This window comes from Rhea pennata, chromosome 5 (assembly GCF_028389875.1).
Source record: "Rhea pennata isolate bPtePen1 chromosome 5, bPtePen1.pri, whole genome shotgun sequence".
NCBI lineage: Eukaryota > Metazoa > Chordata > Aves > Rheiformes > Rheidae > Rhea > Rhea pennata.
The window spans coordinates 13056726-13345083 of NC_084667.1; the positions used below are offsets into that span (position 1 = coordinate 13056726).

Genomic DNA, 288358 nt, shown 5'->3' on the forward strand with positions numbered 1-288358 from the left:
GATCCAGAGCTCACAACATGCTCTTGGAAACACTGGGCTTCTCTATCCCTTAGCCTGGGACAACAGCCTCAGTTTTAGTTTTTTGTGCCCCATGACTGCAAGCAACTTTGGTCTCTGAAGCAGAATCTTATTGAAGATCTGCTCTTAAAGTTGTCAAAAATTCACTTAAGCAATTAGATGTTTTTTAAACAGCAAAATAACTTCTAAAAGATTTTTTGCATAACACTAGGGGAAAAAGTGGTAAGAAACATATATATTGCAGGTTTCTCATTCTTGAGATCTCTAATGTTTCCTATTTTCTTGCTTTTTAGCATAAGTCTTTTGATCTTTGCTATTTGCCCCAAAGCTCTAGGCATTAGGTGAGGTTCTCAACTTTATTTTACAATAAAAATGTAAAAGTTTGTAGCCTTCAGGGATTTGGAGAAAAGTTTGAAAATGCAATCTAAGTGCATCATAAAGTTCAAGAAACCAGAGTGCAATTAGGAAAAGCACAAACATTTATAATTTTCTTTTAAAACCAGAACAAAAACCCTTGTGATTTTTAAGCCACGATTCTCTGGAGCCTGACACTTAATTTTTGAGTATGTGGGGTTGGCAGTGCTGGAAAGGATGCTTTTCTTTGCCCAGATCATGCTTTTCTGCTGAGAACTACGCCTACCAGTTACTTTAACCCTTCCTGTGCTGCAGACTGAATGGTCTTTCTGCGTTGTGCCTCCCTGCACAGAACCCACCAGCAGCATTTCCAGATGGCAGGGCCCTGGGCCCGATGCAAACTGAGTTATCTGCACCTGCTTGGGGGACCTGTGAGAAGATTTTTGGAGTGGATTTCTGGGTGCAGCGTTATTTCTTTCCTGCCTTGGGAGAGCGATGGCAGGATTGATCCATGGTCTTCCTGCTGAAAAGCTTGCAGGGACCCAGCTTCTCTCCCGTGCACAAGCCTCCATCAGAGCTGGACATGAAGCTGCTCTCTGTGGTGGGATTTATTTCTTTGTGCAGCACAGTGAAGCAAAGGGTCCAAAGGGGAGGGAAAAAGGCTCTCTGAGCACCTGACCAGCCAAGGGACCCTGGCTGCTGCTGAGTTTGAAAGCAAGAGCCTGGTGATTGCAGGTGGGGTCTGGGCCTGGCCTGCCCCTCTTTTTGGCTGATCTTTTCTGCAGCCAGCCATGGCAGGGGAACTCACTCGAGTTCTGATCGCTGAGTATTTGGGCAGGGCAGCTGGAGGCAGCCGTGGCAGTGTCTGCCTAGAAGGCTGAATGCTGTCCTGCAAGGCCGTTAAATGCAGGTGCATCTGGCTGCAAGCTTCAGCCCTCCTAAGGTCTTGATTTAGCAGCATCTTCCCCAAGGTCTTAAAGTCCCTTGAGGGAAGAGCCTGGGGAATTTATCAGGGACAGCAACCCTAGTTCTCCTTGACTGAAATGTAGTCAAGCTGTGTGGCTCTTACTTTGGAAACCTGTGGCTTTGCTTGGAGAATTATCTTCTACTTGCAAAATTTGCTAGAAGGATGTGATTTCCCCTGAGGGCTAATTAGGAGAAGTGGCTCTTCCTTTCTGAGGCTTATTTGCATGGCATGGTCACAGCCTGAAGTCAGGTTTTAGCCTCTTAGGAGTCCCAGGATCCCAAAGTATTTCTCTGAGCTGGGCCACCTCACCCATTGGGTAACACTGCTTTCTGAGGGGCAGGGAAACTGAGGCACCAAAAGGCAAAGTGACTTCTTGAAAATCATACAGAGATGTGGTGACAAAGCCAGGCTCTTTGCTCTGCTTCTCCTGCCCTGAGCTGCTCTCCCGCAGGCAGTGCTCTTTTATATTTTTAGAAAGCTTGCTTTATATTTTTCAGTGCTAGCTTTGCATGTCAGCAGCTACTTCACAATGAACTCTCTGGGGTCTGTTATTTTGTGAGCAAGGGTTGTACTCTGCGACAGTATTTTCTGCCACGTTGTCAAAAGCACCGAGGTCTCTAGCTGCTTCATCGTGGCTGTCTATTGTTCAGGTTGTGTGTCCAAAATACTGCTTGAAATAATGGCCCAAAGCCACCAGGCTGAAAGCTCGTGCTCCCTCCCTGGGAGTGAGGCTGCCCTTGGCCCATGCAGGGAGACCTTCCAGGTGCTCGTCTTACTTGGAAATCGTCTCCCTGCAAGGAGGTGCTGGAGAATAGCTTGTTACTGTGACAATATCCTTGGAGGAAGGTAAGAAAGATGTGAGATGCCCCAGAGGGAAGGAGACCCCATGGCTAGCTGGCTTAGGTCCTGGTTTGGGACTGGCACTTAGACTTAATTAAGTGGGGCCTTGCTCCTGGCCAGGGTGATGAAGCCAGAAAGCCTTTGCTTGTGGGGGTCCACTCACCTTCCTGCAGCTCCAGTGGTGGCTCACAGCATTGCCACAGCAGCATTGCCTTTGGCTCTCCCCATACGAGAGCAGGATGACAGGCAAGGCATGTCCCCACGGGTCATTTTCAGAAAGGTGGGCAGAGTGGCAATGCCTGAACATGAGTTAGGCAAGGAGAACTTGGAGTGCTGAGACAGGGAAAGCTCTTCTTGGCTGAGCAACACATACCCTTCCCCCCCCCCCCCAGTCCTCTTCTTCCTTCCCTTCCCCCAAAGAACGGGTATTATCTGTCTTCTGTGGACTCCTGATTTAAATGCAAGTGAAGAAGAGCCACATAGGATGAATCACTAAGAAGGTGATTAGAGTAGTTATATTTCAGTTTGTCAATGTGAGAAGTAGGAAAGAGCCCTGGGTTGGGACATGATCCTTCAATTTATTTTACTAAGAATCTCTTACGCAGCTTTAAGCTGAATATTTATTGCTGCTGTTGGCACCTGGCAGAAGAACTATATTTCTCAACTCTGTGTTGAGTAGGAAAAGGATAAGGAAGAGCCATCATAAAATATAGACTCTCTCCTAAGGCAATGTGGCTGGAACTGTTGCCTGGCTCACAGGGTAAGAAGTCAGGATGTGAAGGGGTGACTCAGAAATCTCTTCCATTTACATAAAGCTGTAGGTCTTCCTGAATCTGCCTCTGTGGGTACAGGCCAAGCCCACTGTTTGACTTTGCCATAACTTGATGAGGGATGTTTGCCTTTTTTTCATTTCATTCTCTGAGACTCGCTTCCATTTTCTGTCCCTAAGGCTACCATTTCAACAGCGCTAGATTGCTTCAGCCTCCCCTGGGACTGGTTGTAATAACTCCTTTTTGTGCTCTTTCTCCTAATGCTTTAAGTGTGAGCAAGGAACAAATCATTCCTCAGTTATAGACTGATGCAGCAACATACTATAAGTAGTCCCTTTCCCTTTTGCCCTCCCCAAATTTTTTGGGGTAGTCCCGGCCAGTGTCAGCCCCTTCCAGAGTTGTAAGTTTTGGAGGCTGGCCATGCTCACTAAACCTTTCTCTTAGGTTTGTGGGCATAGCCCAGCACAATGTTCTTCCTTTGCAGAATGATGCCTGCAATAGGGAAATTATGCTTTGGCTGCTCCTCTTCATTCAAAATTATAGTTTTGATCAAACTCTCCAAAGTAGCCCTAGGAAGGGCTGAATTATAAAATAAAAAATAAACCCACTGGGTAGATGCTGGGCAATGATTTTGTTATGCAGGTATTGGATGACCATGCAGATTGGGGCTGTTATTTATCACCTTTCCTCAGAGGATATAAGACCAAAAGATTAGAGACTAGAGCCTCACCAGGGTCTCTTCCCTTGCTGGGAGGGCTCCGTGATACACTGCCAGAGGCAGATGTCTTTCTCATGCTGACTCTGACAACTCTATATAGAAATGTCTTCATCTATCACTGTTCCACACACCCCTGTTAATGTACTCTATCATTTTTCTACAAAAATATCTTATTATAGGGAGCTTATTTCTGCACTTTCCCACCTACTGTAAATGCCTGTAAACCACATGGCCATTGTAAAACAACCTGGACTAACTTGTATGATCTCAGACTAAGCTTTCAGGCCTTTGAATGTTTTCATAGTTTCCTAGTTGGGCTGAGCGTCCTTGCATATTGACAACTCGACACTATGTGTAGGTTCATGTTCTGTGAAAAGCAGAATTATAACTATTTCCATCAAGGCAGTTCTGAAAAAAACAAAGTGACTCAAATGTTGTGAAGGATGCCCCATCCCAGGACTCTACCCACCCCAGTTCTCTAAAATTGCTATAGTTGAATCCATTATAGTTTCCTAAATTTAGCTCTACCCAATGCTTCAGCTAGAACAATGTTTTTATTTATATCTTATTCATGTGTGCAAGGCACTAATTACATTAACAGGGAGTCCACACTTTCAGGAAACATTAATGTTTCCTATCACAGCATTTCTCCCCAGGTAAGTGCTGCTTTTCTTTTGTCCTGTTCCTTATTATATTTACTCATCCATTTTGAAAATAAGATCTCCAGTGCCCAGGATGTTGTTGTTGTTCATTCTGGGTCAGCAGCATGTTCAAAGTTTTATTAGCAAGGTGGGCACAATTCTTGCCTGATTCTTAGGACAATGCACTTTATTGCAGACACAAATGAACACTGGCTTGCACTTAGCATATGCAAACCATTGTACAACACTGCATTCACCTACGGAGGTATATAAAGGGTAATGATAACGTTGCCCAGAAGGCCAACACATCAAAGGCCAAAGGAGCAGTTAAAATGTATTATGAGCTGTTGGCAGTGATTGTGGGGGGTATTAGTGTATTGCTGCTTTGGATAGCCTGAGTAAATGAAAACCCTCTGGATTAATTGGTACACCAAAGAGATCTGGAAGAAAATGAAGGCTGATGGAAAATGACAAAAAAGGGTAAATACAGATAGCTCAGTGTGCTGACCTATGGCAGGGCACTGCTGATTAGCTTGTGGCTCCCTACTGTGCCCCTGGAAATTTCAGCAGAGCTGAGGGATTTGGACAGGCCACTCCTGGCTAGCCTGTCCCCCTTGCAAAACACCTAGAGATTCAGCTCAGTGGGAGCAGGCAGCAGCCCACAGACAGGATCTGTAGTGCTGCTGTTCCAGCACAGCAGACTGGGTAGTTAAAGGTGAGACTTACCAGGTGCCTTCCAATACCTGGGCACCATGGGACAAGAGTTTAAATATTTTTAATGATATGGGAGTTAGGGGAGGTAGAGGAAGGCCATACTTAGTGTTGTGGTGCCCAGTGTCCCATGGCAACTAAAGCCTGGGAACTTAAAGATCTGCTTGCAGAGACCAATGGTTGAACTGGATGATAACCCACATGGCAAATATTGAATGATACCATCCTTTATTACATAAAACAATATTCTAGCTAGAATTGTCTGTTCTACTACTAATGCTTTAATTGCATTAACAATTTAATTTGATTGCACAAACAATATCCAACCTAACCCTTATAGCAGTAGTATATACAGCCATACAAACACAAATCATACTGGCTCATCCACAAAGTGACCCATTGGAGCCTGCTCACCACCCCTCCACTCATCAGTGACCCAGCAGAGTCACACCAGAGAAGTCATGCTCTTGCAGACTGCCTGACTGGTGGTGGGGCAGGATATCTCTGCTGATGACAGTGGTCAGCTAGTATTGACTTATGGCACTTTCAGCCATCCAGACTGTGGCAGAAAAGACTGAGGGTCCTCATCTTCTTTCCAATCAGCATTTGGGTCCACCGATGAGTCTTCTCCAGGGTTTTTGGAGGAATTTCCCTGAATGCAATCTGCCATGACTTGTACCTATATTGGTGATCCCTCCTCTGGGCATCACTTGGATACTTCCTCAATTATCTTGCCATGATCTTATCCAGTTGTCACCAGCCTCTGGTAGACCCGGATTTCTACTGTTAGTTTTAACTAGCTACCTTACAGCTTAGGTAATTTCCTATTCTGTTATACCAGTTCCTTTGCAGTTCAGCAGTAGCTCTGTTCCTGTACCAATGACCTTAAATCCACACTTGGCACAATTTGTCTCTTGCAGACTTCAAGTGTCAGGGGAAGAAAAGCACAGAAGAGGATGTGCTTTTGACCGTCTGATGCTCTGTTGCATTATCCATTGAGTGCATAGTATAGGAGAAAAAAGAGACTGCTCAAATTGGCAGGTTCTCCTGAATACTGCGTGGCCTTCTCCTGGTGGCTGTGTGGGTGAGATGGAGATAGAAGGTAAAATAATATGGCATGGGGGAAAATTCCAAGGGTACCTTTCTTTGTTCTTTCCTCAAATATGCTTAGGAGAAAAGTATGTGATTAAAGAAAGACAGAGGAGAAAAGTGCAATAAATGACAGGCACCTAAGGCCTGTCAGAAGTGGCTGCTACATTCCTCCTTTCCCCACCCTGTGTCAGGCGTTGTCAGCTCCTTCTGTCCGTAAGCATCAACACCTTGACCTTAGGAGCTAGTCTCATCATCATTCTTGGATTTTTACAGTGATAAAGTTTGATCTGAATGAACTGCATGGAGAGACCTTCATCTATCCTCAAACCAGGCAGCTTTAGGAGTGGCTTAGAGGCAGAGAGAGTATCAATTCGCATGCCCTCTCCATGGCAGACATTCAGTGTGTGAGAAGCTGTAGGCAGTACAGGTAGGATCATCGACATCCCTGAAAACTTAATTTACACTGACAGAAGTCTGGCAGTATCCCAGCTTGTTACTACAGATGGACAAAAGCAAGGTTCACCTCTGCAGCCTCTGTTGCTACTTACGCACCATCTTTCTGCTGGCAATCTCCTTCTTTCAGTGGGTGTCATCAGGGAAAGTCTTGTTTTCTGCTTGAAGTCTTAGGTTAGCCTGTGTCTGGGAGCATCGTACCAGAGAGGTAGAAAGAGCAATTTTACGTTTTTTTAAGCATTGAGGGCATCAGACTGTCAGAAGGTATTGCACACAAGCGTCACCAACTTATTTTTGTCATATTCCTGAAAAAGTCTTTGCTTCCCCTGTAAATCCTAGGTATATACAAAGAATTTGCTTTCAGGCTTAAAGCTAAAGATGTCTCAAATTTAAAATCTATTTTTAAAGTGAATCACATTGTAATTTATAATCATAAGCTGAAGTTTTAAAAGTGCTCTCATCCCAGAGAAAAAAGAGACCATTTCATTTTCAGTGGCTAATGATAAAGTACTTTTTAACGTTGACTGAGTATAACACAAAGAGTCTTTAACATATTTATTAGCTTATTAAGTATAATAAATTGAATCTGGTTGCTAATATTAGCTATGTCTTTGTAAATGATAAGCACTTTCAGTTAGCTAGACAATTGCTTATCGCGGAACCAAAATGCAGCATTTTAACATATTCAGCTTACTGAATAATCATGTTATTTGTCAGACAAGCAGAAGAATCATCACTGAAGCACTCTCAAAGTGCCAAATTGGGTAATATACATAATTAAGACCTATTTGCTTATGTATGTGCCCATGGTAACAGCCACACTCAAGAGCAACATATTAGTACAGCCTTGAAATAGTCTTCAAGGGGAATGATGGCAACAGAGCACGTCTTAGACCTGAAGCTTCACTGGGGAAACTTTTGGAACATAACCTACATGCTGATTTCCTCTGTTTCTACAGTTATTCTTTATTTTTGAAACAATACATGCCTTGGTTCTGAAAGGTGATATAGTGCTTCCACGAAATATCACTATACTTTTATCCCTAAAAGGAAAATCTCTTAATCAACTGCATCCTATTTTGAAGCCTGAAAACCTTCTTGTATTTAGGGATATATCCCAGCAATTGGCAAGACTGTTGCAAACTGTTTTTAGGAGGTGGGAATAATCACTACCTGGAAGCAGGCCCATCTTAGATCAGCTTTGTCTTCCAGCACGGGACAGCCTAATGATAGATAAGGCCTTCTGGATGTGCTTTTAGGCTTTAGCAGGAGGCCTGTGAAGACACTGCAAGGATTCAGCTGTAAGACTGATTCTGCATCAAATCCAAATCTCTGAGAGAGCCTGTAAGTGCTGATCTATCGCCAGCCCACTGGGAATGAATCTTGGAGGGCACTATTTGGGTAACAGTGGAGCCCAAGAGAGTTTGTTTAGCTGTAGATGCAATACAAATTGTTCCTGCAGTTTATTTTTACATGCTTGGAGAGTGTATGAGTTTGAAAAAGTTAGACAGAATCAGAGGATTACAGAATGAATTATTAGGGGTTATTTATACAAAATGAGAGAAATTTATCTCTTGGTGCTACAGTATATCTCCAGGACTGCTGGAAATTGCTCCTTTTGCAGTAATGCCTATTGGGAAATATTTGCAAGTTTTTTTCCCCCAATAAGGAAGAGGCCAGGATGTGGAGAGCTTCTCCCTAGCAAAGGCACTGGGGGAGGACTGGGTTGCAATAAAGAATCTAGATGATAAATGCCAAGAGTCTGGCAGGAGAAAAGGACAAAGCCCCCGGGAGATGTCCTGGCCAGTCTCATCCAGAGGACTGAAGTTGAGGTGGCTAAATTCTGGGTGTGTTACTGTCCCATCGGTGTCAAAGAGCGATAGTGCACCCGATGCTGACACCACACCCTGTGCACACAGGATAGGACCCTGCATCATGCAACTTTGTGTGGAGGATCTATAATAGAGAGGAAATCAACCCTGAAAGACTATGTGAAACAAACACACAAAGGTGATTTAGGATGTCTTTTGGCTTATGGGAAACAGAGGGCTATCTTGTGTATATGGGAAACACGGAAAATCTAAAAGGTAATGGAGGTGCACGAAGGACTTTGCTCCCTGGTTTAGCTGTTGGATTGGCAGAGGAGGAGCACTTGCTTCAAGGCTTCTGTGACACAAATAGTAGTGCTTGCAGCCTTCAGCTGGAGGGCAAGAACACTGTAAATCAGGTTTATGCAAAACAGTCAAACTGTTAGTAGATGCAGTGGCAGGGTTACACATACTGATGCAAAAAATAGACCTGTGCATCCATCTTCAGCATGCAGTGCACATTTGGAAGTGTGTCACCTTTGTCTAGTAGCCGCATCAGCATGCTCTTAACTGCACTCAGGGGACAGGATCTACAATCTTCAGCTACAACTTTAAGAACGTTGGTCAAAAAAGTACAAAAGTTGTTTCTGAGATTCCCATGCACAAACATCTTATTTTCCAACCAGCAGTTTTTAGCATTGCTCACTAAAGCAGGGGATTACTCAGACTAGTTCCTTGCCATTCACGTCAACACTAAACTATTAGGCCTGAAACAGTTCAGATCAAAACCCATATCTGTCTTGACTGAAGCAAGAGGGCTCTAAATGGAATTGGTTTGTGTGCGACACCTGTGGTGACAGTAATGATGTCTGTGCCGTCTCTAAACATCCTGTTTGAGGGTTGCCTTGGGGGCAGCCACCAGCTGTGTTTGACAGCACACTTGCCCTGGGTATGCCCAGACACTTGGGATCTCCTGTGGACTGATGAAGAGTGTCCTCTAGTCATGGGCGTGGAGGTCTGGCATCTACATGGATGGTGAATCCAGTTCAGAGAGACCAAGAGCTCTCACACACATACATATGTAAGGAACATTGGTCCCTCCCGTGATAAATGGTTCTAAGTGGAGCTAAGTGAAATTTCGAACTTCGGCTTCTGTTTTCCAGAACAGAACAAATTGGGACAAAAATAGGAGAAAAAATGTTTCCTGGAATTAAGGCAGTTGTATTCAGAAAGGTCTACACGTTTTGTTTTGACATTTTTTTGGATCAAAGTGAAGCATTTTGACATTTCTGAGGTAGGAATGTTTTGTTTCAATTTGTTGAACTGACATGAAAGGTTTTGTTTCAAGTCTGCTTAACATTAAAGTAGGCAGTGCATTTCCTGGGTTTGGGTCCCTCTCTCTCTTCTGGGCTGTGCTCCCTGGGAGCTTTGCCCAGCTCCCATAAGGCTTGGGCAAAGTCCACGCTGTTCTTAGTGAATGTAGCTCAGCCACAAGGCCACATACACAGGAAAAAAATAGAGGCCTTTTTGGGAAAGCTCATTTCAATGCTGAACTCAACTAAAATAAAATTTTGAGGGCAGTTTAATCAAAGCACTTTGTTCCCATTTGCCTCCAGCAAAACATAATTTCTTTTTAGTAGTATTATCACTTTCCCACAGGCACTTTTGGTTTTGTAGAAGGTATATTTTCTGACCACCTCCCCCCCCCCAAAAAAAAAAAAAAAAAGAAAAGGTGTTGACATGATCTGCATCAGCAAGCCTCCCAAGGACTCTAGACTGTTTTCCTGGACTTAGTGTTAATGTTGCTCTCTAATGTTAGTCAGGTAGATTCCCCCAAAGCACATATCTATGTGACACACTAAAGACCCCTGTCCACCTGCTCAAGTGGCTGGATAAAGTGAAGGCAGCCTCTGACTCTGCTGTCCCAGGGTGGGAATTAGGGAGAAAAACCTCAAGAGTAAGAACAAAGAAGGAGAGGAGTTTCAGTTAGGACATCAGCAGACCCTGTTCTTTTCTGGAAACATCTGATGGATCTTCCTGGGAATTTTTGAAGAATTTTTACACAAAAGTAGATCCAAAAGTTGATTTGGTTCATTCTAACCAGCTCTTAAAGAGACCAAGCAGGTCCTGCTGTTTACTGAGATTGATAATTGAAACACCCCTTCCCCCTTTTCTGTGGAAGGGCTTCAAAAGATCTCTGATTTTGCTCACCGATCAAGCAATCTCATTTGCAAAACAACTGCAAGGGTCCTGTGAAAGCAGAGGGCCCAGTCCTTTGTTAAATACTTGCTTCTGGTGACACAAAGGGACCATAAAGGTGATGGAGCTGAGGCCTGGATAACAGCATTTCCTGGATGGTGAATGCTGGCCTCCCTCCCCCATCCAACTGCAGTTTCAGACTCTGTGTGCAAGGACTATGCAAGGCTGCGACCAAGGTGGATTGCAACTATTCTTAGCTACAAAAATTATTCTTGCCTGGCTTTGAAATCTGAACCATGGTTAATTTCTCTTCCCCTTCCCCCCCCACCTCGTTTGTTTCTATTTTTCTTCCTCTTTCATTTACCTATTTGCATAGACTGTCATCCTGCACGTCACCTCTCGCAGCCCCCTTCCGCTTGCCCTGCATGACTTTTGGAGGGTTGCAGAGCAAAGATGCTTCACTTGCGTCGCCTTGCCAAGCAATGCATTCTCACTGCTGTCAGTCGTGCTGCTCGGTTGCTATAGGAACATCTATCAACTTGGGAGTGCTAGAGAAGAAGAAGAGCAGAGAATTACCTTAATTATTTAATGATTGATTAATACATGTTCATAGAGCACTTCAAAAATGTGCATCCTTCTGCAAATTGTTTATTAACAGGGCAAGTGGTATAATTTGCTGAACATCCCCCACTCCCATTGGTCTCAATGAGAGAAGAGGGTATTATGCAGCTTGCAGGATTTGTCATGATTATATTATTGGTAGTACTAGTAGTTCTAGTTCAGGAAAAGAATTTAAATATAAGCCTTCCCTTCAAATTTTTGTAGGCAGGGTTGTTCCCCTGCCTGGACACTTCCATTATAAAGACCTGTGCTCCACTGTCCTACACTCAAATAGATTTTAATCACCTGGAAGAAAAGGTGTAAGGTTATTACTAGAATTTGTATGCTTTGGAAGAAACGTACAGGCAGGCTGAGATGTTATTTATGCGGGGGGAAGTCTGGGAACAGGAGAACAATGCCAGTCTTCTGGTTGCTGCCCTGCTCCTACATCCAGTTTAGGCCACTAGTTAGGCCCACGTCTATTGACCGTGTAGACTGTAAATCTTGATGTCTGTCTAGCCTGATCAGGTGCCACGCTGAAATCTTCCTGCCTGTGTTCCTAGCACTGCTACTTCTCTGGACACTGTAAACTGAGGACATGGTTTCAGCCAGCACTGGTCCAACAATCCTTTTCCCTGACTCTCTGTGTCCTGCTTCCTCCCTCTGCTGCTCATAACCTGGACTCAAGGTAAGTGGAGATTGAGCCCCCAAAGAGATCTTCTTTAGAGTGTAGGAGAGGCTGGGATATACAATATGGTCATGCATGCTTGAAAAATGACAGACACGGTCCGAATTGTTTGGCACCATTGTCCGAGGTGCCAGGTTTCTTGGAGACCCAGATGGTGGCTCATGCAGCGTGGGCTGGTTGTGTACCACCTCAGTGTTGAACCTGTCTATTTCTATAGGCGCAGGCATTGAGAAGGGCTCATGTAACAGGATACCCTGAAAGCTGCTCCGGTTGGCCTGACTCAAGACAGGCAACTTACGGGAAGCTGATGGGCTGCTTCTCTGCGTAAGGTCTGCAGGACTGTTACTGCTGTGATGGAAGATGATCAGGACAGTAATAACTGTAACTGGTGCTCATGGAGTGACTAATCTCCTGGGATACTGCTCTATACAAAGCATAGAAGGACTTTGATGCTACAGGATGAGTGTAGATCAGGTGTATGATGTGCACAGCTTCTTAGTTTTCAGAGGCAGTACAGGAATGAATAGACTTGCAAAACAAAACAAAATTGTCCTGGATTCACATTGGTATTTAGGAAGTGTTAAAATCTTAACTATTGTAAGCTTCTATCTATGCCTGTGAATCTGTCAATTGTAGATCCAGTAAAGATGTCTCCATGCATGGCAGCCACCTTTTTGGCTCATTTACGGGGCTTAATCATGGATTACTGACTGCAGAAACAACAATGCTTCAGCTGAAGAAATCACTAGCTGTATTAAGTTGTTATTCTGTAGTGGTTCAGCACTAGAGGGGGATGTAGCATGTGCTTTCCAGCACATTTCATATGTGTATACAACAATATTTTACAGCAGTATTTATAAGGAGACTGTTTTTTTAATTGCTTACACGAAGATTTTTCTCTTGCAAGGGGGATATTTTTGTATAGGATAAATTTGAGAGGTGACTCTTTTCCAAGCTTTAGAAGACTGTGCTTGTAGCCAGTAAACTTTGTTATTTTAATATATGAATAGAATATTGGGACCTCAGGAGATAAGGCAATTCTCAGGCCTTTTTATGTGTGTGAAATGAGCTCATAGTGCAAACAGCAAATAGATATGGCTCTTTAGCTTAGCTTTAGTCCACAGGCTGACTAGAAGGGTCTGAGTTCTGTTCTTCTTGCTGTACCGACATTCAGTGTGCTGTGCCAGCGGGCTGCAGCCGAACTGTGGTAGTGAGTCCTGTGAATGGCTGAACTCAAGGCATAAAGCCAAATCCACCCAACTCTGCCTGCCCAGAGAGTTGCACGTTTCTTTTCAGAGCAAAAATGGCTCTTTTGATTTCACAAGCATCCCAGTAATAAAAAACAGTTGTCAGCTTCATGCACAAGCAAAACACTTAGCAAAAAATTGTGGCTATTTCATGGATGTTTCACAAACTTGAAGGCTGCAGAACTCGATCAAATTCCTGTTCCTTTCCCTTGTTTTCATCCTCCTCATCTCCAGTGAGCCTCTCTTACTCTGTGTTTTACTCCACAATGCAGCAGTGTGTCAGTGTTGGGGACATGATTTGATAGTCCTTTAGCTCAGGGAAGTCTCCTGATGCGTTTGGCCACCATCTAAAATGCATACTTTGGGCCTCTGGTGCTTTTGTGCTATTGTATCCTGTGGATTATTTGAAGCTGAGCGCTGACTGGCCTACCTGTATTTGTCTGGCATGCAGCAAGACTTGTAACTGAAATGAATAGCTTTTCTGGCAAAAGCCCCTGGTATTGAGGTAGTGGTCTGGACAAAGCTGTATTTCACCAGTCCAGCTTCTCCTTCTCACGAGGTCTGGGGTAGAGTGTCTTGGCAAAAGTGCCATTTTGTTGGTGCATACCACATACAGGTACCAACTCAGCTGTGTGGGGAATGCACTCCTCCTGTACTATGGCAGAAGGTGGGAATGCCACTTGCTGAAGAAAATCCATGTTCAGGCCAGAAGGTACAGGCTCTCTCACATCTGAAGCCTGCTGTTTCGCTCAGTCCTATTGGAAACCGTCCTGCACAGTGCCCTCTTCTCCTCCTCATACCCTGGGCTTTGCATGGTGCTGTGGTTCCCACCTCACACTGATGGCACAACTGGCTAGCCAGAAAAGATGTCCCCATTCACACTTCCAAATATAAACTTTTTTCCCCCTACTTTTAGTGCCTGTAATTACCTCTTTACTCCAGTGCCAGCAATCTTCCATCAGGCATCGTTATTAACAGAGAGAAAGGAGAAGGGGAGGGAGAGAAAGCCACAAAACTTAATTTAATCACAGCACCCCATGCTCAATTTAACAGACACAACAGCTCAGAATGGGGTCCCTGTGCAACGGGAGGGCAGGCAGTGGAGCGTCCCTGGAAAGAATTAATTGTGGATGACAATGTGTAAACAGTGCAGATGAATAGGGCATGCAGGTGTGAGGCACCGGGGCCATCCCGGGGACTTTTTCACACGAATTTCAGCTCCTTCACTGCTGACCTGCTCCCAAAAACGTGATTAGTGTCGGCGTTGGGAAACCATTCAGGGTGTCAGGATTTGGCACATATTAACTAGCCCTGGGGGAGAGGGGAGGGAGCACATGGGGGCTATGAAAGGAGGAAGTCTGGCGGACAAGGGGATCATTAAAAGGCCAGAAAATCCATGTTGCTCCAAGGTGCCCTTGCTGCTGGGAGGAAAATGGAAGCGAGACGAAGCAGAATAGCTCTCTGAGGCATCCTAGCCATAACCGAGCTACGTGGAAACCAAGGCATTGCATCGTGGAATATTTTCTCCTGGTGTCCGTCATAAATATTGATGATGTTTATATTACTGACGTTTTCTTGGCTGTGGCTTTCATAGTTCTAGACACTTCAGCCTGAGAGATAAACAGGCAAAACAAGCAGGAAAATTAATGACACAGCAGCACTGAGAACAGGAAATATCTCCTGGGTAACATATGGATGTTATTCAGCGTGCAAAAATCCCCCTTCATCAATATGTACTCTATATGTAAGGTGATACATACAGACAGAGAGTTGTATAATGGGCCCAATTTACCAAGCACAAGGCAAGAGACTCTTAAATTATGTCTCCTGGTGCCAGTGGAGGATTCAAGTGGAGAGAGCAGACGAATTTACTGGGTTTTTTTGATTTTCTTTTTTTTTTTTCTGCTCAGGGGAATGATGCAAGGGGAAAAACAGAACATGATGAGGACTACCAAGAATATCCCTGCCTCTGCTGAACTCTATTACGCTCTTTTTCCCTTGCTAGAAACTCCTGTCCCCACCTCATGGTTTGGGCAGCACGACCGGGGTGCTGAGCAGCCCCATGGGCGGACAGCTCTGCACAGGCACCAGCTGGGTTTCCCAACCTTGTTCTACTTAGAGTGCTGCAGCCGACAGGCTCGGGCCCAAAGAAATAACACAATGCAAGTTATTCTAACCATAAACACACATAGATCTGAAGGTCAAGCTGAATTCCTGCTGGCTTATTGATCCTAGCGAAGAATTAACGATATTGCCGCCAGCACTGTTTTGACAGTCATGAGAGTGATGCAGGAAACAGAGTAGGATCCAGTTGCTTGTGGCTCTTCTGGCTTTGTGAGATCAAGCAGGTGGAGAGGAGAGGGCATGAAATGTCAGTCAAAAATCATGAAGGCCAGTATACCCAGGAGAAGTCTTGGCCCAAGGTTGAACCTTGTTAATAACCATTGAAAATTAAATGATTTATTTTGCTTAGTAACAGTCATAGATGTGGGAGTTGAGTTTATGCATCCTTTTGTGAAAATTTTGTTGGTTGATGTCACTACATATAAGAGGTGTTGTGAGGCTGAACTCACATAGGGAATTATCTTGCTCAGACAACGAAAGTTTTACCTTTATTTCTGATGGGGGTAAGGGTAGATGATTTCCTTGGTAAATCACAGAGATAGTCACGTGTGAAAGGTACTCCACAACCACTGACATGACCTGGTATGACTTTTCTATACATGTTACCACTTGTATAGCTCAGTTGAATGGCTGGTGCAACAGTAAAACTTTGTAATGGCTTGCTCAATGAGGACACTATGACATTTTTCACAAAAGTGAATTAACCTTGTTTCCTCAGACAGATTCCAAACAGGATATTGACTTTCTGCTGCTTCAAGGAAAGGGTGTTACATTTACTGCAATATTGCTGTTAGGAAGCTTCTGACTTCCATGTGGTGGTGCCTGTGCCCACGCCCATGCCTTCTCGTGCTTTTAAAGCCCACATGCATTTGTGGGGCACAGCAGTCCCACCTTGTCATCAGTTCATGAAGTCATTATTTTGAGAAGCATCCACTCATATTGCCAGTTTTGGTCTTTATTGAAGGAGAGTAATGTTCTAGAAATCTCACTAGTTAAGAGAGATGCTAGTTTTTTCCCACTGCAACCAAAATGGGACTATGTTCTGGCATGCTCTGTATATCCTCGGGTATGAGCTGGACTTTAACTGATTTACCAACAAGGACTGGTTCCTTGGAAAGGCTGTAAACTCAGTCAGTTAGAAGACTCAACAGATGCTCTTCATTTGTACTTACAGTTGGATCCATGGATTTTTGCTAATGCTATGTTTAAGCTCCTACATTATCTATCTATCTGTGCTTCTGCCATAACTACTTTCTGTGGGAAACTTTCTTTGAGGCAACTTTATTGTAAAGGTGCTGAAACCCTCAGACAATCTGGTTCAGAGCTACCCTGGAACAGCAGGACTGCCCTGGCTTGCAGCTCCTAGAACTGGGTACTGGCTGAGATACATGGTGCCACTCTACCAGCAACAGTCCTGCTGACGTTTGCCAGCTAAGAATTGAGGTAAAATGCCAATTCATCATAACTTCCTTCATTTTTGTTTTGTGTGGGGTCTGCTGTACAACTGTTTGCTGCCATAGCACTAAGAAAAGCTTGAATTGCTTTAGTTTTAAAGCTGAGGAGATCAGGGCTCAGGGATGGTAAATATCTTGCTGGCAGTGCAAGGCAAACAAATGGGATAGCTGAGGAAGGCAAGAATGTAGCTCCCCAATCAGTTGTGTTAAACATAAGAACACTGTTCTAGCCTGAGTTTTTACAGAACTCTTATTTTAAGCACTTTTAAAAGATCTCTTTAAACTGATTTTGCATATGAAATACATTCCTTTGGGGACAAACCTTTTTCTTGCAGAGTCTCCAACAAATGTAGAGGTTCTCAGGCTTGCTGAGAAATCAGTACAAGGAGGGACTCTGGGAAGCTCAGAAGTTGCACAGGGTTGTACCTCCTTCCTGACTAGCTCTGCTATTGTATGTGGCACCTAATATGGGATCAGAGCCTACCCTGGCCTGGGTGGTGGCAAAAAGGCTGAGCCATTGAGAGCCAAGAGCTTTGCACTGGTGCTGATCAGGCTGTGGTTCAGGTAGGAAGATTCCCTGCACTCCTGTGACTCAGAAACTCTTGCATATGAGCTTGTTGTTTTGGCTGTGGATCGAGTGACAGATTTACCCACAGAAATCTAAGCAGCTTATATCAGAAAGAAAATATGGTATTCCTGAATAACTATGCAGTTTGTGTTGCTCTTCTTCTCACTGCTTTTTCTTAAGATCAGCTGCCCTTTTCTAGGTCTCGCAGTTTGTTGATTCAGCCTAACCCACACACTACCTGAGACATAGCTTCAGATCTGTGCCAGTGGTTAACTAGGAGAATATCTCTGTTCTGTAAACTCAGTGTGTAAACCTCATTAAAAATGAACTTGTCTCTCTATCAGACACCCCCCACTTCATATTTTGTGGAATTGTGAGAAGGGAGCTTGACAAGGCAAGAGGAGAGATAAACTTACCCTTCCTCCAAACTAAGGCAACAATATTGAACAATCTCCTTAATAGCAGAGAAAAATGGATAGCCAAAAGGGATGTTGCTTACAATTAAATAAGAAGGAGAGCTAGACAAGCAATTTTAATTTTTAATTGTTGAGAATTCTTCACAGTGGTATCCTTGGCCAGTTGTGCTAAAGCTCCTCAGCTTTCTCTGCTCTCTTATGAGCACTTCTGCAGTGGACGTAAGTAATCATTTCTGATTAACTTGATGGGACAGTGTTGAGCTTTGTAGATGCTTCTATTCCTCAAGAAAGCATGCAACAAAATACTTGGTTTCTTTCAGGCCCCTGCCCAGTGTCTCTGCAACACTGTTTTTTTCCACAGTACTTTGAGACACAGAATTTGAGTAACTTATTTTCCGTGTGGTAAGACAGGAGGAAAAGCTTCTTTCAGAAGAGATTACAGCAGAAGGCTGGGCAACAGGAACTCTGGAGTGACAAGGAGCAGTCTGTCCTAGGAAAGTAGAGCTGAAACTCTGAATCCTGAAGGCTACTGGCCTTCCCTATTGAAAACCTAAGCTAAGACGAATTCTGGACCTGCCAGTGGAAGGAGCCCTAGGAGTATGAGGAAAGGCTGTGAGGAGAAATTCACTGTTCAGCATTCAGGCAAAGGAGAGATGTCTCCCAGCTTAGTCTCCAGGGGGTCATTCATCACTGTAGCTTAGCCGATGAGCTAGCAAGTTGTGGTGATCTGGCTGCAGCGCAGAAATGTAGTGGTATGGCAGAAACCAGTGTAGAGGAATTATGAAATATTGAGTGTCTGCTGGTTTGTAGGTGACTGAGGGACTGAAATGCTGTGGAGCTCAAAGTGAAAATGTATTTCTCTTAAGTTGAAGACACATTGACTAATTCCAGTAAAATAAGATTGTATCAAAACTTCAACCAAAGCCATGATTAAGTAAATTTTGAGTAACTTCCTGTTACTGAAATATTTTTGAAGTCTGCATTTACACCTTCTGGTGGGAGTGCTTGCAGAACTGCTAAGTATCACTTCGGAGACAGATTGGATATTAATTCATTGCTATTAAGTCTTATCTTGGATTTCTTTGACCCTTCTCTTCCAAGGCCTATCACACAACAGTTAGTTCAGCCCGAAGTGCAGGAGGTGTGCATCACAGCAGTGTGACTCAAAATCTGCACAAGTAAGGTGATCATGCAGGTCTGTCACACAGCTTGGACTATGAAGTAACAGGCAAAGCTGAAAGAGTCCCTTTGATAATTCATGAACTGATCTGTCCCATCAAGCCTCAGGCTCTTATCAGTACCTCTTGTTTTTAGTAATTCTAAATTGTATGAGTGCTTAGCTTCGATTTTCCTGAGTGACTTTATACATCTACTCTCCATGTTTCTGTGGTATTCTGCTGTTCTAGGGCTAGTTTATGTCTGCTCCTTAGAATTTATCTAGAACTGGAGAAACGTGAAGAAAGCCTGCATATTAATATTGTTGTTTGTATCTCATATTGTGACTCTCATCCATGTCTAAACTAGAAGCTTGTGTTAGCTTCTGCCACTTTGGTGGCAGAATAAGCTCACCTGCTAAGAGGAGGAAGGAATTTCCTTGTGAAAGCAAGGCCTGGGAGGATGCTCATGTCTGGTGTGGCTGCTTCAAATGCATTCCTTATTCTCAGGATGCGAGAATATTAGAATAAGTGCTGAAATAGTGATGTCGTTAGTGCACAATGGCAATTCCACTGCCTAATAATGACTGAAAATTCCATTGCTGTTGCTTTTTTGGATATTTTATTAGCATTTTCATGCTATGTATATAGGTAGAGGAGAAGGAAAGAGAGGGAGAGAGAGCATAAACAGCAAACAAGCACAGCTCTAGTACCAAAGTAACTTCCATACCTAGACAAAGTGCAGCACTGCTGCGAATCTACTGCACCTCCAGCACCTGATCATCCTGGGGTTAGAAGAGATACCAGGCAGCAGAAGAACTATTTTGGACAGCTCAAGTTCAGAAAATTTGGTTGTGATGTACTTAATTTGCATGCTTTCTGCTCAGAATGACTCCAGCTGTGGTATTTGCCACTCGTACCTGCATTAAAGCAGAGGAGGAGCCATACTAATTTCTCACTGCAAATTCTTTTCCTGGAAGACACTTTCTGGGTTTGGACCATGAGTGCCATGAGGCACTTTATTTAGTCTCAAGAGCTTATCTGTATTAACTAAACAACAAACAAAGCCTAAATGCCATCTGTTATGAAGCAATGGGCAATATCCAGTGCTGTCAGGCCTGGAACAAGTACCGCCTTGATCCTGCCAGGATGCTCCACCCTGTCCAGGTGTGGGCTTGCTGGCCAGGGAGAGCAAAGATACACACACACACATGCGCTCTCTCTCTCTCTCTCTCTCTCTCCCCCCCCCCCCCTTGGTTCAGGGTGGAAGTAAGTTTGACCCTTATGGTATAATCACAACAGCAGGTTTGCTGCTGTCACCGCTCTAGCTGCGGTGAACGAGTGCAGGGCTGCTTGACAAGTGCCCCCAGACAGCCCCAGTAACACGAATTGCATAGTTTATTATCCCTTTTTGTGTTTCTCAACCCTCCTTTTTGCCAGCCTTACACGTCTCATTCTCTGCAGCAGTCCCAACCCAAGTAAACAATCTGCCCTAACTATTTTTTCCACTTTACTCCCAGTTTTGCTACATCTGTACCCAAATTTGGTACTTCTGATACTGTTAGTTCAGTGCTCTCATTACTGATACAATAACCCATGCACCGCTAGCCTGGCAAGCTCCTACTCCCCAGGAGGTCCCCAATGCTCCCCTCCCATTACCTATGCAGTTCAACTGTTTCTCACACGTCTTCCTTATCCACCTGTGAAATCCAGCCAGCCATCATAGTGCTATCAGTAACTTTTGCCAGCTTCTCATGCTGTTCTCTATCACATCCAGCAGTTTCTCATGTCCAGTAGTTTTCCGCACCTTCTTCAGTTAGTCTAATCTCAGGCCAGGGCCTAGCTGACAGCCCAGTGATTGGCCTGCAGTCCTAACACCATCCTTGTCCTCCAGGCTGCTGCATTTCTATTTGCTTGTAAATGATCTGTATGAAGACTATTAATACATTCATTTGACAGCATAGATCTAAGAGTTCACTGAAAAGTATCTCAGGGCCTGCCTTTCTGAAGACATATAGTAAGAAAGTCAAGGCAAAGGTCACCTCTGAGTAGTTCATTTTCAGCTTTCCAGCTAATGCCAAAAGCTGTCGCTATTTAATAACAAAGCAGACTCAAAGAAGATGGTCATGAAATGTTTGTGGATGTTCTTGCAAGTTCCTTGGCAGGTCTATGGTATCACCTCTAGTACCCAGAGGGTGGTGAAAATATTCAGCTTGGTTGTCTCTTTCACACCTTCAAGAATGTGTGAGGTGTCATTTTGGATCTGCTAAGCAATGCTGGATGTTTGCCCAAACCAAAATGCTGGACGTGGGAACAGTTGAAGTCCTTATGAGGGAGACTTGGAATAGAGGAGGTGAAAGCAGCCAATGGCGAAAGGGCAAAGCACTCATGTTTGCTGTGTCCCTGCCCTTCCCTTGGCACTCAAATTACCCTTCTCTGCTGAGTCTTGGTAGAACTGTTTCCTCCTGCCCAGCTGGAGATGTCTGCTCCCATCTGGGGAGCTGGTTGCCACAAAGCCACCTGCAGCCATGCTGCTCACTCCTATCAGGGCCACATTGCTGCTTGGGGATGGAGCATTGCCAGCAGCACATCTCTGCCCCAGGCCGCTGCAGTGGTCCAGCAGTAGTGACAGCCTGGCTTCCTCCTTCCTGCAATCCACCTGCTGACTTTCAGCTCCCGTTGGCATGAGCAGTCTTTTGCCTGACGTTGCTGAGGACTTTTTGTATTTGTGTCCTGGAGGCTGGCACATCATAGTGCTATCAGCTGGGAAAACAGATCCCTTACAGTGGGAGATTGACTGTCATGGAGTGTGGGCAAGAGCATCACAAAATTTGTACTAAATTAAATGACTTGTGGTAAAGCCACAGATGTGACAAATAATAGGTAACCCATATGTGAGATGAAGGAGTCTGCTTCAAGCTATGTTTTTCTACCACGAAAACTAAGCAAGACTATCTGCTAGATGTGAGTGACAGCTGGATTTTTAGCCTTCCATAGGTTCCTACTGTATTGCAACAGCATTATTAGTTAAACTTTGTTGAAGCTAAAACTTCAGCTGCTATAGGCCTACAGAATATGACTTCTTTGGCCACAAACCATCTGTTCGTCCTCTGTTTGCACAAGATCTTGGCCTATGATTGTTTCTCCTGTGTGTCAGGATATTCTGTATCCTAAATAGAAATAATATAACTTGCATCACTTACATATAAAAAAAGGGACAGAAACACAGGATTTCTTTAGAGATGGATATCATTTTTAGAGAGAGAGACACACACATTCAAATATCTGAAAACACCTAGTAACAGAAATGCACAGCAACTTCTGTTTAGCCACATCAAAGAGTCCTATTTTCTCCATCTTTGGAGGGCTTTTGCCTCCTTTCACGTATACATGAGGTGAAGTATTTGGCTAATACCCAACTGATACTATGCACCCAGGATTTTACCAAGCCTTCACACTCAGTTGTGGACATAGCTTTGCAAACAAAGGTGCTGATGGGATATACAGCACTGGCTGGGGCTAATGCTTATTTTCAAAAATATGGGTGGTTAATTGTTGGTGACCACATTCTGAAATGGCTGTACGAAATTTTGGCTGAAAACATTTTGTGAAAAAGATGCAAGGATCAGTCCCTGACATTGTTCTTTTCTGCTCTACCAACTAGCTTGGCTTTCTGGAGAATCAACTTTTTCTTCCATTCATGGTGTGTGTCTCCAGCATATCTCCATCTTCATGTTATGTTCAGGAATACTGAACATTACTACTACTACTACTTCTGCAGATACTTAGAGATGACGTTTTACAAAGAGCCAGCTGACTTACCCAGATATTCAGGGATCAGACCAACAGCAGCCAGTGCTAGCACCTGACTCAACAAGTGCTGCCAGACCTGAGATAGGCTTATGTACCTTCCTACCACTGATGCCCTATCTGTATTTTGAGGGGGCAGATAAAAATGACTCCTGACACCTGATTCAGCCATCAGGTTAGTAAAATAGAGTATGTTGTACAAGTAAATGGAAATGACTGTCTCTTGCCACTCAACGTGGAGGGCAGTGAGAAACTGTGGAGCTGGTGTACGAACAAACTCTTTTTGTGGCTCAAAGGTATAGAGAGGTCTGTGGCTCTAATACATTGCCTGACCAAAAGTTTGTCTTATTCCATGGACAGAATTCAGAAAGCTTTGCTCCAGGCCCAAAGTAAACAGGCTTGCTTAAATGTCTCATGTTTTGGGGAGAACCTGTCTGACCCAGAGGCAGTGGAGGCACTTCATGGGAGCAGGACAGGTTCTGTGCAGTCACTTTGTCTCTGAACCCACATAGTTGGCTCATTATCACCTACTTACTCTTTTTCCAGCAAGCAGCTAGGTGGAAAAGAGGCTTCTCCGATGCTGGAGCAGCGTTGGAGTGTATTGCTTCTGCAACCCAGGAGCATTTCTGCAAACCTGCCCCTACTTCATGGACCATGTGGGCTGGGAAGAGGCTGTGTTGCAGACATGTTTCATGACACCTGCAAGCCCTGAGGAGTCTGAGATGTTCCCCCAGAAGGCCTTTTTAAGTGGAGTTGTAGGTGCTGCAAGAATTCTTGTCTTCTCAGCAGGGGGGGGGGCAGCCTTTGGGCAGAGCTGCCATATGCATGGGGCTCTTGTATCCACCTTCAGTAGAGTTAAGGCACATCTGTATATCTGGGAGGAGTTTCCACGCATACATGGGAGGGGCTCCTATATGCAAACGTATATTGTATGCAGTTGTGTTCCTTTGAAGTGATCCAGCAGTCCCACTGAACTGATTGGGACCTAGGTAAAGCCTACAAGCCTACTCATAAGAGTACCAATTTGCACGAGCAGGCCCCTGCTTTTAAAGCAGACTACTGTCCTCAGCAGACTATAGGCTTTTTACCATCTCCTTTTATATTTTTCAGTATGAAAACCACTGCATATGCTTTGCCACTCCAAAACCTTCCCTTGTAATGTGAGAGGCACATCTCTGTCAATGCTTTGAACAGTCTCAGCACCCAGGGAAGCAAACTGTAGGCAGGCGGAACTGGTGGTGCTCAGCCCTCTGCTGGAAAGTCTTCTGGATCAACCCCACAAGTTGTGATCTCTCTTCCTGCTCTGCTCTAGCCTCAGTGTGTATTACACTTGTCCCAGTTTTGCAGAGATAATTTGCACTCTCCCAGTTCATTAGCTGCTACCCCCTCCTGTCTGTGGGCAAAAAAAAGCCCTTACTGTTCAAAAGAACACATGCAGCAATCATTAATGCTGACCCTAATTGTGCCAATTCAGACCACTCAATAGCTCTAATTAAAACCTCTCTTGTGCAGGGCACTGAACAGTAACAAAACTGTCACCCTGAACAATCAAATCATGGAGTTAAGAAATTTTTTTTCCTCTTGTGTTCAAATGTTGTTGCTGCTGTCGGAAGGGTCATCTGAAGGGATTAAGCACGGGGCTTTTGTAGGCTGCAAAGGGCAGAATATCTAAAAACAATCAATATCTTTTGGTCACAGTTTGAAATCAGTAGACCCCCACTCTTTCCAGGCCTCCTTTCATCCCTTTACCCACCCCCATGCAAGCAGGCAACACCTGCAAAGTAGACAGGCTCCTGGTTATGAGACACATGGACACCACAAGTCAACTTAAACATCTGCAAAGGAGGGGGGAGAACAAAAACAGGCGTTCCTATCCCTACAACCTTGTTTCTCAGGGTCCCTGACTACACTTTCCTGTGCGCCATAAATAACTCCGCAATTACATTAATTGGTTGCATATTTGTTGACACAGGGGTGGACAGGGGTAGGTTATGGTGGGAGGATTTTTGCTTTCAGTGCAATTTTATACTACTTTCTTCAGCCGTCCCTTAATCCCCAGTCTCCCCTCCCCCTTTATTTTGGATTCACATGTCTTCCAGAATAATGTTATAAGCCTATGGGTAGGAGGGGGAGAAAGAGTGTTAAAATTCATTTGATGGCACTAGTACACACACATCTGTTCTGCTGTGTTTCCCTAGCAAAGTCTATCGTTCAAACAAAAAAGGTTGATATGTATCAGAGCAGGATATTGCAAATGGTTGGTTGCAAGCAATTGCATGTTGAATGGTTTCTCTCTGCAAAGAGTTTCTGACAGGTCAGAAGAAGGAAGCAGGATGCATGTATACCTATATTTTTTAAACATATAACTTTTTTTTAATGTTGCAAAATTAAAAGGGTGACAGCATTAACTACTGAAATTCCAGGCTGAGTATCTTTTCCTCTGTTTATTGCTGAACGTGTTCTGAAGCCCAAATGTGGGATCAAATGTAAAAGCCTGAAAATAGGGCAAGCACTTTTGTATCTGTAGTTCTGGCTTAGAACATAACAGGCACAGATGCTAGCTACAATGTATGGCTCTGGGTTCAAACCAGTCTCTGAGTATTTGGTGCCATGTGCTTGAGCAAGTCTTTCCCTCCAGTGTCTCACTGGGTTTCTTACTTTTGCTAGCAGCAATCAAGGTTACATTTAGAAAGTTCATGGCATGCTATGTTTCATATTTTCTCTTTTCATCTCTCCTGAACTGATGTCCCAGCTGAGGACTAGGGAGTAGGATGATACCCGTAAAGTCCTGGCAGTCTGCCTCTTTAAACACCCTGAGCACTTTCTGTTAGAAACCACCTTCGTTGTTTCTTGTTCCGAACTGCTGGGTTGTGCCGTATGCCATTACAACATTGCCTTGTCTCAGCAGTGAAGCAGTTCCATTTAGTGATGGGTAAAATAGCCCATATTTATAGTACAGCCTGACTCAACCTTTAAGTATTTAGCCTTGGTTAGCAACTAAGCACAAAATCTTGATGTATAAACATATAAACACACATTCTTTATGTATAGAAGCAACGGAACAAAACTTAATGTTTTTAAAACACTTGGAAGTGAACAGCCTGGTTCAGTGCAAAATCATATTAAAGTTGGCCATCTGAGCTGATATGTTCAGCGTAAGTTGCTTTTCACCAGTCTCTCCCAGACCCTGTGAATTCTAGCCTAAAACTCAGCAGAGTGGTGCACTGTGGTGCATGACAGTGCTGTCCTGTTTCTGTCTTAGTGCCATCACAGAGCAGGACCACAGTACTTCCCATTTTTCAACAGTAATGTACTCTCACAATGGAATGAAGAGGAATGGGTGACACTACTACACAGCATCCAGATGCATGCTTTTCAGAGCAGTAGCACTGGTGAGAACAATAAGGAACAAGCGTTCTTTCACTCTGACAGGTTTACTTTCTGTCAGAGGCCATAGGAGATGACTTTCCTCCTAATACCTGGCACTTGCATTACACAATACTCACGTGAGGATTGTAAAGTTCTTGACATACACTCAAGAGAGGGAAATAAGGCACACAGAGGTTGTACGACTGGCTCCGGGTCCTTTAGCAAGCCAACAGCCAAACTGTACCTGGATTTGTGGTACCTGGTACCGCCTGTGGCCTTTGGAAAGCACCATCTCCTTTTCTGAGCTACTTCTTGCCTGTGTTTTTATGAGGAAGCTCTGTGTCTCTGATGACCTGTGAGCTGAGGGTAGGAGGATTTCTGTAAAACATGCTCTGTTACAGATTCCCATCGCTTTCTGTATGGATCTCTCACAATCTCTGTCTGCCGTTCCATCCTCATTCCTTGCTCCCATTTTTAGGCAGCAATGCTGGAGTCTATCCTCTTGACTGAGCTGCTGCACTTTAATTTTCAACAGGCCCTTATTGCTCTTGCACCTTGTGTGTGGTCTTTGAATGTTATGTGGCTCAGCAGCTGGGAATAGTGAGTGGGTGGGCAATTTAAAACAGAAAAGACTCTGTATCAGCGCAGGGCTGAGGTTTGAACTCTGCTCAGCTTTGGATATGTGTAGCTGGTTCTCAGGGCTGTGATTTAAGTGCAGTTTTGTTGGTGTCAGTGTGAAGCCTAAATCAGTGCTAAGAAGCTCATAGGGAAGAAAAAACAAACTTTGCTTGTCTGATAATGTGCATTACTCTTGGCCTTGCTGAAAAAATGTAGGACCAAGGCATCTTAGAATTTGCATCTGGCTGTTTTGTCACCATGTCCCCTCCCTGCCCCAGAAGACAAAAGGTGTCTAAGATGATGCCAAGGCTTCTCTGCTGGAATATGTTTCTGAGATGCTTTCATGCCATTTAAGGCATGATTCTGATTCTGAGTTTAATGAGGATCAGGTCTGTTGATAGACGAAGACAGGGGAGCGGGTGCCAACTTGTGGCACAAAATACTTCAATGCATTCATCTAAATATCTCCGTAATGGGCTGAGGTAAATGGACTCAAGTGACAGAAATTAATCCTAAAGTCATGACTGATATTTGTTGAACTCACAGAACCAGATCCTCAGCTACTTCCTCTTTCCTTTTGCTGTTGTTTTTGCCAGTGGAGGATCAGATAGAGCGGAGGGTCATGCAATAGAATCTGCCTTCAGTGTGCCCTGATATGTGTCCCCTGCCACACACGCAACTTCTTTTGCAATTTCACTGTTGAGCCCACCCTGTGCTGGCAGAGAGTTCTCGTGTACGGGACGTTCATCACCTGCTCTCTTTGGATTTTGTAGCCCAGAGTACCCAGTCCTCAGATTTTCATTGTGGAGGCATTTCTTTCCCCAGCTATTTTCCATCTATCCCACCCAGGTAGAAAGGATGAGCAGAAAGAATCCTTGCCTTGATAAGATTGATAAATGAGGTTGGAACAGAGCTCCTCTCTTCTGGAGTCCATATGGAGGCCAACCCAACTTCAATCTTGTGGCTGACTCAAAAAAAAAAAAAAAAAAAAATTGGCAAGTTCCTAAGTACTTTTAAAGATTTTAAAGGTTAAAGATATGGTTGATTGGCATTCTTTTTAGAGCCTGGAGTGATATTTTATATACTTCACAAAATTAAAAAAAAATGCACACTGAACATTAGAAATCTGAGGATTGGAAATTGAAAGTCATTTAATTTTCTAGTGTCACAAAAATTTCCATCATTCATCACCACACCAGGCTTCATACTGATTCTCAACATTATACCCTAGAATTTGCAAAATATAAGCAAGAGTAAAAGGGCAAAAAGGGAGAAAATCCTTGTTTTCAAGAAGTTGGCAGATTTTGAATCAACAGCAACCAGGTCACTGTAGGGGTTCCACACTTAAAAATAGACGTGGGCTCCACGATGAACAATCAAACTGAAACTCAAATGGAATTTACTGCCTCTTTACTTCACCTTACACTTTCCTGCATTCCTAAAAAAAAAAAAAAAAAAAAAGAAATCAAAATAATAATGATATATATGACCAAAAGCCTGTTTCTGTGATGGAATAACACAAGGGCATGAAAGTATGACTGAGCAATAGAATCAGTTGCACAAACACTAATAAATGGTGAGGGTTAGGCAGTACTGGGGAACTGACCAGAACTACCAGCAATTCATTGGCCAACAAAAGAAGCGTAGCCAGGACCCACACATTTTATTACACTTTCTAGGGAAAAGCTTTATAGAGAATTTCTAAATCAAATATAATGAATGAAGTGGTGGATTCTAGACAGATTTAGTGGAAGAGAACTTGCAATCTTGTCACATTGTTCACATTGTTAACAAGCTTTTTTTTTTCAAGTATAAATGAACATTTTGCAAAGAGCTTCAAAAATGAAAAGCCCGATGGTACATTTATTGTTACTAACAGGGTTTCTGCTTCATTCAGGAAGAGAGATAATTAACTTTATTAACTAAATATATATTTTATATTATTAACTAAATAAAATTAACTTAAAAAAAAGGTGTGAGAATCCTCTTTGTTGACATAATCCAGCAAATACCCCCTAGGACTTGCTAATAGCAATGTACTTCTACATCTTAGATGAGCATGAATACTTGAAGCAGCCCACAGCAGCAACTGTGCTGACAGATGGGATAGCACTGTAACATTGTCATATACTATGATTTCAGTCCTTTCAGATTCAGTGCTTTTTTGCCTTCTAGCCTCATAATCACTGTGGGTTAAGTTCTCTCATCGTCAATATCCCCATATCCAACTTCTGTCTGGAAGCTGAGGAAATGATATTTCACTTTGGTTTAGGGTGGCTGCATAGATTTTCTCATCTTGTGGCTGCTATTCCAACCTGCAAAGGGTGGTGAGTGTGCCCAAATGTGGCTTTTCAGCCTTCATCCAGGGCTGTCCCCAGATTGCCCTGAATTCACCTTTGGACAGAGATCTGAGGGTGCCAGTATAGCAGAAAAGGCTCTCTCACTGCTGCAGCCTCTCAGCAATCAAGGCCTGGCAGCACTCGATCATTCTCTGATTACAATTACCGAGACTATTCAAAATTCACCATGTGCAAAAAGATAACTTTTAACCCTGCATCAAGTTACAACTTACAATAAATCAGTCTTACAGCAAATACAGCATTTTCTTCTCTACTCCTTGTCCCACAAAAAATGAACTAAATCCAGCCCTTTTGGAGGAGTGAGGTTGTAACATCCACTGACTTAAAAAAGAACCACTGATATTACTTTGGTCCATAAAAGTAATAGCTCATACTGGGAGGCAGTAAATTATTCTTTACTGAAAGTGTGAGTAATCATTTCTGCTAAACATGAGCAGGAAGGGCTATGTTCCCTAACAAAAGCTATGGTAGACAAATCCCATGATGGTTCTGCAGGGGATGCCAGTACTGTTCAAAACAGGATAGCAATCTTCTGAAACTTGTTCTAGGACAAGGCAAGTAGAAGCACAGGCAATAATCATAGCAATCAAATAGTTCTCCCCAAACAGTTGTCAAGACCACCAATATATACGTCTTGTGCCGCAGGTTTGCGCATGCACCACGGCAACAAGATATTAATCATCAACATATATAGGCACATGCTGGCGTGAATCTTCCGAGGTGCAAGTTGTAGGCTGCATCTGGTTCACAACAAGCCCAAACGGTACCAGTTTCAGTACTACCTCCAGCAGCATTGCATAGTTCAATTCCTGATGACTGGGCTTACATCTTCCTCAGAAGCATCAGAACATTGGGCCTGGTGTATGAATGCCTGGACATGAAGAACAACTCCTGTTCTAGTTCTGTGCCCCTCTTTCTTTGTAGTTTTCAGTTTAACACCCTGGGCAAGTTCTTTGCTGGTGAGACACCACTGACTGAAGTGGCACTGTGCCAGTGCAGCATCTGGCACTCAGACCATCAGAGTGATGGCTGGGATTTTCAAAGGGATGAAGGAGGAGAGTATGCACCCAGTTCCTCTTGCATTTGGACACTAAACTCCTCTTGGCTCACTAGCATCTCTGCAATGCCACTGATGTGCCAGGCAGGCACTGCCTACTTGCTAGGATTCTGGAGAAAATTAATGGACAAATATCAGTGGCAGTTTCTTTTATTTACTTAAGTTTTTCCTTAGAGATAACACATTGGTAAAGTACATCTATATCAACTGCAGCGCCAGGCCCAGTAAGCCAAAGAGCTGGGCATGCATTTTTTGTGATGAAGTGTGCCTCACTGGAACAAACACAAGCATTCTCTCTCTGCTGGTGTCTTTAACCTGAGGCTGGTATCCTCCTAGGTGGTACTTTGATAAGGTTTTTAGGCTCGGTACAGCTGAGTGAAAGGTAATGGCTGTGATATACAGACCAGGCTATAGGGTCTTTCTTGGTCTAGTTATTGCACTAAGGAGTTATCTTCTGCAGAGAAGACATACATCCTTGTGGAGGAACAACAGGTCATGAGAATACTGATCAAGGGTAAAGTGGTGCACACTGTAAGGTTATAAACAGTTTTGACCATAAAGAAGTTGCACTGTTTGGCTACTGAGAATTGGAATTTTTCTGTGAAATTTTTACTTGGTGTTTTAAAATACTGCTGGTGTCAGAGCCAGCAGAGTCAAGTCTCAGAGTCAGCAGTCAGAGTCAAGTTCAGGTGTGGATCAGAGAAACTTTGAAATGGAAAATTAGAGGATATTGCAGGTCACATTGAAGGAGATCCAATAAAGTTTAGGACCAGGATAGCATAGACTGGTGAGGGTTAGGACTAAGGTGCATCAGTTGGCTTGTATGGGACGCTGGGTTTGGAGCTCCAGAGAGATGTGCAAGCCAAGAATAATGAATACTGGCAGAGCTCTGTGTGAGTAACGAACAGCTTATCCTGCCTAGGCTAATGACAAAATGTTAGGCATTTTTTAAAATATTTTTTTAAGGGGGAAAAAAAAGAAAAAGATTAAAGCAACCACTATACTTTGCTCTGATAAGATGCCAGAATTATATGACTTCTGATGTGTAACAAGGTTCTCTTGTGTGGGTGTAGCAGCCTCTCCCCATACCTAGCAGATACACTCGAGGGAATTCTTGCAAGTGTGAATATTGGCTCTTGCAAGGTCATTGACTAAAGATAGCTAATCATTTTGCATGAAGGAACTGCACGCGTCTTATGTATGATAACCAGAAAACTATTCCACAAAAAGGTTATTATCACTATTATTCACATGGCAATGACCAGGGGACCTCCCACGCATATTACTTTGTAAAACGCTGGTTCTCTGCGCTGCCATGCCTACAGTTAAATTCACACTGATAATTTAAAAATGAAGGACTGGAAGCCAATGCAAATACGGCCAGTTCACAGGACATCTCTGTCGGTCATCAGGCAGAGGCTTAACACTGTTCTCCACCACTGCCAGGGGTCTCCGAGTACAGCTTATTTTCATTACACTGCCACAGTACTGACTCACTCTTTTGCATCTGACATGCGCCTGTTCAGACTGGATCCTGGGGACAGATCCATCTCCATTTCCCCCTGCTTCTGCTCTAGAGCTACACCCAGATGCCTATTGACACATGACACTTGCTTTCTACCCATGCTTCCCACTACTATGTTCCTGGTTACATCTAGATATATTGGGACCTACACGCAGCCTAGAGGCGCTTGTTGTCTGAAGAGATATCAAGTTTGATCTTGGGATGGTCTTCCAAAGGAAAGGTAGATATTATCAAAGGCACAAACCAAACAAAATGAACAAAAAATATCCCCAGGCCTTCCTGGGCGGTGCAGAGCAATGGGCTACGGGACCACTTCTGCCGGTCAGGGAGCAGTGGTCGATCTCCAGCGGCAAGTTTGTGTCTGCGGGTCAGCTACAAACCCTGCTCTCGCTGCTGCTGGCGCGCGGGTGACAGAAGGATCTACGCTCCCCGAGGCAGGAACTCTGCCAAGGATTTTTCTACAGCAGGTTTGGATCAAGAGCGCTGAACCAACGGAAAATAGTATGTGGACCATGAGATAACTCTGCACGCCAAATTCACTTGCTCGCTTACAGGAACCAGCTGGGGGTTTCTCCCCGCTCCCGTCAAACCCTCCCAGGAGCACGGCGAGCCCGTGTGTGTCTGAGGCCCCCGGGCCCCTGGGGAGCCTCCGCGGCCCCAAGCGGCGCGGCTGCCGGGCCGCCCCGGGTGTAGCGGGGGCCCGGCGACCTCTCCAGGTGCCGCGGCGCTGCGGGACGGTGCGAGCCCGGGACGCTGCCGCGGCGGGACGGGGCCGGACGCGGCTCCCGGCTCGGGGCTGCCGCTCCCCCCGGGCTCAGCCCGCGCCGCGCCGCTCCCCCGGGCCAACCTGCGCCGCCCGCCTCAGCGCCCCGGGGAGCAGCGGCGGCGGCGGCGGCGGCGGCGGCGGCGGCGGGAGGGGGAGAGGAGGGGCGGGGGAGCCCCTGCAGCCCTCCCATTGGCTCTGACCCCGCGGAGGCTGCGCTGCCATAGGCGCGCGCCGCAGTCAGTCCCGCCCGGCCCCGCCCCGCCGGGGGCTTTATAACGGGCATCCCCATGGCCGGGGCGGGTAACCTGCCGCGGCGGGAGGGGGTAGCGCCGGCTGCGGGCACCGCGCGCGCCGCCCGCCAACGGACGCGCCGTCGCCGCCGCCGCCGCCGGGCGGCCGCCCGCCCGCCCGCCCGAGCCTCCTGAGGCGGCCGGGGCGCCCCGCGCCGCCTGTCCCGTCCCGTCCCGTCCGGTCCGGTCCCGTCCGGTCCCGCCCCGCCCTGCCCCGCCGCCCCCGCGGGACGATGCTGCCGCGGGCCTGGCGCGGTGCGGGGACTCGCCCGTTGCTGCTGGCGCTGCTGCTGCTGCTGCATCTGCCCCAGGGCGGCGGCCACAGAGCCGCGGGGCCGCGGGTAAGTGAGGCGGCGGCCGCGGCGCCGCAGGTGAAGCCCCCCTCGCCGGGCCGCGGCGCCCGCGGGGGCTGCGGGCTGCCCCGCGAGCTGTGGCGTGCGGGAGTGCCGGCCCGTCGGGGAGGAGGGGGCACCAGCCGGCGGGTTCCTGCACTGCTCGTCGTGAGTTTAGCGTAGCCCCTGTCCCCAGAGTGTGGCTTGAAGGCTCTCTTTCTATGCTCCCAGGTAGGGATTAAACGAATCCCTGCAATAAAGCTAGATGCTTTCAGCCTAGAATTCTCCCTGTTGGAGTCTAGCATGTGCTTTCTCTTTTTTCTTTTAATCTGATGATGTTTGTTGATTGGGGCTCTTAATTTCACTTCCCAAGCTCTTACATTGCTCTGGGGGAGAACCCAACATCTTTTCTAAATATGGTCCTCCGGGTGAGTTAGCATTACCCCTGCAGCACTGCTCTGGAGTAGTATGAGAGCTTTCAATTACAAAGCTGTGAAACAGTAGCTGTTCTTTAGCCAATGTTGCAGGAAAAACATAGTTCTGGCTAAGTGGAAAAACTTGATCTCTGGGCAGGCATGTTGGATGTGTTGACCATATGCATTCTTGACCCATCAGCCTGAAATGTTATGAAATGTAGTACTTACGCTGTGGTCAGGCAGGATCAGGAGTGTCTACAATCCCTGCTCAGCCGGAATATAACAATAAGGGACTTCAGTGCAGTACTTGTGACTTTTCTAGTAGTCAAGACTTATGTTTGACTGCTGTGGCTACTGAGCACTTCAGAACTGTGGAAAAAGTGTACTGGCTGCCCTGGTGTCCTTGTGTTCAGCTGTACTGTGTAGCCCCTTTTATGGCCAGATGTGTAATGGAAACTGTTAGAATCTGGCAGATCAGATCTAGTGTGCACCTCAAACCCTTGGAGACCCATTTTGAAGGGAAAACATTCAGGTGCTTATGTATGTATCTCTTTTTTTTTAACCTGATACCAAGCATAAACCTCAAAACTGGAGTGGTGCCCTATTGAGAGGAGCTTTGAGGTGATAAGTAACAGTCTGTCTTTATGACTAGGGCCTTTCATCAGCAATAGTATCTAAATGTTTTAATGAGGAGCAGTTGAGCATTTGAAACAAAGCAAAATGAACAGCTCTGATGACAGAGCATAACTGCACAATAAGCTTGTCTATCAAACGGTTTCCACGTAGGCCACTTTTATATACTGCACTTTACAAGACAGTTTCATTGCTCACTGTGCTGTGTCATCTTTGGGATGAGAGCTACTTCAGGAGAATGGAAAACCAAATACAGAGGACTACTGATTTGCTTATTGCCTGAAATAAGATCTGACTCTGATACTTCTCTCTCCTTAAGCTGGGTGGAGAAACTTGGCTTACATGGGCATCAATGTCTACAGCTCTATAGAAGGATCTACCTTAAAACTTACGGACTTTTTAGTGAAAAACTGAAACAGTAACTTCAAGGATGTCTAGCTGATAGAGCCTCTTTTCAGCCTTCTAAGTGGCTTGCTTAGGTGTGTGTGAAAGTGGGGAATTTGGTCTGCTTGTTCACTACCACTGTGATGCTCAGGAGCTTATAGATATGATCTCCTCTAATGAGTAGACACTACCAATAAAGCGATCCTTAGTAGAAAGATACAGTGCTTTAGATTCCCATTTACATTAGAAAAATCTTTAACTGTGTGTTTTTAAATGATGATTACCAAGTCATACCACTCAGCTTTTCATACTGACTTTTAATCAAGAGTGCATTCCCTTCAAGAACCCCTTCTGATTTGTGGGGTCAGGGTTGCAGTTCTAGAGTCTGATTCTGTAGTCGCTCAGTTGCTAGGTGTAATACTTAGCCTTACAAGCTGTTTCTGTTCTGTACACTAAGCTACAACTTCTGCAGGCTCAAGTGCTTTTAAAGGTAAGCAGCAATTATTAATCCATTTCTTCTCAGTGAATTTAAATGAGCAGCAATAATGCTTGAAAGCAAGTTCTCCATCTGATGTTTTTCATGCACTTCCCTGTTAGTACTTAACAATGTTGCTCCGAAGTTTGACAATGAGCATTGTCATTGAATATGTAGACAGAGGAGTATGACTTGCTACCGTTTGCAGAAAATGGTAAAGTCAATGAAAGGCAGCATAGAGAAGTGAATAAATCTGCATTTTCTGTGCCAATACTGTACTAAACTTTCAGTATTGCTTGAATATATATAGTAAACTACAAGTGCAGCTAATCTCTGCTGGACTGCTGATGTACTTCTGGTGCTCAAAGCTGTACAAAGCTTACTATTTTGTGTTATAATAAAGCTATGGATACAGACATGAATTTCAGACTTGGTAAGTGTCAATGACTTGTAGAAAACGTTTGGCTTTTGTACATCTGCTGATCTACTGTGGCCAACTGACAGTTAATAATTAACTATCTCAAGTGAGCCCCTGTAGGAAGTCTTGGGTGCCCTAGAAATAACTTGGAAGCCCAAGGCTGTTATGTGGCTTGTTTCCTTGCTTAGACTCTAGAATGTTTTTTTTGCTCTATCATGCAGTTGCATAGTCACTTCTCTGGTAGATGTAGAGAGCACAGTGCAAGTGATTGACTATATGGAAAGTTCTTGGAATGTCTGTCTGAGGAATATTGCCTTCTGGAAAAAGTTAATTAGGCTCTGCTTTTCTTTGCCTGCTTGCGCCTCTCTCCTTGCTGGTGTAAGATGGTCTGGAATTGTGACAAGCCAGTTCTTGCTGCTTTCCTTCTTGCTCCCCACGTGATAGATGGGGAGCCTGACTGAACTGGCCCCTTCATCTCCTGTGTGATGCATTTGAACAATGCTCTCTCATAACAAGTTAGATTGTACCACTAAGCTCTGTTTTCCCTATCTGTAAATAAATTGGGACCTTTGTCCTTCTAGTTCAGGAAAAGATAGCTCTATCTCCTGTATGTTTTGAGGTCAGCTCCTGACCATTATGAACTTGCTCCACTTATGCCACAGAACTGTTGGTGGCAGTAATGAGAAATAGCACTGGAAAACAGCCGGTGCTTTTGGTGTGACTGCAGCAGCTAAGCTGTTCAAGGAACAGGCTTGGATTTTTGCATCTCTGGGAGACTGAACCCTCCCTGCTGACCCTAGAAAACTGAGAAGGGTAGTTGCTGCAATTTTCTTCTTGGTATAATGCATGGAAACATAACCAAAATCCTTTCTTTAAAAGGGATGTTGGTTAGATGTTGACTTCCAGGTCAGTGCTATTGTAAATGGGAAGGTAGTGGAAAAACCATCTAGAGAGCTGCTGGTAAAAGTATGAAGATACCTGTGGTTTCCAAAGCATAACATGGAGTACCGCAGAGCAATGTGAATTCTCTCCTGGAGCTGGTTACAAGTTAGGACCACTACTGAGAGCCTTAGTAAAAAGTGCTGAAAAGGCTCTTGCAGGTTTGCTCTTGCCTCTGGAAAGGGCAGACAACATCTGGAAGAGTTAGCAGCATTGTAATGTGTGTCAAGGAGCCTGTGCTCTATTTGTTCTCTCTGCAACACCTCTAGTAGGGTTCCACTTTAGATGTGCTCTGCTAAAACTAGGAAGTTTCATGGTAGGAAGAAACTGGAAAGGGGTATACAATAAAAAGTACAAAGAGCTGCATATGGAGAAGATCTACAAATAGAGAGTGAAACTTATTAGTTTACAGTGACTGAATTTCAGTGTTTGGTTTGAGCTTAGATCATCCTACATTGCAAGGATATAAGCTGATAAGTAATGACTGAAGCATTTTAAAGTTTCAGATTTCCTTGCTGTGGGAGGGACTTAAGGAGAGGTCTCTAGAAAAGCATCTCCTAACAGGAATGACTTACTGCTGTATGGCACATAGCTTTTGCTCTCAAATATTCCATTTTTAGTTGGCTAGAAGTGTTCTTGCCTATGTAGGGACTATAACTCTATATGAAACTGCAATAATTTTCTTTATTCCTATTTGGACTCTTACTGTTAACACAACTGAATTCCTTGTCCTGTACCAAAGTAGCCCATCTGACTTTAAATTATGCAATAGTGTTGAGGAGTAGGAGTAATTCTTGCACGGAAACTTGGATGCTATTCTAAACAGGAAGACACTGAGGGATGTAACTGGTTCTGTGTAGTTCAACAGTTGGTGTGTTTTAACTGCTTGGATTTCTGAATTAGCTTCAAGAACACTTCACTCAGGTAAATGATCTCTGCTTCTAATGAAAGACTTCAGTATCAGATATTTTGCTGGCCAGAAAAAGAAGCTACTTGTTTCTGCTGGTGATGGCAGCAAGCTCTGTGGAACACCTACCGTGATAACCTCTTGGGCTGGTTTTCAAGTTTCTAACACTAGTCAGGTGCTAAGGTAATCTTCACTGCCATCTGTACAGAGCAGATGCTCTCTTGGCTGCTTTTATTTCTAGATGGCCTGAAGCAATTGGTAAGATGACTGTAAACCTCATTTCAGTGGTATAGTATCTCTGAAATAGTAATCCTGCTGTTTTAATATCTTAGATGTTCTTATCCTGCCATCTCAAACTAATTGCGACATCACTTTTGTCAAAAAAAAAAAAAAAGAAAAAAACAAACAAAAAACAATTTGTCTTCTACTTGCCTGGTGAATCTCCAGTTTCTGAGGCTGTCTCTCACAGTGCAGTTTAGTGCTGCACAATAAACTTTATGTTGACATTAAAAAACTCAGTGCTGAGGCAATACAGGTGAAACTGAAGTTAATCCACAAGGTGTGAGACTGCTGCACTGACTGCAGCATTTAGCCTGCTGTGTGACAGCATGACGGCTTTCAGTGGTGCTCCTACACGACGCTGCGGTGCTGATGCAACATCTAGGGACCTGTGCAGCACAGTACAACTCGAGTCAAGCTTGAGGTGCAGTGGTGGTAGTTTAATACTTTGTTCAAGTAACTTGCTGCTCTGCCTGAACTTTAACTTGCGACTTGAACTATGAGTGTCCCTTTTTTTGTTAGATTACAAGTTTAACTACTGTAATTGACACAGTAGGATTCACTTCTAAGCTTTCTTTGCTTGTCTGAGTTAGTCTCTTTTCTAGTCTTTCGCCCAAACACTAGGAGGCTGCCATCACAGCAAGTGAATTGCTTCTATAGTAGAACTTTCTGGGTAACATGTGATGCCAGTGCAAAATGTTTGCTTACACAGAGAACTTACTGGGATGTGATGAATGCAGTATACAGTTGTCTTCTGGCTCACTGATTACTGTGAAGCTTTCTGTATGTGGTGGCTTTCCCTGGCCAGTAGCAGGGAATATTTTGACACTGGAGCCCACCTGGTGATGACCCTGTGAGAATTCAGGTCTTCTTTCTGGGAGGCCTGGTAGCTATGAGAGTAACTGTAGGAAAAATAAGCTAGTCACTAAATGTAAAGCTTGCACTTTAAGCAGTGAAAATATCCACTTACCATACAAAGGAGTTCTGTATGTGATCTTATGTAGGCTACTGGCAGCTCTTCAGTCTGAGAGTAGCAGACTTAAGTCAGCTCCCTGAGGACTAGGCCTTAACTAGGCCTTACCTTGAAATTAAGCTGATGGCACATGTCTTAAGCTTTTTGCTTATCACAGTGAGAACCTGGTAGGACTTGGATTCCTCTGGGATGCTGCAGTAAAACTATAGATGGTGTTGGCTCTGTTCATGAACATTAGAGAAGAATCCTGTGTTTGGGGAAAGCATCACCTTCTACAGAGAGCCTGTCCGCTCACAAATTAGTTTGTGAGGCTGGGGAGGGAAATGATGGCTGTTGTGCTCTCCTTCAGCAGTTCTTCTCATAGAAGCCTCTGCTATCTCAGCTAAAGGCTTGCATGCTAGAAGCACAGTCTCCTCTCCGGGGAGAGGTGATGGAAGAAGCTTTAGTTTATGAAGGGCTTCATTCAGGCCTGCATGGTGCTTCTAAGGGAGCCTTAATATGTGCCTGGGTCTGACTGAATTATCTCACTAGGCGACATGGCAACACTTTCAGTCTAAAGATCAAACTTATTCCACTGCTAGAAGAGCACTAGCCAAACAAGCTTTTCCTATTGGTCCTATGGCAAAGTGAAAGGATGTGATTCACTGACTCCAAAGAGGAAGGAGCTAGGGAGGGAGAAGAACACAAATGAGGGCTGCTTCCAGGATGAGCTTTTGGGTGAAAGCCTCACAGGAAGAGGAAAGGAAGATGAACAGGAATGAGAAGGAAGATGAGAAATATGGCAGATGAAAACTTGCTTTCCTGAGGTTTTTCTTGGCCACTGGTCCGGTTAATGATAGCTGGAACTGTATCCAGAGGAAGTGCCTATATTCAGATAGGGAGGAGAGGTTCCAAACACTTAGTGGGCAGATTCTGTTTCAGAGTTTCTTTTGGCTACCAGTACTCAGCTGCCATTAGCTGGGTCACTAACTGGAAGGAACGTGGGAAATGTTATCCATCTCTGTGTTCTTCTATATCCATGACTGAGATCCATCCTTAAATTGCTCAGGGAATCATCTGCTTTCAGATGACAGAAGTCCCTTTTACAGACTTTCAGCTTGGCCGCTATAATTATTATGCATGTTATGATACATGGAATAGTTCTTGGTTTATACTTTGGAGTTTCATAATACTGGGTTGAGAATTTTGGTTATGAAGAAAACTTGGAATGTGAGATCATCCATTACTTCAGTTGCAGTTCTAATACTTCAGGATTTGACACTCTAACAAATTAAAACCACTCCAAACAGCCTTAATGTAAAGTTAACTTAGATTCTACAGCATCTTATGTTCTGCTGTGGTAGTTAAATTTGTGCTGTAGGCAGCAGGCATGAAACTGAGTGGGCTTGTGTCTGCTCCTTGAGTCTGGAAGCAGTAGCAGAAGCAGCAATGTGGCTCCACCTGGGATTGAAGTGGATTGAGGCAGGAATTGGATAGGTAAAAGTACATCTTCATGTTATCATGGAGATGCATACATCTGCCTGGCTTTTTTATTTATGTTATCCCTAGATCTTGCTTCTGTGTGTACCAGATGCATACTAGTCAAAAGCAGATGGAATGATGGCCTTCTGTAACATAATTTCCTTAAGTAGCAGGAAGACTAAAGAGCCTATTCTAGTTAAAAAGAAATCAGAAAGGAAATGTTTTAAAGTGATTTATGTATAGCTTATACTTAAGTTTAAACAAATATTCAGTGGAATGAGGTGTAAGTCAACAACTAAAAGGTGAAAGCTCTTGGGTTCAATTTTTGGGTGGAAGATATAAAGTGATTTGGAGTTTGTAGATACTGGCCTAGTAAAGGGGTTCCTGTCTGAGCTAAGTAGCTAGATTTGAATCTAGTTACCATACTGGCAAATGATGGTAACTCTAGTTGGCTTTTGCCTGGAGTTTTGCATTTGGCTTACCCATCTGTTCTTAGTGAGCAAGCAAGAGTTGCTACGTACATACCCGTTTTAAAATCTACTTTTGTATCTGAAACACTGCTTCAATGTTCTACGGGAAGGACAGATTAATGTGCACAATTCTCAGACTTAGTGAAAGCAAAATACTTATGTAAAAGACTGATATGTGGAAGATACAGAGCTATTCCTGTCATGCACAGTGTACATGCCTTTTTGTTGCACAGTCATGGAGACTAACTTTCCCTTTTCTTTTTACCTTTCTGCATTCTAACCTTGAAATATGTGCAAGTCTAGAAGAACTTGTTCCATCCTTTTCCTTTGATAGCAATCCTAATATCTACATCAAGATCTTGAGATTGTCAGATAAGGGATCTAGTGCAAGACAGCGTTGCAGCACAATGTCACTATCTCTTCCTGGTGTTGTAGTAAACTGTAGCCAATTGGATTCTCTGTGCTCCTGCTGTTGGAATTATTTGACCTCGATACCAGCAATACACCTGAGAATGATGCTAGATGTGGAGAAACATCCTTCCAGCTAAGAGAAGGCAGTGATGATTTAGTTCAACTTCTGAAAGCTACTACTATGGAATAGGGTATACTTAAGTGTACTGTACATGTACTCAAGTCCATTGATCTACTTCTTGGCTGTAAGACTGGTGCTCCTGCTTGCTGTACATAGAAAGCCTCAGGTTATCCTAGAAATGCTGTCCTGCAGCTCTGTTGGTCAAATCTAAAGTGACTATGTGGATACTGCTAATAAGAATAGGTAGGAATCTATTAGTGGAAGGAGGTATTTCAGTGGTGCCTGGTAGCTGTGCCAGTCAGTGTGACTTGTCCTTTCTATGATGAAAGGGTAAATGTCAAAGGAATTTGCTATAACTTGTATTAGTGTTGCTACAGTTGTTGCTTCTGCCTTTGCTGATGTCTGTAATGGATCTTTCTATCTTTGCTATTACGCAGGTATGGCTAATATTTTTAGGAGCGGAAGTTACATCCTTGAGTGCAGGTTTAGAAGTTAAAGCTGTTCTCTGAAGGCCTCAGCTTGTTAGGTGCTCTACAAAGCAAGAGATGTTCTTATTTGCCTACTTGGAGGCAGGATGTTCTCTCAATGGCAGTAACTGGTCTTACACTCACTTTATTCTTCCACATTTCAAGCTTAAACAAGAAAGAGGGAGTAGTAGCTACAGTTTCCTCAGGCATTAACAACGTGGAAATAAACCTGCCTTGATAGTTAGTAAGCATATTAGAAGCGTTCCAAACCATGCAAACCAAGCTTATTTCTGGATGCTCATCTTCAGGAGACTTCCAGGGAGCTGACTATTCTCTTCACAGAACTCAAACTTCTTTGTTGTCCAACTTGGTACCTGTTTCTCCCTCCTCCCTAATTTTATTCTTTATGTGCAAAACTGTTGGGGCAGGCCAGCTGGCTCTAAAGCAGCCTGGATACTACTGACTGTGGCTGCTGAAGACCTGGAAGTCTTCCATGGCTGCCAGGTTTTGTCTTCTCCTCTGCTGCACCTGAAATCAAAGGTGAAATGACATGAAAAAGTTAAATTCTACTAGACTTGAACTGTCACCTAAGCTACTAATCTAAAACTTCTACAGTTAGGTTTCAATAACTTTAGAATTTCTGACTGTTACAGTTCAGCTATCAGTTATTACACACCCTGAAAGTCAGGCTTATTCTTAAGGTGGCTAGTGGAGCTCCAAATCACTGAAGTTAAACTTTTGGTAATACTGATCCTTTAGGAAAGAGGTGAATAGGATGTGGAGCAAGAAGCAATGGATGTGAAACTATGGCTGCTATTGTTCTTGTTTTCATGACAACTATAAGGACAAAGACTATCTCAATTTTAGATTTTTTTTTTTAATGCAAGCTATAGATATGTGAAGGAATTCAAGACTAGCTGGCTTGAACTGAAAGAAATCAAGCTTTTCTTCACTAAGACATTTATTACCTGCAGCATTTTGGCTGCAGTACTGAAACTGAAGCTAGCTGTTGCTCATCAGCCTACTGCAGTGTATGACTGACAGACTTCTAGTGTGGATGTAAAAGCAACCATGGGATAAAACACCCTAACACATCTGCTCTGTCCTGTAACATCTATCAGTTTTATAGCAGCTGTAGTGTAGTTATCTGCTAACCTTAGGAGGATGAAACTGTTCTGTGTTTCTTGATGAAAATAATAATAAAAATCATAACCTCTAAATTGATTTGTGTGAGTTAATTTCAGGAAAAACTTGCCATGTTTTCTCAAGCTATTTTTTTGGTGCTGAAATTGGAGCTGAGTGAGAGGAAAAATCTGCCATACTTGAACAAGTTTGCATGAATGTTCTTGAAACCTGCACTGTAGGATCTCTGGAATTGACCCATTTACATGAGAAGCACATTTTCAGCCCAAAGATTTGAGACAGTGATCTAGCAAGGAATAGTTGGTGAGTGTCAGGAATAAACTAAGTTTTTCTTGAACTTTCCTGGTAGAACTCTAAGAATCTACCTAAATGACTCCAAGATTTGCTTCTAGTACTGCTGGCATCAAAACAAACTAAAAAAAGCTCCCACAATTGTTTCACATATCCCAGGGACTTCCCACAGAGGTTCCAGAATAGATGGAAAGAGTTCAGTAGGAAAATCCCATGTAACTTGCAAAGAAGAATGATTTGCTTGAAACTTTTTAAAAAAAAACAAACACTTTTGCTGTGGCATGAATGACAGTCCTAAATGGAAAATTTAGCTTAAGCTGGCAGCACTTTCCCCCTTGTAGCTGAGAATATTACATTCCAGGAGGCAGATTTTTTTCCCTCATGTTAAAGAGGAAGTTAGGTGTACTTTACATAGTTTTCTCCTGCAGAACTTTATCTTCTCAGGGGTCCCGTGCAACTCTTAGCCCATTATTGCTTCTTTTGTTCAGAAAAGGTCTGCATGTAACCTTAAGTGAGGAGCCTCCCCAGGGGCTGTATCATAACTACTTCCAAGTTATCTCCTCACTGCTAGTGTCCTGTCTTAAGAGTAGCTATATATGAAAGAAAAGCTTCTGGTCAGCTTTTTGCCAGACTCTGCTGCATGCCCTCCAAGATGCATACTCTGTACATGCAACTCCCTTTTGATGGGGGAGGCCCTGCTTGGATGTGGCAAAGAGTGGGAGACAGGTTCTGAACTTGGTAGCTTTTGCTGAACCCTGCCTGAAGTCTTCCTCCTGGCGAGGGCAAGTCCAACTTCAAGAATTAGTGCTCTTTTCTGGATATCACTGCAGCGAGTATATAGAGTAAAATGGCTGCCTAGACTTGCAAAGCTCAGCAAATTGTCAGGTGGAATAATGCTTCTCAAAAGTGTAGAAATTCTACTTTTCAGTGTAGAAACCACTGCACTGAAAAGTGCACTTAAGTGCAGTATGTAGGAGCAAAAGATGAAGGTTACTTTCATGGAAGGAGTCTTCCCTTGTCCTCACCTGAAATTTAATAGGATGTTATCTTTGGCTTGCCTCTTAAGTTAGTACTTATTAGAAGGCAAACTTAAGTGACCAAAAACCTAACCCAAGAACTTCAGTTGGTACCATATGGAAGATTAATTATATTAATATGATTAATATAATCATATCATGCCCTTCCTAAGGCAAACAACTAGGATCAAGTGAGAAGAGCGTTTTGTTGACTCATGCCAATGTGCAGATGGGAAGAACCACTAAAACAATTCTAGATAACTATGGGACTTGCTAGTGGCATTTGTTTCACTAGCAGATGCTGATGTAAAAACAAAATTCTCTCAATCTGCATTGTTCTGAAATGATTGAAACCAATGCTAGGCATTGTTTACCCAAAGGTATTGGAATTAAGTCCCTACTAGATACAACAGCAATGTACTAACTGAAGACAGCATTTATCAGTGCTGATACTAAGGCTTGTCTAGCTAGTTGCTAAACTGTGTTCATGATTTGATAGTTGTGAATAGGAAAAATATCTTAAAATGGGTAGGAGACAAGGTTTGAGGAGGAATTTTTCTTTCCCAAAAAGTAAAGAGTACTTTGCTTCTCTGTCCTTTTCCCGCTGACAAAGCAGTTGCTGGGTTGCAGTACCAACTCTTCAAGTGAAACTTTCATTTAGCTGCTGCCTTACTTCTCACTTCTCTTGAGCACTTAGCTTGGAGCTCCAGATCTCTGAAGTGTAGGAAAGCACAAGGAAGATTCTGAGAGGGATGTGCCCCTGCCTTAGTATTTCCGGGGAGGAAGCTGACGGCACCCAGTGTTGTCATGCTCTCAGAGGATAAGACGGTTGATGGCTAAAATGTATAGCTGACTCTTGGCAGAAGTTCAAGATGTGCAACAGCGCAGCATCGATCTTAAATCTAGTGCTATGTGCAGTGCTGTGTTCAGCTTGAACTGTTTCTCTTGGATCTACTGCTTGCAGGCAGCAAGCTTAGTGCCTTGACTTTGTAGGAAGCTTTCCTGTTAAATGTGATTTCTCTTTTGGGAGAAGTCTTTATAAGAACCAACGGATTATAAAAGCCATCTCCCTCCCTCCTCAACCTCAATGGCAGTGATTCAACAAACACTGCATGCTACTAAGAGGCAATTACAGAGGGCTGAAAAAGTAACTGGCAAGTGTCTTAGCTGAAGCGTGGAATCTACTCTGTTAATTGCAAAGCTCTAAGACTAGAAAAACAAAAGGCAGATGTTTCTTTATCAGTCTGAAAGGTCAATAGTTCCCCTGGAAAGAAGGGAGGACTCAGAACCTCTGACTTGATGTCAGTCAACATGACAAGATTAAACTGCAATGTAATTAATCACTTGCATTGCCCCCTTCCTTGCTGTATTTATTTGCTAGGCTATTCACTTATACAAGGAAAAGCTTCCTTTCTAGGTTTCAAACTATACCTGTTTGTCTCTCACATTCCAGTTGTTACCAACAGGCAAGATGGTACTAAGTTACCCCTGGAAGAAATGGTATTGCTATTCTTTACTAAAGTGTGAGGATGGAGCTTAGAGTCAGCAAAGAGGAAGAGTCTGTTTTCTCAGAACAAACTCTATGCAGTTAGCCTCCAGTGTGGATAAGCAATGCTACTGTGTCCTGAAGTAAGTCTTTTTTTTTTCCCTTCTCTCTCTTTCTTTTTTTTTTTTTTTTTTTTGGCAGAGAGTTGGATGACTGCTGGGTGCAAGTGCAGAACCTCACAAGAATTCAAACACCTCAATGCTTACGGTTTCTGGAAGTGCAGCTTCTTAACTCCTTGAGGGGCCTCTAGCAGCCTTGGCATGAAATCTAGGCTCTCATGCAGCCAAGCCTGAACAGAGACTGGCTTTTCAACCTCCCCTTTTGGAAGGGGAAGAAGTACTTTTTCTTGTTCTGCTGCTGAATATTTGGAAAGGAGAATGCCAGATGTGTTAATTGGTGACAACTTCAACCTGGGCTAACTTAACAGGAGCATCTATACAACTTCTGGTTCTGATGTTCTGCGTCCTTGGGTGTGGATGAGCCTCCCTGCTTTGTTTTCATGATGGAAATGTTTGGCTCTTGTCAGGAAGAAGTTTAGTGAAGTTGGTGCTGTGATGCAGTGCACAGTAGGGCATAGCTTTCTTTTAAGATGCTAGATTAGTTCTAATTTGTGAACAGTTTTCTCCTGTCAGGAGCTCAGCAAGTTGCAAGTGCTGAAACTTTGCTTGTAGTATTGTCAGTGCTCTATGCTTGTTAGTGGGCAGACAGGCTTCAGAGCAAGTGTTACATTACTTGATAGAAAAGCTACTGTCCGAATGCTTAGATTGTCTGCTTAAATATCTTGTACGTCAAAAAGTGAAACTTCAGTTCTTTTCTCATTGTGAGGTTTCTACAGTTACTTGAGGCTAAAGTTTTCTCCATTTTTTTTTAATTACTTCCCTGTGACCATAAGAGGTTAGTGACTTTAGTCACAAGCAGTTTTGGAATAGGACAGAAGTAAACCATGTAAGTATTTTCCAGAATCGGCTAACTTCTCTAACCCTCTCCTGAAGCCTCATGAAGGCTATGCCACTGCAGTAATTCACAAGAACTTACTGACCTTGCCCTTTAAAGCAGCAATAAAATGCTGGTTGCCTTTTGGCAGGATTCTGAGGCTTTAAGAAAAACAAAGCTATTTGTGGAAAAATAATGGTCTGTTCTAGCCTGTAGAAACACCAATACATGAGCTAAAAATTTTAGCCTTTAATGGCTCCTGATAATGTGCTTAGCTGAGCATTCCTGAGCTGTAACAGTCTCTTTGTTTCCAGTCTGTTCTTCAACCTGTAAAGCAATCACTTGCTGCATCTGCATTGTTGGTTTTGGTCTCCAAGCTCATGTCTGAGCATGTTTTCTGATTCCCTGCTATGTGTTGAACTTGTTGCCTGGCCCTGGTTCAGAGCAGGCCAAAGCTCCAGGCAGAAAACTCGCTCCTGTGGCAGTACTGACACCTAAACTTCGCCTGCCAATAGTATGGATGGGAGGGGGTTTAGCAACTTGTCTTAGCAGTATGGCCTGGATGAAATCCAGCTACCAAAGGCAGTCTAGCGTATCTTGGAAGTTAAGCAACCTTTAGACCCCAAGAACTCTAATTGCTGTGATACTGCAATTGTAGCTAGCCTGCGCTGGATATAGGGGTGGACCGTGCTGAAAATGGGCCTTTTCTATTTCTAGTGCTTGTGCTTCCTGGTTATCAGGCAGTCAAAACACTTGGAAGCACTTCAGTTTCATTCATGCAACATACTAACGAATTTAAGATTAATTTATGAAACAGCTTCTAAAAACATACCAGTGCAACAATCCATTGCTGCTTGCAGCTGTTCCCTTATGGAGGCTCACTAAACAAACTTACACTGATGGTAGATATATCTCCTGTTTGAGAAGATTGTTAAAGCTTTGCCTCTGCTATAAGTTAAACTCCACAGGAAAAGAAACCTGTATTTTTAAAGCACACTGCTTTAGAGGTATTTTAACTTTTAGTTCAACTTTCTAAGACAGGAGTGCATCCCTACCCAGTATTTCTAGCAATAACACCTTTGCTTAAACTTTTGCTTAAAAAAAAGCAAAGGAGATGGTTTGATGGCCAGTTATTAACTGTGAATGTCCCAGTCTGGCCTGTATGTGCCTGAATTGCATCAGATTCGAAACAAGACTGAACCACACTATATACTTCCAATATTACTGAAGTCTTTTCAAGTAAAGTATTAACATGGCATGATATTAAGAGAACTCTTTGTATATTGTCCCTGAGTCATACATGTGACTTCTAGATACAAAGGAATAAAATTGCTCCTATAGACACTTCTCTTCCTGTCTCAGTCTTTTGCCATAAGAATTGTAATATTAATGTAGTATTAAACTAGTCAAGAATTTGCAACTGGCTATTGTATTATCCCACTTTCCTTAAAATTGGCCCAGCAGGGAAAGGAGAGTGCTTCTATTCTGTACCCTGAGCTTTTTCCTTTTAATTCAGAATGAGTATTGGTCTGGATTAGATAATGCCCATTGGCATATTCCCTTCAGGTGTGTGGTGTAATGCATTCTGAAATCAAGCAGTTGGAAGGAAACTGCCCAAGAATCAGGTACTGTAAACCTAAGTACCTTCAGTAGACTCAGTGTAAGCAAGAGGCTAAACCTCTTGTTTGATTTGAGATTAGGTATAAATTTGTTGCAGCAGATTACATGTCAGGAACTCCACTTACTTCTGAAAGTATTTATTCCCTGTGTCCCATGTCCAGGTTGACTGATAAACCAGTGTGATAGAAACTGTCCTTGGAAGGAAAGCCACATCTTGACTTGCACAGCTTCTGTCACCAGCTGGACTGATCCTGGAATCTGTGCAACTTAAACTGCTACTTTTCAGATGGGTTTGAGATGGAGTCCAGGTGATATAAAACACTGAATCTGTTTTCCAGTTTTAAATGGGTTCTACACATGGGCATGAGAGAAGATGCAGAACACAGGAGAGATGTTAGTAAGCTTTCTGATTAGTTGTGCTTCTTTCCACCCTCTACAGAAAACTGGAAGACTTCTTCCCCCATCCCCCTGCTCATGAAAGCTTTTCATGTTGCCTCTCTTGGCAGAAAGGGAGCTTGCCTGCACTTATCTACCCTGAATTCTCAAAGCCTTGTGGTGGCAGTGAATAGGAGCAAATGCTAACTGCTACTAGAAGTCAAAATAAACCCATGCTCCACTCAGATTTTACTTCTAAAGGAAGATGAAAACTGTATTTTGTTGCCCTTCTCTCTCTATAGAGTGACCTGTTGCTTAGTCATCAGCTAATGCTTCAGCTAGCAGAGGTGGACTATGTTATCCTGATCTGGCTTTAGAAGGAAATACTGACTTTTCTCTGGGATTGAATAAGAGCCACGTCCCTTTCCATCATCTTCCTGGGGAAAGGGCATAGTTCTGGGCTTCCAAAGTCTTTTGGTAGTGGCTGCATCTAATTTGGCTTGAGAGTGGGTCTGGAAAATCTTGAACTTGTTCTAATTCTCTCATAATGCTGGTTAACTTGGAAGCATCCAGTGATTTTTATGCAGTTAAACAGACCTAGGAGTTTTAGACTCAGTTCTCTAACAAGAATTTACAGCAGAATATGATATAGTAAAGCTTAGAACTAAACAGTAAAAAAATGCTTGAGCACTGTTGGAGCAGCTCTGCTGTAATCAGGTCTCAAAGGATGAAAGTTGACCTATGTGATAAAACTAAGTCTAGTCTCCATTACAGGAGACGAGGACACTAAAGAAAGTGATGTTGACAGAGCATACAGAGTAGAACTGTCTGAGAGCAGAAGGCTTTCATACTGGGCTGATATTGGGCTTCACAAGGAGGCCACAATTACTAACAGACTAATTAGTTTACAGCTGTGCTTAGAGTTGCGGTGTTTTGGTACGTTGTTCCAGGCAAATAGAAGAGCAGCTTTATGTGCACAAAAAATAACTTTTTCTTACAAGGAAAGGATAAAACTAATTCTGCCTCTCCTACTTTTTAGGGCAGGCTAAGGCTCTGTGTGGAAGTTTGCTAAATAGGCAGGATTCATTTGGTTAGAGTATATGCCTCAAAGCAGTGGTAGATTATTTCTTCTCTAGTGTGAAGCAAGACAGACCAGTTCAATGAGAACAACTAAAAGTCTAGACCTATTCCAGACAAAGGCAAATCCCTCTTCTCTTAACACAGATGCACTTTGCTCGTGCCCTGCACTCATAGAGCTTTGCTAGTGTAGGTATAGCTGAAGGTTGGAGTTAGTTGGTGGCTAACTAACTAACTGGTGGGTTTAAACACTCCTATCAGATCTCTACAAGAACTTACCTGTTAAAAGATGAAACTATGCATCTCTCCAGAGGTCTTGAGTAACCTGTATGTCTCAACGTTAGTTTTGTCCTGCTGCTTGCCTGGTAGCTTTCCCTCCATGCCAGGGTTGAGGGTAGATCTAACTTGTTTTATTTATTTATTTATTTATTTTTAACTCTACAAGGTTGCCCCTCTTTGTGCAGGTAACTATAGAAGGCATGCCATGTTGGGGCTGTTAAGAGCACTTCATGGACCACAGAGCTAGGTGGACTACTGAAAAACAACCTGAACTCTCATGCTTTGTCATGTTGTATCCTCACTTAATGCATTGCAGAGGAGCAGACACATCTCCCCAAATACTGCAGTTTTATCACTAACAAGGCTGATCACACTAGTTATGACACTACTGTGTGATGTCTGGGGCCAGCTGGTTTCAAACTGGAGGTGGAACAGCACTTGAGGGGATGATGAGGCTTCTCAGAACCCAGCAAAAATATCAGCAGTACACTAGAAACTGAATTTTCAAAAAGCTTGGGGGGATGGGCTTGGCCCTGTACACTCTGAAAATAGCCTCTGTCCCTATCTCAACGGGAGAGAGAAGGCTGCCTGAGCTGTCAAAGTGATAGGCTTGATTTAACCTAGCTAGGGAACATTGTTTTTTTTTTTTTTCTTTTTTTTTAACATCATATTCTTTTTTATTAAATCCCATGACCAACCCGTGCAGGGCCCTTGACAGCAGCCTTTGACTCTCCATGGTCAAATGTGTAAATACTTGCTTGAAATGGAACAATGAGATGATCCAGCTAAATGCAAGTCTTTTCTGCTCATTTGTTGCTTGTTATATATGAGCACAGGGTTGTCAGACTTCAGTGTTCCTTGTTTAGGTTTGCAGTACATAAAAGTGAAAATCTGTCATAGGTGTATGTAAACACAGTATGTCAAAACATTCTCTCTACAACTGTTATCAAGGCACTTGCAGGGAATGAGGAAAGTAGGTCTGGAACGTGTAGAGATGTTGATCTTAGTCTAGAAGGGAAGCAAACGGTATTGTTGTTTGCTAATGGAGCAGAGAAGCCCAGAAATCCTTCCTGCCTTCCAAATTAATCAAAAAATTGAAATGAGGTAGCATGAACTTGACCAATGTACACAATGGGATGCCAAGGTGGGAAGACATGGGTTGACATGGTTTGTGGCTTGATGAAGTAAAATTACTGATTTATGCTAAAGGCTCAAATCTTGCACTGAGGCAGTAATGCAGCAGTAGACCTTTTTAGGGGCGGACAGCGTGGCATTTGCTGTTGTCGCAGCTAGGGAATGTCTCATGTGGTTCTAAGCTCAAGCATTTGAGTGGTGATGTTATCCCTGTGGAAAAAGGATTTATAGTAGTATCAAAGCTTTAGGCCTTGTCCTATACTTCTAGGGAAGTCAATCTTACACTGAATCTTATTTTCAGAGTAAATTTCAATGCCCTCTAGTGGCTTTAATTGCACAAGAAATGGCTAGCTTATCTAGAACACTAAATCAAGGAGGTTTTGCTTAGCAGAAAGATAGCTGGAAGTGTGCATTCTGATGACAGAGCTATGTTGTAGCAGTATAAACAATAGAAAATATTGAGGCGATGCTTCCAAGCTCGAATTATTTAAGTATTACAGAATTCCAGGCATTCCAGAAGTGAGATTTGGGGGCACTTTTGCCTTTTTAGGCTTTTCTGAGGAAAAAGCCTAAACTGCTTTTCATTGCTGAAGAGTGTCAGCATTCCCTTCCATGAAAGTCTGGGCTTTAAGGAAAAGCATCAGACATTGAGAATAAAATGGGAAGTTAGCCAAGCAGATGTTCAGAATTGCATGATGCTGAACAGTACATCAGATGCATGAAGTAGAATCTAATGGTTTGGTGATGTAAAGTTTTTCATATCCACAGTGCAAGAGCAATGGAAGACTGTACTAGCTTGGGAGTGGGGGCTCACAGTAGTTGGAGGTCTATATTGGCAAATAAGCTGCATATATGAACTCGTACTCTGAGCTTCTTTAAGCAACTGCTTGACCTCTGTGTACTGTCTGACACTTCCATGTTCTTTTAAGGAGTAAAATCTGAGATGTGCAGTGTGTGGCTGTGGAAGGCAAAAAGATGTTAAATAGTTCAGTTGGCTGTCTGCACTTCTGTACTACCAGAAGGAAGGACTGGCCTTCAGGAATATCCAAGATCAAAACTGCTTGCAAGACTCCTAACTTTAAACAGGACTTCTAAATTTGGTGGTTTCTAATAATGCTGTAGCAGTTTAGATTTTATTCAGATGTTGTTAGGGAAGTTAATTAGATGCTTTAATTTCACTTAAATAGTCTTTGACCAATGATATAATCAATTAACTGCTTGTGCTATTTGGAGATGAATGCATTGGTATGCAGTGTAGCATGCTGATAAGGTGTGTCGAAGATGGCTTTCTCACCTGCTTAGTATACTATCAAAGCATATTTGAAATCAAGCTTTGATTTGGTATGATTTTGGTAGACCTCTGGTTTCTCAGGTTGTGTGTCAAGTTAGAGAACTCCTAAGTAGCTTCAGCATTGTCAAAAGTGACCCTGAAATGATCCTTCTTTTTAGACTGAGGGAGATTCACTGCAAAGAAAACAGTATATTGTAAGGCTTTGTCCCAGGAATCTGGAAGGATTTCATTTCACTCAGCTTAGGATCTTGAGTAGCTCTTCCATGAAGTAAGCTGCAGGCTTGGTAGGAACTCTTTTAAGGATACCTTGTTCTATACTAATTAGCAGATGTACAGCTGCCATAATACTTGCCTAATCCTGCTTTTCTCAGTCCAGTGGTTTATTTACTTAAGTGGCAACAGAACAAACCTGAAATTCAATGCAGTGTCTCTTTCCCCCATACTTACTGTTACTTCATAGTTTTAAAGCATCTACAGTGATGTTGCCATGTAATACTTCTATGCACAAATGGCTAAATCTTTGAGGGATTAAGCAGATGTTGGCCACTGCTTCATTTTGAGTGCTGAGTTGTCTAAATACAAAAGAGGTAAAGCTGGAGGCTTGTCAAGCTTCTGCTCAAGTCTAGAAACTAAATCATTATTTGGCATGTAAGAAAGCCTTGAAGGCTCTCAGCCACTGTTTCAGCAGGTCTGTTCTGACCTGATGGTTAAGCATTGAATTGGACTCTTCACCTTGAGCTTTTTATCCTGGATACTATGCTTGATTGCAGTTATGTTGCTGAGTTTATCCTATTAACCCTGTTTGTTACTGAACTTAGTGAAAGTTCTAGAGCTGGGCAGGGAGAAGCAGAACTGAGATGGCAAAACAGTTGCTGAAGCTGGCATGTTAACTTCTGTAGCTTCTTCCAGCAATTTGATGTGTCCAGCAAAGCCTATGGCACATTTGACCTCATACTTTTAACTCTTGGCTTATTTGATGCTGAATGAAGCCCTCTGAGGAAGGGAAACTGGATTAACAGCAGTCTCACTTGATCTTTCTTAGCATAACACAAATATGTTAAACTTGGTTGTCAGCACCTTGGCAATAACAGTGCAAAGGAATTACCATGAAAGTTTTCAGGAAGCATCCACAAAGCCATGAGTCTTCTTGAAAATTAAATGCCACATCAGGTTGACTGGTTACTTATCTCTGACTCCTTTCTTTTCTGCCTATTTTAAATTAAGAATATGGATGGGCTGTCTATCTTTTTGCATATGCTACTCCATTGCTTGCTGTGTGGTGCCTTACCCTTTTCCATTCCTAATTAGACAGATGAGTGATATTTTTTTCCAAAGGAGCTTCCATATGTTTCTATTTCTAGCTTAGAGAAAGTGCTAGTACAGGAATGGAGAACCAATTTGTCCTTCACTCTGCTTCTCCTAATGCTTTGTCTTGCACATGAGTTAGGTGACTGGAAGAGTCAGTGCCTGGAATGCTTGTCTTCTGTGCTAACCTCTCTCAGGGCACATGGTACTCTTTTCAGATCCCAAATGGTACTTGGCTCTGCTGCACTTGAATTTGTGCCATGTTTACCCTTCTAGCTTGCCCCAAAAGTGGGGAAACGGAAGGGAGGAATGTCAAGCACCTTTAAGTTAACTGATCACATCCTGTAGCAAGTTAAGAGGATTTTCAAGCCTTTCAAACAACTAGTAAACATGTCAAATGTGATGGAAAGCTCCAGAGTCTTATAAGGAGAATCTAAGACTCTATCAAACTTGGAATATCAAGTTAATGTTGAATTTCTACTCCATCTTGTCCCTGCCCATTTGAGGGGAATGTACCAGCTGTTGTAGGAGAGGGAGCAGGCCCTTGCAAGCTAATAATGGAATAACTTGTCCCTCTACTACTGAGGGTTAGTGTCTTATTGCTTTGGGCAATCTACTAATGAGGTTATTTTTTTTTTCCTCTCAAAAAAAGACGTGGGATGTTGCTCTTACAACTGCATGAGTCTGAGTCTCAACCTCCACTTGATTCTTGGCCTTGACTTTATATACAGTTTCTCTAAAAGCCCAAACAAGTCAGCAAGTAAACTTAAGTATTCACTTAAGTGGATTGACTTTTATTTTTTATAATATGTCTTATGTATCTTTTTAATTAATTTTTCCCTTGACAGGTGCAAGACCTCATGACACTACAATGAATTGTCTGTCTTGTCCCCAGTGCATTAGATCAGTGATAGGTTCTTGCCTAACTCTGTTTCCTATTGAATGGCATTCACTGCGTTGCTTAGGTTAAAATGCTAGCACCACTTTATTCAGTTCTGTCCAATGTTGTTCATCCATCCCCTATGACAGGTAGCTGTGCTGCATCAGCAAGCACTTCCTTATAGTTAAACCACTGCTTGTGACTGAAACTTTTGCTTCCTTCACAGCTGCAATTGCTCAGAAATAAGAAGAAAACTGAGGCATAGGGGGTTAACCAAGTACTGGGTCTCACCAGAGGTGCATTATTGCACCCTTTTCTTGGGTGTGCCATGAACCTGACCAGAAGCCTGGGGAAAATAGATTTTCAGGCATTAAGTGCCTGGGAAATGGTGGTACTTGACTTACTTTTCATCTCTTCTGTTGGCTTGTTCCATGAACTTGGGTGAGTTACTGTCTCTAAAGCTTTACACCTAGAGTGGGATAATGCCTGCCTTACAGGTATGTGGTGGAGCCTTTTTCCTAATAAATATTCTATAGTCCATAGATAAAAGAAGTCTTAGAAGTACAAAACCTCTGAAGCTGCACAGCATGCTATTATAATATATATCCCCATTAAACAGCTGTTTGGCAATGTCTAATACAATTTCTAGTTAATGAGGGATGTTTTTAGGTCCTGCCAAGAGAACAGATGATGTTTTAAATTGATATTTTTAATAAGTATCCTTTATTTCATAGGAGGCAACCAAATATGTATTCTGTTGCATTTGATGGGAACTTGGCCATTGTTCTTAAACAAAAATAATTTAGGGTCCTGTTTAAATGTTGCACAGCACCTAAGAGAATCCCTGTGTTAAAGTTCAAACAAGAGTGGAGAATGCCTGGGGTGTTCTGTTTTTGTATTACAGCTTGGGATCAGCAGAGAAGAAACTCTAATATCATTCCTGCAGTCCGGTAAAACCTTGACTAAGCTATATTAGAGTCTGGTATGTCCTTGCTTAAACCTGAGCAGGAATGTGTTCAATAGGGGAAAAAATGTTCTTCTAAATAATTCCTGCTGTTTTAAATGTTTATTTGATGCTTTGTAATAAATCCCCTGCATTGTCAGGCCCATTTCGTGTAGGATTAAAGTTGAGCTTTTTGTTCAAGAAACTTGATCAAGATGTTGATATAAGCATGGTTCTTCACCTGTAATTAAAAGAGCAAACTAGGATTTTGAATTTGACAAGTTGGAAATGCATGGCAGGAGGGTGAAGGCTAGGGTCTGGGACTGAAATAGGGGAATAGGATCTAGTAAACCCACTCTCCATTTGGAAATGGAGAAGGGCTTGGGGGTATGGGAAACAGGAAGGGGAGAATAGCTGGTGCATAAGGCATGTTAATGATTGCCTGCAAACAGTCCTGCTCTGGTCCCTTGAGGGTGATTTGCAGCCTCTGAAGTAGCAGTGCCCTGAGATGGGAACATAGATGTGTCCCCCTTTCCTCTTGGTACTGGAAACGCTGAATGAAAGAACATTTCTATATACTGAAGTAATGGAAAAAAGATGACTACTTGAAAGACAAGCTAATATGGTAGTAGAACTTGCCCTTTCCATCAACACTGCTTCTGCACCCCAAAGCTCCAGTGAAAAAGGTAGGTTTGCTGAGTGGCAAGAGATCCCTCAGTCTTGGAGGCTGGATGTAGTCTGCAGGCTACTAGCTGAAGACAGAAGCTATCTATTAGTGCATGAGATGGCAGTAGTCTCTTGCTGTTTTCTCTAATTTTTAGTTCATTTTGAGCTGCTTATTTATAGGCATTAAATGTCTGAAATGGAATTCATGATAATTACTGTATTGCTTTGTTGCAGAAGCATATGCTTACCACATAAGAGGTAGAAGAATGATGCCATCTGTGAGCTGCCTTGGCACTAGCTGCTTCTAAAACATCTCAGAAGGGAAAAGGTCATTCTTGGCGCTGTCTCCTCTCTGCCAAGTGCAAGGAGCTAAATCTTACAGAAGATCATGGATGAGACTTTCAAACTGAGACTCAAGTAGACTGAAAGATTCAAACTGATAGAGATGACTCCTGGTAAACCATATTTAGGTTGATTAAAGATGAGAGTAATTAAAAAAACCTTTGTGATGAGTATTATTTCAAAAGTTTTTTCTAGTCTTAGGAAAGACCTCCACAGGTCTTAAATGTTCCCCATGACTCTTGTGCTAGACCTTCACTTGACCTTCTACCTTTTCCTTTACTGTTCTCCCTGCTGTCAGCTGTTTAAAGCTGTCAGTATCTTTCCTGATGCTCAGTTTCTTTAATGCAAGTTTTTATGCACAGGTGTGATGCTTGGTAAGCCTAAGAGTTCTGTGGACTTTAGAATCTCAGTTTTCTCTGAAAGTTGCTCTTCCACTACTTGACTTCGATGTAGACAGAGTTTTAAGTTGCAAAGTATTTGGGGAAGAGGATGAGTCTAGAGCTTGATAAACAGATCTGCTAATGATGCTTGTGGGAGGACTTATTCTTCCAGTCAATCTGTTGGAAAAACCTCAGATGTTGATACATGTGTGACTTTCCCTGTTGCATAACTCTTGTGGGGATTGCTTTCCATATAGACACTATTAGAGTAATATGAATACATGGTGCTCTGGTCAGTACATTTGTGAAAAGAATATGTTGCCAGGAGCTTATGACCAACTGTTAAGTCTTTCAAATAGCCCTCTCATACCTCTGCAATGCAAATAGTCTATGGAGTTGTGTTGGGATAAATGACTTGTGGCACGCTCATCCTGTATTCTGGTTAGGGAAACTAGACTATTACAATGGGAAAAGCAGTGTGTTCAACAGTGTCACTGCTTTCAGTGGGCAGGTCCCGATGGAAGGCATGGGGGCATCCCTTATTTCTGGTGTTTTTAGGGAGAAAGAAAGCCAGTGTTAGCCTGAGTGGCAAACTCTATCAGGAAATAGGCATAACTGGAGAAAGGACTATGGCTAGAGAGTAGTGAGATGCCCAGAGACAGCTCCTAGAAGTTGTGGCCTAGCGAAAGGCAGCCTGTTAGGCAGGTGCCTAGCTATGCATTGCCTGCATTGATCCATCCTGGTACAACTGCTTTTGGGATAACAGTTGCTATAAATATCCATTTTATTGGGGTCCTGGCTAACAACCACTGAGATGAAGATAAGGAGTTCCAGTATCACTCCTAATCCTGAATCTATCGCATGATACCAACAGCAGGAGTAGGGCTACCCCAAACTTTATGGGTATCTTCCTGCCAAAACTGTTTAGCACTATGTGGGAAGAATGGGATATTGATCACTCTGCTTTTGTCTGCAAGTAATATTTGGCTTTAATTTTGTACGTTCTTAAAGTATTTTTCTGCCTAAGTAAAAATAAGATGAAGGGAAAATAGGATTAAGTGGTTAGAATGGTTTCTTCATTCTTTTTTCAACCTATGTACCCAATGAATTTGAGTGAATTCCTAGCTATTGAGCAATATGGTTTAGCCTGTAAAATGTTGCAAAGATTGGATATTGATTTATACTTCCTCTTATAAAAACAACTTTCTAATTCTTGAGCTAGAGGGCAATCTCAAGTTCTTTGCCTTGCAGGTGCAGTTCTGGAGAAGGAACCCTGTTACTAGCTCTGATTTGACACAAGTACTGATCAAGAGCTTCTTTCTGCCTAGAAGTCTTAATCAGAGCTGCCATAATTACATGGAATGTTCAGGTTAAATCAATTATCAAAAGACATCAGTGGAAAAAAAACTTATCTGTGGTTGGTTTTACACTAAGAATAATGAGTTTCTGTGGTGATGGTTGTTTCACTTCTTGGGTCAGTCTCTTCCCAGTTCAAACCAGGCTTTTTTTTTTTTTTTTTTTTTTTTTTTTTTAAGGACTTAACCACCCAAAGCATTGCATAGCTTTGTGAAGTTGCAGGCTTTGAAGGTAACTTAGATAAAAATGTTTGAGGTAAGTGTCACTAGTACATGGGGATCTGATTCCGGGAAACGCTCTCCTCCAACTTTGTTTCATGCTTTTTAGCTATTCATTCAGTAACAGGTTTTTAATGATCCATACTAACACTTTGACACTTTGAAAGAAAGTTTCTTCCATATGGAATAATATACAGCTTCTGGTCCAAGGGTTTCTCATGTAAGTTCAAGTCTATTTGCTAATTGCAAATCTGGGATTCATCTAATTTAGAAGATTTTAAGTGACTCCATTTTAAAACCAGTGCTCGGCTGGAGAGCTCTGAAAGATAGGCAGTCCTCATTCTGTAACAGAATCCAAGTTTGGTTATGAACATGGAGAATGATGAAATAAGGGATATAAATCTGCATCTTGAAGCCAGATATTGCTGTCAGCGTCTTTGCATGCAAGTTCTAGACCATCCCTCCCTTCAACTTTGCTCACAGGTGTTCAAAATTCGGCTCTGGCTTTACCTATTGAAACTTTCCCTCCCTTTTACATAGAGATTAATGATGAGTAAATTACTCTCCAAACTTCTCTAAGAAGGTTGTGTTGGGCTCTACAAATGAGGAAATTCTGGTTGCGGGGGGGGGGGGGGGGGGGGGGAGGAGGGGGGGAGGGAAGGGGGGGAAAGAAGCTTCTTGGCAGAGACTTCACAGCTGGACCTGGGAACTGCAGTGAGTCCTAGTCCTTTGTGAGTCCTAACCTAGCTGTGCTCTTAGGCTCTGAGGGGAAGGTAGCTGAGTCCAGAGATGGATTCTTCACAAGGAAACTTACTATTTTCAAGTATTTCATATTTTTTTCAGTATAACTTGACTCTTTTTCTTGCTTTTTCCACTCTTTTATTTTGGGTAATGCTAATGTTCTCTTGGTGCTCTCAATATGGAGATGTAACTATTGTCTGATTTCCAAAGATCTCTGCAAGAAATGAAGCCACTGCCTCCTTGGCAAGTGGTTTACAACTGTCTGACATCCAGGGCCTTGTTGCTTTTTCCTTGTTAGGAAAAAAAAACCCCACACTTACCTTGCTATATCACTGAAAAGTAATGGGAATAACATCTGGTTTTGAGACTTAAAATTTGTCATCTGGCCTGATGGATCAAAACAGGGCAACATTAAACTGACTTCTCTGTAGTCTGTATTCAAAAGTCCTGTAAAAAAACAAAGGAATATATTGGTACTTGAGCTGTAATCTCTAAAAGAAGACTGGGGCATTGTCCAGCAATGAAGCTGGATTATTGAAAGCAATTAGGGTTTTTGAGTCTAGTTAACTTCCTCCCTACTTGAACTCTAAATGAGAAACTGGCTAATCAGCCTGTATAGGTTTGTAACTGCATTGGGATGAAAGAAAAAAGTGTAGGGAGCGAGGCAAGTTGAGAATAGTGGGGGAAGGAGAAGGAACAGTAAGGGCTGGGAATGAACCAGCAGGCTAGCATGTGAATAAATCTGGGAGGAAGACTGGTGCGTGAACTGATGACATCTTTATAAGATGCTAAAATACCTCCTAAAGAAATACCAGAATCTTCAAAAATGGATTATAGGAGTAGTTTTTCTGTGCACAAGAGCTGGCAAAACTGTTCTGCTGGGAGGAGCAGAGATTTTTCTGCTTTTAATATTTTTCTCAAAGGATTTTGTATTTTCCTGGTAGGTATAGGAGGAGAGGTGGTTAAATGTGTTGGACCTCCCTGAATCATAAGAGGATTGGAATCGGAAGAATGCAAAGGCAAAAAGAGTGAGCAAGTGTGAGGAACTGGGAGTGTCTGGATCCAAAAAGATTTGAGTGGTGAAACATCTGGAATAGCTAGTCATGGCAGGAGTTGGACAAAATCAGGATGGGCAGGCATAAACTGATTCAGAGAATCAAAGTGGAATCTTTGCAGGTAACCAAAGTTTTTAATTTTTAAGGGTCAGTAAAATGCTTACAAATTTGCCAGTTACAGAACCATTTCTGGTGAATCCACAGATCTAGTTTTTAATGCAACTTCCAGCCCAGTTTTTTAAACCAACACAGATTTTATATGGGGTCTCAGGTGACCTAAATCAACTCAGTATCTTCCCAGAATCCTATCAAGCAACATAAAATTATTTTTTAATAACTCCTCTCTTCCTATTTGCATAGCTGGATTGCTCTTAAACTTGATTGTCTGTCCAGTTATCTCTTGCTTCTAGATATGGACCAAAAAGCTCATCAGAAGTGGGATGATCTGTGATTCATCACTTCAAGGTGTAGGGATGGTTTTGTTTTTCTGTTTGTTTTTGATGAAAGTTGGACTTCTCAGTGTTTGAGACTGCTATTGTCTGTGATGCCTCTTCTCCAACTTGAAGAGGTTGCTGATCTCAGGGTGGGGTTGGGGGGAAGGTCTTTTAATGTAGAATATGCTGCTCTTCAACTGGAAGCTGACTGAGAGGCTGTGGCCCTCGCTGCTTCTGACTTTCAGGTTTGTCTTGCCACTGTTTCAGTAGTACGGGGCCCTTTTTTATTGAGGGGGAGGGGATGGAGGGAATGACCTCAGACTAGGCCTTCCTTGTTGCTCTCTCTAGATTTTTAACAATGTGGAGGGTTGTAGCACTTTGGCTATTCTGAGTATGGAAAGAGTTCTCCTGAGACTTGTTTGAGCCGGCTGAGGGAGCGTGATGTGCTAGTGTCTTGCTTCTTGTTTAGGTGGAGAGAAGGTCATACTGTAATTCCTGCATGGTGGCTATGGCAGACAGGGGAGAAGATTCTTCATGCCTCTTATTCCCTGCCCATGTATTAGCTTGCCTGCTATATTGCTTTTGTGATAGCACACCACTTGAGGGTAAGTAGCCTGCCCTTCTGTTGTGCTGCTCAGTAAAAATCAAGCCCTGTTTACCTCATCTTCCTGCAGGTGCCATTTTATTCTTTCTGGGCTCATCTTCATATAGGCCTTAGTTCAGGCTGCTGAAAAAGTAGAGGTTCTTCTTTGAGAAGAACCACCTTGATTATTTTGCTCAGATGAAATCAGACCCAGCAGTCTCTTACACGGTGGAGGGTGTTAAGAATGGGAGCTGCTTAACCCTGTGCAGGTGATGATCGCTGTACCCTTCCAGGTGTGGTGATATGTGCACTGCTTGCATTTCGTAACCTAAAGGAGCCACAAAAACCTGTACCCATGAGCTGGTATCAAAGACTGTTTTAAGTCTGTCAACTGAGAATGTATGTTTTGATTTTTGTCTACTGTGAGAAATCTGACCAGTGAGACTTGAGGATGTGTTTGTACTGAGGCCAGATCTTAGACCAGACTGAAAGAGATTCAGAAAATCTGAGGAATCCAGATAAAACCACAACTGTTCTGTCACAGCTTTCTCAATAACATGCCTCGAAAAAAAGATGAGAGAGGGCAATAATTTTGCCAGTTATCTACGTCAAAGACTTACGAGACTTACAAAGGTCTTGCATTTGCTTGTATTAACAAACTGATACTCTGCCCCCTTCTGGGAGGCAGACTGCAAAACAGACTGGTATGTGTTAGACTTTTTTTTAGCTGCCACTGGAGATATGAATACAAGCGGTAGCGCTAAGTTAGCACTTACAGAACCCTAGTATGTGCAATTGGAGGAAAGTCAGCATGAGATTTCGGTGTGAATTTGGGGTAGAGGTAGCTAATAATGTGAAAGGAGTTAACAGCCCTGGACAGGGCAGCTCATGCATGGAGGCTTGGAGAGCCTGCAACTACTAGGCTCTTGGTGATAATGAAGGTAAACTTGTGTTTAAGGTGAAATACTGTACTGCTAGAAATGCTCGAAAGCTTAATTCCACAAAGAGGAAGAAAATCATAATGTCTGTCTCTAGCAACAAAGAATCAGCGTAAGCCTTCAGCAGCTCCTCACCAGAAGTGTGAAAAATAGTTCAGTGGAGCTGGGATCAGCCTCTCCTGGAAACTGAAAGTAAACAGACACTAAAACAAACAGTTCTATAGTACAAAATGTTGTGAAAAAGCTCTCAACCAGAGTAAACAGCCTATATAGAGATCAGTCATCTTTCTGCTGGGATGTGGGGATTCAGTGCATGTATAATATAGTGTATTGGGGGATGGGAAGCAATATGATGGGAAAGGAATTCTGTATCTTCCTGGGGAAACTCATACCAAAGACCTGGGACAGCATCAAGGTATCTTTAAGGCATTTCTCCTTTGAAGGCACTTCTCCTGGGTTTCCCTTCTGTATATTAAAAACAGAAAACTTCTATAGTCTTCTAACAGTGATCCTGCCAGCTCAGCAGTGTTCCTCATAGTGTCTTACCAGGACAGATTTTGACAGGAACAGCATATAAACATGCCTGTCTCTTCACTACTGAAAATACTTTTGACTACTGTAAAAAACATCATGTTAATGTAATAGTAATAGTCAGCAGATAGTGATTAGATACAACATCTTACTCCCAAACCATCAAAACATAGGGGAATTCTACTTGAAGCTAGGAAACCTTGCACATTAACAATTTGCTGTTTTGAAGTGGTGTTGCCTAGTTTGAATCTGTAGTAAATGGCACTGCTGTAGCTGTAGAAATGCTTGACTTTCCCCCCACCCTCCCCTTTCAAGTTTGGTGATCAGCAGCTACGTTACTGCTGAAAGTTTGATAAGGTGCAAGTAACTGTAAAGGAATCCTGTCTGCAGAGATGGAAAAATGTATTTACTCTTCAATATGTATATATTTATCAGTAGCACTCTTCTGAATGTTGTCTGTTGCTGAGAGCAGATGATAGAATTAAAGCTAAGCTGGGAGCCTTTGGAGCCTGAAGGATCCTTCATTCTTACCTCACACAAACATTTGATCTTAGAACTGTCTCTATAAAGCTCTTGCTACTCCTGAAGCAGCTAGTGCATACATCTTGTCTGTCACGGAAAGCTGTTTGTTTAGATCACATTAATATGTGATTTGCTTTTTGAGGTGGGAGTGGGATGCAGGTAGTAAGGCTTCATACGGGCAGAACTTAAGAGTATATCCTGAGGCTTCTGCACACAGCAGGTTCCTGCAGCCGTGGTCCAAAAAGACCTCAGTTGTGAAGAAATCTCTTCTGCTATTGCCTGTACTGTCCCGCAAGAAAGCTTTGACTGCCCAACAGTCCAAATAAGCATTGTCCAGCACTTAATTCATACAAAGGACTGAACTCTGCAGGTGGCTACCAGTACAAAACTGAGGGAAGCATTTGGCTTAAGTGGAGAGAAATACTGTAAACACTGTAAAATACAAGGCCAGCAATGGCAGAACAAAGCAATAAAACAGACTCCCTCCCTTGGGGAATTAGAGGGGGGAAGTTTGCTTTTTCTGACTTTTGACAGGAGCTTCAGTTCTGTTTTACATATGCTTTCCCAGTTCCTTCTCTTGCTCTGAATTCCTCGCTAGCTTATTTCTTTCCATGGTTACAAAGCTGTTTTTTTTTCTTCTGTTTAAACCTTTCCTGTGCCAAGAAAGACATTTTTGGGGTCACTGCAGAATCCACTGAAGTGGGTTTGGAACATGAAGCAGTGAGTGTTAAGAAGTCAACCTGAGATCTTTGCAAAAAATCAGTCTACTGGAGCATGATTTTTGAAGCCTCTCTGCCTTGCTTGCAGAAGCAGGAGTTAAACACTTCTAAATGGCATGTCTTTGAGTATTGTCTTTTGACTTCTAACAAAGCTGAGTCTCTGAAACCACCTATCTGCAAACTGGACATTGGTAACTTTGTGTCCAATCGTACATGCATGTGTGATTGGACTGTGGACATCACTGCTGAAGTGTTTCATGGGGCAGGGAAGAGGACTTCAGAGCTATCTTCAGAGCATCTACTACTGTTGCTAATGAGAACACGTTTATTGTTGCCTCTTAATCCACAGGCTAGAAGTCCAGGGGTGATAAGACAGCCTCTAAGATCTTAGAAAAGAATCTAAGAAAGAACCTTTCTTTTAAGAGCTCTGAAATAAGGCTGGCCTTAAATGTGAGAAACCTACTGTTATCACAATAGTGGCCAGATCAGCAATTCCCTGTTTAACATGGGAGCATGATATTCTGAATAAATGAGGTGAACTTCCTGCCTTTTTGTTCAATTTCACTGTTTTTGACATTTTAGAGGAATAGCTGTAAATGAGGGAAACATCTTTTGTTATTCTGTTTAGATGATGGGGGCCAGGACCCAACTCTGAGTGGCTCTCTAGAAATGCCAAGGCAGACTTTTTTAATAGGAGGTATATCAAGATGGTTAATACCGCCCAGATAGAAATAGTAATAGATTTTCAGAAGCTTTAAGAAACTGAAGTGTTAAAGACAGTGTATATGAAGTAAAATAGAATGCAGAAAATACTCGTCTAGTCGGAGCAGCCACCTTTCACCCAGAATTATCTTTGGTTAAAGATCATGTGAGGGTAAGCATACAGTCAAGAAAGATGAACTCTTTAATGTTCATAGTACTCTCCTTTTTCAATATCCCTTCGGTGCAATGGAATTCTAATCTTGGCATTCTATTAGTGTAGCTCTACTGATGGGCAGCCAGCCCTTGTTTGGTTTTGAAATAATGAGCTCAGTTATTTCTAGTATCTACTTGGTTCTGCTGTTGGCAGCATCAGCAACAACCATAATGAAGGCTAGGTGCCAGCTTCAATTTGAATGCCTCTTTCAGCTTTTCAGAAGAATTGATTAAAGAAGCACTGAACTTGTAGGGTTACAGAGTTTTAATGAGTGGCATTTTTCAACCTAGAAGATCTACAATCTCAGAATATTTGAGCTCTGTATAAGCAAGAGTGTGCTTTAGCTAGCTATATTTCTATAGGAGCTTGACTCTGAAGACAACTTGGCCCCTTAACCGTGGTTGTAAGTTACTTGTTCAATCTCTACCTCTCCTTGTGTAATGATCTGCTAGCAGAGATGGTAGTTATCTCGATATATCTGCCATGTTCACGGTGATAGCATCTCGTACCTGTGGCCAGTAGCTGAAGTGATACCCTAGACAATGGGGAAAGGCTAGAGAGTGGAAAAATCATGAAAGGGAAAAGCAAAGTACTTTGAGGTTTTTGAAAGAAGGACAGCCTGAGAAGGTGTTTAAGAGAAAGGGCTCCTGCAGAGTGTTTTTTTTTTTTTTTTTTTTTAATTTTTTTTTAAGATTGACTTTATCACCTGACATTTTAAGTACTCTTGCATTTAGAAGTAGAGTTTCTTATAGCTGTTAGGCTACTGACTTCAGGTAGGCTGGAAAATGGAAATTTAACCGAGAACTTGTACTTTATACAACAGGCCATTCTTTAAAGAATGCTTTAACCAAGCTTGTTTGTAATCAGACATGCTTGTAGTCAACATGTAGCTTCACATTGTATAACAAAGACTCAAGAACTTTGTTCTAAATAAAAGCTCCTTCTGTCCTTTGAAAGAAGAGATGTCATGCTGTTTGGTAGAGCATGGTAAAAATATTAGTGTAATGTTGGCAACTTCCTATTAATAGAAGCTGTGAGACATATTTAGGGAAGGGTCTTAAACTGTTGCTGTTGAGCAACAATAGTAATTCCCCTAAAACTGGTAGGAAGTAAACACAGGAGGAAGAGAAGATGATTGTAGATCACACAGCTGGATCTAAGTGAACTTCCATCTTCTTTCACTTCAGGAACCTAGAACTGAGGCCCCTCAACTTGCCTATTACATCTGCAGTACTCCAACCCCTTATAAATATGGAAGAGGCTTACAGAGGCTGACCTTATAGCCAATCCTAAAGTTAACATTAGAGGGTAAAAGGAGCCCAAGAAAATGTTCTTTTATAGCCACTTTCTGTAAGTGGCTAAACTTTGCATGTGAATGCACTTAACTGCAGAGCCTGGAGTTGGCATTTAGTTATTTATGCAGTGGAAGGTAAGAAAGGTTTTTAAATCTCTACCATGTTTCAAGGGAGTCAGGGCAAGCAGACTTGCTCCAGATTGTGAAGAATATATGCAATGATGTAAAGCACTCATGAACGTGAGAACCTTTGTGTAGAGATGGGAAACACTTCCCCAGAAATCTTGCTGGAGATATTTGCCCTTGGTAAAGTATACATCTGACAATATTGCAACTCTGTTGTTTTTTTCAGAGCTTTTTTTTAAGAGAATATATCCCGTTATAGTAGGATAGCTGACTTTTCATTCTCTAGTGACAACATGAAGTGTGATCCCTCTACAGTTGCTAGAAAAGAACAGCCTCAACTATCATTATGAAAAACTAAAGTAAGGAATATGATTACCCAGAGGAGACTAATTTGGCACAAGTTATACAGGATGATATTTTGAACTCTGTTCTGAGTTATGCTGAATAAGCAGAGGACTCTCTAAACCAGAAAGACTGGATCAGCTTATTAAACAGTACAGCTTCTTAGAGACAAGATTCTACCTTTATGGCAATGGAAGTTTTGCTGTGGTTTCCTCTGGGATGAAGAATTCACTGCCTGACTATGCAAACATCTGTATTTTCTATCTGGTTCAACATGTATAGTAGCAAAGCTAATGAGAAGAAATAGTCCAAGTTAAACACACTTTCTCTTGTCAACGTGTTTGACAAACTAAATTTAATCTCAATTTGTTCTAGGCTTACATGTCATCCTGGCTGCAAAAATAATCTTTTGACCAGGAAAATGAGTTTTGACAGAAACTGAAGTAATGTTATTTCAAAGGAATTAAATCAGTCTCCACTTCAATATTGCCAAACTTACTAGAGCAGTTTAGAAGATTTGTTAGAAATACAACTTTAGCTGAGACTTCTATTCTGTGTTTAAAACTTTAATTTTTTCCATGGTTCAGTTGATCAGCATAATGATCTCTATGTAGTACAGTTTATATGATGCTGTATATTTATATGATGTATGTTATAAACTTGAAGTAACATTTATAAAGGTGATATTAGTTAAATTAGTTAAAATCCTCTGAAAGAGGAAGGGATTGTTTTTTAAAAAAATAAACTTTATGTTCTTGTCTCAGAGTTTGGCATTTTTCTTACAAGTCAGCTAGTTAAACAGTTGTACCTGTTGTGTAAACTTACATCCTAAAAGCAGTAGAGAGATCATTTCACAGGCTTATTCACTCACTGTAATGGCTTTTTTCTTGTTCTGAAGAAAACCAGCAGAGCTTCTCTAAGACTAGTTTAAATTCTCAGAATTTTTCCTGAACCACCTGAGGAGTTCAGGTGGGCTCCTCAAATAGGTTCTTGAGCAACTTTGGTGGGATCTAGTACTTCATTCTCTAAAACCAGAGTACAGCTCTTCCATCATATCTGAGGATCAGTTTGTGAAGAAAAACACATTTACTTTGTAGCTAGCAGATAAAGCACAATAGCTGTGCACTCTTCTCCCTCAGAATGGTTTATATAAAGTAGAGACTGAGGGAGAGCAGGAAGGGAAGGAGAGTCACCACAGAAAAATAAGGTTTCTAGCCTGTAAGGGGAGAAACTTGTCTTGAATTGAACTCATAATACATAAATATGATTTGCTTGCATTGTGGTATGATCCCATATGTTTGCCCAGCCTCCTCCTGTGTGCTTTGAAGCCTTTCTTGTTTGCACAGCTGGGGGCCTGGAGCTGAAACATGAGTGGTGCTCTAACTTAAGCAGGAGCCTTCACTTTGCAGGTGTGATGACTCGAAGAGTAAAAGTATTGCAGTATCCCTCCAATCTGGGAACAGAGATGAGCCCTTCTAAAATTTGTTCAGAAAACCTTAAGTCTAGGTATAAAACTGTAAGATGCTAGAGAACACCTAAGCAAGGACTGGAACTAGCTAAGATGCGGGCCTTTGAGTAAGTTCACTTTAAAACTGCTTCATGGCCAAGTATGAATGAAATATAAACTTAGTTTCCTAAAATGGAATACTGAAATAAATCATCCTTCCCCTTGCCCCTGCACCCCAATGTGCTTTCTAGAAAGCTAGCTGTGAATTTGTGGTTTTTCTCCCCTAAATGGGTTCTGAGGCCGCATGGACACCTTTGGGACTCAGACCAGAGATACTGATCAAGTAGTGGGAGTGGTGCTGGCTGGCAGGCTGGTATCTATCTGCATGTTGAGAGACTGCAAACTCTAGTAGACCCATCTCTGCCAGAGTTTCTGAGGTTTTCAGACTTATTTCTGCATTTACAGAAGCCTAACATTTCAGGTCTTTGGCTAAAAGCAATATCTTTGACACCTCTGAGAACTGCTGTGCTTCTGATTCCATGGCAGGAAACTTGGCTGCAGTCCTGAACCCATGGCTGAGGCTGAAGTTGTGGGGCTTTGTAGGCTCCTTGGCATGGGGCTGTGAGTCTAGCCATGATTAAACTGGGGCTCAGCTCCAGATGAGCAAGGCAGGGCAGCTGGAACCTCCAGTGTGGCTAGTTGCACCCATTTGGAGTCTGAAAGAAGCAGAAGTCAGTAAGATTAAAACTAGGAAATGTGAAATGTTACTTTCCAACAGCAATGAGAACATCCAGAAGTTCATAGTCTCTTCTAACGTATAAAACGGTACAGCTTTCCTCGTGAAAATATTGGTACTCAGGCTGGTCTGAATGCTTAGGTGAGTGGATGAACTGTGCAATGTAAACATACATAGGTTTATCACTTTTTAAAAAAGATGTATTCTAAGAGTCTTTAAATTCAAAGGCTGTAATATTGGAATGAGGTATTGTGCATGCTGTTCCCTCCCTGGTTTTGTTAGGCAGCAGCTTGTAATACTAATCTGAAGTGAAGCTGTAAAATAGCTGAGGCACCTCTGTTGTGATCTGTGGTGGACCTCTGTCTTTTAGTTTTGTTTCTTAATAGACTTCTCCCAGTTTCTCACATTTGTGTCATTTGTGTCCCTCACTCCCTTTTTCCCCTGAAGTCTTATCAAAGCACTTTGGAACTGCAATGCCTTTGCTATTTCTTGTTGCCTCCATCAAAAAGAGCTGTGCTCTTCTGTTTGTGCCTATAATGTACCCAGATGGTGAATAGAATGAATGACCACCAAGCTCATTTTCACTTGTGGGGTCAGACCTTTCTCTGCTAAGTAACACAAGTGTTCCCAGCTGCTGTGCAGCTGCAGGGAGTCTGCTTTCCTTCACAGGCATTAAAAACCCTTTAATCAGTGTTTGTTGTTTGTCAGCAGTGGTGTTGAGGTGTGGAGAAAAAGAACAGATATGCTTTGTTGGCAAAGTTAACTTTATTCTGACCTCTTATCTTTCCTTTTTCTTTTCAAGTCTGAAGACAAAAAAAGTAGTTTGGGAAGTGGGTACTACAAGCACCTGTGTAAATGTATTTACTATCCGAGAGGGCTTATGTTATTGTACAGATACAGAGTTTGACATGAAGGGATGCTCTGAGCACTGCATTAGACTGGATGCTCTCTAGGACAGAGACACTTGAACTGATTGGTATAGGAGCTGTGCAGGGTGCCTTAATATACCTTCTACTATAACACAAATTCTGCTGTAATACAAATAGTCTCTAATACTTGTGTTAAACTCATTTTAGTATTTGGTCTGTTTAACAGATACTGTTTGAGATTTGGTCAATTTTAACGTTTCCCTGAAAAACTGGTTCTGGCATCTTCGACAGTTTTTGTGGATTTTTTTTAATAGTTCTGCTTTTAACAGTTCTCCCTTAGAGAGTAAAGAAGAGGAGAAAAGGACTGATAAGCGAGCGTCGCTTTAGATCGCCGCTTTAGATGCAATCTGCTCTGAAGAAAGTGAGAGTAGAGGTATCAAGAAGAGACTTCAAGATATCTCAGAGCTAAGAAAATGATTTCTCCTTTCCAGATGAAGCTTGGAAACTTGCTGCTGCTACCTACATGCTGGCAGGATTACTTTTCCCCCGAGTCCAGAACTGTCATATAGTTATTAGCTTGTACAGCACCAAGCACTTCTCTTTTTATTTTGTTGTTAGCGCAGTCTGTGTGTGAGTCTTGAGGCTTTAAGGATTTCAAGCTTCAAGGATCATCATTATAAGGCTTTCTGTGTTGGAGACAAAGTATTTTCTCATGCTTCTCTTCCACCTAGTTATTAAAGGGACAAGGGAATCGTATTACTGCCTTGGCATGAAGGTTGGTAGCCAGGCTTCAGGGCACCATGTGCACATCACTTACAGCTGTCTGCCTGGGCCAGCAGTGACTCCTGCAACCACTGAGGTACTATTCAGAACAGGATTATGCTTCTGCTTGGAAAAGGAGTGCCCGGTTGTTAGAGATTGAAATGAAGAACTGGGAACACGTAACTCTTGAATTGTAGTCCTGGCTGTTACAAGGATGGATTCAGTTGCGCTTATCCCTCTCTGACTTGTTTCTTTCCCCAGATGAGCAGGATTACAGTTGAGCATTCATTTAGTGCATTTACTCTTTACATTGTTGAGGCTACTAGCAAAGGAGAACCGTTGTTGCACTCCTGGAGAGGCAAACTGCTAGCAAGAGAACTTTCTGTGCTGGGCAGGAGTGTGTAGATGCTTAAGATGGCTAGTGTGTTAAATACCTGAGGATGGTCTGTGTTGATGATTGCTTCTGTAGTGTGAACATTTATCAGCTAGAAAATGGATAAAGAATGACCGTTTTATTATCTAAAGCTGTCAGAGCTGCCAAGCAAAGATGAGAACTCTGGACCTTGGTGGAGCGTATATCCTGTAAAGAATATTCAGTAATATCTCCAGGAGATCCAGTCTTTCTGGCAGAGCTGTCTGGTCACATGAAAAGAACCTTGATTAGACAGACATGATCCTGGATTCTTCTGGAAATTAATGCACACTTTTACAATTAGAGTTGAACAAAACAAGCACCATCTTGTGCATCATCTGCCGTTGGCAAGGCAGATGTGGCATCTTCAGTGCCTGGAAAACACCTGACATGCTGTGTGGGCTCACTGCTGTAATCCAAACTACAAATACTAAAAAGGCTTTGATTTTTTTTTTCTTATAAAGTGGTTCTTGGCTTAATTTGGGTAGGCAACAACTTCACAGACTGCATTGGGGCACTCTGCATGTTTCCTCAGGCCCTCATAATTAATCAATGTCAAGCTGTTCCTCCCTATCCCTCTGTGAGGAGGCACCTAAAGGAAGCTGCTCCATTCGTTTTAGCTCTTTCATATCAGCTGCCTGAGAGAGGCTTTCTGTTCTTCATGTATTCTCTTTCTATGAGGAGGGGCTTTCTTGCCCCTTAAGGTCCTCCATTTCTACACAGTATTTTGGTGTAGGCCACAGAAGGCTAGGGTGAGTTTGCATGATTCAAGCTAAGTTATCAATAAGTTCATAGTATGGTCTGATGCTGGAAACCAATATTCTAGCTTTTTAGGTGGTCTTCTGGATGTATCTGGTAGGTAGAACTGAGCTTCTAACAGAAGGAATTTGCAAAAACAATTTCATGCTGGTAGCTCAAGCCCTTAAAGTTTTGATAAATAGTAAATGCAACCATTCCTTCTAAAAGGAAACATTTACCTGAATGTTTAATCTATAGGTACAATAGCCTTTATTATCAGGCAGTTCTGCTTTTAAAGAGAGTTTGTATAGACAGTTGAAAAGCCTTACGAGTCTTTCGGGTCTTCTCTGATATCACATATTGGGAAGAGTCTTCAGCATCTTCCAGCTGTTCCTTCTTAGTATATATTTACAGTCACTGGTGAGCTTTGCACCTTGGATGCTAAAAAAGGCATTACTGTATCTAGAGCAATTGCAAGCAAACTTGTGATTGCCTGATCCTTGACAAGAGCTGGGCAAAAATCAGGTCCAACTTTACAGTGTTTTTACAATCCTATCCAGGTCTCTGTAAAACATATAAAATTGCCTTCAGGTTTAAATTTTCCAATTTCCCATTTCAAACAGGTGTTGCCAGATTATAGTGAGTGTAGCAGAAAAGGAACAAAAACATTAAAAAACCACCTCTCTGTGCTGTTGCAAATTTTGGCAAGTTTCTGACAGATGAGATTTAGGAAAAAAAAAAGTTTTGCCCCACCCAAACTAAAACAAGTGCAAACTTTGCTTACTTTTCCCAGTTTTCATGGGTTTTTAGTCCTCAAAAGATCCAGTAGTACCAAGTTAATATGTTTTTATATGAAAATACTGAACTTCCCAATTGTTTTTCATCTCACTTAATTGAGGAGGAAAAGGGGATGAAGACTTTTCTTTATGTCAAATAACAAATTTCAGGGATGCATGTTTTTGGAGTGGTTAAAAACTAACCCAAACTAGGCTTCAGGCAATGTTTTTTCAACAGCTTTAACCTCAAAGCATAGAACAGACAGCTTTGTAGGCAACCGTAACACCAAGGTGATTATGGCTGTGACTCACACTTCCCTGTAAGGCATCCAGCTATCAACACACTTGGAGAGCTGTGGCTTTTTGCATGCAAACAGTGTCAGTCAGTGCCCACTTGCCAGCTAGCTCCGAACTGCTGAGCTCATAAGTGCTCTGGCAGCAAGCTGGGATGTTGGTGTGTTAGAGAGGAACTCTGATTCCCTCAGGCTCAAGAGGGGCTTAAGAGACAGGAGCTTGGGAAGGGGAAGTGTAAGATGGTTTAACTTCCCTCCTTTTCCTTGCTTAATCCTCATGGGTCTCATTTCAAGAGTTCCCTGAAATCTTCCATTGAACAGGTGATTAGATTTGAGTAGTAATTAAAGACCTATCTAACCACTAAGCAAGGTAGAATGGGGATTGAGTGCAAAAGTGAAAGGGGCTGCTGCTATAATGTCCTACTGAAGCTCTAATCCGTTGGTTATGTTGGAGGGATTAGTAGTCAGGGTTCCTGGAAAAAGAGTATGTACTTAGAGATCCAGGTATCCTTGTGGGCAGCTCAGAGTACAACTGACTGTTTAACAGTAAGCCATCATGAGATGTTGGCATTTGCAGGGAACAAGCTGACAGAAAAAGGAGACTATCAAAACTGAGTGACTCACTTGTGCAGTGTTGGTTGCCCCATCTCCAAAAGCTAAGGCAGAAGCCTTGCTGACTTCAGGGAATGGAAACGGCAGTGAGAGTGGCGTAGAGGATATCTTCTGAGGGAAGAATGGAAAGATTGGGATTGTTTGCTCTGAGAGACTGATAAAGGACAGGGTATGTGTATACAAAATAATGAGCCACATCTGAATTGAATATGGAGGAAGAGGAGACATTCAAAGATGGCAGATTCAAAACTTACGGAAGAAAATAGTTTTTCACATAGTGTTGGACTGTGGGATGTTTAGAATGCAACTCTCAGCTCAGCAGGATGCCATCAGGAGGGAACAAAATGCGACTTTGGAAGGGTGCAGGTATGCTGAAGCAAGTGGTAGCCACAGATGATATAGGGAATGCTTTAAAAACAAGCATCTGGGAATACAAAGCTGCATCTGTACTTCAACTACCAGGCCAGTCTTGATAGGTTGTTTGGGTTCCTCCAGCCTCAATGATAAGTTTCTTGCACCACTGACTAAAGTGCCTGGTACTGGATACTGTTTGTGGCAGAGCACTGGGCAAGCTAGGTTGATGTGACTCAATATTGCCCTTCCCAAATGAGTTGTGTTTGGCTTCGCACATCTTGTGTTTTCAAAGGTGAAGCAGAGTGAGTAATGTTTCCGTTCCATTAAAGAAAATGGAATGGCAAAGACACTTAATTTTTTTTAAAGACATACATGTTTCATTTGAAGTTCCCTTCAGGCAAAGGCATTTTTGGTAGTCAGCTTAAACAATGTAACAGACCATATTGTTATTGTCATAAAAGCAAAATACACTGTGCTTTGCTTTGAGAAACCAAATGAAACTAGTGGTTTTTTTTTTGTCTTCCCTCCCTCCCTTTTTCACTTTCTTCAGTTTTTAATAAGTGACCGTGATAGAGACCCTCAGTGCAACCTGCACTGCTCCAGGTCCCAGTCCAAGCCTCTCTGTGCCTCCGATGGCAGAACATACGAGTCGATGTGTGACTACCAGAGAGCTAAGTGCCGGGAATCAAATCTGAGCGTGACACATCGTGGCCGGTGCAAAGGTACGTGGATTTCAAATGCTTTGGTGGGGAGGAGTGGGAGTGCTACATAGTAACAGACTGGATTCGCAGACCCTTGAGTTTAGTGCCATGCTCTGTGAATAATCCAGTTAAAATTGTTCATTTATATGAGAATGGGATCTGAGTCTGGGATTTAGAAGGCAGGAGTAAGAACTGACTGAATTACAATGGAAAAAGACCAAAGAGGCGGAATCCCTGAAAATGGGCTGAAATTTGTCTATGGATCAAAAGGAGTTGGCTGCATGGAAATGCAAAATCAAATCCTGAAAGAAGACATCTTTCTTGTTACCTTCTCCAGCGTCTAACTTGGAGATACCTGTGAACGGTAGGAATGTGGAGAAGGGAAGAAAGTGTGTGCATACAAGATATATACCCCGGGAAAGGACTAGAAAGCCTTTTTATGCTGAGCTAATTAAGAAGACAGAATGCTTGCAAGTCTTTATATGGCTTCTCTTTTTTTCTTTTCTTTTTTCGCCTGTCCACTGTTGCGGCTGCACTTAGAAATAAGAATACTGTTTCCTTTTCATCTCAGCTTTTCTTCAACATAGGCTGAAGATGAAGTTGCAACTCTTCTTAGGAATGTTCGTTTTTTGTCACAGAAATGATTTGCTTCTGCAATGAAGTGAAAAATCAAGTTGAGTGCATTTCCTGAGAGCACGGTTGGCTCAGAGGGCAGATGGCGCAGATGTTCTTGGCAATTGGTTAAAGTGACAGGAGAAACTTGTTAAAATCCCTATGGAAGGATAAATAGACATATGTTTAAACTTGACTACTTTTTTTAAAAAAGGTTTTTACTGTTGTAAAAATACATTTTTAAATCTTTGTCAGAATTGCTTGGTCTAAAACAGAGATTCCATTTGAATGTAGAAAAAAGCTTTATAGTTTAGGTGAAATATAAGCATGACCTCAAATATTGCCATCTTTTAAATGGTTCCTCATTGGAAGGAAGCTTACTTGTATGATTTTTCTCACCACTGCTGGATGGCAACTTTTCCCATATAGCATAGGAAAGGGCCTTTGAATTATGCTGCTTTCTGAATACTGGAAGCCCAGAATCTTGCTCCCAGGAACCGCAGGGTTAGTGTGTCTGTTCATATAACTGAAACACTTCTGAGTATCACTGTAAGTACCACTACTGTAGGGTGGGAGTTCTGTCTTTGCTATCATCACTTCAGCACAGTGGCTTAGCTAAGAAACACCATGACTGATATTGGCACAGGAACTGGCACTCTTCAGTCACTTAAAACATGAGTCCTACACAAGAGTCTGCTTCTGGAAGTAGAGATGATGTTGATTGTGAAGGTGCACAGGCTCTTGTTGATTGCAAAGTCTCAAAGAAGTAACTAACCTTTTTCTTAAACACAGGTGAAATGTATTTTTCCTTTCAACTTTCTCAATTACAGCTGAAATATTTAGCTGAAACCACTCACATTCTGCTTTCCCTTTTCCCTTTACTCTGTGTTACTGTACAGCACCTAATAACCTGGGAGTGTTTGACAGCTGCAAGTCCTACTCTTAACCCACTGTCTAACGCTCCAAATAATTCCTGCATCTGAGTAATGCATCGACTTTTAACCTCCACATTCAAATTTAACTTTGCTAGTAACTTCCATGTGTGCTGCTATGGAAAAGTACTTTGTTTTTGCAGTTGCATTAGAAATATGGCCTCTAGTGCATAAAGATCACTGCTTTTGGCAAATACAGACAGCTGCAGGACAGGTGTGTATGACTACAGGTAGTCGGCCAGATTTATCTGTGTCTTATACACTCAGAAAGCAAGGTATCACCAGCAGTTTTCAAGCACCTTATACCAAGGCAGTAGGGCACCTGGTTCACGCGGAGCAGCCTTCATTCTTTCTGCATGACAAAGGCATTCTGCAGGGGATGTCCCATAGAGCTGGAGGGGATCCTGTGGGCCATCGAGCACTGTCAGCAATAATTGTGATAGACACGCTACCCATTAACTTCTGTAAAATAAGCAATTCTGGCTTGTGTTCTTCTCTCTGAGGAACAAAAAAAGCTGGGTAATTAAAATAAGGAGAAGAAGATGCATATTGTGGGCACCAAGGCATAGTTCTGTACCCCAGGCTACCACAGTTTTTCAATTTCATTTATTGATAACTCAGAATTGTATCAAGACAAGCAGGATGGTTTCCATAGTGACAACAGAACCTTTTGATTCAGTTTAGCTCTCTGCTCTCTTTCATGAAGTTAAGGACCTTTAAAAATGAAATCTTGCCAGCCTCTTGGGAACTATAACTCTTACTTAGCTCTTGCTCCTTGCTAGCTTCCTTTGGTACTTTTCAATGAAATTGTTCCAGCACTAAGTTATTTATCTCCCTTCTAAACCTTCCCCCTCCACCCCTCAAAGGGTTAAAAGTCAGGAGTAGCTTAAAACAATCAAACTTAGGGCATCCGTGACAAATGGAGCCTCACTGATGAGATTTCAGAGAATAGTTCCAGATGGCATAGCTGTGCAAAAAATACACACCCAAGCACTCAAACCTGGATCTTTTGTCAGTAGATATGATCTTATGTTAAATAACAGAATTCTGCCTCAGAACTTTGCAGTTATGAAGGACAAATACTTGTTAAACGAAACTTGGCAAACTCATGATTATGCAGTGGTTGTAAGAGTGTATTGGATGTCTATGGATTAAAACACACTTAAATTCTGTGTTAACTGTTGGGTTTCTAGAAACATGCTTGGCCTTTAAAAAAGGAGGGGGGAGAGATGGGAGGTGTTTTGAAGGTTGCCCAAACAGATTTATAATAAATAGGTTTGGAACTTGGTTACAAAATTTGTTCTTAGATCGCAAGTCACATATGTAGAATGAACCTATCTGTAAGTTACTGCTGGAAATTGTAACAGGAGTCTTCAGCCCATGCTTCTGAGACACCTGATGGGCACAAGATTTGGCTGATGTACTGGGAGAGAAAGTCATATTCTGACTAATGATGGGTTTGTTGGAAGGTAATCTTTCTCCTCTATCTTCTGTTCTTGTTGGGAGACAAGATACTGAAATCACTTTCTCAGTCTGCTTGCTAGATCCATGTGTTTTCTCTTTAAACTTTTCCTGTTGCTAGTCAAGGGAAAGGAAAATGGGTCCCTCATTGGCAGCATACTGGGCAATAAAATCTGAAATGAAGCCCTCAATTACCTTGCAAGTTTAGGTGTGCTTTTAGATATGCTCCAAGTTGGTTAGAGCTCTGTAATAGTAATGGTGTCTCGGTATCAAAGAGGGAGCAAAGCGTGTCATGAAAAGAAGAAAGTTGGAGATCACTGGTGTGGGACTTCTCAGAAGTGAAGTGGAAAACAAAGGGGAGAGTGGAGAATGATTGATAGACCCTGTGGGACAGACGGGCACGTTTTTGTAGTTTGCTCAGCTTATATTTTTGCCTGTTTTATGCAAAGGCCGCAGATCATTGGCTAGAGCATGCGGATATGAATCCACTGACTTCAGTGTGGCCAGACTGCTTCAGACCTGATTGGGATCTGGCCTGTATGTGAGACAGTTACCTAATGTAACTATAAATAGTTCAAAAGCTGTTTGGATCAATTTTTGCCCTTTGAGCTTTTGGTAAAAACAAAGTAGAATTAAAACTAAATAGCTAGATTTTTGTGGTTACGTAATATAAGCTTGCTGCTGGCATTATGTAGCTGCCTGGAGATATTTTGCTTGTATTAGGATAATTTGTATCTTTACACCAGGATATTGTGTGGTGTCAAACTGCCACTACCTGGCAAAGAGAGTATGCTGAAATTCCTAGAGCCTATTCTTAGGTGCACTATATATATTATGGGGGACATGGTGGTCTCATTTGAATAAACTTGGTGGCTGTTCTTGGAAAAGATTAATCATGCTGATTTCATTGCAAAATCCAAAATTATGTATACTAGAATTTTGCAGATTAGGTCCCATACATTGAGAACACAACTCAATCTCCTAGTTGCCAGAAACCAACTTTAGAACAACACATTTTCTTTAAAAGGCAGTTTTCTGAGCAACAGTAACTTTGTCCTAAGTTTCAAGGTGTTTAAAGTCAAATTATTAACTAATGGAACTTTAGAAAAGTCATGTGTTTTTTTTTCACTTTGTGCAAGAGGAGAAGGTCTTACCTAGAGTCAGTCTGGACAATGAAATTGTAATGCATTAATGCCATTCTGTTTTTGTTTGCTAGTTCAGTAAACATTTTTAAGAAAAGGGAAGGAAAAGTGTTGAAACACTTGGTGAAATAGTCAAAACGCAGAATAAGGTATGTGATTCTACCTCTTCACCTCTTTTGTGAAGTTTATAATGCATCTTAAACTTGAGGTGAGCTATTTGGCAGCTACTTTTTAATCCTTGGCACTTATGTCATATTTTACATTTTCTAATTAACAAAGCAAAAATAGTAAGGTGAAGTCATCTCACTGAAATCACATGTTGATGCAAACACTATAAAAATACCAGTCTGTGGAGTGGGGAGGAGAAGGAATTTGACAGTTCTTTTAAAAACAAACTGGTAAATGTTGATATTAAAGGCACTGTTTTTACTGGAGCTGATTTGAGCTGATTTGTGAAACTACAGACAAAAAAGATAACAGTATGCATACACCCCTCCTGCCAGTGCGGTATAGATGGCTGTTCCAAGTCAAGACTGCAAAAGGACTGACATGACCTTTGTAGATGAATGATGGAGGATGGGGGAAATAATTAGTGCTGAGTGTTCAGGAATAGGAAAAAAAAAAAGGATTTCTTCTCTATACTTCAGCAGCAATTTCTGAAATGGTACTGCTTAAGCCAGGGGTTGAAATGAGAGAGAAGATGTTGTAAGAAAAATGAGCTCTTAAACTTTGTAGGATAGTGATAGTACACTACAGTATAGTCTACTGAGTGCTAGTAGTTAGCTTGGTCCATAGAGGGCAATTAAAATTACCAGAAGGATCACTGTCACCTTAGCAATACAATGTTTATATTGTCTTCTCCTTCTGCTGAGACCTTGATTTATGTGCATATTTGCATGCTCATTAGACAAATTGGACAAAGATCTGAGTTAGACTCCCTTCTGGCTGGACTCCAAACATCTCTGTGCTGCAGGTGATACTACAAAATGTTAGTTCCTAGCAACTGTGTAGTGAAGCATCCAGCCTCAGTCACGTACATGCTGCTGCGTATGAATGTTGTGAGTGTGCTAGCACTGAAGCAGGCCCTCTGCGGAAATGCTTTGTACTTCTGCTTTATATTCAGCAGAGAGGAGAAAATACTGCATTTGAATAATGCAGTTTTAACTAGACATCCTTGTCTGCAGTCCTGTGACCTGAAGACTAGAAACCACGTGTGAATCTGCTTTGATTGTCACATGAGAGACTTGCCACTGTTTTCTTCCTCTCCCTTTATACTTGCAGATCTGTATGATCTAAGCAGGTTTTTGCCTCTTAGTTTTCTCCTGTGAAGTAGAACTTGAAAGCCAGTGTTTTAGTCAGACAGCTATAAAACAGAAGCTGCAGCCACACTGTCTGGTTTTGTAGTAATGTCCCATCTCATGCCAAGCAAGCTTAAACTCTTAAGCTTGAACAGATCTGCGGGTGATAGTTAGGTATTCCAGTTAGCAATATTGCTAGTGCTGCTTTTTCATAACAAAGAACTAGGATGTGTTTAAATGGACAGTGCTGCTAGCAGAACTATCATTAGTAGCTATGTGCAAACAAGTCTGATAATATGGTCACTTACACAAGTAAAAAAAAAAAAAAAAAAAATCCGTCATATAGGTTATATCAAGGCTAGCTTAATCAGAAGAAAAAATAACACTTCTTTAAATTTAGTGCAAGTTTAATTCATGAAAGTCTTTTTGCTCTATGAGTAACAATCTCTCTACTGAGCCCATGGTAGGCCCATCTGAGATCAAAGCCCCGTATGCTAAACATGTACCCCACAAACAACTTAGAGTCTAAATATGAGAGTAACATAGGATCAGAAGGGGCATAAGGCCATGGAGAGGTTAGATAAATGACTCAGTCACACTGAAGTGGGTCAATGGCAGAATCGGTATAGGCACTCTGGCTTTATAACCCAGTTCCAAAGTGATCCACATCTGTGCTGAGTGTTGCTGTTAATAATCACTTTTTTTTCATACAGAAAAGGGATTGATTTACATAATTTCAGAAGACTTGTGAATTACTGCTTAGAGAGTACATTAATATGGTGTATTTAAAATGAATCCATGTAGTCAGTGTTAGCATACCTGAAACTTGGTCTTTTAAGTCATCAGTTGCATAAATAAAAGTACTTGGCTTGAAAGCTTGAATTGAGTATCTTTACCAAAACTGACTGTTTACAGCATTGTTGTTTGTTTCTGCATCTAGTTATGCATAGATGGAAATCAGTTCTCATGCTATGCAGTGCAAATTCAGTTGATCTGAGAATCCAGGTCAACTTTCTAATTCAGTGCTAATATTAATGATTCTGTTGTTGAAGTTCAAGTGATATATGAAGCAGAATATGAGATCTTCAGCAATCCAGTTGAGAACTGTTTGATAACCAATGTGATGGAGCACCTGGCGGAACGGGTATTCAACCTTAATTATTCTTTATGGTGCTGCTGAAGGATCTGATGATCAGATTTTACAGTTTCTACACTGGAAATCTTCCACAGTCAATGGAGTGGGTTCATGGGAAAAGGAGGAGGGTTGTTAGTTTAGGTGTCAGAATCCTATAGAAACAGATGCTTCTTGTTTTTTTCTACTTTTTCCAGACTGAACAGCAATACTCTCAGGCACTGTGTTTTTAAATGTAAACACTGAGTGTATGCTGTATCTTCGTAGAACAGAACTCTCCTTTTGACCCATAGGTAATCAGCGTAAGGCTTATCTGGGTCTATGCTCTGTAACAATGAGCTGGACCTGGAAGGGATTTAAGGTCAGGTTAGGTGCTAGCATCATCTGAAATGGATGCAGAGCTGAGATCTTAACTCCTTCAAGGTCTGCTCGCAGAGCTAATATTTTTCCTTGTCAGCAAAGTGAGTAACTGATATAAGGAAGTGTAATGTATGCCTGGCCCTATCCATCGGGGCTAGATGTGGGAGCTGGGTTTCAGGAAAGATGACTCTCAGACAGTGTCACATGTACCCTGTCTGAACATGTGAGGGTGGAAGTTTGGGGGGATGACTCTTTATTTTAGCATCTTACTGGGAGACTTCTTCAGGGAAGAAGTTTTTCTGAGGGACCTCTGCTTCCATATTGCTCACTTCTGGGCCTGAATTAGCAGGCTGATGCTCAGCCATTGGGTTTCAGACCATTAATACCTAGCGCTAACGTAACTCCCTCCAGGAAGACCTCTCACTGTTTGAAGATTGTGCTCCTACACTTGCTGGAAGAATCCTCCAGAGTCTTTGGATGACCTGGGAAATTAACCAACTCTTCATTGAACTAGCTCATAGCTTGATTGCCTAGGTTCACATTTGTTTTGGGGATTGTCAGTGCTAACTCACAGCTGCCTTCTTAATGTGCAGGTAATGGTCCTTGATACTTTGCATTTGCTGTTGGGTTTTTTTTCCCCCAGCTGCACAGTGTAGCTGGCAGCTTTTGAAGAGGCCAAATGCTATTTGCAATCTGAGCATCTCTTTTCACAGATGCTTCTCTTTTCGTAGATGCTGGCCAAAGCAAGTGTCGATTAGAGAGAGCTCAAGCACTGGAACAGGCAAAGAAGCCTCAGGAAGCAGTCTTCATCCCAGAATGCAATGAAGATGGATCATTCACACAGGTAAAATGTCTGTTGGCCTCTATCAGCCAGGTTCTCAGTGACTGCAAGAGATTTGCTATTAAGGGGTAAGCCAAGTGAGGATAGCAGTGCAGGTGCACACTCAGGTTCTCTTACTGAGATGAAGGTGTTAGAAGCCAAGGACTCTTTAATCAAGTGGAAATTTTGATTCAGTCATAATATGTACCTTAAGAGAGACATGCGTGTATATTGGCATCCACCTCCAGTATAGCATAGAAAGTGTCATCTTTGCTAGAAGTTGCAGAGGAGGCCAAAGTATTCTCTGGAGATGAGCTGCAAACAGAATTGTAGCTCTCACAGAACAGACTAGCTTCTACTGTTGCTACCTGTGCTGCTTCTGTCTTAGCAAAAGAGAGCTTCTCTCTAGAGCTGTTTTTTGAGCCTCTTACCTCTGCACAGCCCTTGTTTGTGACAGACTCTTGCTTCCTGCGCTATTTCCTGTTATACTTTGGGAACCTGAAATAGAAGTGATGAGACTGGTCATGAGATTTTGTTTGGATTTTTATAGTATTCGCTTGCTAGAACTAAATAATATGCTGGGATTGTAGACTGTTTCATGATGATGCTTCTCCTGAGAATCAGTTACTTCAGGCAGGGATAGCAGAGGAGGCATATATGCCTCTCATGGTTTGTTGGCCTTTAAGATTTTTGAAAAATTAAGAGTCTGTCATGGCCACTGAGTAGCCTTTATGAATGGTTGAGTTGGGAGCAGTCCTACAGACTTCCAAAGAAGTTTAAGCAGTGGCAAAAGGAAAGCAATCATGAAGGAGATTTGGGGAGAAGAGTAGTTTGTCAAGATAGGGTAGAAATGAATGTTGATATTTGGCTGTTTTACTACAAACATACTGAGTGGTGTCAAGTGGCACATGTGCAGTTGCCTAGCAGGTAAGAGAGGTATGTTGTCTGATCAATTGGCATAAGTCTTGAAAGCCAGAACCTGGCATCTCCTGTAACCTCTGATTTGTTAACTTGGGTAAATCATGTAACCTCTTGGCTTTAGCTTCCATAGGTTTCCATATATCTAACACTGTTCTAGAGATCTTGTGCCTCAAAGAAATTTGTGGGTTTGTTAGTTGTTTGCAAATCCTTTGGAAGGTTTTTAAGAAAATTCAAAATATAATCAATATTGCTTCAAAAAATTGAGAAACTTTTGGACTTGTTCAAATACTTTGTGATGCCTGGGGGAAGAGGAAAGGAAAAATTTTTTTGTGATAACCCACCAAAAATGTTGATTCCCCTCAGATTTACACTCCCATTATCATGTGGTGTGTAGGAGTGTTTTGTTTTTGTTTTTTATACTGAGGTGGGAAAATTTTTATTTGTCCTGCCAACTTATTTGCATACTTCTTTGGAACTTATTTGCGTACTTCTTTGGAACAGCATCCTATCTGTGTACAGTGTGGACCATCTTGCCATTTTGGAAAGGTGGGGGGTAAGAGAGAAGGTACCTGTTCTGTATTGAGCTTTATAGTTCAAGAAGAAAAGGAGAAGGAAATCTGATGCTTCAGTATGTCTCTTGTCAGCAGTCCATCACATATCAGAGGATAAAGTAGAGGGTGCAAGTGAAATTTTTATACTAATAGCTGGAATGAGAATGCAGCTGATAAAACTGTCTGAAAGAAAGCTTTATTTGGTAGGTTGATACTAGTGTCTGGATTGTTGAGCAGTTGATGGGCTGCTTTTCTGCACATTCCCTGGCTTGATATGGGTTACCAGTGTTTTCAGTGAAGGAGCAGCATGAAAGTGCTTACAAAACTTGTGTGTTCTGAGCTGGAAGCCAAGCGATATTTCGTTTAGTCCTTTTAAAAACAGATCTATGAACACTAAAATGCTTTTGTTTTACCTGGCATAAGGAAAGAAGCCTCTGATTCCTTTGTAGCTGGTATTAACTGAAGTTCATATCATTCCTTGAATAATAGTGTATTGTGTTCCACATTCCTCAGGAAACAGTTTCATCGTTTGTATTGCAGCGTTTAAGGTCACTGTCCCCACGTAAGATGTGAATGGAAAACAGTGGCTGAGGAAGATAACAGGTTTCTGCCTGTGTTTGAGACAAGTGTTTCTTTCAGCTTCTGTTCCAAATTAATTTAACTTTAATTAAAAAGGATGATTAAAAAGCAGAGTGTTGGTGAACAGTCTAAACTAGTTTTGTTTCCAGCAACTCTGATCTGGTCTAGTGGGGGTCATTTGGATGCTGCATCTCCTGTCCAGAGAATTTGTTGGAGCTTGAAGAAAAACTTATTTACTGTGAGGGTGACTGAACAGGTTACTCAGAGAGGTTATGAGTCTTCTTCCTTGGATATATTCAAAAGCTGTCTGGACACAATCCTGGACAACGTATTCTAGGTGATCCTGCTTGAGCAGGGGATTGGATTAGATGATCTCCAGAGGTCCCTTCCAGCCTCAACTGTTCTGTTAATTGGCACCTCCAGGTTCTCTTCTGCAGCGAAGCCACCTAGACCAGTTTTATGAAATGCCTGAGGCCCTGCTGAAGACAGCTCTATACTGTTACCATTTTGTTCTGGTTCAATACCTGAAGATTAGCTCCATGCAGACTCTAAAATCTCAGTTGGGAAGTCCAGAACAGAGCAACACCTCTGGACAAAGTTTCTAGGGGGACTACCCACCGTGCTCTTCAACCTTGAGTCCCCATCTCAGCAAAAATCTAAGCAGACTCACCCATTTTAGAATATACCCTGTACTCAGAGTTGGCTAGAGGATGTTTTTTCAACAACTCATTGCTTCCTCTCCACCCCCATGCAGATTTATAGAAACATTCTGAGCAAATTTTATTTTGGCAAAGTCTTTTGGGTAAAAGAAAAATTCTGATCAGAGGAGAAAGAGAAAGATGTATGCAAAACACAGCGTATCAAATATCTAAATTGTTACAGCACTAACTTAGAATGTGGATGACTTACCTTGAGCTGAGCTGGGTCTAAAGCTAAGCCTCTGTTGTAGACATGTACACAGTGGGTTAAAGGGCCCAAATCATCTTCCTTGGCATCAGACTTCAAAAGGTCTGGGGTTTTGTCTCATAGTTGTTGGAAATTCTTGAATTTTGTTCATGGAAAAAGCATGAACAATGCCATTTTAGAAAACGGCATTTGGTAGTTTAACAGTCTCTTCACAGAATCCAGTTGATCTTGACTGGATTGAACTGTTGATTTTGTTTTGTCATCATCCTCTCAACTGCAATCACAGGTACATAAGCACTAAGTGAGGCTGTTTCTCTAAGATATTCAAGTCTGTTCTTACCACCTCTTGGAATTGCATGCAGTACAAAACTGCATGAGTTTGTGGGTTGAATCTGTCACAGACTGGAGGGGACTGATGGCTTGTGAACACAACAAAGCCACTCTGCTGTTCAGTGACATGTACTGCACTGGGGATGGCAAATGAGGAGAGACCACAGTTGCCTTATTTTCTCCTGCTTCTCTGCAGTAAAACCAACTCTGAGACCAGACAGATGTGTTGACAATGGTAAAAGGGAGGACAGCCTGAGAACAAAGACCTTAGTTTGGTTTGTAATTAAACTCTGCATTAGAGATATCGTGTATGTCTTGAGCACTCATACAATCTCTCTTTTCATAGTCCACAAATCTAGAACAAAAAAAGTGTTGCCACTGACTCTGTTACTTGGTTGCCAGTTTTCCAAGGCGGGGCTAGTCAGAATGGGTTTTGTGTACTGCATCCAGAAGAACAGGCGCCTATCAAATCAGTGGTTTCCATTGCTGTTTTTATGCACCACATCAGCTGCTTGCTCTCTTCTAGGAGTTTGTGTATTGCAGAGATCTATTCAAATCCCCTTCTGGTACTGCTTACACATCTAAAAATGTAGCATGGATTTGCAGCATGGAAGGGGTGGTGGCATGGCAGACATGGTAGGAAAACAGTAAATGAGAGCAGACTTGGTGAACTGCTTTGGAGATGGAGGAGGGCTATTTCATTGCATTTCAGTCCTATGTGGGGAATACAACTTCATATCACAAAGGCTGTCTGCACTTAGCCCACAATATGCAATATGTAGCTATGCAGATAAAATGTGAATTATTCACAACATAAGAATGTTTGTTTGATGTAATTTGATTAATTGTGTGCAACTGAGATCGCATAGTGTTGTGCAGAATTGTACATCACTAAAACTAGTTTGTTTCCAAGACTCACTCTCTCCTTTTTGTTATTATGCTGTGTTTTGCATAAATGCCATTCTCTTTCCATGCTGCACTTAACCTGCTGTGATCTGTTCTTCATAAACAACAGGCTGTACTGGGTAATCTGCACACTTTCTTTTGCTGCCTAGTGCCATTGGGCTTGTTGCCATGGGCTGAGAGAGACTTGCATTCTTCACAGTTTTCCCCCAAGGAATTTTTTAGAAAAGGTGGTTGAGGTTTTAAACAGGATCAGTTTCAGACAGATGATTATGAACACGGATAATCTCAACCCTGCTTTGGCAATGTAGTCTTGTGTGGCTTTTTGTGGTGTGTTTCTTGCTTTTTGCCAGCTCCTTCCACTTGTCTAGCCTTTTCTTTTCACTGCAAGTTTGCATGCAAGTGACTGAAAGCAATATTCTGCTTCGTGAGTTTCTTTGAGTTTAGGGCTCTGAGAACTGCAGCTGCTGATGCAGTTGTTAGGCAGCACTGAGATTTCTCTTGAAGTGCAACAGCCACACTTGTCTTCTGATGTTGAGGTCAGTAGCTGTTTTCCATCATCAGATGGAAATCGGACAGCTTCCATAACACTGACATCTGACAATATAAGTATTATTGGAGAGAGTAATGTGTATCATGGCCCATCGCAATAGTTTCATTCTGTGCTGCACTAATCTTATACATGACACTTTTTCTTAAGCCCCACAAACAGATAACTTCCTGCAAAAGTGGGAGACACTCTGTTAGGATTCAGTGCTGCCTCACAACCTAAGTTTGTGTGTCTGCATAGGTTAGCATAGCACGATGCTAAACAGACTTACATTCTCATTCCTTAATGCAGCGGAGTGCTGCGTGGCATTGTATAGACATGTCCCACATTCCCTGGAAGCTGTATATTATTCCATTATTCAGTGCTTGTATTCTAGCAATATTAAACTCTCAGGGATTTACCTCTCCTTTTAGAAGGGAGGAGCACTCTCTCTCTTGCTCAGTTAAAACTCTTTCTTCATAATGAATCTGGACTTCAATCAGTAGACAGTTCTGGCTTTTTTGATTAAAGGAAGACAGCCCTTCTATAAAAGACAATAACTGGGGCTCTTTGTGAATACCAGTTCAGAAAGAACTCCCTTTCCTCCTCAAGATTTCATTTTCCCAAGCCTCTGTACTTTGAGCTAAAGATAAGCCATGGTCAGGAGGTGGTATCCCAAATTATATATGATATTTTTTCAAGGAAGTATCAGTCAAGAGAGCAAAGGAAGAGACTCTTAAAACAAGAGTGGGCATTCTTTATGGAATGGGACAGGGTACGATCATTCGTTCCTAATTTTAAGGGTCATTTTCTGTACCTGAAACAGAGGTCCCACGTGCGTTTAGTTTGAGAATCCCTCTTCGGAATTAAAAATGGTATCTGTGCCAAAATGTTTGTACTGGAAGTGCCCTAGAATGTGGCTAGGATTCTTTCACCACATATCACTTCTGTCCGTGTTTATAGTAATAGTGGAAAATTTCTGTGGAGCAAGTATTTCTTGACTGGTGCGTAGGTGTGAGGAAGGTGGCTGCTGTGTAAAGCCCTCATAGGAATATTTGTGTCTGTACAATGTTATTTGGGAAAAATTAAATGTGAGCAGAGAACATAAAAAAAAAAGTGTCAAGAAAGATTTAAGGTTTTAAAAGCAATTCTGAAGGAGCTCAAACTTAAGATGTAGACTGATTGATGTTCCCTAAAATCATCTACAGAGGAAAGACAGGCTTCTGATGATAGTTAGCTAACTTTTGATATAGAAGAAAGAATACAACAAGATCCAGGGTCTGTGTGGTACCGCAGGACATTCAAACTAGAAGAGAGGCTTGCTTAGAGTGCGGATAAGTAGCCATCAGGCCGTGTGCAGATTCTATGCCACTAATCTGGGACTAGGGGACGTTCTAGATGAGCCTCAGTAACTTGAAAAATAAAAGGCATGATTAAAGAGTTCTTGTGTGAATCTGTTGCTCCTGCTGTCTGAGTCAGGCCAGATAACCTACTAGTTTTTAATAATTTTTTTTAAATCTGTTTTTACAGTATTTACAAGTAGAAACCGGATGCAGCCAGGCTCTGGTGCCTGCCGCACACCCTGTGAGTGCAGGCAGTGGCTCAGCTGTTTGCCCTCACCCTCAGCAGTGGCCTTCCAAAACTGAAAATGTTTTTTTTCTTCTCTGAAATAGTGTTTTGAATGCAGAAGGAATGTTTTTCTTCTTCCCTTCTCCTCTCCACCCTCCATTATTAAAGAAGCCAGGAAACATTTGTTTTTGTCTGAGCTGCCATTGGATAGGAATTCTTCATCAAACTCTTTGTCTGAAGACAAAGCATTTACAGAATAGTCTGAATATTGTTGTTGTTGTGTTCAGCACAGTGCTTGTCCAAGACCCTATCAAGCCTCTTGCAGCAAATTCCAGCTTTGTATAACCATAGAGACTGATTTCAGCCATCATAGAATTACTGTTTTACCGCTGCTATCTCCTTCATACATGTTCATACAACTGTTCTCCTATTTCCAGTTTATTTTTTGGAAACAAGCTCTTTGTCAAGTGACTGTGAAGGGATGATCCGCTAGCTTGTTGAGAAGTTTTGGATTGCTGTGGAATCTGATTCTGGCATTGTAGTGAGGTATTGAAGAAATCCCAACAGTGGTGGCCTCTTTTCTCAAGAATTAAGAGGCAGAGAAGCCTGCCAGTGACTATAGTTTTAATGTTTTCATATTTTAATGAATGTGATGAGGAAAGGGATTCATTCAGTTGCGAGTATGTTAGCCACTGTTTGGTTTCACATGTTGTAATGCAGGGAACAGAGGAGCAGCTGTCTCACTCTTAATTAATTTGGGCTATAGTGACAGAGCAATTTTTGTTGGATGTCTCATGCTTTCATCCTTCAGTTGAGCCTAACTGAGAGGACAAATCCCTTACTCCTAGAAAGTAGAAATTGTGTCTTCCTGCATAATCACTGATTCAGGTGCTACAGGACTTTAAACTACACTTCGATTTTTGAAAGCGTAGCTGTTAATGGGGAATCAATTGAAAGAACCCAGTGCTTTGTGAGTTTTATTTCTCTCCAGTGTTATAATTTAAAATGTTTTACGGCCATATGTTAATTTGAGATGTTGAGCTATGTTTGTGGTATGCCTTCCCACCAGTAGCAAGGGTTCTGTAGCTGAAAACACAAAGCTTATTTTTGTGAGGCTAATGAATGGAAAAAAAAAAAAGATCCAAACTCACTTATTAAAAAAAATGTATTTTGGAAAATCCCAAATAAGAAACTGAATAGCTGAGAGTTAGATCTGCACAGTAAATTGTCATGTTTACATGATCCCTCTTCTAACTATAGAAGTTTTTAAAAATTTTGCCACTCTGGGAGTAGGATAAGAAAGAGGTTGAATCTCAGGCAGAAGATTTAAACGGAGATTTAGAATAATAAAACCTAAACCGAAGCTCACTGGAAGTAGTACAAAAGTGGTGAATTTTCAAGATTCCTTGCTACAGGAGCTGTGGAAGATGTTAGTGTCTGAGGAATAATTGACACTGTAAATACTCTATGTGTAGTTTTAGAAATGGTACTAGATCAGCTGGTATCTTCAACTTTTTACAAGCCATAGCAGAGTTATAGAATTGATTAAAAAAATACACCAAATCTTTTTTTTCAGGCTTAAAGCTGCACATTCTCTAGATTGTAAGCATCTCCCAATATGAAGACATTCAGTAAAGTCCACTGCAATGATTTTTGAGGTTTCTAAAGTATCTGTTCTTTGTGTATACCTAGTCTTTAGGAATGAAAGGATAAGGGCTGAGTCCCCATCAGCTGCTGCTATCTACGGTAGGAAAAGTCCTTTTGTGCTGAGGTAGAACACTTGATTGATATGAAAGTGCTGTCAGTCTGAGATTTATTGCTTGTTTTTTATGATGGGGTGAAGAGGGGAGAAGGGACCATGGAATACCTGTCTGTGGGAAGACCAGACTACTTTAGTTTTGTTGCTCACAAAGTTACTTAATTTTTATGAGTATAATATGCTTGGGTTATGTAATTGAATGATATGTAATTGGCAGCTCTCCCTTAGGATGAGCTGCATAACTTGCTCTTGGCTGATACATCTATCTTAAATTTATGTCAGTACATTTCTTGGAGCCCTCTGTCATGAAATTTGTACTTTGGTGTTTTTGGAAGGTTTGGCTAAAGGGCTATCCTAAAGGCCTAGGTATGTCAGGTGTTCCAAAACAGGTGATGCATGTATGTTTTTACATATTACTGCATAGAAAGAGTAGAAATATGTCATAAAACAAGTGTACTTTGTTTCTTTTTGTAAAATATTTGTGTCCAAATACTGGGATGTATAATGGCTTTGTCTGAAAAACTGGTGCAAAATACAAATACTTTTCTTCTGTAATGTAACATGGAATAGTCTTACCCTATGAATTGATATTCCTGTCCTAGAATTTGATTTAACTGGGGTAAGATTTTTACAACTGATGTTTTGAATGTGAAGACAACTTCTTGTGCTCTTGAGTATGCAACAATGTGCATGTGGTCAGCAAAAATAAACACTTAACACAGAAACCCAAACAATTCCATCACACTTGTTTTGAATGTGCCATTGATTAAACTGAGCAATAGAAATATTTTGCAACTTGATTAATCTCTAATTACATTCATAGTGCTTTTGAGTAACTTGCAATCAAATTTTTGGTATATTGGGAGAATAAAAGTGAAAGTGTTTGGATAAGAGTGACAGTGACTGTAGAAACATAAGTACATGAGATTGTTGTTGGTTTTGGCCACTATATGTGAATTTGGCTCAAGGCAAAATGATTGCTTTGCAGGTTAGTAAAACCCAAGATAAACACGTGGTGCTATATTATAATCGCTCTTAGATCATGTTTTATGTGATATTCAAAGCCTTTAAAAAGACCGTCGTAAATTCTCTGAACAAACTCTGCTGCCTTTGGGAATTGGAGCCAGCTGTCAGCAAGGCGGAAAAACTGATCTAGCTCTGAAGGATCCCTAATGGAGGGAATGGGACAAACACTTTGTGACACTTCTGTGTAGAAAAGACTGGAATGAGAAGTCAGCTTCAGTGAACTTGCTCAAAAAAAAAAAAAAATAGAGAATGGGCAGAATCCAGTTTGAAAGCAAAATAAAAAGGTAGTTTCTGAAATGATCTTGCTTTATGGCTTTTTTGAGAACTGAGTTGATGGAGCCAGCTCTAGTTTTTAGTAATGCAGGTATTTCTATACTGTTTCAAGATCCTGGAAGTCCTCATGTGTGGACTTGGTCACAGCTGAAGGTTTGTTTGCTGGAAAGTGTTTCTGAAACTGTTAGTATTTATACACATACTTGCAGGATGATTGCTTACTTTTGTCTTAAGGGAAGTCAAAAAGCATCCTGAATTTCATCCAAGTGCTGATCACTTTGTGAAAGATGAGACAAAGGCCATAGAGGATTTATTAAACTAAACGGAACTATAGTGTCACTGAAATAGTATCTGCAAGGACATAACTAAGAAGAGTCTACTAGGTGAAGATTAATCTTTTTTTACTTTAGAGGTCCACAACTGAGCTACTCATTCTGGTTTGCCTTCATGGTGATGGAAAGAACTGGGCAATTCTAGACCTCTTGTTCAGATGCAGAGCTTTAAAGTTAAGCAAGATAAATCTTACGCTGTGCATTTTTGGCTTCTTATGGCCTTCCTTAAATGTTCTTAAATCCTTGTCAATATGTGAAGAGCAAGCATGTTGGCTGTTGCTCCTGCTGCCTGAGTTGACATTGGATTGGGAGAACTCAAATCTATCTGCAGAAGGTATGTTATCTTAATAAGGCAGTGTTCCATATTTTTCTGCCGTGTTCACTGAACAAAATGTTCTCAAAATGTCCATAGAGTGCTGTTCTCAAATGCTGACTGTGGAATCAGGCTGGGGTGACCTTTCCTCAGTTCAGCTGGGATGCATTGGGAATCTAAAGAGAAATTATTTAATGGTGAATGGTAAACATGATCTAGAAGATGGTGCAAAAAGATGAAACACAGCTGCTGCATACTAAAACTGAAGTGTTGTCAGCTGATTGTCTGTAACTACTTTTGTATCCCGAGTTAGAAAGCAGCTAATGGGGCTGGAGTAGAAGAAATAACCTTTCTCAGGGGTGGTTGGTAGTGGTAGGGGGAAAGTCTGCAAAACCACATCTTCCAAAGTCAAAGATGCTCTTTTGCATGACCTTCTCACTCTGAAGCATATGTTTGTGATGCTTCTGAGTAGGGATTTCCACTAAGATGCTCGGTTATAATAGCAGTACTGGATTATAGAGTGAAAAATGAAATGCCTGGCTCTTTGTTTTACCAAACAGGTGCAGTGCCATACCTACACTGGATACTGTTGGTGTGTGACACCTGATGGGAAGCCTATTAGTGGCTCTTCTGTACAGAACAAAACTCCTACCTGTTCAGGTACTGTGCGAGTGGCTTCAACAACCACTTATTTGGTAATGGAAGGGATTGGGGAGAGTGTGTCCTGTTCTGAGGGCTTTATCTTTTCAGGTGACCTAGCAGTTTACCCAGTTTAAAATTGCAGTTGTGCTTGTACTTCTCTGTTTGCTTGCCTCCATTTGAACCCCGCAAGGAAGCTTGAGCTGTGTCCCCTGTGGCTTTGCATCCTGCAGTTAGGGGACAGACAGTCCTCCAAGGCTCACTGGGAAAAAGATCGCTAAGAAAACAAAGTGAAACCACAGCTTATGGTAGCTAAGCCAGAATAGCAGTATTGTAATTTATATAAATCAAGAGATTCCTGTAAAAGATGGGGTAACTTTAATCCTTTTCCATGAGCTGTATCAAGCGGACCATGAAATCGTGGTGCCTTGCTTAGTGATTCCAGTTGAAACTTTGATAAGACTGTTCCCTGAGAAACTGGAAGTTGTTAACTGCTAGCCCCCAAATTTGGGGCCCTGCTGTTATAATGGATTTGACTCTTCTAATTACGCTGTTCAGTTCCAGGATTCCCCTGTTTGTGTCATGGGGCTGGACAGCACTGGAATTGTACCAAAGCCCTCACGATGGAGGGGAAGAGGCAGGGCAGGAAGGCTACTGAGCCTCTTAGGTCATTGATTTTTGTAATGGAAAATGCCTCAGTGGTCCCAGTCTGACACTGTTTTCTATAGCTATGTGGTTTACTCAACTGTCAGCAGGTACTGCAGGTATTCCAAATTCATCCTTTTTCTTTTTCTTACTCCTTGCCTGTTCACCATGGCAGCCCAGGGCCCAAATGGGATGAGGTTGGGAGGGGCAGTGCAAGCTCTAAATTTTCTATATGGCCCTATTTCCTAGTGTAGCTTTTAGCTCTATGAGCTGCTCAGAGCACTACTGCTTTGGCAGTAGCATACTAGGCACAACGAAGGATGGGAACCTGTTTTGTGATGTTTGGCAGAACTCAGGTGCAGCACGGACATTTTGTGCCCCCAGAGTGGGGAAAAAAAAAAAAAAAAAAAAGAGAGAGAGAGAGAGAGGAAGAGAGGCATAGGAGTGTATCTCAAACACATTCAGTTATGCCACGTAGGGACTGTCACCGCCTCTGGCTTCATGCTTGCAATGTACACCCCAGGGTACTTAATGCATTTCTCCTCTCACTTTGCAGCATTTGTCCTTTAGATGGGAGTGTGGCAGCAATCTAACTCTTATTTTCTTTTCTTTCTTTACTCCGCCTTGCCTTATTTGGAGAGCTCTAGGCTGTATTCATGATAATAAGCAAAAATAGCGGCTTGAAGAGTGGTTCATGAGTTGAGCTGGAAAGCTGTCAAGGACAGTAGCTTCAGGGGGCACTAGATGCTTCAGTGGTACATGGAAGGAAACCTAAAACTAATATCCTGTTTTTCCACAAGGCAAAATGTTGCATTAATTTGGCTTAAGCCTTAGAATATGACTTTTCTTGATAGGGCATGTTTTAGAGTATATTTTCCTGATATGTTCATTTAATTTTTGAGCTTTTTATAAGCCTGTGTTACTAGGAAACCACAGTGGTTGGTTTGTTTGTTTGTTTTGTAGGATGCACGGATGTTAGGACTATGACATACTGAAATTGTGTATGTGCTTACAGGCTTCCAATTTTTAATTCAACTGTAGATCTGTGATCAACTAATCTGCAAGTGAAAGAGCCTAGGAAATAGAGTTCTATGATAGGGTTTGGCTGGACCAGACTATTAAGCCTTTCAAAGCTTTCTCCTTTAGAACTGACTTGATCCACATATCCTGATGGATCAGTCATTGTACTTCACTAGCATGGCTTAGTAAGGGTGCAAGAAAGAATCAGTTTCTGGGGCATAAATCTATTAAAAGAAAAAAAAAAGCTTGTCATAAATTTTCACACTTCCATAACGGATTTGTTCAAATAGCCTTTATTATCTGTTCTGCTTTTAATGGAAAAGTGCTTGATGAAGCCCTGAAGCAAACTGCAGAAACAAATGCACACTGTTATAGGTTGTATGAAGATTTATGTGTATATTAAGAAACAGGAGATATGTCCTATTCAAGTATCTGCTGGATCTTATCCTATATTCCTTTTCAAACAGCTGGAGATGTTCAGGAATTGATTGAAATTCATTTTCTGGAAACTGTATCCCACTTAATCCCTTTCCTTTAGAATTCTGCCCCTTGCATGATCTGCACAAACTCTCCCCACCTGGTTTTGATTTGTTCTTCCTGACATTTGCAAATGGAAGAAATGACTCTTTTTTATCATTCCTTCTTGCTCTTGAATTCATTCCATGTTTCTTACTTATGCACTGCTCTGAGCTCTTTCAAATCACTGGATCCAGCTACTAAAGATTTCTTGTTTGCTCTGACCCTATCCATAATGCAAAAATGTCCTTATGCTGTTCTAGTTGGTTGAAGCTACGGATCTCTGAATCCTAAAATGAGTTGCTGTCAAGTAAAATGGACACTTTGTGTGTTGAAATTTTGATTGTGTTCATATGATTGCGTATCTTGTATGATCATGCAGGAACTTAAAAGATTTCTTTTTTTTTTCCTTTAGGTTCTGTAACTGATAAACCGTCAAGCCAGGGTAACTCAGGAAGGAAAGGTGAGTGGAGTCCTGTGCTCCAACAAGTTGTTTTGTAGTAGCAGTTGCCCTGCCAAGTCCCTTGAGATAACTTAGAACTTCAGTTTTTAAACAACTCTGTGTGGGAGGCTTATGTGCCTCTAGATCTCTCCCATCAGCAGAAGAAAGAAGATGGCAGTCTGTTTATGCATCACCCTGTGGAGTAGAAAACTATGTGCTCTGCTCTGTGGTTGACAGCTGAGATGCAGAATATGAAAGCAGAGCCTCCCAAAGGAATGGCTGATACACCTTTGCTTGTTGACCTTGGTATTAACTACTGAGCATTGCTCAGTAAAATCTCAAGAGAACAGAGAGACCAGCAGTATGACGAGTACGTTACTGGGAGTTAAGAGTGCCGATGTCATGGCTGTGGCCATGCATTGAAGGATTTTGTGTATGTGTGTGTTACATAAAACCCTTTGGCCTGCTGGAGCAGAGTCAAATTAAACTCTGCGTGCTTCAAAAACTCTCACTCTTTGTGCATTAGGCGTTGGTCCTCCTTCATCTTTTGCTCTCTTCTTTCGTCCTTGCCTTTCTTGAGCAAGGCACTAGATGTGTTACTCCCCTTTTCCGCTATGTATGTGTAGCCCTTCCCTTTGTCCTCTGATCTGCATTCATTGAAGGCTTGGGAAAGATGACTACTGCAGTATACATTGAGGAGCCAAATTTGTCTCTAGGCCTGCTCCACACCCTAATTTCCACCATGTCCTCCCCCTTCTTCCCCTGCAGTGTCAACTTTTCAGTTTGTCTCTGTACTGTGGGAGAATTATCTTGAGTGCATCCTTATTCTTGCTAGTGAGTTTTTCCTGAAAGAAGTTCCTGTTTTGGTATCTGAAGTAGGATTTTTACTGTTTTTTCTCTAAAACTCCTAGCATTTCATGTGCTTTTGGTGCTTCAGAATGCATGAAAATGCTTACTTTGATGTCTAAACTTAGTTTGAAAAACATATTCCATACTGGGCTGTCAATCAAGTCCTGAGAACACTTAAAAGGAGTTGTAGATTGTTGAGTTCAGAGTAGTGCTATATTTTGAGCATATTTCCATGTCTACTCTCCAGCCAATTTTTCATGTGTGGTAGCTTAGGAAAAGATAGGGAGAAGACAGATGCAAGGAAAAATACTTAAGACTGAATACTGAAACCTGTTTCTTTTTTTAGATAAGGACATGTCTCTGTAAACCTGTAATTATGTGTTAAACCTGACAACCTGTATAATTGGCACCTGAATCATCATTATCATTCTATTAATGCAATCCTTGCTAGTCTAGCCTAAAGTACAGGTAAATGATGTAGTTCTTGCAGCCTGCATTAGTTTTGAGTAGAGATTGTTCGCAGGCTTCCTACTTGAGTTATCCTGGTCTATTCTGCTAGAATGAAAAGCAGCTGACACTGGATTGCAGATGAAACAGGAGAAAAGGGTAGAGTTTATGAGCTTAGTCTTTCCATTTCACTCTTTTATTAACAAGAGGTTGGTATATACAGAAAAAGAGAACTGTAAATGGATGAAATTAGTCTAAAACTTATAATATAAACTGACACTCCTTGGTGTTGCCTCTGGCATCCTGTTTTGAGAACAGTGTGCTTGGCCACATGGCCACAGAAACATCCTATGCAGTAGCTGTCAGGAAAAGGAAAATATTTCCCTTTGCGCTAGCATGCTTCAAGCAAATCATGTAAACTTTCCGTCCTTTCCAATTCTGCCTCTGTTCCTGTCTGTTGGAAGCCTCCACACAAGCCATTTCAGCCTTTCTCCATCATGTTGGAAAAAATCTGTGTGAGTGATTTTTAAATAGTCCAAACTGGTCTAAATACCTTTTAAAATAGGGATTGTTTTTAGAAGCTGAAATAAAAATCAGTTTAAAATTTGAGGAATTTAACACTACTTCTTCAATTGCTGATGAATATCTAATCTAAAAATGGATTTGACTTCCTTTACCAATGCTTCTTCTGACTTACATTCCCTTGATTCAAAACTCCTGTATTGTGTCAGCCAGCCTGGCTTCTCTGAAGTTTTTTCTGGAGGTCTGGCTTCTACACAGGCTGATGGTTAGACAGCAAGGATGTGACTGTCCATTCTAGCTGAGTGTACAGGCTCTTTCTACAAAGATTGTGCTTTGTGAAAAGATGAAAAAAAGGTGGGAAGAGGAGAGATCCAGTAGGAACTGGGTCAGTGGTGATCTTTTTGTTGTAGGGGTGTATTTTGGAAACTTCTGATATCACTTTAGACAGCTGCCGTATGACTTGGGAACTTTTGGACTTTTCCCTGCACAGTAGACTCCTCTTCTACCTCTGGATGAGCATCTCTGGGACAAGTAGCATTATCTGGCAAAGAACAGGCTCTCTCAGGAGGAAAAGAAATAGCTAAGACTGTCAAAAATGATTTCCTTTGTCCATTCATACAGGAATATAAAATAGGGAGCTAATGCACTTTGTGTGATGTTGGTACCTTTCAAGTCTTCAGGGCAAAACAGCTTTTTGGACAGAGGCTGTTGCACCTAGGAAGCAGTACAGATGGGTAGGCTTAAGCTATTATACAAGAAATGAAAGGGAAGATTTTACTAATTTATCTCCTACAGCAGTGACAAATTAATGTTGGAAGGAGAAGAGGGCTGGTTGTCAGTAACAACTACCTTTCTCCAAATGTTTGGCCTCTTTTCCATCCTGTGTAGGCCTAGTTTCTGGAGGTCAATGGTTATGGTCACTAGATGGTGTGAAGTAACACGCACTTCCCTTTCATAGGCTTTCTCACTACTGATGAAAACGAAATGACTTTTTTGGTCACGTGTCTAGGCATGTAGTTCCAGAAGTGGCTCTGTGAAACCTTCTGCAGAGAACAGGCAGGAGTGCTGGCAAGAAATCCTTTTTATTTTTAAATCCCGTGCTTGGATTGTCCAGAGCTGTGCTGCTATTACAGTAAGATGCAATGCCAGCTACTCATACAATTTGCCCTGTAAGGAAAATTTAAATCAAATCAAATTGGCACCAAACTTAAGCTTGAAAATAGCAACTATTAATTTATTCTGTGCATGAGAAGTGCTTTATTGTTGGAATGCAGAGCAGACCTGTGCCTGGAAGGAGGGGTACGTTCTTATGTGGTAGAATGGAAGCCCAGGTTGTCCATTATAGACTTGGTGCATGAACGTGTAGTTCAGAAATTTACCACTGTTCCTCTTATGCTGAACTCAGTCTGATTAAAGTTTATGTAAACTTGCTTGCAGGTTGGTCCCTCTTGCCCGTTTTCTATTAGGCTTGGGGGAGTAGGGCAGACAAGTGTGGAAAAATGCGACTATACCAAGAAAGCTGCTAGTGCTGACAGGTATATTTGAAATTTTGCCCTATGCAGGCAGAGCCAAAAAAAACCTAGCTGATAAGCTAATTATTAAATTTTCATCATCACTTTTTTTTCCACTGGTAAAAGCTGATTCAAAATCCTTTGGACCTTCTGCTCTTTACCTGAGGGGTTATTGCCTGTTTTCCCCTCCTGCCTTCCAAGCATTAAGTCCTGTTGGACTGCCCTTGAAATTGGCAGGTACCGTCCATCACTATTGCTAGGTAGGCGGAGGCTCGGAGCGAATGTATCAGCATGCAGGCTTTTTCCTGCTCTGCAAGCTTCAGGAGGAGGACCTGCTCACAGCAGGTGCTGGCTTTGTGTGGTAACTTGATGAGGGGGTGGGATAGAAGGGGAGGTGGAAGTCTTTGTAGTATGCCTGTGAGGCTCCAAACCACCTTAATGCTGCTAGCTGTGCTTGGACCTACACTGCTCAGCATCCTGCCTTTCCCCAGCACCGTATGTCCTGGCATTCTTACCAAAAGAGTGCTGCCCAGCTTGGGAGCACAGTGGCCCGGGAACAACGGCTGACGCTGAATAGCCAGTCAGGAGGCAATGTCCGGCTGGCAGCTGAGCGGCCCTTCATACCGATTATGTTCTGTGCAGCTAGCCTCATGATGCAGGTGGGCCGCTCTGCTGATTTTTATGCTACATGAGAACGGTGAAACACTGAACAAGTGACTTTACTTGTTCACTATAGTTCATTAATGTACTCTAAACCCTTTCTGTTAAATTGATTGGTTTCCCCTTCAAGGAGGACTGGGTAATCCTTTAAGTGAAAACGAGGAAGAGCACTCCTTCTGTAGGAGATAATGTAGCACAGCCAGGCTGACACACACTGCTCCTCCAGGCTGGTGCAGAACAGGTTCCCAGGACTTTTTCAGAGAATATAGTTATTGTTGTGTGGGATTAGGATGTCCATAACCTGCAGATTTCTGTTGCTATTTGTTCCTTATTCCTGCGTGTGCCTTATACAAGCCTGTCTCATAAGGAGCTGCTTGTGCTAATTTACTCCAGCTGCTGCCTAGTTTGAAAGGCCTGAGAGACTTGGAAGATGCACACTATCCCTTAGAGTGCTGGGTCTCCCCCCTTTCCCACTGAGAAGTTGTTAATGTTTAAAGAAGCACTGAAAGGCATCTTTGGAGCCAATGTGACTGGATTTCTTGCCTGTCTAAAGAATGCAGAATGCTGCTTTTCAGCCAAAGGGAAACTCTGCCACAGATTTGAAACAAAACAAGTAAACATGAAACAAAATAAAACTTTGTTTTCTTTTTCTATGGAATGTTGGGGCTTTAGAAGCTCAAAGCTCCTAAGAGCTTGAGAGCCAAAGATTTGGCATATTGCAACCCTTAGCAGCATCTTTCATAGTCACCAAATAGGTTTTAAAAATAGGCTGGGCAGGAGAAAGATGTAAAAAGCAGTCATGTCATTGATGATCTCCTTAAAACCACTCAGTCATCTTGCTTAAAACTGGAAACTGAGTGAATTAGAAGTGGGGAGAGGGATTAGAGGAGGGATGAGTGAAGATGTTAATCTAAGCAGGGATGATGGTTTCTTAGTGGTTGTTAACTGTTCCGGACTTTGTGCAACAGGTGTTTAGACCATTTGAAATCAATCGAGTGAAGGAAGCAGGAAAGGAGGCCTAATTCTATAATCTGTGATTAAAAGAATAATGTAGCAAAAGGACTGGCTAGATTGTCAGTGTCGGTCAATGTGAACTGACAGTCAATACAGAGAGTCTTGAATAGTACAAACTCCCTTTTTCTTTCATAAATTCTCTCACCACAGTATAATGTTCCAGACCTATTTTGACTAACCTTGTTTCCCTATTGGAATAGCTGGCAATAGTACTTGCAGTTCCCTGAACCTGGGGCAGATACGGTGAGGTTAGTGGAATATATGCTGTGGCCCCAGTGAGGGCAAAGCTGGGGATGAAATCATTTTATGCTTACTATTCTATGTGCAGATATTGAATTCAGTACTTAGGTTCTTGTACAGAGTTATGAAAGGCTTTGGCCAGTAAGTTTGCAGTCTACAAGAAAATACTGAGGCAATTTGAGGAACCTAAGATGAATAATATAAAATTCCTCTTAATTAAACATCTCAAATTGGGTTCCTTTTTGTGGATTTAATGTTATGAAATGGGCTTAAAGGAGAACTTGAAAGTGGGGAAAATCTTAGCTGCACTCATGGGCAAGTAGGCCCATTCTGTGGCTCTTTCCCTGCTGGTTTCCAAGAGTCTTACCTCTAGAAAATGTTAATAGATGGTTTTGCAGTCGGTAGATCGAGCAATTTGAACAGTAATGAGCCATTTGTCCGAGTCAGTGATTAGACTGAGCAATAAAAGGTGAGTGCTCTCCTCAGGCAAACTGAAGTGGAGGACAGCTTGTGCTAATGTAAATAATGGAACTGTTTGTACATGGAGACTTGGAAGCTTTGTCTGCTGGTGGTAAGAAGGCAGGTAGCTGCCACTAATTCACCTGCTCTCTGCTCACAGTAGTGCTCTGCCTCCATGGTGGTTAGTGTGTCTCAAAAGTACTGACATATAATATCTTGACAGGAACAAAAGCATCCCAGTCCATAGGCAGGGCTATCAAGTAGAAATGTGACCAAAACTTGAACCTGAGACTTTGGTCCTTGCCTTTTCCTGTCCTTCCTGGATTCAACAAGGTAGTGATCGAAGCTGAAACAGAACTATGCTATTGCAAAAACCAAGCTGCAAATGCTCAATTATTCCTGCCTCTCTGACCTGATAAATAATGACAAAATTCTCTGCAAGTCTTTAATGGCTTACAGTAGTTCCAAGAAACATAGACAAATATCTTATGGCCCACAACAGCAAGGAGAAAGAAATTCAGGTTTACTGGTTCAGTATGAAGTCAAGTGATGGTTCTAACTGGTGGACGCACCTTACAGTGAAGTTCTTGCAAAACATTAGCAGATACCAAATTTGCAATTCTGTCACACAATTCATCTAGACTGCTTGTATTATTCAGTTATTTTTAAATAGATAACATCTAGATCCTGATCTGTAAGTCTTGATGGTTTTGTAGCACATAAGATTTTGATTAGTTCATAATTGTATTTCCAAGCAACCTTAGGGGTAGAATTGAAGTTTGACTACTCCATTATAAAAATAGTTCTGTAAAATTCTATTACTTTAATCAGTTCTGCCTGTTGATAGATATTCATCTTATTGATGTCCCTGTATTGTACCTATCTACAAAATTGTTGATTAAATTCCAGATAAATAAAACTGTAGAAAGCAAGTGAATTTCACGGGTATAGTAGATTGTAGTTTATCTTACAAAATATCTGTAATAGAGAGAGAACCCAGCTTTTAAGTGAGGCTCCCAATTGATTTTTGTGAGAACAGAGGAATGTAATCTTACAATTTCATGCATCATGGAATGCTTTCTAGAATAGAACAGTATTTTAAGTGTTTGATTTATGAGATGCTAAAATCTAGACAAAAAATTTAACTTCAAATTAGTTACATGAACAGTAGAATTATAAACAGTCCTCTTGGGTCCTCACATCAGTGATTCATCTGAATTATTTAGTTTTCATCAAGACATTTTTTATGGGCCTCAGAACATGTGTATCAAATTTGAGGATGAAGAGAGTTTCACATGTAAGTTTAAGCAGAAGGGAATTTTTTAAGTATATTTTGTTTGATAGAATGCAAGAATTATGCTTTCATTTATAACACTAGAATTCTATTTCCAGGTTAGTCTATATAATATGACTTATTAAAATTGTAGTTTACAAGGGTTGTTATAGTAATCTACAGACTTCTCATGTCTGTAATGTCTTAAGAACAACTGTAAGGGTTTTAAAATGATTAGGCCATGGTATTGAGCAGCCTACTGAGTAGCTCTAATAAGCAGAGTAACAATTGATTAGACAAGGTATTATTAACTATTTATGTGCTATACCCAGATTTCTGGTGTCTGACCAGTTACAGATGGTAGAGAAATAGAACAGTTCTAGGGATTGTGGGTTGTTTTTGTCTTCATAGATACCTGGCCTTAACACCTTCTCCTCTTTAAAGAGCTGTTAAATTCCTTCCATGCTCTTTTAGTGTCTGGATGAGCATGACAAGATACTATACTATTCTACATAGACGCATTGCAAAACCCAGTATCATTGTAACTTTGAAATTAATAGTACTAGAGTTTTTGGTTTTTGTAGCTTCTGTTTCTTAAAAATAAATCAGAGAATAAGTTGGAGGAACTGGTGGTGGGTTTGCAGATAACTAAAGCTAGGACTTGTTTTCTTGTGCAAACATAACTTGACCTTGTACTGCTTAAGTATGTGTCCTGCAGAAGAATCTGGACATCTAAATGTTTATGCTATTTTTTTTTCAAATCAGCATAATGCAATGGGAAAGGGATTTTAAGTCTTGCAGGTGCAGGGATTCAGTTGGATGTGACTGGAGAAGCAGTTCCTTTCAGTTCCTTCACTCCATGATCTTTGTCAAGGTTTCTTTGTAAGGGCAATAAATCACAAAATTGTGATGGGAGAACCTGAATGCATGCAGAGCAAGTATGCCTGTAAATTAAGGTACAAGAAGGCTGGAGAGGCAACTAGAATGCTTATTCAAGTTTTAGAGATGGCCCTTAAGGGAATTAAATCATCTTTAGAACAGATATAGTTGGAATAATAATTTCTCTCTATGTGGTCATCTCAATCTTTGTTTTATATTGGCAGCTATATTGCAAGATGCTTGAATAGAAGTTAGGGAAGGGAGAGGTGGTCTTCCTGCTAGCCTGAATTTCCCTGGGCTGGGAATGTAATAAAATAACATTTTATTACATGTTATTGTGCTAATCTCAGTGCTCAGATCCTGACAGGACCTTACAATGTAGCAGCAAAACAACCCTTAACTGTAAGGATTCAACAGGTTTAATATGACCTGCTCTGCTGATCACAGAAAAGCCTTTGGATAATGTTGGTTCTTGCACTCTGTTGTCTTGGGCAAGTTTTGAAAAGTCAACGTACAGATGACTGGCAGTCTAAGTTAGTGAAGTGACCTTCCTCCTCTTAAAATGCAAAGATTGTGTTCAGGAATGACGTGTCACTTGCACTCTAATCGCTGAATTTTTGTGAGCCATATTTTATTCTATACATACAGATTTCCTTCTGAAGCATGTTAGAAGCTTTGGAGATCCTGCCATCACTTCTCAGTTACTCTGCTTGTCTCCTTCCATTTGTGTCCCCACCCCCCACCTTCCCTCATGCAGGAAAAACTACTCCTTCATTTTCATAGTCAAATGTGAAAACTTCCTTAGACTAAGTTGAGACCTGGGAATGAACTACCTGGGGCAATACAGTTAGAGTAGCATCGTACTCACTCCCTAAAGCTCTGAATTCTACTCTTTATAGTCTTGGAGGGAAAAAAATGCACAAGAAGTAGTGAAAAAAAGTCAGCTTTTTTCCCTTTCCCGTTCCCTTTCATTTGCACACATGCGATACAGACGTAGCGATGAGGTATCCATTCTCTTGCCTGTGAGGAAATGAAAAGGCGTATTGTAAGCCCAAGTCTAGTCTGGTTGTCAGCCAGGAATTAGTCCTCTAAAGGAGAAAGGGAGAGAGGCTGGCGAGAGAAGAGGCTGGGGGAGGAAAAGGGGCTGGAAGGGTGAAAGTACACTTTGAGATAGGTTCAGTGCACATGGCTAGAGATGCAAGGGGTGTTCTGCTTCCTCAGCCTGCAGGTGTCAGGGGAAAGGAAGGGAGCTTGCGTTCTTATACGCAGGCATGTGTCTGGGGGAGCAGGGTCAAAAATTTAGACTATTTACTTAATCCTTTGGAATGGCTTTTTTCTCTTCTGTTTTCTTTGTGTTTAACAGACTGCTTTACAGGGGACACGTGTGGTAATTAACACATGCAGCTGTAGGGCTTCAGCCATATGTCTGAATTTCAAATGGCCATTGATCTGGGAACTTACTGCTGTCTCCACCGCCCACTTACAGGCCCTACTCCTTGAAGATATGAGGGAATTTATAGAGCCTTTACCTTGAAGAGAACAGAGCTGGGAAGAGAGGTTTGAAAGGGGATCATGTGTGATGCTGGGGGAGGAGAGGCAGGGTAAGATTCTCATCACCCCTGTCACCCTCTGGCCCAAGGCCACCGTATATTTCAGGTAGCTACTAAAACATTCCTAAAGCAATGGGTCTGATCCTTACTCATAAGAAGCTCATGTAATGTTGTTTATCTCATCAGAGCAATCTCGGAGCAGTATCACAATATTCTTCCTTCCCTGCTTTTCAGACAATGTGCCTCTCTTTCCACAGTTGCAGGTATCTGCCCTGCCATATAATGCAGAAGTGGCAAGCTGGTATTGCTTGTGGACTTTCTGAGCAGCCTTTTGGGAGACAGTAGACAGAGTTAAAGGGAATCAGAAGACACCGTTAAAGCTGAGGCTCGTGAAAGAAACCATCTCATGCCTTATAGATTTAATATAACTAGAGAGACTAAACTCAGCAATAATATGGGTTGTTGTTGCTTTTGCCTCACAGTGATCAGGCAGCTGTCAACAATGCTACAGAGCTTTGTGTGAGCTTCTCTCCAAGTCTGGGGCAATGTCAAGTGCTAAAACTTTGCTAAGAGACATAGTGTCTTAAGTTAAATGTTTCTTTGTGCAGAATCTTTTGCTCCCTATTTTTGTTCAAATTTCACTCAGAACAGAAGCAGGAAGATATATCAAAGTTGAGATTCTGCAGTTTAGAATCCGGTGGCATCTATCACTTAGTAGTAGGGCTTGCAGGGTGAGATATTTTCATACCAAATAGGAAGCTATATGTAAAAAAAAAAAAAAAAAAAAAAGTCATCTCTTCCTCCTCTTCATTTCCCTCGATCTATTGTTAAACTTTCTCATCGGTTTGCCCATTTAGAGAACGCTGGGTTTTGCCGATTCCTAGACCTCATCACTCACTCCGCAGTACAAGTAATGCTAGCACTTTGGGGAACTTTGGTTTATCCAGCCCTTGTAATATTGCTATTCTGTTCTTCTGTGTTCTGCCTGCCCACTTCACTTTTCTCTTGCAGTTTAATGCACGGACAGTCTGGAACAGACATGTACCATACTATTCTGACTTAACTCTTTTTTCTCTCTTTGTTACTGTGGTCAGTGCTCCTTCCTAAGGCAAGATGGTCTAACATCCCCTCTGTGGATTGGCATGACCTTTTACAAATATTTGATCTCGGTCTGTATTGACATGCACATAGGTACAACTTCTATTACACAAACACAGAGCTTAAACCGCTTTTATTTGCTTTTTATTATAACTACTTTATTTACTTTCAGTTGTTTGTTTTCCTTAGTCATGCCTGTTCTTCCTCTCCTTTTCATTACATTGATGCTATTTTCCACAGAAAAATGTTCTTTTGGAGGGAGGTATTGGAGCAAAGGGAAAGTCCTGGATTTACAGCCATTTAATCGCTGTGTTGCATTCACCGCAGTGATGTTTTCTTAATGCCATCTGACAAGTGAAGGCTATCGGCTGACCAAAATAAGTGTGGAGACCTCAGATTTGGAAACTTTGAATGCTGTCTCCCCGGCCAACTCCCATAAGCAGATGATGCGACTCTTCAGCAAGCATCATGTAGTCTTGATTTTCAGTAGCAGCTAACTTTTGGTGCAGTGTATTATGACCAGTTCCGAAAGCCATCTAGTCTCCTTGCTTCTTTTAACTATCCTTCTGTTTCTTCTTAGATTTGTGTCAGTAGCGAGGTGGCTTAGACTTTTGAAGGACAGATAAGTGTGCAGCTGAATAAAAAAATTCTTTGCTTCCATAGGGAGCCTGCTTCTAAAGCATACACTAGTTCTTTTGTTTTGAAGATATTCTGATGTCTTCCATGCCTGTCACCGTAGCTGAAATTACACCACTGAAACTAGTACTGGTAAATAAAGAAAATTTTCATGTTTAGTGGTGGTTGTAGGTTCTCCTGGCTTTGGTTATCCAGAACATTGCTAGAAGCTGTGAAACCAGGACTGCGCTACAACAAGCTGCAATTGTATCTGAACACTTACGATATGACAGAAGCAGATCTACAGAGCCTGGAAATGTGTTGAGGGTCTGAGCTTTGTTTCACTTCTGATTCCCTGATAAGTGATTAAATTAACATTCTTTAACCATGCTTGCCTGACTGGTGAAGATGGGCTCGCAGCTTGCATGCTGCAATATTTTATCTTCTTAAATTATCTGCTGTGAAATGGAAGTTAGATGTAGAGGTGGTATACAGCATTTATGTATAACATTTCTAGTCAGACTGCGCAGTGGGGCCAATAGACTTTAGGCTAAAGAGTGATTTTAATATTTTCCCTGTTGCTATCTAGTTGATTTCATCAGGTATATGAAAAATAAAAGGAGGATGAACTTTGACAGCATGTATGGGATTGAGAATGTGCTCATTTTTCAAGGTAAGAATAGTGCATTGTTTACATAGTCTTTGCTTACTATTTCAGCTGAGTGGCAGGAACAGCGGAAGGACAAGATAAGAGGCAGGAAAATGTTACCTTTTTCCAAAGAGTTATGGCACTTCAGCTATGAGGGAAGCGAGGGGCTGTGCTCAAAGAGAGAAGTAGCCAAACCCAACATAGTGGAAATGGCAGATTAACAAATAAGCACATATATTATATATGTGTGTGACTGGTATCTTAGCAGCTTCTTCAAGAGCCTTTGAGTGAATGATAAGCAGACTCTTCTAAAGCTTTTCTGGTGGTCTGAGACACTTTGGAAGTGAACTGAAGGTTCTAACGTAATAAATCAAGACAATTAAAACATTACCAAACTGGTTATTGTTCTCTTTGTGGCAGGGACATAACTGATGGAGTTAAGGCTTGAGGTAGGTCCGGGCTAAGGACAACAAGGTGTATTTCTAAATCATCTTACACCAGGTGATTTCTGTCTGGCATCACAAACGAAACTGCTGCAGGGGGTCTTGGGGGAGGATTGGACTAATGAGTGTCTGTAGATGAACAGCGAGTGTGGCTCCACCTTAATCAAAACAAAGCTTTTTGTGCAACACTCTAAACTGGAGATGATCCCAAACTGCTCTGACCTTTATTACTTGTTTTTCCTTTTTAGCACATAAGATTCAAATCAAAGTCAAACTGGGGATTTATTTTCCCATTACTTTCAAAACCTCAAAGAGGCTTATTTTACATTTCTGGTAAGAATTTGACTGTGGAATCTGAAAATGGTAAAACTGCCTAAGATAAGCCCAAGCACAGTGGAAGATCTTTCCCACCTAGGCCTCGAATACAGCTCAGGAGCTGTTAGTAAGCCTAAATTCTTCCTTGCATTTGATCTCAGAAATGCTGTAATAGCCAAGCTGAAATCTGATCATTAGCTTTTGGGCCCATCTTGTATGGGCAAATCTATTTGACAGAAAAAGATTTCAGTGCTAGATTTTGACCCAAAAGTGAACTGTAACTCTTAGTTAAGCTCAAAATGGCAGAATGTGGGGGTGAAGGGAGAGGTGCAAATTCCATGTTTTGAATTACTTCTGTATTCAGGCTACTTAAGAAATACTGCTGCTGCTTACTTAAAACTGCAAAATTGGTTGAGACTGGAGTTTACATTTCACAGTGTAAAGGGAAACTGGCTGAAAAACTGGAAATCTTATTTCCTAGGTTCCAGTGTTTTGAAATCGTCATTTATCACTGGAAAAAAATGGAGATTGTTTAAAATTGAGGATCCCTGCTATCCTCCCAAATTAGTTATAGCATTGTGTTTGAAATCTTTCCTTGGGAAAGGAGAGCACAACGTGTAGGTCTCTAGTTTAAATTAGGTGAATGTTCTAAATGCTAGCCTGAATTATCTTAAGGTTCTTGCTTTCTGTCTTTTGCTCGGAAGTGTCCCCTTTTACCTGAGGATAAATACTATTTGAAATGATACATTTCTGTGAGTAGTTTAACACAACAACTTTTCACAAGTGCTGAATCAAACTTTCTTCACCAGAAAGTTCACAGCCAGCTCAGACTGATCCTCTGAACCTTTTTGAGTGTTGCCTATTGCTGGAGTAACTTTTTGTCTCTGCATCTGCATTGGCACCAAAATCCACATGGGTTTTGTCATCAGAATAGTAAAATATAATGGCTGAGTTTTCAGCTACATTGTTTACCATGCAGCTGTACTAGGAAGTTTTTTTTTTCTTTTTCCCAAAAGGGTTTGCGTAGCTTACACAAGTGAGTCAGATATTTAAGTGGTAATTACCATAGGGCTTGGTTCGACCTGCAAAGTTCAAATCTGAATCTGGATCTGAACTTTCCCAGAGGCAGGGGGTATGTTTGGACATTGTGTTGGTTTGACCTATTATAGTACAAGCTCTGAAATGCAGATCCAGATGTGGACTGGGACTCTGAATCTTCCCAAGTATGAGACATTGAGAGCCACTTGTTTTGTTTAAATTGACTCCTTTTAAATGATATGTAATTGAAATAATGTAAAACAGCATCCAATTTGGGCAAAGGTGTATGCAGCATTGTCTCTCAGGGTAATATCTAGCTGTGCCTTAAAATAAAGGCACTCCGTCTTTAGAAAAATATCTAAAGAAGGAGTTTACTGAAAGCCACAAAGAATGAGAAGAAGCTAGAGGGCAGGTTTATTTTGGCTAATTACTCTAGAAGTAGCTTGAGAACTCGCCCAGTAAATGAGGGCTATGGATTTTAGAGAGATACTGTTTGAATCTCAGGATTCAACAATTTTAAAGCCACTGAATCCCAGAGACTAGAGCGTTGCTATTAGTACAGAGTGCTGCTGCAGGCCCTTTTGACACATTTCCTTTTGAAGGACCAGGACCAGGAAGAGAGAGCTCTTTGTTTGCAGTCAGAATAAACTCATTGTACACCCAGACAATTAACTCTTCAATCGACTTGCCAGCTTCTCTAAAGCAGTCCATTCGCTTTCTATCTCAAGTTCTATTCAGACACTTAAGCACACCAATGTTTTTTGTTTATTATTCTGAAAAAGTCCTTCACAAGAATAGTCGAGGCAGATCAACATTGTCTTCTCAGCAGCATTCATCTCCGCCTGGCAGTGAATGTGTCAATCAGGAATCAAAAAGGCAAACAGAGGAGGCTTTGAATTGTGGCATCAGGGGTCAGAGTTACTTCCAGCTGTCTGTGCGTGGGACAGGCTTTCTTGCAGGAGGAAGAATTGTGCTGTCATACAAATGCACTGACTACACTGGACCACAAAGTCCTCAGGGTTTGAGTGTTTTTTTCATGTTGACGCACCTGCAAGGGAGCTGTAGGGAGGGAAGGGGAGGGAGTGGGGGACTAGTGCCTTCCATAGGGCCCAATGCAAGGCTGTTCTTTCTGTCTGGTGATTCCCGGAACACGCTGCTGCGGTAAACACTACATGTTTGTACAACATACCAAATAGTTGATGTAGGAAATGAACAGATCACTGTAGTGGCCATGCATGTCAGCCTTTATAGTTAGAGCTCCTTAAGCCATAAAGGATCCTTTCATGTTCAGAGCTTAAGCACATTTTCACCTTTATAAACAAAATTTTCCATGTTTTGGTCTGTGTCCAAGCGGATGCTGGTTCTTCCACTTGAAGGCAGAACATTGTTGCTGCTTCTTAAAAAAAAAAAAATCAAACCAAATTAGAAAAAATGTGTTTTCATTCTATATCATCTTCATTTTTAACAGCTGTGTGATCTCTATACATGGCGGTGGGGAGGGGTGTGAAAAACTGGCGGGGAAGTTTATCTGCACTGATGCATTTCTATCTCAGCTACTTGGAGAGAAATTATCTTGATTTGGCTGGATTGTAAGAATTTCACTTTTTTTTGGCATGAACACTAGCTTTTTGCATTTATACTGGCAATATATGTCTCTGTGTAAAAGTTGCATAGACTATTAGATTAATTATGACATGCTGGAACGGCTTCACTTAATGTAGGGAAGGATTGTGAATAAAACAGCAGTTTGCTCCTGTGAATCTAGAAGGGACATGTATTTTGTGTAAGATCCCTATCGAGTGCTGTCTAACATATTTTTTGTTTTTGTTTTTTAATATTTAAACCAACACCCCCAAACCCAGTAATACATAGAAACGTAATCTGTAAAACTAAATTTTCAAGGTTAGGAATTGCCCAAATACAGAGAGCTTAAGTTGATCTGGCAGTTCTTTTTTGGATCTGATCAGAGTTACTAAAGCCGCACAGCGGTGTATTTATGACTTAATTTCCTTGGAAGCCCTCAGGCCTAGGAAGGCTCTTCTCCCTTCCAGTCAATTTGACCCCCCCCCAAAAAAAAAAAAAAAAAAAAAAAAAAAAAAAAAAAAAAAAAAAAAATGGGCTTTGCTGCCTGGGGCCAGGGCGTGGTAGGAGTTCACTCGTTGTCCTGGCTATCTGTGCTCTAACTCCCTACTTAGCCTTAGCTGTGCTCTGTAATGGCTCACCCAATATGGATGATGATAGTGTAGGAACCATATGATCCTGGAAGAGGGCTAACTCTTTCCAGGGCACAGCTATGCACTAAAAACTTTCATCCTCTTCCAGCAGTATTGGCTCAAAGTCTGTGAACCCTTGATGTTCAAGTTGTCTACTTACAGAGGATCGTTGATCCCACCACTCCAGCACTCCTTAAAATGGTAGAATGTCCACAGAATGTGTTGTGGATTACAGCGAGAACAAACAGGAGATACAGTGGAGGTTGAGGTTGCTTACGAAGAATATAGATGTTAGTCCTTTAATGCAGCGATGCAAACAGAGATGACTTTTGCAGTGGGTATTTTTTCCAAGGTAGATGTGATATATGAGGTTAATTCTATGAATTGTCTTTTGCCCTCTTTTCTCCCATTAGCTGATTCTTCTGGCAAGAACAGTGATTCATAGCCGCAAACAGTTCCTTCATTTTTTATTTCATAATTTATGCCTTCTCTATGTCAGAGAATTTATTCTTCTACTGATGTTGCTTGAGTCACTTGTGGCCTCTGTGCCTGTAGTTCAGAGTACAAAGATCACTGTAACAGTGTTCCCTTCACAGGAACTGAATCTCTTTGGCCCCATCTCTAGTGTACAATGCAATTATTCCAGATGTGGATGCATGCCAGACAGTCTGCAAGAACAAGTTTAAGGGAGGGAAGTATCTCTTCCTAGTAAGACCGTAAAGAGTCTCTGCCCACCACTTGCAATATATCTGTACATGGAGGTTATTCCTCCCTGTTTTCAGTTATTGTCAGGTTAACACAAAGAAAACTGTTCCCTAACAGTACAGTCATGTAAGTGGACTGCGGACGTATATCTTAATGATAAAATGGGTGAGGGAGAGATATTTGAAGCTGCCTATTTTACTCTTACCAGTGATAAGATCAAAGTACTGTAAGATAAAAATACTACCCTAACTTGATAGCAGGTGAGCCAAAGAACTTTTAATTCAACCCCAGGAAGAAAGAGGGTTGCTGGAAAGGAGCTGGAAAGGAGTATGGCTTTAAAACTATGTCCCATCTCAGGTATATCATTAATTCAGTTGAATGATACTGTCTGTATTTAGTGGCTTTCTTGGAATAAGTGCATATTCATACTAGGTTGCCGAATGTGGAAGAAGAGTATGCCAATGAAATGTTCAAGGGTCTGAGAATATTCTGCAACTAAGGGAAACTATCTTTGACAGTTCTGCAGTGAATTCCTCATCAGGAAGCATTGCCAGCTAGAGGGATTAGGAAGTACTCACTTGACATCCGTGATGCGATCTGCATGAGAAGCTATTGCAGTTACGCGCGTTTTTTTGAAACTATAGGATTTGATAGCTATTTGAAGAAAGGAATAGATCATAGCTGATGAACACATTTCTTGACCCCTAGCCACAAAGTAATAATATCCTGTAGGTCTTGTATAATATCATGGGAGATTCTGCGTATTTGAAATAGCTTGGCTTTTCTATTCTCAGTCAAAATGCTTCTTAAAGGAATACAAAATGTTTGTTTGCAGATATGCAAAATAGAACTTGCTCCCTGTTTACCAGGAGCAAACTCAGGCTTTGGAACAAATGTTCAGTTGGATGAACAGTGTATTGAGGGAGAGGAAAAATCAAGTGAGAGTAGACAGGTATTAGAGTTGTTCTGCCCTAAGGGCATGGCTGTGAAACTTTTTGCCATAAACTAATTTAAAACATTGAGACCTACTAAGAATTCTCTGGTTTAAGAAAGAGACTTGGGTAGTTTCAGAGTGAGAAACCAGCAGCTGGAACATGTGTTGTGTTTTTCAGTAAAGTGCAGTTTTTGACTTTTATGTGACTATTTCATGACCCTTAAAAAATAATCAGTAGTACCTTGGCTTTTGATTTTTGAAATATGGTGGACTTAGTTACAGGGCTGTTGTCTGTTGCATTTTTTCTTGTATGTAGGATGAAAGAAGGCTACTTGCTTGAACAACAGAGGAGCAATTATACTTCCCTCTCTTTGGAAAACCTTAACGCTGTATTGGCTACTGCTGTTGGACTTAGTGACAATTTGGCCTTAGTAACTAAGTGAGGAAAATGTGTGGTTTATATATTTGTTTTGATCAGATAATCGTAAAAATAACCGCCACAGGCCAAAGGTCAGTTTGGTATATTTGTCCATTTGCTGCATTTATTCTGTCACGGTCTTATACTCTTCAATAGCTTAATAGCTAACTTTATACAAAAAAGTTGCAAAATTCTCATTTTCTAAGGAGAAAACATTTCTCAAATTGTACTAATCTGTACTGTTTCTGTTCTTCACCACAACTTGCCCCAAGAGATGAGCCTTTAAAACCCTGAACCTGAAGCATCCTGAGTTCTGCCAAAGTTCACACAGGGGTTCTGGACACAGAGTTTTGTGGCTCAAAACTGCTTCTAATTTTTCTGCAGTGTTGGCTCCTGGCTTACTGCTCAAATCTGAAAAGCAATTCTGTATTTATTGGGTGTGGGAACATTCATGGGAACAGTAGCAATAAACTTATTATTGTAACGGTAATTTATTATGCCAGATCTTTTGCTATTTTATATAACTTATGAATTATTCACCTTTCCAGTTGTTCTATACATATCTTTTTCAGGTTTGGTTTGGTTTGGTTTCTCAATCTGTAAAGCCAGTCATGCTGATAATGTATTGCTCACTGGTTCATTAGACTGTGAAGTATTATCCTAAACAAATAAAAAACAATAGCTGTGGTTTTGGGATCTTGTAGAAGATAAGCAGCCTATTCTGAGAAAAAGTGAAGATTAATTGTTTCCTTTTATCCAAAGTACTCTTTTAAAGGGCAAAAACAACATAGAAATGAAGGGCAAAATCTTCCTTCTGTAAATTAAGCAAAATTTAGAAAATTTCTTCAGGAAATAACTAGCTCAAGCTTTTAATGAAAAATATTCCTCATCCATATTATTGGTAATACCTGATAACAGGAAAACTGAGAACAAGTATTGACTGAGGAATGGTAAGTATTTTTATTTCCAAATAGTTTTTTGATATGCTTACAGTCAAGCACAGAGACCTTGATCAAGAGGGCAAATGCCTAAATAATCTCTTACTCATTTTTGTCCATCCCCATTACTTCTGTGCTTCGGTACTTCAGTAATGGGGATATTACCCCAGTAACTCTGAGGTTGAAATGGAATTGCCAGCACATTTTTCTTTCTGTGAATTTTATTTCCCTTGTGTGGAAATGCATAAAGTTAATGGTCTTAGGAAGAGGCGTTTGCTCACTTTATAAAACTGCAAATGCAGGTATTGATGGAAATAATCTACATGCCTCTGTTTTCCATCTCTGCCCTTGCCCTCTCCTTTCAATAGGCTTTTTAATTCTTTGTTGTAATCAGAATTAATATAAGGAAAAGGCTGAGGACAGTTATTTCTGCTTCTAGGGGGGGCTGTCCCATTTGCCTTTCCTCCAAATGGCTGACGCCTGGTACATCTAATGCAGTCTTGAAGAAAGTGGCAAGCCCAGCTTTTCTGGCATAGTCCTCTTTAATTTTCACTGTGCTTGGCAACTTTCCATTTTAGGTTACTGCCTGCTTTGCTGATGTTTTATTTTTGCACACATGCAAAGATGACATTATTGTAACAAATTGTAATCTTTTTAAAATCACTGTATTCCATAAAAGGGGGAAAAAAACCCCTTCTCTGGGCTTCTCTCCTCTCACTTAGTTTACATCCCAACAGTATTCTATATTCTCACCTTGCAATATAACAGAAGAAATTCCTCTACAATTTATTCCTCCTTAGTTTTCCCAGACTCAAATGGTTTGTCTCTCTTAGTGCTATACCACTTTTTCCAGTGCTATGTAAAGATGACTGTAAGTTGGGGCTTGAAATCCAGATCTCTGAACTTAGAGGAAATTAGGCCCAACCTGAATCAAGACTGGGCCTGTAGATGTGATGGATAGGTATACTGACGCAAGCAGAGCATAATCGGAACGTTTTTCCTTGTGGTCCATCTCCAAATTGAGATTTATTTTTCCTGAAGAATCTTTTTAGTTGAAGCTTTTAATTGTTAGAAACTTGTGGTCCAAAGACATGGAGCACACTTGCACATGAGAAGTCTAATCTAACAGAAGTTCCTTTTCCATAATTTTGCAATTAGAAGACATTGCCACAATATTGCAATTAAAGAACAGCTTGATGCAGATATTGTAAGAAATAAGATTTCCTATTGACCGTCCCTTTCTAACAGCTCTGCAGTGAACGCTGATGCCAGGTTCCATATGGGTAAGTTTCAGAAGAAGAGTTATTCTTTCCAACAAACAGAATAATGAGAGAAGCACTGTGGGCCAGCATTTTCCAGATGCCTGCTGTCATGGGAAATAACTTATGTGGGATTGTACCCATCTGAAACTAAGAAGATGATTGCCTAATCAGGGGAAGGGGGGAAACTACCAGCTGATTAATACTAATGTTTAGATGCAGGCAAGGGGAGGGAAGCTTCTTTTAAATCTAAAGATAGTGCTCAGTGCATGCTTGCTATGTAAAATGTTGTATTGCTGTCAGAGAAAATTCTGAATAATTTGTTTTTGTTCTGTCTGTCTTCTCTCTCTTCTGGACTTGGCCGGGCCATGTACAAATCCCAATCATTCAACAGTACTGGAGAGTAGATAGTATTTACCTCAATAATGGTAGTTTCTTTTCGATTCTTTTTAACTCTCAATTCAGATGATGGTTCGAAGCCAACACCAACCATGGAAACCCAGCCTGTTTTTGACGGAGAAGGTAAGAGTATACCTTTAAAAACAAATAAAAAACACCCCCATGGACATTACTTCTCTCTCTTTTTTTCCTTGCAAATTTATGGTTCAGACATTTTTATCCAGCAAAGCAGGAAAGCCTGCGAATCTCAACTTGTCTACATTTAACAGTGTTCTCGGGTATTTTCCCAAATCCTTTGCATCCTCCCCCCTACTCTAGAATACAACACCACCAATAACTGAACAGGATCTTGATAACCTTGGAGAAAAAGATGTCTTAAAAAAAATAAAAAATCATTGAATCAGAGATGGCAGCTTCCTCTTATTTGTCCTCATTCTTTTCGCCCTCCCTATAATGATGTTGGGACTTACCTCTGCAGTGCATAACAGCTTCATCAAAGGGGTGGAAGTGCTAAACTACACCTTGTGAATGTCGACTTGAAAGAAAGTTACGTTACATTTCTTTAGCAATTATTTTCATTGATGCACATACTATTTAAGCAAATAAAGTCAGTGTCCTAGACCCACTAAGGCAGTTCCTTCTCAAATGGCTAATTTTGTGATTATATTTTTTTGGAGAGGGAATATTGTAACTCAGTCCATTGGAAGCTTTGAAACCGGGACAGAAAGGCTGTAATCATAAAGGGTTTCAAGCCTTTTTGATGTGCAGACTTATAGATGTATACCAGTGGAAATACTGGTCTTGTGAGAGTTCACAGGCCTATTAGCTATTGGCTAGATTTTGCATACTGCTTAGAAGTATTGCAGGTTTTCTGTAAGTTTAAACTCACTTTCATTATAATCAAGATATAGACTAAAGTTGACTCTATGTATATAGGTACAGTAGTATGACTACTTTATGGTTCCTTGGAAATATGAGCCTTAAGGGAGTGGAGGAAAACCTATGTGTTTTAATTCTGAAGTGCTATACTCAACATTTTTTTAAAAACTACATCAAAGGCAGAAATGGAGGCTCCTAAGCAAGAGTAGATAGTGCTGTTTGATACCTCCAGCCTTGTTGGAGAAACAGGTGATGGGGTGAGTTTTTTGTTGTTAAAATAAGCTAATTTAAAAGCAAGATGCTGTAGTCCTATCACTGCCATTTAGTGATTATAGGTTTGTAAGAGTCATCTTAAGAGCTTTAGGAAACAAAACGAAGCCCTCGGAGCAAACAGCACTCCCACATAAATAGAGGAGACTAAAGCCTAGTTGACTGTCTCTTGATTATATCAAAAGCAAGTTCCTCCTAGCAGCAAGCTGATGTTATAATAAATGGCTGCTTGTAATCAGAGCATGCTTCTGGCCTTTAAATATCCTCTGAGATAGTGTGCATGGATACTGAAAGGAAAGAACGTACTGGTCTGGTTAATAAGGCCTATTCATAAGCTCCTTCCAGGAGAGACTCAACATTTTGATCATTCAAACAGAACTGGGCAAAGTTCTTGAGAAATACGGTAGTGAGCAGGTATTTATGACAGAGAGAGTCTAAAAAAAAAATCTTATCCTCTCTTCAATGAAAAACACTGTCAGTCCCAAAATTTTGCCTTTAAACATAGATGAAACCAAATCTGATAAAGGAACTTGGACTGTATGATGAAAGACCGTGTCTCACCATGAGTCTTGCAGTATATTATACAAAACTTTATCTCTTAGACTTCTAGAGAGAATGACTAATTTGAAAGCCTCCTCTTATATTAGCAGTGTCTGGGAGAAGAGAACGTGAGGCTGACAGGAAGGGTAATCAACCTATACATTGATGAATATCCTCTGATATGGCAGTCACTCTGTAGTTTTGTCATTCCAGTTAGTAAATTAGGGCTAACTAGATTGGAGTAGGTATTGTAGAAATAATCCATTTTGGGGGTCAGACAAAAGGTTTGTGTAACCCCCTACAGTATGCTCCAATGGTTGCTCAAAACAAGTACATCAGAAATAGTGTAAGAAATGTTTAGATGAGAAGAAAAGGCTTAAGTGGTGTAATAACAGCCTTCCAATACCTACAAGGAGGTTATTAACGTGGAGCTAGGCTCTTCACAGTAGTGTATGATAGGAGGACAAGAGATAAGAGGCATAAATTGAAATGAGAGGTTTGAACTAGACATAAGGAAAATTTCTTCACCATGAAGACAGTCAAACAGTGGAACAAACTGGCCAAAGAGGTAGTGCTACCGCTTTCCTTTTTGACTGCACTGGATAAAGCCATGAGCAGCTTTGTCTGATCTCATAGCTGACCCTGCCTTGAGCTGGATGTGAAACTAGATGACTTCAAGGGGTCTTCCTGAATAATCTTTTGATCCTAGCTGAGCAAGCGTGTCCTACTTCACTAGAATACTCTCTCGCCTTCTTGGGTAGGTCTTTGGGAGGCATGGCTTGTAGTTGCTATCTGACACAAACATCAGATGACAGAAAAAGGTAAAACAGTTATCCATTCCCCTGTCAGGTCTGGACTAAACACAGATGTCTGAAGGAATTAATGTCCAAATCTCATTCAGTTTCAGTGGGTCTGAGGTATATGATGGGCTCTTCAAAAATCTGTGTATTCAAAGTCAAGCAATCAGGATGGAGCTGATAGCAAGAGGAATGGATAATAACTTTTTTTTTCATGCTTTGTTTTTGGATGCTTCACTTGAGTACAAAGAACTGACTTTTTTTTCAAACAGGTGTGTGATACCTGTTGGAGATCAGCATCCCTAAAATTCGTATTTTCACAGACCTAGAGGATAAACGAAATCCATATTTTGGACAGGCATTCCCCTCTCATTTCACCAGCCCTCTTTCCTGAGGGCGTAACAGAGCAGAGCCAAAAGTAGTGTAGATCAGATCATCTAAACTCTTCTGTCCAAGGCTTAAATCATAAAGCAGCCATTTCTTTAAGAACTATTTCCTTTCATTACAATGCAGATCTCAATCTTTATAGTGATTCTCATCTTAGGGTAAGGTTCTTCCCTAAAGAAGAGTATTCTCATCTTGAGTACTGTGTCCAGTTCTGGGCTCCCCAGTACAAGAGAGACATGGAGCTACTGGAGAGAGTCCAGTGCAGGCCTACAAAGATGATCAGAGGGCTGGAGCACCTGCCCTACGAGGAACGGCTGCGAGAACTGGGCCTCTTCAGCCTGGGGAAGAGAAGACTGAGGGGGGAGCTTATCAATGTGTACAAGTACCTGAAGGGAGGGTGTCAAGGGGACGGGGACAAACTCTTTTCAGTTGTCCCATGTGACAGCACAAGAGGCAATGGGCAGAAATGGAAGCACAGGCAGTTCTGCCTGACCGTGAGGGGGAATTTCTTCCCTGTGAGAGTGACAGAGCCCTGGACCAGGTTGCCCAGAGAGGTTGTGGAGTCTCCTTCTCTGGAGATCTTCAAGGCCCACCTGGATGCAACCCTGTCTACCATGCTCTAGGTGACCCTGCTGAGCAGGGAGGTTGGACTAGATGATCTCCAGAGGTCCCTTCCAACCTTACAGATTCTATGATTCTATTCTATGATTTTATTAATAGTCCTTTCTACAGTTTTAAATAATTAAGAAAAAAAAGTTTTATTCCCTCCTGCAGTTCTAGGCTCTGTTTTCTTTGGATCTACACTCTATTTTGTTTCAGTGTGCAAGTCATACTCATTTCCTAAGACCATAGCTTCTTTAAATAGCTCTTTTTGGTAAACTTCACCTCTACGTACTAGAATCTGTTCTTTCCACAGATCTGCTGTTCAGAGGAGCAATTAATTTAGATTACTTCTCTAAATTCCAGCAAAACTGTTATGGTAGATCTCAAAGGGTTAGTTCTTTCCCCCCGAAAAAGCACAAAGTATATAGGTATATATATTTGTGGGAACAAGTCATCATTAAGTAATGATAAATAGTGCAGTGAAACCTACAGATAAGACAATCATCAGTAAGCAACCTTTTAGCATTGATATACTAGCAGTAGTAAACTGATATTTGTAAATGACATTAAATGTCCTGAATATGGTTACAGTAATGCTCAGGATCAATGTGGCTGAAAACCTTTCGGAGGGGGAAAATCCCGTTTAGTTTTACTTTGTGCATTTAAAATATAACATATAGCCAGTGTCTCTTGTAGTTAGCGAGCTTCTACCTTGCTGAGCATATCCATGTAAATGTCAACAACGGAGCAGAAAACCTTTTAGAAGAACGTCTTAAAATGAACTCCAGGTTCTAGTATTTAAAATGTGCTTCTGGAAACTGGAATTTTTTCAGTTTAAAAATACCCATGTTCACAGTGTCCCATTAGGAGTTCTAGCCCATGGTTATCAAGTACCACTTGGCCCAGTTTCTATTTAAATGATGATGATGTGTCATTTCCTTAAGAAGTTGCTTAAGACGTTCTGCTGTGTTTTGAAGTTGATTGTAACACTTCAGAGTAGGAGCTTTAAGCACTTCTTTGACGTTTATGTTTAGATATCTTCATTGTAGTGCATTAGACAGGATTTTGTTTTAACCACAGTTTGTTTCTTTAACGCGCTTCCTTTTAAGTGTTTCCAATAATATCCTAATTTCTCTTCCTATTTATTTTGGATTTTGTTGCTTGTTTTAGGAAACTGACAAAGCTGTGGTCAGCTCTTTTTGGGCTGTTAAGGCAATGTTTAAGGACTGAATAGACTTTTTTTATCTGGATTTCATATGTCCTTTGGTGGAAATCATATAGCACACAACATAATCTTTGGATTCTTCAAGTCTTGAGGGGAAAGACTTAAAAATTTAGCAAGGAAATGGAAGGGTGAGGGGGGAATAAAAATGTTTTGCCAGTAGAGAGGTACTTTTTAGAAAGGAGACTGATGAAATAACCTTGTGACAGATGGACAATGTGACTCATAAGAGATGGAAGGTGTCACTGGGGGGTGAGCAATGGTATCTATAAAGACAATGCATCAGTTAATGCACGATGTGGCAAACGTGCCTTGTCCTCACAAGTAGCAGCCATATATATTCACTAGATGCGTTAGTTTCTCTAAGGCATTTGGTTTTTGTCTTTCAGAAATCACAGCACCCACCCTTTGGATTAAGCACTTGGTCATCAAAGATTCCAAACTAAACAGCTCCAATATAAGGAATTCAGGTAATTCACCATCTAGAAGAGAAATTTTTTTTTTTTTCATTAGGCTGTGGTCACACACTGTTTTTTGTTTCATTTTTCATCATTGTAGCTGTCATGTTTTTTCTTCTTTTTTTCTTTTTTCTTTTCTTTTTTTTTTTTAACAGTTTTGAAGAACTTGAGATGCAGGGCATAGAACAATTTTAGCTAGTCTCCTTCTTTGTGCACAGAACATCACATCACAGTAGATGTGTAATGAGCAGGATTTCTGTCTCCCCAAACCAGAATTGGGGAATCTCTAAATTATTCACTTGATACTTCATCTTTATTCTGTCTACTGTTCAGCTGCATTTCATGGACATGCAAACTGATGCCCTTCTGAGAATAACTTCAGTGCACTGCATTTGGCTCTCAGGTCTTGGTCTAAACAGATGAGCAAATGTAGAGAGGGGCTTCTTTTCTAGCAGCTTCAAGGTTCTTTGGTGCAGAGGATATTTTTGATACAGAAAAGACTAGATTATTTCACAAGAGAAAGTACTTATTTCTGGAGCTAGTTGAACATTGAGAATTGAATTCTTGTGGGTAATAGAATGGGCAAGGGAAAACCTGAGTATAGAAAAGCACATAATGTGAGTGGCAGAAAGAAAGGGAACCACAGGATGTGAAGTTAGAATGTAAAACTAGAGATTAGAGACAAGGGTGAAATTATGTGCAGCCACTGAAATCACAAGAAACTGGAAGGGTTTGAAGACAAAAGAGAGGAATAAGGATAAGGATGTTTTCCACATACTGTATTTTAACTATAGTGGAAGAAAGCAAGAAGGAAAAAAGTCTGTTAGGAGGAAATTGCCTGAAGGTGTCGTGGATTTACTTTAAGGTTTGAATAGGAGCTGTACTATCACATGTATTTTATGAAGCAATATATGCCTGGAATAACTGACTGTTCCAGCTAGCCTCCATAACAGGTAAACTGTGATGGCATGAAGTACCTGGTCTTATTCCTGGATTAGCCACTGCCTATAATGCCTTGCCTCATGACTGTTTTTGCAGCAGTGTGGTCTGTGTAGGAACTGCCAGGGGATCAACCAGAAGCTTCAGATGGTGTAGAAGTATCAGTATTCTTTATTAGGAACCTTTTTCACACAGAGAAAATGCAACTTGTGTTTTGTAAACTGCAGGGGCAACTGGCTTACTCACAGTGCAATTGAAGGTGAGATTTTCATATTAAAATTCTGTAATTTTGGCCCTGCGTGTCTCTGAGATCAACTATGCAGCAAACAAGGTAGCTGCAATGGAAGAAGTAAGAGTTCTCAGATTTGGATTCTGGAAGACTATGAAGAGACTTGAGAGTGGGAGAGACTTTAACTTAAAAACCTGTCTCCCAGCCTTCCCTGGCCTGACAGAGTCAAGGCAGGGGGACTTTCATGCTGTAAAGGCAACTTTGCCTTTTGTTCAAGCCTTTCATCAGGAAGCTGCCTGATGTAAGCAGGAGCTCTGTGGAAGACTTCCTTTTGTGAGATTACTTTTGTCCACTTTTTTTTTCAATTAGTTATGATGTCTTTTCTGTTAATGAAACAAGACAAACCCAAAGTAAATAGTCTTCTGGAAAATTCAAGAGTTTCATAAGAGATGATTTCTACATTGAGCTAAAATGAGTTGTTTGCTTCAGCTGGCTCAGCCTTACTGATTGCCCTGATAGATACTTACTTACTGTAGTACCTGATTAAGAGACAAGGTTGCCAATTTTAGGTGAGTGAAATATGAATATGAAAATTTGCACCATACAAATATGTAGCCATTTATTTATTATGATGAATTATTGATATCAAGAAATGAGATTCCTCATTTCGATGAGGTAGCATGTGAGGTGTGGGCTGTTTTAGTCTATTTCTTTCAACCAGCTAAGCCTAGTCCCCTTGTTAGTACATTCCCTTCCAGGTCCAGGCATATGTTAAAAGGCAATGTAGGGTAGATGAGACTGAATAACCAAGAGCTTGGGAGAAGAATTATCATTTAGTAACAGATTTTTTCAAATGTTTGAAAGTCTGAAGTGCTTTTGTGTTTTGGTTGAAGATGCTGAAACAGCTGTCATGAGATGGGCATGCAAAATTAGGGAATAGTTTTAATTGTTTGGCCCTTAGCAGTTTGAAAGCTTAGCATGTTTCTGATTTTTCATTTATTTTTAAAGAGTTAAGCTAAGTTTTACTAGCTCAGAGTTGGTTTTTGTTTTTGGCATTCACTCATTCACTCAGTTGTGTTGCTTTACTGAGCTTGAAGCTATGGTCTTGAAGCAAATACAACTTGCTATTTTCTTGCAGCAGTTTAACGGATCACTGAAATTAGAGGTGAGAAAGACCTTCTCTTAGGTCATCTAATCTACTACCTCAGGGCTAGTGAATGTTTGTTTCCTACAAAGTGCAGTTATTTTCTAGTGTAGCTTAAACGCTTTAGGCAATAAAGATTTCACTTCTCCGCACAGGAAGCTGTTCTGCTCTCTGATTGAAATCATTCTCATGATGTTTTTTGGTAATATCCAGTCTAGCTCTTTTTTTATTATTATTTCTGTTCTTTTTCAGTATTCCTGCATTCTGTCTCCTTGTATTCTTGAAAGCCTGCCTATTGAAGTTGTTGCCTTGGAGTCTGTATTTTGAGTCACTTAATGCTGCCCTCTCTCCTCCCTGTGATAGTTATATAACCCTATCCTTTGCAGTAAATAGAAGTCCAGTAGGTACTACTGTCAGAGGATGTATGTGCTACTCTATAGTCTGCATTGCCATTAGACATCTTGGAAAGCCAGCACCATCGCTCTATCAACCATGTGGAGAATGTAAGAATTGCTATAACAGACGAGACAAATAGGCTCTGTAATTTCCTGTTATCCTCTATCTGGCTAATGTTGTGCTTTAGTGGAAGCTTCTAGAATAACCTTCGAGTAAGTTATCCTGTAACAATCCATTACAGGGAGGTTTTTTTAACTGCCTTTAGCTAGAGCTTGTGGTGTGTTATTGAGTACGTATTCCCTGAAGAAAAAGGAGCAAGAGAAAGGAGCTGAGAAACTGGGAATGTTCACTTCAAACCTTCAACTCTCCCAAAGAAGAGCAAGCAAAGTCACAGTGCTTCCAAGGTGATTAATGACTCTTCGCAACAAGGCTCCAAGCCTTGTTCCGTGTCTGAGTGTTGTATCCGTTAACAGCCAGCACTTGTTTGGCAATGTATCTGAAGGGAGTAGGGAAGTCAAGGGAAGATTTGAACAATTAGTTGCCTCTTCTTAGGTGGAAGACTGATGAATAGGACCCCTACTCTCTAACTGGGAGACCAAAGCTGAAAGTGATCTCAGTCAAAAATTTTCTATATCCCATCGGAGTGAACCGGCCTGCGGATAGGTGAGCACTGCAGAGCTGGTGATATCCCTGTGTCCTCCTGATGAAAATATCCCGTTGTTTATGCAGCCTATGTCTCACCTGCATTTGAAATCTGCGTCCCATATTCCAGTTAGCACTGACACGCAGTAAAGAGGTTATCCTGAAACAGTCCTCTCTTGTGGAGCATTTACATGTTGCTTGGCCTGTGTAAATGTTAATTAAGCTAGGGATCAGGAAAATCAGAACGACTCTATCCTGGTGATTAGAGCTGAATTGGCTGCGAATCCATATGCCCCCAGCCATTTTGTCAATGATTCTTTATATGCCAAGTAAAATAACATTGCTAGGAGGAGCTGGAGGTGTTGTTATGCTAGTCCACCTTGCAGAATGATGATTAGATCACTTTACCGGTGGGGTAAAATGCAGGTTCAAATCCTCTCAGGCAGAGGCAGGAATCAAACATGTAAATATGCTGCAATCTAGACTGTTGAGTAGCAAAAGAGTAGGTATTTTTCTACACTTACAAACTAAGTTGTTCGCTTTTTTGTGAATCTTACAAGAGCCCAGAAGTCACAAAAAGAAATGTTGACAAGTGAAAGACCTAGGTCAAAACAAAATATTTTGTTTGCTGTGGCTAGATGACAAAAATGTTGGATTATGTTAGTTTGTTTTGAATTGATTTTGACCTTACCTAAACACACACCAAACTAAGCCTGTTGTTTAGTGCTGCCCTCTGAAATGTGTCACTTTTTAACACTACCAAAGCAGGAGGACATATAGAAGTGACCTTTGCAGTGGCCAGTCTCTAATTGGCATGGTTGGGAATTCTCTTCTCCTCTTTCCCCTGCAACACATTCCAGCCTGGAACAGTCCAAGTCACTATTCTTTTACAGTTCTTACTGTAGGGAAACACTTGATAACACATCCTGCTTCCAAGAAAATAAATTTAACAGCTGCCTGTTTGGGGCTGCCTATCTGCACTGAGGAATCTGAGGTTGTTCCTCATTTCCGGATTTGGGCTATCTCCAGATCCATTTGTGCTACTAAGTGATTTGATTTTGTTTAGTAAGAGATTCCAGCTTGTATCCAGCTTTCCCTGACAAGCTTTAAGAAAACCACAGAGTGATGTAATGAGCTCATGCATGGAAAAATAAACAGCTCTAGAGAAACCAGCAGTAGCAGCCTCAAGTGAATATTCTACAGTCACTGGGGTTTTGAACATGACGTTATTTAAAAGAAAGAATGAGTAATATATTAAGGTTAGCAGCTGAAGAGAGGCTTGTGTGTGCCTATTTTTTTTTTTTAAGTAGCTGTTTATTTCAAATTCCTGCACGGTGAATGGGGACCAGCTCTATGTGGGCTATTCTGTTCAGCTCTGATACCCAAACACCATATATGCATCTCATGTGACAGCTTTCCAATGACAGAACTTTCTGTTCTCTGAAGCCTCTATTGCACAGAGCTGTAAATGAGCTCTGAAAACAGGAATGGTGGTGTTCACATTTATGTAATTTAGTTCACGTGGGGCCAAAACTTTAAGGCTTCTCAAAGGGAGAAGCAGCTTGAAAACAGCACGTATGTGTATATTTCTTTAAGAGAGTGGAAGCGCTCCCATTCTGTCCCTAAGGGAATCTGAGTACAATGAGGTGCAGCATGACATTGCAGTTAGTATCCAAAGAACCCCACAGTGAGACAGGATGTGATTATATCAAGGATATTGCCAGAACCTGGATTCTCTGGTTTGTCTATTTTCCTGTTTTCCTTATGGATATAAAGGATTTTTTTTCATATTTATTAAAAAAAAAAAAAAGAAAAGAAAAAAAGTGCAAGAAAACCAGCATGACAGTCCAAAATAGCTTTATATGTTTAGTACCCATCTAGGAAGTCATGCCATTTTGCTGCATGCATGCCTTAAAGATTGGAGACAGTGATTACTCCTAATAGGAATATGTATGTATGTATTGCCTTAGCCATAGAGAGTTTTTGTAGGGCCCCTGACATCATCAAGAAGTCCACTTTTCAGCCATCTACTTTGAGAATCACCGTGGTACCTCCTGAGTAAGGTTGTCAGGTAATGACAGCCAATATATAACAGAACAGACCCCAATGATTTGTCCTTAAAGAGGAAAATGGCAGTATTGGTGGGATACATCAAAAATAGTCAAGGTTAGACAACAGTTTGTTTTGGTTATTAGGATGATTGGTTGTTTTTGAAGAGGTGGGAGAGGGCACATCTTTTTTGGGAGGATAGGGTGTTTTTTGTCAGTAATGATTAATTCCAAGGAGCTTGGACTTTTATACTGTTTTCTAGGATGGGGAGGCATTGCTCCCATTTATGTTGAAAGTAGTGTTATTTGGAGTTTGAACAAATTCCCTTCTGCCCTGGAAACTTGGAAGACTGCAGAGAGCAGGGAACCTGTGTTGGACTCAGATGAGTCTCAGAAAGCGAAGTACATTTTCAGTGGGTGCCATTTCTCACCTCTCTTTATTCCTTCTTGTCTTCTCAGCCTCATTCTTTAGGCGTCCTGTCCTACTCACAGGACACACCACTGCCCAAATCACTGTTTAAACATATACGAGACCATGAGTTCCTGCATCTCCTGCTACTTTTATCATGCTTTCTGTTGCTACTAGACTGACTGCATTAGTTCCAAATTTTATTGTTGTCTTCCTGTGCCAACTGTGTTAATTTTACCATCCAAATAATTCTTACGGGCTGTAGGCTCTTCCCCAAAATCTGTGGCTTTAGTGCAAATCAGGCCACCAACTGGATGAAATTGGTGGAGGCAAAGTCAATTTCACATCAGCAGGAAAGCATGTTGAGAAGAGGAGGTAGCCAGACATAAATGTGATTTAGTGACACTTGAATAAGATATTATAGTGACATTGGAAGTGAAGAGTTTTGATGTATGGGGATGACATGCTAATGCTGACAGCAGTCCTCTTTGCTGAACATTTCAGCACTTCCCTCTCTCTGGGCAGAACACCTGAGAGCAGCGGCTTTTGAACCTCCCTATGGCAGCAGAGGAAAAAGAGAAGTGTGAATGATGATGTCAAATACAAGAACTCACAGAAAGGGAAGGGAACCAATGGGTCAGAAAGCTTTTGCCTTTTCTGCTGTCCTCTAGTCATGTATCTTCCTTTGCTGTTGTCCTGCATCTTGAGTCAGTGCCTCTCAATGTAATGGTTCTTTGACATATCAGAAGTATTGGGGTAAAAACTGTCACTTCATTTTCCCACCTATCAGAGCTATTTAGCTTTTAGACTTTTGTAGTATTCCCACCACTCCTCTTTGTGAAGGATTATTAGTTTTGAGTTTGAATTCATTTTAATTTTGGTTCTGAGTTGGTAACAAATGAAGCAATCTCAGGTGAAACTCCTGCTGAATATGATATGAAAACTCACAAAGGCCATTTTATTTTCATTCCAAATCTCTTTGCTCTTCCCTGCTGAATTTCTGCTTTCTTGGAAGCCAGATGTGTGGTGAAACTTCTTCACCCTTTCTTTTCGTCTCTCCCTTTCTTCCTGCTCCATCTGTGGTTCATTCACTTCTTTGTCTCTTGACTGGTGCTTGGGAGGACTCTGTCTCTTCCTCCCTCTTGGAAATTCTGGGATGATGTGATATATCATACCCAAGTGTGATTCTCCCACAGTTTCAGTGTGACAGGTGTGGTCAAGAAGGGAGTATGCAGGGGGAGAGCAGAAGCAGGGATAATAGAAGAGTCTAGGACCAGGACCCTTCCCAGACAGCCGGCAAAAGAAAGTCATAAATACCATGCCACTGGGGACTAGTTAATCTGCTCTATGAAAAGGTGCAAAGTATACAAGTGAGAAAAATAACATCGTATAATATCAGTATGCAACCATAGGTGCTAAACCATCTGCAGCTAGGCAAATAAATGAAGCTCTCCTTGAGTGCTGCGTGATAAATCATTCCCAAAGAATTCAGTCACTCCCCCCTCATCCCCCAAAGAAAGAAAACAAATTACTCCAGACATGGAGTCATAACTGGTACTCAGCAGTTGCCAGTTAAGGAGAGTGGACGGGGGGTAGTGAGAGGGGGGGCAATGGGCATCAAAAATATTAGGATACAGCGTATAGGCTGTGTTAGAAGAAACCTCCTTACATTTAAGGTTAAAACCAAAACCACTAAGGATCTGGAGAGGAAAGGGAAAGGAAATAGCATCCAGAACCAGACCTTTCTTGAGCCTATAGGGACAAAAGAGAAGAGGAGAGGCTACATTTGTGCAGTTCGTTTTGCTTTTAGTACAGACTAGTTCATACTGAAAGGGTTACATTGATTTGCTGAAGTAATTCCTTATCAGTGAAGTGCTCCTCACTGTATGTACCAGCAGCATTCAGCACAGGTTTCTGTGTGGATCTGTGCTTCAAACATCCATCTGAGCAAATGCTGATGCCAGCAAATAGACAACATGTCGTATTTTGACTCACCTTTCTACCTCTCTCAGAATATTTCTGTCAACTTTAAGAGAAAGATTATAGCATTTCTAAGGTGCCACAAATAAGGAGAAGCTGGTTAAATATAATGACCAGACCTGTGCTCCTAGATTCTCCCTGAAAAGGGGTGGGTCTGGATACCTATCCTAAAACCAGAAGCCCCCAGTGGGGTTTGGGATTGCAGAACTGAGAATGTGATTTGTGAGGAAACTACTGAATAAAAAGAATAGGTTGAGTGGTAAACAAAACAGGGTATTTACAAGAGCATCTGCTGCCCATGGTTTTGTTCAAGCAGACCATAGATGTTGCCTGGCAGAGCACAAGGCTATGAAGGAGCAGAACTACATTTGAGAACTACTGGAAAACCCTACCCTTCCCATGAAAGCTTCCTCCTCCTTGCACTAGGCTTAGGGTGAGGGAGAGAGTCTATACTTTTGTGGGCCTTGGAGATGGATTGAGTAGATGAAGGGAAATGTGCAAGACCCTACAGGAATATCAGTAGGGCTTGTGGAGGAGCAGCATGGGACTTCTGAGGTAAATATCTGCTGCTTTCAAACAGTCTTAAGACAACAGACCTAAGATTTGTGTTGTAAGATTCCTATGTATATTTCTGTTTGGGGACCAATGAGTAAAAACTACCATCCTCATGTTCCTTTTCTTTTTGTGGTCTTTTTTTTTTGGTATTTTGTCAGACCACAAAGATGAGGAAGTGGTATATGGGGAACAGCAAATACATGCAGATGTTTTGTGGTACAGTTCAGAGGTGGCTTAATTGCTTGTTTTTCAGGCTATTGTAGTGTCATGGAAGTAGCTAGAAAAATCTCTTGGCAGAATGTCCCAAGGGTTGCCTCTGGACAGTCACAAATCAAGGTTTGTCAGTGAACCTTCAGAGCCAGGCAGAGAGAGGAATATGTTTTTAAAAAGCAAGGCAGCCCTCAGTCTCCTGGAGCACATGAGGAAGGGAGATGTGTTGAATGGGTGGCTGGTCACAGTGAGTAAGCAGGATGGCATCTCTCCATTTTCACCAGTTAAAATGCGGGGAGGTCCTTTTGGGGTCATCTGTCTTGCACCTCGCCTTAGGCACACTGAACTGGTTCATATGATCATCTCTGGCACTGATAGCACAAAGTTGCAGCTTCTATCTAGATCTACCCCTCTGCTACAGCTGATGCATGGTATCCCAGAACTGGAGGGACTGTTGCCTATATAAGGCTGCAATTCAGAGAAAACCTACTCAGAAGGACACTAACCTCAGCTATAGTGCCACCCTGTAATCCTTCGCTTGCCTTTTGACCTCTTGTGGAAGAGGACAATCTCCATCTCATGACACTGATGCAGAGGGAGCAGTTTTTCTGTCGTGTGGTCGGTGCCTGAATCTCGTACATTAGGTAATGGAACTTCCCAGGCCTGAACAGTTTGCTCAGAGAGACCTTGGCTCAAGCTAAGTGACAAGGAGTTAGTGTTAGCAGTCCTGTCAGAGGCAGTTCCCTCTGCCTCCTCGTAAAGTGCTAAACACTACAGGAAAAGGCTGATCTGTCATTAAATGAAAAGACTTAATCACATTACCAACTTGATTCTGACCCCTTCTATTACTCACCAGCAGTAGCATAAAAAAGGGATGTTACTGTAGTTGGCTAGACCAGTTTGAAATATATTTCTTACCTACCTATGTCAGTTTTCAAAAGTTTGCTATCTGGTCGCTTGTAATGCGGGGAGGTTGGACTAGATGATCTCCAGAGGTCCCTTCCAACCTTACTGATTCTATGACCATTAATTCTGTGACCTTCTAATTATACCCTTAAATACTGTAAAAATTGTACGCTCCTGTTTTCCATCCAGCAGAGGCAGGCAGATTCTCTAACAATTGCTACAACAGGTGTTCCAAGTACTATTAAAAACAGGTGTGGGAGTGAAAAATAGTTTCCCAATAATGCTAAGGCTCCAATGGAAACACCTATAGTTTCTCATTTTATTGAATTGCATTCCTTAGTGTGGAAAGAGTGCAGTCTGAAAGATGTATAGGGAAAATGAATGAATGGGTTCAAAGACAGGTGGCTTATCTCAAAGCTAGGTATGTCACAAGCTAACAGTGCTCAAAATATGTGGAATGGAAAAAGAGGAGTTGGAGCAGAAAAAGAACAGACTCTGCACAGCTTCATCTCAAAATGACAAGGACAATGTCCAAGATTGAAGGTATTTCTACTGCTGAGGAACTGTCCTGGTATAAACAGCTGAACAAAGTTGCATTTTGGACCAAAATTTTCTCTGTTTAGAATGTGGAAACTGTTGTCATTGTGAAGGTACTGCTCAGCTACAGCTGTCATGCATTACATGGAAACCAGTCATTAGGAAGATCAAATACCCTGATCTGAAAACTTAAACTAGATCAAATTTCTTGATGATTTTAAGCTATATTTACAGAAAGGTTGCCTCAGTCACCTAGGATCTGCTGCAGCTTATCAGTCTATGTGAGGAGACTCGAAAAACCTGAAGAAGTCTCATAGTTTCTTCCTCTTCACTTTAAGTCAGAGTCATATCCAGCTAGTAGCGACTCTGATGTGTAACCTGTTCCTAATGTTGTGACAGAGATTCCACTGCCTCTTCTAATTAGAGAACAGTTAATCACCAGGGCTTTGTGTATCAAACCTAAATCTCCTTTCTCCAAGTAAGCTGACTGCTGCTTGAACTACCCTTGGGGAAGAACAAGTGTGATCTATGACCGTTTTTTTCATGTAACAGCTCTTATGTCTCAGAAGACCGAATGTCATCCCTAGACTAAACAAATGGATTTCTTTCAGCCTTTTCTCATAGATCAAATTTTCTAGACCTATGCATGTTTCCTTTGCGCTCTTCTGCACTCTTTCCAAATGGTCCACCTCTCCTTTATGGTGCAGTGTCTAGAGCTGGACACAGGGCTGATTTAAAGGCTCATCAGAAGCTAGTACCAGTTTCTGATGTGTGATGCTCTTGCCAGTACATGCCATAACTTGATTTACCTTCTTTTTTTGTTTGATGTTTGTTTTTTTTTCCAAGTATTACTGTCTCACCAGTAACTTTCTCTCTATGCACTGGATTTCTCTTTGCTGGTTGTTATACTTCTTACTTAAATTTGCAAATTGTGATCATACTGATTTCAAAATGTTTATCCATGTGACTTTAAAACCTTTCCCGGATTTCAGTGTAAATTGCATGCTGTGTTCCACCAGCAAAATAGATCATTTAGTAGAATTTGATACAAGACTCATCTAATGATCCCCCATCACTAGTGAAGAACTATTTCACAGACAACTATTGAGACCTAGCCTCTGGGACCCCGTTTTTCCTAACTTATGGTGTAGGCATCTCATAGAAATTGTACGTAGTCCACGTTTCTCTAGGTTTGTTATAAGAATGACACGTGTCATTGTGCTCCAAGGAACTAGAATTGAATCAGAGCTCTGTCTAATGCATTGTATATGATCAAGCAAATATTTGCACTGTCTTTTGCCAGAATGATGTACTGATAATACCTCCTCCTTTCTGGTATCCTTCAGCTAGTCCAGCTAGAGCTGTAGGAGGGCTGCAAGACCAAGGATTGCGTGACTGACTACTTGAGAGATGGGATGGTAGAAAGAGCCACAGCCCTATCTGGAAGACAGTATAGAGTGGCAGGGATATCTAGCTTCCAACTAGCAGGTTTCAAGATGTGCAGGAGAGGACATTTATTCCTGTGTAATTTGGAAATTGTGAGGAGCAGACCCCTTTTCTAATTGGGCAGCACCTAATTAGATTCTGCATAGATTCTGCATAATGAGCCCGTGGATCATGCATCAAAAGGTAGCCTCTACCTTCAGGAAGTCTGCTGTGATCTCTGGGACTGTACTTCACTCCTTCAGCCATTCCTCCCTATTTCAGGCTAGAGGCCAGGTATTGGCTTCTAATCATTTTACACTATAGGGATTACAGTGCAGCCTTTTAACTTCAAGCAGAAGGAAAAAGGCAGGGGAGGGATGTGTTCATGGATAATTTAAGTTTAATGAGCCGCTTGGAACAAAGCAGTTTTAAAATTATAAGCCACCTGTTAAAACTTTGCATTGTACTTGTTCAGCACTGGAACATGTAGTAACCTCTGTTTCCTCTGTAGTCTATCCTTGAGGAATGAAATTGAGTAAGTACTAAGGTAAAGCAAGGACTGCTCAAGTGGTACAGTGCGGGAGCACCTGTAAGGTTTGTTTTTTCTCTTTACCTTTCATTAGCCAGAATACTCTGCAAGGACCACAGTCCCAGACAGAACAGGGTGGAGCAGGTAGCAGCACTGATGACTAACGGAGGTGTGGACAGATTTATGCTATCCTCATAAGCCATATTTGCTCAGCTGTTATTGTGCTCCTAGTAAACACAGAAGAGGTTGTTTCTCTTCTTCCACCCACATCCTTGCTCTGGGGACAGGCAGCTAGTGCCTACTCACTGCCTTGCTTTGGTAGTCCTGCCAGCCCTTGTGAATGTGCATACCCTAGGCTTTTCAAATTCTCTTTCCCCTTTGAAGTGGAAGGGATGCAGGTTAGGGCTGCTGCTATAGCCTGTACTGAGCTTTCTCTTTGGAATGAGACTTTTTCCTTCTCCCTGCAGCTTTTGTAAGCCCCATACCTAAATTGAGGCACCTGTTCTTCCAGGGTGGGGGTGAGTCCCGTTCACATTACAACTACTTTATGCAACATAAAAGTACCTCTAAGCTGATGTATGTGGTATGCAAAAGTAACAAGTTCAAGGTTCCTACTCTCTGCCAGAGCAGTATAAAGAGAAGTCACATACAAAGAAGAAATCAACTCCATTGAATTAAACTTCCCTGGGAGACAGGCAAACATTTTCTCTCAGTAAAAGGAAAACTGAGGCACAAAGACAGTTAGTCCTCTTTTCTGGTTGGAACAGGATGTCAATAGGAACTTGGCATTATTTACCCCTGCCACTGTCTTCTGTTCTATACTGCACTCATTCCTCATGCAGCAGAGAGCTGGGAGTTGAACAAAAAAATTTGAGAAGCATGTATTTGATTTTTGTTGTTGTTGTTTTGTTTTTGAAATGGTGTTTTGAAGTCAGGTCCCTGTTGCAGCACTAACAATGGATGCTGGTCAAGAATCTTGGAGTAAAAGACCTTTTCCTCCCCTTTTGAAGAATGCTTGTTCATTAAAACTGAAGCTTTTTGTGGGAACTCTATGGGAAAAGTTTCTGGTGAAAAGAAGGGAGGGAGGGAAGGAGAAGCAATCTGCCCTGCTCTGGAACTGTAGCTCTGGGGTTAGGCTGTTCACATCAGTTCACTGGGGAGCAGGAAGAAGAATCGAGAGAGGTTATACTGTCTATTTTGCCTGATTTGGAAGAACTACTTCTGTCTTCCAAGGACATAGGGTCTCTCCAAGGTGATTGTTTTAGGTGGTGTCATAGTCTCCCTCTCTCTTTCTCTCTCTCTCTCTCTCTCTCTCTCTTTTTTTTTTTTTAACAAGAAAAAAAAATGGGTGCAAAAGACCAACATTTTAAAATGACCTGCTGTGTTGGGCCACCTTCTGTCCCACCCTAGTCATCCACAACATCCTTGCAGCCACAATGATTGATATTTCATCCTTTGGCTCTCATAACAAAGCAAGTTGTTATGTGACAGGAGAGAAGTAAGGGGAGTTTGCCTAGTGTCCAAAGCAGAGCTTTGGCTGTTCCTTGCCCTGTAAGCTGAGCATGAGAGCTATTAAGCAGAAGCCTTTGGTTAGAAGCAGTTAGACATTCTCTCTTCTCAATTTCCTAAGGTAAACAAACACCTCATCTCTTTAATAATCATCTAGTTTATTAGACAGATGAGTCCCTTACCTCATCTATCATTTTTAGTTCTAGTGTTAAGGCACTAAATGTATGTTTGAATGTGCATACTCACAGGACTGGGAATGAGAGACCTTTTTATGAATGTGACGATGTATTTCTCAGAAGGCTCAGACTAGGGGAAAGTTGTTTCATAAGTAAAGCACAATTGTAGATGTCCTAGTCCTATTTTACTGCAGTAGTTCATGGCTTCAGAGACACCACTTTTAAAAATATTTTAAGGAGTATTAGAAACAGTCAAGGGTGAAAAATAAGTTAGCATTTTAGAGCTGAACAGTTAAGTAAGAGGGATATTTTTGCCGTTGATTCTGTCCTTTGTGCATACATTCTCTATCTTTTCTCACTGTCATTGGATTTGTTGTAATCTAGATTTCCTCTCCCCCAAAGATTTCACTCCCCAGCAGCAGAGGGCTGGCAATGTTGCTCAGCTTTTTGCTGATGGCTGTAATAAGTCATTGGAGAGATGGCAGAAGATAGCAGAATGTGACAGTGCTTTAAAAAAAAACTACAATATTATTGCTGCAACTGGGAAGGCTGTTTGTCTGCATTAACTTGCCGTCTTAAACATTCTTCTTTCTCTCTAAATGTTTAACATAGGAAAAGGAAGAAAGCCTTTTCTCTCTGTCTTTCTGTGCCTGTAATCCCCCATAAATTCGAAGAGGGAATAGGCTTTTAGGTACCTCACACATACAATAAAGAAGATATGCTTCTTTCAAAGACAGTTTAATTTCATAGCTGGCATTGAACCTGCTAGTTTGGCTAATCACTTTCACTAGCTTCTATAAAGCTGGGCTTGGCACCAACAGAAAAATTTCCAGTAAGCAATCTAACGAACAGATTGACTTCAGTGAACTGAGATTGGGTCAGCATCTGATGGTCCAGTGAGACTATCTTTCAGAGTGGCAATGTTTGCCAGATCCCTCGCTGGGGAAGCTGATGGTACAGATTTCCCAGCTGATTTTGCCGACTATTAGAATATATCCTATCTGTTAATATTCTTATTTATTTTCAAGGAAATTAAGTGCTGCTAGTGATAGGCTGGAGGAAAGAGCCTCTCCAGAGGCTCGTTAATACTCTGTCCACTTAGCAGAGGGATGTCACTGAAGGAACGTTCTGCAAGGCTGTTATCAGAGCCACTATTTAATGCCAATGTGTTTGTTATTCTGAGCCTCTCTAGCTCAAGGAAGATATAATAGATCTGGAACAAATTCAGAGAAGGAACAACTGGATCTGCTGGGACTCTTCAGCATGCAGATGAGATATGAATAGGAATTTATAAAGGAATGAGAGGCAGAGAAGGAATGACTGCAAAATGATTGTCTACTGTCTCTTCCTTCAGAAAAACTAGGTTCAGTAAACTAAACTAACTAAAGCTAAGTTTAGATAAAACCAAAGGATGTGCTGTGTTCCACACACAACGTGTAGACAAGCTGCAGAACTGACTGTGGGATGTCATAGGCAATAAAAGTTTGTGAGAAGAGATGTGGTAAATTAGTGGAAAGGGAATCCATTGATACTTACTAAATAGAAGTCTGTGCCTGTCTCTGCAAGTTTATGATCCTCAAATGGTTGAGATTGGATGAATACATGGGAGAAACAATATATACATTTGTCCTGTTCCTCTGGTCTTCTCACTGTTAGAAATGAAGCAGAGAGGAGCTGGGCCTTTTGTTTGCTCTGATATGGCTGGCTGTTCATGTGTTCTTCAGGATGTGATGGCATAGATGGGACTTCTATAGTGACTGCTTCTAAATACATGCTAAAGATGAGAAAAACATCTACTCTCCCTGCTCTTTCAGCTGCATTGCTATGATTCCTGATGAAGGGCCACTCAATACTGGTGGCAATGACTGGTTTTGCATCTATTTGCTGTCAACTGAACAAAAACTGCAAAATTTTTGGCATTCAGCCTTTAAATACCCTTCAAATAGGAGTGACTATCAATTAACTCTGTGTTTTGGTAGCAAATTCTTTAACTATTCCATTCCCACACATTTCTGTTAATATATGCAGAGAAATTCTTGCCATTTTTATGGCACAGTACAAGCATGGTTTAAGTTGTACATTTGTTCTCTATGTAACTTTCATACCTTACTGTGTATATATGTAAAATAAGATATTCATTTAAAAAGTTGTTCTTTCTTTTTGTAAGTTGCTTTGTTTTCAATAAGAAGTGGCATTTTTTGTTGTCCTAACCCAAAAGAAAACTTTGATATTTTTTTTTTCCAGGAACATTTTTAGTGCTAGTTTTGCAAGACTCAAAGGATTTGAGAAACTGTGGTTTGAATTTGTGCACTCAGGAAGCTTTAGGGATTTAGACAGAAAAATGTGTGGAATGGAGTTCTCATCAGTAGAAGTTCTTTTCTTTTTTTTTCCTTTTGCTTATTACATAAAATGCTGGTAGGCAGGGAATTCTGGCTATCTTTTTGCTTTATCAAGCTGCATAAATGGTCCTGCTCACCTGATGACCAAGGTGTAAATTGCTGTCAGGCAGAGCCCTTGAGCAAGCTGGCACCTCGTGATGTAATTGATTTATAAAGAAGCTTGCGAGCCTCTTGCTGAATGACTTCTCTGTCCACATACAGCTTGGGAATAGTCATAGGGCCTTTAAATAAAGATGTGAAACCTGTCAGCAAAGTAAAGTCAGCTTAAATATCAGCTGAGGCTTGAGCGTCCTTTCAGGTTTTGTTGATTTTATTCTCTCCTGCTCCTTCCTGATCAAGTTTCTCTCTGCTTGAGTCAGACTTGCTGACACTTAGAACTGGTGTGGATTTGTGTGTGGCAAAGTTCAGGTACTTTTCAGATTCCCAGCCTCAAGAAAAGTCTAACTACTGAGGAGGGGAGACCTCTGTGAGTCTTTGAAACTCTTTTCTTTAGCTCCTACAGTTCAACTGGAAATCGGCAGCAGTGTCTGTGGTACCGAAAGCACGCTGTACTCAGGTGATGCTGTGCAGAACAGTTGGAGTTATTTGTGTTAGATCTGCTAGCACCAGCCTGAAGAATACTAGTTATGAAACAAAACTCCTTGCATTCCCCAAGTACAGAAAAAGATTTACTCTCTATCCCCAAATTTATCAATAGGTGATTGATACAGACAGGTAGACAAAATACATGGAAGCAGTGGGAGAATGCTGGTGCTGTGTCTGTCCCCCTGGGCAGGATGCTTATATAACACCATGTCTGCTGACTGGCTATGGAAACGTCTGCTGGTTCTGGATGAACCTGTTGCATCACTATGTGCCACAGTATTGAAGCGTTTTATGTACTGAAAACTTGAGGTTATTCTTGGCTGTGGAAAAGAATTTCAGATGCTGTGGCTTGAGAAAAAGAAAGTAAACTGCAAGACATAAGAAAGGTGGGGAACGAGAGCCCTTCTGTACCTACTTCTGATTTTCATCACTCTTAAGGCTAAAGTTAGGAGTTATTGTCTTATTTTTTACCCTAAACTTAGTCTTGTCTTAAATCCTGTGATCATTTTTGACTGCTTTCATTCCCACATGCACACACTTTTCTACCTAATATCTTTGGTGGCTTTTGAAGCTGCAGTCATCTTCCTGCTCCCCAAAGGGCAGAATACTTGAAGACTTTTAACTGAGGATTTCTGGCTGTTGAATATTAATGTCCTGTGGAGACTTTCCAATTCCTCCCCCTCTAGTGCTTGGTCCATTTAAGAGGCTGCAGTCTGGTGCTTCTCTACATGTTACTTTTCTGTGGTTGATGACAGAAGAAAAGGTTTTAGGGCAGAAGGTGCCAGGTGGACTCCAGAAGGCACTTTGTGGGCTTCCGTTCTTTGGTGCATGTCATCTGTGTATGCTGTTCTCCAGTTCACAATGTCGTTGGGAAATAACCTTTACTTCATAATAAGCTCCTGAGAGATAGGGTCCTACATTTGGTTCGCAAGGGCGAGTGCTTAAGGAAGCAATGCTTGGATAACATCTGTTTCCCAAGAGGGCCTGGGGTGGAGTGCGCTAGAGATCATAGTAGTGGCAGGGAGAACAGCATCTTATTCTGTTCCCTGTGGAGATGTGTGCGGGTGCTCTATGCACTGGAAAAGGTAGTGTTAGAGACAGCTGCTCCCTCAGGCTCCTGCTGAAAGGGCAGTACTGAGGGGAAAATGTTTCAGCCAAAGCATTTGGGAAAAAGGGATAGTGGGAACAGGGAAGAGTGTTTGCCTCCTTCATTTAACTGGAAAACACAAATCACAAATGAGAAGCTCTGATTATGTGAAAACATCATCTGGGAAATGCTTATCCCAGGGCTGAAATAGTAGTGAAATATTGTTAGTCGATATTTCTTTCCCAAATCTGAGTTATTCAGGTTTATGGGAACACATGGCCATTTTCTTGCTGGTTCTGGCTTGCTAGGCACATAGCAGCCAATGTCTGTAATCCATAATTTTGTAGTGTCACAACTGATTGTAGGAGGAAGCTCTCAGCCCAGAAGTCTCTCTCAGTCCCCAGGGAAGGATTGAAATACAGGCATACTGCTGTTTACTGTGAAGGAAACAGACATAAAGGCCTCACAGGCCTGCTGGGATGAGATTAATCCCACAGTCTGCTGAGCAGGGAAAGGTGATTTTGATTTGCCTTTTTTTCTCTACCATGCTCCAACCTCCCTACCATGTTCCAGAGAAAGTTCACTCATGCGACCAGGAAAGACAGAGCGCCCTGGAGGAGGCGAGGCAGAACCCTCGAGAGGGTATCGTCATCCCTGAGTGTGCTCCGGGAGGGCTGTACAAACCAGTACAATGCCACCAGTCAACTGGATACTGCTGGTGCGTCCTGGTGGACACGGGACGTCCCTTGCCTGGTACTTCTACTCGGTAAGAGCTGTAGACCTTGAATCCAACTGATAATCTGGAGAGGTGCCTGCCAGGAGAAAATGAGATATGAAGAAAATAAAATTGCTATACCAGATGAGTTCCTAGTTCCAGAGCAGTCAGCCTTCACTGTACTACCTTCCCTAGAGCTAGCAATGCTTTATATAATGTATCATATTGAATATCGTCTGTGGGAGCTGGTACAGAGTAGCTACCACTTTTGTTTTTTTCTCTGTTAAGTTTTCCAGCAAAGCAGCCCTATCTTCTGGCTTGCTTGGGTGGTAGCAGGAACCAACCATTTGTTTAGAGTTGAGTCCAGGGGCGTGAGTCATGTAAAAGGGAAGAGGCTTTGTTGCATTGTCCTCTGCTTCATATTTCCATGCTTCAGCCACTTGGATTCTGAACAGTACCAGTCTAGAATGCTTCCAGAGTGGGTCTTGGTGGTGTGTTGATAGATTTTAAGGCAAAGATAGATCTGATCTTTAAGTGCATCAATATTTTAAAACTACCTGGGGAATCTTTTCTCTCTTGTCATTTGGAAACAAGTCTTGAGTCTGGCACATAATAAAGGTAGGCTAGCAGGAGCTGGGACCTAAACTTTGCTGGACATGGTAATTCTGCAGAACATGGGCAGTTTTGTAAAAAAGCTTTATCTGTGCCTCTGGGAGCTGAACGAGGACCTTGTACTGTTTATGGGCTTCAGCTGGTAGCTGGTACTGGACTTCAGAGTATTCTCTCACTCCTCTCTCCACTTGCTCCTGGTGCTGCTAGCTTTTCTTAAGCAGCCTGACGCTTGAGAAGAGTATTTTGCAGGTTTCTGATCGTTTGCTTCCCCCACTGTGAGCAGATGAGATAAACCCACTGTAACCATCTGATGAAACTAAAGGTATATCACATAGTTCAGCATCTGTTGTTCTCCTTTTTCAGCTATGAGACCCCGGTATGTGAAAGCGATGCCAGATCGAAGAGCACAGAGATTGATGATCCATTCAAGGACAGAGAACTTCCAGGTCAGAGAGGAATGACAGCCTGTCTCTGCCTTCTCCCTTTGTCTCACCTTGGGACTCTTAAGAGGCCAAGAATATTGTTCATGAGATGGAGAATTTCTTTCAGTTGTCTATATTTTACTATGGATTTTATTCTATGTTATTGTGGATCTCCTCTAGTTTCAGTAGTTTCCTGTAAAAACCTGGGAGTGCCCTGGGAGCTGGTTTATTGCTTGTGTGCCCTTTGAAAGTGTGTCTGAAATAAGATAAGAATTTTCAAGGAAAAGGAAAAAAAAAAAAAAAAAAAGGAAAAGAAAGGATGCCTGGAGGTCCCCTGGGGAAAGTATGGGCTCAGCATTGAAAAAACTTCTCCAAAGCCTGGCTGAGACATGATCATTTCCATTTAGCAATGCTTTAATTTTCAGCAGCTTGATGCCTCCTGAGCAGTGAGTGAGGACACAGCTGCCAATTGTCAGTGAACCAGCCAGTGCCCTGCCACAGTGGGGCCCAGGCAGGGCAGCAGTATCAGTGCGTTAAAGTCCCTTAACTAATGCTGCCAGCTCACTTAGCTGGATCCCTCATTTCCTGCCTGGGACCCAATCTCTCTCCCATTGCTGCTTGTTCCCTATTCTGCCTTTTCCTGTTCTGATTTCTCTTTTTTTAACCAAGCAACTAGCTAGAATTTACTGTTTGCATGCCTTATTTCTGCTAGAAGCAGGTACTGGGCATAGGTGTCTGCACAGCTCTTAAGAATGCCCTCTTACCTGCTTTTGCTCTTTTTTCTCTTTTCCTCTGCCTTTCTAAGGAGTAAAGTGAGGGACCCTCAGTGAGGGATCAGCCATTCTTTCCTGGGTGGAAGTCTGACAGCTTGAAAACAGAAGCTTCAGAGGGTCCTTCTCTACCATGAGGGAGTGGTAGCAGAGAGTGGGAGCACTGCAGAAAGAACCATTCCCCACCATAGCCCTTTCTAGAGTTAGCATAAAGTGAATTGTCCCTGAGGAGGTTAACAAAGTAAATCAGATTTGTTCCTGATTTGCCTGCTATGTCTCTTAATTTTTCCCTGCCACCTCCTGACCGTGGGCCCATTAGCTCTCTGGTTAGCAACTCTGCCCTCAGTAGAGCTCTCTTCTATCCAGCTGCTCATTTTCACAAGACTTGTAGGAATTTCTTATCTACCTTCCTTTCACATATGAATGAAATTGGGCAATTGGTTCAAGTTCCCCCCTTTGTAGGGGATAGAGGAGGAAACCAGCAGACCAACTAGATAATTGCATTAAAGTTCATTTCCTTAGGAAATCATGCTAGAATAGAATAACCTTCCTTTCTTCCCCAGTCCCTTCTCCCCTTGCTTTATTGCCTCTCCATGCGCTCTCCCTTGCCTCTCTGGAACTCCTCTTTTAAAAATCCTTTGCTCTGGAGCTCTTTCTTTGAAACCCTCTTTTTGATCTCTCAAGGAGACAGAATGGTCTCTACTTTGTTCTCCCTTACCTTCTGCACTGCAGCTGGACAAAGGTACAGAAACTACAGGAGGCAGAAGAGGTCTTACGATACTCTGTAATTAAGTGGTCTGGTCCCAGCATCAGGCTTCAGGAGAGCTCCTCTCAGCTCAAGCCCCTTTTCCATATCTCGGTAGACTCTCAGCTCTGTGCTCGACCATGTTGCCTTGCTGGATGGTCCTGCCACAGAATATACTGGTCTGTTGAGGGACTAGGATATGGAGGAGGAGAGTTACTGGTCGTAGTTTGTCTCCCTGAGAGATATTGTGCTCCTTGGGCTCTTGATGGAGATTTGAGGTTTGCTTGATTAGCTGCACTTGGATGTGAAGATTCACTGATGAGCCAGAACTGCAAGGATGGGTGAGAGAGGATGTTTCCGTTTACTTTTTCTGCTCCTCTTTGTTACCAGAACTGAATTTTTAAGAAAATCTCCTTGAGTCTGATCCTTCCATTTGCACTCAACTATGTGAGAGGGACCTCTTACCTTATTCTTTTTCTGGAGATTTCCCCATTCTTCAGACCTTAAGTGCTGCAGGCAACATGCTCCTTGTCTTGCACAAAGAGACTCTGCAGAGGCCAAGGTGGGAGAGACATAAGTACAAATTTCTGCACACCTACACATACCCTCTTCACAAACTGTATCCTGGCTGTTTCCACAAGAGCCTGAAGAAAGAAAGAAGGAAGGAAAGTGTTACTTGCACATAGCAAATGGCAAGTTGCTAATTCCTGCAGACGGTGAGATGCTGAGGCCCCAGGGAGATGACTTCTAGCAAACGGTTTTTCAACCTTCTCATTACTGCAACAAAAAGCTTCTTTAAGTGAGTGGTCTACTCTGTCTGCCCTGGCAGCTTACCCATTACAATGCTGACATTTTCTGGACCGTGTGCCAAACGAGTGCTAAGGGGTGTGTGTGTGTAATACACATAATATGGAGACAGACTAGGGACTGTTGGTTAGATATTGCAGGGAGCAGAGTCCGTAATACTGCAAAGGAGAGAGTTTTGTCAGAGCAATTACAAGCTCCTTTCAGCTGTCAAGGGATTACAGTAAGGTGCTCTGTTGTGGGGTGCATGTGCTTGTCTGCTTGCTAGGAAAGACAGAACATATTGATATTGCTACTTTTTACTAGGGAGACACTGTTCTCCTGATATCTGTTTTCTTAATCAAGTGACTAATTGGTAGTGAATGGTAATTTTGGGAAACAGAGAAGGTAAGGGATGTGTTGATGGCTTCTTTGTCGCATCAGAAAAGACAATGAGATGGGGAACCATAAAAGCGGTGACCAAAAAAGCCTTTGTGCCAAGTGAGGCTAGTTCTGAAGGTGATGGGGATAAGTATGTTTCTTGGTAGGCTAAAAGTGATTGTTGCAGTATTAATGTAGTAGTAAATGGAGCATGATTATTACTCTTTCCTCTTTTCATGTAAGGAGAGTAGGAAAAAGCAAGGAAACTTCATAAACTTCATAGGTTGCCTCATAAAGGTGAGGAGGTATAGATTTTCCTCTCAGCCCTGTCATGAGAAGCTGACACCGTTAAGGAAAGGAAGCTCTGTAAGTCTGCGGTTATGATGGTGGGGAACTGGGTGACCTTAGCACTAAGTAACAGAAATGTTTACCAAACTCATGTTCGGAACACTTCATCCAATTTCTGCCTAAACCAGCAGTGACTGGATGTTTTTGCCATATGATGGCTTCATCTGACTTATTTCTTATGCACAGTGATTGTGCAAAGAACTGAATTATTGTAGAAGTTCCTGACAGGCAATATTCTCTGTGCCCAAAGATAGTACAGGGAACAGTGCTTGCTTTGTCCCATGCTTTAGGAAGCTTTTAAGCTGTCAGTTAGGACCTCAGAACAACTGTATTTTCAGAGAACGATGACTCAGGAGGTAGTGAGTTGTTTTGTAAACTTCTCTACAAGTGCCATCATGGGAATTCTGTCTTCCAGGTGCTTCCAGCACATCCTCATGGTTATGCTGGTAGGGAACTGGGAGAGGCTGTAAAGCTAACCACACAGTCTTCCTGTCAGATACTGTTGGTGACCCTGTGTGTGCATGAATAAAAGCTGCCAGACAAATTGTCAAACAGAGAATCCCACTGAGGGATTCCTCTGCCTTTCTTTAGGGATTGTGCTGATGGCTGCCATATTACACACGAAGGAGGTTCTGACTGATTCTTGCTGAACTGGGATTGGAGCCCCATCCTGTACATTCTCACATTAAACGTGCTCTTTTCTTTCTGCAGGCTGCCCGGAAGGGAAGAAAGTTGAGTTTATTACCAGCTTACTTGATGCACTCACTACGGACATGGTACAGGCTATTAACTCAGCAGCACCTGCTGGGGGTGGGAGGTGAGTCTGGAAAGCACTGGGGCTTAGTGTGAATAAGGTGGCTGCAGACATCTGGATGACTGTGAGGGGGGCTGGGAGGGATGTCTATTGCTCTGAGCTGATTCTAGTTCAGCTGGATTACTGTGAGAGGAGCTAATGCCACATCTTCAAACTCTGTTCTGTCATCATAACCCTGCCTGCCTTTTCCTGCATCTCCTCCCTGGCAGCTGTTCCGCCATAAAGGTTACTATAGCCCATTTGAAGTGTGAAATGAGAGCTCAGTGGGAGGAAGTAGCTTGTTCTTTTGTCCTCTGTTGCATGAAAAGACCTAATAAAATGCAAATGGGTTGAAGCAGACCCGTGTGGCCTAGTGGCTACCACAGGGAGTGAAGAATGTGAACAGAATTCTTGGCAGTGCTACAGGACTGTGGTTTTTCTATAGGGCTGAAGCCCATCTATGGATGAGGAGAGAAGTTGTTTTTCATGACCCTCCTCTCTGACCAGCTGCCTGTTCATCCTCCTTGGAAAAGAGCAGCAGGTCAGGCCACAAGAGGTGCCCAGGAGTATGCTTTTCTGTGACTGGAGAAAAGCTGAGGTCTTGTCTCCCCCTTCTGCTTGGTAACAGAAAATCCCCTTAGTGTGGCAGCTGCAATGCTGTAGCATACCAGGCTGAACAGGACGTTGAAAATGGACTGTGACAGATTTAGAAAGTGCTCTATTGGCTTAGAACATCTATGGTTCTAGTTTCCTCTGGCTGTAAAAGGGATAGTACTAGCTTAGGATGTAGGGTTAGCACCTAGAGAGTAATGCTGATGCTATGCTTTCCTCTTTCAAAATGCAGAAGGAAGCAATATTGTCTTTACTCAGAACAAAATCTTCCTAGATGGCACCTTTATGCCTCTTGTTTTCAGTATGGATTGCATGTGAGCCTGTATGTTTTTAACTTTGCGTTAGATATTACAAATCAGGCCAGTGGCTGAATGCCTGCAAGCTGAATATTCTGTAACCCATCAAATTGGCAGTATATGCCTAGCATGTCTGTATTCATATAAACAGGATGAAAAATGCCCTGAGAATGGGAAATACATCGTTCTCTCCCAGCCATAAGCATTCCAATGTCAATTCTGTGCAATTCACATGGTTCAAATGCAGTGGGTAGGGGTAGCTGGAAGCCCTGGAGAATATTTGATATTTATTTGGCATCCTTGGCACAGAGACTGAAACCCAGCCAATGTAATCATCACTCTTAAAATAAAGCTTAGTATAAACCAATATTGTAGAGACCAAAGATGTATGCCCCCACTACACTTCTGTAAACTCAGCAGGCTTGCTTCCTAATGTTCCCCAAGCTTGGTGTATTTCTCAGCTTTCGATAGAGCACTTTTTGGCAGAATTTTTCACTGCCCAGTTCTTCACACAGTCATCATGTTGATTTATTTCCAGCTCCAGTGTCAGCAGCCCAGTGTGCAAGGGAAAAAAGAAACCTTTTAGCAGGCCATCCTTTGTAAGGCAAAAGGCTACTACCACTGAAATATTCTGCCTACCCACAGCCATGATTAAATTCAGGAAACTGCTCTGATATAAACTTCCATGTGTATCAGTTAGGCTAGACACATACCCCAAAAAGCATACGTCAAGCTTTTCCATCACAGCATGCCATCATGGGGCCATTTATTTTGCAGTGAAAGCATTTCAAGAAATCCTGAGTACTTAAATAAAAATTTAATCAGTACAGCTTTCATTTCGTATCCCTGAGTTTGCAGAGTTGGGAAACTGTCTCCATACAATGAGTTCTGCTCTCCAAGTTTCTCAAGGGGAGAAAAATCTTGAGTCTGCTCTTTAAGAACGCCTGAAAATACTCTCAGTGGTCCAACTTCTCTTGAGCACTTGAGATGAAAGTTCTGTTCCAAGAGGAAGGGTATTTTCCCTATAGGGTAATCAACTCATGTCCAGCCTTAACAACAAACAAAGTACTGGATTTATGAGTGCTCATCCTGTTCCTCCCTGGCCCAGGTGCGCTACAAATGTCGTGTTGAAAAGAAAAGCTAGAGATCTGGCTGTCTGGTTTTTCTTAATGTCAGCTGAGGCAATCATATTTGTAAGGCAAGCTTCACTTACTGCAGGCTCTTCTTTTTGTCATAACGACAGCAGAACCTGGCACTGCATTTAAACATGCACTAGTCTCCTCTCTAGCCTCCATCTTTCTGTTCCTTTACAGTGCTCAGCATTTCATCTTTCAAGTTGAAATTCTCAGGTTTGTGACCTTCACAACTGGGTCTTTTTAGTGTTTGAACAAATGTAGCCAATGATCTAAAGTAAGCAGTAATGTATTACCAGAAAAACTTAGGCCTGTTGCAGAGGGAAGGCCAGGCAAACAGCAAGCTGTATCCCCCATGTCAATTTGCCCCATATATTGCCCTGTGTATTTTAAGATGCAGCAAGTAGTTAAACGGAATGTAGGGCCTTGCTTCTATAACTGGGACACTGGGACAGAATTGAGACGGTATCCAAAAATGAATGGCTTCTGAAAAGGATATGAGCTTGTAGTGTGGGACTGGGGGAAAAATTTGGACATTTGTAATCAGAGTAGCAGCAAGTAGGAATATTAGGTAAGGAAGGGGTAGGGGTAGATTTCCATCTCTCCTTGGCAGCAGGGATGAATCCTAGCATACAATATGCACCTTTGGTATCAATGTTAAAAAAATGTGACAAAACATAAAGAAGAGCCTTGCTGAAGATTCAAGGTCTGAAAAAGCCCAACAGCAACAGTCCTAGAGCTCAGTCTTCCTTAGAGTATTGAAACAGAGGTTGAAAGATGATTTCTTGTAACTGAGTATCTCAGGAAGTCCAAAAACAGCTAGCTAAAGAACCCGTAGTAGAGAAGAACATGACTAGCTGTATAGAAACAAACTTGTGATCAAAATTCCTTTAAAGCAAGGGTGATTCTGAGGTAGAACAAAGTAATGAGGGGATGGTAGATTCCCTGTCTGCAACACTTTCATCTTAGCCCTGATACCTTTCAAAATGACTCACTGTAGACAAACCTAAGTTATTTTCTTAACAGTAATTTGGTTCATGTTCTGTGAGTATGATATACAGGAAATCAGATTAGATGACCCTGTGGCCTTCAGTCTGAATCCAAATGTACAGAGTTGAAAACCTCCTGGATTTGCTGAGTGTCTTCATCTTGAAGACATTACCTGTTTATGCTGCAAAGCTATCTATGGTTTTGCAGTTGACATCCTTATTGCTTTTACTTGGTGAGGGGAAGACATGGGGATAAATGAAGAGATCTGTATTTAAAATACTTCATAGAGCTGTGCTAAACTTCACACTTGGCACACACAAAACAATCTAGTAGCAGCATAGTGAGGCTGTGCAACTTGGGTTGCTGCAGGCAATGTAAGTAAAACCTGATAAGACTTTTTTTTTTTTTTTTTTTTTTTTTATTGGGCATGCTTAAAACAACCTTGTAAGCCCTTATAGGTCTTGTCTTGTTTAAGCAAGTTCAAAGCTATTGACTTTAATTGAGTTACTCTTGCTTTACAATAATGTAAATGAGATGAGAACTTCCCTTCCTCATGGCCCTGGTTTATATTACAGCAAAATAGCCAAGTAGACTTCATTTAGACTTTTGAAACAGAAAATCTCTGGTAAAATTCATTCTTAAGTTTATGTAATAACTCCAAGGCACATCTTGTTACTGTATGTTTTCTAAGCAATTAAAGGAGCGCTTGTAGGAAATTGGTTTATTAAACAGTGTTTGGTATCCTTTTGAAAACGCATATAGCTGAAGTTATTCATGTATAAATCCTGCATAATAGGAGCAGCCTTTTTTTTCAATGTAGACTTGGCTTTGGTACATTTTAGTCTATGACTAATTTTCTAAGTCAGACATATTTGTATCACACAAGGCCTAACCTAAAACAGACCAAAGGGGATCCCAGCCTGGATTTCCCTGATCTAAGAAACTATTTTTGGTCCCTGCCAATTCAGAAATGAATTTTAATTGCCAAAATGTGTGCACTATAGCTTGTTACATGATCAGCAAAAATATTAATGCCCTGTGGAATTTTAGGTTAAAGGGGCAGCTTACAGCAGTTGTCCCTATAGTGTAACACACCAGCTGTGTGCCTTCATTTTAAGTTGCCAATTATTCCCCATGTAACAACCCTAAAAAGTCCTTCAGAAAATTGCCCCCAAGGTTCCCTTTCATGCTTTAGCTGCGTAGTTTGAAGCAGACAAGTAAAGCTCAGCACATCTCCAGGGTGTTCTGAAGCTGAGCCATATTTTAATAAAGATTGACATTTTCAAACTGTATAGGGAAGTTAATGCCCAACTCCTATTGCATTTCAATTGAAGTTGGATACCAAATTCTCTTTATGCTCCTATGGAAATTCTAGCCTAATTAAAGACTGAGAGAGTTAGTATAAGAGCAGGCTCTTTGAAAAGTCAATGAGGGGCAGAGGGAAACAGTTTTTAAACCTTCTAAATGATTTTTTAAAGCTTTCTAAATGATTTATCCCCCAAACTTCAGCGAAGTTGTGTTCAGAGAAATTTTGTATACTTAGTTAGAGGAGAGGTTAAAACTGGGCCTGTAATAGGAAGTTAAAACTTAAGTTTTAACTGTAAAGAAATTATAAATTCTCCATAATGAGTTTGGACTTTGTAGTACCCTTTTGTTTAGATTATTTTTGGGCTAGCTTCTTGATTCTTTTTGCTATATGGAAGGGAGTATGAGAAAACAAATACGTGATCCTTTTGCAATTTCATTAGAGGTAATCCTCTTGCATTCAAGCTGTGTTCCACGGTTACAGCTTTTAAACCTTGGGATAGGCAGCCACAGAGAAGAACAAAAGGAGAGCAAGAAGTGGAAGCAAAGCAAGAACAATTATGAATTATACCTTAGGTTATTAAACTCTTATCATTTTCCACCTCTCACATTGGGCTTCTTCTGAGTCAGAGGTTTAGCTCAGTTGGTTAGAGCATGGTGCTGCTAATGCTGGGGTTGTGGGTTTGATCCCCATATGGGCTATGCTGAGGGTTGGACTAGATGATCTCCGGAGATCCCTTCCAACCTTATGATTCTATGAATAGCTGTCATGGGCCCCATCCGACAGAATCAGTCCTATCAATTCTTTAGCTTTGCTCACATCCATCTTTTTTTCCCAGCAACAAAACCAAATAACATGTATATACTTGCAAAGTGTTTTGGGGTCATAGAAACTTCCAGCTTTAAATCCTGTGGCCATCCTGACTAAATACATACTTTGTGTGTTAGGAGTGGAAGCTAGACTCAATTTTGGCTGTCCTGTTACTGCAGGTGCTAGCAGCTTCTCGTTCATCAATGTTCGTTCTTCCTGGAATAACTCCCACTGCTTTATAGTTAGCAGCCTCTGCAGTCTGGAGTTAGGGATGTTATGTTGAGTTTATTCTACTTCCCCTCTCCTGCCTCAGCTGCTCTCACTGCTAAATAAAATTCATATTACAGAGTTGTAAGTTTCCTAAAGCATTTCAAACAGGTAATAACTTCCTGGATGCTTTAGAGTTCACATCTCTGCTTTCTCTCTAAGCAAGATTCTGTATTAGGACTTTTTGTCACTGCTGCAATGTTGTGAGTCACTGCAGCCTATTTCTGGATGTAGTAGGCCTGCAAGTGTGTAGGGAGCAAAGGATCAGAGCACTGGTTTCCCAAAGAGGTTGTGGAGTCTCCTTCTCTAGAAATACTCAAAACTCGCCTGGACATGATCCTGTGTAACATGTTCTAGGTGACCCTGCTTGAGCAGGCTGCTGGACTAGATGATCTCCAGAGGTCCCTTCCAACCTCAGTCATTCTGTGATTCTGTGATCAGCTTTGGTAGGCACGGACTTCAGTTTACTCAGGAGCATTTGGAGGAGCACATTACGCTTTGACAGTGCAGTCCTGTGGAGGATAATGTGATTGCACACTGTATGTGGGTAGCATCTGATATGCCTGCTCTCTTCTACTTTACCCTGTATACATACCCTTTTGTGTTGGTCCTTCCCACTGAGTTAACTCTTCCCATTTTGCTAGGCTGGAAAGCATTACAGATTGTATGCAAACTGTTCAGAAAAGCTGTCTGTTTGACATTTTGGCATATGCTTCTCTATTTTCTTATTTTCTTTATGCTGTATAGTGTGGCAAAATCTGCTGGTTTGTATGCTAGCTATCTTCATTAGATTTGGAAAATTGACTTGGTCAGAGCTCATTGCTCCCACAGCTCTGAGTTTCTTTTGGTAAGTGAATTAAGTTGCTCTATAGTTTATAATAGCCTGCAGGGTAGATGACCCTGTGTTTTTATCAGCACCATGGGTGCAAATCAGGAGCAGTCTCTCTGTGCCCTGCTAAATATTCTCCCCTGCCCTCCCATCATGAAATACACACATACAACCTCTTCTGCTTCAAAGACTTACTTCCATTGGCAGATATAACTGTATATGAGGGTTAATGAGGTAATGCAGGGTTTTTCTTTCTTTTGGTTTCTTTGTTTTTCTGAATTATTGATAATCCTTTAAAGTGGATTGTTTTGTTGTAGTGTTAAAGAGTACAGTTAGAGGGAAAAGCAGGTGCAGCTGAAATGTGGTCAGCAGGGGTTAGGTTATTTAGAGCATGGTGCTGCTAATGCCAAGGTTCCAAGTTCAGTCCCTGCACGGGCTATGCTGAGGGTTGGACTAGATGATCTCCAGAGGTCCATTCTAACCTTCTATTCTTCTTCTATGAGAAGGTTGAGAAACTTGTCTGTTTTCTAGTATGATCTGTCTTTATGAGGTCTTACAAAGTTGCTGCTGCACTGGAGTTAGAGATTGGAATTCAGTAAATTTTCACATGATTAGTGTTAGAGCAAGAGATGTTTTCCTGCTGGAAGTCGAGAGTATACAGAACAGCTTTGCTCTCACTTTTTTTTTTATTATTATTATTCCTTTATGATCTGAATGAATGGAGAGGCAGCCCAACAAATGATGTGTGCCTCTGAGAGCTGATTTATTTCTCTTGCAACAGGATTGGAGAGACAATAGAGGGAAATGGAACACTCCAGAGAAATCTTTGCTTGCAAGAGAATTAGAGTCCCCAGATACATTTCAGCTGACCTAGTATGTGCATTGTCATGGTATATGATCAAAGCTAGGTGGGTTAACAGTGCTATGGATTCCTGTAAACTCACATTTCATGGATGGAGCTCCAGTATCTTGTAGGGACAGCCATCAAAGTCATGATATCTAGGTATTCTGTTGTAACCTCAGTCATTAGTATATCACCTAATTTCGCAATAAACCAGGGAGATATGGCTGCACTGAGATGCTGAGGCTCCTCAAAATACTTCCTTGGCTAGGATTAGATGATCATTGGGAAGGACAGGCAACCAACTCAGAAACTGCAATACTTCTTATCCAGCCAACAGAAAGTGGTAAAAACTCAATAGTGGCAATTTCTTGCAGTCACAGAAGTTAAACTAATTCCTTTTAGGTTCGTTATCGTGCTCTAACTTTCAGCATGAGCATTCAACATGTCTGTAATGGCTAAGATGTATCTGTTATCACCTCTGGAGTCAAAGTATTTGTATTAACCTGTGGATTTCTTTGATTTTCTTTATGGATATACTGAAGAGAGTTATATTCCCTAACTTGGCCCCCCTCTTAAATAGAGGCACTTTTCCGTCCTGCTTCTGAGTGACTCTTCAGTAGGTAGCGAGAAGCTTGTTTTCCTGTCTGTCTTTCTGCTGTTTGTTCTAGGGATGCTCTATTTTCTCCATTTCTGAATCTGCAGTTCTGGGCCTTCAGGAAACAGAGGTCAGAGTCAAGGGCCAGTCAAGGTGTGGACAAACCACAGATCAGGTTGTGCTCCTATACCTCAGCAAAAGCAAAAGATCCTCCCTCACAGTCCGGAACTTCCAGTTCTTGCTTGTGGCTGTTGGATAGCCACATTATATGAGTATGTGTTGGATAGCCAGCTTATTTCCAAAAGAGAAATGACTGTGCTCATAAATGTCATAAAAACAAGCGACAGGATGTGTTTTTATTCTTGCCTGTCATCCTGATCCTCACGCCCAATTTCAAGGTTCTGAAAAAATCTTGGCAATTCTTTAGCTTTCTGGGGAGATCTTCGCAATTTCTGCTTGTCCATGGTTGGCACGAGGGTCTTGCCTTTTATTTTGGCTCCCAAAACTAAGCCAAACTCAGTCCACAACCTCTTTGTCCTCATCCCCAGTGTTTATTGCACTGTACAGTGACCAGGTGCTGTGACTGAGTGCCAGGCTGCTTTTCAACTAAGAATTAAATGATGGAAACAGTTGCAAGTAAAACTTCAGGAAAAATGTTGTGCAGTTTATTTTTCTTTCTCCAGCGTGTGTTTTTACTTGTGTCAGGATTCCAAATGTCTCTGGATAGGGACTACCTTTCTAAATTGTGTTCTCATTTGCAACACTATCAGAGAAGGTTACCAGGGACAGGTCTTCCACCTAAGCTCCAACACTTATGTTCTGCCTCTTGCACTCACCTCCTTTAGTGGTGTAAATTACTAAGGAGGCAGGGTAGAGTTTTTGTTTGACAGGTTCTGTAGCTGCTTTGTAGAGGCAAAATTGATCATCTTGGAAGGTCACAAGGATTATCTCCCTTCTAATCTCAAAAAAGAATTTATCAGTGTGACAGTTAAATATTTATCCTATCATTCTCTGAAACAAGGTTGATGACGGTCTTAAAATGTGTTTTACAAAGCACACCTATAGTGAAACTGAGTCTGGGTTTGTGTTTCCTCATCAGCTAGGATGCCCTGAACTCTGACTACAGTCGGGATGTTTGAAGCCTGCAGCTGTCCTGCTTTCTTTGCTGGGTGTTGAATTTGGCAGCAGCTGGAGGTGTCTCCTGGAATAAGTCAGATTTAGAGCAACCAGTGCCAGTGTAGCAGGTCTGACTGGTGCCTTATCATTAATTTGCATGCACTAGAATGTTTTATTCTTGCAAGGAAGAAGACTCAAACCTCAGCCTTATTTCAGTGTCATTTCAGCTTACTCTGCTGGCGCAGCTTTTACAAAGACAAGGCTCTCTGAGAGCAATTCTTGGATAACTCTTCCCCTTTAGAAAAGGCATCTTTCCTGGCCCTTCATATCGCTGAGGATGAACTCCTTTCTCACTGCTGCTGCAGCAGAACACCAGATACTCAGATACTGCTTAAACAGGATGACATAACAGTCCTTGTTCAGTAATGGCTTGAAATTGAATGGCAACATTCTCTACTCCTGCATCCTTAGCTGTTGTTTTTTCTCATCTCCTTCTTCTCTATGATCTTTTTTTGTTGTTGTCCACAGAAGGAAAATGTGAGCCAAATAATGTCAAACTTGTAATATCAAAATGAATAAGAAATGTAGCAGAATGAAGTTGCCAGTTCTGTAGTATTGCTTATTAATGGATTTGTGGTGCTTGTCTGCTGTGGAATTCTTGTATATACATCAACCATGTGAAAAGCATTAAATATGCCACAAATACAGCACAGGAGTTCAGATCATATAAATAGACACAGTAAGAATGTTGCCTCCTGCCAAGGACATTTTCAAATAGTAAATGTGTCCTATATTAAATGAATTTGTTCCCCTTCTGAAGTTTAGGTGGTGTTATCACAGAAACTACTGTGATAGTTGGCAATCATGACTCTCCTGTTGGTAATTTCAGTGGGAGCCCAAGAGTCAAAAGGACCGTTGAGATTGCTGCTTGTGCTTTAAAGGGAATCCTTGTAAAATTAGGCCAAGTTTCAGCAACTGATGTTGGGAGAACCTGAGCTGCTGAGGGGATTGGTCTCCAGGACTCTCTTGGCACCTCTTGTTAGTGTGAAAAGACATTTTTACAAAAAGCTAATCTCTCAAAATAGCTCAGCTAGGAGGAGGAGGAGACTGTAAGGCATGCATACTTACCCTGTTTTGAATATGGCATAATCATATGTATGACTCAAGAAGCAGCTCTGGCTCCTTGGTGTGTGCTTGACTGTTAATGAAAGCACCCCACTCCTCTGGGGGCCTGTGCTTCCTGTCTTCCAGGTTCTCTGAGCCAGACCCCAGCCACACGCTGGAGGAGCGAGTGGTGCATTGGTACTTCAGCCAGCTGGATAACAACAGCAGCAATGACATCAACAAGCGGGAGCTGAAGCCCTTCAAGCGTTATGTGAAGAAGAAAGCCAAGCCCAAGAAATGTGCTCGACGTTTCACTGATTACTGTGACCTCAACAAGGACAAGTCTATCTCACTGCAGGAGCTGAAGGGCTGCTTGGGAGTAAGCAAGGAAGGAGGTAAGTGCTTTTCTTTTCCTATTCCATGAGAATAAAGAACTTACAAAGTTCTTTAAAGTTAAAGCAAATTCAGGAATCAATTTCCTACCAAGTGATTCAAAAGCACTATGGATCACATGAGAAAATGAGTAAGGTAATAACCTGCCATGCAAAGGTAGTTCGTTATTTGTATTATGGCTCTGTCTTAAAAGTCCTTCTCACAGACATTTGTGCTAAGCACAAATTTGCAAGACCCTTGCCTATAACTTGGAAACTGTAGTTCAGATCAAGTCCTTTCTGAGTAATATACTGCTAAGCATATTCTGTTATCTGAAATGTAAGCTGGATGATGTATGAGCCAGCCAACAGTCCTCCTCCAGATATTCTGTTGACTAACAAAAATAATACTTATTTTTATTGCTAAATCCAGCATGCAGGAGAGTGGATGATGCAGAGAGAAGAGCAACTCAGAAAGAAAGTGTGGGACTATACTTTTCTCAGAGTTGCATTGCGCCTTAGGATTGGGAGAGAAATAAGGCGTGTCAATAACAATGGGTTTTTTCTCTTTAGTGTGTGAGCAACCAACCGATCCTTCTTCCTTTTCCTCCTCTTTCATCTTCACCTCATCTTCTGCTGGGATCTGGACCAAATCAATATTTTTCGAAATTTTATGAATTGAAACTGTTCAACCCAAATTCAATAATTATCAGTCATTCTTGACTGAGGACAGATTTGCTTGGCAGGAGAATGCAAACAGCGAGATTCCAGGGGACTAATTTCCTTTGCAGGTGTTCTGGCTATGTGGACAGCTCTTGTTATAGCCACCAAGTTGCAGGGAGGAGTGGGTAGCTTTCTTCAAGTTCAACCTTTCCTGAATTCCTTTATTCAGGTTTAGCACAAGAAAGAAGGGAATCAGTGCATTTGGGTATTAGGAATTTGCCTTTTTTAGATGTTTTGCAAACATCTTAGAATAATAAACATGGCACATTACTCATCAGCTGTGAGCCAGTTTCCCTGGCTCAGTGGAAGCTTTTTCTTAGTCATCAGTACCTTACTGAGGAATGACATACCAAAATAGCAATTCTATCTCTTAATTTTATTGCCTTCTCAATAAGATGAATATGCCAAATGAGTTTTATTGCTATTTGGCCTGGAATAAGACTCTCTGGAATCTGATGCTTTGGCCAACTGACTTTGTGGAGTTTAGTTTATGGAAGGAAAAAAAAAAGAAAAAAGAGAAGGAAGAAAATGAAAATCTTTGATCCAGAGTGAAGGGAAAAGAAAGCAGTGAGACATGTTGTTGTGAGTGTCTGATTGACAAATTATTTGCTGAGAACACAGCCTGACCTTTTGTGATTTCTTTCACTGCATGAGGACATGATTATATGTGCAAAAAGGGGCTCTGGCCTTGTATCACATAGCTTCACATACCTACTAGGGACCAAGCAAGCCTCAGGGATAAATGGACAAGTTACATGGGAGGAGAGCCCTTGGGAGAAACAAACAGGGAAAGTAATATAGACGGCTAAAATGCAATGCAGGGAGCAGTTGTTAAAAAGTAGAGAATAACTAAAGGAGCAGACTCTAGAGATGCAGTAAGCAAGCTTGTGATGGACCTTTTAAAAGTAGCTATGAATTTGTGAGATGGTGGATGACATGTTTACCTTGCTTTCTGTTCACAAGAACCTCTCAATTAGTACTCAGTACAGAAATACTGACTAGAAGTAGTCAGTAGCTTACTCCTTCTTCAATTTCCCCTTATCCCAAAACATGGATGCATGCAGTCCATGTGTTTCCTGTCTATACTTCTTTCTCTATACCACGACCTCCACACATCTGCTTGGTTGTGGTCCAGGCCAAGAGCTGGTTGGGAATCTTTTTGATGACATACTTTCTATTGTAAAGTGCCAGTCAGATGAAACCAAAACTCTTTATAGAAATGGTTATGATTCAAAAAAGCTACATAGGAAAGGTTTTTCTTCTCTGCGTTGGATTAGGAGGGGTTTTAGGAGGCAGAGAAATACCATCATTTTTCCTTGTTGTGCTTCATCACTAGTACACTTGCCTCAGCTGTTCCAAATCCTGCTTGGTATCCCACAGCATAAAGACTAGAACAAGGTGGGTCATCATTCCAAGTGGTTGTGCCACCTGCTAAGCTAATTGTGCTGATTTTGAAAATAAAACTTAAAGACAAAATTTTTAGGGTTTAGAATGATGAGAAGTACAAATGTTAAAGTTTCTGCATTTTTGTCAGTTTTTAACTTTTTGATTGTTTCTTTTTTCTGGACAATTTCATCCAAACATAGAAATGGTGTTGCCTGGTGGAAACACAGGACATAAATCAGCACTGTTACATGCCTTTTGGGCACTAGAGAGACTAAAAAAATAAATTTTATGTGGGAGAATTCAGCTGGGATATTCATAAGGACGAACCTGAATCTGAACTGTTTCCAGCTTAGGATCAGACCTATCTGAAGTGCATAGTTCTATCATTCTTCACCTCCTCAGGAGGTAGTTGACCCATACGGTCACCTAATATGTTTGCACTGCTAGCCGGTGGCTCTTCAGTGAGGAAAAATCTCTGCCCAGTCTGCCAGCAACCATTCCTCTTTTCCATCCTTGACCCAGGAAATTGCTGAGGAGTCCACTAGGTCTGGCAGCAACTTTGCGTAGCTCTTTCCACTGTGCTTAAATCTGATGCATTTCCATCAAGGGCAACACTGATGGAGAAGTGCCATTCTGAGCAATCAGAATGCAGTAGCCACCAAGAGTCACCCTTGAATGGCTTGCAGAAGCCTGCAAATGGTTCCTTAAACTGGGGCAAAACAGATGGAGGTCTTGTAGCTTATGGCTTACGAGAAAGTCTTTGCCTTCATTTGATCAACGATTATCTGTTTGAAGGATTGTGGAAGGAAAACAGACTGATTTACAACCTTTTAAAAGCTAGCATTCATCAGTGCAGTGTGCACAGCCTGACTCAAGGGGGGAACAATCAGTGATCAAAGAACCAATTTAGCTCTATCCATCAGTCCAAAGACATGGTCCTTGAGCGGAGATGGACGCATGTTGCAAAGCTTTGTTGGAAAGTTACTGAACCCAAGATTAATTGGAGTGTAGTGATCTCAGAACTGTAAATTTGAGCAATGCTTATACTAATTGTGCTGGCTGCAGAATGTTGGAGTTCAGTTTTACCTCTATTTTCTTCCAAGCTTAGAGGACAAAGTCAGCACGTTGTACCTGCCTAAAGAGTAGCTGAAGGATTAAGCAGGGAGTTCACATCCCATGATTGCTTTGCCATAGAATCGTAGAATGGTAAGGTTAGAAGGGACCTCCAGAGATCATCTGATCCAACCCTCGGTGTAGCCCACACAGGAATTCAACCCGCAACCTTGGCATTAGCAGCACCATGCTCTAAGCGACTGAGCTAAACCTGCCATCCAAAGGTTTGTCAGACTGGAGGTGCTGGATATGATTCACAGGCCATGAAGACTTCTGGGGTGGAACCCAACAGCTTTGTGGCATCAACCAACTATCAAGAGCACAGTTCAGAAACAGGATCAAAATGTCTTCATTAAAAATTCAGGGTGGGTTGATTAAGCAACATGTCACTTTCTACTGGAGATGAGCAAATATACCAGGAGGAGGGAAACATATTGAAGAATATAAACAGATTTAATTTGGTGATGTTCAGGGCCTTTTTGGTCTCTGCAGTAGCAACAGATTTCTGTATGCTTAGGTGCTTTGTAGGGACGTTGATACTCTATCGTTGTTATGCATGCAGCTGCGAAGGAACAGTTAGCAAGCAGCAGTCATTTGGGAAAGGCCTCCTTACTGAAGAGATTTACTATGTGGCCTGGTGATTTATGAAGAGCAACTAGTCATAGTAGATAACTGACATTAGTCAGAGAGGCCATAAGAAAACTGTAAAATACCATTTGCTGAATAAAAGCAGGTAATGATTGAGTTAAAAAACCTGAAATTCAGATTGTATCTAATCAATGAATGTAAACACATCCACTCATCCAGTGCTTGGTTTTGTTTGCTTTGTTCAAATATCCCCGGTTGGAGCTCAGCTCAATCGAGGTGCTGTAGTTTATCACCTTTAATCTAGCAGAAATTCACCTGGGAGTTAGTATCAATCAGGACATCAGTGTTGTGTTGAGGACACAAGATAGGGCTCTTGGCAGCATGTTTCTCCACTTGCCAAATAAGTCAGAGGAATAGATTCTACCTATGGAAAGCTGCTAGAGTGTCTTCGGGACTTTTCCTTCTGAAAGATATGTGGTCTGATACAGTGTAGCTAGAATTGCTGCCCAAAATAGCATATCTATGAGGCTGAGCAAATACTTTGCATTCTGAGACTTACTAAATGATAGAAATGTGACTTGGCCACTTCACTGTTACCTCTGTGGTACTCAAGTGCTTCCCAGGCCTACTTCAATAACCTGCTGTCACTATCTGCCCTATTGCTTCCTCTATCTCATATCATCTTTATGCTCAGTGCAATATTGTATTTTGGTAGGGTTTTGTTTTATGCAGAGGTACATGTTGGTCTGTGTTTATACTGAAGGCAGCTCACTGAAGATGATATTCTCTGCCATTGGCGGGAAAGGTGTTGAGCTTCCTGGTAGTCTTTAGTTTCCCTGCATGGATGTGTCTAGGACAAGCCCATAGAAAGCTCAGTCTTATTCTTGTGGTGGAAAGGGCTGTTATCTCTAGCCTTTAGCCCACCTGTCATTTTAGAACTTCACTATTAATTTAGGTGAAGTTTCCCATGTCTTTCTGAAGGCAAATGAGTTTCAGTCGATGCAACACACAGTAGTCTCAGCTGCCTCGGGTGCAAAAGCTTTTTCTTGTCATGTTCTCGTTTACACATACAGGCTGCTTGAATTGAGAAGGGGATTAGTACACTCGACCAAAACCTAGCCAAAGCCATAGCTTGTTTAAGTTTTGAAGGCGGGGGAGTGAACCTTTGAGAGCTACTGAAGCCAGCTTTCAGCCCAACCTGAATAGTGCTATAGTGACAGCAAAGATGAGTGAAAACCCAAGCAAATGAGAGGAGACATTTTGCTGCATGTATGCTGAGTTTAAAGGGAGATGATTTTGCTCAAGGCAGTCCAGGGTACTGTGCTCCTCTAACACCAAGCCTTAGTAGCTGTAAAAAGCCAAGAAGGAGTGAGACAATTTCTGGAAAAGAAAGCATGTGATGTCATTTAAAATTCATGTGGTTATTTCATGGTTGGGGGAGGGGGCAGGAAAGGAATTGGCAAGTCTGCTTCTCTGTGCACCCAAATATCAGTCAGGGGAGTCGGGGCCTGGAAAAGCACTTCAGAGAACCAGTGACCAAAGCTGTGTGTTACAGAGTAGCACCCTCTAGGGGCCTCTAGATTACTTGGCAGCCAGAGGAAAAGTCCAAATCTGCAAGTGTCCAATAAGCTAAAGGACAGAGAGACTCATAAAGATCCTGGATTTTTATTGCCAGACCCCTGAGTGAGTCCCAATTAGCTCTGGAATAATCTGCCTTTCGGCAACAGAGCCCTGCTTTTTATATACAGGTGCAGAAAGTTAACAGTGGTTCCTCTGATCTTGCCAGGACAGATGGCTGATACGAGGCTGGTGTTCAGGGGCCCTGAAATAACTTACCACATTTATATGGTTCCTCTTATTAACAATTTTTAAAGCCAACAAGTTATGCTTTGTGATCTATTTTAAACTCAGCCACCACCACCTTTCTTCCTCCTTTTCTTTTTCTTTCTGGTGATTCCATTTCTTTCTTACAGTGCAGCTTCCTGGGGTTCTTTCCCATTCTCCCACCATTTCCGTAAGTTTCTTCTTATCCTTCTTTTGCGCAAAATTTTTTTTCATTGGGTGTGAGCATCTGTATGTATTAGTGCAAGTTAAATGCTTAGATGTGTGAAGCAAGCTACATGGTCATGTCAGATGCACACGCAAATCAAAGGTAAGTCTTTTGCCTGGCTAAAGTGAAGGGTGGCAACATGCCTACTGATTCTGACTGGAAGCAGGAGTTTCCATGTCCAACTGATGGGCCCTCATCTGAAATTCAGACAAAGTGGATAGTAGGAAATACAACAAGCTTTCAAGAGTTCCAAGCTCCTCTGATTTCTGAGTTGCCTGTACCTAGCCACCTCCTAGGAACTGGATTAATATCAGGGGTGAAACCCTTGTCATTAGCTCCATCTGGTGCAGGGTGTATGTTCCTACATCTCATATGCAGTACCAGCTGTGCAGTCTATTGCTCCTCTTCTGCTGGATATGAGTTCAAATGTTGATTTTAGGCACCTGTTTGGTCGTTTGGCCTAAGCTTTTGGTCACTAGAAATTTAGTAAGTTTGGGCTACCTATATTCCCTCCACCTTCTCTTTACTGGCTGCCCCCTTCTATAAGACAAACACAGGAGCCTGCATTTTTCCTTCTGTTTGGTTTACCATTAGCAAAAACTGTTTTCAGGAACTTCATGCAGCTCTCTGCATCCTTTCATTCTTCTTTCTCCTTCCACAATTTAGTTTAACTTTGTACTTGTTGATTCTTACTCATACCAAATCTCTGGATTTCCTGAAGTTCAGATATCATAATGCAGGGTACTTAACATCTGACATCTCAAGCATACTAGTCTGGCTCTTGTATGTGAATCTTACGGAGTGCTGGCAGCAGTTGGTATGTGTGGTCTTGAAAGCACTCCTTTGTCACGCCATGGCATTTATTGCCTTTAACGTGGTTCTTGATTTTACAGGTAGCCTGAGCAGTTTCCCCAGTGGAAAAAGACAAGGCCTTAACCCCTTCAGTGAGTATCTTGTTAAAATGTTTGTTTCCTTTTTCTTGTATGATAGACACGTATCCCAAAATTCATGCTCCCTTGTTCTTCTGTGTTTACAATTACTAATATAGAAACAGGTGGAATCCGAGGGTGTTCATAGGAGGTGGGAATATATTAACAGCCCTGCTGCATCAGCTCAAAGTCCAGCACCATTTCTTCAGTTTTGGCAGATAATACGTGGCTAAAGAGTTAGCATAGGATAGAGGAACTATGGGATGAACATTCTCCTAGCCTATCCTCCCTGCTTCCAGCAAGTGATCTGTTGTATTTTTCAGGTGATCAGTTGTATTTACATTATACTATCCTTGTGGACAAATTCACATGAGGATTCCTCTCTGTTCCAGTTAAGGTCTAGTCTCCACCATATTTTATAGCAATGATTTGGGCCCTTTCATCAGGCATGAAGAACAACTTTTATTTATTTTGCTTTTAAACCTGCTATCTTGTTGATTTCTTTGGGTGTTTCTCATTTTCTATTGTGAGAAAAAAGTAAGTAGTTATTGCACTTATTCCCCACCTACTTTTCTCATGACACCTTTTATTTTATAGTCCTCCAACATATATCTGCTTAGACATCTTTCCTTGTTAAAGAGCCCCAAGTTGTTTATTTGCTTAATGATAGAAACCTTCCCATACTTCTGCCTATCCTCCCTACCTTTCTGGGTACCTTTCTTTGTCCTGCTGCATGTTCCTTTTGAGATGGGCAGAGCAGAGACCTGGAGATAAGGATCAGCTAAGCTTTATGCATTGGTATAATGATGTTTCCCAGTGTATCCTCAGTTCTGAACGTGTATCTGCTTTTTGACTGCTGCTAAAAGCTGAGTGGAAACATTCCAAGAGCTGTTTGTCTACCATGGCACCAAACTCCTTCCTAGTCACTCAGTCCCTCAGTGTAATCCAGGTCACCTCCCTCCCCAACTCATTGCTCTGTGTGTTTAGATATTGAAGTTAATCTACTGTTTTTATGACCCAGTCATTGAGCATTTTGAGAGCAAAGTTCTGCAGTCAATTTCGGATATGATTATCCTGAATAATTTTGCATTTGACAGTCTCCACCCTCCAACTTGTCAGGGCATGTCAGATAGCACCGATCCCAGTGAAGCCTTTCTGGTAAACTTTCTCCTTTGTGAAAGTCAAATCTGTACTTCTGCCTTCTGTTCATCATGTTTTCACCTCTTACTAATCTACAAAGAATGTTTGCTCTGATCACGTAAGAACTTTGATTCTTTAAGAGCCTTTGATGAGGGTCTTAAAAGCTTTCTGAAGAACCAAGCATGGAGGGTGTGCACATCCATCTGACTCGCAAAGCGTTGCCTTTGTACCCTCTCCTGGGACACTAATAGCTTAACAGGGCCCTGGAGCTCCCTGCTCCAAGGATCCCCTCAGCAAATTCAGTAGCATGGTGGACGTCAGTGTCTATGGTGCATGAAAGTCTTTAAGAGTGGTTTAGCAGGGAGGCTGCTGCCTTTTGCTGTTGTAGAGGTAAGGAGAGGCAGCTTGGACTCTCATTGAATTCCTTCTTCCTTGAAGGCCTGCTTGCCTGTCAGGGAAGAAGGGCAGCTGGCTGCTGCTCAAGGGGGTTGATAGTTGCAGAGTTGCCTTAAATCAGTGGGATTCTGCGTTAACCGTAGCAGCGGGAAGAGCAGTGGGAGAGATGTTGGACTAGCTGTCCAGACTGCATGCCCATTCCCAAGAAGGGGGAGGGAGAGTGATGGTTTATATTTAAAAAAAATCAGTGCCTAGGGCTTTGTGTGACTCATTCAACACTTTTCTTCAGCAAGGTTGTCTCATTAGCCCCTCGCTGTTTTTAGCCTCACAGCCTACTCAGGGATCTCAGCCCTCTGGGAGCCATGTTCACAGCAAGCTGTGCTGTATCTTACCTCAGTTGGCTACCATTTTGGTTTTAATTTGCCTTTTCCTCCCCTTTCCCTGCTTCTGTGTGTGTGTGCATGTGTGTGCATGTTTTGCCTACCCCATCCTTTTCAGTAGGCCGCCTGGTGTAGGAGCAGAAGAGGGGAAGGCAAGAGCCGACCCAAAGGAAAGAAAGATGCAGCAACAGACGGACAGACACCTTGCTGCTTGTGAGCAAGCATGCAGCATCAGCAACATCCAACGTAGCAGAAGTGGCACCCAGAACGTTTGCACTTTTTAATAATTGGTTTGGGTTTGGGTATGTTTTTAATCTCTTCTCAATGCCATTATCTAATACTTTGGAGGGGGGAGGAACGACAGGATCAAGACTTTCTAAAATTGGAACAGCTACTGACGACTTAAAATTGAGTTCACTGGGACTCAGAGAAAGAGATTTTTATATACTGTATATAAATATATATGTAAATTGTACAGTTGTCTTGTACAGGGGTTGGAGTCACTGTTCTGTCTCTCACTTTGGTTTTGAAGGCTGTTAGAGGGACACTTTGCATTTAACAGATTATAGTAATGCAATGATTTCGGCCACCAAGCCATCCTTTATGTACAAACTGATCTCCTTAACATCCCCATAAACATAGGAACAAGCATATCAGCATGACTTGTTTTAACAGATGTTCATACAGTGCCACAGCCAGATAGCGAATGCTTCCTGGGAGCAGCTGAACCTCATCAGTTCTAAGTGCAAAGCCATTTGCAATGTGCAGGTGCTGGGTTTTTGAGAAAGCATAGATTACACCTAATTATTGGTGCTCTGCAGAGCTGCTTAAAGTAGGCATAGAGGAGGATTTTATTAAGGAAATACAAGGGTAGTTTCGGCACCTGTTGCAATTTGGGTAGAAATGAATTGCAAATGCATTCCTGTCCAGACTCAGAAAACATACTTGGCAAATATTTGCCATGTCTGGGGAATTTAACACTGTAAAGACATGGGAACTGTAGGCCCTAGTAAAGTCAACAGAATGAAGTCACAAATCTTCCTCTTTGAAAAGGTGTTCAGTTAGACGATATATAACAACAAAAAGATTGAAAAGTCTGTCAAAAACATCAGGCTCCCTATTGCTTTGCTGGAGACCTAAGAACATATTTGTCAGTGCAGAAAGACACAATCATGCTGCTGGTCCCCAAAGGTCTGATTTACATGCATTTCAATTTTACAGCTTGGGCTGTGCTCACTGGTAAAGGCTTGCTTGCAGTAACAGTTCCTGCCTTTGCTGGTTATGAATCCCAAGCTCCTCTCCTGCTCAGTGATATGCCTGTCTAGCTTACAGTACCCTTCACCTGATTTTCTGGAATCAGTACCTCCTATGTTTTTACTGCAGTGTCACTTTAAAATGGCAGTAAATGACTGGATTGAAGAGCCTAGTGCTCTTGGAGGCCACAGGTGCTTTTTCAACTACCAACCATTTTTTTCCAAAGTTATTGTTGTCTTAATCTTAGATGCAATTGTGAAATCCACAATGTGGGCAGGGACACCCATATTAGCTGCACTAGGTTCGAGCAGAGTGGGTAGTGTGTGAGGGGAAGCATGGCATTCTGCTTTGTGCGTTTCCAACCTCTGGCAGCACTGTTGCCTATTTGTAGGGGATGTTCAGAGCAGCTTTCCCCTTCCCACCTGGGAATCCTTGTGCCACTCATCTCTGAACCAAGAAACTGCAGTCAGAGATGGCATCATGCCATGCTAATATTATGGGATTGCTCCAGCAATTGTTGTAACAGCACTGCATTACTGTAGAGGTGGAGCTTGCCCTGTAAGGCTTTGCTGCTTTGGTAAAAGTAGTTGTGGCACAACATCTTCATGCTGTGGGATGTCGCTGCGATGATAGCATGAGAGAAACATCACAGCAAGCATGTCCTGATACAGCAAGTTAGAGCCATGTTGCCAAAACTGAAAGTTTAAGAGAATTAACAATCTTTAAATAACTGTTTATAATAATAACAACTCTTCCCCTGGGAAGTAAATTGGAACTGATTAAAGTGTTTGACAGGATTGAGAACACTTTCGTGATCTCTGAGGTGTGCGTTTCACCAGCACAATGTACAGAAAAATTCTCTTCTTTAACAAGAGCAGCTCCTGCTGCTGGATCTCTATGGTACCTCACATAAAATAGATGTGTTTTTGTGGCCTACCACCTCCCATATTCTCAATTGCATTGTCTCTTTTAAATACCTTGAACATGTTCTCTGGGTGGTGAAATGATTTGGTTTAGCATATAATTATAAATGTCCCTGTCATTCACTAATTCTATTGTAGAAAGGAAAAGTGAACACAACTGTATATATATATAAAAAAAACCTCACCTTTTGTTCTTTATATACTAGTTTTAGTAATTAAAAGTTCTGGCTTTTCTTTTTTTCTTCTTTTTTTTCTGTTTTCCTTTTTTTTAAATATATCTGCATCCAGCAAAAGCCACAAATTGGATGAGAAGTTATCTCATCCAGCCATTGGGAGAAAGCAATAACCCACAAAACTGCGGGGAACACAGACCTGCCAAAACTCATTTTATCTTTTCTTCTGGAAATGTCAGTAAACCAACCAGCCCATGCAGCTGTCTGTCATGTAAATCCTACTGCAAAGCTCCTCTTTGCTCCTCTTTGCATCCTTCCCCTCTGAAAGATCTGCATTCACATGTAGTTTGCAATTGAAATTGAGTAAGTTCTCCAAGGAAGCCAAACAAAGAGTGGCTGCTGATCTTAGCTTTGGTGTTGGTGAAGATCCATGTCACTATGCTGGAACTGATTTTGCTAACGGATTGTGGTCCAAGCATTGTTCTGTCTCCCTTTCTGTCCTTACGGGAGGAGTTTGGGTCACAGCATCCTCACTTGCTCAGTTTGAACAGTCCTCTGAGCAGCTTCTAGCAACGTCTGTGCAAGGCTCAACCAGCATGATTGTGTGAAGTCTGGACAGGAGTTAGGTTACTTGTTCTGTGTTTGTATGTTGGAAGTTCACACAGACTGTCCTGGACCTGCTTCATAAAACCCATCCAATTCATTGTTCAAGCAGTTTGTGCTGGCTGGTGTGCTCGTTGTCAGCACAGAGCAATGCTTCACTATCCTCTATTCTTGTTGCTGTTCTTACCAGAAACTGGCCAATCCCCCTGCCTGCGAGGCAGGTATAATCAAATATATCCTTCTCTGGAGATGGCAAGTGTGTTCTGTCTGCCTCACATCAATAGCATCCTACTGAAGCTGAGACAGGGGAGTATCAGAGTTATACCTGAAAGCAGACCCTGCACGTGTCTCTCCTTCCCCTGCTAGTCCTCCTGGGCTTCTCCAGGTCTGCTTTGAGTGACGGCTGAAAGCAGCTGGGACAGAGAAGAGAACAAGGATCCATGGTGCAAGTCATCTGCTCTTCCTGCCAGAAGCAAAAAGCCTTCCTTTTTTTTTTTTTTTTTTTTTTGCTGATCGTCCAGGGAAGTAAAAAGTTGGAGGTAATTGCATTAAGATGGACTTCATTTGTGTGAAGGCACTGCTTTCTGTGGCCTTTTGGGGAATATGAGGGAAACTATTTCAAACACAAGATAAAATTTATATTGAGTTTACCCTGTCCCAGTGCATTTCTGCCTATGGCATTGTTTGTTAGACTGAAAGGCATCTGTTTGGTTTTGTAATAAAATAGGTAACTTTTGCTCCAGTGTCTTGTGGTGATTTCTTGTTGAATCTTGATTTCCAGAGCTTCTGTCCTTCTCTCGTGTCATATTCATACTGTTGCCCAGGCAGCACCATAGGAGAGGAAGGGAACTTTTCTTCTCCCAGGGCCCTGTGTCAGTCTTTGGTTGCGGTTTGAGGTCCTTAGAGGTTTCGCTTGTGTGTAAGCCTCCAGGTTGAACTGAAACATGTCCTGGAGTGCTGTCCTCTGTGGTTTGATGACAAGTGTATGAATCTGTCTAGGCTGTCTTGAAAGGCTCTGAAGCTTCAGCAAGAGAGTAGAGATGAGTTCTGAAGGTGGGAGCTGCAGTCAAGTGGGATCTCATAGCCACCATCTCCCTAAACTAAGGAGAGAAGGAAGCAAGGCTACTGCCTCCTGTCTCATCATCACTTACCTAAGAGACTTCAGATTGTACTTTTGCAGGTCAAGCCTCCCTGCATGGGAGCCTGGAATGGTCTAGGCGTTGTCCAGAACATTTCATTCCTCAAAAATGCCAAATAACAATGCATGCAACTGAAGCATCTATTAGTGAAAAATATGCTTTTCCCCAGGCTACCCAGGGATGGCATTCACTGGAGGGTGCAGGGCTAGACCTATGACGGGAGGCCACACACTTTTCCCATCAAGCAGATATGACAAGTTTTTTCATCACTGTCTGTGTCATTTCAGTTGTTTACAAGTAAATCTCTTGCAATTAATAACAAGCCAAGTTATTTATTATACATTGAAGGATGAGGAATTACATAGGTATAGACAGTTCCAAAGGGAGGTTTTCTGCTTTTGTAGTGGTAATGGTTGGCTTTTTTGTAGGTTGCTAGAGTTCTCTTTAAATGCAAATTAAATGGTGAAAGTATTGCAAACATTAAGGACAAAATACGAAGATGAGTGACATTGGATTTGTCAAGAATAAATTGGCAAACCAAGCTAGTTCCCCTTTATTACCAGGATAATAAAATGGGGTTAGGGGAGAAGCAGTAGATGTCATCTCTGGAGTTCTCTAAGGTTTGAAGTAATTAAAAATAGGGGAAAAAATCAGAAAATGTGAATTCTTCTGCTGTACTTTCTTTGCCTAGAGTCATCATAAGGACCTACAAAAGGGGCCTCACCTGGCAGTGCAGTAATTCTGTAAGGAAGTAGAAAAAATTAAAAAAAGCTTTCTTCTGCATTTGCTTCCAACAGTGATATTGTCAGAAGACTTATCCTCCTCCCTCGCCTTTTTCTCCCCTTATCTTTGACATAACTAACAAAATCCACATGCAGAGTGCTGACCTTTTGACTTTTCAGCTGTCACCCCTTACAAGCAATTTCAGGCAAAATAGCTTGGCAATCTTCCAAAAGCTGATACTAAATTGGACAGCAGGATCTGCAGAAGAGGTGTTCCTTAGTTTGAAAAACACCTTGAAAATAAAAAAACCCATATCCCCTCAGGTACTGGGATTATAACAGCAAGTATGTTCCATGGAGTGGTTGCCAGAAAACCTGAGGCTGGCTGCCTTGGAAGGAAAGACACACTCTGTATCTGAGGGCCTGCTTTCTTTTTTTAATGGTGTTTTTTGTTTCGTAAGGGTGCCTTGCCTGTGCACACTAGAAAGCGTCTAGCTTTTGTTCAGAAAACAGCATCAGCTTTGTGCTATGTGTTTTAGCACAAACATATATTCCCATGATGTGCAAAAGCAGGAATGAACTTTTATTCCGCATTGTGTTGTTCCTTCAAGGCATGAGGGCTAAGCTGGGGGTCTTCTGGCTCTCAGCCCAGGCAGAGGAGCTGTGCCCCTGCTGCGTCCCCGGCCAGTCCGCATTCCCTTAAAGACAAGCCGCTGGCTGTCAGTGGCTCGCTGCTCCCTGCCTGAGCTCCCTGCTCTGTGTGGCAGGGAAAGGGAGCCGGAGGTTTACACCAGGTGATGAGGGAAGCAGGTGTTCGAGGCTCCCACAGTGGTTGTGGTTTCCACACCTTGTCTCCCCTCTCTGGTGCTAGCAGGGACAGCAAGTCCTCCCCTCTGCACCCAGAACTATTTGGCCCTGATTTGGAGCTAAAAGTAGTTCTTCAAGGATAGGATAGTAGTTCTGCAAGGAAGGATACAGGCGTCTGTAATATAAGTGGATTCAGGTCACCTTATTAAGGCAAACAAATTCAATCCCAGTACAAACAAGATAATTGCTTACCGCTTTTTGATAAGCGAAGGAAGCAGAACTGTGAATGACCATTGACCTCAGTTTGCAGTAGCTCAATGCTGTGCTCCAAGCAATAAAAATTACAATGTTTGAATGTCTGGTGCCCCATTATAGAGTGAAACTCTGGCTTTGCATTGCGCAGAGGACCACTGCTATCTCTTAGTCATGATGGTTTTGGCTGGGACTGCACAAGTAATCGCTATTGACTTCACTGTGTCAGAAAAAAAGCTGACACAACATTTGGCTGAAGAAATGGAGCTATTTCTGAAGTGACTTGGATGTTCTCATGGTGAGCTGGCAGGCTGTGGCAGAGAAAGCTGTGTGAAGGAGGCTGAAATTGGATCTGTTCACCTGCAGTCCAGCTTGAATGCACATCTTTGCATCCCTTGAGCTGCTAGGAGTGTTTCAAGTGTTCAGATGTTTGTTAGAAGCTTTTTTCTGCTCAAAATGCGGTTGGTCTTTGTAAAATTAGTTGTTCTAAAATACTTGGACTCCAGAAGATAAAATATCAAATATTAATAAATTCAGCACACTATTGGGTAGCATCTGTCAAGAGATGTTCTGAATAATAAAAGAGATTGGAGAGGTGATAGCAGAGCTGGGGGTCAAAGTCCCAGTAAGAAACTATCCTGCTCTAAAGGCAGTGAAGGGAGAAAAGGCGGGCATCAGTAGGAGGCTTGAAAAGGAATAATACAGAACCTGGAAACAAGAGCACTTACCTAAGGCTCAGAATAGAGGAAAAGCCTGAGAAGGTAGGCATAAAATCAGAAAGATTAAAACCTAAAAGTACGTATAACTAGCAAGCCATCTAAAATACATGGAGGGAGAAGAGAGTTTGTTTTAAAACCGAAGATGACTCAAAACTGTGATGTAAGGAAAGAGGGAGTGCTTAAAGCCCTCTTTGCTGAATACCAGATACTTAGTGTAATTTCATTTTTTAAAGGGAAAAGAGCACTCCCAGCATGAGGAGGAGAAAGAGCAAGGTAGATGATGGTTAGCAGAATGAAAACAAGGCACGGTGAAGCTTATTCTAGAGAATTCAGAACACTGGCTAGAGTATTTCTGACTCATGTGTCATTGTTTTTGGAGCATCATAGAATACATGTGTGATCCCAGAGGACTTAAGGCTGACACAGAAACATCGCCTGAGTAGAGATAAAAAACCTAGAGAATTATAGACCTGCCATCCTAACATCTCTATGAGAAAATGTACGAGAGTGAACTACTGAACAATTCTGTAATTACTTTGGGACTTATAAGATTGTAAAAAATATATATGGGTTTGTTAAGATTTTTGTTGAGGACAAATCATATCAAACAAACTTGAATCTCTTCTTTGTCAGGATAACTGGCGTCGTGGCTAGGAGCGGAGCAGGAGATATATCTTGACTTGGGTAAGGCTTCTGGCACTGTCCCAGAAGATATTCTCATAACTGAGCTGACGAAATGCAACATATTTAGACTCACTATACATTGGGTTCAGTGTCAAACACGAGAATTTTCCAGTGAAATCTTTCAGGTGTCGGTCCAGGGTCCAGTTCTATTCAGTATTTTCATCAGCAGCTTTAGGAAATTGCTTTGTTATAAAATTTCTAGGTGACATCCAGCTGGGAGGGGCTCCAAGACCCTATAAAGCGTAGGATCAGAATGCTTGATAAATTGAAGAAATAGTCCAAGTCAACAGGATGAGCTTCAGTGGGGAAGCATGCAACAACCTGCCATGAGGAAGGTGGACTTGAATGCACAAACGCAAAATGAGAGTGTGTAAGCAGCAGTCCAGCAGAAAAGACTGGAAGCTGAAAGAAGGGAAAGGAAAGAACCTGAAGAATTTTCCCACATACAAAATGTTCATATGAAAAAGACAGTGATCAGATGTCTTCTATGTCACTGTGAATAAAACAAGAAAGAAAAGAATTAATAGGGAAAAAAAAAGAAAAAAAGATTTAGGTTTGCTCTTATTTTCTAACCACACTGCTACTGAAGGATAAGAGGCAACGTAATCTAAGACTTTTGATAGCTTGTTGAACAGTCATGATGTTGGTAAAGATATAGGGGTGGTTTATACAGCATGCCTCATTGCCAAGGAAATAAAGGAGCCCCACGTGAGCTTTTGTGCTGGGATTTTTCTGTGCACTCCAGTTGTACAAAAAAGTTCTGCACACAAATAGAACTAGCCTTTCTACAACGCAAGCCTCTATTCTTAGACAGCAGAGACCTCTTCCAAGGAACATATTGCTTCATTTTTTACACCCAAAAAGAAAAGCTTACCTGGATGGTTTAATTCTTTAATTTACTTAGAATTCTTACCAGTTTCAAAGTACTTCTCAGATCAGTGTTGTTTTTCATTGTATCCTTCAAACTGGGGCAAATTCTCATTGCATTCCTAGCAACAAGTAGCAAGTAGGTCATGATTTTTCCTTTAGCCATATCTACCACTGAGCTTGCCACATGAATGGCATAGCAATAGAATTGACTGGGACATTTGTGAATCCTCAGATATAAGTGCAATATTACCCACAGGATAATGTAATGAACTCATCAACCTCATGCCTACAGGTTCCATGTTTAAGCCTAGCCCATGATTTTCTGGAGGGTTGTTTGGGTTTTCCTGAGCAGTAGTAAGGAGGTGTGTGTGGCAGGGAGATGGAGTTGAGCTCCTATGACTGTACCCACCTTCAGGAAGCATTGCAGGATGTCACTCTCTGATCCCACATTTGGGAATGTGGGAATTTAAACCTCAGGCTGGCAGTCTGCCTGGAGGTCAGTAATGCTCCACTGATGCTTTATTTAAGCGGTTCAGTATAATAGTGTCCCAACTGAAGTCCCTTCCCTGCAAGACTGCATATACTATTCAACATTTTCACCAGGATCTCTCTTTTTTCTTTCTCCCAAGTATTGGAAATATTAGCTTGTCACTGCCCTTTCATGGCCCTTTGAAAAGGACTGACTAAGGGAGAGATTTTGATTAAATCAGTTAAGAAATCATAAGCTTTCAAACATAGGGCAAGGAACCTTTATTACTTAATATAAAACCCTCACACAAGTGCACCATTGTTAGGGCTGGAACATCCTGGAAAGCCCCTTTTTTTCTTTCTGTACAATTTTAAAACCTCAGATAGAAGTACCTGTGAGAAGAACAAGCCCTCTAGTTAAAGGTCTGTCTAGATTTCTTTCACATTTTCTGGACAAAAGAGAACATTTAAATAACTCAAATGCAATTTTGCATTGCTTTTTAGCAAGGTAGGGATAGGAATTAGCACTGGACCAGGTTGCCCAGAGAGGCTGTGGAGTCTCCTTCTCTGGAGATATTCTAAGCCCACCTGGATGCAACCCTGTCTAACGTGCTTTAGGTGACCCTTCTGGGCGGTGAGGTTGGACTAGATGATCTCCAGAGGTCCTTTCCAACCTTACCGATTCTGTGATTCTCTGAATTCTCTGTATTTGTGCTTCGTAACAGCCATGTGAAGTGTCAGCAGCTCCTTATGTTAAACCAATGAGAAATCAGGACATTCTTCTCCTGTGTTCTTTTTTTCCTCAATAAAACCAGTTTTCTGGGATGCTGAAGAACGCAAACTACCCTTAGATATGATCATAGTCTTCTGTTCAGAGAGAAAACAGTGACCAAAAAAAAAAAAAAAAGAAAAAAGAAAAAAGAAAAAGAACCAGCATCCTCACTGAGAACTGATCCTGGACTCATTTATTTCTGGCGACAGCAGTCAGAGATGGCAGCTGCTCTGAGGTCGTGGCTTTCACAGAAATCTTGGAAGGGAAGAAACACCTCTATGGTCTGCTTTTACTAAAGAAAAAAAAAATCCAGGAGGGGTAATGCTAAACCTAATCACTAATCTTAAAAACACCTCCATGTGATGAGGAGGGGTAGGTTTACAGAGAGTTAGAAGTAGGGGAAGTCAGAAGACAGCATTTCTGAGTCAGGGCAAAATTAAAAGCCTGACGGGTTCGCCATGGACCTTGTGTTGAGTTTACTCAGACTGGTTGCTGATTTTTATTTGTAAACCTGGAAATTCACTCTAGCACCATTCCTTTTCTTCTAAGGCTCCTGTGCTGTACTTTCTCACTAGGTAACAAAGTGGTCAGCACTCTGCTGTCAGTGCAAAGTTGATTACAGCCTTAGCAAAGATGTTGCAGAGGGCACCAGTGAGCCAAAGCTGTCACATAGCAGAAGCTGTTTTCTGTTCCCATTGCTACCTTGCTCAGAAACAGTGTTCCCAGGCACACTGGCAGTGTGGCAGTCTTGCAAGGCTGTAAACCTGTTTCCCACCAGATTTAGCACTGCTGTAAAATCCAGAAGGAAAGTTGGAGGCCCATGACAGTTCTGTTCCTCCTTCCTCCAGCCATATGCAAGGAATGCTTGTAACAGGATGCACTGGGGACACAAACCTTCCTTGCTCCTCGTGGTCTCCAGGGACAGCTGTCTGGTAGAGTCGCCTGTCCCCACAGCAGACACAGACACTGCCCTACTCTCTCTGTTGCATACAGAGACAGTCTGCAGTACAGAGCTGCATATATGCACTCATGGTGTTAATTATCTAAATATTTTAAATAATTCATTTAAATGTTGGGAATCCTCTTAATCCCTTCCCCCACGAACAGACAATTTAGGAACACTGTCTTCTCTGTTGGCTGCTAAGTGGCACCGTCACAGATTTCACTGTTTTTAACAAGCTGGCTGCCTATGGCGCACACACACACAAATGACAATGGTCATTAAAAACATTTTTTTCCTCCATATAATACTCCAGAGATTGTTGGTGACAAGGGCTGATGGCCAGGGTGGGCCAGGTCTGAGCACTTGCTGCTCCCATTCATGTGGGCTGACTGTTGCGCCAAAGTCAGGGCTGCAACTCTTCCCTAATAACATTAACCTAGAAAAGCTTTTGTTTGTCTTTTTCTCCCCCCCCAAAAAAGCCGTTGCACTAGGAATGCCCTGCCTCCAGCTAACAACACAGACTCAACATGTGGCAGAGCATGAGTTGAGCCATCACAGCTTTGACTGATGGCACATTTAAGCATGACCATATATCTTCCTGGCAGCTCTTCCGTTGCCGTCTGTTCCATCACATTTTTAAGGCCTGGATGATGGTCATTCCTCAAAGGTCTTGCTACCTGCGCTTTATCTCACCAGAGCCCAGGTGCTACAGTACTGGGTGCCCTCTGAAATGGCTTTCCAAAGGAAGCGAGACACTCGGCTGGTGAAGGCAGGGGGCAGGTGTCAGCCCACCGTGGTCAAGGGGCAGGATGAGTGAAGCAGACCATGCAGCTGAGAGGGGAGCTTCTCTTTACAGATGGTGCTGTGAGGTGAGATGGCGCTGCTGTGCCGGGACGGTGGCACAGGGGGTCCTTTTTGATATTGGGGACAAGTGATTTACAGATCAATCCAGCTGCCACAGCTGTGGAATCAGAAGAAATGTGAATAACATAGTAAGAGCATTCTTTATGCTTGTTTGTGCTTGTGCCAGAAGAGCCATGATCACACCAAAAAAATAATAATTAGCAAAAAGGTAACAAATCCCAAGCTTAGAGCTCTAATTGCCCTCATCCCTGGCTTAAAACCTTTGTTCAACAGCTCTAATGAATGTTTAATTTTCACTTGTGTATAACACCTGATGCCCGCTCCCTCTGGGACGGTGCCCTTTGAATATGCACCTGAGCCTCTACACCTGTACTGACTAGGGTGTTTCTGATACAAGCACTGGGGCAGTGGTGGTAACATGCCAGGCCTAAAAGACACCACCACACTCCGAAACCCTTGCAAAAGCAGCTCTAATCCCTCCCCAGCACACTCACTGAAGTCAAAGGCAACGGTTCTGGTTCTACCCTTGGAGCCAGAGTCTGCCTGGCATTACCTCAGTTTCCCAAGAGCTGCTAATAATTCTAGTGGTTGGTGCACGTAACCCCCACCATCAGGAGCAACATGCTCACTGCTGTGAGTGGTGGCTCTTGGAGAGCATGAAACGGCCAAAAGGACGACACACGGGAAGTAACAGCAGTTGCATCTCTGTTGCACCCCTTAGCCCAAGATGGTTTCTGGATAACAGCCCTGAAGGGCCTCCGTTGCGAAGCACTTAAGTGCTGTTGGCTATCCCAGGAGCAATACGAAGGAGCAGGGAAAGGGCATGAAACCTATATCGCCTCCAGCTGGCATTGCAGGGAGGTTATAACCCTGTTGGATTCAGCAAGGCAGTGGCCATCTCACTGCAGGGATGCTCCCAGGCTGTGAGGACGTGGCAGACTGTCCTCACGCCCTGAAATGCAGCTTCCTCTGGTCAAAAAGGCTAAGTTAATAATGGTGTTTGGCACCTGTAAGGTGTCGTCTGAAGTGCTTTTGATGGATATGGGGCAATGATGGTGCATAGCACTGAAATGAATATCTTTTGGAGAGTGGAAGAGAGACAGAGGGGGAGTAAGTAGCGGAGAAGATGAGTGGCGCTTTTGGGACCATGACGGGTTATGCCAGCTCTCTGGCCACTGTGAGGGAGCTGCATGCAGAAGTCAGCCTCTCTGCAGCCAGCTCTACCAGGTATTTCCCACCACACAGTTCCCAACCCATATTTCTTCCCTCCCTGCCTCCACTTGCACTGGCACTGAGAGTTAGCCTTGTCCCTTGACTCTGCTAGCCCGCCACCTTGCACTGATCTCCTCACACTCCAGGAAAGCATTTGTCCCTGGACAGGGCTCTGTTCCCACCAGGGCTGTGCACCATGCCAACACCCACCCGCTGCCGAAAGCCGCTTCTGAGGCCACTTCTCACTTGAGGTCCACTGTAAAGGCCACCCATGTCCTGTGGCCTCTTTATGCTGCTTTGGGGGGGTCAGAGACCCAAATAATACAAGTGCAAAAAAGCAGACAGTGGTGACTGCTGGGTGACTGGGCACTGGGAAAGGCAGTGGTACAGCACTGGCTGCATCTAGGACACGATTCCCTTCTGCATTGAAGTGTGCGTTGAAGGGTGACTTCTCTTTATACAACTGTTTTTTCACCCGGAGGCCGATTTTGACCGCAGTAGATGAGGCTGTGCACCCTGCACCAGCACCGCCAAGGCCCGGCTCTGACCTGCCCGTCGCACGCAGCCTGTCCCCGAGTGGCAGGCACAGCGCGCCGAGCCATCTGCTAGGAAAATCCCACGGCCGTGCGGCGCCGCCTTGCACCATCTCCGAAGCCGAGGCAAACGGCTTCCCCAGTGAGAGCGCAGCCCCGGCAGCAGCAGCCTCCTCGGTGGGAGCCCCCCGGCAGCCGCGCGCTCCCCACTGCCTCCAGCCGGCCCCGTGAGGGCCCGAGGGAGCCTGTGTGACTGGAGAGGGGGAGGCGAGCCGCGCGCCCTGGAAAGCAAGGAGGCTACAGGAGAAGGAAGGCGGCTTTTACGACAGACTGCGCCGCGAAGCCGGCAGGAAAAAAAAAAAAACCCAAGCGTGAGGAACGACACCGATGAGAGCAGGGCGCACGCCAAATATCGAAGCAGCAAAAGCTCCTGGAGGCAGAACCGCCAGGCCGCAACTGCTGCCGGCCTCTTCCAGCAAACCGGAGCTGCGATGGCCGGGGCGGAGAGGAGGAAAGCAAGCACAGCTACAACGAAGCGGGCAAACACACAAAGAAACCAAAAAAAAAATCAAAAAATGAAAGCCTCAGCAAAAAAAAAAAAAAAAAAAAAAAAAAACAGGCACCATTTTTTTTTTAGTTTGTTTACTCTTTAATGATGTAAAAAATGAAAATAAAGTAAAGAAACACTCCACTGATTTTGGCCTGGCGCAGCTCTCCTCAGTGTGTGAGGGCAGCAAAGTTACTGTGCAGCTGGCAATCGCAGATGCTCCCCCCTTCCCCTGCATCCTCCCCCCAGCAAAGTGAGCTTAAGAAAGCAGATGACAGCATGTGATTGATACAGCACAAGCAACAGAAGAACGGCATTTCAGTTCCCCATACCTAGGCTGTAGCCAGGAGTGGGTAAACTGGTATGGTTAAAGTAAGAAAGAACTTGACAGACTTTATATGGCCAAAGTAAAAACAATGATGATGATTACAAAACCTCCTTGAGAGCTACACTTTAAAACCCCACAGAGACTGTTTGAGGACTTTTTTTTTTTTCTTTCTTTCTTTCTTTTTTTTTGGTGTCACACATCTGTGCTCTGGAGTCCCAGCCTAGATGGCAGCAGAAGCAGTGAATGACGTTGGCAAAAGCTCTTCTAGGTAGTTCTCAGTGTGGCTAGAGGCCAGAGAGATCCGCAAATTCAGCGGACATCTGGCCTCAAGATTTCTTTACCATCTTTCTCATGCCCTTCCCCAAAAGCCCTGGTGAAGGGAGGATAAGGAGGCAGAAGGTTGGATGCTTATCAGCTTCAAACCTGATAGCTTTTACCCATTGCTAGTTTCAAAGGACAAAGATTCCTCTCCTCACGTGAGAAGGATCCTTCCTCCCTGCCTCACATTTATACATATATTTTATATATATATATATAGTTGATAAACATTTTGTATGAAAATAAATATTTCATCTGTTTTTTTAAGGATCATTGTCACTGTCTTCCATTTATCTGCTGTAACATTGCATCGCTTTTTTGTCCATGACCACCTTGTTCCCATTTTTTTAAACCCTGCAGACTCCTTCTCTCTGCCCCTAGGGGCAACAGAAAGCACTGTTTAGGCAGAGAAGTACCTTTGCTAGTCCCTTTTTGTTACTTGCTATCTCCTTAGGTTTGGCTTATTATGGTAAAATTTATGAAGAGGTTTTCCCTTAGCAGCACCTAAGCTTCTTGATAGAACAAAGTATCTTTATCTTGAAAACATTTTTTTTAAAAAATAAGGTTTTTAACATCCTCTTCCAGGTCTCTCACTTAAGCAATATGTTTATCGATAGCACTGTTTATAGAGATATAGGTATAGGTTTTATTTATTTTTATTACCAACCCAACATTTCAATTTGCAGCCGTTAATGTAATTCATGACATACTCTCTCTTTTTCCTTAAAATGAAAAGGGTGCCTTTTTGTTTGTCTTTTTTTTTCTTTTTTCTTTTCTAAAATGTACTTTAGATGATCCAGGAGGCCTGAAACAGGTAGCAGTTTTAAGCTCATACCTTTCAATGGACTAAAGATCACTAGAGACAGGGGCTGTGAAAATTAGGGTAGCAAACGAGTGAAGTAGCAGCCACGGCCCGGCCCAAGGCAGGAGTGTGCTAGGAAAATACGGTCACGCTATTTGGGTTTTCCTGGTCTTGCAGTTCATTTGGCTCCTTCTAAGGAGCTGCGTGTCGTCTTTGGTCAGCACAGCAAATGCCAGTGGGTTACAGTAACCAGCATGTGCCTCCTCCATGAGGACACAGATATCGGGGGGCTGATGGGTTAGTGCCAGGCGGTGGAGAGGGGCGTAGGGCGGGACAAGGCTCCTCTCCCTTTTGCAGACTTGTGTGCTGTATGACCGCACTCAGCCTGCTAACATAATGCTCAGAAACCTCTCCGAGACATCTCATGCCTTGAGGCATCTTGCTTGCACCAATACGTGAGACCAACACATTATTTACATGAATTCATTTTCACTTGCAAGAACAGGGACCGCGCCACTGCCCTTGCAGCTGATCAAATACAGCAACACTGTGATCACAAGGTTTCCCAGGGCCCTTTGTCTTCCCCACATGGCCTGCTATTCCTGTGTATCTGTTTATTTCTTTATCTTCTGTAAATTAACATAATTTTCTCTCCCTGCAGTACCACAAGCTCAAAGTTAATTATACAAAGAGAAATGCCATAGTCAAAATATACATGATACATATTATAGTAGAGGGTTGAGGGTTTTTTTCCTTCCTTTTTTCTTAACCCTGGCAGGTGATTAAGATGCTACATGCTCCAGCCTCCATCACTGAATTTTTCTCTCTATGTATGTGTGTGAATATATGTTTGTATTAAAAATATATCATCAGTCTTGTGATGGTCTTGAAAAAGAAAGAAATGGAAGGAGGTGGGGGAAGAAATGGTAATAGTGAAGTTCTCTGACTGTGTCACTGGTTTTTGTGGCTTCAAAAAATACATATGTTCAGTTCCAACACTAATGGCAGCTTGAAGCTTTTGATTTTAAATTCTTAACATTTTCACCTTAAAGTAATAAAAAAGAAAAAAAAAGCAATATACCCCCTCCCTAACCTAAAAGCAATAAGCAAAAGAAAAAAAAAATTAAAATTCCTGCTTAGACTTCTGCAATTCCCAAAGCATTAAAAAAAAAAAAAAAAAAAAAAAAGTTACATATATCCTTACAATGGAGGGATTTTCAGGGAAAAAAGGAAGCAAGAACCTACAGAAGATGTGACCTTTGAAGATGGCTGAAATTTCTGAATTTCATCGAGTGGGATCAGTGGGTGGGTTTATTTTGTTTTGTTTTATTTGAACACTTGCCATTGTTGCATTCTTTGCTTTTGTCTGATTTTGGAAGGGTTTGTGTTTTTTTTATTTTTTTTTTGTTCATTTGTTCTATATGATTTTTTTGCCCTTCTCGACGCCCAGCCGTCCGACTGTCTGGGCAACGGCGGAACCTGACTGACAGCTGTCCCTTCTGGTGAAACCGCGCTTTGAGGACTGGTGTCCAGTGAGGTAACGGAGGAGGGGGATGCCTCCCCCCGGCAGCACCGTCCTTCCACCGCCTAAAACCCCTTGATGTAGCAATAGGCCTCCAGGGTGGCGAAGAGGATGTACAGTAGCCACAGGCTCACGAAGAGCAATGTTGTGGCCAGTTTGCAGCCCCGGGGGCCACCCAGCTCCCCTCCAAGGTGTGGCCGCCGGCGGTAGAGCAGGACACTGATGCAGATGAATGCAAAGATGGTGAAGAGGGTGACGGAGAAGGCCAGGGTGCCTGCTGACACCTGGAACTCCTGCCCCTGCGAGGCCCAGTAGATCGCTGCCACCGACCACGCCAGCCCGATCCCCAGGAAGACGTTGACAGCGTTGCTGCCTGTGACGTTGCCGATGGATGCGTCGGCGTACACGTCCTGGATGGCTGCTGCTTTGCTGGCGAAAGTGTCTAGCAATGGAGAGGAAGAGGGAGAAACAGTTAACAGCAACTCTTGAAGGAGGGCGTGCGGCAGGGTTCACGGTGAGACAGCCCATGTCGCTGGGCGGGGTACAACAGGAAAAAATGGCCAACCCTTCACTTGGGGGGTTCAAAGTGTGATACTGGAAAAAGGAATGGGTCCCAACTCATGTTTTCCACTGCCTTCTGTGGTGGGAGAGTGCCAGGCAGCTAGCTCCTGCTCCAAGTCCATCTCTGGCTGAGGTTCCTACTCGGGGTACATCCTCCTGGTGCTCACCTCCAACACCACATACCTCAGCGGCTCACCTACCCCATGATGTGGCTGAGACCCCCTTGCCGACACTGAGTAGGGATGAATGCTCGGAGGCAGGTGCAGACCTTGCCCGTGAACAGAGAGTCACTTCCCAGCCTAACCCATGTCCCAGCTAAAAGGCTGCTTCCCAGAGAGCTTGTCTGGGAAGCAGGAGAGCGGGAGGAAGTGGGAGCCCAGACTCAAGCTTTGCTCAAGCCTCGTATCCCAAAAAGGAGGGTGACATGAACCGCAGGGGACAGTCAAGTAGAAGAGAAAAAGGGGAGATGGTCTCTCCTGAAGCACGAGGGATGCCTCCAGCAGAGTTACACTAAGTGGGCTCAGGTAGCTGCTCCCCAGCCCCAAAGGACTTTGTGCTGGGGCATCTATCAGTGATGGTGCCTGAGGGCAGCCTCTGCAACCTCAGGTGGGATGGGACTGCCTGTGCAGAAGGCCAGGACACAGTCAGTGGGGCAACTGGGAACAGCAGGAGGCCTGGGCTTCACGTGCTGCTGGCTTATACAGCTTCCTCAGCACATTGGTCTTGTACTGCTTGGTGGGCTTGTGGGGAGGCTCAGCCAGCAGGCACCAAGCCCCCGCCACCCAGGGGGCTTGTGGAGCATGAAGAAGGCAACTTTCCTCCTAGCCCCATGCCTTCCCCCATGGCCTCCTCACCTGGTACGGAGGTGCCGAAGGCTACGAACACAACGGCAGTTACTGAGTCCTTGAGGCCAATGGTGCAGCCGAAGTGGGAGGCGAGGTCTCCAATGACCGCGGTTAGCATGCCGATGATCAGGATGGAGACGACGAAGCAGGCCCAGCCATTGCAGTACTCCGTGGGGGGCACACAGGCAAACAACACCTTCCAGAAGACGGTCAGGAAGTGCATCACGTAGTCGAAACAGGATGGCAGGCGCTCCTCACCAGACTCATCCTCATCTTCATCGCCCGCTGCAAACAAAGTGAAAGGAGAGGGCCAGCTCTCATGACAGGGCTCCTGCAAGGCCGCCCATCCTGTGCCCCAGCTGTGTTGCACCAGAACACACCAAGCATGGCAGGACCTGCACAGCCAGACCCCAGGGTCCCAGGCCCTGATGTGGTGCTGGCTGCTGGGAAGTGGATTGGAAAACAGAACTGTCTCCTCTTGTCCTAATGTTATCCTAGTACCCAGAGGATATGGCCATATTTATCACCACAGCAACCCAACCCCTATCCTGAAAACAGGGAAGGGCAGTCAAGCACCCATGTGTCACATATATATACCACAGTTATGTAGTATATAATTAATCTATGCAACTCACTAAGTCACACAGGTAAGTGAAATTTTGGGGGAAAATAGTAGAAGTTTATAGAATTGAATTGAATAATGACTGCAATTAGGAAAACTGGAATGACACAGTCTCTCAGTCCTAAACCCAGAGCAGGGGCTGTTAACTGCAAGGCTGTAGTAAGAACCCTCATCTGTACGAGGGTATAACAAGCAGCAGCTGTGCAGTCTCTTGGAGGGGCTCCCTCCTTAACTCAGTGGGCCAAGTCATCCCCTGAGGCTAGATGTCCTGCTTGTTTTATTCAGATATCTGAAGCTGTACAATGAGGCCCATTTCTTCAGTACAGAGATTGCCAGCTCCTCCCCAGGTCTTCTTTTTCTCAAAACAAAACTGAATCACAAAACATCACTAATGAAAGAGGATTGAGCTCATGTGGGTTTGTTTCTGCCTGTCCCAGTGTGAGTGAGCCTGCTCTGTGCAAGCTCAGAGGCCTTAAGGCTCAGCCCCTTGATGGGACTCTGCATGGAGCAGCAGCATAGGTCCTAGTTAGAAACCCAGAAAGCAGCTTTGAGCATGCTTTCGAACATGAAAGGCTAGAAAATCAGGTGCAGAAAGTGGAGTTGTGCTTCACATTTCAAGCAATAAGAAGAGAGGAAATGTGGACTTTGGATAGGTAGATACCAGACAAAGAAAATAAAACAAAGAAAGAGAAAGCAGATAGGAACCACAGGGTAGAGGGAAGGAGAAGGAGCGAGAAGAAAGAGGGAAACAGGCCTGGGAAAGAATATTACTCCAAGGAAGGAGTTACTGTTTCCATGGAGCCAGTTTCACTTTATTGCTAGAAAGAAGAAATCTAAATACCTTGTGTCTCTTCTTTCATGTCAGAAGAAGCCTTTGTGGCCACTGGCACAAGCTGAGTTCCAGCTCAGCTACCTGCCTGCTTGCTGCACTTATGGCTGGGTGAAAAACAGTCCTTCTTGGAAGATGCCAGACAATTAGAGAGAGGTCAACAAATGTGCTGGAGAGCCTGAATATCACTAATGGCACGACATCTCTAAAATGTCAGCTCTGAGGCTGCCTGGCTCTGGAAGCTGTGAGCTTTCCCAGGGTGCATGGACAACAGTCCACAAGTCTCAGGACCCTTCCGATGCCTCTGTAAGGCTTTGTTGTGCGGCAGAGCTTAGCACCTGGGCCCCAGCTGGACTCCCCGTGAGGCAAGGCCAGTCTGGAAAACTTCCAGCAGCAGGAGATATTTTAAAAGGGCAACATCAAGCACACCAGCATCCAGCACCGTGACCAAGGACGGGATTCTGCAGTCTGCACTGGTTATTAGATCATTAAAGCAGAAGGAGCAAAGTCTTTACAAGTACTGTGTCTGAAAATTGGCCTTCAGGGAATGTTTTTTCCAGTCAAGATCTCCTGGACTCCCTATCTTCAAAAGGCCAGCATATTTGGAGCTAATGAGCTCCTTGGACTGATTTAGCTGATGACCACTTTGCATGCAACAGCTGAACATAACTGACCAGGCAGATGCTGTCTCCAGTGGCTTCTGAGTCTAACAGACCTAATTCTAGACTGTACATGCTGTTGTAATCAGTGGACTGCTGATCTTCCGCTCACCTGCACTGACAGTAATGGCTTCCATGAACTGGTCCCTCCAGGAATGTGTCCCTACAACCAGAGCCAGATTTGTCTTCTTAATCAGCTTGTCCACAGTGCTCTGTCATGGGAACAAAGACACAGAAGATTAAGCCAGTGTACCAAGTCTTAGCAGTCAAGGCTAATCTCAAAAGTGCCCAGAGGAGGCCTCTTTCTTTCCCAAAGACAGGTGCCATAGACACTCTCCTACCAGCCAGATGAGGCCATGGCTGGATTCATGTCCACTTTCACATGGGACAGGTTGTCCTATACCTCAGCCACAGTCCACTTGTTTGGTATGGCTTACTTTCAACCAGGGTCTCACCTTTCCTCACCCCTGTCTCACTAGAGACACCTTTGCACCTGTCTCCCCCTCATGCTAACTTCTTCTGCTTCCAATAGGAGGAATCACTTGTGTTTCTCCCTTAACCTCTGTTTTCCACCAGCTACTTCTCTGTCATTTCTTGTAGACTTCTCCTGCCCTGTACTGTGTCACATACACAGTCTTTCAGCTGCTCTTTTCCCATACACACTGCTACCTCCTGCCTCCTTGGTCTTGCCCTCCATGACTGGTCTTCAGTTACACAGGAATTTCCCTCCTTGGAGGACCCCTGGGACAACTACTGACCTTGAACTCATAGGACTCCTCAATGATGACTTCTAGTTTGGGATGCTCGCCAAGTATGGGTTTGCCCATCTCTGCGATCCTCTTGGCTTCCTCCTCTTCAACCGTTAGCTTCCTGTCAGCCACTTCTGTGAAAGCAAGGTCAATACTAAGCTGCAGAGAGCATCTCTCAGGCTCTAGGGAAACACCACACAGGGGCTTCCCTGGATTGCCTGAGCACAGGGCACTGTGCAACACCTTCACAGCTTGCTGGGTTCACACAGAGATTTGGGTTACTATGGTGGAATGTCAGACTACAGACAAGAAAGGACAAAGATTTCCATATATCAGTTAATCACCAAGAACATATGAAAATATGGTTTTGATCAAAAAAGAAAAGAGAAAGCATGTTTCTTCAGCCTGCATTGGAGCTCTTTACTTGGATAACATACACCCTCCCATTACCCCTTCAGCAGCCACATCTTTGGTAAGACTGAAGTACCTTTTCTTTTTACCATTTGTCACAAGGGTCCTTTTAGACAGCCTAGCTTAAATGTTCTGGTATATTTTCTGGTTTCAAATGAAAAAGAGATAGAATCTCAGATCTACATATACACTCACAACCACACATGCACACACATCTCTCTGTGTGTGTGTGTGTGTGTGTGTGTGTATGTATTTTTTTGCCACACTGTGCATTTCCTGTGAGACTCTTATCATTTGGAAAAAAAATGAGTGGGAAGAAATAAGCCAGGGACCAAGTGAGTTTTTGTCTTCACATTACTGGATTTTTAATTTTTGCTGGAAGAAAGCTAAGTTTCGCAGGCTGGTGGAAGCTCACTTTGAGGCAGTGAAGGTGTCCTACAGGGCTGCCCATGAGGTACAGCATGCAGAGACAGCCCTCTGACAGATGCATCTTGCTGATGCCCAGGGCAAACACAGCAAGGTGCCATGGACATTCTGGTTACCTGGACAGGAGGGAGCACCCTGGAGGAAGGGTACTCTGGCACTGGCCTTAGCCATGACCAATGTCTCCTCTCCCACCCGTACACCCAGGTGCAGGCATGTGCCAAGGGGGTGGGGTAAGAACAGCAAATGAAGGTTGGACGTGTTATCTTTGTATCCCTTTTTTTCTTTGCCTTCCCGCTGGGTTTTGTATCATCACACAGGAACACAAATGCTTCAGAAGGACATAAATATCAGATCTCAAGGGCAAATGTATTTACTCATGTACAAGTGCTCTCCTGGACTGACTCCACAGATACAGGTTCCATTAAGCTGGGGGTGCATGTATAAAGCAGTGAAGATCAATATGAGAAACTTGCTCTCTAAAATCCAATAAATACAACACCTGCCTGATGAAGAGAGCCCAAAGCACAGGAAGACAAGTTTGAAGAGAGGAGTATCTCATCTACAGATATTCTGCACACACTTCAGTGCCAGATGTCTGAAGTATGAATAAGTTTTGAGGGTCAGGTGTTGTAAGAAAGCATCCCACCAGTGCTCTGACACCACGTAGTATGGTACAGCACGGCTCTTGGTGGGAGGGCCATTGCTAACATCTAGGTGAAATAGTAAGTCAGTGAGTAGATATAGCACAACTGTGGGACTGGAGAGGGAACTGGCTGAAAAATCTTGGTTCCTAATTTTACATTTAGTTTGAGGATAGCAACTAGACAGGGGTGGATTTTGTTTCAGAGAGTTGTTCTTGCTGGGACAAAGCAGAAACCTCACAGCAGGTGGAAGCACTAGCAGAGAAACCAAGAGCACCTTCAGGGACAGTACTAGCAAACCAGAAAAGGAAGGGCTTGAAGCAGACAGAAGTGCTTCAGCAAGACATATTTGCCCAGGTGGAAAAGATTCACTGGGCTAGTATAAGGCTGAGAATTCATTACCTGAATGATATCACCCAGCGCAAGTTACCTTCTGCCAGTCAGCCAGTAGCTGACTACAAGTGGCTTGCAGAGGGAACAAAGTGACCTGCCAGTAGCTGAAGATTGTGCCACTGGTCACTAACATAGAGGTAGTCCTGTGTAGGAGGAAGATCACAGGTCTGAAAGGATGTAGGCTGTGGGTACCACCACTACTCTTTTCCAAAGACTCAGGATGCTGCTGCAAGAAGTATATACTGGTAGCTGCCTCCTGGGACAGAGACCCATCCCTGTGGCGGAGGCAGCTGCAAATCAGTGAGGACTGTCCTCTTTTATTAACAGTGATTAAGAATGTCAAGATCTTTGTGCTTACAAAGAAAAACATCTAGGGAATGAAGATGTGAGTCAATCATTACCTGTGTCAGGCTTTCTAAAAAGAAAGAAGTTGGGTTTCTCGTGACTTCCTTCTGCCTGACCAGTTTGGGCTATCGAATTGCAGCATACCACCTAGCTAAGCCTGCACGGGAGCTCTGCAGAAAGCGGGGCGGTAGCAAAAATGAAGTGCATCTTGTTCTGGCTGAGCACTGAGTCATATGTAGTCAAGGTTTCCTGCAGAGTTTACACCACAGGTAATGCCTCAGATGTTATTAGGTACCTCTGGATTGCTGCAGAGTTCGTCAATCCTATGTGGACTCCAGCCTATCTCATACTCCTCACCAAACAGCAGACAGAAATTGCAAACTCTGCATGGAGTCTATTTATAAACTCTGCCTTTCCTCATCAACCCTGCTAGATTGATTACAAAGACTGTAAACCTTGTAAGACCTGCAGAGTTTATAAAATGTATAAGAACTCCTGTGGCAGGTGACATTACTATAACTCATCACAGAAGCAGAAACAACTATATCTATCATTTGAAATCAATGAATTTCATCAAAATCATCACTGTCTAGCCTGAACACAGTGTGCTTTGGACGTGAGAATCCCCAAAAGTTTACAAATCCTCACATAGACAGAAGAACAGCAACACCCAGAGAAAAAGATGGCAGCAACTGTGCAATGCAGAATGAGAGAGGAGACGTAAAGGACGACTGCAGGCAAAGGCCAGGTGATCCAAGGGGATGAAACAGCTAAACTGGAGAACTGCAGAAACAGGAGTGAACCTGGAACAAAATGTTCTGTATTGTGCTATATTTGGAGGCATGAACTAATGATCATCAAGAGCAAGATTCAAGTTACCTATATCCACTTAAGCAGGGATTTAGATGAAATCTATATCTCTTTTTCCAAGAAAGAGATCTAGAAAGTCCAGTCTCTGCCTCTGTCTATACCTGGAAGATCACAAGGTGTATACATTGTTAAAAATGCAGGTGCTTACACACCCATTCCCCAGCATTACCACGTATGTCACTTGCTCCTATCTGAGATCTACCATAATCTTAACCTCAGGTGACAAGGCGCCTAGCGCTCTGCAACAGTCCGGTTTGGCAGACAACTCAAGAGCATGCTGACGTGTGCTAACAGTGCTGAGCTGCGGGAAAAGCACAGCAGTTATCCCAATAAGGTTGCAAAGCCCAAACTCAGTGACAATCTGGCTTACTACAACCTTCACTGAGAAGTAACTGCATCAGAAAAAAACTATGGGTCATAGCTGGCAGCACAGGAAGACATGCCACCAGAGGCACTTTTAGGCCCTACGCTGTACAAGCTGAAGTGACAAGAGCAAGTGGCTCTTACCCAATAACTGCAGTAGTACAATGTAGAAACTAAATGTCTGAGATCAGAGGAGATTCCCAGAAAAATGGGAATACCTGATAGAATTTCCCTGGCTTTACAAACCCAGGAAAAGCCTTAGTACAAAGTTTCACTCCCTGTATAGCTTTAACTGATTAGTCTTTGACACTGTAAGACAAGATAGGGCCTCATGCAAATATTAGCCAGCTAGGAAAGTCCGAAATTCACACGCTTCCGTAAGTACATGCATTAGAGAATGTATCTTTCTCCTCATAGTGAGCAGTATCAGACAAGGAGTTAGCTCAGACCCTGCCTTATTCATGCTGTTTTATGCACCTGTGCCAGATAGGACAATGTGAGTTCTGAAATTCTCCTCTGAAGTGCAAGACCTTGCTCAGTTTCTTCGGACTGTGTGCCTGAGGTTGTCAGACAGACTACACCAGAATACCCCTGTGTCAGTCATCAGCAGCAAGATATTCAGCTGTTGGCAGGTCACTTTGTTGGCTCTTCAAGTCACTTGTGGATCAGCTACTGATTTGATGAAAATGGAAATTATGTGCCAGGCAGCTCTAGGAGCGAGTAAAGCAATCAACCCTTCCATATCCAGGAACGGAAACAGAGCTCTGGCTGCCCTGGTCAGACACTATGGTATCAGTTGGGATGGTTGTGGCAGCACTAGTAGAGAGACCATCTAAAAGGCTGATCTGACTTCTGGCAAGCTTGTATAGCAAACATGGGATTGGGCACTCAACCAAATTAAAGATGTTTGTACTTGCTACTGTACCAAATGGCTGTGTGACTTGGACTATTTCAGAGGGCACCTTGTTAGTTGAAGATGTGCCACCAGAGGCACCTCTGGGCTCTAAGCTGCACAAGCTGACCAGTGACAGAGTCCAGCAGCCTGCTGACAGCATGCCTACTAAGACATTAATAATGGAGGCCCTGCTGTCATCAGGCAGTACCTGCACGGGGAACTGGAGCGCAGAGACAAGAAAAATGTTTGCCCAGCAATGCACATCAAGGATGTCCTATGGGGGCAGTTGATTGACTACTACTCCCAGGGTAAGTCTGTCAAATTTTAGCTGCAAACAAGCTGCAGGGGAACAGGCATAGGCAACACATCTGAAGCTCTGTCCATCCATTTGGATGGTGGTAAGCTTAGAAGAGTGTCTCACAGAAATGCTAATAGAAGAAACTTAAAAATAATAAACAAAAGGAAATTAATTCCCGAATGAAAGAAGCTGTTTACATTTATAAATGTGCAACAGGAAAGAGAACCTGCCAAGCAAAGTATAGAAACCTAGCAAACTTTAAAGATAATCTGAAAATATTTAATCTATCCTTGTATTTTCACTGAGTTTCTGTCCTAAAGTAAGAAACAAACATAGTTTAATAAGTCATGTATCATTTTGTACAAATCACTCATGCAAGTGATACACAGACGCCACATGCCAGGCTGCTGATTCTCCTCTGAAGATAAGCCAGTCACATTTGTGATAATAAGGACAAGCTATATGACCTTAGAGGTCCAGTTAACGTGTCTCTTGCCCAAACCTGCACTCCCCATACAATCAAAGCAAAGAGCCAAGCGCTTCCTAAGAGCAACACAAAGAAACTGCCACCTCTTCCCACTTACTGTGCAGGAACTTGAACACTGTAGCACTAATCAGTGCCAGCCTCGGCAAAACACTAGCCACTGGCCTCTCCTGCATCCGGCCTACATGCTGGCTCTATCTGTTCCCATAGGATTCTGAGAACTGAGTTGAGTGCTGTGTGCAGAGACCCACAGCAGCTGAGAGGGCACAAACCCTGGCAACATCCCAGTGACAGTGCACACATCAGACAAGAGGACAGCTTGGTTGCGGCGCCCTTGCCTTATGGTCTTATCTGTACTAACAAACTGACCAAGGCCAGGACATGGGCTCAGGCACTGGCCTTCAATCAGCTATGCTACGAATTGTTAGAAGGCTCCCTGGTAGAGGTTTGGCTGGTAGCACTCTCCCAACCAACACCTACACCTGGTTTGGAGGCCAGCACAGTGTAGGGAGCCTTTCCCAGAGGCAGCAGCAATAATGGCCTCCATTTTGGAGATAGTAGAGGAAGTCTACTGGTATGGAAGCAGGCAGTGCCCTGCTGCTTGCTCTTAAGACCAGAAGACACTTCCTGGCCTTTTTCATTTGCTAGTACAGACATAACCATAAAGGTTGCTCCTACACTACTTTTCCCAAGCACCACTTTCTGGTGATAAGTGAGTATGCCATGGCCTGTCCCACTTGCACAGAGAAATGCAGGGGATGTGAAGGCAGGAGAAGACCCACCAAAAAGGAGACTGGCTCTGCAACCAGCTACATGGGACACCCTTAGAGAGAAAGATCCTAGTCCTGCTCCTGGTTTCCTCATTCATTTCTCTACATCTCATTTCTCTCTTTGCTACAAAATGGCATCGCTGTAGCACATTCTTGAGCCACTGGCCAATGGGGCCAGGAAGGATGGAAGTCTCCCACCCTGCTCTCAGTGCAGATCCCTGAACCCTGTGAGAAGTCAGAGGTGTTTCTCCTCTGCAGCTCTTAAGAGGTCACAAATTAGCTGTCCTTAACACCAGAGTTTCCTAAAAGGTCTGAAATGCTAGACAAGTGCTCAGAAATGTATGTATGTCCTGTATAACCATGTACAAGGTAGAGAACTCAGACAGGAAAATAGGGACTTGGGTCCAACTGCTCATCAATTTGAGATTTAAACTGACAGCTCCTGCCTTTCAAGGAAGCACTTCAGCCAGCAGGCACAGTACATGAGCTTGCACTCACAGCTGCAAGATGGTGCTATCTCTGCAGAAAATTTGGAGCACATTCTCACATAGACTGCTCTGACTGGAGGCTCTGAACTTGTGAGGAAATGGGTGTAGAGGTGGGGTGCTAGAGGAGTCCTCCAGGAAGCAGAGACAGGGCATCAGTAGAGGACTTCTGCTCTGTCCTACCTACATCCATCCAGGTGTGTTAGGCATTGAAGACGACTGTCAAGAGCTGTGATAAATAAATTAAAAGCAGTGGGGAAGAAAAGGCAGAGTTTTAATTTGGAAGGTCAAGCCTGTCAAGGTGAATGCTGCCAAACTGCAGCTTAATTATTAACTAGTCCTGATATCTGTTTGTATCAGCATGAGTACCCACATTTCAATGCAGATTGCACCCTGGACTTCCATCTGTCAACCCCGATTAAGCCTGATAAGGTCTGGATATGCCAGGCAAGAAAAGGAACCTGCCAGGGCCTCCTGGGCTGCCTCCACCTCCTCCCTGGAAAGGGGAAGGTGGGGAAGGAGGAGTCCTCATCATGCTTCCAGTGCTGGAACATAGGTGTGTGCTAGCATCGGGCGCTAGCAATGCACCTACACCACAGCAGAGCGCACAGTTTGCTAAGGTTAGGCAAGTGGGGCCTGCTGCACCAGGTACTGCATAAATATATTCTGCTCCTCGTTCCAGGTTGCTCACAGATCAGAGAGGAGATGTTATAAGTAGGGGAGACAAGCAGGTCGGATGATAAGATCAAAGGTTGGATGGGAGAAATGAGGAAGACTGTAGCAATGGCCATATTTCACGTGTGCTGGGTGCCAGACCCAACACTTCCTTGCAGGAAACAACGAGAAGTTTCTGGTTAAATCACTCTGTGCTCTGATTCTGAGTTATTCTGTCCCATTCAGAGTTAATTCAGACGGGCAAGGTAGAACAGGCAAAGGAGGGTCAGCAGCACCCCGTCATAGCTCTGCCACTCACAAGGTCTGCAGCCTTGGTCAGGTCCCTTTCTTGCTCATTCCTCAGCTTCCTCATCCACATAATGAGAATGACTCTCACTCCTACAGGGGCAGCCTGAGACTTCATTTGCTGCTATTTGCAAAATGCTTTTAGATCTACACGTGACAAACAGTTTCTTGGGATCAAACTACTGTAAGGATTTTCTTGGTATTATTGGCCCTTTCTTGGTATTTCTTCCAGGGAAGAGGGGAAAACAGAGCAGTGTTCACACACGATGTATTGCTCCCAGAAGGTACTGCACATGAGTGCTTGCTAGCTCAAACGCCTTCAGATCAGGTGAAACCAAACGGGAGCTGGATGTTGCCTGCGGCCCCCTGACACATCATAAATCAAACTTAGATAAAGATCATTTCTGCAGCGGTAATCTGGCCACCATACATTCTGTGCAGAAGCAGACAACAGAAAGGCCCATAATACTGCTAGAGAGGTAGATACCTATCACCTAGGAAATGCTGCAAGATTACCAAACAGCCATAGACCAGTTTGTATTCTCTGTCACTTGCTGAATAAATTGGATTAAACCCAGCAATGTATTCATGCTATGGAGGCCATTTCCAACCCTTGAGCTATCCATTTCTAGAGTGGGCATGTATCTGCATGAAGGTCACCCCTTCTGGGGATTGTGCTGCTAGGAAGAAATTAAAGCAACAATTAAAATGGGATTTTTGTTGCAGCTCAATAAAATATAATCCCAGCTAAACAAAGTAAACATTGAGCTTGAATGAGTTCTTCTCTCCAGAGTGCTGTCAATCCATCAGTCACAACTGGGGAAGACTGCTGGCTAAAAGACACTCTGGCTTTTGAGGTTAGCATACTGATATGCCCTTTAATGAAACACATGCACACCCACAAGCACCAACAGTTTGTGCTGTTTTCTAAACAGGAAGGAATCTGCTTACTTAGCCTCGAAAGCTATTTTTGAGGTGTGATACATCCAGTATACATGCCCCAGTGTCCTTAACGCCAACTGGGAAACTCTACACATTCATGAGGGGAAGGCTAACGTAGAGCTAAAACACAGGATTGGGAATTGTCCATAGGCATCTATGCGCCTGCAGTGCAGTCAGGGTCTGAGGGCTCCTGCAAAGAGGATGGTCTAGTGATACGATCTGGGGCTGCGTTGGCAGCCGAGGTGCCAAACATGGGGCAAACGCCACAGGGTCGTGCTCCGCTTTGAGGGTGGGAGAGAGAAGAAATCTGAGTTGTAAGGGCTACTGGCTCCTAGGGGCAGATGTGGCTGATGTGAAATGCTTGCACACATGTGTGTGCGAACATGTACGCACATGCCACTGTTTGAAACACTGTAGAAATTGGAGACCTCTAGAAAAACTCTAAAGGTGGCTCTAGGACAGAGCAAAGGTGTCACTCTGTTGCAGAGCCAGGTCTGAGAGAGGCAGCCAAAGGGAAATGGGGCATTGCCTGGGAAAAGGTCATGTGAGATGCTCCTGGGAGGGAGGGACGAGGAGAGGGACTGACAGAATCCACTGAAATGTTCAATAATGCAGTTTTTACAAAGATTCCTGTGTTTCTCTGTAATCTAAATCTAACATGACACAGACTAAATGAGAACGTCACTTCTATCTCTGCTTATTAGTCGTGATTGCTGCTGAGTGACACTCCAGCATGTGTTTCGGTGGTGGGATGGCACGCATAGCCTTGCAAGCATTTGGGCTGGCAGCTGGCTTTAACGGTGCACCCAGTCCGAGTGCTGCAAGCCCAAACCACAGGCCAAGCGCATGGCATTGGGCAGGTAGGGCACTCCAATCAGCTTGGGAAAGAGGGGTGGTAGGAGGGGATTCGCACCCCAGGGACCTTCCCCATTCCTCACAGGCAGAGATACGGCCTTTTCCTTTTCAACTGAAAAGGGACTTTCTATAGCTGGTGACGACATTATCCAATAATACCTGCCAGAAGCAATCAGTTTGGATCACAACAGAGAGTGAAAATCACATTATTCTAATACAAATTATTTGGTTCCTGAGGTTCTGATCAAATTAGGCAGCGACTGAATTAAAGCAATGAAATTACTGTGAAGAAGGCTGTGCTCGACTTAATTTCAGTCCTCCTGGACCTGAAGAAGTAACAAAGAAAAACATCTAAAGTGGTCAGAGGAGTTTTCCACAAATACTCTAACCTGATATTTAGGGAACCTGGGACTTCTGCCTGCCACTAGCAATTTCCTAATTAGCTCAATATACTATGGGCTCAAGCCATCCTCTGGACAGCAGATTTAGCACACACCTTAAAAACAGTAGAAACTGAAACTTGCACAGCAGAGAGAGTGTTCCTGTGATTTGCAGCACAGCTCAGGCATGCGAACATACATCAACAATGCCTTAATTTCACATAGATCAAAGACTTGCAGTAAACTTTGTAGCCTATGGAGACCCAAAGGGTTACAGAGCTCTTGCAAGAGGGCTTCTGATGCTGGAGCTCAGTCTGCAAGCAGCACTGCTGCCTCATCATTGCAGCCCCATGCAGGACCCAGAACTTCTACATTTGGGGTTTTATTTTTCAACTCAGTTTACAAATCTGCCAGATTCAAGGTCCTCTCTGTGCTCTGCATGCTGGGCCTAATCTTTTGACAAATGTTTCTTTGGTGCAAATTCAACTATAATCATATCTGGGACTGGAGGAATAAGAAAAACACAGGAAACATAAATCATACCGCAATGTGATCAAGAGAGACCAAAATAATGGAGATATCAGGCAATGAAGGAGGATTCAGTATTAATAAATGTAAAATCTTGCCACATGGAAAGGAACTGAAGAGTGCTGAGCCAGTGCTAAGGGTGAGGAGGGAAATGGTGTTTATTTTCTCCACATCCTCGTAATACTGCCCTCACATTTGGCACATTTCTGTGTGGTGTTGCCCCTCAGATGGAAAGGGTGTGAAAAATATTTAAGTGCATTGCTGGAGCACAGCGATGAGGCAGGACTATGGCTAGGGGCAGGACTGCTACCAGACTCTTAAATGGGAAGAGGCAGGTCTGGCCCTGCATCACGCTGCACAGCGCTGTCACAAACACCTTGCCGCACTCGGACAGTTGGAAAACCACCACTATCACCTGATGCAGGTAACATCACATCCATGCCCCAGGAGGGGCTCCTGGAGTGCTACCACGCCGGTCCCAGCACCACCCTCCCAGGCTGACAGGTACCATTGTCTCCTGCAAAGTTTATTGCAAACTCCTGCAGCTCCTAGGTGCTTCAGGACAACCAAAGCACCAGAGCTGCCTGGAGAGAGCTAGTAAAATGATTACCCCAAATTAGCCTGAACTACATGTTCTGCTTTGCAATCCTGGTGAGGTCATTTCCCAAAAGTGCAGCAAAATTCTAGAAATTGAGGAAGGCTTTTACATATCAATCACTTCAATGTTCTTAATACATTGCTCTTAAATACTTTCTGCTAGACATTCTTCAGTCTGCCTGACTGAAGAAGACGAAAACAGAGTCAAAGAAGGTAGAGGAAAAGGAGAAAAGCAGTCTTACCTTGAGTGAGCAGTAGAGCTGTGGGGAAAGAAGAACAAAAGAAAGACAGGAAGAAAGAAGAAAACAGGGGAAAAGTTAATATCCCAGTGAGAAGAGCTGTAAAAGCTGTTTTGCAGATGGTAATTTTCAATGAGCAATGAATGTGGCTTAATGCAGTGTGCGAGCTCTCTGTAGCCACATGCTAGGTGCAGGTTGGTGAGCAGGCCCAGCAGCAGCAAGATGGAAATGAGGCTGGAGAGAACAGGTGAGCACTGAGGCTCTGGGTCCCAAAAGTATCCCCCTGCTCCCATGAGCAAAGGCAGAGGGATGGGATGTGGGAGGGGAGTAGCAGGGAAGGGAGGGGAAAAGTGTGGGGAGACAATTACGCTTGCCATCAGGGCCTGACATGACCCAACCTGACCCAAAGGCATTGGAGGTGTCCCTGCTTCAGGCAGGAGTTCATGGCTGTGGAGGGAAGACTTGGCAAAACCAGGAGGTTCTTGGAAAACCGATGCAGTGTTGCTAGTCACTCGTGCGGCCAAGAAGAGACAGGAAGGCCAAGGATGATGGGGAGCTCGTCAAGAAGCTTGTTGGGGGAAGGTATTTATAAAGTGGGTGCTGGCCTCAGGACTAGCATGAAACAGAGCAGGAGGTAATGCTGCCATGCACCATCCCCAGGACCCTCCAGGGATGTCCTGACTTGCCTGGGCCTACCCTGCATCCCACAGGTACCGTTCACAGAGATTCAGGGTGCCAAGCTGGAGTACAGGTAAGCATAAAGCATCACTGCTTTGAGTCTTCACAGGTCTCTCTGATCCCAGTTGCATGTCTGCCTGGCAATATTGCACGGGCATGGGCTGTGCAATGGCACCGCAGCAGGATGCAACTGCATCTACACAGTCAATGTAACTGCATGGTCCTGTGGGATCAGAACATGAGTTGGGATGGAGGAAGGAAAAGAGTCTTGTAAGGAACAACTTTACTCTGACTTTCCATAAAGGCATAACAAAGCCCTCTGGCTGGCTTGAACAGCGGTTCCATGAGCCTTTTCTGCCTTGATCTCCCTACTCCCCAAAAACATCACAAAGAAACATCCTACTGGATATCTCTTAGGTGATATCCCTAGAAAGCCATGACCTACATCCAAGTTTCAGACTAACCATAATAGAGTCTGCATAAAGCATCACATGGAAAAAATATCAAACCTTCTTTGAGAGAGGCTAAGCACCAGCTCTGTGGCTTAGCTTTGACTTTTACCTGTCCTTCAAACAGCAAACTGGTGTCTGAAGACTTGTTTGTGTGCCACAATGGTATTGTAATTACTAACACTTATTATCATGCACTTTTAGTCTCAGAAGCTCAAAACTCTGTACAAAGACTGAGTCAGTATTAGCATCCCCATCTGACAGATGGTGAAACAAGCAAAGAGAGGCTAAAGGGAACATTTTGCAAACTCAGAAGTGGGCTGGATTCCAAAAGTGCTAATTTACCAAGGCTTGCTGGTTCAGGCCTCTGATAAGCAGGTACTTTTACAGAGGTACCTAATTTTATCTATGCTGGTTTGAAAGTGATTTCCTAAGCAATTCGTCAAAGGTCACACAGCACATCAGTGGCAGAGCCAAGAAAAGTAATCCTGGGTCCTGGCTCACAGTCTCTTCTGTGCTCTGTTAGACACCACTCATGAGCATACCTTCTCATTCAGACTGAGAAGAGCCTCAAGATCAGCCACATGCTCTGGCACTATGAAGGAAATGCCAGTGGCCCTGCACATCAACCCCGAGACACTGTGGAGCCTGGCAGCAGTTCTCAGTGTCCTTCTGTGTCTATATATATTAATGTGCATGTATATTTGGCAAGAGGAGGGTTACAAGCAGGCAACGAGCCTTGGAACTCACTGTATCTCTATTAGAACCTAGGAACTGTCTTAATCAACCTAATGATCACCTCAGCAGAAAACACTGAGGGCACTCAGGAGAACACACTCATCCATGTGCACAGGTACCAGAAACAGTGAAAGGAGATTGAAGGGAAGGGAAGAGGCCGCTCGCTGAGCATCTCTAATGTTTCAGTCAATCCTTTTGAGGGTTAAAACCTTTGGGGAATACAGTCATGAACAAATCCTGCAGCAAACAGCATGGCTACAGAGCCAGAAGAAGCAACAGGATATTTGCTCTGCCTACATAACCTCCTGCTCTCACAAAGCTTTGTCAGTGAGTTTTGGGTCTGCTTGTTGTAGAGCTAATCTGACTCTCCTTGTAGTTCTGTGCTATCACAGCTCCATGATTCTTGTAGTCTCCTTGCTCTCCCCTGGGTCTTCTGGTCCCTCAGACAACGTGGGAAAATTTAATTTGCATTTTTGCAATTACAACCATTAGTACAATATGTGTCGATTCGGTGTTCAAATTTAATATAATGAAATATTGCTGGGCCCCTAAGCTACAGTGGTTATTAAAAAAAAAATCACTCTTTCCTCATGTATTTTAAAACTGTTATTCTAGAGCTCTGGGATTTGAGTTTATTTTTTCCCTGTTTCCTTTCGAGCCTGCATAAGAAGTATTTTTCCTCTCTTTCACTTATGATATGATACATGAATATTTGAAGAAGCCTATAAAGCTATGAATGAAACATCAAGAATATGGCATGCAGAAAGCCAAGGGATTATTTTATCTTTATATTTCTGAGTGAATGCTGTGCATGCAAGCAAGAAAATGATTTCACGGACTAAAGCTTCCTTCCTGCACATGCATCTGCTAATATGCCCTTAGTTCTGACCTGTAATGTTTCCTGGCAATCCATCTGGGGTTGCTGTACCTGCACCAGCTCCTCGTGACAGTCCCTGTGCCATTCCCATCCTGCAAGCTTCCCTTTCCTGCTCCCAGACCAGGCTCCCTTGCTCTGTCCCCAGGGTATGTCCTCTCCTCCACTCCTGGACAAGTCAGTCCACCTCAGCTCTGTAGCATGGCCTCACTGCTATTGGCAGTAGTCTCAGAGGTCTGACAAGCATATTGTTACAGGAAGTTGCTGAAACTAGCTCAGTATTCAAATTCAAAATAGCAATCCCATGTATCCCGTACCTAAACTTTGCACAGTGTGAGTGCAGACGAATACATGTACCTGCAGACAAGGCAAGTGACACTAACTTTGCTTTTCACTCAGTTCCCAGGAGACGTGAAGCCTTGTCTTCAATACAAAAAGGAGGCAGTGGGCATTTTAAATGCTAAAGGGAGGAAGCACGTAGGAAGTGATACACAGAAAAAACACGCAAGTTCAGTGTGACAATACTGATTGCTGTGAGTACCAAAAGGATGGATGTAACGCATAAAGGTTTCCAATCTAAGCCTGGCCTCCGCATATTAATTAAGCCACTGCCTCTCAAAAACTAGTCTGACAGCATGAAATACTGAAGATGCTCACATGCAAAATGCCAAATGCTGCCTCACTCATTCTTGATTGACATAGAAGGAAGTAGGAGGTGGTCACTGAAGACGGGGAACTCCAGAGGCACAAAGGGGTCCGCAGCCGGCAGCCGGCGATGAAGGCATCATCGCAACAGCTGCAGGCATGCTTCCCTCGTACGCGTGCCTGGGCGCCCCGGCTCAGCGCCGGGGGAGGAGGCGACGGCTGGTTGGACCCCCGGCAGCAGAGGGGGAAGTCGCTCTAACGTAGCTGTGCAGAGCGGTGGGGCTGCGCGAGGAGAAAACAGTGCTTCACATGCTTCCCAGGTGCAGCTTGGCTTTCCCCTTTATGGGAGTTGCCTTCCTTGTGCCGCTCTGTGACACTGTATTTGGCTGGATCCCAGCTTAAACCCTGGACCCCAGTTTTTCTTTTATTTTGATTTTTCTGCCCTGCAGGTCTGTCTTTTAATTAGGTAAAATCAAAATTGTATGCATGAACTCTGCTTCCCTGCCACTCCTGAAAACTTACAATTTAGACCTCAACTGAGCTGCTAAAAAGCTAATGAGTAATAAAAAAATTCATCTGCATGTTTTCTACATGCTAAGGGGTCAAATTTTGCTACAACACAAATGTTGGTGTAGGTTACAAGTCAGGATTTTAATTCCCTCCTGCTTTAACTCTACTGAGGTCAAAGAAGGTTAAAGCAAGAAGAACCAGGCTTGGCATGGGCAAGGAACATAAACTGGGTAATCCTGTAATCTACACCAACCTGGGATGCTATATGTGCATCCCAGCCTCTTTCTAAATAATGGAATACCCTTTTCTGCACTTCACCTCACAGCAGGATCTGACTATGCTATGCCCTTCATTCTGGACTCCTTCTTGATTAATATAACATAACAGAAACATAAACCTTTTCTAATCAATATACTTAAAGACTCTAGGAAAGCACTATACAGATAAGAGGATTCTCCTAGGCTGTTAAATGTATGTTATTTACATACATTTAGAGTGAACATATACACTCTTTACATACAGAGTGAACTGATACTATGGAGGGGGAAGCTATGGATTTTGAAGAAAGCCACATTTACCCAGCACAATCACAGAAAGCAAAAGGGAAGGAAAATACTGCCCAGATCCCATGCACATCTGAAGGAGCTCACTAACCACGCAAATTGAGGGGTGAATGACTAATGTTTCTAGGCTATTTATTTCATCTCTAAAGTGTACGTCCATCCTGCAGAGCATGGACCTCTAATACAGATCTCTGTGCCACTGCCAAATGTGCTGGGCAAAGCTAACCACTTGGCTCCTGGAAGCACCTGGCACCACACCAGAAGTGACCCACGCAGCCAGCTAGCCAGAAGCAGGGCTAATGAGCCCGGTGCCCAGTCCAGGGCTTGTTCCGATTTTGCGCCCAGTCAAGAAGCATTAGCACCGGGGTCCCAGCAAGGTGCAAACATGTCCTCTGGGGCTCAGTCCCTGAAGGGGGAAGGGCCACTCATCTTTCAGATGCAAGTTTCCACTGGTTCTGACTCCATAACAAGCTGAGGTGAGCGAATAGTTTCCCTAAGGGAGTATGGAGAGCTGTAAAGCTGTTTTTTTTTCATAGGCTAAACAAGCCAGAGATTTTGCAGCATTAGTCTGAATCCTATTACTATTGAAATCAATAGCAAAGCTCTTACAGAGTCTGAGAAACAGAATCAGATCCATTCTCTTCCTCAAAACTTGCATCATTCAGCTTTATCACAGTGTGGCAAGCAAATGGTTTTACCAACAGGGAAGGTAACAGAAATCTAACATTTCTTTGATATTCCCATTTACAGCTGATGGGAAAAGGAGCCTCTCAGAATCTGCCCACACTTCAAAAACCGCAGCCACATGTATTCTTACATATTGATGCAGCTTATCTTATCTAGGCATGGACTTTTGTACTAAGTTACATCGTCTTTATCAATATTTTGAATTAGATAATGTGGTTTGATCAATCCAACTTAGGAACTCATCTTTCTTTGTAGTTTAATCCTCAGTCTCTGAATCCCAGCCACATTGCCCCTCTGGGGCAGGCAGCTTTCCTGTAAGCAGTCTGGACACATGATTAAACAGAGATGTGTCAAGAGATTCGTTCACACCAGGTGACTCTGTGCTGGGGCTGAGGGGACTTCAGATGAAATCTTCCCAAGCCAGGTCCAGGTCGTGCCACCTATTTAATAGCATTCCACAAGGCATCTGTTTCCCCACTTCCAGTACAGTCATATATTGTAGGAGACATGGTTTCTGAAGCAAAATTTTGCAGGAAGGATGTTGGTCCCTTTTACAAAGCTAAAGCTCCAGAATCAGCATTCATGTATCATCCCTGAGATTGAATCTCCTACCGCTGTGCCACTGGCTGAATTCTCCTGAGTAGCCTCCCAATTACCTCATGAAACATAATTTTCCAAACCTGATTTTCACCATTATTTGCTATCAGATGGAATCTTCTAAAGTAGTCTCACTTGTCATTCTGGCTTTATCAACACTAAGGCTAACCACAATTTAAGCAAAAGACCAACTTCTTTCTGGGAAAGCAGAGTAAATTTTGCTCCTGTAATCCAGGACTGCATATAAAATGTGAAAGCTGATGTGTGAAAACAGTAGAAACAGCCTGGATTTCTCTGAAATCCTGCAGGGCTGAGAGTAAAAAAAACATAGGTCTGAGTTGTGAGCTAAGTGATACCAGAGCTGCCACAAGAGTAACAGTCAACCCAAAAGACAGCATCTTGTGCTAAGAGTCTTGTTTCACCACAGGAACACTTCAAAAAGGTGTTGAAAAAAGGATGCCCAGAAAGGTGGCTCAGTGTGCTGCAAGGTTTTGAAGCCCAGCACTGTGCTGTAGACACAGATTTGTTTTATTTCACTGCACATACGGAGGAAAGATGAGACAAGAAGGATCCAGAGGTTAATTCCTTACAAAAGGAGAAGACAAAAAAATCAGGAAACCTGGGAGACTGCCAGCATGATGGAGAAAAGCACCACACTCTTCACTATCTTCACAAGCAAAGAATGTGGTTTTGTTTTTGGTTTCTCTTTGCTTAACTAGCTTGAAGCAAACACCGTCTTTGCTAGCACTCTGCATCTAATATGCCACTACTGAGTCAATACTGGTTTTTGTCACAGAATGGGTTGGCAAGACACCCATCTCAGATCTATTCTAATCTCTCTGAATTATCTGAGCACATCAGCTGGTAAAGTAAAACTACCTAATGTGATTTGTTCAGATGATCAAACTACTCTGAAAAACTGCCTTACAGAAACCAAAGGGTGAAAAAGCATAAATAGACCGTAAGATGAAGTTTGACATTGTAGATGTTACATTTATGTAAGGGGGAAAAGCAACAAACAGACGTAAGGGGTCAGCTCCTCACATAGTAAAAGAATAAACAACTAAGTGCTCCAATGCTCAAAGCAGGTGCGACACTGATATAAAAGGGATAAGCAGTAAGGTAGCAATATCTGCAGATGATGCAAAATTTTTCAGTTAAAAAGCTCTATTAGATATTTATACAGATAAGAAAAACAACCATATTTACACTGGAGAGGCTATTATGTGTTGTCCGGGCCTTGAGCAGCCTGCAGACAGAAATTTGTTTTTGGATCACCACAGGGATCTTCCTGAGCAGAGATATTTTTCCTCTCATAGTGGTGCTGTGAGTGCCAAACAGAAAGAGCAATAGGATGAATTTCCTGCAGAGTTCTGGCACTCACAGAGACCTTTCTATAGATACACAGTCCCAAGCATGCCTCACACAACCACGCAGACCAGTATTGGCTATCGCAGCCAACAGACCAGGCCATTTCCCTCTACATCCCTCTAGTCAGGGCCAAGCAGACACTCCCTTGATTGATGGTGACTGCTTTTTATAGACATGTGCATGCAACAACCAAGCCAATAATTCAAATCAGCCATATAGTATTGCCCCCTGCCCACCCATCCTTATCCTAGTTGGTATCTTCTTCAGTTATGTGTCTGTCAGAAGCCACTAAAGCCACAGTTAGCAGCATAGGTCCCCTCTGAAAAAGCACAAGGGATTTTTAAGAATACAGGCTCTAGACCAAGACCTGATTCTAAAATAAACTGTCCAGTTATTGCCCTGGGATGGTTTGAAAACACACATCTACTCACGTGATCACTCACCCTTGTTGTCAGCTCTGCCTTCCTCTATGAAGAAGGGACACCACACTTAGCCATGGGCACATTTCATCAGTGCTCCCAACTTTTACCCTTAAGAGAATGCTCTGCAAAGCAAAGTCTTCGGGCAAGGGTAGACCCCTGGCAAGAACCTACAGTAGTGCAAGCCAGATTGAGATAGACTGGCTGACTCTGCATGACCCTGACAGGACATTTCTTCAAAACATGACTTGCCAGTCAGCTGAGGCGAGCAACACACTCTTGCTCCCAAAGGAGCAGGAGGAAATGTTTTGAAGACAATATGAAGATGAGCCTGAAAACATCAGATACTCTTACAGCAGTATAGGCACAGACTCAGTGCAAGAGAGCTAAGTGGGGAACAAGAAGAAGATGAGGACACACAGTCAAGAGAGAACCATGTCCTTTGTGGTGCTAGGAACAAATATATGGGCAACTGAAATCCAGAGAGACTGCCTCATCAACAGCAATCTGGCCTAGAGCGCCAGGAGCTGTGATTTGCCCTAGCCTTGTGAGTTCTGTGGAGGCCCATTCATCACCATAACAATAAGACCAACAGAACTTATTGCTAAGGATGTTAGTGGCTGTGTTGTTTTTAACCCCTTCTCATTCTGTGGCTGTTGGTACAATGGCAGAGTGCATGCAGCGTCACCATGAGCCTGTTTGCGCAGACGTGGCCAGTCTGACCTCAATGCTTGTAGGAACATGTCTGGTCCAGTATCAGCATCAACAAGAAAATCTTTATCTGCTTTTCTTTACACAAGTGCACATAATACTGCCTGCACGGCAGTGTGGGTGTACGTGAGAGCTGACACAAGCCCCAGGTCTCCTTGTTTCAGCCAGGATCCATCAGCTTGCACGTGCACCTCCATCAGGGGCAGCCCTGTAAAGCTGCTGGCTACCGTGTCTGCTGTCTACAGATCCCAAAGCGCTGTATCTAGAAGTATCATCATGTTGCTCCTTGTTCTCCATCCCTGGCACAAAACAAGTTCCTGGGCAATGTTGTAGTAGGCATGCACTACAGAACGGAAATCTTTCCAGAGGCCCTACAACTCATGTCGTGACTGTGCCACCTTTTGCCAAATGTTAGAACATTTACAAATATGTTTTAACTCCCTTCTTCAGTTTTTAAAAGCACAGTGCTCTCACTCTGACTTTTCTCTAATGAGGCCAGCAAGTCCTCTGTATCTTTCACTCTTCATGATTTTTTATCTTATTTCCCTTCCTACTGGTAAGCAGACTCTGATGAAGAATTTCCCCTTACTACTGGTGAAAGAAAGGGTTGACTTCCAGGCTTTTTTGTGAAGACCATTTAGTCTAACTTGGATCTCCTCTTTGTCTGTTACACTGACTTCAATTTATGTTGGTGTAAATGAGGCAAGCCCAATAACAACTGCAAACTGGTGTAATTGTCCAAATAACAATGAGGACAGAGCAATTGTACAGACTGAACCATCTTAACTAGCTATCTAGATTTGTTCAAATGTGTTTGTTCAGCTGGATGCACCTGGCATATATAGGAACATGGAATGCAGGATGTAACAAAAAAACAACCCAATCCTGGCTCTGTATCCTGAAGCACACATTTTTAAGAAAGGATTCAGGGCTCACAGAGACCGCAATTGGGCAGAAACTTCAGTGTGATGCTATAGACTGATAAATGTATAAACAGGAGAGTGAGTAACAAGTAGGTGATTTTCCTTCTGTGTTTGGCATTGGTGAGATGGAGGTGGGAGCCCTTGGTCAGAAAAGTGCAGAGAAGACACCCCAGGGTGATTCAAGAGCTGAAGAAAATACTCTGCAGTCACAGACTGAAAGGGCTTAATCTCCCCAAAAGAAAATTGAGTGTAATATGTATATAGTATGTAGGTACCTACACAAGAGAAAGTGTGAGACACCATGCAGCTCTTTATCCTAACAGGAAAAAGTACAAGAAGAACCAGTGGCTATAAGCTGAAGCCAGACAACTTCCTTCTAGAATGCCAGCGACTTTACCTCGGAGGGCAATTAACTGCTGGAAAATACCCTCATGGGATATGGCAGGCTGGTCACCTCTTCTGATCATGAGTCAACGACTTACTAGAAGCCTGACTTTGGTGAAACTCAAGGGCCTGTACCCAACACGCAGTGAAATCTAATGTCCCTCATTGCTTACAGATCGCATGAGAGGATCTAATGGCTTAAATTATGAACTCATTTTGGCTTTAAACTTAACAAACCCATGGATGCAATGTGACATTGTCAAGCTAATGCAAGCTGTGTCTATCCCAAATGTCCTGGAGAACTGCGCATGGGAGCTAGGATGGGCTAGAGAATATTGCTGTGTGCATGAGATAAGAGACAGAAGACAAGGGAAAGCTGTGTGATACCCAGGCAACCACCAGATGCTCTCACCACCTGCAGTAGTACACGGGAATGAAAATAAGCCCTTGGGTACACACATCTGAATTTATTGTGTATCAGACACTTAGAAGGTGGCACTCCTTTCTGTTAAGTGTTCATGTTTAAATACTGTCCCTCCTGGGCCACCCCAAAGCTGATGAAGCCAATGGCAAGACTCAGCAGCTAAGAAAGAGGACACAACAAGGACAAAGCTACATATAGGCAAGGCATGACTATAAGTCAGTGTTTCTCCCCAATATGATCCTGATCTGCTAAGGGATCCTCAGCTTCACTGTATCTAACCTGAAATTAGGATATTAGCAGTGCTCCACACCCTCTGGATGAGAGGCTGTAATTATTTATGACACAACAGTGGGTTTTTTAGATGAAAGACCTTGAGAACCATTTATAAAAATATAACCAAAACAAGTTAGCTCACATCTTCCCTCTTTTCCGGAGGCTTTTCATCGCACCTCAGAGGAACCCAATTGCACCAATTCAATGCCACTGGCAGGCAACAACAGAGGAAAGGACAGTAGGGTGTAGGAAGAGCTTCAGAGGCAGCCATGCATTATGCCCTTTCCTTGTCTATCACATTCCCTGAGGTCCTGGCAAAGGAGAAGGACAGGGGAGAACAGCAAAGATGTGCTCAGAAAGAAAACAAACCTAAACAAAGAAACCCAAACAAAATAATACAGCCTCTAAGGCTCAAGCATTGCATAAAAGGAGGATCAGAAGAAAGCTAGGCTCTAAAAGGCAGAGATGACACCGAAACAGGGTGAGAGCGAGAATACAGGAGAGCAGAGAACAAAAGTCGATCTGTCTACAGGAGGAGGAGAAAAGGAAGGAGGGGAAATAGGAGAAAAAGGGTTATATTTTTAGAGTTGGGGTTTGGAGACTTGATTCTTTTTTTTTTTTTTTTTTTTTTTTTTTTTTCCGTTTGTTTTCATAAAGGATCTCACACCTGATATTCCTCGTTCCATCCATTTCGGTTCACCAAGGGCAATGAAGAAATTCTCCTGCCTTTCGTATTCCTCCTCATCTACTATTTTAACCCTTACGGTCTTCCTGTAGGGACAACAAGAGAGACAACCGTGTACAGCGGGTTGGCCAGTTGAAGGAGACGCAGTAGCAGCAGCACCACACGCTTCTCGCATGCAGCCCGTTCCCCACTGCCTGGGGCGGTGTGCCGTTGGCCTGCTCGTTTGACATGGCGCATCGGTCGCAGCTGGTCTTTGGGGAGCGGGAGGGTGTTAGGGGGAGATGGGGCTGGCGAGGGGGGTGAGGAAGGGAGTGGAGAGGAAGGGAAAGAGAGTTCGGTCCTTGCTGATGGTTAGTGGGAGGTGACTTCTGCAGCACGTTTTTTTCAGTGTCACATGGTAATAGAAAGGGTATCGGCTGACTGGAAATCACCAGGAGCCACCCTGGGATACCCAGTGCATTTTAGCTGAAAGGTCAATTGCTTCTGCTACCCTCACAATTAGTAATAAATCTGTAGGGACTCTGGGCTCAGAGACTGAGAAGAAGAGAGAGAGATGCATACTCACAGACATGCTCCCCAGTGGGGGTGAGTCAGGTCTTTGCAGTCAGGCTATAGCTCTGTTAGCTTCAAAGGATGCTGATATTTCTAATTTCCATTTTTAAAACAGCATATCATTGCTTCTACTCTTTGATACTGTCTGCCTCTTCTCCCTGACCTGAATGTTCCCTGACCGAGGGATTCAGCTTTCTGTGAGAGCAGACAGCTTTGCTGGGAGCTTGCAGAAGACAATGGTACTAAAATACCTCAGAGACTTGAATGAAAACAGCCTTGACACTAGAGCAGGGCTGTCTCCTTCTCCCTGCTGCCAGGTTTCCAGGCTACATCTAGCACCTCTGCAATGCATACAACTATTATGAGCCCCCAAACAAATCGAAGGTGGAGTGTCAGCTGCTTCCCTGCCATGATAAGTCACTTCCAGAGCTGCCCAGCAACAACTGGACTGGAGGGTTCACAGCCTTTACCCAGCCCTTTTGAGAATTTATTAGGGGCTCTTTCTCTGCCAGGCCTTGATTCCTGTGATTTGCTAATATTAGACTATCAGGACACTGCATAGGAATAGGGCAGGGCAATGCTCTCCTGAGATGCTGGATGCATTTCTAGCCAGCGTCTTCTCACTGATGCTACAAGACTTGCTTGAGCAGGCTCAGTCCTTTCTATGAATGGGAATGATGCAAGGTCCCTCTTTGAGCCATTGCAAAAATATTCATGACTAGGAATGTACTATCCTTCTCTGTCTCCTTCCCTTGTCCCCTTTTCCAGGCCCCTCCAACACATTTCCCATCCCGCTCATGCTCCATAGGTACCATGTGACACAGGTGTGTGTGCACAGCAGTGTTTTGGATAGAGCAGTTGGAAACAAAAAGAAATCAGAGGAAAAGGAGAAGAGGAGGAAGGGCAAGAAAGAAGAGAGGAAAGAAGAATGTTAACGTTAGTCTGCAGGGCTAGTACTACACCTTTCTGTAAACTCATATCCACCATGCGTGGGCTCATCAGCTCAATGAAGAAATTCTTGTTTTTTTCATACTCCTCATCATCAATTACCTTGATGTGAATTGTTTTGCTGTGGATGGAAAAATAATAATTGTCATAAAGGGGAGAAGAGAATAGCAAAGCAGAAGTGGAGGAAGGCAAGGAATTGCATGGGAATATTAGATAGTCAAAGTTTTCTCACTCACTGAGCAAGCTTAACATGGCCCTTGAGAAAGGCTAAAACCCACTACTGCCAGTTACGGTGGCCTATCTTCTATTTAACCAGAAGGCCTGAAGACAGGACACACTGTGCAAAATATGGTTGAATACAAATAGCTCTGGTCCAAACTGGCAAGGGAATTTAGATTTGCAACAAAATCAGTACAACCACTCACAGCACAGTGTCCACACAACGAAATCTGACTGGCACACAGAGAAGCACACTCTGCTCACACTGCTGCTCGCTCTGTACACACAGGCATAAAAACACATGCACAAGTACACACCACACAGGCACCAAGCTATTAGCTCCATGTTGGGAACATTAGCCTTTCAGAGAGACACTAAGTGACCACATGGGAAGATAGTGCAACCTTTAGCTCTGAGCTCTTCATGTTAAAGTGAGCCATAGGTGAGGCTAGTCAAGCAGCAGCCTGAGGGAAAACCTGCCTCTGCAGCTGACTCTGAGTAGTGCTGGTTGCTGGACTAGCTGGGTGGAAAATCCTATGTCCTTCCATAGGAAAATTTCTTATGAGTTCCAGGAGCATTTTGTGGGAAAAGAATGAAAGAGCTTGTCATGAAGTGGTTTCTTTCACAGCAATAAATATCCTAAACAGAGGTCACTGTTCCTTGGTTCTCGCTCTTACACACATGCACACAGAAACACAACAACCTAAACAACTTGATGGCTTTGCCAACTATGCTGTCTCCCTTTCAGATAGGGTTGCACTGACTGATTGTCTCAGGCTGCAAATTAAATCTGCACTCTGCTTGCTATCTTATCAGTTGAAAGGCTTGATAAAATCACATCCCTCACTCATGACAGAATGGATTGGTGCTTTCACTCTGGGATGATCTCACACCCTCTTAAATGTAAAATTGTCTGTATCTGCACTGATGATCACATATAATTATATGCTCATATATATGTGTACATTCTGAAAGGGCATGAATCTGTTATTTTGGGGCTGCTAGACTTCCAATCAGCCATGACCCCAAACTGGACCTGCATTTTTTAAAAAGAAAACGTCAGTTCCACAGAAAGTGCATTTCCATTACCCCAAAACAACTGCTTCTGAGAACCAGGCCAGCTGCTCATCTCACCAGGGAATGACTTCCCTATCCAACAGCTTAGTATTCACACATGCATCTCCCTCGTAACCCTCCTGCAATGACCACTGCAAGTTCCTTGTCCATTCTCAACATTTGGATCAGTTCCCTGATGCATTTTGTATCTATAACTTGTCTTGGTTGTATATAGAAAGGAGGAGAAAAACAGGTCTGGAGATCACAGAACCTGAGCAAAGTAGCCCCAGTCTTCAAATCACCATATGTGCCTTAGTTTCCCTGTAAGTGAGCTAGTGTGCTAACGTGCTCACAGGGTTGTCAGGCACATGTGGATCTTTATGGCTGTCAAACATATCAAACCTACTGATGGGAAGTGCTGTAGTGCCTAAGAAACAGCATTACACTATTCTACCCTTTGTCTTGTTGGGAAAAGGACTGATGCACTACAACAGTAGTGTACATCAACAAGCATACCTAGTCCCAAAGTGAGCGGGCTTTAGAAATCTTTCTCATACATACTGTTGGTTGGGAACTTGAGTTCCTCCTTTCACCAGGATGGTGAGAATGATTTCCTTCACCCCCATGAGAAGCTGAACTAGTCCAGGCTGCCTGGAGAGGTACTGCTTAGTGCTCTTTCAGTACGGGGCTGGAGTTGCTGAGCACTCTGCTGAATTCAAGAAGTGCTGAGCACTGACTATAAACAACAAGTTTAGTCTCAAAACTTAGTCAGTGGCTAATTTGTCACTGATCATCCCAGAAATCCTCAGGGAAGGATTAAATACAAGGGCTTCAGCCCACTCTCTCAGTGCCTTAGCCCATACATTAGTGACCAAAAACTGCGCACGGCCTTACTGTTTTGAATATCAGGCACTAAATGATACCCAATACCTTTGATCCCACAGCACTTCATAGACTAAGCACTGTTGTCCCAAATCCTGGGGATGTTGTGACCCCAGCTCCTGCCAGCATAGGAGGTGATTAGAGGTGACCAGAGGCCCAACCATGTCTGAGAGCAGAAAGGGATTTAGAAAACTTTAGCTTTCAGGCTGTCACCCCTTGGAGCCAGGCCTGGACGAATGCAGTAGCACTGACCTACGCTTACTAGCTAACACCTAAGCAACTGCACCGCTTAAGGGCAGCTGACGAAAACAGCATTCAAAAATTGTGTAATGTTTGAGGAAGGCTTTTTGAACCCCTGAAAATCACCATTTCATGACACGAAATGGGGAAGAGAAGACTGAGGGGGGATCTTATCAATGTGTACAAGTACCTGAAGGGAGGGTGTCAAGGGGATGGGGACCAACTCTTTTCAGTTGTCCCATGTGACAGGACAAGAGGCAACGGGCAGAAACTGAAGCACAGGCAGTTCCGCCTGAACATGAGGGGGAATTTCTTCACTGTGAGAGTGATGGAGCACTGGAACAGGTTGCCAGAGAGGTTGTGGAGTCTCCTTCTCTGGAGATCTTCATGGCCCATCTGGATGCAGCCCTGTCTGCCACGCTCTAGGTGACCCTGCTGAGCAGGGGAGTGGGACTAGATGATCTCCAGAGGTCCCTTCCAACCTTACTGATTCTATGATACATCTGATTTATAGTTTGGATCTCTTTCTTGCTCTTGCTACAAAAGAGAAGGTGGGACTTTTGAAAGTAGCCAGTGTGTCCTAAACTCCAGCTGCTTTTGAAAATCCCATTCACAAATAGTACTGCTTATATTTTTGAACTATTGGCAACTTCTGCTCTTTTTAACTTTTGACTTTTCATGACTTTAAGCTGCTAATTTTCCTCTCAGCTCATTTTTCAGAATGAAAATATGTAGAGTAAGGAAGAAACAACAACAAGGAAGAAATCAGTGTTTCACTTAAAAAAAAATACAACTTTTTTTTTCCCCCCAAAAAGGGGGTCTTCAGAGGGAACATGTTATTCAGTATCTGCAACAGGATGCAGATCCTGTTTCCTGGAGGCGGATTTAGGTATCGTGACAAAGCCATTCCAGAGCTTTAAGCAACATGTGTAATGAACGCACATTTCTTGAGTCTGTCTTTCTTACAGCAACTATTTTTCATTGAGGTGGCTCTCCCATTTCCGTGAATGTGCATACTGAAGTGGAGAAGAAATACCCATTTAATGAGAAGCGTACGCAGAAGATGATCTCCATGGCTGCGTGTGGAAAGCCTGATTTTACAAAATCCACTCAACTGCACAACGAATACTCAAAACTGTGGACTCAAGGAAGTAATGACTCACTGCGTGCACATTTTGTTAAGTGCACAGTGGTCTATACAGCCTACTAAGTAGTTCCACAGGGGTGAGATTTCTTTATAGTCATCTTTTTTTAATTAAAAAAAAAAGTCAAGAAAGAAAACTCAGTGGATTTCAGTAGAGAAGATGCACTTTAAAATGTTGGCATTACAAAAGGAAGATCCTTGAGGTCTGGAAACAGTGTAGTTTTCTTAGAGCACAGGGAAACTTCAACTCTGCCCATTGCTCTGCCCGAGGCTGGAGTCCCCAGGCCCTGCCTCACCTCCCCAGGTGAACCTGGGTCACTTCTCCCACCTTTGAGGTGGCACCGCCTCATGCTTGGGGCCAAACAGATCCACATGCTAATTCTTGAATACTGCTGACATGAAAAGAGAAGAAATTTCTTGTCTCATTTGTGGGCAGACTAAAAATAGTATGCAAGAAGGTATTTTGAAAGCTGTCCAAACACAGGGGCAAAAGTAAAATAACACGAATTTTGGATTTCTGATTCTACGTGTGTTTTTTTTTCCACTGAATCTTCTTTAAAATATGCTGGTGTATGATATGCCCTTGTACATGCCTTTTGCAACCAGATATGTCCATATTACACATGCTGTCCGCACTGACCAGAGCACAAGTAGGGGCTACAAACAAGTATAAGATGTTCCCTGCCTGAATGGCTGTTGTTTCACTCTTGGCAACTGGCCCCCTGACTCTCAGGAACATGATGCAGAAAGTGAACAGAAGTTATCTGAGAGCAAACAGAGTTTTCTGCAAACTTTTGAGTCCTCCGCTTGCTATGTGGCTATATCTTAGATCTTACTTGTTTTGGAAGGACACAGAAAGGTAGGGCCATATATTAATACCCAGAAATAAACCCAAGCAATGTGGCACTGCCTCCAATGTCTCCAAAGTTTTTTTTCTTTGGGCATATGTGCATTCTAGTTAGCTCTCTGCTGATCGCTGCCTGGCATCGCTGCCGAGGCTGCCAGCCCTCCAGGCCAGCTTCCTTGCCCTAATTCTCTGCTGCATGGGAGCGATAGGAAAACACCTCACATACACTCAGTCTGGCTGTGCAACTGCCTTTATCTCCCTAGCACAGCACAATCCTGCGTAATGCACCACAAAGCATGGTCTCTTCTAAACAAAAATTCAAGCCCAGCTCTCTGATGATCCCACTTTTTCCACTGGTTTCTACAAGGGAAAGTCCAACTGCAAGACTCTGTTCATGCCTGAAAAGCCCTCTTCCAGCACCCAAGCTCAATCAACTGTTCCTGATGCATGCACAGAGGATCACAGGGTCCTCAATCCCGGCTGCATGTGAATGGATAACACACTTTCCCCCTACTGCCTGCACCTAGATCCAAGTCACTCTGCAGTAAAATAAAAATTTGTCATCCTGCTCACTGAAATGCAGCAAAAAGTTTAACACTAATGTAAAGGTGAGGGCCACTCGGTGCCTCAAATGGAATGACTGGATGAACCAGAGTCCCCAAGATAAAATTGACCTACAAAAAGCGCCTCAGCAGGAGTCTCGAGGGGCTGCGCCAGGTCATGGGGGCATGAACACGAGCCCCTCCTCCTGAGCTTGCCTCAAGGAGAGGGAAATAAAACTTTGCTGGAAAAAGAACTAACTTTTGGCTATACTTGGGAAAGCTGAGGGAAATAAGAAAAACAAAATTTTCAGATTTCTTTTCTCTCTTAAGAGAAACAGATTTTCAAAGTTTTGCCCCAAGGTTAAAATCTCACTCGAAGGCAGAAACACTGCCTTCAGGATAGCTGGTAAAAATCTCTGTACAGGTGTAACCAACAGCGCAAAATCTCTGAATTCCTACATTAGCTCAGCTCTATTACAAACTAGATTGGTAGTGCACACTCAAGCCTCACATTGTTCTTCAACAAAAGGGTCTTTGAATTTGGTTACAAATCCATTAAAACAATATTTTCCCTCTTATTATAAATTGTAGTGAGAAAAGGAACTTTAACCTGGCTCTTAAACAAAAGATGACGGGCAAATTTGTTATTGCAAAGAAAATCTCTGTTTTCAAGACTTGTGCAACACGTTGCCCTCCTGAACATGACAGTGGGACACTTCTTCATGCCGAGCCCTCTGTGAGACCACTTAGCACCTGCAAGGGGACCAGCTGATCCAAGAACGGGCCGATGCACTCACAGCCTCCCCCCGTAAGGCTGCACATCTCTGTTCAGGGCTCACCCTTCCTGACGGCAAAGGGAACACTATCTGGCGGATGCTTTTTCTTGGCATTTCAAGAGAGCAAAGCATAAGGCTGATTAATGGAGGGAGAGTAGAACAAAGTCAACACATTAACATTAACAAGCACGTGCACAGGGTCAGCTAGTGCCATCGGGTGACAGGCCCATGTGCCTGTTTGCCATCCACAGGAGATAATACCATGAGCTGCAGGGACCTTGACCCTACAAATTGCAATACCTAGGACCAAACCTAAGCAGAGGACACAGAGACTCCATAATATACGTAGATCAGGCCAAAGTCACCTTCACCAGCTAATCTTCAAACATCAAAGCTGAATGTGGCCTGTGCAGACAAAGGCAGACTCATACCCCTTACCCAATCTGTTTTAGGCCCAGAAGAGGATGAGCTGCATCAGGACAGAGATATACTTGACCTACACAGCTTTGCTGAGAGCCCATGTTCATTTTCACAGCACCTCAGTCTACATGGCTTTGGGGACTCAAGCTCACAGCCTGGAGATGTGGGCTGTGTGACAGGGATCCTCTGGTTACACAGGCACCCTGGCACCATGCTCAGCTACCCAGCACAGCCTGGATGGCTCCAGCCAAGCTCACAGTATCTGCCTAATATTATTCCAGTCCCAGTGAGTTTCCAAACTTTACTGTACAAGGGAAAAAGGAGAGAGGCAGAAATGAAAGAAGAAATAGTAGTTTCCAGGGACTGTTCAGTGACATTGTGAGGTGGGTGACTGCTAACACAGCAAGTACTGCATAGCATGGAATATTTAACCTTTTGCTATTATTTTGCAGCAGCAGGAAGAAAGCACCTCCAGTCCTAGGGCTGCCCAGTAGACTTCAAGCAATGGGGTGCTGGGCTCAGCTCGCTTCCTTGTGGGGAAGTGCCCTTATCTCAGCTGGCTTGCTGCTTTGGTGACTGTCACTGTGGAAAGGTCAGCGATGATGAAGGACATACTGGTGCCTGTCAGGCCAGCGAGATAGTTCCTCTCAGCTTAGTGGAGCTGGGTCAGCATTGCCTGTTACCAAGCTCTGCAACTTCTGCAACTATTGAGAGCATTTTGCTCCTCTCTAGCGCTACAAAAGCAATTGTAACTACAGCTACATCCTAATCTGCCGTAAATCGTCTTGAGGCCAAAACACAGATTGCTCCCTTGTAACACTGCCCTCATATCTCACCTGCAGCCACACTGATAGCTACCTCCTATAAACGCTTGGAGAGCAGAGGAGATGGATGGGGAGAAGGACTGGAGCGTAACACCACTCTGGGAAGACATCACGTTAATGTGAGAGATGTGACAGGAGGACACCGAGAGGCAGAGAGCGAGCGTGAGCAGGAGGCTTGGGAACATTTTGCTGCAAGAACATCGTGACAGTTTCCTGAAATTAGCCGAGGCAGACACTGGCATGAGAGGGTCTTGCAGCACAACAGGCCTGACAGGAGCATTCCCCCTAACGGAAAGCGTAAGGTCTGAGGCACACCTTGCTAAGCCAGGCAGCTTTCACTCCCCAACAGCTGATGTCTCTGCATCAAGGAAAGGAGGACACTTTCCATCCTTCTTCTTTCTCTGACAGCTTCCTCACGGCCAAGACATGCCTCAGGCAGTTCGAAAGCTGAGAACAACGAAGGCCATCCAAAACCCTGTTCTGGCAATCAAGTGCCTTCATTAAATGCCAACAGTAGCTGGAAAGGAGGAGTCACTCTGCAAACAAAATCAAACCCCAAATCTCCACAACTAGTACCAACCTGCAGTTTAATTCAATCTCAGCATGTACATGGGTTGATTTGTGGAAAAAGCTCTTTAATTCAGGCCTCTGTAGCCTTTTCAAGAGGCTGAACAATGCGTTTAGTTTGGAAAAACATAGGTATCTTATCCTTTTCCACGTGCATCTAGGAGTCCGACTGGGCCTGGAAGGGACACTCACCAGAAGTACTGAAAAACAGATTTTCCTAGCCTGACAGGGAGCCTCCTCAGTCTTCCATGAGATCCGTTTGTGTGAGATTCCCTGCCCAGATTAGTTAAGTGGACCCATTTTCACATTTTCCATAAGCTCCACGTGGAGAGCCCAGGCTCACTGAGCTGCCAGGCAGTTTGCAGACACTAGAGTAGAAAGAGGTCTTCCAACAGCAGAAGTATACAGCTGTGGCAGCTTCTGAAACTGCTAGGAAATAACGCTTAGAGGGCTGCTGGGGTTTCTTCCTGCTCTGGAGGCAGTCTTACTGTATTAGACAAGGAGATCTACCTCCAGAAAAAAACAAAGAGCAAACCCTTCAACTTCTGATTCAAAATCATAGGGGACTGTAGCTGTGACTACAGATGTACCTCTGCGTTTAATTGGGAAGGACAAGGATAACTGAAGGACTATGATACAGCAGGACAAGATGATATCTATAGTTCCCAGGGATTACACATGCATACAGAAGTCAGAATAGCTGCTCTGTCTTGTTTTCTCTGGCGACTATGCACGCTATCACCAATAGCCTTCAGATGGTGCAAGTCCAGGCTCTCCTTTAGACACATACTTAAAAATAATCACTGTTTTTAAAAGTTAGGGATGGAAAAACTTCTCTGGGGAACAACATTAATAAGAAGATTTCCCTGAGTAAGCACCAGAAGATGAAATGAATAGACATTGATCTTTTCCTAAAGGACTTAATGCACATGACGTTGCTAAATTCCCCATCTGGGAAGTACAGAGGATAATCTATAAAATCATTTTATTTGACAACATGTCCTCTTCCAACACATAAGGCAACAACTGAATGGTTATTTGATTAATGTGCTAGAAAACATCAAGTATTTCTCTGTGTGGAGACTCTCATTTGCAGGAATTATTGCAGTGGAGGTTAAGAGGATGTGTCTGCATGACTTTGGAATGTAAAATAAGGCTCAGCTCTAAAAACAACGTAAGTCAGGAAATGTCACATAGAGTATACCACTGAAACAGGCAGGGTTGTGCAAGGGCAGGATTTACAGTCCCTGGTGGGTAGCTGTTAGCCAGGATGGAAAGCAGCCAGGACAGCAAGGTAAACATCTGTGGGACAATGAGAAGTACCAGGAGATCTTTAGTAACTCATTAACGTGAATCTTTAGTCCACACACATCAGGTCAACCCATAGCATTCTCAACACATCTCAATATACCTAAATTCTCATCTGATTTGCAGCAGGTACAGGCCCTACAGTATGAATTTCAAAATGTGTGGTGCCACTCTTGCTCTTCTCCAGAGCCCTGCATGTGATTGCTGGCATTTGGCTAGGTTTTCAACAAGGAAATATATGGACAGGACATATTTTGTCTGCCAGAAGATCTCATTGAGAAATCATGTTGCAGCAATGCTGCCCATATAAGATGTCAAAATCTGAGACAAACCAGAGGGGATTAAATAACGCTCTGTACAGTGGGGAGCTGGCTTTGTCTAGATCATTGGGAGGCAGACATTTAACAGAGCAATCCAACAGCACTGGCAGACAAGGTGCCCTGCTGTGAGGCACATGGTCATGTGGAGTAGCACAACAAGTAACCAAGGCTGTGACGAGCAGAGCCATTTTGAAGCAAAGTGCTATGCTACCATGTAGCAAAGGAGGAGAGAAGTGTTCGAGGAGGAAAAGTACTACATTCAAAAGCAGATTCCTAAAACTTGCCAAGAAGATGATGAGGGATCTTCATTTCAATGGGGAATCATGGTAATTTACAGACCCATCCAGAGTAAGGACCCAACCAGGATAGACAGGATATACACTGGGCTTCAGATTCTGACCATGAAAAGAGATTTTTGGCTCCCATGTAAACTGTAACTCCCATGTAACTGTAAAGAGGGAAACAGTTTTTGAAGCATGCTGCTGCAGTCACCAGTGATAGTCACAGTTTGTTCTAACAGCCAGGTCAGAATTTAAGGTGCCTTCAAGGTCAGAGCAGATCTTGGTACCAGTTACCTAAGCAGATGCCAACAGGATAGACAAACTGTCAGGATAGAGTTTCAGGCAGATCGTTGATGTACAAGTTGCTGATGTATGCGTTACAAAAGAACCAGAGCTAGTACAGAAGCTGGAGACAAGCCACTGTGGGCTGATTTCCAGAAATTGGCTGTGTCATTCATTAGGACCTTGGAAGAGCAGCTATGTAAGGGACATCCCGCTCTGTGCAACAAGCACAGGGGGAACAGACTGGACAGTTTCAGACCAGTCTGCTGTGAAGTCACACACAGCAGTCTAATAATAAATGTATTTTTTTTTTTTAATCTTTTAACTTCAGGATGGCCTATGGGATAACTAGATGATCATTATCATAGGGCTGTCTGTGGTGTTAATCATTATATGACCTCTGTATTTCTCCAGGCAAGCCTGAGGCCATGCAAGCAACCACTTGATACTTCTGTGCTTCAGTTTCTGTATCTATGTAGTGGCTTTGATCCCTATTTCTCACAGGAGCCTGTGTAGGGGACAGTCATTACTTGCAAAACATTTGAGCTGCTCATTTGGAAGATGCTACAATTTAAAAGCAGGGTGAGGGGAGGGAGCAGAGCGTGTTTTGGGTAGTAGTGGAAGTGGTACCAATACCAGCTTACTATTTCATGTAATTTGGCTCTGATTTGAAGGGAGTTTTGCATTTCTGTCAGGCATCTCCTCTTCCTTGCTAAAGCTCATTTTTGCCACTGCGGAACCAAAAAGCTTCAAGAAACAAGGCTGGAAGTGACAGCTAGCACTGAGCTAGTTCACCCTTGACTCTGGGCAGAACCAGCCCCACCAAGCTACTCCTGACTGGCAGTTGCAAGTTGTTGTTTAAAAAACGTTTAATAGTGGAGACTTTTATAGGCTATCTTTACTTGCCCTGGACACTCTTCCCCAATGTGTCATCTCTTTACACTTAGAAAGTCCTAATGTCTGACTTGACTCATAAGGTATGAACTTCCTTGGTAAGGGAAGGGGAAGAATCCTTCGGCACTGTTTCTTGGCACAAATAGCAAAGGCGGCGCCATGTCCCCTGCTGTCTGTCCCCTACACAGGGAGGGAGCAAACAAGGTGGCACAAAGAGCACTGGAGAGAGAAATTTTCTCAGCGTTTGCAGCTGGGACCTACACAGGTGACAAAATCCTGCTGCTCTCCTTCACTACACACACACATAGCCCAGTGGGCTCTTCCGCTCTGTTCACCACGAGGGCCAACATCTGTCTTTGCCACAGGGGATCACAGGATGGAAAATATACGCTGACAGAGATGCTTACTTTCCCAGCTGTCCCCAAAGCAGATGTATCAGGAGACAGAAACCAGGCAGCCTGGTCTGAAATCCGGGTTTCCATCCTTCCCTATCCTCCTGGTACCATGTGGGACTTTGCCTGGGACCAGTGGGAAGCCAGGGGCTTTGGCTGGCTAGCTATTGGCTGTGCAGACACTGTTGATGTTGCATCATGTCTTGATAAGAGATAAAGAAGGAAACATTGACACAAAAAAGTGATTTCCCTTTGTGTATGCCCCATGTAATCTTAGCTAATTAGTAAATTGGCTCATGTCTCAATTACAGCTATTGAAAATGCTTTAGTCACTGACATATGATAATTAAAGGGACATAGCCAAGACTAAAGCCATATTTCGTTTTTTATTTGTATTACAAAACTTTAAAATGTTACCAGTAAGAGATTTATAGTGATAGCTGGTAAAAAAAATGAATTTAGATAAAAATCTGCCTAAGTGTTACCCCTCCTGCAGCCTAGAATGGGAAAATTAAAGTGGTCATTTTGTGCTTGTGGTCAGTCTCACTTTTCAGTTCTGATTTCTTTCTTGCCACAGCAATGCATTCCTCACTTTTCACTGCCATGCAAAAAGACACAAAATACTGTCAAATTCACGTGATCGAATTTCATGCCTACTTTGCAAAGGTGCAAATAACTGTACAAGCAATGAGAAATCAGAGTTGCTAAGTTACTAGACAGGCAGGTGAGCCTGTTAAGCACTGTCATTCCTTGCTAAAAATCCTTAAGTACTTGATAAGGTACATGTGTCAGCCACAGGAATTGACACTGGAACTATTAAACAGCTAGTGTTACAAACACCTCTGAAGCCATGGAGGAGCCAGAAAAGGCATGCTGGGAGGCACAACAAAATGCTCTGGGAGCTTCCTTAACACAGTCAGCCCTGTCAGGTAAGCAGATTTCCAAAATACTCCATTTATACTTCACTTTGTTCAAACATGATAGAATTCTCTAATACAGAGGGTTCTTTCTTCAGAAGAGATGCCATGATTTGGATTAAGAATTTCTGCAAAGAAGGGAAGAATATGGTTTTTTTAAAAGCCCTTTCTCCATATTGCTGATTGGCTGAGTTGAGATATTTGAGTTGGGCTACATGAGCTTAATAGCCCACCTCTACAGGCTTTTTTCCCCCTCTATTCAGATTAATAAAGCTATTTTTAATATTAAATAATTTCAGGTCTGGCTATAATCTTTGTTCAAATTCCTCTCTTAAAAAGGGAATCCAGGTTGATTTGTGTGACACATTCTAGACTGTCAGTTCTGAAGACTTAAGTTCTGTATGTAGAAACACAAACCAGCCCTGGCATGGCCTGCTGCAGGTCAGCTTGTTGTGGCTGGCCCACGGAGATTTGCTGCTCAAGGGCCAAAGATGGAACAGTCTTTGTGACCTGTGGAGATACGTACTGAGGTTTGTACAACAAATGCATGTCCGGCAGAGGTAAGAACTCAACTTGGCCACTCCATCAAATATCAGTTCTGGTGGGTGTCAGCCTGGTGTAGGTGTAATGCAGTGCTAAGTGCCTAGGTGTGAACAGTTCCCTCCTTACTACATTAAGTTAGTTCCTGAAGACCAACCTCTCTGAGAAGATGTTGTATCCTTTCTTCCTTAAAACGAAACTCTAAAAAGAGCAAAACCTGAGTCACAACCCCACTGTAGTCACACAGCACAGAATTTAAGAACAAGTATGACATGGAGAAAGAAGGAAGTAGGAAAATTGATTCCCTATTGAAGACCTTTCAAATTTTCTGCTGCCAACTTAGTCCAATGTATCAACAAGAGCCTCTAATGTCCAAACCCATCATGGATGTTGATAGCCAGATGAAGTACTGGAGGCATTTTTGTTTGCTGTGAAGAATGGCTACAAAACCTGATAGAGTGAAGGCATGGGAATGCCCCAGACAGGAGAGGGTAGGCAGAACTGCATCAAGATGTCATGAGATGTCCTGGGCAAACACAAAACAAGCATTCAGCTGAAAATGACCTCAGTTTCACCAAATCACTCCTGAATCTCATTTGCAAGACATTCTTTACTGACTAGTATTAGCAGTCTAGTGCTTCAAGCTGTCACCCCTGGTTTTAGACTTTTAGCTGAAGGCGTGGAGATTTGGAAGCTATATTTAGATGTCTTCTCTATTCTTTAGCAACACAGTGTTGCCATGGAGATGCTGGCACAGCTGAGAAGGTGGGGATGAAGGGGGAGAGGAAGTTGAAGAATGAGAAGTGCCAGGTTCAAAACAACAGTCACCAGGCTGGGAAGTCTTTAAATTCTTTGTAGGACAAAAATTGCAGAAACTTGCTAGCTGAAATGATCCCTCTGGCACTGCCAGATTGTTACCTGCCGTGTACTGTTTAGTGGTTTGTCAAGGCAGACTTTAAGAGATTAAACAACCAGCCTTTGGCCACTTCACTTTTGGGAGAATGTTCCCCCACTGACTAGGGCTCGCTGCCTGCCTAAAGTGTGCTCTGAGCACAGCTCCCTGCTCCAGTACATCACCTCCACAAGCACTAATAACCAGCTATGTTCTCAGGACCTCCTCTCTCATCATAGCTCTAGAGGGCTGCATGTTACTGCTGCTGGCTGCTGCCTAGCTGAGCTCTACCCTAACTTCTTTAATTGCTCCAGAATACAGATTCTCTGAACTCCCAAAAGATTTGTAAAATCCTTTTGCTACGAGGAGCCCAGAAATATAATGCCATGGCTTCAATGGCATGTGACATCTCACTGGAGATACACTACCCACTGCTGCATGAGTTCCAAAACAAGCCCTCTGTGAGCTCCACCCAAGTCTCCTAGCTCTTCCATGCCTGCTCTGATGAATTCAAGCTCATATTGATTCTGTCTCAGCTGTTCATGTGGGAAAAAGAGGCAAGAAAATTGATTTATCAAAGCTCTCTAATAGAAGGACAATCTCATGTAGTATGTCTCTGTTCAGCACACTTGGGAACTGAAGACTAGAAAGCAGGAAGGCCAAAATCTTGTGAAAATGCCTCTAGCTAATTCTCAGAACATTGATGACAGAGTGGGTCAGTCTTAACCGGCTTTGACCAAAATAAGGTGCCTATGGACAGGGACTCCAGGTGTTCATATGTACACAAATTTCAATGAAGAAAAAGGAAAGGAAGTGAGCAAGAAAAAGATGGCCATAGTGACCTCCTCTGTGGCTGTCAATGGTCTTGGCTGGCTCCTGCCATTGCTGAGACAGTTTTGTCGCTGCCAAGACAGAGCTGGCCCAAGGCTCGCAAGCAGGGGAGGCAGCCTGCATGCTGGTGCTCCAGGAGCGAGTCAGGCAGCAGGTCACTTGAGACAGGAAACGAGGCTGACGGCTGTGGAGACCTGAGCTTGCCAATCCTTCTGCCTTTGGAGCCAGGCTGTGATGGGAGCTAGGGGGGCTACCACTGGGAGGGATTACATGCTCTTGACCTCTTGCCATGACATATCCACTTCCCCTTTGCTGGCAACAGACACAGACGGGGTTTCTGTGATCAGACTTGCAGCTCTGAGCAGAGATTGCACATAATCCCTACTCTTTCCAGTATAGACAACATAGGTAAAGGCCAAGGGCTCCTCTTAAGGTGGCTATTCCCAGGACTCTGTGCTCTAAGCTTACTTATACCTGGAATTTTGTTTGACAAGAGAGGTCAGAATAGTCACCCCAGTCTGCAGCATTGGTGCCAGCATATCTTAACTCTTCCATGCCTGCCTACACCTCTTCCCTGGATCCTGCACGTAACAGCATCCCCAGAGTTCAGAGCTCAAAGCACATTAGACACGGCAATGAGTAAACAAATTCTGACTGGCTTTACAGGTCATGAAGATAGACAGGCACCAGGTATGATACACGAGTGGTAAAACTTGTGGTTTTGCAAACACAGTTCTTTGCTGAAAGAAAACTACACAATTTTGTCAGTTACAGGTCAGCTCACATCACACACTGCAGGCTGTGAAGAGGCCCCTGGGTGAGGAACAAATGGGTGTCCAGCAAACAGTCTTGACAACTAGAAGAATCCTTCACACTTTGCAGCTTGGAAATAGAAACTTGCCTCTCCCATCATAAGCTGCGGGTGCTACAGGAAAAGCTCTCTGCACACCAGCCTCGCAAGTCCCTCTTTTCTCTCCCTCCCCCTGCTTTTCTCACATACACATACACATGATGCTTTCAACTCAGCAGGGCAGTGTTCAGCCCAGCCGTTTGAGTTGCACTACATTCAATGGAGCAGTAAGGCAGCAATCTGTAGGAAATTAATGAGCTGCAACCAACACTGTTCAGCTGCCAGTCTGAAATGAGTCTCTTCTGCAAACTACAGACAGAATTATTATATATTAACAAAACGAACAGGAGCTGGATCAAGGGTGCTTGGGCTCTGGTCACAGGCTTCCTGTGACCAAGATAAGGTACATCACACCAAATTGCCAAGGCAACAAAGTTGCATACCCAACCATTTACACAGAGCCAAAATATTGCATCATAACTCCTTCTTCATCCAAAGCACCGTGCATTCAACCAGGGTCACCATTTTCTTACTTCCATTCTGCAGCACTGAAAATAGGGTAGAAGATACTCAGTTACATTGTTTCATTTCACTCCTGGGGATTGTTTTCATTCTGTGTCTTACCTAATATAAAACACTGAAAAACAACATGGCCATTTGTTAGCTTCCTAGAGCTAGTGCCTTGGACAGAGTTCCCAGGAGGAGGCCAGGCCTGCTGTGTTTGCAGCCGTGGGTCAGCATAGCTGGCTGTGGGGCTATAGAGCAAGAGTCTGTGCTTCCAGGATCCAGAATCAGTGTGGACTTTTGACCTTAAACGAGCCACCTCATTGTTCATAAACTAAACAAAAACTAGCTCATCAGAGTCAACTTTTCAGCAAAGATGACTGTTTCAGAAGGATTAAATTTAGCAGCAAGGCACTGTTCAAGCCTTGCCTAATTTCACAGATGACCCTGCTTCAACTTCCAAACTGAAAAATGCTAGGCGTCTTCTCTGCTTCACCACAGCTAGTCCCCTCACAGCACAATCCCACATCAATGAGTCCTGCATGCAGGCACGAGCTCTGCAAGAAGCCAGATCAAAGAGACCAAAGAAAATAGAGCCTGCACAACCCTCACCCAGCCAAATAGGACTCCTTTAATCAGTGTAGTAATCTATCATCTTATTCCTATAATTTCCACCATAACACTTATTCCCATTTCAGCCTTCACATGTGGACCCTGCTCTGCAGAAAATGCTTTTGGCAAGCATTTCTGACCAATCTACATCACAGATGATTTGGACTTCTCTCCTGGCATCCCTGGCTGAAGAGATGAGTCTCCTCCTACCTTCTCTGCCTCGTGGCAAAAGTTAGCGCCAAGACCCTTCACCCTTCTTAAGAACTTGTCCTGCCCTCATTTAAACATGCTCAACTATTTTTCCCCCATCTCACTGTCCAAACCCTCCCGTTACAACTCCCTCAGCTCATCAGACCTTGATAAGTGATGCTGCTCTGTCTTCTCCCTTTCAAGTTTTGATAGCATCACTGGACAACTGTTTGACTTAAACTATAAGTAAGTTCTGTCCTGACAAAGCCCAACCAGATTCCTGATAAAGTTCATTTTATCCAACTTCCACTGAATTTTTGGTTTGCAGGTTAATCTCACACCTTTCTCACCATCTAGTTAGAACCATAACCTGATAATGAAAAGTAACAGTTCTTCCAACTCCAAACTCTTTCACCCAACTTGACAGTAGGTTTACACTTCCAGTTCATTTCACACAGGACATCAGTCAGCTATCAGATAACAAATAATCACACCTCATGTTATCCTGTAACAGATTCAACTGAAGCCTGAATTACTGTTACTCTGAATTTTGTGAAGCCCTATCTATTGCTAACAACCACTTACAAACATACTGACATGCAGAGAGGTAGTGTTTGCTGCAGTTTTTGCATGGGTACAAACGACGAAGCAAGGAGCAGGCCCCTGAAGGCAAGCCTTTGCTACGAGCCTTTCAGAAGCACAGGGAAGCAGGAGCCTTTCAGAAGCACTGGGAATCAGCTCCACATAACAGTGTGTTACTTCCCTCTAGCATCAGCAAATGTGTCCCTCGAGGACTAGTAACACGACACAACTGCCTTTAGTGGGAGCTCTGAAGGCTAAAATATCATATAGACCTTCATAGCAAATCTCTTGTTTTCAGTGGAGTGACTGTTGTCTAAATAACTGTTACTCTTCTGCCCTCCAAACCCTCCTGCCTTAAAAACATAACTCCCTGACTTTGTGAAGTCTTTTCTGTTTGAGGACCTAACAGCCTTCTTAGGACTGAAAATATCAAGGTCAAGGAGCTTCTGAAGAAAAGGGAAAAGCAGTGCTTGATTTTTTTCAAGCTCATTTTGGTTTTTTTCTGAAAGAAGGAACCATGCAGCTCCTTGCCCAGCCAGAATTCAATTGGGTTGAAATGTCATTGGTGCTTGAGCTTCACTCCCTCCCTGCTTCCTGCTCCAGCCTCCGCTGTCTTCCAGCTCGGTTCACATGTGCCCTGCAGTGAGTGTCAGAGCTCTTGCAAGGAAACTGCTATACACTGGGGAGACTGTCAGGAAAAGAAGCCTTCTGCTCTGTCTATCTGTTTACTGGAGTGTCTGTCTGTGCCTATCAGTGGCTTATTCTATTTTCCATACTCTTTCTCTAGGTCTGCTCCCTGCCCTCATCCTCCCACTACACTTCCTTAGCCATTCCAGAAAGGCTCCAGAGCAAAATGCATGTTGAGAAATAAACTCTCTCTGCATGCTAAAAGCCCTCAACTAGTGATCCTGATCAGCCACAAATCATATCTGGATATGCATCTTGTTAGTCTGAGGTTGCACCTATGGATAAACCACGTTTTTCTTTGCTTTTCAGAAGGAGGATTGAAGTAGAAGGGATATGAAAGACTTGCTTGGCTTCACATGGAGCAATCAGCTGGAGCAGCCAGGAATGAAACCCAGGAGCAAAAGACATCCCCAGTCCTCCCCTGTGCCTGGGCACTCATCCTGCCTCCCTGCTGCTTGGGAACACCCCTTGCACCTGCGGCTGCTGCCCAAGTGGCGCAGTGCTGGCTCCATGCCAAAGCACAGCAGACTATTTCTGTCCGGTGACCCATTTGCAGCAGACTCACTGGTGCACAGAGGCTGTGAGAGAGCAAGGAAGAGTGCTCCAGGCCTTCCAGGTCCCTGTCCCACGCTCACTCCCCTGGGTCAGACAGGCAGCTCATTAGCTTGTGCGTTTTAGTTCAGAGCCAGGGCCTGGGCAAGAGTCAGAGGAAGATGTTCAGGGCTTTCTGACAGGGTCTGAGCTATGCTTCCACTTTCAATCCATTCTCAAGTTGGGCAAGACTCAAAATCATGATACTAGACTGAGTAACATAATTTACCCCACACTCACACCAAGACTGAGGGTGAGCTGCACTTCCTAAGCACATTGCAGCCACAGAGGAGATCATGCAAATGACTGCAAATCAAAGGCACTGGTTTTTTCACGGTCTTAATGTGGAGAAGGATCTGCAAAGCCAACCTTGAAACTGGAAATAACTTCCTATTGAGAACTTTGGGTTTGCCTCTAGCAGAGAGCACCTACAGCTGTAAAAGCTGGCTTTTTCAAGCACACTTGCCTACAAAGAATCAGCTCACATCCCATTTCCAGCAAATTATAAATAATCCTTTTTTTTTTCAATTTTGTTTTTCTAAACCAGTTGGTGCCTCCTGCTGAGACAGGAGTTAGGAGGTCTGTGACTGTGAGGGAGGAAAAACAACAACAAAAATAAGTCCTCCCTCCCAAACCAACTTCTAGTGATATTGCCATCTCTTTAAAAATTAATGATAGTAACAATCCCTACTAGTCCTTGGAGCTTCAAATACAACTCTGCTCTGAGAGAGCAGCTGTACAGGATGGCAGCATTGGACTCAATTTTAGCCCAACTGCTTCAGATCAAATTTTCACAGCCTCCAAAGAAAGCGATGGCTTTTATTAGAGACAAGAGTTATTGGTTTACAGTCAAGCTGGACTCTCTCCTTCTCATGCCTCAGCACAAGTAATAACAGCTTTGCAGGCTAAACAGGGCTCTCCTGGCCATCTGTGAGGCCCACTGAAGACTGAAAGATTGCCCAGGTGTAATTCAGGATAAGATCTGCCTTATGGAACAGTTAGCATTGCTGAGAAAGAAAAAGGGCTCAAAACCAAATGTTTTGAGCCAAGAAGTCCTGATAGTGCTGACAGACACTAAAACCCCCTGTTCCTTGTCTCCCAGTGCCAGTAAATCTGATTTAAAGTGACAAACAGGGAGTGCACAGATATTCTTTGTAAAACGCAAACGCAGACTTCAGATTCTGCAGTGCCTTGTATTCCCCAAGCAGGGTCTCAGGCTCAAATTCAGTCTTTGCAAAAATAGATTTGGACAAGATTGCACCCAAGAGCAGATCTGACCCTGAGCATCTATGACACTTTCTAGGTCTGTTTTCCACATTTTTGGCCACGTGCTTATAGCACATCACCTCTCCCAAAACATGTATGACTGTAAGTGCAACGCTTTTCCTCAGCAGATTAATTTCTTCCTAACCCCATCAGATGTTAACCTTTTGCTCTGAATCAGGAGATTGTCGTCTTTTAGTGCAATCTAAAAGGATCCCTGATGTTCTGAGCTCTTGGGAGCAGGCACAATGCCACCATGGGAAAGGACCGCTGTACCGTAAGGACTAGCTCTGACCGTTATATCTGCCCCATAGTCAGCTCTAACAACACGCAGGCACCAAAGGACTACCCAGCCTGAGAGAGTTTTCCTGATACAGACCTCTGTTTACTCTAGTACAAGTTGGTGGTGTTACATCTCTCAAGATAGGGCACATCAGCCTACAGGCTTGTAGGGAGCAGGGCTGAGCCATCTCCAGGCTGAAGTCTGGGCTAGCCCAGGTTTGGGCAGGCAGGACCCCAGCGCTACCCGAGTGTGGCAGCGAGGCTGGGCGTTAAGTGCCTCCGCTGCCCCACATCCCCCGAACTGGCCTCGCCACTCTGTCCCCCCAAAGGCACCGCTGCCCGTTCGACTCCTCGTGGGACGGGGCCGGGAGATTCGCGTTGCCAACGGGGCAAGGCAGTCGGCACCGCGAGCCGCCCTCTCTCCCGGATTAAGTGACGTCCACCGCCCAGCTGGCTGAGCTCATGGGAAGGAAAAGCACCGGGACTCGCAACCGCCAGGCGGGCGGCGTGCGATGGGGACAGCCGCGGCTCCCGGGGCCGCGGGACGCCGCAGCCGTCCCGCCGGACCGGGCTGGCCGAGCGGCAGCCGCGCGGGCGGCACGCAGGCAGCGCTCCCGCTGGAGCCTCCCTGCTCCCCCTCGCTCATTATGTAACCACCACGGGCTAAAAATACAACCCGCAGCCGCGATGCAGCCCAAGCCGAGCAAGATGCAAATTTAATGAGGCTTCCATGGTAACGAGCTTCATTTTGCCAGGGAAGGTGGGGGGGGAGAGACAGGAGAAGGGGCTTGTTTGTGGGTAGAGACGCTCCTTGGCCAGAGGAAAAATGCACAGTTAAAAGCTTGTGATGGTTGGGTTTGAGGTTTTTCTTACTGTTATTAACAAAACATTCAAGTGTTCAGTCTGCTGCAGCCAAAGAGCCAATCTATGTAGTATTTTTAAGATACAAACCTGGATCTATTTCTGTCATGAGGATAAATATTTACTAGTCAGTCTTAATTAAATTCCATCACCCACAGACAGAAATGTTAAAATAGGGATAAATCAAGGAGCTTGTTTTAGTCTACCAATACTATAAAAATCCTTTTCAGTAAAGGCCAGCTCTTGTCAGCACCCACAGAACACAGTGTCAGATCTGGCCAGCGCAGAGCCAGGAGGACACTTAAGGTCACAGAGTAAGTAGAATTGGCTGGTGCTTCATAGGTGGCCTTCTCTGCGATGTTGCAAAGAAAAAAGCAGACAAATAAACAATACAAACAAAAAAGCAGACAAATAAACAATACAAACAAAAACTCTACCCCCTCACTCCCCCAAACACACATTTATTGACGAATAATTTAGGATGAAAAGACATAAGTCTGGCTTTCAAAGAAGAATAAGACTAAGACCACTGCCTCTTGTTCTCCACACTGATCCTCCTATGCTTTGTCTAAGAGTAAGGATACAGGCCAGCCCAAACCCCACTTTGGTGTGCATCTGTATTAGATCAGCTTGTGTTGCTCTGTGGTGATAGGTGCTTAGGGGTCCTCAGATTATTTCTAAGACATGTGAAAAGTATCTTGGAAAAGCTAGTTTCATGCCCATTGGTTAAATTTGCTATTCAGAGGATGACATCTTTGCTGGAAAATGTTTAGGTTTCCTTTAACAAAAAATGCAGATTTCTTCCAGAGCTTTCTTATTTCATTTACTGAGTAATATAAAACCTTGTACTAAGACACTATTTCCTGTCAAAGGACCAAACAGCAACTCCAAAAGTAAGGTAAACATTAACATCTTTAATGGTGGAGGAACTGAGACTGGAAAAATTTTAACAGAAATTATTGGGGAAAGGGAGCATCCAGCTGCCCCCCAAAATCTAGTTTTTGCACTGAGAAGACAGTAATGAGGACTCTCAGAACTGGAACTTGTTACTGAAATTTCTGGCTGAAATCAAGTGTCCCAACTAGGCACCATAACATAGCCTGAAACCTGTATTTAAGAATGTTTAAAAATAAATCACTGCTTTCTATTTCTTCTGACTCATGTCCTCATATTCAAGCATCCTCCAACTCTGAGAAATGCACCCAGTACATTTCACCATATGGGCCAATCCTGTTGATGTGAAAAGTCTCCACATGGAGGTACCTAACCCTTAAATAGGCTGGTTTGGTATACAGTAACTCCCATCAGCTATGTTTCTCCTGCTCAAACAGGCCCATATCCTGTTTTAAACCTACTGCAGCACAACATGAAGTATTTCACAAAATTATGTAATAGAAAATCACCTCTCTGACCCAAGGAAAGTGCCTGTTGCTGGGATGAAACGTGGCATGTGTTAAACTACGCACAGTACAAAAGCTGATGGCATGAAATGAGATGCTAAGCCCACTAGAGAAAATTCAGGGACATAGAAGGTTGTTACCCATGCAGAAAACTGGTCACTAATGTGGCAATGTCTCCAGCACCGCAGCAGCCCTGGTCCCTACTACCTGCGGGTATGAAGCTGAAAAGAAAACGCAGCCTATTCAGCCATCCTCCTCGCTTCCTACTTCTCTTATCACAAGCCAGAGGCTGCGTGGCTACAACCTCACCATCAATATCCATCCATGCTTCACATAGAGTGGTTAATGAGGCCTTCGAGCCTCTGTGGCACAAGGGTTCAGGCAACCCACACAGAACATCTCGGTTCGGTAAAGCTGGTTTCTTGACCTCACTCTGGTCTGCTTGCTGTCTCCTCTCAGGAAAGGTGATAAATGTACAGGTTAGCTCATGCAGCTCTGCTTTCTCAGGAAATTTTATCTGAACCACTGAAGTTAAACTTCCTGAAAAATTTTCTCCTCTCCTTTTGGCAACTCTATTAAAACTATCAGATTTGAAATAGGCCTGAGCTATCGTTTTGCATTGTGCAATTAAACAAATCCAACACCAAATGCATTACTCCATTGAGTTCTGAAATAAACAGACACCAACACTACATACGCCTTTCTCTGGGAAAGCACAGGGAAGGCAGGTGTGAAGAGCTAGTGCAGCATCTCCCAGCTGCAAAGGAGGTGCTGTGGCTGCTAGAACACAGCACTGGAGAGGACACGGGAAGCCTGCCAGCTTGCACACCATCACTCACATGGAGACCAAGTCTGGTTTAAAAATATGGAACAATCTGATATCACTATCCAAGACACGCAGTTAAATTATGAAGAGCACATAGTGAGAGTATAGAGGTTTTTAACTTGAAGCCCCTTAGCTTAACCTAGATTTCCTGATCAGAGAAATCACAGCATTGAGAGATGCCACCATGTGGTCCCTGTTCTGCCCCTGCCAATGTCCCTCTTTGCAACTTTGAGATGGTCACTTCCTCCCTTGCTTGTAAATTGGGCACAAGCACTCCTTTGCCTCTAAAGCACTTCGTAAGCATGAATGCGTTCATATTTCATGATGCTTTGATATTATGGTGGAAAGAATGCTGGAAATGTGTAAAAAAGTAGAAGTAAGGTTTTTAAGGAGAGGTAATAGGCTTTATTAATCTATTATTTATAGAGATTTGTGTCCAACATGTACTCAGCTTGAAATCTGAGGCTTTTGTAAAATGGTCTGACTGGCCCCAAATTGCTTTTTCTTAGGAACTCACATTAATCAATTGGGCTTGAATTCCCTCTTCTCTGGAGACTTTACCACTGACACATCCCTAGACCATCACAGTTTACAACAACATAAATAGCTCATTAACTTTTTACTTAAAAGTAAGAAAGCAATCAAGCAGGCATCCTCATCAGCTTCTACAAACACTTCAGGTTTCCACCCTAGCCCTGACTTCCAACAATTCAAACAGATACAACCTGAAATATCTTTTGCACAATATATTCCACCATTGTTTCAATATACAGCTTAAATTGTAGGGAATGCAGCACATTCTGTTCACTTAAACAGAGAGATTATTTGCCCTGTGATCTGTGCCCCAGATGCTGTGAGGACTGGAACCGCACACACCATCAGAGAGACCTCCCTGCACAGCCAAGTGCTGCTCCCTGGGGGTTGGGAGCAGAGAAGATGCCACCGAGCAGTCCCAAAGCATAACCTCTCCTGCCTTCCCTCCTCCAGCCCACTGTCAGTCATGCTGCTGATTACACCGTTTCCAGACTGACTGGAAATCTTGCTTTACTATACATGCAAAATAAGATAACTCCATTTTTGGTCTCAAGGCAAATCTCACAGGCTTTGCACGTGGGTTGTTTTCACACATTACAGCAAGGCAGATAATTCTGACAAGCTTCCATCTCACCAAACAGCTCAGGCATCTGGTATCAGACACCCGCCATGCTTTATTTTTTCATTTTATTTATTCATTTATTATAGTCTGCCCTGCTAGGATTTTTGGGTCATCTGCCATTCCAGGATTTTTCCTTAGGGATGCTCCTAGCAGGGCAGGAACAACCTTCTCTGAACAGCTGCAACGTTCCATTTTCCTTCTCTTCCCTACCCAACAGTTTTGTGGCAGGGGTCTCTGGATCCCCAGGCACCCACATCTGCAGGGAAGAACAATGTGGGACTAGCAAACAGAGCAAAAGCAGGCAGGACCCTGCCTGTAAGGGCAATGAGGCTGTCAAGAGGAGACAAGCTGACGCGCCACATATCTTCTCTCTCTGCTGGCAGGAGCATGGCCCGTAGCACGATGCTGTGGCAGGGACACACAGTGTGTAACCTGAATGAAGGCTGAGGTCAGGCTTGCTCCTTACTCTGTTCAGGACTCCTGCTGGGTCCACAGCTCTCGCAACTCAAAGGTCAGCACTTCTGTCAAGAACAATAAAGCCTAGCCCCAAACCCTTCAACGAGTGCATGTTATAAATTATGGACCTGCCTGGCAGAGGGTAGTCTTGCTGTGAATAGGAAGGCCACAGCCACTCCTAGCAATTTGCTCTCTTACAGCACCCTTAGTGTCCTAAGTGTTTCGCACACACTCGTGAACCTACCACTGTACCATACCAATAAAATAGCAGCCAAAGAATACGGCAAAGCTACAGCTCCACCCACAGCACCCAGCCAGCTGCCCAGTGGCACAGCATCACAGAGCTCCCAGCCACTGGTTTGGGTGTATGAGGAGGAGGCTCTCCACTAGACAAGGGTTCCTGTAATGGCAGCTATGGGTGGTAAACGATGCCAGGGTCTGATGGATCCAATGCAAATTGTCCCGAGAGATTCAGGTGGCTGAAACTCCCACGCCATAAAGCAGAAGCAAGTACAGCTCCCCACTGCTGTAACAGCTGATCAAGAAGGAACCCTTCTGAGCAAGACCAAGTTGGATTCTGGAACGAAACCTGGTGTAACCAGGACCGTCAGAGCTAGAGCTGAATGTATTTAGTCCTACCAGCTAAGAACTAGGTATCTTGCTACTTGTCGAGAGCCTAGACAGAGAACACACTCCTGGGCCCTGAGCTTGGAGAAGGTGCCATGGTTTTAGACCACTTACAAATATATCTCTATTACTTCACTGTTTTTAAGAAAGATCAGAAATGGGCGGGCAAGGAAGGATCTTCAACTCTTCTCCTTTCCAAGTGGTTTTGTCATTAGAGTCTTGGTCATCTCTGGAGAGCAGACTGCCATCATTACCAAAAAGTAATGGATTTGTACTGTATATCTTGGGTAAAATCTCATCTTAACAAAGATAACAAATTACAAAGAGCAGACTGCTGAAATTTAGCCTCCATATTATTACCCCAAATGAAGACATTGAAAGAAAGAAGAAACTTGTTAATTATTGTTTTGTGAAAAGAGGGAAGGAAAAATGACCTCTGTGATGGAGGAGGAAACATCAGACAGAGACTAAAGAAACAACAGTAGAAAATCCACAGGCTGGATAAGAAACAGGACTTGGTCTATGCAAATACATGCCTCCCATCACGTTCTCTTACGCCAGCTTGCTAAACCTGGTCAGAGGGTAAGGGGAAGATTTCCTTTGTTTGTTGGGGCTTCATCTCTTTTTAATCTAACTGCTTTGGTCAAAAGCACATGTCTAAACCTTCAAAAGGAACAGTCATTGACTTGGTTGGCAATGACTGCAGACTGAAAGATAACATTCCTGAGGGCTTGCACAGGCTCACATATTATTCCTAGTAAGTGTGCCACTTTCACTATCCTCATGTTACAAACTCCCAGTTTTGAGGTAATTTTCTGAAGAAGCTAAGTGTGAATTCATGCAAAAACCCCTCTCTGTTTAGATCAACGGAGAAAAAAAAAAAACATCACATAAGAGTGGTGAAGTTGGGCCCATTCCTGCATGTGTGAGTAGCCTGTCACAGTTCTCAAGAGTAACTTCTGTTTGTCGCAAGGTGGGCCTGCAATCTCTTCTCTCCTAAGCTCTGAGAGAACAGGCTGTGAGGCTCAATTTATTGCTCTGCCTGTTGTCTTCTCATTTGGCTCTAATCCCCTCCAATATACATGCAATATTTCAAATGCTCTTGCAGAGATGGGGCTCTTTTGAAGACCTGACATTTTTATAGTCCTGGCAAGCCATCCATTTCTATTTAATTTAGTTCTTGACACAAATAAATACACACATTGAGATTTACATATGGGTAGACAAGACAGTATTTTCAAGCTTGCCTGCTGAGGCCTGTGTCTATATTGCAATCACTGCTGTAACTATAGGTGCTGCTGAGCAACTCATGCTTGCTATCACCAGCTAGATTGGGAGCTACTAGTAACTTAGCCATGGCAGTGCAGAGCTTCTCACAGACTAAAAGCTACCTGCAAACCTGGGTAAATATCCAATGACTATATTGCTCTGTAAGCTACCACAACTCTTAAGGTTGCCTTGGATCTCTTTCTAGGAAAGGCAGCCACAGCACAGACACATCCAGAATGAAAGGCCTAAGGCAGAGGCTTTATCCTTTCTACATCCCAACCTCCCTTATCACAAGATGCTCAGTAGACACAGTTCCCTGCTGTTCTTTACAGACATAAGTCTTTTTTCTACTTTAGTTGGGAGCTTTGACCATATCTCCTCCAGACCCGACTCCCCTGCAGCACTGCCCAAAACTCTTAGCCACAAAGCAAAACATATCATGTGAGAACCTTGCATATACACAGAGCTATGGAAGCACAAACCACCAAAAGTCTTTCACATAGGATTTCCTTGGTGTCAGGACCAAGCTGATGTCCACACAGCCACTGACTGCATTCTTGCTACTACAGAGGAACACAGAAAGGGGCTAACCAGAGCAGCCAACACTTTAACTCTCCCCAGCTGGCACCAGGGCCCTGTGGGGTGGAAGCCAGCTGACGTGAGTTAAGACAGCCCCTGCCTGCTCTAACCTGCGTTGAAAATCAGCTTGCAAGGGAAGTGGTGGGAGGAAGTGCTGCACCTTAACCTCTCCTCACCTGCTTTCCCCATGGCTATACTTGAAAAGTCAGAGGTTGTTCTCTGTATTGGTATCTCTGTTTCTTCATCAGATAGATGTTTTCTCACAGAGCTCTTTTGTGGTCCCAGGTGCAGAGTTGTGTGGCTACAGGCTGGATTTGACTTTCCTTACTAGCAGCTCTACAATGGAAATGGAGAAAGTAAAGGGGAAAGAGCAGGTTCACAAGGCTCACAGCTTTGTGGAAGATGGGTATGCAAGTGGATTCCTAGGAAAAGTGCTAGACTGACTTTGGAAAAAAAAAAGAAGGAAATAGAGCTGGGAGCTGTGAAAACAAAGGTCTAACTTCTTCATCAGTACTGTGCCCTTGTCAGCCAAGCCTTGGGGCTCTGGTCTTAACCTTGAAACCTTGTTGGTATGATTCAGAGCTGTCTTTTTCCTACTGCTCCCAGAAGAACATCTGCCAGGCAGCAGACTTGCATGGCACACTGGGCAGTGGTTTGTCTGGGTACTGGCAACAAATTCCCTTTTCTTTGTGACCATTACTGAGGACAACAGTGTAGTGAAAGGTGACCAACTGACAAATGCTTTTTTCTTACAGACACACACATACGCACAGAGACTGTTTATACTTATGCATCAGTATGACAACAATGAATGTACTAAACAAGAGTGAAACCTGTGAATAAACTGGATGCTTAGATGTCAAGCACTGTAAAAATAACAAGAGTGGCATTACTTATACAGTAATAACCATCCCCCAAAGGGCACCGCAAACCAGTAATGGCCAAGCAATGGTGGCATGTTATGTGATAAAACAAACACAAGCAGAGTATCTGTGAGCTGGTGCTGTGTCTAGGACTCATGTAAAGGCCTGTAAGACTCAGTCTAATTATAGCAGACTCTTGCTGCTCCTGCTTCTTCTATAAGGCTGTCCCCCTGAATAAACACAGGGAACAGTCTTCCTCCCTTCCTACCTGATTCCACGACGTGTCCAGAGGGGAAAGTGGATTGGTGACCCCTGTTCTGAGATGCATTAAACAATTGGCTGGACTTCCCCTGGCAGATTAGGGGAAAAGACTTCCTATCCCTCTGCTCTAAAAGGAAAATACAACCTGTTCATTTTGGAGGCTGAAAATCGTTGAGAGAAAAGTCAAGCCTCACACTCCTGGGATCTTGAACTAGAACGGCCAATGCAGAGCAGAAAAAGGATGCTAAATAATTCACTGATTGAAAGAACATGAAGGCTAAGTTATTAAAAATCCATATGGCAGACAGTGGTTCTTAAACCATGGTCTGTGGGGCACCAATGGCTGCAGAGTATTCCTACATAGTCCACAAAACAGCTTCTGTCACAGTGGCAAAACATCTGTCACCTTTCAAATAGTGACAAGCCTTGCTCTTTCTACTCCAGTTCAAGATTCACAGAATTCCTTGAGACTATCTTTGATCAGCTGGGTGAAAGGAGAATCCAAGCCTATCTGTCTGTACTAGGCACCAGGCTCTCCTGTGGCTCCTTTTGATGGCTGATTTGAAATGTTGAAGCAAGTCATAAAAAAGAACTATCAATAAAGTTAAATTAAAAGAAGGAGGACTGCAACCAATGCAAGGAGCACTTGAACTAATCTATGAAATTATCTGTGAAGAAAGTAAGCAAACAGCACAAATGTAACGTTGGGCAGGGTGGACTAACCATACAACTGTGCCCACCACACCGAAAGGACTGTCATCTCACACTCTTCCTAAAAGTTTGGCTAATATTACCTTTCTGGATAGTTAGTCCTGGCACTATAGTTGCCCCAGGGAAGGAATGGGGTCAAGGACTGAGAGGATAAAAGAAGAGAAGAAGATGATGGAAAAGTTGAAAATGTTCAGAGGTTTGCTCATGGAAATCTCAGTTGCCTGGTGGATGTTTTTGAAAAGCAAAAGAAGAGGATTTCCCAATCCTCCTTCACTTTCAGCTCACTCTGAAGATCTAACCCCCATGGTTATCTTGAATAGGTGCATCTCTTGCCTAGAAAAACCTGACCTGAAATTTGGTAAGAACAAGGTCTCTTCTGTTTTTTTTAACTTCAGGAACAGAAAACCCACATGAACAGTCTTTATCTATTTAGGGTGTGCAGTCTCCAAGTGCCTTCCAGGAGCCGTTCATTAAGCAACGTGACTAACGCTTGTCACGTGCGCTCTGTTATCACTCTCATCCTCCCCGCAGGGGAGAGGCTCTGTGTGCAGTACAGAGTTTTGTCTTGCTGGGTTTAGGGTTTTTCCTTTTTCAAGGCACTTGCTGCTATGTAGTTACGTTAGCTGCAGCAAGCTGAAGAAAGGCACCCTGTGTTTAGAGAGGGAGACGGTACAAGTCTGCGGAGGTCCTTCGCTCCTGCGGGAAATCACTCCACTGCCTGGCACGGCTGTGTCTGGCAGAGAAGACACCACAGCGTCTTGGCATCTGCCGTTCAAGCCTGGGGAGAATTAACAAGTATCACAATAAAATATTACTGATCCGAACATGGGATTAGAGTGAGAGATGACTCTTACCTGAAGGGAGGATATGTGGGGCTCATACCTCTACCTGCCGAGGCAGAGGGTATCCCGAATGCCGTGCCGCACACCTCACACAGCCCGAACACCCTGCGGTGGGCTCATCGCACCTGATGTCACTCTCAGTGTGTCGAAACAGCCCAGCTAAACACTGTCAGTCCTGAATCCACCCCCCCCCCATATATGTAGTTTTAAATCCCGTATCTGAATGAAGTCAGGGCTGTTACAAACATGACTTATTCGTGGGTAATGTGCAAAGAGTTTGGGTTTTTTTTTTTTCCACCACGTGGGGAAGTGACACACTGCCGGTTTGATTTGGTGACTCGAGGCACTAGGTGACCTTATCTCCCAACCAATCTTTGCGAGGGCTCGTTCTCCCTCTCCCTCCCCTCGGCGCGAAGGATCGCAGCATGGCGCCGCTGGCACCCGCAGTGAGTCAGCAGCCCGGGCAACGTCCGTATCGCGGAAACACTCCCACTCCCAGGGCCGTGCCAGTCACAGCCTGGCAAGTGCCACCGGGCACCCCAGCCTGGATAAAGAAACGGCTCAGGAGGAGGCAGGTCCTCCAGTGCAGCCAACAAGCCAGTCAAAATCGCTCCGTTTGGGCCAGGAGCCCAAGGGGCCTATGAGCACCCAGGACACACAGGGTGGGCACCCCTCTGTGGACCCCTCTGCCTGGCCCCCCACTCACGCCACCCCACAGGCCCATCTGCTCCTCTGCTATGGCATCCAGGTGGCTGCAGGATGGTCACTCCGTGTTTCTGAGAAGTGGCAATCATTCCATGAATGAAGGGTATTATTTTTTTTTTTTGATTTTCTCAGCCAATTTTCTCAGTTCCTGGAACTGGAGTGGTATTACATTAAGAAAAAAATATATACTATGTGTTACTATCTGAACTGAACCCCACTCCTGAGTTTTCAGAAGACTTTCTTTAGCTTTTTAACCTTTTGGTGCTCTTTGCATTTCCAAGTCTGGAGGCTAAAAAGACCAAGTAGACAAACGCTGTTTTCACAGTGTGCCTATCATGTTCAGCATCATGCTGGCAATACCAGGCCTCTTTTAGTGAAGTTCCAGTCTCAGCCTCCATGAAGAGGTCTGAACTCATTTAAACACTCACGTCATGGCTACTTTTTTAATCAAATCTGCTGAGATCCCTTCAAGGCTCACTGCCTGCATTCTGCAGTCAGGAAGGAGCATGTCCTGACTTTTTGCATCCTTAAAGCCACTATGACTTCAGCCACAGTCAATGGCTCTTTTCAAGTTGAACAGCACTGCCCAATAAGGACAGAAACCAATGCTTCTGCATTTGCTTTGTATGGGACCACCATGGTACCATATTGTACCACAGCTGAGTCACTGCATATCACTGGTCCTTTAATGCTGGCACTTCCTGAGGAAGAGGATGTTTCTGAGAGAAGGTAGGCTGAACTCTGCCTCATCACTGATGGGGATGTAGCTTTTTGTCATTCCCTCTTGACCTCCCCTGCAAAGTCTGGCTGCCCCTCTAAAATGACTTAAAATCCCCAATGACTTCTGTGGCTTCACCTCTTTTTCAAGCTGGCTACCAGAAAGTGTCTCCTTTTCATCAGCACAGATGTTTCCAGGAAAGCATAGTCCTTTGTGCTTTGCATTGGACATGTTGAAAACCACCTAACTTTGATTCAACCAACTATTCATCACAGAATTAAAGACACTACTTGTGACAGCCAAGCAAGTAGTTCGCTCTTTTCTGCTGTGGCTTAATAAAAATGGGTTAAAATCCGATAGCCTTAAACTGGTGCTAACCAGTGTAGACATGCCCAGTAGACCCTTGGCTTACATGTGTGTTTGAAAAAAACAACATAATAAGTGAAAATATTGTTCCTCAGAGTACAAGGTACAAGGCTAATTTAATATTAATGCCAAGATCCACCAATAACCTCAAGGGTTAGCTGTGCCAGATCTGTCTCTTGATCACCCTTTTAAGATTAAGTAACAGCATATTATGATTACTGTTAGTGATCATAACAGAAATTAGAGATTATAGAAAACAATTCCAATCCAATATTAGTGTTAAAGAAGCCTGGATCCTAATTATACCTTAGAGATTAATATTGGACCCAGAATCAGACCCTAAATACACAGCCCATGCTGTAAGTTCACTCCTGAAATTAAATCTTTCAGTGGTATGGTGTTTAATTTGATCTTGTGACTCTCCCTGGTATTTGCTACTATGCTAACATATTACATTCTGAACAACATATTAAGCTGTGATATAACATCAGAGTCACACCGAGATGAGTAAGAAGAGCAATATGAGAGTCTAGGAGCACCCCCTGATCCCTCTCTGTGCTTTGAGTTATTCATATCCTGCAAGGGAAGAAAGATGATACAGATTTCTACTTAGGAGCCAAAACTGTGGTGTGATAATCAGATGCCAAAGGATAGTTACAGTTCAGTGCAGAGGTGACTGCTGAGAAATCACCCAGAAAAGTCCTACGGCCCTACCTAGAGGGATGGGATAAGACAGAGGGAGAGATATGCACATGATATTCAAGCAGAAGCACCCCAGTGGGCTGCACGTACAAACCTTTGGCAGCTCAAAAAAGCAGTCATCTACACATACGCCTACACAACCCTGTGGTACAGACTGCGAGATAACAGGTAGCGCTTCTCTATAGTACAAATGATAGGTGTGGAGACACACACAGAAATTTATGTTAACAGAGTGTGCCAATAATGATACCTACATGCTTAAACATCATCCCCACCAGGCGACACAGGATCACACGCACACCTACACTATCTCCTCCAGGAGAGACAACATGCCGGCGCGCAACGTACAGCGCCTCAGCTTTTGACTGCAGTATCACACACTGATGGAGAGAGGATGCTGGGCCCAGCCTGGGGGAAGGGACGGACATTAGGCAGAATACTCTCCTTCCTTCTTGTTCATATCCAGAAGCCTGCACAAGGAGGAAAGGCAGGAAAGGAGAAGGCAGAAAGTCACTGGATCCAGCTAGCCAGGTGGCCTCGACAAGCCTGGCCTTGAATAGGTGGTAGAAAACTTGCATATGCAGAGAACTATCTAATTGGCTTAAAGTATGGAGATTGGAATCAATGGCAGTAGAGAAAAATGCAGCTCTATCTAGGGGCTGCAGCTGCAGTCAGATGAAAGGGCTAAAAGACGGCAACCTTGTACCACCATACAGATGGGGCTCCAGTGTCACTCAACACTCGTAATTGCAAAGGAGAGGGACAGATCTGAGCCTATGCTGGGTAATGCCACAAAATAGGGGAACTATACATTGCAAGGGTAACCACATCCAATTCCCCCCCCCCCAAAAAAAAAAAAGAAAAAAAGGAAGAAAGAAAGGAAAGAAAGGAAAAAGTCTCATTCCCAGGTTCTATAAGAGAGAAAGGAGAGGCTGAGTTATTAATAACTCCAAAAATGGGCTTTCAGTGAGCGCTTTCCACCAATCTTCATCTGGGACACCTGCCCAGTAAAGGACAGCACTCAGATTCTTCCTCCCTCCCACTGTTATTTATTTGGGAGTTTTTAAACAGATCACAAATACCCAAACCACACTTCCTCCTGCACAAATGCTGCTATTTTGAAAGAGAAAAAGAGGGTTTTGTTCCATGAGGAACACAGCATTAGAAGTTGTCCTTTATCCTAACAGCCTCCTTTCCCCTGAGAAGAGGGGAGACACCAGAACAGAGTTCCACCTTGAACAATCTGCTCTCAGTCATCCAGAGAGCAGAGTATTCACAGAGATAACCAAAGTGCACTGTTTAGATGCCCAGCTTACTGAAAACACAAGAAACTGCTGATCTTATGTTCTGATTCCTTATTTCAGAGCAAGGATGCTTGGATCTGGATTCCAGGCTATCCGGAAATGTAGGGCTGTTGGTTTCTAGGCTGTTCATGTTGTATCAGTGTGTGTCATCATCAGGCCACTGCACCATGAAGCAACCCTGGCGTGAGCTGCACTGCTCACAGAGACTGCTGGAGATCTGGCCCAAGCGGTGAGAGACAGACCTAAGAACTCTCCAGACTATATTGCACCTAGAAAACTGAGAAAAAAGTCTCTTATCAAACCTCTTGTTAACCGCTTCCTTCTGGACATTTTTAGATCTCATGAATGTGAAATACACCTATCTATAAAGATGCAGATAAAGATACAAGTGGACCTGGCTAGTAAAATCCTTCCTTGAATATGGTCAAGGAGAACTACTGAAAGGGTAAGTCAGATGCATGGCTTGCTTTGGTCCTCTCACCTCCCAGGGCCTGGACTGCACTGCCCCACCTCCCTGCATTCAGTGCCAACTGGCTGAGGAGCTTTATCATCAGACCTGCCCACCTCCCTCATGGGCTGTGGGACAGCCTCCTTGCTGGCAATATCACTGCTGCTGCCTGCCTGGTTATTGCGGTCCCAGATCCCTTCCCCAAGGGAGCAGCTGGACCTCGCTGCACCCTGACACCACCCTTCTGCAATGCCTCCAAGCAGCTTATGAGAGATGGGGTGCAGAGCACAGTGGAGCCCATGCTACAGAAACCACAAGACCAGGCTCCAGGCTCCCAGGGCTCAGCTTCTCCTGCTAACAGGGAATTAACCTGAGCAAGCGGTTGCAGGAAGGCGCCTTGCTACAGAGAGCCAAGCATGGGATTACTCTTCTCCAGCGCATCACATCTGTTCCACAGCTGGGCTATGCTCAGCCTAAGCAGCTGATGTTCACTGGAGTTATATTACACAGCACCAAGCCCTCAGGATTTGGGTATGTGCAGCCAGCTTGTTTTGCTTTGTGGGTATCAGAAAGCAGGACTGTGAAGCACATATCCACATATTTGCTTTCTCCTGTCTCCTCGCACATACCCTGTCAGATGACAATCTACGGCATGCAAGGCAGGCCTCATGACTTGATAATACCCATCCCCAGTTTCCAAGAGTGAAGTCCAGTTTGGGAGCAGGCTAGTCTGACAGGTCAGGATAGACATCTCAAGATGCTTTCAGGAAAAAGGATATTTATAAAACATAACTGTGTGGAATATCAGCAGTATTCCACATCATCATGCTAGCTGCTCCTTGCTTACACCGAGGTAAACAAAGAAGCCAAGAGTGAACAGCCATTTCATTTTATTAATTAAAGTGACTGGCATTTATACAGCACCAAAGCACTTTGCAAATCTTAATTAAGCTTTGCAACAGCCCTGTGAGGTGAAACGTGTTCCCATTTTACAAACAGAAAAAATGAGACACTGTAAAGTAAGTGACCTGCCAGTGTGTTCAGGAGCTCAGTGGAAAAAATGGGAAAGAATCCAGGAACCTTCACTTTCATCCTTTTCTCTAACCACTACTGCACACTCCTTGCTACCCTGCCGACAGACGCTGCATGTAGTGACTTTAACCCTGTCTGGAGACCACTGGGATCTCTAGTTTGCAGCAGCAGCATGAAGGCAGGAGTAACATCAGCACCAATAAGCTGAAAAGTATTCTCACGCCGAAGAGATGCCTTAGGGATCTATAAAAATTTTATTATTTTTCATATATTGAAACAGATGGAGAATCTACAGCCAGGGCTTCAATACACCTCCAAAGCTCATTTCATGCCCAAGGCCACTGATCGTTATTGCAGTAATACAGAAGTCCAATATTGGGTGTCTGGACAGAAATATTCCCACTGACAAATGTTCCCAGCAGCAAGGGGAGACGCAGCATCTCCAGTACCAGAGACACCCTGTCCCCACAGGACACCGTGTGACCTCCCCATGGCACACAGCGTTCCTCCTGCCCGCTTCGGGGCAGGCCCCTGGCCCCACACGGGGCCACCAGCACGACACTGCTCAGGCAGCAGAGCCGCCTGCAGCTCCACCTGCGTCACGGGGACAGGCCGGGCAGCGGACAGGCCGCCGAGAGGAGGAGTGACGGAAGAAAGCGGGAAACCGAGCACACGAAGTAGTGCTGTGGGGGGAGCCTAGCTGGTTTTAGGGCTGAGGAATGGAGAACTCATAGCTTTACGTTTGTGCAGAGGCAAGGACAGCAAGAATTTTATCTATATGTAGGCTTCCACTGAGGCAGAATATTTAGTCGCACAGCCGTGTGAAAGGGTTACCTGCCTGTCAAGAGGGCTCAAGGCACTGGGCTGCTAAGCTGTTTCGGCATTCATCAGCAGGGATCCTTCCCCACCTAGTGCTCTTCGGTCAGGACTTCACGCTGGGAGAGAGGTGCTCCAGAAGTGAGCGTGTGCCTGAGGGCAACAAGCCCGAGCAATATTTCACACAAACCACTGAACTATTTTTAGATATTCAACATATCCACTCACAAGACAGCTAGCCACACAGAGATGAACAGATCTTGCAGCCCCTTGCTAATCCACTAAAATAGCTAATCTCCTTAACCCTTACAACTCTCAGAAACTGGGAGACATATGATTTCCTTTGAAAAGGCACTGCACCTTTTTATTTTTACCCAAGATACTGTGGCCAAAGGAAGGAGACCTGCAGCAGGTGTTTTTGAGGGGAAAGCACCTGATAGTGCAACCAGAACCATCAGGACATCAGCACAACGGGACCAGGAAAAACACATAGGAAGGGGCTCTTACAGCAGAGAGACATTTCCTTCCTTCCCTCCTTTGCTGTTCCTTGCAGCTTGACATATGCAGAGGCATGATTCATCCCTGCCTAAGCAACACAGGGTCATCAGCAGTCATCCCAAAAGCATGATAGTTGGGTTGAGGGAGAAAGGTTATTGTCCAAGTGTCTTTAAGAACCCCAAGCTTAATAGCCAAAGGCTTGGTTTGGCTGAGCATAGAAAAGAAACCCCTGCAGTCACCTTCTGTTTTTGACTTTTTATTACTTTTGCCAGAACATTATGAAGTACCTTATTTTGGAAGACAGTTTTCTCAGTGCACTGCATATACCATTTACACTAAATTCTGCCTTTACCCTTCACAAGAGTGGGAGTAGGATCCTTCACAAGACTGAGGGTATCTGAAGGCTTTATCATCACCTTTTTGTCTCCAATGCATGCTTTAAGTGGCAGCTCTGTAAAACTGTATCAGTTTAAATAAACCTGTGAGATAAACAGAACAGGGAAAAAAAAGATCCCTCGCTATACATGTATACACACACAAACACAACTCAGGGCATAAGGGCTGTATCTTAAGCCTTCTTTTCCTCACAAAGCCAGGATACAAAGATGATACCTTGATGTTTCAGTGCAGCTGAGGAAACATTCCAACAAAGATGAGTTTGGCTGTATTTCAAACAGCACTATTAGCAAACCTGAAAAATTCCTGGAACTGGGACAAAAAGCAAGAAACAACACATTCACAGCAGCAAACAGATGTTGCTGTGTCCAGAAGAGATGCAAGAACTGCACAGCCACAGTTGCTGGTATGGCTGTATGACTTCCACTGCTAAACACTTTGGAAAAATCTCAACTGCTGTTGCAAAAAGAGTTGTGCTTTTCTAAAGCACTCACTGCCTAATAGTTTCACTTATTTGTATGTGGTTGAATTTCCAGCACAGCTATGCTACGGAGGCATGAAAGGAAACATTTTTAAATCTCGTGAAATATGCACAATCAAATCCACAAAGGGCTTTGATTTATTGTAACAGAATGGATAGGCTTTATGCACACTTTCAAACACCATTTCGACAATGCACTCTAGTCCTGACGTGAGAGTCTCCCAGCTCTTCTGCTGGGAAAACCTGCACAGAGGTTGGTCAACCCAACCCAGCAGTGGCCCAGGAAAGCCAGCAAAGAGCCCTGCCAGTGCACACCAGTGCACACCAGTGCACAGCAGAAAAGCTGACCCTTCCCAACATCCAGCCATGCAGCACTGCAATCCTGCAAAACACCCACCAAAAAGACTCAAAGTTATCAGAGCCAAAGCTCAATTCAATGTTCACTCAAGCTAGCACCAGTTAACTCTGCAGAGACAGTGTAAGTCCCATCACTGGCAGATGGTTTGCAGCAACAAATCTAATTTATAGATTATTTTACAAATTCAGCAACCTTTTCAACATAATTACAGCAGTAGGACACCCAGCATCTAAGTCTTTAAAGATTTGTAGGCCAATAGTGCCCTGGTATCCTGTATGTCTGTGTAACTGTATGTCTACAGTTACCACCACCGCTGTGGAGCGTGAATGCAGCTCTGCCGCACATGGACAGCCTCTTTGCCAGCAGATATGCTTAGCTGTTCTGGAAAGCTGTGGCAGAGAAAAGCCCTCTGATACTGGACCAGCAAATTAAACAGCTCCTTAGGAATGCTGACAGCTTTCTTTCCAACCTGGGGGAAGGGGGGGGAATGCTACAAGGAGCTCTTTTTTTTCAAAAGATTTTTCAAAGAATCACCAAAATAGGCTAACAATCTAATGAAGCACAGGTCTTCCCTTAAATGTCTAGGTGCAGTCTCCCCCCAGACCAGTTTGCAGGGGATCACAGGAAAGCATCTGCTCTGTCAATTTTTTCTCATCCAGTTCTGTAAGACTGAGAAGGGTAAGGAGCTGTCTGGGGATATCACAGTAGTACCTCCTACCAGCAACAAAAGTCAAAATTAATGTTAAATTACCATTAATATTTAAAATAAATTATGCTATTCCATGCTTCACTGTTTGTGAAGAGATCAGGATAATCTCTCTGAAGATTTCCATGCAGCGTCTTTGCCAGGGAATCTGCCAGAAGAGAACTGATTCTTTGCAACACTTGATCTTGTTTAATACTGCAGCATCTGGAACACAGTCTAGATACAAGGTTTCTTAGAAGATTTAAGAATCTCAGCTTTCCTTCAAGCAAAAAAGCTCTCACAGTTGCAAAAGTTGGCTGCAAAATGTCAACTAACTGATACAACTCTGTTGTCCTGAATCTGCAGGCAGTCTGAAACACAGCTCTCAGAGGCGTGACTGACCTCATTCATCACGGCCACAGATCTCTTCCCCCCAAAATACGCTGTTCTGAGGAATCATTCCCAGCCTTATCCAGTAAAGGAGTCTAATCCTAAAAGCTCTCCCCCACTAATCATCTGCTGCGAATGAAATCCACTCTCCCCCAGATTAGCTATTGGTTTCCCTAAAGCCAGGGAGTCAGGGGCTGTCATGCTGCAGTCCCTGGCATGAAGGTGGCCCGGCATGGCATTTCTGAGCTCTCCCTTTCCTTGCCTTGGACTTCTGAGGGGAGCACACAGTTGGGTTATTGTTTAAAATGCCATAATTTGCAACAAAGAAAGGTGCCTTTCCCTTACCTTTTCCAGCAGAAGCTAGTACCAGAGCCAGCCCCTAGCCTGCTCTCCCCTCCATTCTGCAACTTTGAGCCAGCACTCCTCCTGCTCCTGCTCTGCAAAGCATGAGCCAGTAGCCGTAAAAGCCAGCCTCCTGCCTTCCCTCTCCCCCGCACAGGGCTGCCCCAGGGTTGCCGTGCAGAGTCTGGGCCACCTCATGCTGCAGAGCACCAGCTCTTCAGCCTACACTTCAGGAGTCACAGGTCACTTCTTGTGAGACATTCTGCCCTTGCTTGCAGCTGAAGGAAATTACAAAATAAAATCTGTGACTCATGGGGAGAGCAAAATACAATGCTGCCTGCAGCTCACTGCTTCTCCAGTCTTGATGTGCGACTGGGATCAGTTGGGACAAACAACTAGATATCATCTCCCCTTCAGATCTCACCTCTTTTACAACCAGTTGTCTCCTCTGTGAGACTGCAAAATCTTTCCCACTAGGTCAGCCCTGGCCACAAATGGGAAAAAGTGCAGGCACAGGCTGGCCACTCGGCAAAAGGGATGCTTTGGTATAGGGACATATAGACATATAGAGCACAAACGGCCCCATTCTTAAGGTAGAGCAAAATCCACACTTGATCCAGGCCACAACATCCTGGTAGTACAATTGCTCAGCAGCATCCCTAAAAAGGAAACTACTCTGTATGCTGCATCTCCTCAGAGCGTACCCTGACGATAATCTCCCATCTCCTCTCTGCTCTCCCTTTAGCATCCTAGGAAGGCGGCAGATGGTCAGCATCTTTCCCAGATACGGACTCCACAGACAGAGCTGACCGAAGGCCCTCAGCCACCTCTGCAGGCAGGACAGACCCCTGCTCCTCTGCTTGCTGTAGCGCAGACACATCCCCAGCCCCAACAGCCTGTTCCAGCATCTGGCATGTGGCAACTACTCTGCAGTATTCAGGTTGCAGTCAGAAACACACTGATGGCCTTTGACTGGAGGCAGTGGGGGGCCAGCTGGTAGATCTGCGCTGATGGACTTTTGCATACTGACCCTCTTTCCTGACCTGGTATTTGCGTGGCCTGAGCTCCAGGCCATGGGTAGGTGACTTGTAGGAAGGCCCCAGAGGAAGGCTGGGTAGGGAAGGGATTTTGTGTTTGGCAGCACAAAAATGGCAGAGGTCATAAGTTTTTCAGCTGACTAGCATTTCCCATTTGGCTACAGCATGGAAGGGAAGGAGAGAGGCTTCCATGGGTAGGGAGAAGCAGAGGAGCCTGGGGAAGTGCACAGCCACAAGCAATCACAGCTTATCATATCTTTCTGGCCCAGGCACCAGCATCCTGGAGCTGCCACCACTGCACGGGAGGGAACTGAGGAGCAGAGACATGCAGCTGTGAGTAGATATGAGCCCATGCAGCAACAGCCCCTGTCCTTGTCAGCGACAGGAGTCTGGCACGAGCCCTGCACAGCTCCCTGCCTGCCAGGCTGCTGCTGCGATCTGCAGCAGCGCAGCTCCAAGCCCCGGGGCAGCGCTTCCTGCCCAACCTGCAGCACCCACTGCCTTGCTGGTCCCCACTGACAGCACACTGCAAAGCAGCACGGCACCTTACGTAATGGGGAAAACAAGCCCTGCAGGGCTACAGAGAGATCTCTGATTCACATCCTTTTTCTCAAACCAGTGCACGAGCTCAGGTGTCCAGAGAGGAAGCTGAAAGGCTCAGGGTATCACCACATTTTGTGGTAGTGTTGATATAACCTTTCTTACACTATACTGCAAATGTAAAGCCTCTTACGCAGCTATGCATGATGTGCCTAGTGTCTCCAAATCCTAGATGTCCCATATGATGTGTTTCCCCAACACATCGGCTCGTCAGGCTTGAACAGCACCAGGCCACCAAAGGGTTAAAACCAGATTGGCTACTGCAAATGAGATATGAGGTGAGACAGAGCTCACCTCTTAATATATTGAAGGGTAAAAAACTCAGGAAGGCTTTTGCTGAAAATCTTAGTAGGATCAGCCTTTGGGATCCACTTTCATCCAGAGGTCAAAGCCCATGTATCAGCCAGCGAATGTGCCAAGCGCTCTGCCCAGTACAGCGGCACAGCCAGCTTAGCTATCAGAGATATCTGCTCTGTAACCCCGGACAGCCCACAGAGAGGGCAGCTTTGCCTCTCTCTTTTCAATCTGCTCTTTTTCAGCAGGATGCAGGTAGCAGGCTGTTCCCAGGCTCCTGGCTTTCCCAGCCAGCTCTGCTCTGCAGCCTGGCTGGAGGCCCAGTTCTCGCCTTTCGATTGCCCAGCATACCAGCTGGCCTTTGTATGGGGCACAGGTGAAATTTCATTCCTTGCAATTGCTGTTAAACAAGATTTAACAAGGAAGCTCCACTCACACTTTTTTGGCTCCCTCCTCATAACCAGTGTGATTTTATTCCATGGAAATAAGCCTGCAGGGATCATTTCATTTATGCTGCTCAGCACTACCAACTCCAGTAATACAATTACTAATGTGCATCACTGAGGGATGTAAATTTGCCCTAAAGAGCCTATGATCCACCCACAAAATGGTCCCATGAGCTAAAAGGAAGAGGAGTAAGAGGAAGAAGATAATATCTGGGACAATCTAGAATAAGACAAAAAAATCTTCCCAGAAGAACTGTGAAGAAGAAAGAGTGAACAGCAATAGGAAAAATATGAAAAGCCACCTTCCAAATTCTTCAAGAAAAGCTGGAAAGCTGATTTTCAGAATTTCCCCTAACCTGGGTGTACCTCTAGCCACTGATTTTTGCTCCTGGACCCCTGATGCATTCACAATGAAACGTTAACAAAAGCATCAAGAAGTGGCCTGTGGAGCTGGGAAGCTGGAGTGTCACAGCTCATCATAGGAAGGAGAAAAAAAACACCCCAGAGCTCTGACAGCTCAGCTCTGCATGTCACATCAGTGTCCACTGAGGGAAGCAGGCACACTAGATGCCTCGGTACAAAAACCACTCTACACAAAAAAACCAAGGTCTGTGGGAGGGGGAAGGAGCTTATAAGGCTAGTGGAGAGATTTCAGAGTGGAATGAAAGGCTGAATTTCAAGCTACCTTGAAGATTAAACCTAAAAAGACCATATCTAGCTACACAGCTTCCCACTGGGGACTGAATCTCTTTTCTAATGCATTCTCTCCAGTGTTGGTGGCCAATGTACTATGTATGATATTCGTGTTGCAATTAACACACTTCCAGAAGGTGGGGAAGCATTCAAGTTTGGAGCAGCAGACTGAGGGGAATGCTTACACCTGAATAGTGTCACTGAATTTTTGTGACTCAAGCCTGACTTTGAGCCATGAAATGATGAGTGCCTCCAGCATCCCTCTTTTGCACATAACAACTGCAAGGGGGTGCATCCAAAACCCAGGCATGCTTGGTTCATGATGGGCCTGATGAGAGAATGAGCAGGGAAAAGGGGGACTATTCCTCACCACTTACAGGCCAAGGACAGAATAGTTACAAATCCAACACAGTGTATCTCAGCCTGCCTGCAATACCTAGTCTGATTTGATGCTATCAGAACTGCAGGAGAAGGGGAGTTGTCTCCTTTGAACTTCAGACATTTGTCAGGTAACAGCTCACCACAAGAACTGGGACAAGCTGAATGTTTCAGAACTGTTCCCAGGGCCTGGGTAATTCAGAGAGTTGCTAGATTTGGGAGACTTTCATCTTCAAATTGCTAATTCCTATGCAGCCCTAGTGGAGAGACTAATAGGTGATGGTCAACTTACACAGCACAAAGACGATCCATCTCATGTATGATAAACAACTACATGTCCCCAGAAAGCATCAAGCTTCAAAGAGGTAACAGATACATGGAGTAAAATAAAGTTTTTTTCTGCACTTTGCTATCAAGGTAATGCCTTTTAGAAGTGCCTCCTGAAATCTTCAAAAGGGCAGAGAGAAAAGACATCCCAGGCACTCAGTCTACCTCTTCATCTGCAGTTGTCACCACCAGCTGTGCCTGCTTTTCTATGAGAAAAAAAGATTGGAATTTCTAACTTCTCAGAAACTGTTGGATGGGCCCTGTCCTTCCCTTAATCCCCCACTATAGTATAACAGACATTTGCCACACTGAACAGGTGATCTGTTTGATCCACCTCAACGTCCTGGCAGGGCCCAACTCTGGCTGATAGAGGCCTCTAAATAGTCTTCATTTTTTCCTGACTCTGGCTGGCATTCAGCTCATTCCTTGAAGCCTGAGGACTCTTTCCATCCTAATTTGTGCAACTGCTGATGCTACTCCTATTCAGAGAAATGTCTAATGCATACAAATGTTCTTCACAAATGGGTGCAAAAGGCTTTGTGCACTGGAGGAGAAGCTGTTACCAAATAAGGCGACACAGCAAAGCTCACCCTCCCTTTCCCCCTGGAGCCCCATCTGTCACTGGTTTGCTACCCTGATGCCATTATCTGCCATGCCATATCTACCTCTCCATAAATCCCCTCTTCCCATCTCCTTTTTTTTTCCTCAGGATATCTCCAGACCCCAGACAGATAAAAAGAAAATCTGCTCTCGCCAAGCCCTCTCCTAACAACTGATACACTCTCTTCAGCCCCTTCCAACTGTCTCAGTATCTCTCCAACTGGCTGATTAATAACAATGCACAATACTAGAGCCAGATTTGGTGCCTGTAGACTTCCTCAAGAAATACCCAGATCCACGACCTCTCACAGGTGACCAAAGGGAAAACAAGAAACTCCTCCACAGCGAACTTGCCAAGAGCACTCCTTTCTTTGCAAAATTTCTGCAAGTTGTTCAAAGGCCCTCTGCCCACCTCAGCAGCAATCTCCTGTCATCTGAAGCACTCAGAGGATTTTTCTTGTCATATCTAGTTCCTCAGGCACTCTGCCTGCATGCAGCTTTTTGTGGGGGTAAAGGACATGGTTATGGGACTAAATCCTCATTTCAGCCCTCAGATCTACACGGCTAAATCAGAGACACTAATTAAGCCATCTCCTCCAAACTAATTTTGAAACCTTCACAGACACAGAGGAGCAAGGGTAAGACAGAGCTAGACTGAGACTAAAAATGGAAGGAGGCAATAAGGAGAGGTGAGATCTGTGAGAATTTAAGGTGTTGCATTGTGCTGTTCCCTGAATGGAGCATCACACTTGTCTGGGCTTATGTTACACTGTGAGGCAAGTGAGGAAAGAAGAGAAGACAGGTAATGCTGGCCTGTCCTCACATGTGCCTACCCCTCTACAGAGTACTGCTGGCACTGCTGACAAACTCCCTTGGCTTCGCTGAGTTGTAGACTCTTGCATGAGTCCATCGTGCAGGGATGGAGAGGAACCCACAGGGAGGCATTGAACACATCGTACCAACCGCTGTGCAACATATCATCATCACCCCTGTGCAGGGAGTCACCGACAGCTCTGCAAACACCCAGGGTGAAGGGCAATACAGTGTCTCTCAATGTCCTTGTCATCTATGACTGAGAAGGAATGTGCTGTTGAATGAACAAATCCCAGCCCTGTTCTGGAGTACAGCCACAGCCCTGAAATCTCCCGAGTTTGTAAGGGAACTGAATATCAAGACAGTGCATTTGACAGCAGTGCAGGGCTTGTCTTATTTGATAATTTAATAGGAGAAGGAATGCATAGGGGTCATTGGCTGTAGCCAGTTAAGGTTGAATTCGGGGATGTCAAGAGCAGATGGACAGCAGAGTGCATATTATCAAGTATGATAAATGGTCCCATGTTCATAGTCTGGGGCAGGGGAATTGTGATGTGAATAGTCCTCAGGCCAGCAGGTGTGTGCTTAACAACCAGTACAACCTGTCAACTGCAGGAAAGCAAATGTTCTGGAGAGTGGACAAGGAGGATTTACAATGGCACAAAGCGGGGAGGAAGGAGCGACAGTAGAAACAGAAGGTGAAGCTTCAGACTCGTCAAACATGAGAAGTTTTGTTAGCAACCACGCTAATTGTAGAGATAGATAAGACCTTCCTTTAACTAGCTAGAAAAGGAGAAAAAAGTAAGGGCTGAAAAGAAAGATCTACTGCAGTGCCTGGCACAGCCCATGCTGGCAGGGTCTGGAGAAGGTGGCAGAGATTCTGCAGTTAGTCACTGATCAGCTGTCCTGAGACCAAATCCATACCCACACTCTGCCCAGAACCTGTAAGGCCTCAGCTGGAGTACAGGGTTGAGCTCAGAGTGCTGCACCTCAAGAGAGATGTAGACCAAACAGAGGAAGTTCACAGAAGAGCAAAGAAAACAACTGGAGACCAAGGAGGGTTGGTTTATTTGAGGAAAGATTAAAGGAACTAGGATTACCCTACAGAAGAAGAGAATAAAGATGGAGAAGTACAATTTACAGGCACAATGTTCAAGGATATAAAAGCTTATCCAGGGTGAAAAAAAATATATATATCTATATCTATCTAAACCTATATATAGATATAAATATATATAGATATATCAATGGATCTTCCATGTCCCTAACAGACAGAACAAATAATAAAAGGCTTGAGTTGAAGCAGAACCAACTTAGCTTAAAAATTAGGAACACTTTTCTAAGGGGTTAGGATAATGAAGTCCTGCAAGTAATTCCCTAGGGATATTGCAGAGGTGCACCAGAGATCTTTAAGAACAGGCTGAATAAGCATTGGTCAAAAATGACACAGGTACAAGTGGCCCTGCCTTAGGCTGGGAAGACGTATTGTCCACGTTCCTATTTTTTCCACAGTGCATCTTTCAGATGGCCATGCTACTCTCAGCTAACCAAGAAAGAGGCAGTGTGAGTAGTTTGGGAAATTGAAACACATTCCCTTCTTCTCAGAGGAGTCATCTCACAAGCTTCATAGACCGTTGGCTGCCCTTGTAACACTCCACATACTGAGCTTTTCCTCCAGGGAGAATCTGCCAAGAGCAGTCTCCTTGCCTGCCTCTCCTGTAAGACAGGACACTGCACTTACTGCTGTTGGTAGGAGGCAGGTTGGTGCCAGAGAAATTATAAATCTCTTCCAAGTCAAGGCAGGCAATAATGGTGACTGATGGTAAAGTACAACAGCAGAGTGGTTGTATTCTCCTCTATAACTACCAGGGCCTATAGAAGATGAGCAGCAAGGCTAACCTGGGAAATGGTCAGATATGAGAAGAAAAAGCCCTTTGCTTACCAGGCTTTACCTCAAAACACTAGGGCATTACGCTTTGTGCACTACAGTAGAAATGCTTTCACTCACCCTCCCTGAGAAGAGGTTTGGCCTAAGTGCTCAGGTGGAACAGGCTATGAATTAAGGATGCGAGAACTGACTTCACAGAGCTGATATCCCTGCCCACTTCTGTAGCATCACTGGTTTTAGAACATCGTTAAAAATCTGACTTAAAAAAAAAAAAAAAATTGTCCCCTATTTCTTTTCATTTCCTCCTGCCAAGAAACTGTCAGATACTGGCCAGGAACACAGTCAGCATGTTGAAATCTAATGTGAAAAGATATTCTTGCTTCTAGCTGAATTGCTGTAAAAAGTATCCAAATTTCACATGAGAGACAGGAGCATCCCTTCCAAGTTTTGGACTGCATGCAGACTTTGTTAGTCCAGCATTCCCATTTATCTATGGGAAGAAACAAGAGATGGGCACAGAGAAGGGACACAGACCTCTCTGTAGGTATCTCCTGTCTGAGGAAGCAGGGTCAGGCTGCAAAGATGCTTCTGTACGGATTCAGAGCCACATTCTGAAGGCTCCTTAATGTGATTCATTAAGACAATAATTAAGGGGAATTTAAGGCAGAAGGATGAGATACTAGCCACAGCAATACCTTACACTAGCTTTTATAATTTGTGGCATGAGACCTGAACATAGCAGTTGGGTGGACCATCTTGGCTCAGGCAGACCTTAAATCTTTTTTTAAATCTGTATGTCTGTACTTACAAAGTGTGCAGAATATCACATCTAGAAAGGTCCATAAACAGCATGCAGTTTATGAAACTAAGAAGTTACCTTTAAGGGCAATCAATCATGTAGGGCTTCCTCAGGACAAGGATGGATTGTAAGTACAACATCTGAAGCCAGCCTTGTTTATCTAATTACAGTTTCTGTCAGGGCTTGATCCTGTCCGACACTGAACACCAGCAGAGGCTTTCTAATTTAAGTAGGTTCTCCAGCTTAGAGCATCCTTCTGCCAGAGTACTATTTTACTCCACTGCTCACTTGAATGACATTGGAGGAAGAAGAACCTGTCACTGCAAGAGGTGCCAGAGCCACTTTGATCACTGTTCTCCCTTTAAGAGAGTAGGGAGAGCTCAAAGAAGTGGAGAACTGAAAAATCTTATCTAACTTGCTGGATTTGAACAGAAAAAAAAATGACATTCTTTCAAAAATCCAAGGAAAAATTCTCTTACAGGCAGACCTCTGTATCTGTCTGACCTAGACTACATGCTAGAGATTTTATGATTTACCAGCAGTGGAGAAGAACATTCTGATCTTACCCTGACAGCAGGGTGTTGCTAGCTGTAAAGACCTCTAGACTTCAATTGTTGACAAAGTTCTGATATACCACAGGGAAAGAAAAAAGAGGAGAGACATTGCCATGATTCCCAACTTAGAGGAATCCAGGTGACACACATCCCACATTATATTCTCACAGAGAAGCCTGAGAAAGCATCTCTGAAAAAAGTCAGAGGGAAATGTATGTGTGGGGTAAAGTTAAGAAGTGCAAATATTACATTGCAACCTTGCATTTAAACATGACAAAGTGGAATGAAATGTATTAAACTCTCCAGCAGATTTACTGCCTAATAGCTTTTATTGGAAAAGGTATTCTTAAGTATTTACAATACTATTTACAATGTTTTTGTGGGTATTAAATACTTGTTTACTATGGAATCATATGATATGTTCTCTCTGAAGGCAGCTGGGAAGGACTGTTAACACCTACATTCAGAGATTACATCCATAGGAAAGCCCTGAGATGTGGCTGTATTAATGCTTTTTGAAAAGGTGGAGTCCTGGCCGGTCCTCCAGCTGTCATGCAGGAGGAAAGGCACTTGCAGCATTAGGTATTGGTCAGTGGCACTCTCCTCTTCGCACTCCAGCTGCACTGGTTGCACTCGGCAGCCAGAATTCAACCTGCTGTCAAAGCCATAGCACAAGGCCTTGCAAGGCTTGCAACTGCTGAGGCCCATGCTTTGGGAAGGCCTCTCCCAGCCCTGATGGTCCTCTCATCATATTGCAAGAAGTGTATGTCAGAGCACTGGTGTGGCTGGGTTAGGGCAGGACGCTCAAGGAGACAAATAAAAAGACGCCCTTCACCAGTGCTGGCAACACCATGCTGCCTGCCAGGCTCACAGGCACTATCCAGAGGCCGGCATCTTCTCTCCTTGGGAGTGGTCATGCAGGTGGAGAAAGGGCTAGAAGGAACTCCCAGAGGTCATCTGGTCCATCCCCCTCCTCCAGGCAAAGTGAATTTTACCTACGTCACTCCTGACTGACAGTTATCTAATCTATTTTTTAAATCCTCCACTGACAGAGACTCAACAAGCCCCTCAGGCTATCTGCTCTGGAATTTAAGTATCGCACCTGAAACAGGACAAGAACAAGTATTTCATCACTATCACAGCACTGCTATCACCTATAATTAAACGCTGCAGCATACTGCCCCAGTATGGCTCTGAGGGCCAGCTCTGCTAGGCTTTATGAAAAAGTGTTATACTCAAGTTTCACTGATTTTTTTGTTATGCATGCTGCTTTTGAGAAACACAGAAAACAAATCTGTAACAGGAAAAAATTAGTAAGCCTAAAAAGCGAAGACAGTTTGGGCTTTGGAGCTGGGGGACAAGGGAGGCTTAAATTAAGTAGCTAGCTGGAAACACCCTGGAAGCCAGACATTTGAACATCTCATTGGAGCCACTTAGAATGTTCAGGGTAGGTTCTTCTTCTGTCAAATTTATTATGCTCCCAGATTACTGAAGATCTGCAAAGATACACTGACCCTAACCCCAGAGAAGTATATGACCCGTCTTACTCAGCTGCACCAAGGATGTAAGCCCAGCTGGATGAGGCTAGATCCCCTGTTCTGCAGAAAGGGCAACAAGGCAGGGACAGAACTGAACCCCCCCACACACACACTAAAAATTCAAGAGTGTTTGTTCCCCTCAGCACGCAGTTGAAAAGCGCTGGAGAAAGCAGGTAATGGATGGAAGCAAGGCCTGCAACAGAAGTTTACACATGGCATGAACTGACAGGTGGAGCAAGCATGGCAAAGGTAGAAGTTTGTGCAACCAGTCCACCCTCACGCTGCTCAAAATTCACTGCTGCAGCAGAACAGAGCCTTTAAAGCTCTTCTGTGGTGGTAACAAGCAATTCAAATCTATCCTCATCCGCCAGAGGCAGCAACACTCAGTGCTCTGCTCATTGGTGCTGCGCCCACCTTCTGCTTCAGATTTACTGCTACTTTTGACAGTCAATAAAAACCTGGAATGCACTAGACAGGAAATCCTTCCCAACCCTCCAGTTAGAGAGATCTTGGAAGATTTATTACAGCAATAAAAACAAAAAAGAGATGGAAGGATCTGGGGAAGTCTCCTAGCCAGGCTTCAACAAAGCCCAGGCAGGCTCTTTCAGGATGCTGTTCTCTAGGACAGACCACACCAAATGCAAGTGCATAATTCATATCCTGGAATGGGTAATGTCCACCCACTCTCACATAACACAGCTGTGGGGGGTGTGGAGGAAAGCAAGGAGAACTCAAACAGGAGGGAGTATTGGGTTTCAGTAGAAGAGCAACCAGATGGGGAAGGGAGATGCTCGAACCAGGAAGCTGATACAAGCTGTGCCAGAGCACTTCTGCCATCCTATTTCTGCCACTGCACCTCAGGTCTAAGCCACAGCAATAGCCATCCAGTTCCAAAACTTTGCCCACTCCTGCCGACACACCTTCCCCATGACACAGGTCTCCCTGCCCTCCTAGGCAAGGGAATCACCCAGCAAGAGGCTGAGCAGTCCCAGTCACACCGCATCTCTGTGCTGCTGCAGAGAGAGGAAATTCCTCTGAGGTGGCCTTTATCCATCTCTAGTCCCAGGAGAAAGAGGGGGACAGTCAATAGAACTAAAACACCAATCCCTCCTTCCCAGGATCTGGGGTCCCTTACTGAGAGGCTCAGGTAGGCAGGATGGCAAGACTAGGTCTCCTTAGCTTGAGGAAGGCACCATCTAGGGGCTGCAGGTTTCCTCCCTTCCCAGACTCTGCAGGTCCATGTGCACAGTGCTGATGCTCCCACACTGGGATTTAAGAACAGGCAGCCCAGTTCCTGCACTCTCTGGCAATGCTTCCAGCCAGCAGTCACCGATCATTCCCAGACTCACCGGGGGCACTAAAATTTACCAGGAAATATATTTCCCACCCAGATCCCCACCTCCCTCAGCACTCAGCAGATTGGTTCCTTGTAGTAACAGTGACATCCACCAAGCCTCTCCTTGGACAGATGGGATGGGCTGTGCAATGCCACTGTAAGGGCTATGCTTTTGTTTCCAAGGAAGAAAGAGATATATCTTTTAAGAGGGAGGAAAGGGAGGGAAGGAAGGAAAGTGAGGGAAGGGAAGGGAGAAAATTGTTCTTTCAAGAGGAAAAGGGGAGGGTTTTGTGGCATGGAAAAGCCCTAAGAGCCTGAAGGCCTCCATCCTGTTCTCTCTTCTGCAGAGCTTCATGGGCCAACCTTGCAAAATTGCAGTCTTGCCTTAGCTTCATCTGTGAAATGGGGTGTAAGATCTGTAAGGGATGCTGAAAAGGTGCCACTGAAGAAGAAAGTTGCTGTTGTTATGAAGACTGTAAGACACACACGCACCCCTGTCCCTCTACAGCTAGTTGAAGATGCTACAGACTCAGAAGCCAACAGAGCAACTCTGGTTTGCACAAGCCCAGCTTCTGGCCTGTGTGCCCCGTGTGTGCTTCTCTGTTCTCTCACAACCTGGCTCACCCAGTTTCCTTTCCCAGAGCCATTTCCCAGTGTGAGTGACATCCTAAGATTTACTGTTATCTCCCCCTCCAAAAAAAGCCCTTCCAAAATCTAAGGAGGATCCACTCAGTATTTGTGATAGACCTGGGCAGAAGTGACAGCAATACTGGAAACTTGGTGAATGCACTCTTCCCTCTCTGCATGGGGCCAATGTCTCCGTAAGAAGCCAGAAGGCACTGTGGTGCTGGGGATGATGTCCTTTAGCAACACATAGGAAAAGGCCTCTGTGTCAAGTGGAAATTGAAAACCAAAGCAAGCCACAGTGAGACTATGCACAGCACTCTTCCACAGGCAGGCCAACACAAGAGTCATAGACAAATTCCACTGTGACCAACAATCTTTAGGCTTTCTAAATTCCCTTGCAAATGCTTAAAAAAAAAAAAAAAAAAAAAAAGAGAGAGAGAGAGGTTTTCACTTGCTGCCTGAATTTTTGTGCTGTGTTCATGCTGCAGCACTTCTGTTGCAAACACCATGCCTCTGCCATGATCTGGTGCTCTCCCCACTGGTCCAGGGTGCCTATGGGGCACCCATCCTGGTGTTCAAGCATGAACTCCATGATGATCTCTGCCTTGCTGGTTGCACACCCAAACTGGGTGGCCCTGTGGAGGGGCAATGCACTGGATTCCTCAAACAGTCAGGAAACATGCAAATCTCAATAAAAACCTATTCTGTACCCCAAATCTTGCCACCAGGGAAGGTGCCACATACCAGATGTGTATTCACAATTGCATTTTCTGCCAACACAGATGCAGGATTTTTGCATGCATGCAACTAATTATTACCTCCTGATTGACTCAAGATATAATGAGTCTAAGTGATTTTGTTGGGTTTGTGATGACTGGCCCCCAGACCCATCTTGAAAGGACACGACAGCAGTTTTACTCCAGTTGCATTTTGACAGGACAGGAGACAACATATGGTACTTTGGGAAGAACAGCACTAAAATACAGCAACCCCTTCTGACACTGATTTAGTTGGCATTGTTGACTAAACAAAAGCAATGCTCCAAAATCAGGCTGTGCTAGAAAATAAATAAAGAAAAAGTGGTTTTCAGTCCTCATTTTCAATAAGCAAATGCATCTATGCTTGAAGCTTACAAATTCTGTCTTGTACTCTTAAATAATTGGTTAATTCTTTCCCCTGCACAAAGCTCTTCAGTTCACCTTTAAAAGAAAGAGACGGATGATTTAGAATCTAGCATCCCAAAAGCAAATCTCTACTCCCCATGCAAGAGGCAATAATTCAGCAAGGCTGTGCTGCCATCAGTCATGCTTTTCATCTTCTCAGTGCACCTTTCCTGTCACTCCCTGGCAGGCGGAAATGAATGGCAAGTGCTCCCCAGTATGTCAGTTTTGGGAGTGGGGAGGGGGAAAGACAGGAGAGGGGTGACCTTGCAAATACTGCCAGTAAGATGCATGTGTCTTGCTCTGAGGTGGCTGGTGGTCTCCTTAGTGACTGCCTGGCTTTGCTAATTAGATGCTTTGAATGTTTGAGGGAGACATATGTAGCTCCCTAGAGTGTGGTTAGTGGTAGAGGGACTCTGTAATTTGTTTTCTTGCAATAGTTCCCATATGAAATAGCTCAGTTTTCAAGTCAAAAGATTTTTTTTTTAACTGCCACTTCTGCGAGCCCAGCCTAAGATCTGAGAATCAGACAAGGCCTTGTTTCCTCCTGAAATTTTCCCCAGTAATAAAGGTCCTGTAATTATACAGGAAAGCCTGGTGCTGATGCATAAGCCAGAAAGCATCCCCGTCTATTTTTCCATAGCTCTCCTGTTTCTGGAAGACCGAGGAAAGCTTATCCATACCGGCTGAGTGCACTGAGGTGATTCACACAGAGAGACCAGGCCTTGAATAACAGAAAAGTTGTGAAGTTGGTAGAGAAAGGGACTGATCAGTTATTTTTGTAGTCTTGTATCCATTACATTCCCCGAGACTCTCGGTGCTGCGTAGATCGGGAAGCGTATCATATCTTTGCTCACCACATAGTTAACATTGTGTTGACAGCTCTCTTAGAGCTGCTGAGCTCATCTCTAGTGGCATTACACCACCATGGTGAGAAGGCAAGCTGTGGGAGCCCGGGAAAGCCAGGGCACCATTTCCTACCAGTCTGTTAGCACCAGTACCTAATGCAGAATGGCTACATCTCAACTGCTAAGCCTCTCCCTTCTCCTACGAGTAGGGAGGGGACCGCTCTGCAGGTAGGACAATTCATCTAAAACTCTACACAGGGATTTTCATAAGGCTTCTGCTTACCATGTTAGTCTTTCCTCTCATCAGAAATAGTTGGGCCACCAGGGCTTAGAGGTCCCTGTCTACCTCCTGCCTATTTTAAACTAAGTATGGGTGCTGTCCTTCAGCAGGGAATTGCTCCTATTGATCAAGTCTTCTTGTGAAGAAAAGAAAGAATATTCTACTCCTTTCACCTCTTTGAACAGCCCCATTAACTTTACATCAGTTAGCAAGAGACACCTCTTGATAAAGATAACTTCACCCCTGTAGACACATTTGAGCTAGGCAGTATTCAGAGAGCGTGGAAAGTACAGGCTCTCACACCAGCATATGATCTCATGCAAGTGCTGAGGAGTAGCTCAGATTTCAAAAATGATCTCCATTTTAATTATACATAGTGAGATTTATAATACAGGTAGGAACATTTGGATATTTTTCAAAACATTTCTTCCTTTTAGAAATACAATATGGAGAATGCTAAACTGGCAGCACCTTGAAAGTAAAATTAAAAAGACTTTTTCTTTCGATCAGAAAGAAAATACATTTCTATGCTTCATATATAAAAAAATACATTAGACCTAAAAGCCTAATACAGCAGGTGATTTCATCTCATTCAGTCTAATGCCATGTGATAGTTTTTTGCTTTACTGTTGAAAGATGCTAAGCTGTGAGTCAACGTGTAGCTTGCTGAATGTACTTTAAAAAACCTGTTTGGTCTCCAGCAATAAAAAGGTGCTCAGTCCTGTCTGGACCATGAAACTGAAGGTGCCCCATGTTACACGAATTTTGAATTCAGTGTTCCCCTGCCCTCAGCCCATGCTATTGGATACATCTAAGGCCTGCTCTGCTGAAGCCAGTGCCATGCCATACTGGCACCTAATGCAAGACAGTTGCCTTCAGCTTCTTCCTTAACTTCCTACTGAGCAGGCTAGTAAGACAGTTGTCTATTCTCTGACCAGGTTCCAGCCTTCCTCAAAATCACTTTGACTCTTTCTACATTTACCTTATTAAAAGGCAAGTAGCCAAAGAGTGGAAGGAAATGAGAATCCTCACTGCCTTCAGGGGCTTTATCCCTATGCTGACACTTTTGCTCCAGAATGTGAAGTCTGTTTTCCCTCCGTTTAAAGATGAGTCCCAGAGACTGCACGTTCTGCTCTGGATGATGTAGCCAGTTCTCTGCTGGCTGAGGGACCAGATCTGCTTCCACAGCTTCGTGACTGGGAACTGAGGGCACCACAAGAAAGCAAGCTGCAAATGTCTAACTACCTCATCTAAGCAGGACGTACTGCAGGGGAAGAGAGCTCACAGGGGAGCATGGGGCAGCAGCCACATGCAACAGAGTGGTGAGCACACACCAGTGACTCTCCAGAGCAGTCGGTTTTTGTTTCCATGGCACAGACACCCCAGCTTTAGGTATCAAGACCAAAAATGGGAGCTTTGGTGGGAACACCTAGGTGGGACAGTCAGGTCAGAATGGCTTAAGACCATACATATTTGCCTATCTGGAAAGTCCAGGGATTGCTGTTTGATGAAGCTAAAACCAATCGGTCCTGACACAGGCTTCCTGTCAGGAGTCCTTGGTGGGGAGAAGAAGAAAGGAAAAGGCAGGAAAGCCTCTCGCAGTCAGCACCATCTCTCTGACGCACCAGACCACACTCTGTGAAGCAGAGACATCCATGCTCTGTAGCCAGCACAGCCCCTGAAGCACTTCTGCTTCAAAAAGACTTGACATGCCTCTAATTGTCACCTCAGATGGGTCTTTCTCTGCAAGGAGGGTGATGGGGGCAGAGATGCTCAGTTCTGAGTCTTTCTCGAATAAAGCAATGATCAAGGACACGATCCAGGGCAAGAGGCTTTCCATGATAATGTTACATTAGAAAAGCTAATGGCTGCTATATTATCCCCATTTTACAAGCAGAAAAGCTGAGGCACAGAGCACTGATGTGACCTCCCCACAGCTGCCCAGCAGATCAGAGGCAGATCATAGAAAGGGAGCCAGATTTCCCCATCTTATGTGCTACAAGGCAATGGTTGGAAAAGGCAAGTCTGCAGAAGTCACAGACACATTTGTAACAGAGTAAAACAGATTTTCCTGCTTCTAGCTTCCTGCAGGTTCAGCAGGGCAGACTGCTGCTGCAGGACCTTTATGCTAAGCCCAGAGCCTTGGTCCTCAGCTGGGCTAGATGCACTCACAAACTTTTCTGCCATTGTTTTGCTACAAGGACCGCTGTAAGGATAGCTGGGCAGAGCTACTCCTAAACTGCTCCCCTTAGAGCTACCAGACTTCATCATAAAAGGCTGTTAAGCATGGCCAAAAACAAACAAACAAACAAAAAGGAGGCTCAGCTGCATCATTATCAGAAAAAAAATCCCAACAGAAATGAAATCATGTATCAAAAAAAAAAACAGTATAAAACATGATCCTAGCCTACTGGATTACAGTGAATGAAGACATAATAAAGGCATGATGTATTTAAAAAATATTTTGGGCAGTTTTGGGGAGCACAACAGGACACAACTGTGTTTGGGACAAAATCTAGCTGCACCTGTGCTGGATCCTCTGCTGTTAACAGTGCTAACAGCTCTGCTTTCACTAGATCTCTGAAAAATGTTACATGCTTCCAGGTCCAAAGTCAAAGGCCCCAGATGCTCTAGCGCTGCTGCAGCTGCACAGCACTTCCAAGCAGGCTGTGCAGATTTCCTTGAAGGCTTCAGGTTTGGTTCAGTCCATTTCCTCCCCAGGGCTCTGGAGCAAACATGAGGAAGACGGACCTGTGCTTTAGGCATCGCATAAGAAAATCGCAGTCCAGTAACACTGGGAAGGGCCTTGGCACACACTGGAATTAAGCTGAATTAATTAGGAGTGTGAAGTTAAGGCAAGAGAACCCCCTGTGTGGACACTCACTCTGAAGTTACATCACCTCAGTTCACTTCAGCTTAATCTTCCTGCAAAGGTAATGAGGCTAGCGTATGGCCACGGGAATGAGAGCATCCACCCTGGGATTTGACAAGACTTTAACCAATGTCTGCAGACAGCTCCTCAGTCGATAAAAATAAAACAGGCCCAGTGTGGTAGTGAGAGGCTAGGGCCTTTCTGACAGCCTGCAGTCGGTGGCTGCTAACCGAGGCACCGGCTGCACTGCCCTCCATTTCTGTTCCTTTTCTAAGTTTATCGCAGATTGTAGGTTATCTTCATTTCTAAGTTAAGAGTCAAATATTGTAACAGCTACCAGAAATTTCACATCTGCCATTACCATAGAGGCCAGAGCTACTAAGAGCTTCCCAACTGGCCACACAGACAGAAACCAGCCTCACTTATCCCAAGCACACAGGTGCCACTGCTTCAGGTAAAGGGCTTTTTTTGAATAGCTGTTAACCATACAGACCATGATATAGCCAGCTGTTTCTGGTCAGCAGAGAACATTTCTACATGCCAGCACATTGCAATCATTTGGCTGTTATTTTATTATTTTGTTGCTCTAAGATAAGCACTTGTTTCATGAATGTGATAGTAAATCAACAGAAAGATGCTTGCACTGAGCTGTTTGAAAAAATAACCCCTATTAAAAAGTATAATTTGATTTTGCTAAGGAAAGTGATGCTTGAAGCTGCATTCTTAACTCACTAGAGATCTGGCATACATACTACATCAACAAAATTAGATAAAAGTGCAACATCAAGGAGAACATTATGATGGCAGAATTAATTTTGTCTCAGGGCATGACAGAGATACTTACCCAAATGTAATTCTTTCTCTTCACATATGGTACAGACATTAACAACATAACCACATCTTATTATTTAAATATCATAATGCCACATTATATCCGTAAGTACAATACCTCTCAGTACTGTGAATCTCTTTATGTACCACAGTCAGAACTTCTCAGAGTCATTCATGAGAAAAGAATTCAGTAAACTACTCTTACACAACATACTAGAAATTAAATGTAAGAGCATAAAATAAGACAGAAATGCCACGGGCATATTTAGGCCACCTAAGTTTTGCAGCTAAAATAGCTCTGAAGTTAACTGCTTCACCCTCTAAAATGGAGTGCTAATGGACAGGGAATGGCATAATATGCAGCCAACGACTTGGAAAGGAATGTTTTGCGTAAAAAGCTTAAAGCAGTGGCTTTCAACCTGCAGTTTCACTGCAGATTACTGACTCTTCTTGAGGGGTTCAGGGAAGGTGATCGAGAAAATCAAGATCACTATACAGCAAACTGTATATGAGATGTTTCTAAAGGGGTTCATGCATCCCCTGGCATATTCTGAAGGGCCCATAGAATGAAAAACGCTGAAAGCTCCTGTGCTAAGGGCCAGATCCTTATTTTATTTTGCCTGGTTTACATCAGTGTAACTTTCTTAATGCCAAAGGAGCACTTTCTGATGTATACCAGTGGCTCAGTAAAAATTAATAGAGAATTAGGCACAGGTCAATTCAGCTGCATGTGGCAGGATCAGGATAATTAAATTAGTGAAAGCATAGTAGACTGCAAAAATACGACAAGATGTTTCATATATGAAGCTCTGAGCATGGAAGACAGAGAGTACATTTGATTATCAGATAACAGTTTGTAATTGTGTAACTAAATACCATTTTATAACTACACACACTGGAGGCAGAATTAATGTTCTGGTTGGCATTATTGACTTTTAGGACTTAATCATGCAAATGGAAGAGTCTCTTAACAAGAATTTTGAAATAGTCTTTCTTTACTTAAACAGAGAATGCAAGAAAGACCAAAGAAGCTGCATCCCAGGGAATAATTTACCCAAATGGCACAAAAACACCCTCCATCAGATGCACCAAACACCTGCCCTGGACAGCTCGACTCAGGAAGCCACAAGCAGAGGTCTAACCCTGCAAATTCGAGAGCAGCTCAGCTCATACCTCACTTAATATTTCACAAGGGCTCTGGCTCTCCTACAGAGCATCCTGCCCAGCTCCTGCTTCACACCTGTGCAGGCGCTAGATACCCACGCACAGCGTGCAGCCGTGGTAAGTTCAGCTCTGGATCTGGTAGGCACTCAGAGCTTGCATGTGTATCATGGCCATCTTGGCGCCAGGGCTGGCACAGCCCGGCACTGCCCACAGGCCAGCAGCAGCAGGACACCCGGCCTTGCCTTCCTGAGGCCACAAGTGATGCCACAGCATTGCAGAGTAAACTGATTTAGTGACCTTGCAAGAGAATTGAGGATCATCTCGCCATGGTTAAGTGACTGACAATATTGGTTTACTATGGAAAATGCAGTCTTACTGACAGGAAGGAAGGAAAAAGACAGGGAAAGCAGGAATAGCTGGAAGAGATGGTATTCATGGACAGCCATCTCAGAAACTCAGCCACGTTCAAAAGTCTATGTTCTGCGTGGTTCCCAAGGCTGAACACAGTCCAGCAATTGTTAGAGCAGAACAAAGCTGTGTTCTCTGCCTGATGCCAAGAGTGCCATCAAATGCCAGTCACGCTTATGTGTATCGAGCATTAAACGCCATTTAGCTGGGTTCAGTGATGTCCTAATTTGCCACTAATGGCCCTGCATGAGGGTGCAGTGCTCCCCGTTCCACACTGGTAGCAAGCAATGGCAGGATACAGTTTAGCCCTGCCCAGCATCAGCTCTAATTCAGGTAAGAGCAGAAGGGAACCCTATTTTACACCAGGCAATCAATCAAAGCTTGATTTGTGCTCCTGACACACATGTAAATTTAACGTGAGAGAGGATGCACTCAGAGGAGAGGGAACCTTCAGGAAGGTGGCAGGAAGGCCGAGCCCTGAGAAACCAGGGTCTGCTACACAGCAGGCACCGGTATCATGAATGGTAGAGGAGCTGAATAGACAGAAAAACAGGCCTGGTGCCAGCAAGACTACAAATAGGAAGAGAAGAAGGGAGACATAAGTCTTTAAATACTACATTTCTCCTCAGAATACCACTCAGAATAACACTTCAACCATAAACCTTGCCTTGAGTCAGATTTAGAAGAGCTGATGGTTGTTCCCACTGGCCAGGGAAGAGATTTAGCTCAAAGATGTAAGAACCAGTGCACTGGGACAGACCAAAAGTCATAGTCTGTACCAGCACCAGGTCTCCAATAATAGCCAGTGACACATGAAGAATATCCAAAACAGGGTATAAATAAAGTGGTCTTTTCCTTGGTAGTCGGTTTCTGGTAACCAGTAACCTAGGATCATCTGAGCCTGAGTCTATATCCAGAATAGTGTGTTGAATACAACAGGCTGTAGGATAAACTGTCCTTTCAATCTCTTAAAAGTCCCTTACTGGAGGTGACACTGATGTTATGTAGGATGTTTCTCAGCTTTTCTAATATTTGCATCACTTGCCAATCCTGCCTCCTCTCTCCAAGGACTTTTAAAGTGTAGGAAACAGAGGTGCACTTGGAGGGGAAAGCACAAGTGAATCAAGAAATGAAGAAGTGCTAGAGAGGAGAGAAAGGATACTTATAGAGAAGCACATGCAGAAAAAGAGAGAGATTAAAAAAAAAAGAAAAGAAAATTCCATCTAGCTTTTTTCAAGAGTATGGAGACCTGGTCCCTAGTCCCTTTCTCAGCTGCACAAATCCCTATTGTTTACAGATCATCAGTGCTCAAACAAAGAGTGCAGTCATCCTTGTACAGTGCTGCGTTGTTCTTCATGCTCCTCAAGTATATTTGACGAATCTAGTCAGTGCAGCTAACCTTAGATGGAGCAGGGGTGGCTCTGTCACAGGATGGCACAGCTTACATGGGGCCAATGCTAAAGGCACCAATTTCAAGACTGATCTCTTCTTACATTGGTCTGATCATACAACAGGTAGCCAGGGCAATACCCAGTGCCAAGAGCATCCCTGGGATTTGCAGGCTGCAATTAGCAGATGAATGCACTGCCTTCCACCGGACTGATGAAAGCACCTCAGTCCCTATTGATTGCCAATCAATAGCCACTTCCCATCTCTCTCTCTCTCAGTTTTTGCAGTACCAAGTGATAGTAATCAAATAAGAGTGGCAGCCTTATAAGATCCTGTTATCAGCGCACCAGCAAAATAGCATTCTAGATCTAATCTCCTGTGTCACTTTTCCAATTTTGACCATTCTGATTTAACTCTTCTGAAGACTGAAGTATGTAGTCAGACCTGGAAGACTTCAGAGAAAACTTTCTGATCTCCACCCAGACAAAGAAAGCCAATGGAAGAGACTCAGATTCCAGCTCTCAGTGAAACCCAGTGAAAAAGTGAGAACAACTGCAGAAAAGCCCTTAATGGTAGCTATTACTGCTTACTGCATCCTCTCATCACTTTCTATTGTACTCCCAAGTTACCAGACGTCATGCAGCTGAAGATGCCCTTCTTTTTTTTTTTTTTTTTCTTTTTTTTTTTTTTTTAAACAAAGAAACACTACCAAAAAATTTAGGTTCTCAAAGAAACTCTCTCATTTTCTGGTCCTATGAAATCTCCATCCCCTCTCAGCTGAGAAGACAAAGTCTTGCCACTCCATGTAGGACTTAGATATTTCAGTGCTTGCTTGCATTTCAGTTCTGGTAGGTCTTGGTTAAACCCATACTAGTCTTATGGCTACTTACTGGTACATTCTCATGGCACATGGCCTTCTGGAGATGCTTGGACTGCCTGAAAATGGAAGCTTTAAATAAGCTGCCATGACTAGACAGATTCTATTCTCCTGACTGATCAGTTCAAAATAACATCCAAATGCTCTGTGTTGTGTGAAAACACATTGTCATTGTCAACAGAACAGAAAATACCAAAGAGATGGTTAACAGAGTTTTCTCCACCTGTTCCAACTGCCAGTGCCTTTCCACTGAATGCAACAGGCTTCAGCTCAGGCCCCTTAGAAGGCTAATCTTTTTAAATATGAATGTTAACAGAAAAAAAAATGCACCAGGCAGTACGGTTGAAAGATAGCCAGGCTGCCTTTTGCGTTACTCTGCACAAAATACATAGCATTTGACATCTCAAAGAGGTGCCACTTCTCTCCTCCTTCCTGCCTTATTTACCATTAGCACTTTTTAACCTATTCTTTCTGGAACGTTTTTACTGCATTTTCTCCCTTTCTGGAAAGCCTCCAGTGTGCTACAATACTGGAGTCCAGGGCAGAAATCTGTTTTGGGGAGTTGCCACTGCAGGATCAGCTAGTTCCACGCAACTGCCTAGTCTAGTAGCAATGGCCTTTGCCCCGGCATCCTCAGCATTGGCCTTTTAAAATTTATGAATGCCATGCAAAAGTAACAGATTAGTAGAAGCATATGCTATTGTATTTCCTAGGCCATTTCCAGCAGCCAACAACATTTGTGTACATCTGTGCCAACAGATAATCAGTAAAACTTTGTGAGTATACATCACATGTAGCAATCATTCCAAAGAACATACTTTAGCACCATCCAAGTTGTTAAACAACAAGGGCTCTTGCTACCACAGGGCTGTGTTCTCAAGGAGCTACAGCTTAATAACCAGTATCTAACTGGATCAGTGTGCATCTAAAAACACTCTCCTGTGCAGACGCAAAAAAGGCACAAAATTAACATTGACTAGGAAATTCTAACTGACCATAGCAATAAGGAATAAGGATCGTATATTTGCAGGGAAGTGGCTGAGTCTTCATCTGATCCCTTCCAAAACATAATGAGATCAGTTTTACGTTCAAAATTCAAAACAAATGAACAAATCATAAGACTGGCAACAAACACATGTATTTTTTTAATGCTCTGATATTTTAACTCCTCCCAAACACCCGCTGCTGGTACAGGATTGCCTCCCTCCCAGATTAATTGGGTGTTTCTGATCCCTGCTGCTAGCGCTCTTACTGCTTCGTGCCAAAGCATAGAGTCCAGCCACCCTAACAAACCCATGCCCCTCCAGACACCCACAACTGCCTTGCCTCACACTTGTATCTGTTCTGGCCTCAGGTTTGGACAACTGCAACCACATCCGTCCCTCCTCTCTCCTGGGCATGAGGAGGGACAAGGGCTCTTCCTCCTTCCCAGGTCTTCTCAGTGGAAAGCACTCCAGCGTGTAAATTGCTCACACCAGAGGAAGGAAGAGAGCAGCACCAGCTGCAGGTGCTGAGCTTTCCCTGCTCTTGCCAACCTCCCTGCTCTGCCAGCAGTATCTGCTGCTCCCGCTTCCTTCCAGCTCTATCTGAAGATCCGGGGGGGAGATGAAGGTTTTGCTCAGACAGGCTATTTCATCTCAAGAAGAGGGGAGGAGAAGGCAGACAGCTAGATGAGGTTTTCCCTTGAAATCTGAGTGAAGGCTGCAGCTTTTTACATTATTTCTAGACTGGCTCTAGCAGCGATTAAACCTCTGCCTGCAAAATCAGAACTCAGTAACACCAAAATACTGGGTTAAAATTTATGATCTGTTACACTGCTGCATTGTGTTCAAGCTGTTGTCCATCATGACTGCCAGGTCTGTGGGGTGCTTGTGGGGCCCACCCTGGGCAAAATAGCCTGGGAAGCAACAGCTTTCAGATAGGTATGCAAGGATAAACAGTGCATATGAACAAAACTCTCTGAGGAGGGTGTTTGCTTTAAGCCAACAATGGTGAAGAGGATGGATGACAACCACCAGCCAGATCAAACAGTAACCAAGGCATTACAAAGGGACTTTTGAAGCAAAGAAGGCATCAGCTTGAGAAGAAGTATGAAAGAAGCATGAAAAGCAAAAAGCAGCAGCCATATGCAGCGGTGGGGTACCACAGGGAGCCAGCATCAGCCAGTGACCGACAGCTTGGGACAACATGAAAGGACCCACCTTGGCATGTGCCCACAACCCAGTGGGGGCTTTCCTGGGGCATGTGGGGCACAGTGGGGGGGACATGGGTGGCTTTGTGGCTGGGGCACCCAGCAGGCATGCAAGTGGAGAGCCCACACCCCAGGAGAGAGATCTGTGCCTGCCGCCCACACAGCCAGGGGCACTGGGTGCACGTAACTGCCTGTGTGATTACAACTTTTCAGGGCTACTTACAGAAGGGTGTTTAGAAAATTGTATTCTGTAAGTATCCAGTAGTGAGGTTTATCCATCATACTGCTGATATTGATCCTGCTTATATAGTTTACTGATTGCTGGTTAATTGTATGTCGCTGATCAATACACCACTTCAGTCTTGATATGGTTTAAACTGAATGAACTGAGCAGGTTTTCCCTGCAACATCAGTCCTTTTCTGGAGAGCCAACCTGTACCAATGCAAGGGTCTGCTGTGGCCCAGGCATGGGGCTTTACGTTTCTCCTTGCTGAGCTTCCCGAGGTCCCCAACAGCCCATTTCTCCAGCTTGTTGAGGCCCCTCTGAATGGCTGCATCTGTGGACCTGCAGAGGCAGGGCTGCACTTCACCCCACCAACCCCATCATGGATGAGGATGTTAAACTGTATCAGTCCTACTCTTCATTCCTGAGGGTTGCTTCCAACAACTGACTTCCAGTTAAACTTCCAATCACTGACCACTAACTACTTTTTGAGCCTGACAGACCAACCAGTGTTTTATTCACTTTGTAGACCACTGATTGAGTCCCTATCTCCCCAATCTTGCTATAAGGATGCTGTGGAAGATCATGTAAAAAAACTGAAATCAAGGTAAATCATACCCACTGCTCTCTCCACGCACATTGTCCCAGGCATCTCACCACAGAAGGCAATCAGGTTAGGCAGGCATTATCTGCTATGGTAAATTCATGCTAACTGTTCTTAACCACCTTCACATGCTTAGAAATGGCACGGTCTAACATACATCCACTGAAAGTTGGTTCTCTTACTGTACAAAATCTTTTCCATATTGGTGCTCAGGTTGGTCCAGGTCAAAGCCGTTACCAACTACAGGACCTGCTGGTCTCTGGGAAGAGGCTTGGTGTGAGTAAGGACTTACTGCACAAGTTCAAATGGGCACGTGCCCCCATTACATCCCATAACATCAGCTAATAGACAGGTGGCGAGGAAGGCAGAAGATCACCCTCTTGCTGCCTTTACAGATGGGACTTCAGTCTCCAGAAGTCACAAAGGTATTCACCGGGGTCTGCAGGAACAGGTCCTTAGAAAAGACAATGTTGCAAGGAAAAACAAATTTAAAAATCTACCTACTTTATCTATTACCTTCCCTCTTTTACACACAGTATAGAGGGTATGTTTGTGTGTGACAAAGAGGGAAAGCTATGTCCAATTGTGGCAAATACATAAAGTAGATAAATATTTCCAGGGCTGCTAAGAGATTAGCAAGAGGTTGATGCTTTAAATGGCAGGGCTCTGGTATGAAACCACATCCCTGCAGGAGCCTTGAAGCAATAACTGACATTTAGATCAGCATCGCCTGCTCAGAGAGGGCAGGCACCAGCGCACTGTGGGAATGCAGAGGTGGCAGGAGGTAACAGTGCTACGTTACAACATTAAATCCATCAACATCTGTTTTCAAGAAGGATCTGCATGCCTCATCAGTCTATGCTGACTGAAGTGTACCGGAGCCAATGCTGGACTGGCCATGCCAAGGATGCTTTGTCCAAAAGCCCGGTGTTAGTCAGAGGTTGTGCAGGACAGCAGTCTGTGATATCCATAAGAGTTGTTCTTTTCCTGAAGACACGTGGGCATTTTAAGTTCCTATATCTTAGGTACACTGACGACCTCCCTATTCAGAGCTCACCTGAATTTTCAGTCAGGTATCACCCTAATTCTCTCCAATAAATCCTTCCAATGCTGAGGCTTGCTCAACTCCTAGTCGAACACCATGGGAATGAGATGAAGCCACAAAGAAATCTAAGCAAAAGAGCCTGCCAACCCAGAGGGCTCCTAACAAACGGTGAGGTGTTTTGAGCCATGCGGCACTCCCTAACGCTCAGCCCGCAGAGGGAGAAGAGGTGCCTTCCCCCATCTGACACACAGTATGCAGCAGGGATGGCTAGCCAGTGACCTGTGGTGTCTGTCCCCTAGAAACAGCGGCTGGCGTAGAGGCCAACCAACTGGCAATACAGCTACACGTCACAGGGCACATGGAGCAGGGGGTGAGCAAACCAGACCAACTGCAGCAAGGTCTCCTGGGTTGAGCTTCTCGCTGAGCAAACATGACTCGACTGTTTGTACTGCAAACATCTGGCTGGGGATAAGAGAAGCCCTCTAACATCCTGATGTGTCCATCCCTGACATACAGAAGCTTACTCTCCTGGAAGAAAAACATTTGCTACCTAAATCCATTAATTCCAGCATGGCCTCACCTCAAACCCCTCTGCATATGAAGAGGGTAGCAGCATTTGCTCCCTGCAGTGCCCTGGGGCTTCCCAGTATCATGCAAAAGCAGCTACTTCAGTCAGGATACAATTATAGGGACGGAGGTGTACACTAGGCATCATGATCGCTGCTGCCAGAACAGAAACCCTTGCCTGAGTTTCCAGCAAGGTCTGCTGATACCATCAATCACTTCCTGTCCTACAGTATTATATAGTGCCACTGCAGGCTATCAAACAGCCAGTGCCTACAGGCAGTTGCTTTTGAGTTGTAGATAAACGTATCCTTCTGCACAATTTGTTGAGCAATTTGGCTTGCCTCCATATGAAAGGAGAAATATAAATGGAAAATATTTCTAATTGCTACAAGAAACTGCCTGAGGTAACCAAATAATATTACCTCAACATTCCTTAGGCAATTTCTGTGTTCTGTCTACAGAAGATTGGATAACTCTAGGCTTTCTACTGTCTCACCATCTTGCTACAGAAAAAGCATCTAACTTTTTCTAAGGGCAAGTGAAGCATGAGCCAGCTGGTAGAAGTTTCCTTGGGAACAGAAAACCAAGGCATTGTTCCACAATGATTTCCTTGTGCAAATGTATGAGAGCACTGAGAGTTACTCCAGGACAGTGGTGAAAAGATAACCTCTAACACAATCAGGCAAGAGCAACACAGTCAGGCAAGTAGAACAAACATTCTGCTAAGTTTCTCATGTGTTCTAGTAATACAGCCTAGACCAGGATATGGTGGTTGAGAGTCAGCAGGATTTACAGAATTGTTCAAAAGTTTCTTTTTTGTGGAATCTCATCTTTTGCAGCAAGCTTTGGAATTAAGGATTGTCATTAGGGCTATCTGAATGCCAAGAGGGAGAAAAAGATACACATAGGGAAGAGAGCTGCTTCTCTCCTCTCTTCTTGCTCCAAGCTATACTCAGTTAAAGGCAGTGCTGGCTGAAAAAGGTCACATGGCTTCCCAGTGTGACCTGAAGTGTTTGTAAGCTATATACAGAGGAAGGAGAATCCAATGCTATAGTTTTTGGGGGGAGTCATAACAGAGACAGCAGCAAGGGGTGGGGGGAAGAAATGAACAACAACAAAACAAACCCTGCCTTTTCTTCCCCTTGGTTTGCTTCTCCAGTACGTCTCAGGCAAGGCTGAAAGTTTTTTTCTCTGAGCAGCTATTGGTGGGTGAACTGGGAAATAAATTTCAACCCACCTCCAAAGCATTTCTGACTGACTGAGAACTTCTGATTAAAGCGCTGACCTTTCCATGAGAAATCAAACCCCAGTCTAATGTTGGAGGAGAAGAGCAAAGTCCAGTTGCTCAGAGCAACTATCTCTCCCTTCTCATTACAACCACTCTGTTCTCTTATCTGCTTCTCTTCAAGGCACCTAGCAATCCACACCGAAGCTCCTTCCTGAGCACACAGACATATCCCCACAGCAGCCTGGCTGGCCAGTGATTCTCCATGCAGTCATCCTCAAAGAGAGAACAACTCTGCCTAAACATGTTCTGCTTCACCTTTAGTGCCTCACTCCCCCTCATTCCCTCTCGGCCCCAAAATACCAGACAATGATGCACATCGGAATTCAGAGCAGTTGCCTTCAAGGTCAACACAGCATTCTCCTACCTCCTAACAGGAATAAACCTTGCTTGCTCCCTCAGTCGTTTCTCAAACTCAAAAAAATTATGCTCTTCACAGCTTTCATCTCATATTCCAGAGGCATCCCTCTTACTCAGAGGCTTTGGGACTGACAGCCAGTAATGTAACAGCATTCACAGTAGCTACAGTCTCGTGACAGGTAGATGAGTTTAATTATTCGTGTGGGTGGAAGAATCTTCTGGGAGATTTGTTTGAAGCCACTGAACTACAAAGGGGTTGGGGGCAATTCAGTGCAAGTGCATCTCTCAGACTTGCACAGACTAGAGGGGATCCTTTGATTACAAGGCAGCAGAAGTTAGCTAGCTGGGTTTCCCAGCAGACTTTCATTGCAGAGAAGGAAATTCCTCCACATGATTTCTTTCACTACAAAAAGTCACTCCAAAACCCCACCTTTCCTTCCCTTCGCCCCTCTGGATCTTCTCTGCATTGATTTGAGTTGATGCTTCTGGTGAGGGTTAATTGAAATTCCAGTATCCCATGGAAATTCCCTACTTTTCAGTCAAGTTTCGTGTTCCTCACTTTTAGCCTTAAACTGCTTCAAAGGCTGGAGAGTACTTGGTGACGCTGTGTCTCACACCAGACATGGCTGCATTTCAACAAGGAGTATACCATTTGTCTGCCCAGAGCACACCCACTTGCACCAAAATATTACAGGGTACCAGCCGGGGGCAGGAAGGTAAGATACTTTTGCCTATCATGGAGCTCCCTCCCTTCAGCATACTCAGCAATTCGGGCTGCGTTACCCAGCAAGGGTTAAAGAAAAGGTTAAAGAAAACTTCCTGCCCTTTAAAATCCCCAGGAAACTTCAGACAACAAACTGATCAGAGAGGACCAGGAGCGCACAGGCGAGCGGCCACGGTCCAAGAGGTCTGAGGGTAGGGAGGAGGGAGGTGGGGCCACGGTGTGCAGTACCCATGCGCTTTTAACAGGTTTATTCCGCTGGCAGGGATTCCTTTCAGAAGCATTTGGGTAAGTGCTGTACACCGCCGAGTTCAATCTGTGCTAAGCAGATTAGTTTCTTACCGGTGAAAGGTTCTGGGCAGCAGTAGAGAGTTGCTCACCATGTGATACGAGGGGACTGTCATTACGTTTCACAGATATGATATAATTATATGCTCCCTGGAGGGTACTTCTAATTGAATTATAGGGTGTCTCACAAGTATTCTGGGCAGCGGTTAGAGGAAGCTTTCGCTGCCCAGAACAACACAGAGATACCCTTTAATTGCATTAGGTGTACCTTCCAGGGAGCACTCCGTTTCTCTATGCAGTAATTTGGTTAAAAAATCATCTCCCCAAAAGTTTGAAAAAAGTGTCTTTAGCAGAAGTTTGCTGTCACTGCGTGCTCATTTCTTGGGACTCCCTCAGCTCACTCAGCCATGCAATGTCTCAACCCCATGAAACTCCCACAGTTGTAATGCAGAACAGCTCCACACTGCAAGACAGAAAACCTATTGAGGGTAACAGTATCCCCTGCCTGGTCATCACTCGGGTCCCTTCCCTGTGTTGGGGGGGAGGGGGAGAAAGTCAGAAGACATAGTGCTGTATAAGCTACTTGCCAGCCTGCTTGTGCAAAGGAGGTCTCAGCCTCCTCACAGAAGGCCTTGAGAAGCAACCTTCCAAGGCAGAATATTAATCCCAGTCCAGGCCAAGCACTGGCTTCAGTCATTGCATCCCATGCCCCCAAGGTTTCCCCTGCAGCACCTTGCTGGCTCGTCCTGCCCTCAACCACCTCTAAGCTGCAAACACTACCAAGTCCAAGAGCTGCTGAGACTGACCACAACCCTCTCCAGTGACAGCCAGAGCAACCCTGGGAAAGGGTAGCTCAGCTCACCTGAGTTTTCTCGCCTGGCTGCCCAAAGTTATACTCCCAGAAGATTAACTAAGCCCTCGAATTTTGCTCTCTGTTTTATTCTGAACTCATTCAGTTTTTTCCTCATGAACCAGGGAAGCTGCAGCACTTGGCTTGCAAAACAAGCTGCCTTGCTGACTTACCCCAGCCTGTCTATAAGCAGTGCATTGGGGAATAGTACCCATAAATAGCTAATAGCTATCTCTGCACTTCTGCAGCTCACCTCCTTGAGCTCCTAACTTTTCAGAAGAACTGCACATTGAGTCACCTGCAGGACCTTCCCCTGTAGGACTCAGGGAAAGGCCAGATAAGGCTGCACTACTCCTTGAGAAGCAGCAAACCATCCACCTGCTGATGACCTTCAAACATCTGAGAAACACCAGGCAAGCAGATGGAATACAGCCCAAGTAACAGGTCCTTTGCTCTTTACTTTCTCCTCTGGGGGCTGCACACCAAGAAATCACCCCATACTACTCCTCACATGCTCTGAGACTGCTCTCTACAAAATACTGTCAGCTAGGGCAGATGTCACATCTGTTGTGCCTTTTTTTGCTGCTCCATACCATAACAAGGATGGGATAATCAGGCCCCTGAGCTTGTCACCTCAAGGGGAAATGCAGCACCAGCTGCCTACCACAAATTCTAATGACCTGCTGAAGCTGCCATCAGCTCTGACTCTTACAGACTGTGTTCGCTTCCACGTCTAGCACCGTTTCACCTGTCAGGCCACAAAAAGAGCAAGAAAGACTGTTACGTTAAGAACTTGCTAATTATAGAAGACTAAGAACTTCTTATAGAAAATGCGCCACCATTAGCCCCAAGATAAAGCATGCGGCTCCACGATCTGCAGCCTCATGTGTTAGCAGGAGTCTGATATACTCCACTCTGTTACACCTTCCAGGTACTGTGCTGCAACCACAGTATACAACTGCCTGAACTTTAGGAACCGGCTGTAAGGCAAGTAGTTCTTGCTCACACAGTCCATTCGCTGCACTTCTGAAGTAGTCATCACTCCACCTACCTCAGGTGTTGTCAGCTAATGGGACACATCTGTTAAAAAAAAAAAAAAAAAAAAAAAAAAACTGCCAAAACACACATTTTTATTCCCCTACTCCACTGCAGAAAAAGAAAACTACTACGAGTAATCAAAACTGACCACAATAGACCCTAAAAGGGCTTTGGACATCTTTAAAAAAGCAGTTTTGATGTCTTAGAAAACAGACAGTTCAGTGCTTATTTATTCTTGCACTGACAGTCTATTGTTCCTGACATATTCTTGCTAAACAGCACTGTGGTCCACTTAAGAAGATGGAGATAGAAGTATCAAGCCAATACAACCAAGCTGCTGAGTTAAAAAAGAAATATTTTAACTCAGGAGGAAAGATATGTAAAGCAGAGATAACTTAAAGATTTAGTTAAAATAAATATTGATGGTTTTTTCATGCTTTTTTTTAATAGGATATAAGCAGAGCAGCACAGTGGTCAGCTGATGATTTTTTATAAGGGTGAGACCTGTTTGGCTTGCTTATCTCATTGAAAGAGACACACAGAGGCACAAAAAGTAGTTCCTACCACATTTCATTTTAACTACATGCTTTTATACTGAGGACTAAGTAGGCCTAGCAGTAGATAAACCATCTACGACACACTCATCACCACAGGGCCTCAGCAAAGGAAACTCCATTCGGACACATGAGCATTGGGGGGGTGGGGGGGAAATACCCTCTTTTCTCTCCAGCATCATCTATAAAAACTAAAGATCTTCAGTGACCTAACACAGTGAACACGAGAGCAGATCGACAGCTTTTACTTATATGAGGTATAATGTCACGTCCTGGGCTCCTATAATACCCAGGATGGCTGAACACCACCAGCATTTGGAAGGAGCTGGTTTGAGGTTTCTCATTGCTTCAACTGATCACCGCCTGAGCAGCTGGTGTGAAATTATTTCTGATAGAAAAAGGAAAAGCAGAAGCCGTCACATACCCGAAGTCCAGGGGGAAGGAGAACTCACAGGCACTCCCTTCACTGTGCCCTCCTGGGAGGCAGCCAGGCACAGAGGAAAAGCAGGCAGCCAAAGGGTAAAGGGAACCCAGGCAGACTGGGGCAGCCAAACACAAGGCGGGGAGTAGGAAGAGGAGCTTTAAAAAGGAAGGGACGCTGCAGCCTGCCTTGCGGCAGAGCCGTTCAAGAGAGGAATGGCTCTGTAAGCAGGCAGCTGGCAGGCATTTAGGAAGAGTGGGCTCACAGGGTGCAGTTGCATGTGACGAGGCTGTGCCGTGCTCCATCTGAGATTGCTCAGGATTAGAAGCAGCCTTGCAGATGTTTCTTTTTGCCTCACACAGGCCTTGCAAACCCAGGTGGAAAGAAGTGATCCTAGTTCAAACTCTGAAGTTTAAATTTCCAGCATGCTGACTATCTAGCATAACCATCCAAGGCCCAGCGTTCAGAGTAGCTAGTGCCTGCCCAACACTGGGACAGGCTTCAGCTGCAATGCTAACAACAGCCAGTGCTGGGAGCTAAGCAGAGACTTGAGGGGTCTCATCTGTCAAAAGTCCATCTGCCAAGACATCTGTAAACACATATGAGGCCAGATTCCTCCCAGCTTTAAATGTGCTGTCTTCACTGCACCTAAACAGAGGGTGAACTTGGTTCACAGTGCTTGCATTACCCAGCATTGTAAATTCTCTTATCATCAGCTTTTATGAAGCTTTTCATCAAGAAAGTACATATATATGTGTGTATATGTATATATATATACACACATATAAGCCACATTCCTACTAACAGGTAAATCATCTCTTATTTAAAACAGCTGCTATCTTTCACCAAGGGCAGCTGCTTCTGTTTAGCCATATCAGGAATGTTCTTGAGGGCTTCTGGTTTAGGAGATCATGAACTCTGCTGTTCCCTTTTAAGAAAATGATACACCCATATTTAACTTTGAAACTTTGCTGGGACTCTAGTATGTTAGAAGCCACAAGTGCATCACAGTAAAAAATATATACTTGTGCTGGAGTGGTGTCAGCTTTGCCCAGATAGGTTAAAAATCCTTCTTTAAAAAGATAAATACTTCATCTAAAGGAGAACTCATGTAGTAGGAAGAGTTCTCTTTATCTATAAGAATACATACCATCATGGAAACTATTTTAATTTGGTTTAATCTAAAACCATAATTATTTAGCAATATGGTACTCAAGACCAATTTTGTGCTAGGGTATTTGTACCAGCACATAGTACCTATTGCAAGGAATGTTAGCACAGTACACAAAAACCAACTTCTGGTATACCCCATCCAGTGCATCTAGACCTAGCGGATACAGACAAAGCATGCTGAATTTGGATACTCATCATGCTAGCAAAAACATACTTTGGCCACAGAAACTTAATCTAGCCCCCACACAAAATAAAAGGCAAAGTTTTGTTGGCACAACAGACTGCATCCAAAATAGGACTTTTGCAAGAACCCCACCTTGGGTTTGCACAGCAATGCTGGCTAGCACTTGTGGTTGGACATGGAGTAGCAACAAGAACTAGATTAAATCAGTAACAGCTGTTCCATCTGTCAGTGCTTTAGGACTTTTGGAAGCATGTCATTCAACTCCAGTCTTTCTTTTTGTTCCAAAACAAAGCTCATGCAGTATCATGATGGTTATCTTCCCAACACTGACAGGTCAGTGGGACATGAGGAGGAGTATATCCTGTTACTTCTTAGTTACATAACAGGGAGGATGTGGGCAATACAAGCAAAACACAAACATTCTGTTTTGTCCTCTACACCTTCCTGTTAAAGCCTGCAGAACTTTTTCAGACCGCACACTGAAGCACCCCAAAAGCCGTTGCCTGCTTTTCAAGGGCAAATTGTCTGAGCCTCACCACAGATTAATATCCTACTTCTGTCACTGTCTCCATAGAGCAGAGTTGGTGTACTTCAGAAGATTTTGCACATCTTACCTCTGTTGTAATGCCAAAGACAACATATCTGCAAATGCATCTCAAATGCTATCCCATCAAACTAGCTGCCTTACGCTCCTCCTGCACAGATGCAAATTATGTAAAGCAAGTGAAGGAAGTATGATGCTCATCCCTAGGTGTTATTTATTTTAAGTGCCTTTCCTTTTTTCCTCCTCAATATGAAGACAGATCATTTCTCCTGCCCTAAAAAGGAGGTTGCTGGTAATGCTGTGTGCAAATCCAGTTCTATCTGCTTTCCATTTCTCTCCTTGAGTATCCAGAGGTGAGGACCAATGTTGAATCTTACCTTTAACATTCAGATGTGAGACGCATAAAAATGCCATCTCATCTCAGCCCTGCAGCTGCATTATTTGTACAATGGCCTTCTCTTCCTCCTCATAAGGGGGGACAAATGTGATCTCTGCCTCTGCAAACCTGTGTGTAAAACACATGCCTACAAGCTGCTCATTTGCTAAGGTGCTTCATGCGATAATACAGAATGAGTAAAAGAGGCAAAATTCATCCGAGCCACAGTAATTAGTCTTACCTTGGTTCAGCATAAATTTGCTTGTTTTTTTAAACCCAAAACCCAGTTGTTCCATTTGGCACAGGGAATTTCCTTGTGTTTGTTTTCATTAGGAATGTCACTGCCCTTTAGGATGTCTTTCCAGAACCCCCTCACATCAGGTCTCATACTTCAGGCATCTGTAAAGTTCCCAGTGTCTTCTCTGTTAGCTGAGACTACATAGCAACTCTGAAGACTGACCACTACTGCATTTCTTTCTTTTGAGCTGGGGTCTCAGACTCTCTTTGTTTAATGCTGTTGCACAAACTCATATAAATGCCTCCTTTGATGGGCAACAAGTCATAGTCCTTCAGACAGGATGTCATTTGTGCTTCTTCATGGACAGATAGCAAGTAACTCCAGTCAACACCTGTCAACTATCTCAGCTATCTGGGAAGGTAAAGGTCAACTCAGGGCTTCTCTTCTTCCCAGGATGGTCTCACAGTCTCACATTTCTATGGGCTGATTTTACACATGCTCCAGGAACAGTCGCCTGACAACTCATACTAATCCCCCATACATCACACTACCCAGAACTCCCAGTAGAACTAAAGCAGAAACTCAAGAGTATGTATATGTAAAAATAACTTCAGTTAAATTTGAAATTGATACTGTTAAAAATACTAACATGAAAGAGAATTTCAGAGCAAGAACTAAATATAACAGCCTTTCACCACAATACAGTGAGGGAAAGATTTTTAACTGGGACCAGCTCCGAGACTGTCAATACCAGTGACTAAATTAAGGCCTAGAAAGAACTTGTTGCCCAGAGCAAATAAGAATGCAGATGGACAGGTGGGATAACTGAACATGGGAAATAAAATTGACCATCTCTTGCCTCTTCAGGAAATCATTAATTGAGGCCATAGAACTTCTAAGAGACTTCAGTGTTCTCTGTACTGCCGCTATCTCCCTTTGGGGGAAGATGGTACTATTCTTCCTTAATTTAGATTAAAATAGGAACCAAGAAATTCTAATCTAAGTGAAGGGACAGCGAGAGAAAGCCAGAAAGAGCTTACCCACAGACGGTGACAGAATGAAGAAGAGTTTGTAGGCTTCATTAGAAGTTCACTCTGAAGAGAGCTCTAATGGGAGGGAAGCATGCCCTGAGGGAAGGAAACTGTCTGCCTGGCACTGCACATTCTCACTGCCTGGAATCCCACTACTCAGGCTTGATTTTTCAAGGAAGGTTCTACTTGAAGCACAAATTGTTACGATCAGCACATAATGAACAAAAAATACTGAACTAGCGTTCAGACTAGATTATAAAAACAGCATCTCCACCACCTAGGTCATTAATTCAAGTCACCACAGCCGATACAGCCAAACCAAGGTCTCCAGATTCAGCACACCTCCACATTACATGACCAAAATTTAATTTAAGAAAATAAGCACCTAAAATCATAGGTACTGTTGACAGTTTGGGGGAAGTAAGGAAGAATTTCAGCTACAGTCTATATCTGTACCAAGCTGACTTGTGATAGCCAGGGAGAGGTCAACGAATCTGCCTAGATTCAGCACAGTTTTAAATTATATGAAATCAAAAGCCTCCCACAGATAGAGCATTGGCCAGCGGTCCAGGGAGATAATTTTTATTCCCATCTCTGCCTCTGAACTGTGGGGTAATGCATAGGTAAAAGAAGTCACTTTCTCTGCATTCTTCCCCTATCTATAAAATGGGAATAATGACCCTCAATCTCCTTTGCAAAATGCTGTTAGATCTACTGATGAGATGCCATGCAAAAGAGCTAAATATCATTAATAGCATTCCTCTTAAAATACCACTGCCATAGCTGTGTAAGTGATCAAATTAAAAAATTAAGCTGACAGTTTCCTCAAGCACTGAATTGCAAAAAGGAAGGACAATTAATTGCACCAGACTTCAATACAGTGTCCTTCAAACAGGTAACTGCCAGTCACTTTTCTCCATTATCACCTTCATCAGGACTACTGGGGCAAGCTCACAACAATTACATCAAGGTTAAGGCCCAAATATTTCTGGGTCCAAGCATGAGTGGAAAAGAAGGAGGAACAAATCTGACCTTCTCACTAAACACACCCAGGAGAGAAGGTGGCAGTAGCAAGTGGTGGCCACATGGGGCAGTTGTCAACCATCAGATTTGGGATATAGCTGCAATCTGAGCTCGACTCAGATAGGTCCACCTCTGGCACAGTTCTGGCCTTCACATTCTCCCCTACGCCCTGCATTCTGGGTGACTCATACTCCTGCCAGAAAATTATGAAGATCCAAACAGGAAGAAAGGCATGCAGTTTTCCATCACTTGGTGGTGTGGCAGCACTTTGGAGGGTCAGCCCACTAAGCTAAGCATGTACTCAGAGACAGGACAGGTCCCTGGCCAAGGATCACGTTTCCCATGGGCACAGTGATTCAGTAGAGCAGCCACAGCCACGCACACAACAGCTCTGGTGCTACCTTAGGGAAAAGCCAGAGAAGAAGGCAGCATGTGACTTACTAGCTCCTCCCCAGATTCTGAAGGTCAAAGGCAAAAAAACATCTCACTGTCTACCAAGGTGGTCTTAATATATTTGTCTCCAAAAGGATCTGTATAAGTAGAGTTTGCCCTTCTATCACTGAGAGCTCAGCATAATACACATACAAAAATGACTACAGGTTTCCACACATTACCTGAAAGTTCAGCCACGCTAACTTTGCACAGAGATTTTGAAGGCCGTTTAATACCAGTTTAACGCCACAGCTTCTCTCCACACTCCATTCCTTCTGAGTCATAGGTAATACTTAAGAACTATGGATTCATGGCAGATGGCTAGCTACATTTCTAACAGGTTGCAAATCCTATAAATGTTTGAGAAAACAGCAACACAGGCAAGCAACTAAGTAGTCTCTTGACCTAAAATGTAATTCAGTATAGCTTCAGCAAATGACACCGTCACAGCAGAACTTGGCCCTTTACCTTCTACCTGGCACATCAATTCACTTCTAGTACCTTATGTATCTCCTAAAATTTCCAAAGCAAGACATAGATCAATTTCCATATGAGTTTAAACAGTTTTCCTCTCTTGACTGGCTAAGAATTCCTTTTAGTATGCAAAAAGAAAATCCTTTAAAACCCAATTGACCTTTTGCTGCTGGCTCCTGATGTTTTCTGTATTGCTTGGACATGATAAAGCAGCTAGATCAATCTCTCTTTTATTTTATTTTTTTTTTTGTATCTCCAAGAACCCAACACTTATTTCCACACAAAAATGTTTAACAGAAAACTATTTAGTCATCTTGCAAAAAATCTACATTTTAGACTTGATCTCTTGATAGTTTTCTTTTAGTGAACAAGAGAAGGACCCGACTTAGCTGCTTAGTTCATATCTGAACCTCACAGGAATTCATAAATAACAAATATACTGAAAAAGCAGCAGCAGAATCAAATATTTGAGATATGGTCCATTCCCTTTTCAAGAGATGACAATATACAGGATTATATGTTGTGATTTATAGCTACCCAACACCCATACACATCCATACGCACACACATTGCATAAAACAGTATTTCAATAATAACTGCATTATTTCAAGCCTCCTCATCTCAGTCTGCTTTCTTTGTGCTCCCACCCAAATGTGAGTAAGGAAACTTTGACCATGTTAGTCTAGAATCACAGAGGTAATAAGCAAGACCCGGTGGCAGGATCCATTTCCCTCTCATTTTGTAATTTATGCATCAACTCATCTGTTTTTAGTCCCACATTCCTTAGGGAAAGCCTCTTAAAAATCAACCCTCAGGTAGTTTATTTTATCTCAATACATTTAAGTGAAGTCCCCTTTGCTGTTATCTTTCATGGAAAGTGCCCACTCTAAGAATCACCGGAACATTAGCCCTGGGAATTTGGTAGATCATAATGTCTCTCCAATAGCATAATCTCAAAGCTTCTGTGTAATTAACTGACCCTCAGATTAATTTAGCTACACTTTGCTACACTTAAGGAGGCCTACCTAAAAACTACTTACAGTCTGCTGCTGCAGAACATAATCTGAAGTTTTTAATGCATGAGCTGAGAGTATAAACTGAAGTTTTTACTCTCCCTCAATTTACACTGATCAGAGCTTTTTTTGTGGCTGCAGTTCTGCAGTTCTTTAACATACCTGCATAACCACAGTAAAGCTTATATGTTTGCAAGATGGTGTTAATTCACTTGCTTCCTCAACAGGTCAGAGACCTTTTAAAAAAGGGGCTCCATGAGCAGAATGACAGTGAAGGAGGCAAGGAATCCATATCAAGTGTGTGTAAAATCATGAACTGCTCCCATACCAGAACAGAAACTATTGCCCAAGTTTCCCCTTTCCTATATTGGAGCCCAGTCACCAGGCTGAAGAGGTTTTCATTGCATTCTGGTCCTCTGTCCTTACCATTCTCTACTGACTATTTTAATCTTCCTGCTTTTCTCTCTTCTGTGTCGGATTTGGCGGCTCCTCAGTTATCCCTTCAGCATGTATGGGATGTTAATACCTTGCAGTGGATTCCCCTCAGTGGCAAGGCATTTAAAAAGTAGGTCCCAAAATATTCAACAATACAACCCTCAAGTTGCTCAGTGGCCCAGTGTCTTCATACAGCCTTACAGAGATACAGTGACCAGTCATTCAAGTGTTGTCATCCGGATTTGCCCAATAGTCTATCAATTTATCAATAGTCTATTTATCAATAGTCTATCAGTCAGGATCGGACCATCCCAAACTAAACCAGACTATCCCAAAACACCATACCCAGACATCTCTATAAACTAGAGGTGACCAAAACTGAAGAGTTATTGTAGGAATAGTGGAATATGGGACCAAATTCCAAATTCGTGTCTGAATTACCTCAAATTTGTTTGTGGCCTGAATATATTATCAAAATTATTTTTCCTCATTCAGATTTAGAAAACAAAAAGGGAAGAGATTAAATCCCTCCTTTGGTTCTTCCAGGCTTTTGTGTTTGCATCCACCTGCCTCTTAAATAGAGCTTGTAAAGTATAGCAACTAAACAGTCCTCACTAAATTTAGGGGCCAAAAGATAATTAATGAAAACTTCACATGCTTCTAGCCCAAGACTCCATTCCCAGAAGACCTAGCAAGTTGAACGAAACTTTGGTGTGAATAAAGGTAGCCTGATAACCTACATGATCAGGCTAGTGTGTTTCACCTCCTTGTTAAGCTTATTAATTTGATTAAATACCACACTCAGCTAACTATACTAATTCTAGTTTCAAAAGAAACTCATCTCTGTTAGCAGCATGGTCTCCATGGTCACTGTATCCTAAAAGGTAGAGTAACTCCCCTGTAGCTAGGAAACTTTGTTCCAAAAGGCCTTTTGAAGTAGAAGGGAAAGTCACAGTAATGCATTAGATGTGGGCAGTTTAAGTACAACACAAAGGCCTCAGCTGTGCTCCAGGATGTCCTCTCTGGGTCACAAACCACAGCATTAAGCATCCTACTTGTATCTATTGTCTGGATCAGCCTTACTTTTTAAGAGTTTGACCTACAAGAATGTTCATGATTCTACTGAACATCATTTATTTTATACAAAGCAAGGCAACCATGTGGGTATGTTCTGTCACACTTTTCAAAGAAAACGGGAAGCCTTCCATCAACAGGAAGATGAAAGAAAGGGAGTACAGTGGATGGAGAACCGGCTGAAAAGCAGAGCTCAGAGGGTTGTGCTCAATGGTGCAGAGTCTAGTTGGAGGCAAGTAGCTAGCAGAGTTCCCCAGACTGGACTGGATCCAGTCTTGTTCAACTTATTCATCAATGACCTGAATGAAGGGACAGAGCGCTTCCTCAGCAAATTTGCTGGTGATACCAAGCTGGGAGGAGCGGCTGATACACCAGAGGGCTGTGCTGCCATTTAGAGAGACCTGGACAGACTGCAGAACGAGAGTTGGGCAGAGAGAAACCTCATGAGGTTCAACAAGGGCAAGTGCAGGGTCCTGCATCTAGGAAGGAATAACTCCATGCACCAGTACAAGCTGGGGACTGACCTGCTGGAGAGCAGCTCTGCAGAGAAGGACCTGGGAGTGGTGGTGGATGACAAGTTGACCATGAGCCAGCAATGTGCCCTTGTGGCCAGGAAGGCCAATGGTATCCTGGTGTGCATTAGGAAGAGTGTTGCCAGCAGGTCAAGGGACGTGATCCTGCCCCTCTACTCAGCCCTCGTGAGGCCTCATCTCGAGTACTGTGTCCAGTTCTGGGCTCCCCACTACAAGGGAGACATGGAGCTACTGGAGAGAGTCCAGCGTAGGTACGAAGATGATTAGAGGACTGGAGCACCTGCCCTATGAGGAACAGCTGTGAGAGCTGGGCCTCTTCAGCCTGGGGAAGAGAAGACTGAGGGGGGATCTTATCAATGTCTGCAAGTACCTGAAGGGAGGGTGTCAAGGGGTTGGGCAGGACTCTTTTCAGTGGTGCCATGCAACAGGACAAGAGGGAATGGGCACAACTGAACCACAGGAATTTCTGCCTGAATATGAGGAAGAACTTCCTTACTGTGAGAGTGACAGAGCACTGGAACAGGTTGCCCAGAGAGGTTTGAATATCTCTGGAGAGACTCAAAACTCGCCTGGATGTGATACTGTCTAACATGCTCTAAGTGACCCGGCTTGAGCAGGGGGATTGGACTAGATGATCTCCAGAGGTCCCTTCCAATCTCAGCCATTCTGCTATTCTGTGACAGTTTGGAGTTAAATGGCTTGCAGGTTTATTCTCTGGCAAGTCAAACCTGATGGCCTTTCACTGATGGGTTGTAAAGTCCGTTTTCTTGAATACCTGTCTGAATCCTGGTAGTACCCATTATATTTTAGATAATCTCCTCACAAGAAACTGTAATCACAGTTAACATTCTTTCTTTCTCTAGAGAAATCAGACTGAGGCTCAATTAAGGAGACTAACCTGCCTAACCCATCTTCCTGGAGAGGCAAGATGAGAACAGTGGATCCTTTTCCATCTTTGATCATGGCTGAATCCAGCCAAACAAGAACTTCCACTCTTTTAATAGGGAAGAAAACACACTAGAATCAAGCATCAGGACTGTAGATATCAGCTGGATTAAGTGGTTTAGCAGTCAAAGGCAGAAGTTGCTATTGAATTAGCACACCTCTAGTCCATAGCATTTAAATATTAACATCTTTGTGGGTACTGTATAGGGAGGCTTGATACAGAGATTTCCTTTCTCTGAGGCCAGTTGCAAGTCTGCAGAATTCTTCCTTTGATGGCTCAAGTGATTAGGTGTTAACAAGAGGAACCTAGGCACTTGACACTAGGGAGTTTTAGCACCAGGTTCACACCCCCTCCCTCTCTCTATTCCGCTAAGGGATTTTTCTCATTCCTCACTAATGTTAACAGCAGGTACTTAAAGCAATTAGACATTATCACCTCTCTGGTCTTTATTACTTCCTACCTGCATATCAGCTACCTTGTAGGCAATAAAAGCGCTGAATTAACAGGACTAGTTCAGACTACTCCACTTCCGTTCTTTATTCTGTATGAAAACACTGGGTCATGGAGCTACAGGGACAGGCTGTGAGCTGCAGTGCTTTAGAGCATTATTGCCAATTGCCATGGTATTTTATAAGGGGAAAAAACACACGTAGCAAAAGAACAGACATGGGGAGATCATAGAGAAAGTGACACAGAAGCCAAGGGGAGTGGAGGGGGATATGGGTAGACCATAAGGGCATAAAGGCTGGAATGATTGTACAAGCCCAGCAGAACAGCTTGCAACTGTGCCTATGCTCTGAATTAGCTACTACATTGACCCACAAGTTGCACTGGCAGCCTAGGGAGACAGGTATGATGTGTTGCTCTTGCTAAAAGAACGTTCTCTGTCTACTAAGCAGCTTTTGCTTGCCTGAGAATAACTGTTGTACACTTTTCATCTAGGGTTGGGTTATTTAGAAACTCCTGCGCCCTCTGTGTTGGGTTTTCAAGAAGATTTTACTCACATATTTAGAGGCTTTCCCATATTTGCCCAGCCAGGTGAAAACTTCACCTGTTTTCTTCTCTCTCTGCCTTTACTCACAGGCTCTTAGAGGATGATATATTTTCTTTCCACTCCCACAATATTTATAAACCTTTGTTTACTGTTCTCAAGAGAGAAGGGAGAAGAGACTCTGAGCTCTTGAATCCTGCTGTCGGTTCTTGCCTGAAAGAGGTAAGTAGGGAAACTGAAGGAAAGCTGAAAAAAGTAGCCTGTCCCTCGCAAGCATTCAC

General features: G+C 43.2%; 2 protein-coding genes across 11 annotated transcripts in view; one reads left to right on the forward strand and one right to left on the reverse strand.

Annotated features, from left to right (window-relative positions):
• The first annotated feature begins 32850 nt into the window (after positions 1 to 32850).
• Positions 32851 to 165193, forward strand: SMOC1 (SPARC related modular calcium binding 1). Its single transcript, XM_062576247.1, has 13 exons — positions 32851 to 32958; positions 73849 to 74020; positions 81668 to 81780; positions 92308 to 92407; positions 94983 to 95030; positions 115504 to 115560; positions 120525 to 120605; positions 138872 to 139064; positions 139989 to 140071; positions 143786 to 143891; positions 153917 to 154164; positions 160894 to 160944; positions 162964 to 165193. The coding sequence occupies exons 1-13, from the start codon at positions 32851 to 32853 to the stop codon at positions 162978 to 162980; spliced, it is 1377 nt and encodes a 458-aa protein (XP_062432231.1). The 3' UTR covers positions 162981 to 165193.
• A 14172-nt stretch (positions 165194 to 179365) lies between these two features.
• Positions 179366 to 288358, reverse strand: part of SLC8A3 (solute carrier family 8 member A3) — a 110870-nt gene continuing 1877 nt past the window's right edge. The window contains exons 2-10 of one of the 10 annotated variants that reach the window (XM_062576837.1): positions 205361 to 205464; positions 197354 to 197373; positions 189352 to 189362; positions 187400 to 187424; positions 185503 to 185508; positions 183575 to 183724; positions 182929 to 183028; positions 180716 to 180991; positions 179366 to 179742 (exon numbers count right to left, since the gene is read on the reverse strand). In XM_062576837.1, the coding sequence (XP_062432821.1) occupies positions 179366 to 179742; positions 180716 to 180991; positions 182929 to 183028; positions 183575 to 183724; positions 185503 to 185508; positions 187400 to 187424; positions 189352 to 189362; positions 197354 to 197373; positions 205361 to 205464 (1069 nt within the window). Of the gene's footprint in view, positions 179743 to 180715; positions 180992 to 182928; positions 183029 to 183574; positions 183725 to 185502; positions 185509 to 187024; positions 187044 to 187399; positions 187425 to 188990; positions 189010 to 189351; positions 189363 to 194450; positions 194469 to 197353; positions 197374 to 201700; positions 201722 to 205358; positions 205465 to 206890; positions 207000 to 288358 lie in introns of all 10 variants that reach the window. The other 9 variants (XM_062576836.1, XM_062576845.1, XM_062576835.1 and 6 more) reach the window with 9 other exon arrangements.

Bases quoted from the DNA above. Each gene is read 5' to 3' on its own strand.
- SMOC1 (XM_062576247.1), top strand. From the start codon at position 32,851: ATGCTGCCGCGGGCCTGGCGCGGTGCGGGGACTCGCCCGTTGCTGCTG. The intron at 32,959-73,848 runs GTAAGTGAGGCG...CACTTTCTTCAG, and splicing joins ACAGAGCCGCGGGGCCGCGG to TTTTTAATAAGTGACCGTGA. The intron at 81,781-92,307 runs GTAAAATGTCTG...TTTACCAAACAG, and splicing joins AAGATGGATCATTCACACAG to GTGCAGTGCCATACCTACAC.